The 288,358-nt window shown below is 44.9% G+C and overlaps 2 protein-coding genes across 2 annotated transcripts; both read right to left on the reverse strand.

Annotated features, from left to right (window-relative positions):
- Nucleotides 1-71,031: 71,031 nt before the first annotated feature.
- Nucleotides 71,032-196,217, reverse strand: LOC146796859 (extracellular calcium-sensing receptor-like). Its single transcript, XM_085631395.1, has 6 exons — nucleotides 195,955-196,217; nucleotides 170,208-170,499; nucleotides 148,150-148,974; nucleotides 137,538-137,765; nucleotides 128,267-128,390; nucleotides 71,032-71,954 (listed from the first exon to the last, which is right to left on the reverse strand). The coding sequence occupies exons 1-6, from the start codon at nucleotides 196,215-196,217 to the stop codon at nucleotides 71,032-71,034; spliced, it is 2,655 nt and encodes an 884-aa protein (XP_085487521.1).
- A 20,005-nt stretch (nucleotides 196,218-216,222) lies between these two features.
- Nucleotides 216,223-277,864, reverse strand: LOC146796860 (extracellular calcium-sensing receptor-like). The gene is made up of 6 exons (XM_085631396.1): nucleotides 277,602-277,864; nucleotides 272,784-273,075; nucleotides 253,799-254,635; nucleotides 253,432-253,659; nucleotides 221,793-221,916; nucleotides 216,223-217,127 (listed from the first exon to the last, which is right to left on the reverse strand). The coding sequence occupies exons 1-6, from the start codon at nucleotides 277,862-277,864 to the stop codon at nucleotides 216,223-216,225; spliced, it is 2,649 nt and encodes an 882-aa protein (XP_085487522.1).
- Between the last annotated feature and the right edge of the window lie 10,494 nt (nucleotides 277,865-288,358).

The raw sequence follows: 288,358 nt of genomic DNA on the forward strand, positions 1-288,358 counted from the left end.
CAAGTCTTGTCTGGGTTTCGTCGTAATAGTAATGACTTCAATACAATCATGTGCCAGTGGGTCTGTTCCACTTAATGGCAAAAGTGTGGCAGGATTCGGGTGCCAATTCCGATCCGGTAAAAAAATTCCCCGTCCGACTCGTATCCGGATTTTTTTCCGTCCGAATCGTCAAAGTAGCGTACAAACTGCCAAGTACGATTCGAACGGAAAAAAGTCCATACGAATCGCATTGGGAAGATTTCCCCACACGTCCTCGGGTCGGGAAAAGTCACCGACACGTCCCCGGGCGAGAAACCCACCGTGCGGAAAAATAAAGTCCGACTGCGCAAGTACGATCCCTCCCGTCCTCCCCATTTCACAACCGTACGCAAAAAACACCGTCCGAACCGAACTCCCATAGCAACCATGGAGACATGTGCCCGCATACGCGCCGAACACCCCACCACCCCCCGCCCGCGTATGTACGCCCCGAACCCCCACCCGTGTATGTACGGACCGAACCCCCACCCCAGCAGAGTATGTACGCCCCGAACCCCCACCCGTGTATGTACGCACCAAACACCCACCCGTGTATGTACGCCCCCGAACCCCCCCCCAGCCGTGTATGTACGCACCGAACCACCAGCCGTGTATGTACGCCCCCGAACCCCCCCCAGCCGTGTATGTACGCACCGAACCACCAGCCGTGTATGTACGCACCAAACCCCCCCCCCAGCCGTGTATGTACGCACCGAACCACCAGCCGTGTATGTACGCCCCCGAACACCCCCCCAGCCGTGTATGTACGCACCGAACCACCAGCCGTGTATGTACGCACCAAACACCCACCCGTGTATGTACGCCCCCGAACCCCCCCCCAGCCGTGTATGTACGCACCGAACCACCACCCGTGTATGTACGCCCCCGAACCCCCCCCAGCCGTGTATGTACGCACCGAACCACCAGCCGTGTATGTACGCACCAAACACCCACCCGTGTATGTACGCACCAAACCCCCACCCGTGTATGTACGCACCAAACCCCCACCCCAGCCGTGTATGTACGCACCTAACCACCAGCCGTGTATGTACGCCCCCGAACCCCCCCCAGCCGTGTATGTACGCACCGAACCACCAGCCGTGTATGTACGCACCAAACACCCACCCGTGTATGTACGCCCCCGAACCCCCCCCCAGCCGTGTATGTACGCACCGAACCACCAGCCGTGTATGTACGCCCCCGAACCCCCCCCAGCCGTGTATGTACGCACCGAACCACCAGCCGTGTATGTACGCACCAAACACCCACCCGTGTATGTACGCCCCCGAACCCCCCCCAGCCGTGTATGTACGCACCGAACCACCAGCCGTGTATGTACGCCCCCGAACCCCCCCCAGCCGTGTATGTACGCACCGAACCACCAGCCGTGTATGTACGCACCAAACACCCACCCGTGTATGTACGCCCCCGAACCCCCCCCAGCCGTGTATGTACGCACCGAACCACCAGCCGTGTATGTACGCCCCCGAACCCCCCCCCAGCCGTGTATGTACGCACCGAACCACCAGCCGTGTATGTACGCACCAAACACCCACCCGTGTATGTACGCCCCCGAACCCCCCCCCAGCCGTGTATGTACGCACCGAACCACCACCCGTGTATGTACGCCCCCGAACCCCCCCCAGCCGTGTATGTACGCACCGAACCACCAGCCGTGTATATACGCACCAAACACCCACCCGTGTATGTACGCACCAAACCCCCACCCGTGTATGTACGCACCAAACACCCACCCGTGTATGTACGCCCCCGAACCCCCCCCCAGCCGTGTATGTACGCACCGAACCACCAGCCGTGTATGTACGCCCCCGAACCCCCCCCAGCCGTGTATGTACGCACCGAACCACCAGCCGTGTATGTACGCACCAAACACCCACCCGTGTATGTACGCCCCCGAACCCCCCCCCCAGCCGTGTATGTACGCACCGAACCACCAGCCGTGTATGTACGCACCAAACACCCACCCGTGTATGTACGCCCCCGAACCCCCCCCAGCCGTGTATGTACGCACCGAACCACCAGCCGTGTATGTACGCCCCCGAACCCCCCCCAGCCGTGTATGTACGCACCGAACCACCAGCCGTGTATGTACGCACCAAACACCCACCCGTGTATGTACGCCCCCGAACCCCCCCCAGCCGTGTATGTACGCACCGAACCACCAGCCGTGTATGTACGCACCAAACACCCACCCGTGTATGTACGCCCCCGAACCCCCCCCAGCCGTGTATGTACGCACCGAACCACCAGCCGTGTATGTACGCCCCCGAACCCCCCCCAGCCGTGTATGTACGCACCGAACCACCAGCCGTGTATGTACGCACCAAACCCCCACCCCAGCCGTGTATGTACGCACCGAACCACCAGCCGTGTATGTACGCACCAAACACCCACCCGTGTATGTACGCCCCCGAACCCCCCCCCAGCCGTGTATGTACGCACCGAACCACCAGCCGTGTATGTACGCCCCCGAACCCCCCCCAGCCGTGTATGTACGCACCGAACCACCAGCCGTGTATGTACGCCCCCGAACCCCCCCCAGCCGTGTATGTACGCACCGAACCACCAGCCGTGTATGTACGCACCAAACACCCACCCGTGTATGTACGCCCCCGAACCCCCCCCCAGCCGTGTATGTACGCACCGAACCACCACCCGTGTATGTACGCCCCCGAACCCCCCCCAGCCGTGTATGTACGCACCGAACCACCACCCGTGTATGTACGCACCAAACACCCACCCCAGCCGTGTATGTACGCACCGAACCACCACCCCACCAGGGAATGTACGGACCGCACCCCCACCAGTGCATGTACGGACCGTACTGACGCCAAAAAAACACGTACTGAACCCGGACAAACCATATTTACACAAGGAGAGTCAAGTAGAGTTTCCCCACACCACCAAACAGGCCCAACAACCCCACAAACATCACATACACTCACCTGCAACTGCCAAACTGCCAAACAGAGGCCCAAAACTCAATCACTCCTCATAACACACCCACACAAATTTCAAACACAGCCACACCCACAAATGGACCAATAAAAATGGACCACACACACAAACCATGAGCCTTTGCAACAGACCCACTGCTGCCAGAGCCCACAGACGACCCACACCACCATACTTGAACCTCACACTTGCATACCTTCACACAACCACCTACACAAACACCCCCTCATCACATTCACACACACACCTCCACTACCACACCCACACACCCACAGCCATCCACACCCACACCCCCACAACCACACCCCACGCCATGTCCACCACCAAGAATCCAAAGTTCACAAAGGAGGAGCTGGAGATCCTTGTCGACGAAATCCTCAGAGTCGAGCCACAGCTCTTTGGGACATTGGTCAGACAGACCAGCATATCCGAAAAAACCGCCATGTGGCAGAGGATCGTCGATTCTGTGAATGCTGTTGGGACAACCAGAAGGACCAGGCACGAGTGCCAATCCAGGTGGTACGATCTGCGGAGGACGGTCAAGAGGAAGATGACTGACAATCACAACCAGGGGAACATCACTGGAGGAGGGCCGCCCCCCAGACCGGTACAATACCATCCCTGGGAGGAGAAGGTGATGTCCACGCTGGCGGTGGAGGGACTACACGGACTGCCAGGACTCCCAGACCCTGGTGAGTACACAAACAACTCACCTCACATGGGGGGGATGCCATACACAATCAATCATGCATGCCACCCCCCCCAAGCCACCACCGGACACAACAACACTCCACAAACACACACATGCCACTGGCGCCTCCATGCCCCATGCATCAATCAGGGCCATGCCAAGTCACAGGCCACACAAAACACCAACACAACACAGGATGTGGTCGATGCTGGGAGTGGGGGCAGCAAAACTAACATTGAGCAGCTCACAAGCACACAACAATGCCCTCAGCCCATATGGCCCAGGGCACAGCCATACAAACTGTGTGTACCCACACAGTACTGTCTTGCCTGCAAATGATGGCTGCCATGCAGGATGCCATGGGTCTGAAGGCACAATTTGCACATAACAGCAGACAATGAAGATGCATCGCTCTGATAGAGTCTCAGCACACACCGCCACAGCAGCAGCCTACACTCAGACACACTGCCCAATGGGTGCCCGGAGAACAGGGACTAACTCACATGAACAAGCCAATGGCCATTCAAAGACCGGCTAACTGTGTGTGCCCAGGAAGCTGGCCTGAGGTGACAGAGAGTGACAAAGAGAGGGAGGGAGAGGGGGAATGAGAGGGAAGGAGACAGAGGGGGGACACAGGGAGACAGACAGAGGGAGGGAGTAGGGTGACAGAGGGAGACCGACAGAGGGAGGGAGGAGGGTGACAGAGGGAGGGAGGAAGGGAGACACAGGGAGACTAAATCACCCTTGGGTGGTGTGGCCATGTCCACTCGTCAGCCGGTGGACTGTGTGCATGCAGACCAGGTCTGGCAGTGCCTCAACCCCCCCTTCCGTAGATGAAGACCGGTCCATGTGTCAATCTGTGCACGAGTCCATCCGTGCTGCAGGCACAGACCTAACCACACACCCAGTATACCCACCCACCGTGTCGGTAAGAACCCTGTCACAAATGCTTCAGTCCCCTACCTGCAACATCAAATTGCCTTGCCAAAACACCATTTGGCCACGTACAGTGCAACACGTAAGGCGCCTCTGCATGGCTCGCTACGCCCGCACACCACACTGCTGACTGTGTACCCAAATAGATGCATCAACTAAGATTGTGTCTCACACATGCGTAAAGCCCTGACAGCTGTGGCCAAGGGACATAGCCATGCACAAGTGCACTGTGAGAGGAATGCAGGACAGATCCAACTACCCAGAGGAAGAGTGCCAAATCAGAAATGCATGCAACATGGATGCCACATGTGACACTGTTAACATTGTCTCTCTCACACACAGGTCAACGTCGACGAACACCCCCCAACACTGGGGGGGAAGTCACACAGGACCAGGCTCCGCGGGATGATGACCCCACCGCCAGCGATGACTCTCACCACTCCGTGGATGACCCAGACCAACCTGGCCCCTCTGGTGTCCAACCACCTGCAGCACCTGCGTCAGGTACAACTGTGCCAACCACCACCCCCATTCCTGCCACATCCCAGGAGACGTCCAGGAGCCCTGCCCGCACACGACCACCCAGCCAGTCTGCCCAGGAGGGACACGGTCCTCCGGGCACCCAGGAGGAGGCAGGCGGCAACGCAGATGCCATCCCTCAGGGGTCCCGGAGACCCGATGCACCCACAACGGCAGGCCAGGTGCACGTGGGCAGGGGTGGCGGGAGTGGAGGACGGCGGAGGCGCGAACCTGACCAGGCAGCTCAGGACCCGGTAGTGTCCCAGGTCAGCAACATCCTGGATACATACCGGCGTGACACCAGGGGCATGGACCAGATTGCGTCCACCCTCAATGACATCAAGGGGACCCTCCAGGAGATGAAGACCCTGCAGTCCCAGCAACATGCCTGTCAACTGCAACACCAAGGAAGGATGGAGGATAGACAGGCTGAGCTCGTGGCGGTGCAAACCCAAATGACCGGTGTACTCCGTCGGATTGCCGACAACATGGGCAACCCTCCCTGTGGCACCAGGCGAAGGCCATTACCAGACACAGGGAGGGATCAGGAGGAGGAGGATTCATCCGACGGAGCGTCACAGACATCGTCACGGACTGCTTCCGAGGGTCCCCGCAGGAAGGTGGGTCGTCCACGAAAAAGACTGTGAGAGTCAGCAGAACATCACCATCTCCCAGGTCACCTGGCCTGGCACCTGGCCCTCTGGCCCAATAGCAGCACATGACATTCTCTGCCACATGGACTTGCTGGACACTGTCTGACCTATGTTGACGAAGACTGTGGCATGGACTCTGACATTTTGCTACGACAAGGATACCAACTCCCCCAGTGAACTTTGGATTCTACACTCCCGCTGTGCACCTCTTGTCATCCCCACAAACCCGTACCCCACCACAAATAAATTAATCACACTTACAAGATGATGCCGTGATTCTACATTATTACAATACATGTGTGTGTCGTACAGTCAAAGCATGCCTGATCTCAGAATTAACTCCAACCATCCAAACCGTGGGGTCGCAGTCTTGCCCAGGACACACATGGGTCCCAATGTCTCATCTGATACAGACATGGAGTACCAAACTCACCTGTGCTGGGCCCAACCAGCTGAGTGGTTTCCGCACAACTGTGGCTACAGACACATTCAGGGGAGCAACAGTCATGCGCAGAGGTCAGGGATCATGTGGAGTGACCTGGCTTGCCGCTCCCAGGTATGTCTAGACATGTGTCCCTACAATGTGCAGCATGCTTGCGTCAGGCGGATGTTGAGAATGGTGGCTAGGCCAAGGTTGGATGCATGGAGATGCCAGAATGCAGTTTAGGATCACTGTGCCACATGGTTGTGTTGGGGTTGTGGGCTGCATCATGAGTGTGGGCGTGGATCTAGAAGGTCATCCTGCAGCTGGCTGTGAAACATTCCCCCCATCCCGTTAGGACGTTGATGTGGCCTGGTTGCCCGACGCAGTAGCAGAGCTGTGCAGATGCACTCCGGATATGGACAAGTACCATGGGAGTCGTGAGGCACATGTCCGTAGACTGCAGGGTAGGATTCGACACGGATGTTGTAGTTGCCCTGGGGGATGGTCTCTCTTGCCTTGAGGTGGATGGAACTGTGCATCTTGTGCATAATACAGTTCCCACTCCCTGACAAACCCCTAGCATCTTGTCACTCTACACATAGACACATATGCACCACCTATGAAAACTATGCCAGACCTGCGGCACGCACAGTGGCAACAGGGCACCATTGACAGGGAAGAGGCACCTTGGAGACAGAGGGACAAATTTATTAGTCATGTGTGTTGGAATGACAATGATACTCTGTCAACACATACACAGGTCATGTGGATGTACATGTGGGAGCAACACTGGCACCCCCCATTGCAACACAGATGCTGGCATCCCATTGACCTGGCACACAAGTGACGGATAACAGCTAAACACCCCCTGCTGCCACGGAGAGGCCGCTATACACCATTGAGGCCCTGATGGGGCAATCACACACCATGTCAACCCGGTGCAACCTGTATGTTTCCGAGGCCAGTGTTACACACAATGATGGCCTCATCACAATCCCCAATCCCCTGCCACATGACAGTCACCAAGTCTGAGCATGGCTCCAGGTGAAGCCTGCCCCATGTCATGTTCCCCATGTAGGATCACCATGTATGCAAATGGAACACACATGAACCGGAGAAGTGCACACAGACTACAAACAATTCACACACCCAAAATGACGTGAGGCATCCCTTACCCTGAGGAGATTTCAACACTTGCCCGTGCATGTGACGCTGAATCAGCACATGTCGCTGTGTTCATGAGGAGTAGCAGGAGCACAACAATGCCACCAGCAGACAGCATGCACATGGACCTGTGGAAGAGAGACACACAAGGATTCAGCACAAAGGAGCACATCCGCAAGCATGTACTTAACACGTATCATGTTGTTAACATGACAGGTGACAATGATGACCCTCAGACAACATCCTTCCATTGCGCCATCACTTGAGTGACACTTCAATACACACCACTGACTCACTTGGCAGACATGCAGATGGACACACACATTGCAACACATGCCACACACGGCCCAATGCGTGCACACTCAGACACTGGATCTCACCACTAAGCAAAGAAGTTGCGTATGAGCCGACTCCGCATGTCCTCCACAGCCTCCTCCTCCTCCACATCACTTGCCCCGTCACCAAGCCCCTTCATCCTCCACGGGTGGATGGTCCTGGTCATCTTGATCCAGTATGAGTGGAACAGCTTCCTCCACTGCCATGTTGTGCAGCATGCAGCAGACGATGATGATTGCACACCTTCACCGGGGCATATGGGAGTGCTCCGCCGGTCTTGTGGAGGCACCGGAATCGGCTCTTCAGAAGTCCAAACGTCCTCTCAATGACTCTCCTGGTCCGCCCATGTGCGTTGTTGTAGCGGTGCTCGGCAGCCGTGCTGGGGTTGCGGACAGGCGTCATCAGCCATGGCATGTTGGGATAGCCAGCGTCCCCTACAAGGAAACATCATGGACAGAAGTGTGTCAGCACAGGCAGTGAGATTGGAAGATGACGCCAAACACTGAACTGCCAGAGTCTACCCACCAACAATACATGCTCGCTCGTTCCGCAGCTGCAGCATCATTTCTGGCACCCTGCTACGCCTCATGATGAAGGCATCGTGTGCTGATCCTGGAAAGCGAACACAGACATGTGAAATCACCATGTTGGACAGACACACCACAAGGGCATTAATGGAGTGATAATGTTTGCGATTCCTATACACCACCTCCTGTGCCTGTGGTGGTACCAACGCAACATGTGTCCCATCTATGGACCCAATGACATGGGGCATCCCTCCCAGGGCATAGAACTCACGCTTGACATCTGTCAACTGCTCACGATTTGGGAATTTAATGTACTCATCCAGGTGAACCAACATGGCCTCTAAGAAATCATGCAGAACACGGCTGAACATCGTCTGGGACATGCCCCCGACATCAGCAATGGTATGTTGGAACGTACCCGTGGCAAGGAAATGTAGGGCTGCCATCACCTTCAACTTGGGTGTCAGTGCACTTGGATACCTGTGGCGCGGGAGGAGTTGTGCTTCCAGCCGGCCAGTCAACTCATCAATCAACCGTTGGCTGAATCTGTAGCGGCGTATACAGTCCCGTTCATGCAGGGCAGCAATGTCTGGCATACGTCGAGGGAGAGGCGGAGCCCTGCAGTGAAATGGAAGGAACACCTAAGAGTGAGCACTGTACAACAACATCGTCAATGCACTGAGCACATGTTACACAGCCAATACACATATGCCACGTTGTGAGTCAGGTCTGTGCCACAGTTCCTGGACACGTACGCCAGTCAGGTTACACTCCTACCAAGGGACAGCCACTAACGGAGGGGGGCAAGATCACGATGACATGGCATGAGACTAGCTGTGGGCCAGTGTAAGTGAACATGCACACGCATCACAGGATTCACAGACATCCACACATGTGCAGAAGTAGTATGCGTATGGTACAGACAGGTAGTTGGATGCGATATGCACTGGTCACATGTCATAGGAATAGGACAGGCCACACACATTGCCTTTGAGGAGTACATGTCGAGACAGAACATACATAGGGAGCATGTGGATATGTACTTGTGTTGATACTCCGTGTAGTTGGATACATACACACCTCATGGCAAATCACATATGTGGGCTGGTGTGCGGAACAGTGTGCCATGCCCATCGACACACAGACACATGTTGGCAGCAGCAACTGCTGACGCATTGAACCACACACCTACAGCAAAATCATGGAAAGACATGCCACACACATGACATGGTTGCAGCATGCAACGCAGCCATACACGTGTCATATGTAATATTCCGTGTACCTGGCATCAGGGGACAGGTGCGGGTGTCCGTGACTGGGACATGCAAGTGACTCATGGCTCCACTAGTGTGTACGACATGCACACATGTCAAAGGAGTGCAGGGGATGTGTGGTACAATGCGCACCATCACACACGACATGTGTACACAGCTCATCGTACATGTGCTTTGCCCACACCTCAGGGGTAAAGTGCCACATCACATCCTGACACACCTGTGTCACACACAGGTGGTATTGCACAGACAATGCATTGGTGTCCACCCTTGGCAATACCTGTCCGCTCCATTCCTGTCTGTGTGCCGCCTGTCACCACTGACAGTTGTTATACGCACCGTACATACGCTCGGAGCGCGTGTATAGGGTCCCTGGGCCAATATTGCCGCTGGCGTATGCGTACGCCACAGTAGTACGGACTGTACACGCGCTTGTGCGGTCCGGATCACAATATGGGCGCTGGCGTATGCGTACGCCACAGTAGTACGGACTGTACACGCGCTTGTGCGGTCCGGATCACAATAAGGGCGCTGGCGTATGCGTACGCCACAGTAGTACGGACTGTACACGCGCTTGTACGGTCCGTACTACTGTGGCGTACGCATACGCCAGCGCCCATATTGTGATCCGGACCGCACAAGCGCGTGTACAGTCCGTACTACTGTGGCGTACGCATACGCCAGCGCCCTTATTGTGATCCGGACCGCACAAGCGCGTGTACAGTCCGTACTACTGTGGCGTACGCATACGCCAGCGCCCTTATTGTGATCCGGACCGCACAAGCGCGTGTACAGTCCGTACTACTGTGGCGTACGCATACGCCAGCGCCAATATTGTGATCCGGACCGTACAAGCGCATGTACGGTCGGTATCACTGCTTGTGGGGTGCCCTAGGGCGTGGAGCGCACCGTACCTGTGTGTAAATGTATGAAAACACATAGGGGACACATGAGGGACAAGTATAAGGGCCTAAATGCCTGATGGTTGCCATGGAGACTGAGTTAAATTTTTGAATTTGAGCACCAGGTGCACAGCAGAAGTCAGTTTGAAAGAATCTACATTGTTGCAATGTGGATGTTGACTTGACATCATTATCAAAACTGAAACCATGCAAAGCCACACACTGGGGTAGGTTTGAAGGGATTGGATGAAACGTAGGATGCTAATGTGACTGACCAATCAATCTGTACTCCTATACATGAACAGGCCAGCCAGGCATATATAAGGCAGCCAGGTCCCATGAGAGAGCACTTGCCTGCACATCCATTCATCCATGACCACTGCTGCTGATAGTGATTCCTCTGGCACCATGTCCAGGACTGTGGAGAGGTCACAGCCATTCACCCAGGAGGAGAACCTTGCCCTGATAGATGTGATCCTCCCACAGTTCCAGAGCCTGTATGGTCGACCAGGGGTTCAGGTGAGTGCAGACTCCACTAGCTTAGACTGTGCCCCTTTTGTGTGACAGTGACTTCTGGCATTGTGTCCATGTGTGACAGACATGCACTGTTGTTTGGAGTGGGTCCCAGGGTGTGGAAGGCCTCATGTCACCCATGCAGAGCATGCTGTGTTTCCTGTGTGCACTCCTCACTTGCATAGTGCCTACTGTGACAATGAATGCAAGGTGCATGCCACATTCTGCCTGCATACTCCTCCTGGGGATGTTGTTTCCACAGTCCTGATGTGATCCTGTGTTCCCCCCAGTGTGACAGGTGTCAGTACCCATGGATGTGTGTTTGTTCAGTGTACCTGTGCTGTGAGTGTCCAAAGGCCGTGTTCGTCCCCTGCACATTGGTGTGTGTGTTAGTCCCCTGTCATGTGGGTGAGTGCATATGGGGAGTGTTGCACACAAGCAGCATGAGGGATGGATATGGCCTGGCCATCGGATGTGAGCAGGGAGCAGTGCTGTGTGCATGCCGTGCTGAGCCAGCCCCACACCTGTGACACCCCCGTCTACTGGCACATGGGCAGAGTGAGGTGTGTACCTGCAGTTGGCAATGCCATGTGATTGTCCTGTACCTGTGTGTGTCTGTGTACTCTGCTGAGGTAGCATCAGTGTGCTGGGGCAGGTGACTGCTGTGAGGTGCTGTACATAATCCTGGTGTAGCCTGTGAGGCACAGTGTGATCCCTGGTCAGTGAGTGTGTGGTACCCCTCATGCCACCCGTGTGCTTCCACTGGCACGTAGTGCATTTGGCCTTCCACAGTGGATAATGTCCCTATGACAAAGGTGCAATTAGTTGCATGCATACCATGGCCTGTTCATAATGAGGATTGTTCTATATGTGTGTCTCTGTGTCTTTGCTCATGTGGATTAATGTATTCTCTCTTTTGCATCCTCACAGGTAGGCGCCATTGCCAAGGGGGAGATCTGGAGGGAAGCCGTCAGTGCCGTGAGGGGTACAGAGGGTCGGAGGCGGAGCCTGTCTCAGGTGAGGAAACGCTGGCAGGACATCCGGTGCTGGACGAGGAGGATTGCACGGCTCCTGCTGGGGGACTCACCTGAGAGCCGTAAGAACCGTGGCCGCCGTCGTCTGACCCACATCCAGAAGCGTGTGCTGGCGGTGGTCTTCCCCGATATGGACAGGCGCCTACAGGAGAGGCAGCAGCAGGAAGGGGGTAGGTACATGTGTGTCAGTTGTGTGTCCCCAGCCAATGTAAGTGTGCAGTTGCATGGATACACTGCCAGGGTTTGATTGTGCAGTGCGTCAACTTCTCCACAAAGTAGCACAGTGCTGTTCTCACTCCCTCCCTTCCCCTCCTTGCAATGTGTTCCCTGGTCTGTCGCCACTCTTGCACAAGGTTATTTAGGCAGGCAGTTCATGCAGGTGCCCTATGCTATCAGCATCATGTGTGGGGGTGATGTGCCACAGGTATGGGGACCTTGCGTGTGCCATGGCCAATTTCAGTCATTGTGGTGTCCATGTCACTTGGCACTGATTGTGAATCACGACATAGGGGTGTGTCTCCAAAATGTACAGCCTTCCAGCATGCATGTCCAATTGTGTGCCCTCTGACATGATGTGCCTGAGTGGGAGGCCTGCTAAGTGCAGGGACGGTTGCTTAATTTGCAGTCATGTCCATCCTGGACCATGGAGGAGTGTGGGCACTACTGTGCCCTGGGGCACCTCTTCCTAGGTATCATGTGCGTCATCCAACAATATGGCCATTCACTGTGTCTTTGCCATGGGTTGCGTAGGGTGGCATTGTACCCTGGGCTCAACTGTTAGGACCTACAGGTTGCTACATGTGTCCACTGTACAGGGGGACCCATTTTGCTTGTGCATACTCAAAGTGGGCATTACCTGTGTGTGTTGTTGAGACAATCTGATGATGTTTGCCTGTCAATGATGTGTGGACATGGCCACCAGGGGCTGTGTGTGTACAGTCATGAATTAGTGGAGGCCATGTGTTTCCATCCCAGAGTAAGAGGTGTACATACTTTCTCCGTCTCAATGAGATTGTCTCAGGTGTGGGTGGTTTGTGCGTACAAGGCCTACATGTCAGAAGCTTCATCCTCCTTGCTGGGTTTAGCCTGTGTGTGATGTTTGACTGGACATACGCTCAAGGTGCAGTGACCCTGTCATGTGTGGCCTGGTTTCATGTATTGCCTTTGCAGCATGCGGCAAGAGTAAATGGATATGATTCATGCTCATCCCTTTTTGACGACGCAGTGTGGTGCAGGTGCTGTGCACATTTGTCCCCAGAGGCTGACTCCTCTCTAAAATTTCAGGTGCAGTGATTTGCTGTTGTGTCATGATCTCCATTGTGTCTCAGTGGCATGGTGGGTAGAAAAACTGTGTGTTCCATGGCCTACATGTGTACATTGTTTTGTAGGTGTTACTCCTGTTGCTTTTCAGGCTATGCAATGTGACCTATGTATATTTGACTCATGTGACATAAGTGTACAGGTGTCTGATTTTCTCCTGTCTCTTCACCTTGCCCACAGCATCGCCGGGGGACACGGAAGGAGACACTAGCACGGACCGGGAGGAGAGATTGAGCACCAGTACCAGCAGTGCTGTCCTGTCTGGCACATGGAGTGGCACGGAGGCCGAAGGGAGTGAGGCGGAGGACCTGTTGACTGCCAACACAGACTATGACGCAGACGGGTCCGAGGCTGAGCTCCCAGAGGTGGCGGAGTCTGCCCCCCCAGCTGATGGCAGCCCTCCACATCCCCCCGCCACCTCAGGTTCCATCACCGGCCTCCCACATGCTCGTGGCCCTTCCCTCCGTGCTCGGTCCCCACATGTCTCCTTCCTGCCAGGCACCGCACCCCCTGCCCCTGTCACCACTGCTGCGGTGAGTGCGGAGTCTGTGGACATCCTGAGGCAGTTGCAGGTTGGTCAGACTGCGATGCTAAATGTCCTCCATGCCCACACCCAGGTGCTGACCCAGATGGAGGCATACATGGAGGGCATGTCGGCTGCGCAGTCTGACCAACGGCAGTTGCTGAGGTCCATAGACTCCACACTGACTGCAGCACTGGATCTCCTGCAGCGCTGCGTAACACCCCCTACCCCTGCCCCATCCACAATTCCCACTCCCGTGCCTGTCCCACGCACATCCAGACGTCAGCGTGCACGCACCCCAACAGACACAGGCACCACACCACCAGGGAAGTCGAAGCGCACACCTCCTGTCACGCACACACAGGGTGAGGAAGGCACACCCACTGGGTCGGGGGGGAAACGTAGAACACGCAGCCACAGTGGGAGTCCGCATTCCACACAACCCACTCCCTCCAAATCCACTCCCCTTAGCTCTCCTGGCCAACAGTCAGTGACAGCATCATCCACTGCGAGTGTGCCCCCCAGCCCCAGGATGACACCACCCCGCAAGCGGTGGAGGCGGGACCCGGCCAGGGGAGTTGAGTCCCCCACCCTGTCCACACCCTCCCCCAGTGGCGCTGCGACCCATCCCTTTGCCCCCCCCCCCTCCTTGGGGCCTGTGGTTGGATTGGGTACGGGGGAGTCGCTGGGGGAACTTGCCGACGTGTGCAGCGCCATTCTGTCCTCCACCTTTGGCGCTGGCACCCCCCCTGTGGCAGATTCATCCCTCCCTGCACCCACAACACCTACCCTTTCCCCTCCTGTCCCTGCGGTGCCTGTTTCCACCCTCCCCCCTGATGCCCCCTCTTCTGTGGATGAAATGGACTTGTGAACTGTGCAGGCAAGCTAGGGGACACACGTCCCGATGTGTACCCCCCCCCGGACATTGCTGCTGGGCTGGCCCATGGCCCTTGTACATAGTGGACATTTTCTCTGATATATTTTCCTGCTGAATAAAGCCTTTTCTTTTTGTTTTGCACACTGATGCTTTCCTGGACTTGCTGTTGGTGCTGGTGCTCCCTGCGTTGGGGTGGTGATAATGTGTTAGGGGTCTGTGAAATGTTGGAGTGTGCTGCTCATGGGGTGTACCCTGCCATCTGCGTGCCATCACAAAGGTCTCTGCAAATGGTATTTGGTCATGTTTGCTCTCACTGTATGGTGACATTGTCCCAAGGTGTGTTCCATCCTCTGTGGCCCAGGCCATTTTTCCTGCAGGGTGTCTCCCAAATGCTGTGCTGTGCTGTGTCTACATTTCCTGGATGTGTGAGGGTTGCCTTTCAATATAGCCATGCTGGCTCAGCGATGGCTCCGCCTGCATCTGGGGTATCACCCTTGTAGGTCACTGAACTTGTTGATGGGGTATATTGTCCGATGTCTGGGCACTGCTGGGAGTGATAGGTACACACCCCTCCTGTGTCTGGGCACTGCTGGGAGTGATAGGCACACACCCCTCCTGTGTCTGGGCACTGCTGGGAGGACCCTGCACCCACCCCTCCTGTGTCTGGGCACTGCTGGGGGTGTTTTGCACACCCCATTCTTATAGCAGGTTCGGTGCGTACATGCACGGGTGGGGGTTGGGTGCGTACATACACGGGTGGGGGTTCGGTCCGTACATACACGGGTGGGGGTTCGGGGCGTACATACTCTGCTGGGGTGGGGGTTCGGTGCGTACATACACGGGTGGTGGTTCGGTGCGTACATACACGGCTGGGGTGGGGGTTTGGTGCGTACATACACGGCTGGTGTGGTGGTTTGGTGCGTACATACACGGGTGGGGGTTTGGTGCGTACATACACGGGTGGTGGTTTGGTGCGTACATACACGGCTGGGGTGGGGGTTCGGTCCGTACATACACGGGTGGTGGTTCGGTGCGTACATACACGGCTGGGGTGGGTGTTAGGTGCGTACATACACGGGTGGGGGTTCGGGGCGTACATACTCTGCTGGGGTGGGGGTTCGGTCCGTACATACACGGGTGGGGGTTCGGGGCGTACATACTCTGCTGGGGTGGGTGTTAGGTGCGTACATACACGGGTGGGGGTTTGGTGCGTACATACACGGCTGGTGGTTCGGTGCGTACATACACGGCTGGGGGGGGTTCGGGGGCGTACATACACGGGTGGTGGTTTGGTGCGTACATACACGGCTGGGGTGGGGGTTCGGTCCGTACATACACGGGTGGGGGTTCGGGGCGTACATACTCTGCTGGGGTGGGGGTTCGGTCCGTACATACACGGGTGGTGGTTCGGTGCGTACATACTCTGCTGGGGTGGGTGTTAGGTGCGTACATACACGGGTGGTGGTTTGGTGCGTACATACACGGCTGGGGTGGGGGTTCGGTCCGTACATACACGGGTGGGGGTTCGGGGCGTACATACTCTGCTGGGGTGGGGGTTCGGTCCGTACATACACGGGTGGTGGTTCGGTGCGTACATACTCTGCTGGGGTGGGTGTTAGGTGCGTACATACACGGGTGGGGGTTTGGTGCGTACATACACGGCTGGTGGTTCGGTGCGTACATACACGGCTGGGGGGGTTCGGGGGCGTACATACACGGGTGGTGGTTTGGTGCGTACATACACGGCTGGGGTGGGGGTTCGGTCCGTACATACACGGGTGGGGGTTCGGGGCGTACATACTCTGCTGGGGTGGGGGTTCGGTCCGTACATACACGGGTGGTGGTTCGGTGCGTACATACACGGCTGGGGTGGGTGTTAGGTGCGTACATACACGGGTGGGGGTTTGGTGCGTACATACATGGCTGGTGGTTCGGCGCGTACATACACGGCTGGGGGGGATTCGGGGGCGTACATACACGGGTGGTGGTTTGGTGCGTACATACACGGCTGGGGTGGGGGTTCGGTCCGTACATACACGGGTGGGGGTTCGGGGCGTACATACTCTGCTGGGGTGGGGGTTCGGTGCGTACATACACGGGTGGTGGTTCGGTGCGTACATACACGGCTGGGGTGGGGGTTTGGTGCGTACATACACGGCTGGTGTGGTGGTTTGGTGCGTACATACACGGGTGGTGGTTCGGTGCGTACATACACGGCTGGGGTGGGGGTTGGGTGCGTACATACACGGGTGGGGGTTCGGTCCGTACATACACGGGTGGGGGTTCGGGGCGTACATACTCTGCTGGGGTGGGGGTTCGGTCCGTACATACACGGGTGGGGGTTCGGGGCGTACATACTCTGCTGGGGTGGGTGTTAGGTGCGTACATACACGGGTGGTGGTTTGGTGCGTACATACACGGCTGGGGTGGGGGTTTGGTGCGTACATACACGGCTGGTGGTTCGGTGCGTACATACACGGCTGGGGGGGGTTCGGGGGCGTACATACACGGGTGGTGGTTTGGTGCGTACATACACGGCTGGGGTGGGGGTTCGGTCCGTACATACACGGGTGGGGGTTCGGGGCGTACATACTCTGCTGGGGTGGGGGTTCGGTGCGTACATACACGGGTGGTGGTTCGGTGCGTACATACACGGCTGGGGTGGGGGTTTGGTGCGTACATACACGGCTGGTGTGGTGGTTTGGTGCGTACATACACGGGTGGGGGTTTGGTGCGTACATACACGGCTGGGGGTTCGGGGCGTACATACCAGGGTGGGGTGGGGGTTCGGGGCGTACATGCACGGGTGGCGCTTGGGTGCGTACATACACGGGTGGGGGTTCGGGGCGTACATACCAGGGTGGGGTGGGGGTTCGGGGCGTACATACACGGGTGGCGCTTGGGTGCGTACATACACGGGTGGCGGTTCGGGGCGTACATACACGGGTGGGGGTTCGGGGCGTACATACACGAGTGGGGGTTCGGGGCGTACATGCACGGGTGGGGGTACGGGCCGTACTTCCACGGGTGGGGGTACGGTCCGTACATACCCCTGCCCACGCTCTGCGTGCCTGGGTACGGGCCGTACCCATGCCTTTGGTGGGTGGGTACGGTGCGTCCCACCATTGTTGCGGGGCCGTGGGGTCCGCACCGTACACAGGCCTTGGGGGCGTGGCTACGGGTCGTACCACGCGTACCCCTACATGACCCCAGCAATGCTGGTACGAGCTGTACCAAGGCCTTTCTGACGTGGGTACGGGCCGTACCGCTATTGTTGGAGTGACGTAGGGGGACGCGTGGTACGTTCCGTACCCACGCTCTTGCGGCCTGGGTAGGGTACGTACCGGTTCGCGTGACCATCCACTTCCGTTGTGGCGGACGCTTGCGTTGCTGGCCTCGCCCCCACCCCCTGGAAGTGACCAGGCCCTGATGGTCAGGTATGTCCAGGCCATGTGTGATTTGGTACCATGTGTTGGTGTTGTGTGTCCTGCCCCTGCCCCCCCCTTTGCCCCTGGTTGTTGTGCTGACCTTCTGCGGCGTCTGCGTCGGTTCCTGTACGCCAGGTGGACTGCTAGGAGGGCAGGGATGGCACGTAGGTTCGGGTCCATGTCTGTTCGTCGCGTCCAGCTGCTCCTTGCATGTGTCGTCCTGATTTCCCGGCAGTTTTTGGCAGCCGGTAAATATTTTCCGTGCGGGATGACGTCGGTTCGAATCGTACTTCCTGGTTCGTGAAACGTAGGCTGGATGCGTACCGACGTCACGTCGGCTCCTTTCAGGATCGGAATTGTGTTTAGTTTCTGTTCGGTCGGTGTTTTGTTCGAATCGTACGGAAATGGTGTTTCCGTATGAATCGTACTTGCATTTTCGGATGGATTTCGCACCGGGTACGAGTCGGACGGAGAAAAGGCTCCGTCCGACGGTTCGTACCCGGTTTTTACCGGATCGGAATTGGCACCTCGATGTACTACAACGTCTGATTTCTATGTGTGGCTGAAACAATGTGAGTTCGTAACCTGTCAGTCGTGCTATAGTCAAGTGTTGTGTTTGTGTCCGGTTCAAGAGAACCTCTACTGCGTGTGGTACTTGTACTGTCAATTGATGTCCTAATACTATGGAATCGCTTTGTCTGATCGCTAGAGCTGTCGCTGCAACTGATTTCAGACACGCAGGAAGAGCTTGAGCTACGGGATCTAATGTGCTAGAAAAGTAAGCACATAGCTTGTGTGATCCTGCTTGTTCCTGAGTGAGTACTGACAAGGCAGTACCTTCACGTTCTGTAACAAAGAGTGTAAAAGGCTTACTGTAACATGGTGTCGCTAAAACAGGTGCTTGGCATAAAGCTTTCTTTAAGTCTTCAAAAGCTTGTGTATGTTCTGGAGTCCAAGGGAGGACAGTCGATGTCGATGCCTCCTGGGTTGTCAACTGAATGAGTGGTTTTGCTAAAAATGCATATTGGGGAATCCACTGCCTGCAGTACGAAGTGAGGCCTATGAAGGCCCGTACCTCCTTTTGTGTCTTGGGTGGTGGCATGTTTACAATTAACTGGATGCGGTCAGGTGTGAGCTGTCTCCCCCATTTGGACAGCAAGTGCCCTAGGTACACAACTTGCTGGGCACAGAATTGCAGCTTCGAAGGGGACACCTTGTGCCCCTTGTCGGCTAGAAAATGTAAAACCGTCAGTGATGCTTTTTCACATTCGGGTTCGCTTCGGGCGGTGATCAGCAGATCATCGACATATTGAAGCAGTGCAGTGTTAACTGGCATGTGGATACTGTCAAGTTGTCTTTTCAGTGCTTGGCTGTAGATGCTAGGACTTTCTGTAAATCCTTGAGGTGCACGTGCGAATTTAAAACTTCGTCCATTTAAACTAAATCCGAACAAATATTGGCTTTCCGGATCGATTGGGACGCTAAAGAAGGCGTTCTTGAGGTCAATTACAGTAAAGAACGTTGCCTCTGAATCAATAGCTGTCAGTAATGAAGAGATATCTGGGACCACGGGATATTGTGGTACAATGCATTTATTCAATTCGCGCAGATCAATAACTAATCGATATACTGGGGGTGCTTTTGGATCCGTTCGTTTAAGAATCGGAATGATCGGAGAATTACATACATTGGAGTCAGTTTCTACAACCACTCCTTGTGTAATGAGCTCGTCAATGATTTGCAGTAAAGCCACTACAGCATCTGGAGGTAACTTGTATTGTCGCATTCGTGGTAATACCACTCCTGCTTTGAGTGTGACTCGATATGGTGTAATGTGCATACAACCTACATCAGTGGGGCCTTTTGCCCATAAATGTGCAGGTAGATTCTGTAACCGGTGATCCATGTCTCTAGACACGTAGTGACCTTTAAAGTCACGCAAAAATAGTCGTACTCCGTCCGGAGAACAACATATTATAGCTCCTAGAGCTTTCAATGTTTTTATACCTAACAAGTTTTCTGGGCATGATTTTGTAAGCAATAGATCTGTAGTCCGTGTCAATGGACCAACTGTAAATGCAAGCGGTTGCGATACTTCGTTAATAGTAGGCTGTCCTGAGAAACCAAGGGAAATATTTTGTGAGCCTGAGAGGGGTGCCCCTGGGACTTCGTCGTGACTTATAGTTGTTCTGCTTGCCCCTGTATCAAGTAGAAACTTTCTGTCTTTCCCTAATACTTGACTCTGTACATAAGGACCCTCTTGATCTACAGGAACCTCAATAAGGGGTAAGCCAACTTCCCTCTCTAGGCTATTTCATGTGTAGCGCTGATAATCTGGATAGTCATTTTGTGCATACTGGTACATCTGTTGTGTCGTGTTTTGTGTTGCAGCAATAGGCTGTGGCTGTGGTTGTGGCTGTGGTACCACTACGGTCTGTTGTGGAACCGCCATAGACTGTACATGTTGAGGTGCTTGTTGTTGGATCTGATCCTGTCTAGGCAGACATGGTCTCTCCTTTGTTTTACCCGTAGAGATATTATGTTTCAGAACCGCACAATCGTTTATATAATGACCTGGCTGTTTACAATAGTTGCATGTCCCCTTAACGGGAACCGCTGAATTACTGGACTGTGTCGCACCCTTTTTATGACCGTCAGCTGGAACTGACTGAGCGACGAGCATTTTCATTTTCGTGTCTTTCATACGTCTTTGTTCGTGGTCTTGTTCTTCTCTAATTCTATTCTGGTGATACTGTAACATTTGTAACATTTGTGAAGGAGTGTTAGCTTGCCAAGTGCTCTCAACTTTCAATACTCTATTCTTAACCTGTGGCAGGGAATTCTCGACTAGTTTTGTTACAAAAAGATGTGGATATGACTCGCTACTTGCTTTCAGGCCGCTATTAATACCAAAACATTTTTCAAATCGGGAATAAAAATCACTAGTGTCTTCCTCGGGTTTCTGTTTACAAGCTGAGATTTCTCCCCAGTCTTCCTTTTTCGTAGTTAATAAACGTGGCAATACTTGTACTAATAATCCTGGCAATGCTTTTGTTCTCTCCCCAAGCCCTACGCCTGCAGTTCGGGCAGTTTCTTTGTTTTCTAATGCAGTCCAATCAATCTTTTGGTCTCCCACTTCCCACTCTTTTTCTTTGAGTTTCTCGTAAATACCGGCAGGCAATAATACTTTCAATATTTTCATAATGTCAGGATAGGTATAATCACCCATGAGTAACATGTCCTTTAGTTCACGGTGAAAACCTGCTGGATCTTTGTCATGGCTGGGCACTAATTTTTTCATTTCCAATAGTTCTATTTTAGTTATGGGCGTGTACACGAACACGCGTCTAAACGTATTGTCATCATTTCTGACTGGGTGCACTTCGCGTAAGGGATTCTGTCTGTCTATGTAATACGTTTTTCTCTCCATGGAAGGAGCTGAATCATGCTCTGGACACAAAAAGGCACAATATCTATGTCGGTATTCTAGAATTACTTTAATTAGATCGGTACCTAGACCTCTCCATTTATTCATGAGTAGTTCTATCAATATATCAGGTAGGGGACCAGGATCGGAGTGTTGGCTTTTATATAATATAAGGAGATGTTGTATCATGTATATACTAGCTAAACGCTGTTCATCTGGGGCGAGATTCAGAAACGTGTGTGCTAGCGCATCATCACCGTATTTTTCAGGACTGTCAGCCCATTGTACTGCTGACCTGGCTAATTCTTGTTCATCCATAGAATCGAGCACATGGTACCCCCTTCGTTCTCGAAGTAATTTATCAGTAGCCTGGAATAAGTGTTCAGGAGTCCTTGGATTCGATATAGCGGTTTGAAAAATTCTGTTACATTCTGGACGTATCGGACGTATTGTTTTATTAAAAGATCTTCCTTTTCCTACATAAGCTATCGTTTGTCTAGCTGGTAATTCTAATTGTCCTGTGTTCATTTCTGACTGTTCCTCCTCCTCTTCCTCTGATTCAGTTTTATCTGCTTCTACTCTTCTTTCATGTATTCGTTCTACTTCTTTTCTGATCCTTCGGCACATGACTTCTATACACTTCTGTTTATCATGTTTCCCGTCTGTTATATTCTGACCCCATCTGGTAAGTACTTGCATTTCCTCCGAATCTACCTCAGGCCTATCTCTGTTTCTGATCAAGCAGTTTATGAAAAAGCGTAACAATAATTTTTGCATGTCTACTTTCTGGTATTCCATGGCCTCGCCAATACTTTCAGGACCTTGCCCTGTTTGGACAAAGCGATATATTTTGTCTAGATGTTCAACCATTCCTGGTAACGTCATTAAATAGTTTGCAGCTCGTTCTCATCGAACGATTTGCAGCTCGTCGTAAACGTACTGAAGATAGCAACATTCTGTCGTGTTTACCTGGCACTGGATCATATCTACAATCTGTAAGAGGCTCATTCAATATATTGTCATTAGCTCTTTGGGGTGTACGTTGGTGTGCTAAATCCCTATAAGTCAATCTAGTTGCTGGCGGTGGCGTGGAAAAACCTCCTGTCGCACCTCCTGAGGTGCCAAGTCCAAAAGGATTTGTGGGGTGTAGGGTAGAGAGTGTGGGTGCAGAAAGGACTGTAGAAACAGATGGAATGTTTAGAACGTGAGGAGGACTTTGTTGCTGTGGAGGTGGGTGCAGCTGATCTTGGGGTTGAGCGTCATTAACAGGTGGTGTGCGTGGCTGCGCACCATTAGCATATTCGGGGGCTGCATCATCTAAATAGGAAGAGAGGAAAATGTCCTTTGCGGTCTTGGGATGTACTTTAATCGGGAGTAATGGAGGTGGCAGATCTTTTGGTACCTCCAAAGTGGCCTTAGGCAAACCCTCGGCCAGAAGAGGATACATACCATTCATAAGAGTGTTTCGTTGTCGGTCTACTTGTTCTGTTTTTACTCGGGTACCTTCGTCAATTAATATGTTTTCTCGGGCCTTTTCTGAATCTTCCCTACTTTTCTCTTCCTTTCTGAGCACTTTCTCTGTGCGTCTATGCGATTCTTTACGCCATAGTTCAATGGCATCTTTCTGTGACTGTCTGGCTTTCTTTTTCCATAATGCTTCTTCTACTCTCATGATGCAATCTGCATCCCATGTTCCAGCAGCGGGCCATCTCTGACTCTCTGCTAAATCCTTGGTGTAGTCCACCCATAGATCAAGATATAATACGGCATCTAGGCCATGTTTATGGTACATAAAGTACCCTGGAGTGTCCCTAGGTGGAATGGGAACAGCTTCCTCGAGTATCCCTTTTCTAGTTTTTATCTGTCTTAATTTTGAAAATAACGGCATCTTGAACCTTGCCACTTAATTCTTACTCGGTTTTGAACACAATAATTACAATAACCACAATAATGAAGATCAAACAATCACTCATACCACGACATTTAAAACATATCAAAACATTTTAGAACGAACAATAATAATTAGAATAAAACTAGTTAACTGCATAATGCTAGATATACTGTATGTACTGCTAAACAGTACAGATACACTGCTAAAACAGTGCAGACCAGGTCTGTGTACCCAAACCCGTCTTGACCGGCACAAACTAATGTGCACGTCTAGATGCGTCCCCAGCAACGGTACTCACCGGGAAGCACGGAACAGAAGGCCTCGGAAGTCTGGACTGGACTAGACCAAACTGGACTGGACTCGGCTCGTGACTTAGATACTTCGGAACTTCGGAATCTGGTGGGCCTCTGTATACCTCGGATCTTGCTCTCTCAGCTAGGCTCTGGTCGGGATTCTCCGCACTCCTCACCGCCTCGTCTGGGTGTTGATCGCAGCCTCAGTCGCCCCCGTTGGCCTGAGGGAGATACAGGAAATCCTGCGGGTACGCGTAATTGTCCGTCCGGCTGTGGCAGGAGACCGGGTCTGCAACGCACCTCCGGCGCGTGGGGTGTGAGAGGTGTCCCTATTCGGGCGCCAATTATGTGGTAAATTTAAATTACCTAGACTTAATTTATGCGGTAAAATACAATACGAATAACTCAGTAAAAATAAGAGGCAGAATCCGTGGTATTCGAGGGTATAATAGGGAATTTATTCCTTACAAAGGAATGATGATGGTTCGAACCAGGCAATCGAGTTCCGTCACCACGAAGCTTCAGGAAGGGATCAGCAATACATTATTGACAGGTTATAATATATATAGTAAATGCATTACAGTAAAGACAGATGCAGGAGGCGTAACAGCTGATAAGAATACACATACGTAATGAAAAAGGCGTTACAATAGGCGTGCATAGAGGCGTATACTAAAAACGTCATTATGATGATGACACAAGTGGGTGGATCCATAAGAGAATCCTGCAAAGTCAGCAAAAATACATGGCAGAGATGCGCGCGCAGCCGCATGACGTGTGATTGACGTGTAACTAGAGGGTGAAGGGAACTTGACATTTAGCCCTACATGAGGAGACAGAAGTCTGGGATGTCAGGACAACCTAGTCCCAAATCATATCTAATATCTTGTGTTTAAGGAACTATATTATCTGGAAGGAAAGGTCTTTTCGGACAGAGCCTATTCTATACTGACTGCTAGTGCGTGTACAAGCGTCTAAGTGTCTACATGAGATGCGAGGGGGCATGGGCCTACCATGGTAACGAAAGTCATGAATTACTTGCACGGAGACAGTAAGGCCGGGCCCTTTGCTCTGCAGCTGGAGGGATGTTTACCTAAGCTACTAGACAGGAATGCATTTCTTGAGGAGCGGAGCAGATAACTTGAAGGCTGAATACAGTTTTGGCAGGCAACAGGCCGGGCTAGGCACCGTTAGCCGCGCAGGAAGTAAGACAAAGTTCATGGATACAGATGCAGGTCCAGGCTGGAGCATTCAGAGGCAGAAGCAGGAAAAGCTCGATGGCAGAATTCAGGGCCTACCTTGCCAGAGCTGGAAAACGTGAAAAGTATACCATATAAAGACGGTGGCAAGGCATACTTAGGAACGGAATATCTGACCCATTCATGGCAGATCTGAAAGAGGACATATTAACGTTGGACACAATTGTATTTGCGTCTTCATAGCTTGAAGTGGAGGGAACATACATGTACTTGTAGCATGTACATGGAGCCGTTGGGGTCAAGATAGGGGACACAATTGACCATAAAAATTCATATTTCCTCAGGTGAACGGCGTAGAAACATGCCAGTTTCGCGGAACAGTATGCTAACATCTACAAATTGCCTTAGTGATGTCAATTGGGCTCTCCTTTTTCACTGTCATCCGAGGGGAAGAAATATATGTTACCACCAAAAAGTATAATATTGGCAGCAGTTCAGTGTTTGAACAGTTTTTTTAATTGTGGGGATTTAATATAGCGCACACTGAGTCCTAATATATTCAAGCGTTTAACATAGCCACTACTTACATTACACACAAAAAACGTTTCTGTTTTTGTCCATAGGCACGCGAATCAGAAGCTCGTCCACAATCACTGAATGGGGAACCAACGCTGTGACTCGAACCTGCTTCACGCAAACTCCAAACTCGGGAAATTGTCCTTTATGCTACAAGCATTCCCTGTAAGCACTACATCATTTTTACGCTTTCTACAGCAAAGCCTTAATTTATTTTACTTATGTGTGCAGGAACAACGATTGGCAAAGCCAATAGTTATGCCTGCTTGTAGATGTAATTTACATTGTGTAACATATTTGGAGGCTCTCACTACAGTACAAAATAATAGTTCGGCGGCACACTATGCTACAATCTAATTTTTAGCGTGACTCTTTCAATCTACATATGCATATATATCAAGGAATTTAGCAATGTATGCACAAATATACACCTATAGATATGTATATATCTGTGCACATATATTTCAAAGCATACATATTTCAAGAAATATGCATAACGACTTATGTACATATATATACATCGACATGTATATCAAAATGAACATATATACATATGTATGTATATCAATCAACCTATATTTCAATATCTACATATATATCTAAATATATATATATATGCAATTATAAATGCATATATTTATATGTAACAGAAAATAGAATTTATATATAAATTACCTACTGGCGGTCGCCAGTAGGTAGTTATAGTTAGGACCACGTTTCCATAGGAAAACCTCAACATTCTATTTTGAATAACTTTGGCGCCGGTCGACGAATCCTCGCGAATTTCTCAAAATAGGTGGGGCGCTACGCTCCGCTCCTACCCTGAAAGTCTCGGGGGGATCCGTCAAGCGGGGGCTGAGATAAAAGGGGGGTCCCAAAACGCGTTTTTCCCATGCATTTTTCCATAGGACCTTTAGAACGAGCTACAGCCCGAACGGCTGAACAGAATTACTCAAAATTTGGCAGAGAGGTAGTCCCTAGGTCAAGGAAGTGCCTTTTGTAGGTTTGGTGTAAATCTGTTCAGTAGATTCTGAGAAAATAGCCTTTAAATCAATATATATATCTGAGCCCGCTTACGGTACGCTTACCGTACGCTTACGGTAAGCGTACGGTGGCGTGCGCGAGCGCGATTCTGATTGGCTCTTAGATCTTAGTAAACATTCGAATCGGCCGAAACCAGGAAGCGGCGGCCGCCATTTTCTGTGTTTCACTCTGAGAAAAAAAAAGAGTGAAAACAAGAAAAGGGGGCAATGAGGAGAGTTACAGACCCCCTTACATTTGTGAGGGGGTCAAAGAAGGACTGTAAAGTACAAAACAAACATTTATTGATTTTTTAAAAAAATCACGGGGTACGCGTACGGTAAGCTTACGGTAAGCGTACGGAAGAAACATGGCGTGCGCGAAGGAGATTCTGATTGGCCCATAGATCTTAGTAAACATTCGAATCGGCCGAAACCAGGAAGCGGCGGCCGCCATTTTGTGTATTTCACTCTGAAAAAAACAGAGAAAACAAGGAAAGGGGGCAATGAGGAGAGTTACAGACCCCCTAACATTTGTAAGGGGGTCAAAGAAGGACAGAAAAGTACAAAGAAAACATTTATTGATTTTAAAAAAAATCACGGGGTACGCGTACGGTAAGCTTACGGTAAGCGTACGGTAGGAAAAAAAAAAAAAAAAAAATGAAAATCAGATTTAAGTGTTTAGATATTAGGGGGCTCTAAAAAGAGCCGTTGTGTTTATGAAATGATTTTTTAGTGGTACCTACAAGTAAGTACCGATGCAGAGTCTAAGGTTCAAGAGGAAGACTCTGTTCCCTTCATCATTGAAGTGCACACCATCTCCTCTATAAATGTCTTGCATGTCATAACGCAAGTTGTTGTGGTAAATGGCACCCATACCATAGTCACGGAGGAAAGCAGAAACAGATTTGTTGACGTGCTTTCTTGCTTTGTCATCGCACCGCGTGCCCACCGTGCGTGCACGGCACTAACTGCGTAAAGTGGGCGTGCGGTGCGCGAAGCGCACCGCGTGCTCACTGTGCGCGCACGGTGCGCGAAGCGCACCGTGCGCGCACGGAACGAACTGCGTTAAGTGGGCGCGCACGCCACGAATGGCGTAAAGTAACTTAGCATTTAAAAAACCGTACAAATTCACTGAAAAAACCATAGGTTTCACACACGTTATAGTTAGGAATTAGCATTTAAAAAACCTTGCAAATTCACTGAAAAAACCATAGGTTTCACACATGTTATAGTTAGCGGAAATTTTACTGATAAAAAACCAATGAAATTCCCCCGTTATAGTTAGTGCAGGCAACTATAACTCACGCGACCGCAATCTTCTGCTGATGACATATGTGTCTTTATGAAAAAAAAATATTTGTAATATATGTATAGCTAAAAATGTATGGAAGAAGACATGGGCAAATAAGTGTCTAAATACAGTATTAGCATCAGCAGAGGATTGCGGTCGCGTGAGTTATAGTTGCCTGCACTAACTATAACGGGGGAATTTCATTGGTTTTTTATCAGTAAAATTTCCGCTAACTATAACATGTGTGAAACCTATGGTTTTTTCAGTGAATATATATGTATGTATATATTTTTCTAACCATACATATATAAATACTTATATGACAAACTATATACATTGGCATATATATGTATAAATTCACATATAAATGGATACATGAATATGCATATATAACTGCATACATATGAATAGATACTAATATATATGCATACGTACTTATGTGCATAAATATGCATCAATATGTATAGAAATTAGCACATATATACACAGGCCTATACACACAATTTACAAACACATTTACTTGCACTTACACTAAAGCGAGACCTATTGCATTTTCAATGCTTGTAATTTATTCCAATGCCATTCCAGCCCTGAATGATGTTTTAAAATAGCACATACCACAGAAACAGTTGTTTCATGCACCCATGAATAGCACTGGCCTGGGCATACTGGATGGCCCGTTGGCAGACTAGGCCACATAGTAAAATAAATAAATAAATATTGCAAATGTAACAAACATGGAGAAAATGTACTGAACTATGCAACATTGTTCCCGTACAAAAGAAGAAAAATTATATGCAAAAATATAACTAGGCCCTTACTGAAAAAATGCAGGTCTCCCCACCACAATAACTTTGAAAAATCAACTAAAAGTACAAACAAATACGGGTGCATGCCCTCTATCAAACAAACAACATCCTTATACAAGAGATTATGAACTTACTTGTGAAATCTCAAATACAATGTCCTTAAATCCAATGGTATGTATGCGCAGACCAGGAGAGTCGTTCAAATCCAAATAAAAAGTAACCAGGAGATGGACAAAGCACAGGGAGGGGCCTGCTGGACAAGAACAAAAAGTTGAAGTCTCTAATGCGCTTTCTTATTTTTGGAAAAAAATGACTTCTCAAACAAAAACACAACTACAATGTTCCATTCAAGAAGAAAATCCCCTAGAAAAGCCTCTCAGCTGCTTCGAGAACAAAAGCTACACAAGCGGTGCATTTGTGACCACGATCTGCTCTAATTTGGCACCTTCAGGGCCAAAAGCTGCGTGAGCCTAAAGTGTTACATGCGCTGCCAGTAGCCCAAGATTATTGCAGCACTTGCGAGAACTAAAGCAATTATTGAGCGTGAAAATGAAAAAAAGTCTACTTTGTGCCTGTGAAGGCAAACTTCGAGAACTCTGCACTCCTCTGCACAGTGCAGAGGGGTGCAATTCCACAAACTTTACGAGTGGAGCAGAGTTTACCACCAGGGCTAGTTTATCACTCCTTTTAAATGATTTTGAATGATTTTTAGCTTTTGTTCGGGAACAGCTGCTAGGTTTTGTCCGAAGGTCCTATCAAGTTTCTTTTTTCTTGGAAATATAATTCCTTCAGTGCTGCTTATCGAATTGGAATGTTTATACTCTGTCTTGTTTTTATATCTATGCAGCTATGTGTACTTTTATGTTTTTTTATAACCAAAATAAAATTTACGATGATGAATATACAATAATTTCTTCAAGTCCTTACTGCACTTTCACACTATTACTGCCAAAGACAGGACAAGTTTCAAGCAAGTCCTGGTCCAAACATCTGGTCAACTCAAAACACAACTCTCTGTACCAACCTCAAAGTTTGGCCTGAGATCCAGAATTATATTTGATGGAGTCATGGGCACATCCAGATCTTATCATCTGAACCTACATCAGACTGGAGTGCATCATCTCTTCAATCCTTACATGTCCTGATCACTGCAAAATATAAAAGATAAGAATTTGTTTTAGATTATTATTATAATGCATTATGCTTGTTTTCACCCATCACAATGTTCTGCTGCCTTTTTGGATCTGTGCTATAGAAATACCAGACATATATACAAAGATATTTAACCCAACAAAGAATATTTTGCTGCAGATTACAAAGTTGTGTCAGTGTTTTTAGCGTCATGTTGAAAAGAATGAGTATTGCAACAATCTTGTGATACTAACAATATCCCTTGTAACAGCATACGCATAATACACAATACACACAGACATGAGTTGCCTATCAAGCCAAAATTCAATTCCCTTAAATATGTCACACTGAGCTTTATATCCTTTGCAGCGATTCACATAGCAGATAGATTAGGTTATGTATATAGAATATTTGAGGCGTCTTTGTGTGTGCAGTGGTTCCCACAAGCCATGACAGTATATGTTACAATGTAAAGAGACTCCTGGAAGCAAAACTTTGTATGACACACCACCATTCACATTACTGGATATTGGAGCACCATATATGTACAAGATTTCCCAGGAGAATGTGTCAGAACTGGTAAAATTCTGTTGGGTTCCTCAGGAGCAGTACCCTCAAGAAGCCCACCTTCCAGCAGCCTTGACTCAAGCTTAACTGCACTGAGTATCAAAGTGGCTAGACAGGGCTGGGGAGGGAATTATGGAGGGTACTGCGGGGAGGGAGACCTGGAACGAGACGTTGTGCTTGATTAACTTTCCTTTCGTGCGTAATAAACTCTTTAACTATATTTAACATGGGTTAAACATTGACAACATACCTGTAAAAGAAAAGCAGGTTATGCATAGAACAGTCGTTGTGTACGTCTTCTCAGGCTTCACTTGCAGTTTCTGTTCCTATAAATCTCAAGGATACAAAGTTATGGCTAAACCACCATGTTTCACAATGAAGCACACATTCATATAAAGAACCACTTGGCTTTAGACAGAATGTTTTCCGTAATGATGTGCTTTAACCACTGTTAAATATCACAATGGTACTTCCAAAAACCTTTTTTGCAATACACAACACATTACATATGCTAATGAGGCAGCTTATTATTCAAATGTCCAAGGGAGCACTTCAGCGCTATGTATCAGAGTTTAAATATGCAAATATCGAGGAAGCGCATCAGTGCGATGCACTAAGTTCAAATATGCAAATGTTCAAAGAGCGCTTCAGCGTGATGTGCCCAAAATGCCAGTCATCAATAAGTAAATGCCCAAAGGGCGCTTCATCGTGATGTGCCAAGTTGGCAAAATCACCAAACATGTAAATGACCAAAGAGCGCTTCAGCGCGATGTACAAAGTGCCAAAGTCACCAAACATGTAAATGACCAAAGAGCGCTTCAGCTCGATGTACAAAGTGCCAAAAGTACCAAACATGTAAATGCTCAAAGAGCGCTTCAGCGTGATATGAAACTTTCTTTCAAAATGCAAAATAATAAAAATAGCAAATAACAAAAACAGCACGCAGTGCCTTTCACAATGCTGTTGGTTAAGAAAGGAACAATCCTACCTGATTGTTGCTGAGAGAGGATCTACAACCTGGGAAAAGAAAACAGAAGTCTCCTTGCTGCAACCAGAATCTTCTTAGAGCAACTGGAGAACAGGTACAGCTGCTGCTCAAGCTCAGGGTTCTCAATAACCAGCAATGAGAACAGGGTATGGACCCTATTTAAAGGGCTCCAAAAGAAGCTTCCAGATTCCAGCTCACACATAACCTACTGGACCTGAGAAGGGACAATAGGTCTTGATAACATCATAGTCTGCAACAAGCATTGGCACAGACAAATGGCAAAGTCACAACAAGCATTGGTAAAAACAATAGAAAACAGTAAACAGGTGCCAGCCAAGGTGCACCAGGAAACTGATGTGGCAGAATCATGCAGTATGTAGGAAACAGAAAAAAGGAGGGAAGAGGGAAGAGGTGCAATGGAAGAGGAAATGTGCACAAAATGGATATAAAGTGGAAAGGACCAAATGGTGAGGCAAAAAGAGGAGGGAGAATGAGGAGAGGGAGAGAATATGAGGAGACAGGGTGAGAGGAGAGGGAAGGTGGGATAAAAATATTTGGATTGGAGTGTGACTAAAGGTGGTAGAAGAGACTAAGAGAACTGGAGGAGTGTGATGGAAAGAGAAGGAACAAAGAGATGGAAGAGGAGTTTAAGAAAAGGTAAGAGATACAAAAGTAACATGATTTGGGAAATACAAAGAGTGATGAGTAAAAGCAGGGAGAGACAAAAGGAGTGGAAGATGTTTAGAGGAGCAAAGATATGAGGGAGAAACAATGATGGGGAAGGCAGGGGATTTGTTGATGCAGCGCGTGCAAGGTAAATAGATTTATTTATTTAATTACTTACCTTACTGTTGTCCGTCGTATGTCAGACTTCACTCCCCCACACTGCCCACCACCTGCAGCACTCCCTCGGCGAGCCGCCACTTCTTTAACTGTCCATGGTGCCAGGAATCACAATTTTGAGACCTAGTGCTCTGGACTGTCTCTGTGCACTTTACCTGTGACTGCTTATTGACAGACAGAGGCACTTCAAAGAAGGCTGCAGATTTCTGTGTGTGCATACTCTGCCTGTCTGTATCAGGGACTTTGTCATGTAGACTTAAGTTCTGATGTGCCATTACATTCCTTATCATGCCAACTGCAGCTTTTAACAGCTTCTTTGAATCCATTATATTTCAGAAAAGGCTGTCATTTTAGAAAATTTTCCCTTTATATGGACATTGCTGCTTTGTCCCATTCGTGATGAAGGGTCACAGCACCAAAATATCACATGCACACACACTGGTAATATAGCTACATCACATTAAAAACTGAAAACATGGCAGCTACAAGTACACTCTTTAAAATCAAGTTTAAATGATATTTATACGCTTATTACAATTTCAAATGAAAATTTTAAAGCAGTTTAAAATATACAATTGTACTGTTAAAAGCATAACCTTACAGTTTACCTCTAGGGCTAATAGCAATGTGATTTTCAGATTCACAGGAAGTTGCTTCTTCCAAAACTTTAGAAAATGGAGCCCCAGGCTTCCAGAGACCTTATGTCCCCTGTCAGTGTTTCCACCTACTCAAATCTGCTGAACAAACCATAGTATACTGCAATGCACAAGATTCTATGTAAAAGACATTCAAATCAAGGTGCTTGCTGTTAACCAGTGTGATTGGCAAATAAGAAGTAATATACGGGAGGTAAATTAAAAATACGCTCATCTAATTTGTGCACACAAGTTATTGTTTAATGTTTACAAAACAGTATATTTTACATCTTAACTTTGTGATTACAAACCAATGTGTTATTCATGTGAACCATACAATGATGCTCGCCTACCAATACTTTACGTATGCAAGCCAATATGGAAAACATACAAACCAATTAGTTAAGTACGAGAACCAGTACATCATGCATGCAATCAGTATGTAATGCTTTGAAACCAATAATTTAACTTTTTAACCAAAATATTACACACAGGAACCAGATCTTTACATGAATGAACTGACGTTGCATGTATATTTAGCAATGGAATTATGTGTGTCAACCAGTATATTGCAAATGCAAATCAGTATGATATTCATGCAAACCAGTGATTTATGTATGGGAACCAGTATAAAATGCATTCTAACTAGCACAAATTCCTTTCAAACCAATAGATTGTGCATTATAACTAAAATATTATATGCACAAATCAGTATTTTACGAGTGTGAAGCAACATACTATGGGGTCAATTCCGATGTCTTTTGGTAGGGCTCCGAATCTGATTCGGGTTTGCTGAATCCAATCCGGAACCCTTGTTTCCGACCGAGTCGCACACACTTCCCAATGACCGAGTATGATACCTGGAAACCGGTAGGGCTGTCCGAATCAGTTCCTAATGGCATTTGGACAGGTTGCGTCTTTCGGAGCTAAATAGTACAGCTCTATGGACTCTGTTTCCGAGTGAGCGAGTACGATGATGATTCAGACCGCCGTTCCAATTCTGTTTCTCGAGAACTAATCATCTGACGGAATCTGTCTTTGGGGCCCATAGCAGGCCCCCCTTCTCCATTGAGTGCAATGTTTTCCCCAACCTCCCCTTTCTTCAATGGGAGCCTGTGTTCGTAACACAGAATCTTATTGAAGTTAATGGGAGTCTGATTGAATCATATCCAGCAGCATTCGGATCCATCCGAATTACTCGGTCGGACTACCCCGATCCGAGTCATTCGGAAAGCATTCTGGAACCAATTTGGTAGGAATGGTTTCCGAACGAGATTGTAATCGGGACTTAAGTTTGAAAACTGAGTAGTTCTCCAAATCTACCTGTACCACATGGATTCAAACCACAATATAATGCTTTCAAAGCAACAGGCTGCATAGTTGGCCGAATATATGACGTGCAAAGACCAGCACATTACAAGAGTTAACCACTATAATAAATATAGGAACCCATATATTAAACACTGATATCCATATGTTGCTCTTGGAAATAGATACAACATGTGCATCAGTCACCGTGCTATGAATAAAACCAGTCTAATATATTATGTATTTCAGGTAATACATTAGATGTGTGAAGAAGCTCAATTAATTGTGAAGGTAAACAAATAGTTTATGTGTAGAAACCAGCTTATAGTGCAGGTAACCGATTGTGTTTTAGATAGACCAGTATTTACTGCGCATTCACCGTTGGACTAAATAGACACATCAGACTATCGGGAACATAAACTGATTTGTAGAGTTTAAAAAACGCACTCCTTACACAATATTCTTATTAGTGCACAGATAGTTTACCTGAGTGTTAACCAGCATACTGTTTTTGCAAACCAGTGTTCCTGGATACCAACCAGTATAGTGCATTCAAACCAATACAATTTATTGTCACCAGTGCAGTGCTCAACAGGGCCAATGCCAGGGCGAGGGTGGTGCTATCGGTGCCACCGCACCGGGCACTGATTTGGGGGTGTCATTTTTGCAAGTATATTACCATGTGAAAAGCACCTGTTGCTGCGCTCCTGGCCACCAGCAATGTTCAGGCATCAATCAAAATGTCAAAATAACTCCTGTGATTAATTGTCTTCCTGGAAAGAGACCGGAGGTTTGTCTAGTGAAAGTTTTGACTCATCCTAAGGTAGCGCTAAGAGTTAATGTGCCTGCTTCTAAAAATGTGTACCATGCAGACTCACAAAGCGCATATAATGTAAATAGGTCAGTGAGTTACTGCTTCTTTAAAAGAGCTATTATTCTTACTTGTAGAGTATAAGTCAAACTCCTAATATAGAACATTGAGTTATTAACTGTTTATCTAAGAGCTGCAGGAAACTGCAAGATATATGTTAGAGCTATATTTTTTTTGCATAGTCTTTCATTATCCTAATCTTTCCAAAAGGGTTCATTTGGGAAGAAAACAATTCTTATTATTAAAGATGAACCCATAACAATGGTTTTACGTTTAAAATTCTGATTATGTGCTTGTCCAGAATAAGGACTCTTAAACTACATTGCCTACCAGTATTGATGATATGTCACTCCTACTCTGACTCCTTACACTGGTATGAGTGGTGCTATAAAACTAAATGAATCAGAGAGGCAGTGGTTATGGAGACTTAAGGGGCACTGTTAAAGGGTGCTAATGAGGGAATCCATGACAGAGATGGGCATTGGGGGGGGGGGGGGTGTTACAAACATTGTCTCACAAAGTTTCACCAGTGTTAAAGCCAGCCCTGGTGCGCACAATGCCACATTCTTCCTATCATATTTGTTTTTCAGTTCAATGTATTTATTATGATTTGGAACTCTGAAAAGTTCCACATAAAAACAAATATCCAAATTATCAACTCAATCAACACTTAGAAAGAAGAGATTCTGTTTTCATAAAACGATAAACAATTCATAAGGTTGTGTTAATTAGAGGGAGGAGCAATGTCAGCACAAAATCTATTTCAGAGTCCTTTCAAATACAAAGCTTGCAGGGCTGGACAAAGCAAGTTAAACCCTTGGATCCTTAGACGACTTTCACTGTGGTTTTGCGATGATTGCTCAAAATTTTTTTTGTAATAATGCGATTAATTAAACATTCTATGATTCAGTACACTGTTCACAATAACTAGCAGCATCAAGGGAAACAAAAAAGTGCAAGTGCTCAAATATCAAAATCTTGGAATGATAGTTATTCAATTGTACATGACTGTATTAGTAGTAGCATTTAAGGAGATAAAAGTGCAGGCACACAACTGTAGCACCAATAGCTAAAGGCCCTTCTAAAATGCGACCATAACATTGATAGTAACAAACATATTAAAACAATAACACTTTAAAAATTACAACCTGCTAATAAAAGCTACCCAGAAGTATTACTTATAAAATTCATTAAGTTTAGCTCTAAGTGGAGCCTCAATGGCCTACTATGGCTAAACGGGCAACAGTTTACTTCTCTAGAATATATTTTGAAATTGTTTTAAAAAAATCTACAAAATTTAAAATAGACTGGTTTGGAGGGGGGGTGCAGAAGACAGTTACGGGCCTCCTCAGTGGTGACAATATTGTCCTTTAGAACAAAAGGTCTCAAATATCTGCTTCGTAAAGGTTGTAATAGGGGACAAACAAATAGGACGTGATATAAGTCCGGTACACAAGTACCACATAGGTGACAAAGTCTTTCCTGCCTTGGAAGACCCTCCCAAGCTCCTGTTACAATTCTTAAGGGAAGTAAATTCAGCCAAAGCAACAGGATTATTCTGCGAACTCCGCGTTGGAGATTCCATATAACGTAAGATTGTGGCTTTTTATAAATAGTACTCCCCACTATAAGGCAATTATTGCGATGCTCTGCGCACAGTGCTGTATCTCTTATCGAGATACGTCACAAATCGGTTTTTTTAAATTCTGGTTTTCAAAACTTGTTTAGAAAGACCACCCGTACAGACAATTTCAAAATCGAACAAATTTACGGCTTTCTGGTAATTGCTAAAAATAACACTTTTTTCCTTCAAGTTGTCAAACATTTTCTCACTCATTGCTACCTGAAAAGGGTTCTCAAAGCTGCCCAATAATGCATTGCTCCATCTTAAGCATGCATCCATAGAAAACACGTAAGTGGAAAGTAACCCAAATTCGAGCCAAATCGCCGCTATAGGAGCTAAGCGATTTAGTACGTATTTGGCGCCAGATATGCCCCTCAACTTTCTCAAAATTCTCCAAGTGTTATTTGTATACTGTTTCACAGGCATAACTCAAAGCTGGAGGTATTTTAATTTTGTAAACTGATAACACATGTGCAAAGTGTCTTTTCATGCAATTCTTATAGAGCCTGCTAATTGCATAGGCCTGAGAGATCGCCTTGCCTCTGCATTGGTCAATATGATCGCTACTGGAGCATGTACTTGTGAAAATTGTCCCTACATATGGATATAACTTCACCACAGAAAGTTTATTGTCCCACAAGAACCAGTACATATTTTTTCCTGACTCGGCATCCCATATAGCTACAAATCATAATATTACTTTTTGAATATTAAGTTTTAAAAAGTAATCTTCTGAATAACTTGCTAACTTTAGAGTCCAATTGGAGTTAAGTTTAATAAAATGGCGTCATCCACATATAGCAGGCAACTCAACTGGGGGTCCCCTTTACAAAGCCCTACCCTACTCGGCAAATCATTAATATAAAGAGAAGAGGGGCCAGTAGGCACCCTTACTTCAGCACCCTTTTGGTCTCTATTTTTCTTTTTAGGCCAGTAGGGCTTGAGTCCAAGTGGGGAAATGCAATGCAATGATTAATCTAAGTAGGTTCATGGGTATCTCCATAGTGGCCAATTTTCTCCACAGTTTTCCCCGGTCAACCCGGTTGAAAGCCATGGAGAAATCTATAAAGGCCGCATATAATGCCATACTCCTGCTAACTGAGTATTTTTCAATTAACGTTTACAGGGTGGTAATATTATCAAGGGTACCACTATGTTTGTGGAACCTGGCTTGCAGGTGATTTTTTTGGTCCCTTTTGTATACAATGGGACCACAATACTACCCTTCCAGGACGATGGAATGGTCCAATGTATATAGAAGTAAGAAAAGAATGGAGACAAGAATTGTGCCCATGCTGCACTGTCCTGTTTAACTATAGCTATTGGTACGTCGTCAGGACCCATCGCACCTGAATACCTTGCCCCTTTAATGTAACACTCTATTTCATTACACAAGGGGGGCCCTATTCGCTCCCCACCGAGGAGTCAATGACCAAGTCTAAATTTCACCCATATAACTGGGAAATGTACCTGGTCCATTCTTCATCAGATATCAGAATGGGGTTTGCCTTAGTTCTGGCATCACAAAATGTGGCTATTAAAGCCCAATATTTACAAATATCACCGGACTGTGCAACCTCTCTTAATTTTATCCAATTTACATCTTCCAGCACTCTGCGCTCCGATACCAATTTTCTTTTTCTTGCCTGTTTTAATCTATTAATTTCCCTTTGTCTGCATAATTGTTCCCTTCTCAGGGTATTAATCTCACAATTTAGTTTTTTTCTTTTTTATCCCCCATGGTTTAGCCACTAAAGAATTAGTGCTGCTGACTTGCTTTTTGCTTCCTCGCAATCTAATTAGGGCCAATATCCTCTTAAACATGGTAATGAGATTTTCCTGACTAGGACCAGGATACTCGTTTTCAACAATTCTCCTAAAACATGGGAGGTTTTACTAGACGAAAAAGTACACCCATTAATTCGGTTGTATGGAAAGCTTTCATCCCTTTGATTCCAGGGTTCCAGCAACTCGAGTTCCATGTTAACATCTACTGATAGAACTCCATGATCACTCTAGTTTGTAGGCAGTACCTTAAATTGCGTACATGCACCAAAGGAATGATAGGAGACCACCATATAGTCGATCAGTGAGTTCCTGTGTGGACCATGAAAGGTGAAAGAGGCAGGAGAATCATCTGGGAATCTGCCAATCAACAGCACAAAATAACACATTCTCAGATTAAGCAAGAAAGACAACCACCTGTCTGATCTAATATGGCTGGGAAATAAGGATTCAGGGATGGACAATATGACTTCCAACTCAAGGTTAGAAAAAGCCATAGAATAACATTTTTAGATTTTAGCGCTAAAATCGCCTACCATTAATATTGAGGTGCACTCTTCGGAGATACTTGTCTAATGCACAAAGGAAAAAATTGATTCAACCAGTGAGTCTGATGCCCTCCCTGGTGGAATGTATACAGTTACCAAAAAAAGTGATGCAGGCTGTCCTCGTATACCTTTACCTAACCTAAGTTTTACACCAATGCAAAACTTGGAAGGATGGAGATTAATAGTGCAACTAAGTAAAATGTCTAGACCACAACTAGCATGACCTTTAGTTGAAGATTTTGCTGCACAACAATATACAAAACAATTCTCAAAATTGAAATCCACGCAGCTCCATGTTTCCTGGAGATAAGATATTTTGGGATCGTGTTCTTTCTAATAAGGATTTAATTTAAGATTGGGATTTCCAACACACTCTAGGTTCCAAGGCAAGGTTTTCCAGTGGGCTACCTCGGCCACAGGGGGAGTTTTGCATTTTCATTTGTGCCGTTCAGTGGGCCAGCTACCCAACTCCACTGGGCCATCTCTTCCTTCCCTATGGGTTTGAAGGATCCTTGAATCTCGGGTCCCATAATGTCGATCTCTCTTTTTGCTGAAGAACTTACCACCAAAATGTTAATATCTTTTGGATTTATGGCACCCCTTGTGTTGTGACACCTACGACGTGGCTCCTGACAGTCAATCCTGTAGGATTCGAGCGGGGCCAAAAAAGGGTCCACATATGGAAACATATCTATCCCTCTTTTCCTAAAATAATCAGCGTTAGCCAACACTAGCATTGCAATTAGCTCTGAACTAAATGGGACTCTGGTATTTAGGGTACTGCTACTAAAATATAGATAGACCAGCTCAATGTCTTTGCTTTTTGCTAATCTTAAATCCTCTTTTTCTGATAACAACTGCAGCAAAGAGCTTCTGTTAAAGATAGGGCAAACCTGTAATGATTTCATTTGTGTTGCACCCAGCACTGGTGTACAAAGTTTCCCCTATGCATTGTTTTTCAGGGGCAGTGCTTACCAAGGGACTACCGCCAAACGGGGAAGCAATGGGAATCCCCTTATCTTCCTGAACCTCAGCTAGGATTCCCAAGCTAGACACCCCTAAATGCGTCTGGCATGCCTGGGATTTTACTTTAATGCCCTTTTCAAGCTTACTTAAACTATAATTAACAGTGTTGAGCTTCTGAACCCCCATTAAAATTGGTGAAAGGACATCTAGTGTATGATCAGAGTTCATAGTTCTTTTCTCCAACAAGGATAAAATTGACAAGAGAATCCTCTCTAAAACATAAAATATCTCGAGATTACACCTTTCCCCAATCTATTACCCGCTACATTTAATACTTGCGGAAAATCGTGTACCCTTTTATCTGGCGATGACTCTGACGCCTCCTGATTAGACAAATCTAATGTATGCACACGGGACACACTAGAGGGGGTGCTACTGTACAGGGTTGGCATATGGGGGCAACTAGCGTGAGTAATCAATGAAAGCCTCTTCTCCAGCTTCCTGGTGACTGGCATTTTCAGATTGGCCTCTAAAACTTTTGTTTTTTTTCCAACAGTATGGCAATGTCTGGCAAGGTGTAATCCTCCAGATCCCCCAGTTCAAGGCTGCAGTCTACAGTTTGTGGCATTTGCTGAGTCATTTTAGGGGAGAGATGACCGAAACAACATTCAGTGTTGCTCAAGGTGCTAGATTTACCAATCAAGGATACCAGCCCTGCCAGTGTTTCTGGTGGAATTTGTTTCAGATTGAGCCTCAACATTTTCCACGGGCATATCCATCTCATCGCATTGTTTTACGCCAATACCGGTAGACCACTACCATCGGTGGCCTGTGTTAATGGAGATATAGAAGCTGCTCCACCAGTGTCCTGATGAGACTGTCAGCTCAGAAAGATCAGGGCAAGCACCCACCGTGACCTCACAAACTATGCCGTAGCCCACTCCCTTGGCCTTATTCTTTGCTGCTATGCCCCATATTGAACTCCTCATGCCCTTCGTGAACATCGACATCACGGAGGGAAAGAATTTCAAGTCTTAGAGGTGACCCTGGGGTTTCCTTCACCTGATGGTCTTGAGCAACTTAAGAGGACTAGTGCGATCAAAGGAGTGATCAGCTGCCCTTAGATGGAACCCTGGCGATCCTATGGGGGTATCCAGAGGGAGCAGTAGAGTGCCCTGAACGCAGGCACCTGGAGGGCATCACCAGCAAGTGATTTTTCTTTGTGGGCTGGCGACACCAAGAATACCGCAACTCAAGAGCTGGCTGACTGGTTGAGAACTGCTGGTTATGCTGATTATGTTGATTATGCTGGCTAGGCCTGATTCAGCCTGCCAGGCTCAAACTCAATGTTGCGCAGTATGGTGGAACTAACTCCGCTGATCTGCTGGTCTACTGTGAACATCACACTCTAGGCCAAGTGAGTCCTGAAAGTCCACAAGATTACAACTAACAAACCTTTGAGCAGAGTCATAAATGGAGTTCATCCACTCCTAAAAAAAGAGCTTAGCAGTCGGCCAACCAAATCAGACACCACACTGCTGATTCTGCCAGGCTCAACCCCGATGTGTTAGTGTAAGTAGGGCAATGGGATATAGGAGAGCACAGGAGAGTGAGGAGGGCAGAGCAAACCTCTCCGCAGTGCAAGCCATACTGGCCTACCAGTGACCGCCTCCGTGCATGCGGGAAGAAGCGTGGCACTTGCCTGTCCCTCCCAATGACACCCATCCTCACCTGCTCTCTGGCTCAGGCTCTCTTCTTTGAATCAAAAAGAAGACTCTCTACTCAACAAGCCAATTCTCCTTTGCCAGTCTCCTCTGCCGTCTTGCAAGGGCTTTTTTCGCTTACACAGTTTCATGAATTTCAAAACAGCCTGATGACATTCTGGTGGCAGTACATATCTAAAAGACTCCCAGTGTGAAGAGAGACAAGTAATATGAAGGCCTTCTTACCTCCGGCTTTGCGATATCTGTTAGGTCCTTACTACCGCAGCATATCCTAGAATATTGCGGTGCTGTGGCTGATGTAGCTGAAATGCAGCTGAAACCGTAATACCGCTGTATCAGAGCCGGTGTGCTGAAGCATGGGGTTCTGCTGGGATTTGGCTGAGGTAAGGAATGTAGCAAGAATGTAGCAGGAAATGGAGTTGAAACTATAATTGAGGAGACCTCTGAAGTTTAAGCCTATTCTCTGGCTGGACTATTACTTCCCCTTTATTTCCTTTTTATTTCTTTTGTGGTTTCTTTGCTGGCTGGAGGTATCTTTGCCTCCCGCTGCTGGGCGTATGGACGAGTGGGAACCGACTGCCCGACAAGATCACAGACTGCACCCGAGCCTAGTCGGGCTGCCTCCGTGGACCACCTATATCTCTCACTCTGTGTCCGCCAACAATCGGCCACCGCACAGGCCTTCGTCCTCATCCCACTGAAGTTAGTGGTCGGCAGCAGCATGACCTGCCAATCCATAAGGTGGGTACAGGTCTCAGGTGGAGTTTTGAAAGGTTTTCAGGCTGCAGGAGAAATGCTGACCGCTGACCGCTTGCCTTGGCATCCTCGCAACTTCACAGGCTCCCCTCTCACATCACATCAGCTGTGAAAAACAAACAACCAATATTCCTACATAACCACCATGCTATGTGAACCACTTTGAAGGATATAAACAAGCGTGTGTCACATATGGGTTATATGAATTTTGGCACCAAATACTATTGCATACCCATCACGCCTTAAGCTCTGATGTGAAACAAACAAACTTTAAACAGTGTAAGCTGTTGACTTCATCCACTAACCGGTGTCAGAGTTGAGAGAACCAGGCTCACAGCCATGTCACTGCTGGGCAATCAAAAATGTTCTTAAAGGCCTCCCTAAAAAATCACTGCCCAAATACATCAAATGCAATGCCAGATGGCCAGAGGGAAGAGTGTGCCATAACATCACAAAGAAAACACACCAAAAGCCTGAAGTACAGATTCAGACTCTAAACTGTGTTTAACCTCTGACAGCGTGTCTAAATTGGTCTTAAGGAAATTGGCTGTAGTACCAATGACCTCATGGGCAGGTATGATAATACATAGCTATAGACTGTCTTGCCTTTGACTATCAGTGCTCCCCTGCTCCTCTTGAACCGCTTGTCTCCTCATATGCTCCCTCACCTGCCACTACAAAATCCTCAAATTCTCCTCAAATGCCCTATCTTAGAGGTGAAAACCAACAGGATAGCTCCTTCTGCCTTCTTGAATGCTTACCAGAATGTAATGACCGGTTACAAGTTTGCCCTATCTACCCTAAAAGGAAAATAAATCATGTTCCCGAGAAGTATAACCCATATTCCTTTTGATGGAAAATTAAATACAAACAAATGCATATGTAGTTAAGTAAAAAGGAAACATTTACCTTTTGAGCAAATCACACATCAATGCCGGAGTAATTCGTCTCCCCTAAAGACGCCTAACTGTGTCTATCGTGTGTGTGATGTGACCCAGGGATTAAAACTCTATTCTACGAAGAACGTGGCCATTTTATGCTAACTTTTTCTCTTTAGACATTGTGACTCCAGGGAAATGGGTTAAAATTAGTAAAACGCACTGATCAGTTGATGGTTCATGGTGCGTTCCACCACCTCTCTATAATAACTGGCTAGTGCAGAAAAATTGCACCCTTCAAGAATTGTAATTATTGTGCGAGCTCATGCCAGCTGATGCTCATTCCAGAATAGAGCTGAAGAGCAATGGCCATCAAATCAATCCTTGATGGGTAACAGAATTTGTAAGTGGCCTTTGTACACCACTAATGAGGAACAGGAAGAAGAGATTAGCCAATTTCTACTATTTTCTATTCAAGAAATACTCACTCTTTGAGGTTTTTTTCATAAAATGAATTAATGTGTAATCTGCAGTCAGTAGCTGCCACCTTGTTCCAACAGGCTCTTGACACTGGCTTCAGAGGCATCACTATGGGTGCAATATCCACTGAAACCTGTCATGTGAGAAGATCAGACTACTGTGCTGTAAGAAAGCAACATGAGGTCATCGATAAAGGCACGCAATTCCTGACAGGAGCTGACTTTACTGGCCTCTATGTGAACTCACAAATGTAAAGAAGGTTGCTAGGTTGCTAGGTTGCGCCTATATGTTTGCCCTACTCATATTTTCCAGTTGGGGTAACATGTAATTGAGGTATGAATAAGAGAAACAAAATCACATATTAGGATTGGGTTTGTCAGGGCACCAAGTAGTAAAACTCAGCCAGATATTTAGATAATCTAACTCTATATAGAGTAACTTGCTCATCATTAATTTCAGATGAACATTTAACATGTTTTTGGCCATTCTTATAGTATGCGGTGGCTCCAGGAACCTAATCACAAAAGTGTCATTATAGCATTATTTCTTAGCGCTGGTGAAGTACAAGTAAACATACACAAAATAATAAATAAGCATTTTTGTATTTTCAATGGTAACAGCTCTACATCTCATTGCAGAGTTAGCAGAACTCAAACCAGCCACGTAGCATCACCTTGCTGTATGTGAAAAAACAGACATGAATAAACACAACTTAAAACCTGTTTCTTCCGCATTGGTCCAGTTTGCCAAAGTAAATATCTGCCAAGTGTCTACATTAGAGGGGAAGACCATTCTTCCCTTTTTCAATTAGGAGTTCAGTAGAAGAAAAGTGCAGGCTTTTTAGGTCTGGTGTTAGACATGGCTTTTTGAATGTATTACAGTATGAATATTATACTTACTTTTACAGCCTGTCAGCCTGCCCTCTTCACCCACTGGTATCTTTTACCTGCTACAGCATCCAGTATAGGTCAATAGGCCTACCACTTCAGCCATTGTCTATATTCATGGGGAGAGAAGGCATTGTGCTCTTTCAAAGGGAACACATCTCAGGACCAAGTCATTTCTTTGTATTGGTGATGGCCCTGAAGCTCCCTCAACAGTAACATTTTACAAAAAGCATGACAAAACGACCCAAGCATTGTCATCTACAAACAGCTAACAGCCAATGTGGTACCTAACGGCTTTGTCAAAGCATGTGTAATTAACATTTGAATCTAGGTAGAAATTGTGCAAATCCTTGGTAGATTTTAGTATGCTGTTTTTAACGGAGAATACTTTTTTTTGTACAAGGGGGGGTGGTGGCTATTATATATAGCGACAAGTGGGTCCTCCAACGGGGTGAGGCCACATCGTGGGGGAATTGTGAAACATTGGATTTTAGTATCAGCATTTTGGCACACTTTACATTGGGAGGCTTCTTGATCTATAGACCCCCGGGTCCGGAAGGTGCCTTTCTTATGGGGATGTTATTGTTACCCGGGCACTCCGCTTCTACCGCTAGATTGTTCTTGGGGATTTGAATATTCACCTTGGCCAGGCAGTTGCAGGGGATACCCTAGAGTATTTAGATACACTGAACCTTGCCCAGCTCACCCAATGAGTCAGCCTCCCAACGCTTTTAGGGGGTCATATCCTTGACCCAATCTGCTCTAACTTTCCCATCTTGGTGGAAGCCCCCCTCCCGGTACCTTGGTCCGATCACTTCCTGACGTACTTTTCCTGGGTAACGACAGACGTCAACTCTCCATCTCGGTCCAAGCGTGAGCTGGCTTTTGCAAGAATTGACCCGCTTCCTTTCAGCCAGGCCTTAGTGGCCTCCAGGCCCAATCCTGCTAATGACCTTGAAGGGGGGCTTGCTTGTTTCAGAAGTTGGATCTCTAATACCATGGATCTCCTATGCCCTGCCTCCTTTCATACGCATTCCAGGGATTCCCCCTCTAAACCAAGGTTTACATCCGCTCTGAGGGAATTAATGCAGGAGTGCAAGAAACTGGAGCGAGGTTGGCGTAAGGATTATTGCCCTGGGGCTAAACTTAAGCTGAGGAATAAACGAAAAAATTACTACACTGCCATAGTACACAGTAAAAGCCTCTACTATGCGACTCAAATTGATTCAGCCAGGAATAACTCCACAGTTTCCTGGCACCCAAAACCCAACTGAGCCCGCTCCCATCCTCAAACACCTGGTGTGAAAATCTCTCTATCTTTTTAATGGAGAAAATTCATACTATACAGGCATCTCTTACTTCCTGCAATAGGGATACAGGTGCCCCCTTGGTTTCAGGGGGTTCCACTGGTTCCTCCCCTCCAATCTTTAGCTGCCTTCATCCCCATTGACCTGCCCAGCTCACTTAGAATTCTTTAAGGGCCTTAAATTAGGCTCCCCATCGGACCCCTGTGCTGCCAGACTTTTGGCCGCCGTTGCGGAAACTGTTAACAGACTTATTAATATGTCCCTTCTTGTCCCAGCAACCTGGAAGCAGGCCAAGATCTTACCTTTATTAAAAAGGCCATCACTTGACCCTGTGTGCCCGGTGAGTTATCGTGCTATCTCCCTTTTGCCTAGTGCAGCAAAAGTGTGTGAAAAAGTGGTTACCAGACAGCTGACTGAGTTTATCGAAAGCTCAGGCCCTTTACATCCAGCTGAGTAGGGGTTCAGGGCCTCCTACAATACTGAATCAGCTCTGGTAGAAGTCTCGGAGGCCATCTGAGATTGTTTGGATGCCAGCGGGAAGGCAGGCCAGATTCTGCTTGACCTCTCGGCGCCATTCGACACAGTCCCCCACTCGTTGCTGCTTACCCGACAAGCTGAGATTGGCATATCTGGAACTGCTTTAGGCTGGCTTAAATCTTATCTGGAGGACAAAACGCAACAGGAGTGTCTACAGGTGTCTCACAGGGATCTTCCCTGAGTCTCCTCCTTTTTAATATCTATGTTACCCCCCCCTGGTTCAACTGGGGGCCAAAATCTTTGCTTAGGCTGATGACACCCAGCTCTTGTTTAAATGGAGGAAAAATGAGGGCTCCACCTCCACCGCAAAAAATTGCCTAACCACAGTTTTTCACTGGCTGGCCTCTGCACAACTTAAATGCAATGAGGAGAAATCTGACTTTCTTCATAGACCTTTTGTAAGTAGGTCTGAGAGCTATTAATTTCCTCAAGAATGAAATAGTCTCTCAACGTCTTCTTTGCTTCTTTGCTTCTTCCCACTGACCCCGTATTGGAGAGTTACGAAATCTAGAGGCACTTTGAAGAGATGACTGTAGTTCTGCAATTTTTTCTAAACGTTTTCTCACCTTTCCTGCAGATACTTCAATCATTTGACCCCGGGCCGCGGCTTTAAAACTACCCCAAACAGAAAACATTTCAGCTGTCCCTTCATTCATATTAAAACAATCTAGAATCCAATCCTTAAAGCAATCAAGCCAGACAGGGTCCTGGAGGAGGAGGCGGTCCATCTGCCACCTGGACCTCCTCCTCCTATCGCCAACTTCTAAATCGATTTGAACGTAAGAGTGATCTGAAAAGGCATTTGCCCCAATTTCTGTAGCAGTGAGTACCAAGGATTGTGATATAAAAAAAAAATCTATACGTGAGGCGGTGTGGAATTGACGAGAATAGCAAGTGTATTCCCGAGCAACCTGATTCATCCTACACCAAGCATCAATTATCTCTGGGGATCTCGTTTTTCTTGTACAAATTCCCAATCAATTTCTCGAGAAAAATAAATTGCGACCCCTCTCATCGCGACCCAAGCCAAAGCAAAAAAGGCTCTGGAGAACATACCCGGGATAAAGTTTTGGTAAATTAGTTTTCAAATGGGTTTCTTCCATGAAAAGAATTTGAGGTTTTAATGTAACGAACCACCTTACTAACCCACCATATTTTTGTCTATTCAATATCCCCTTGACGTTCAGCGATATGATACGACATCTACTTATTGTATTCATCATCCCCGTATTGAAAAAAAAATCTTAACAATCCCTTTACTATTCTGTACTTTTCTATCCTGTTTGGTACTGCTCTTTTTTTTAATCTCTTTCACCCTGCCCCCATCTCAGCATCACGTGGGTTCCCACCCCACGACCTGGCCCTGCCCTAGAAATGTGGCTTCCCCCGCTATCCGCATTTCAACCCCCCTGCTAAACCTAATGGTGCCCTGGTGCTGCAACATAGGTGACCTGCTCCTCCCTCAAATGTAGCTGACCCCCGAACATGCACAAAAAAAAAGCATCCAAAGAAGAACAAAGAAGAACAAAAAGCTGAGTCAAATTCATCTCACAACTGAAATTACTTTCAGTAATTCCTGCGCCTCCTCAATTCGTGTAAACATGTGGAACTTCCACTGTACAAGAACTTTAAGTTTGGATTGCTGCGCGATAGAGGCTTGAGCACCTTGGGCTTTAAAAAGATACAAAAGTTTTACGAACTCCTTATGCCTTCGAGCAGCCGCTACAGACATATCTGCAAAAATTCTACATTTAGTCCCATCATTAATATCGAATTGTCTGGATTGCCTTAGTCAAAATGTTCTCCTTTACACTATAGTCTGTAAAGTTGACTAATATTGTGCGGGGGAACTTCATGTTGGGTGGGAGAGGAGCTGGAACGCGATGTGCCCAAGTCAATGTTAAATCTCCAGAAAACTCTGGGATCACCTTTTGCTTGATGAATGTCTCCACCCATTGATACGTATTGGCATCTTCACGCCCCTCTGGGACCCCTACTATCTGCAGGTTTGAGCGGCGAGAATGATTCTCGAGTTCTTCAATTTTGTTCTCCAAGATTATTTTATCGTGAGCCGCTGAGTTTACTTGCTGGAGCATGGCATTCATTTGATCTTCTAGTTGAGATATCCTCGAATCGGCTTCTTGAATTCTAATGGGAAAACTCGCAACTGCCTCTTCAATTTTCCCCAGTCGAGAATGAAGTGCCGCTATCTCGATTTCTTGAGATTTCTTCATATCTCGAATCTCTTCAAGTATTAAATTCAACATCGTCTTGATATCAAACTGGTATGTGTTAGCCAAATCATTTTGAGTTTCCGAGTCAGGCTGCGACCCAAGTTTATCTTTTTGCGGAAGTGGTTCTGTAGGCTCGGAGCTGCCCTCATCTTGAGTCTTATCTTTAGTCGAAACTAATAAAATTTTCTGGGCCTGAAGAGAAGGCTCAGGCTGATGTTTTATGATATTTTCACTGGAGGAGAAATGCGGGAGCCGGGCTGTTTCAACCAGTGGACCAGTTTGAGCGAGAACAGGGTCCTCTTCTTCAGTCAATGTCTCACCTGCTCTCAACACCTCCGCTGAAGCACCTGAGAGGGGAGGCCTCGCCAGTCCTTGAAGCCTGAGGGCCCTAGGCAGTGCCTTATTTGTTCTCAAATCACACGGGCAGTAATCATGGTGTTATAAAGTGATACACTCATAGAACCCTTTCTGTTGTAGAATTACCCAGGCTTCATTTATGTAATAGTCTGTTGGTTTATATTTGGTAGGTGCTCCGCAAAATTCAAAATGTTTTCCCTCATAACCTACTATCAACCGCCGATGTTCACAATAAACAACAGACAAGTGTTGTCAGAAAAAGAAGACCCATACATTTACTTATTTATTGGTAAAAAAATACCTATTATTAAAACAACACAAATAAATGGAAACGTAACTTTATTCGAACAACAGTAAAATATGAAAGAAGTGGGTGGGACTCCTGCGGAAGAGGCGTACAAAACCTGCAAGAGAAAAAAGAAACATAAGTATGTGTGCCATGTCCAAGAGAACAAGCATTTGCAATGCAATAGGTCTCGCATTAACGCGAGTTTAAGCTATTGGCATTGTAAATGACAATGCCTTTTATTGATGTTTTAAAAATCTAAACAAAAATGAAAGGCATTATTTTTTGCATTATCAATAGCTCAAACTCGCGTAAATGCGAGACCTATTGCATTGCAAATGCTTGTGAATTGCTGGCAGGTCTACGACCAGGAGGGCCCCCGCCCACTTAAAGCCCTGCGCACTGTACGTTTCAAGCAAGCGCCCTCTGCACGAGACTAAAGGCTCCTTGCCCTTTGACCCAAGGCACCCTGCCCAGTGACACTGGCTCCTGCTCACAGTATGAGGTACCTATCCCTAAAACTCACCACCATTGGCTCACCGCATGAGACCAGAGGCAGCCTTAAGCCGGGCTCATGAGCTGGCATCAAAAAAGAGGCTATACCAGGACGCGCCCTGAAGTTCTCGTAAGGCGCCACTTAGGCGCTCTAAAAACATCAAAATAAATACAATGAAATAACAAGCCCGGGAGCTGTGTGCACGTGCGCGTGCTAAAAGAAAATTTCAAAAAAGCACACGAGTGGTGCTCAGGGGTGCTTGAGTGAGTGCGCTGGCGATGAGCGGGTGCGTGATCGCGCATCCTGCTCTTTTTCAAAGCACATACTCGTGCTTGTGGCGCGTGGCTGCACACTCCCACAAGCCGTATGTCGCCGCAAGCACGAGTATGTGCTTTGTAAAAAGAACTGCACGACAACTAAGGTCTCCTAAGCAGTGCATGTGTGCTGCATAGGCGAGACCTAAAAAGAAAGGTAGTCAGAATGAAAGGAAGAAAGTGAGAATGGGACAGAGAGCGAGTGGGTGGAAGGAAGAAGGGGAGTGAGAGTCAAAAGAACAGAGGGAGGAGACAGAGCATCGGCCTACTGCACCCAGCCCTCACTGTTCACCTCCCGTAATCCGTGTGTCTGGAACGCTGGTGTCCGCGAGAAAGAGTGCGGTCCAGCAAGCCTTTTAAATGAAACAGAGCTATGAATGAGGCCAGAGATTATATTATTATCTACGGCAACATCGCTTGTCTGCACCTGTGCACCCAGGCTGCTGCATTGCAGCTCCTTCCCCCGCACTGTGCTCAATTGCCGCTCCTGCGCACCGAGGCTTCACTGCTCACCTGCCACAACCGGTGTGTCCAATGACGTGCCAGTGCGAGCTCCAACTCCGAGGTGCCGCTCTCACGGTGGCACAGCAGGTCTCCGGTCGGGGACGGTGTCTTGATACCATGATGGAATGCATCAGAAAAGCCAGAGCATCAGCACCGGTTGAGCACCTGCTGCGTCCTTTTTCGTGTAACTAACTCAGAGTTTGAAAAGTGAGAAATAATATAATGGGGGAAACGTCCTAAGGTAAATTAAGGTTTATTTCAAGCTTAAGAGAGAACACCAGTTGAGTGCATCCTTCCTTCTTGAAATATGATCTACCAACTGTTAGTGGTAATTGTGGTTCAAAGAGGAGTTGGAGTGCACGAGAATACACATGGGTAAATAATAATATATTATGCCAATGTTCACATACAAAGGAACAGAGCGCATGCTAGAAGGATAATGTGTGCGAGCAATGCAGTTGGGCAAGCCTGTGTGCAAGTACACTTAGTAATCAGCTCACTACAGTGACCCAAAATCCATTGCCACGTGTCTGTAGGGCCGCGCTGCCCGCTGGCTCAGGCCTACAGTACGATCCAGCAGTTCCTGAAAATGAGAGAGAGATGTGACTGAATGAGGTCAGAGATCACATCATTATGCACGGCAACATCGCTTGTTTGCACCTGTGCACCCAGGCTGATGCACCCCATCCCTTCCGCCACACTGCGGTCAATTGCAGCCCCTGGGCATGCAGGACCCACTGCTCACCTGCTGTCATTGGTTTGTGTCCAAACATGACGGCCAGCAGGGTTCACAATTCAGATGTACTTTTGATTCCCAGGATAATGTACACCTCATGGATCCCTTTTTCTTATTGCGCATTGTGATATGCGAGGTGGAAGCGGCCATATCACCTGAAGCAGTGTGGAAGAACTGGGACATGTGGCATAGTCGTTATCTTATTTATACGTACACAAATTGGGCTGGGCTTGCGTACGCCAGGCCAGCGTAGGGATGTGAATAATTATTCCGGGGACCTGGGCATTGTCCAGTTCCTGCCTGGGCAGGAAGTGTACTTATGTGTGTGTCCCTGTTGCAGTTTTGACGTCACACAATCCGCAATTTACATTAATGTAGCCTTTACCAGGAGGGCGGCAACTATCACTAATGAGATGCTGTCCGAAAACATTGAATGGACAACATCACATGTCGTTGTCAAGCTTGTGGATATGCGCAGACATGCATGTCAATGGTGTGCGGTATTATTGAAAGTGTTGCTATCGCGAAGCGCACACATGTGAATGTGCCCAGATGGAGGGAGGATCAGCAGTGAGGCTACGTCATACACAGTGATAACGCTCATTACAGTCAAGCAATTCATGTCAAAGTGAATCTGAAAGTCTCACATACGACACACTACTATACTGGTAAAGCCTGACAACAGAGCATACTGCAACACACATTACTCTTTTCTGTTTGTCACATGTGATCTAGGATGTGCACTATGCCCATGGCTGATGATATCCCTTCGAGCCACCAATACCCAGGCCGAAAGGCAGCACAATAATGCGCGCACACACACATCAGGGGCATCGTGTAACACAAATTTGTTTTTTGATGTATCGTTTCAGATGCATGGCTATCACACGTGGAAGGCTACTATACAGAGCATGATTATTGATCGTTGCATGTTGTGTGTACTATAAGATATGTGTACACAGCAAAAAAGTTTTCAAAAAAGCTATGTAAGCAGAAGAGGTGTCTCTCATCAAACGGTGTAGAGAGAATGACTAAAAAGGGTGGGGTCCTCCAACTGTTACAATGGGAAATGTTATGAACCAATCAAAAGCTTTTTTTAAGTTCACATGGCAAGCACGCACCGAGCACGCAAGGAGGCCGCACCTGACGCGATTTTGAGAAAATATATTTATCATAACAGTTAGAAATATATAAATGTGGAAAATATTTTAGATTATCGCTTGCTCTCATATACACTTTAAACTTATTTAGATATAATTTTGAGACATAAAAAATAAATGAGGGAATGGCGTACCCGGCGTGATACCATACGTCTATGATGTAACAGAGGGCCTGGCACCGTGCACTCATCACATACAAAACGCGCAGCCGGCGCGACCCTATGCGTAGATGACGTAAGGCACGTATTGGTACCGTGCAGCCATCGCATACCAAACTAGGAGCTGGCGCGACCTTATACGCATATGATGTTAGGCGGGACACGGTGCTATGAAGCCGTCGGATGTGAAATGCGCATCCTTAACGAGTTTTGCAATATCGCGGATAGGATTTGCGTGGTGATGGAGCTTGGTACACTACCGGTACGGGAGTCTAGTTTTCTAAAAACAAATATGTATATATACATACTTTTTTTTAAAGATATAAAAAATTACATAATTTTTCAAATAAAAAAAAGGATAATAGAGTTGCAAAATATTACAAAAAAATAGAAAAAATATAGGTTTTATAAATATTAAAATATGAAATTAACATTTAAAAAACTTTTGAAATTCACTGACAAAAAACATAGGTTTTACAGACGTTATAGTTAGGAATTAGCATTTAAAAAACCTTTGAAATTTACTGAAAAAAACATAGGTTTCAGGGACGTTATAGTTAGGAATTAGCATTTAAAAAAACCTTAGAAATTTACTGAAAAAAAACATAAGTTTCAGGGACGTTATAGTTAGTTGGACATTTGACTCATATAAAACCAGAGAAATTTGCCTGTTATAGCTAGTTGAGCTAACTATTACTTGCGCGCCCGCAATGCACCGGTGATGACGTCACATATTACATCACTCATGACATGGTCAGTGACATCACTGATGACATCTCAAATGACATCACTGCTGCTTTTTAAAGCTCTATTCTCTGCTATGCTTTGTCTTCAGAAATTATTTTGGTCTCTATTCTATCCTGATGTTCTTTCCTCCTTTCTGAACATTATTTTTAACCTATTCTGGGATATAGAGGCCTCTAACTGACTTAATTCTCAAAGCGTTGTTGTCTGTTAGTGTTCTCTTTTCAGCCACCTCCTATTATTTACCTTCGCCCCAACACTCATTAGATTTTATTCTTCCCTCTCTGGTGATTCCCAGATGCCTATCTACCTTTCTCCTATTGATTCCGGTCTGCATACCACAACCCCTATGTTCCAATTACAAGTGATGCCTTGCTTTTGCATTAGTATACCTGTACCAGAAAGTACCCATTCCATGGGCATTGGATTTTGCTGGATGTGGAAACACTGAGCCATTTCAAGTTGTTCCTTGAGAAATGGGGGCTATTAGTGGGAATAAATGTTTTTGACTCTCTCCCCTCATTGTCCGGCCTGTTTTTACTAGGTGAAATGAGCATATGAAGGCAAAAGGGGGCTGTTGATTTCCATTGGATCCTGCAATTCCTGAATTAGATGCTCACTCCTGTTATTGGCTGATTCAGGAATTACAGACCACTTTTAATTGAACCTTAAGGACTCTTTGTGAATGTTTTGAGGTAATGGTTCGGTTATTTTTTCCGAAATAAAGGAAGACTCAACTTAGATATTCTACTCGTCTCTTTATGTGACACTCCCTTCATTTACTCCTTTCAATGGGATTATGTGCATACTTGTGCACAGGAAAGAGTTTAGGTTCATATGCAAATTCCTTCTTTAACATCCTTCGATTCTTTGCTTTTCTCACAAAAGGACACTTTGACTTTTTCTTATAATCTGTGCTTTGTGTCCTTGTTACCCTCACCTTTTGGACTTTTTGCCAAAATACTACTAAAAATTGATAGTGCTAAACCTGTTATTTTAAGGTAATCCCTTGCCCTCATTTCTGCTTTTCTACTTCCCTCCAAGCTCTGCTCGCCTCTCTTCCTCTGCTCATAATATGGTTGTCGATTTCAACAGCCCCCCGACAATCAGTGTATCTGCCAATTCAAGCTAATTAACATTACTTGGCTATTGTTCTCTCTATTGGAATTCTACTCCTGCTCATTCTACCACCCTAAAGCTATTTTTAATCCTGCCATTAAGGTAATCTCACTTCATCTGGGCAATTAGGCCATGCTCTTGCACCCCTTTCTTTGCTATCCTTCATTTCTCTGCTTACGTGCGCATTCTTCTCGATCTGTTCTTTGTGCCTAGGCACTTGCTACCTTTACCTTTTGGACTTTCTGCCAAAATACCACTAAACATATATTGCTAAACCTGTTAATTTAAGGTAATCCCTTTTTAGTACTTATTTTAGGCTTAAGAGATAAGTCTAGAAGTGGTGAGCCTCGAATCTTACAAATAATGTTGGCAACTCTCTTTCTCTAAATTGCAAATGAGTCAAACAGGCGAAAGGATCCAATGATTAAAAACAAAAATCACAGGAAACAAGGGAAAAAAATATTTTACTTTTGATGTTGAAGTTTAGTTTAGTAAAATTTCCCGACCATTCCTTGGACCTTCTGCCTCCCACAACCCAATCCATGTCTTCACCTCTTGTCCTGGTCTTCTGTGTCCACAGCTGTTGTGTCTCATCTCCTATATTCAGTTCCCCCAGGATTCCCCATCTCCTTCTTCACTGTTGTTTCAGCATTCTCCAAGTCCTCAAAGTCCCTCCACTATGTATTCCTCTTATGGGTTTAAATACTGAAGGGGAACAAACTTGAGTTTTTTATTTTTTTTTCAAATTCTCCATTCTCTTTCTTTTTCTCTCTGGTGGTCCTTCTTCTCTGTTTACATCTTTATTTTTCTCCATAGAGAGTCAGAGGTCGTTAGAACTGGACATAATAGAGAACGTGCTCCATTGTGCCACAGGGCGTGATTCAGAAACTGCACTTTGTAGAATGTTTCATAGTACTGCAACACATACTACAAATCACAATCTACGTGAGGAGTCTAGGTCTCAGCCCTGCCTAACTTCGTATGTGCGGAAATCTCTGCCCAAGACTGCAGAGTCTCCACACGTGTAAGTATATGTTTTAACAGTAAATGTGGGGGGGACACAGGTCAATCAATCAGCATTTGTTAAGCACAACTACTCACCCACAAGGGTCTCAAGGCTTTGGGGGGGCTGCACGTCCTACTGGACACTGAGGTCAGGTTCAGCTATTTTATTTCACTGCATATCCTTTTCACAGGTGAGTGGCTGCAAAAAGGGGCATACGTACTACAAAAGGGAAGAGATTAGAAAGGAGTAAGAAGTATTTTAGGAAGATTCAAGCAGGTATTGAGGGAGGAATGTCATCCACCCATTAAAGAGTAAGCCAATTGCTATTCACAAACTTCACTTCAAAGTTCTATTGTTCAAAAAACAATGGGGAGACCAGCAGCACAGCTGGCCAAGCACTGATGCTGTATAATCCCCCTATAGAAAATGATTAATGTAAATTAGAGGTAATTTATTATCTAATTTAAACTTAGTATACTCATGACCACTGCAATTATGCAATTGAGCAGCCTCTGTGATTTTCGCATAATAATACATTTGCTGCATTTGCCACATACTCCATTGTCGCTACATAATCTGCAGATTCAGGTTCAAAAGGTACTAAAAATGCAGCGGAACATGTTGCAGCGTGGTAGAAATCCCATTGTAAAACTAAAATGGTGAACTTTCTGGTGCTCATTGCTAAATTTGGGTGTTAAAGCTGGACTAATAGGGGGCAACCAATACCCAGACTGTGTTACCAAGTTTAAAAATGCCAAATAAATGAAGTAATACTATTATAAAATATGCCATATTATGCTGCATAATTTTTCTTTTCTTGCTGCATAACCCATCCACATAATTTGGCTATTTTCTACTGCATAATTCCAGTGGCTCTGCGTATACTTAAAATATTTAATGAATACATTGAAAACAAAATTGATAGTGCTGTAGCATTTTTTGTTCTACATTTTAAATGAATATATAAAATGAATTTACATTTATATGTAACCTAAAAGTTGTATTATTCTTATCACGGTAATTTATTTTCCCTATGATTTACCACAGGGAAACTCGGCAGTCAGGGAGAGATGTAAGGCAGAGATAGAATAGGGAATGTACATCTGAGTCCCAACATGGTGGATGCTCATGCCTGAAGTTTAGGGCCCGCCGAACCCATAGTAAGCCCCTTAGTGTGTTTGTGAAATTTGGAGTGTGCCTTTTAATTTGCATCTGAAGAATATGAGAGACAGAACTTGGCAGATGTCTGATGTAGGGGCGCCTCAGAAGCAATGTACAGCAATTTCAAATTGCATGTCAACACTGCATCATAGCTTTGAATAACAAGTTGTTTTTTGAGCAGTATAGAGTTTTGGAGCACATCATTATAGACATTTGTGAGTGATGGTAAAAAAGGAACTTTAATTTTTGCACATGAATTTAGTGGGATTGTTATACTTGTTATGGTACAATTTCCAGTTTTATTAGTCCAAAAATGAGCAGTAATGCTTTCTGCAGTTGTGTAATATTCAGGAAGGCCAATTATAGAGGAGCTGGGAGCTCACCAGCACTCATACAATTGGTGCACAGTTTTTGGGGGTAATGTAGAATAGGGTCGTTTTGAGGCATTTGATTTGAAAAAAAATCAGGTTCTGCTACCACTCTTGAGAAGTTAGGGTGTTCCAAATTACTTCTAGGTCACTTTGGATTTAAAGGGCACAGATTGACTATTTTAGGTGACTGAGGAGGGCAAGAATATACATTTTTGTCTCATTCTGCTTGCAGTTGCTGTGTACCTTCTAGATCTCTATAGCCAGAAGACCTTTTTTATTCAATAGTGAATTGAAGAGTCGAGGTAAAGGGTACTGCTTTGGTACATTAGGGTTTGGATGTAGATGTCAAATAATTGGAGGGAGATGTGGAATCCCTGTAGGAACCCAGTGTCTGCTGTGAGGCTGTCCATCTCAGTCTGATTTTGTGACCTACATTATTTATACTGACAGGTTATTCAGGGAGAATACGCTTGATGAGTGCATTCTGATCTGCCATCTCTAGAGCATTACTCTAGTTTGTAAGAAGGGTGAACTCAGACCCATGTTTTGGATAAAAGAAAACACTGATGGGAGTATAAGAGGCTGTTGTTTTCCATGTTTTAAGGTTGTTGGGCTGTCGCCACTTTTATAACAGCTTTAGAGATATGTGGGAGTCGGTCTATGAGTTAGTAGTTTTTGGATATTGAGCAGCAAAAATGTATGCTCCATTATCTTTATTAACCTGTGTGTAAATGTGTGGCCATACAAGTATACAGGGGTCACCATTTATATTATCATAGTAACTTTTATTGTGACTAGGCTGCTGAGACTCGAAGTCTTCATTGCTGATTTAAGCTGTTTTTAAATTTGTGCTTTCACGCTTTTCCTTTCTTTCAGAGGTACAGGATACCCTTGAATAGCTAAAGAATCAGCTCATTCTGTTTATAGTAGAAACATAGTTTTAATTGACTTTTTCATGCCTTACATCATGTGTGGAGATCAAGAAGAGCCTCAAGTACTACGCAGAATGAATTGTTGATATCTTCAACGTTGCGCAGTTGTGAGAGTCCTTGTGTGGCAATGGTAAAATAGCTGTTTCCAAAAGACGGCGCACCCTGATTGGTCCCATTTTTGGGGAGTACATGGGAAAGAGATCTGGATGAACTGTCTCATTTTAATTGTGTCAGTAACTGCCGCTAAAGCGGCGATAATGGGCTTGATAATATGCCGCAGAGAATTCCATGTTGACACCAGAACATGGGCTTCTATGGGAATTCTCAAGGGCATATTATCAAGCCCATTATCGCTGCTTTAGCGGCAGTGATCTGCCGCTAAAGCGGCGATAATTTTAACGCCGTTTCTTATAATCTGGGCATAGTCGTAAACCATAAATGTAACCATCTGATAAGAGGACACAGGTGGCTTTTGACTTTGTGGGGACTCAATGTTGTCTTGTGTGTATGTGTACAGATGTCCAGCATGGGAAGCATGTGATCACTGCATGTAAAGTGCATGCTGTGTTATGATAGGCTGAGTGTTCCCAACTACATGTGTCCTCTGTCTTTGTGGTATTGTGGGAACATGCACGCCTTTGGCCAAATGTATTTTTTCAGGCCAATATCATCAGACCTTTTGTGGTGTAGCTGCCTATCTGTGGTATCGATCTGGGTTTTCCCTGCTTGCGTGTTTATCTTTGGACTAAATTTAACACCACCTGTGACCTATAAATTGGTGTGCTTGGGTTTGGATCTCAAAGCCTGTCTGACCACATATATCTGACAGAGGATTGATGGGGAGGTCATTTCAGGTTGATTTGACAGCAATGAACTAATTATTATGCATACATTTCTCATAGCGTACATCCACAATGTATTCACCAATACGGACATTGTTATGTGTAAATGTATTGTGGCGTACATTGACATCACATTCACTGATATTAACAAACCTATATCTATGAAACTAGGATTATTTCCCTGCTCCTAATGCTCCCATGGTATACATGATCAAACTTTTGAATGGCTATGGTACCAGCCAGCAGTACATGCTACTACCTCTTTAAAACAGGTAGCCACTTGTCTCACGAGTTACACTGGAATAACCTCTGGGCAACAAACTGGGGAAAAACTCCCTTATACTACTTCTATGTATTGCTCCAGCGTCTTCTTGTTATCTCTCCTACACGTGATACAGGTGCTGCACGTTGGCTCAGATTTACAAAACATTCCCACAACACAGCATCCACAGTTTGTTTTTTTTAAATTGAATTTCATTCTGCAAAAATTAACATGTGAAACCTTGTGATTCCAGTACATGAATATTCACTTGAACATGTCCATACATATTACAACATCTCATGCAACAACGAAATTAGCATGAAATTCATTGAACTGTGACATCAGATGGTCGTCCGGGGCTAGGCGTCTCCCAAGAGGCATCTCCAGTAAATGAGTATAATACAGAAACCTAGAAGGGAACTTTCATAGGGAATAGAAGCAAACATCCTATAAATTCAGTAAAAAATGTCAGTAAGGTGCAAAGCGCTCTCCCCTAATAAAGTGCACTCCAGCACAAACATCGTAATGAGACAGTGACTTGTGTCAGAGGCAGGCACCAGTGGGTGTTCAATGAGGTACACAGTGAGGGGGGCCCATATGTCTCGTGGTCTGGAAGGCGGTGGCAATAATTCGGCATATGTATTTAGTTGTTCATGCCATAAAATCAGGTCTGCAAGCCATTCCTTACATTTGGGTGCTCTGCCTCTGCCCCACCTACAAGCCACCCTGCATCTGGCCAGTACCATGCTAAAGGCGACAAATGTACGCTGGGCAGCTGGTATCGCCTCCACATACCCCAAAAGTGCAAGCAACGGGGACATCGGTATTCCTAGGAGAGTCATGCGTTCCAAAGCTTCAAATACTTGTTGCCAGTATAAGTGTACTGCCCCGCAATCCCATGACAAATGGAAGAATTCAGCTGCGTCTGCCTTGCATCTATCACAGCGAGCATTGTCGCGCAGTCCATAGCGGTGCAATCGAGCAGGTGTATAATATAAACGGTGCAAAAATGTATAGTGTGTAATGCGTAGTCGACTGTTCGAGTATACAGTTTCGGTCTGTTTGCAGCAATAGTCCCACTGTTGGTCTGTGATGTCGTCCCCCAATTCCGCGCTCCAATTGGCGCGTGCCGGACAAGGAGTGTAATCTAGTTCAGTGTACAGACTGTGGTATAAAGTAGACACGAGGTGCGCAGTCTCAGTTGTGCGCAGCATATGATGCAATGGGGCTAATGTAGGGGGCTCATTAGGTTATGCTGGTGTGTGCGCCTTTATACCCTGTCGCAGACGGGCGTGCAGTAAAATATCCATAGTGGACACTGGGGCTGTATGAAAAAGTTGTGCCATGTCTTTGAATTTGCCATTGATATAAAGGTCACCCCAGCAGGTGAGGTGGAACTTAGATTTGATCTTGGAAAATATTCCCTCCTGGAGCAATGGCATTTTGGGATGGCGTAAGCAGGAGTAGCGGAGAATAGATCATTTGCGCCCTGAGTATATAGGAGAGGCGTTGCCAGGCTTTAACCGTACATTCAACAAATGATGGCACTTCTGGTCTGCTTTCAGGGATGGACAAAATCAGCACCTGGGGCGTATATCTGGGAGGATGAAACCAAAAATGCGCAAACTGGGCCTGAGCGCACAAATAATATAGTTCAAAGTTGGGCACGTCAAACCCTCCCCGGGAATATGGGCGAGTAAGTATATCCCATTGCAGACGTGGTTGTTTACCACCCAAAATCAACCGTATGAGTTCCGAGCTGAGCATATTAAAAAAGCCTTTCCAGGGAAGAGTGGTATATTTAGGAAGAAATATAAGAATTTGGGGAGGATAATCATTTTTAAAAGCGATATACGTCCCGCCATGGTAAGTGGGATGGCTATCCATCTAGTGATGCAGCCTGTAATGTGTTCAAGCGCGTGGCCGTAATTACAGCGCAATAGTTCCTCCCGATCATTGGTGAGTTGCACCCCTAAGTAGTTCACACCCTCGGCGCACCACTCAATAGGGTAATCAATAGAAAACTGGCACCCCGCCACCGAAGTGAGTGGGAAGATCTGGAATTTGGCCCAGTTAATAGTAATTCCCGAGAGTCCACCAAAACGAACAAACTCACACAGAAGCGGATTGAGACTTTGAATCAGGTTTTTTACATATAAAGTGATAGCATCTGCATACAACAAAATTAATATGGGACGTAGGAAACATCTAAGGGCTTTTTCTTGGTGATGTTGTCTCAGTCTCGCCGTGAGGGTTTCAACCGCAAGGGCAAATAACAGTGGGGAGAGAGGGCATCCTTGACGGGTGCCTCTCGTAAGCATGATGGAGGAGGAGGTATGGCCGTTTATTTGCACCCGAGCAGTGGGAGAAGTATAAAGAATGCGTATCCACAAAATAAACCTAACCGGGAATCCCATGCATTGGAGTATGGTGAACAGGTAGTCCCATTCGACCGATCAAAGGCTTTCGTGGTGTCTAAAAAGACAGCCACTAGTGCCAGCCGGGGATCAATATTATGCATGACAGAGAATAGCGTACGCCGTTTATGGGAAGTCCCCCGTCCTGGTATAAAGCCTGCCTGATCGGGTCACACAAGTTTCTCCATTAAGAGGGTTAAGCGATTTGCCAGGAGTTTTACGAACATCTTGGCATCCGTATTAATAAGAGATAGAGGCCTGTACGAATCGCAGTGATCTGCAGGTTTGCCTGGCTTTAAGAGGGAGATAATGAGTGCTTCCCTCATAGTGTCCAGAAGAATTTGAGCCTCCAGGGCCTCTTCGTAAACCTCACACAATATAGGTAGCAACTGTTCTATGTAGGCCGTCCGACCCCGGGGCTTTTCCGGATTTCATTTTCAATATCGCCTCACGGTACTCATCTTTCCCAAACTCTCATTGGGCATCCCCCAGCCAGCCCAGAGCAATGTCAGTAAGAAAGGGGCTAAAGTCCGGAATGGCCGTTCATCGGCTGGAGTACAGGGTTTCATAAAAGTAGGTAAACGTGTGAAGAATGTCACAACTGTCCCTGTGGTGCATGCCCGATGCATCGAGAACCTCTATAACATAGTTAGAGAGCCTAGGTTTTTGCATATCTTGGGTTAGTGCTCTACCTGGCCTTTCCCCTTCCCCGCATCAATGCGCCATGAATTCTGTACCCTGGAAACTAATCTCGTTCAGCAGTATCAGTGTACTGGGTAAGTTTGTCCTGTAGCGCGGCTCTCTGCGCACCAGAAGATTCGAGCCAAATATCCGCCTCTAGTTGTTTGAGCTAACCCTCTAGTCGCCTCAAACTGCGTTGGATGCCTCTGAGCACTCCAAAGCTCTTCGTCATGCAAAATCCGCGAATTGTAACTTTAAAAGCTTCCCAGAGCATGCTCATACTAGCTACTGAACCCATGTTCCGGTCAAAAAAATCAGTAATCTCTTCTCCCAACTCCTTCTGAAAGACCATGTCCAGGAGTGCCTCAGGCACCAGTCTCCAACTAAAGGGGGAGGCTATGGAATTCAGAGGAGAGACCTGCAGGAGGACGGGCGCATGATCTGAGAGTGTTCTGGCCATGTGGGTTGTGGTGGCGATCCATGGCACCACTCCACGTGAAATAATCAGGAGTAGTCAAGGCGAGACCAAACAGCGCGGGCCGTGGTGTGGTACGTTCCCTCCCTGCACCCCGGATGGTCATATCTCCATGCATCAATGAGCCTGTGTGCCGAGAGAAGTTGTGATAGAGTCTCCTGGGTCTTTGTGTAATGGTGAGGTTGAGGATGGGAGCAATCTAGAGCAGGGCATAATGCCGTATTAAGATCCCCACCCCAAAGAACTTGTGTAGAACCCACCCTTAGGATCTGCCCCCAAAGAGTAGTGTAGTAGTCGGGGTCATCAATATTAGGTCCATAACAACATGCCAAAGTAACTGATTGCGTTCCCAGGACTCCCCAGATCAGGCAGTGTCTACAAGATGAGTCACCCAGTGAGCCGCCCAAGACAAAGGGAGTGCCTTTCTTTACCAGAATCAGCGTGACCCTGGAGTATGTCAAATAGGAGGAAAAGACTCTGACCGACGCCCATCTGTTACCAAAACAGGGCAACCTGCTGGGATCTGTGTGAGTCTCCTGGAGCATTGCCATATGTATACAATGTCTGTCGAGATATGCCAAAATTTGTTGACACTTACGTGGATCACCCAAACCCCTGACATTCCATGTGAGCAGATTTATATGTAAGGGGTCAGCGTTCGCAACCATAACAATGCCTTAGATGAGTATAAAGTGATGTCACATAACTAAATGCATATGTACATGGTACCATATGTGTCAGTGCAAACGACTGGCTATGCTTCATGTTGGAACCTCTATAATGCAATAAGAAACCCCCACCCACAACAGCACCCCAATCGTGCCAGGATCGTCACACCCATTCAAGTCCCAATGAAACCATAACATTGCGCACCACAATGAAACTGATCGTATTGACAACGGAAAAAAAATCAACAACTTATAAGGGGGATTGCCCATGTGGGGGGTCGCCAGGGCAACACGGGAAGCTCTCCTCCCACAACCCTGTTCAGTGGCGGTCGCCATGGTCCAGTAAGGAGATAACCGTCCAGGGGGGTGGAGAGGGTGCTTGGCACTTCATAAAAGTATACCATCTACTATTATGGAATATAGTAACAAGCAAAATCAATAAAGAGAGTGCAAACCATGTCCGCATCAGAAACTGTCACTTTCTGAGTTCAGCCAGTATGCTCCGGTACAATGACTCCGGGTCAACACATCTTCGTCAACCATTCTGAGCAAAACTGTCCGTAGATATGCAAAATGAAGCAAAGTAACGCCTCCAATCCCATGAGGGCAACATAGTTCGCAACACAGACTGTGCAGCTGGAAAGGGTCATCAAGTCATTGAAGGTCAATCCCGTAGGGGGCCACAAAGCTCCCAAAATCAACCGTGTACCTGGAAGAAATCGTCACTCCGCAGGAGGAGAAGGCGATCTAGAAACGTGATCATTGGATGCACCTCCAGGAGAGCTTTGGTGAAGCGTTTTTAGGAATTCTTCCATCTGGTGTGGATTCGTGAAGATGGTGCTCTTCCCCCTATGGGACACCCTCAGGTGAGCCGGATAAAGAAGGGCATATTCAACTTGGGCTTTACAAAGCTTTTGCTTGACACCAATGAATTTCCGGTGCACCTCCTGCACCGCAACCGTAAAGTCAGGAAAGATGGTGAATTCGACCCCCTCGCATCGCTAAGTCTTATTTTCTCTCGCCAGCTTTAGGGCCGCATCCCAATCATGATAATTGAGGAGATGAGCCACAATTGGTCTGGGGGTACTCCCGGGAGGGGGACGAGGTCCCAAGGAGCGATGTGTGTGCTTCACGATGAATTGGGCGAAAAATGGATCCTCCTCGCTGGCTCCACGTAACAGCCGCTCAACATACTCCTCCATGCGTCCTGTGTTGGTGCTTTCCAGTATGCCCACGATCCTGATGTTATTCCGGCGGCTGCGGGCCTCAAGATCTTAATTTTTTGCAGCAATCACCTTGAGTAACTTGTCCATGTGTGATACCTGCTTCTGCAGTTGTGAGGTGGCATCTTCATTATCTGACATGCGGAGCTCAGCCTCCTTTAACTGCCCATCGTGCTTGTCTACTTTCAGGACAAGAAAGTCCAAGCGAGTGTTCATAGTGTCCATTTTCCCTAACAAATCCGACAGGCTATGTTGCAGGGCCAGAAGTAGCATCTTGACTTCATTCTCCTGCGCAGGAGGTGGTTTGCGCGACATCTCACCAGGCGCCAAGCTGGAGTCCTCCGAGTTAGAGCGCGTGGTCACCCGTTTTGCCTCGAACACCAATTTAGGCTGTCGACCATCCGGCTTTCCCATAACAACAGCAAAGGGCTGTAGCACCGGCTACGCTACCCTCCCCGGGTATGAGCGAGAATAGCAGCACGCAGAAACCTAGTAAGACAAGGGTGGGGGTCCAAGGATCACAAATGCACTCTGCCACGATGTATCATGTCCCCAAACTCCTCAGTCTCCCAATGATGCTCCTGCCAAACCAAGCAACCTGGTTAGTCAGAGCAAGAGGAGGTCGGCTCACCAGCAAGGAGTGTACCGCCAGTACTTGCGCGGCTTATGTGCAGGGATACCTCTGAAATACCGATGCGCAAGCCACTTGCGGGTCCACCATGCAGCCCCGGAGGAGGAGAAATTCAGGCAGTCAGCAGGTCTGATGTAAGTCCATGCAGCACAATGTATACCACACTCCAAAAAACAACAAGAGTACTCCCGCTCGGGGGATGTACAGGCAGCGGTCAAGCAGAGGGTGTCAGCGCTGCATTCAAGTACTGCCCAAAACACGAAGTATAAAAGCACCTCTTTTTTGTTGCTGTTTTTATCTGTTTGTTTTGTTTTTTGTTTTTAATTGGTAGCATGAAAGAAAGGCGGGAGTAAAGGTGTCAGGGCCCCTCTCCTTGACGTAGGCCGTAGCGGTTATGCAGTGTCAGATCCAGTTCAACAAGTGAGAGTCCCACGATATGACACAAGGCCCAAGGTCTGGATTGCTCTGGCAGGGGCTAAAGGTCTGGGCAGTACGAATCCCGCCCCACCGCGGTAATAACGCCCGTGATAGCCTCCTCCAGTCGCTGCAATACTCCCCAAGGTCAGGCAGGCAAAGAAGCCCAGGCTGCAGAGATCCGCCCCGCTATTCCCCGCCTCGGCGCCTGTCAAGGAGAGCCGCGGCTGGATGTCAAAGCGCGATCTCTCCGCACTCACCGCCTCTCCTCTGCTGCAATGCCGCCTCTGCTTCCGATGCCTGATATCGAGAGCCGCGTCTCGATGGCAAAGCGCGAGCTCCCCACACTCACCGCCTCTCCTCCGTAGCAATGCCGTGGAATGCCAGTGATGTTGGGTGCGCGGTCTGTCACGGTCGCGTCTCCTCTCCACACGCGACTGTCTGAGTGAGGCCCACCAACCACAGGCGTGCGGCCGTCTTGGTCGTGCACCACCTAGCACCCCCCAGCATCCAAAGTTTCTGCATTTAGTGACAAGGGGAGATCAAAAAAGTGTCAACACATGGACTAACCCTCTCTCTCCCTAGCCCATATGGACAATTTGGCTGCCAAGCCACACACACACACACCTTTGCATAGTGCCAAGGTGTATGTGTGAGTCTACCATAGGCTGTGCACTAGAAGGATACCCGTTCAGTACAAAATACTATGCCTAGCCAAACTTTAAAACTTGTCCCACATTGGATGTGTGCTGTACAGTACAGCACACATGCAACGTTGATAACATTAGGAGAAATGAAAGCAATTGTCCCATTTAATGCTTGTTTTAAATGGGTGTTATTTCATGGTGCAAACCCTGTCTACCATTGTTAGTAGATAGGGTTTTGCATGAAAAAAAAACATGGGTTGGTGCACGGGAAAACACATGTACCATCAATGGAACACAGTCTATAAACATTTATTTCCGGGGCATATGTTTCACAATCAGTTAAGCAGGTATAATACTTTATTCTTCTTATGTGTGTAGGTGTCAGTATAGGGTGACTTTTTAAAAGATCCTTAAAGTTTTCTGGAGCTAGATATTTATGATTGTCACAACTTTTTGTTTTCTTAAGTTTTGCACTCATGTTTGGTAGAGTGGCCCGAACGCCAACAATAAGGGACTATAGTCTGAGCAGTCCAATGAGTTCAATACATCTCTCTGGCTCATCTATAATTCTACTGTTAGATGTTATTAGATCCCAGTTTTAACCAGAATTAACAGATTTGGAAGCAGGGTCTGCCTTCCACAGAAAATAGGCTGTGGCAGCAACATTTAAGTGGCACCCAGTAGCGAAAAAAGATCTAAAAACATCCCCACATGTGCAAATTGTGTTGTTTTGAATTTGTAATATTGGGCTCCCTAGGTGGTAAATCTCATCCCCAAACCATAAAATAGCCCACATCCTGGCAGAAAAGACGCCTGCACACTGATCTGTCAGACCAGCTCTTCTGGCACTGCCAGATTGACATATAGGCCAGTTAGACCCTACCTGGAAGCACATCCTCAATTTCTTGGATTTAGATCACTCTTTTGGGTCCCAGTCTCTGTCTCACAAGGTGAATACCACCTAGAATTTCACTTGCAGGTTGAATATGTTATTCAGAAGTTAGCTATTCTTTGTTTGTGGCTCAGGTTGCAGCATGCAGAAGAAGAGACGTTGGGAGCAACACCCAGACATAATTGGACTCTATATCGCTTAACAAGTAAACCTCAAGACATGAGGCAAGGGCCCTTTTATAGCAATTCCAGTGGATCCTGCTTGAGGTCTAGACAAAATCTGTCAGGAAGTCCTTGAGATATCAAGGCGAGAAATATATTCTTGAGGTAATTGGGCCCATCATTTTCATAGCTTCCTCCATCATATCATGTGTAAAATGCCATATGAGGAAGGTTTTTGAGGTTCTTCTTTCAGAAACCCATGCTTTTGCATATTACACAGACCTTAAACAAAACAAGGAATAATCCTTTGTTTTGCTGACTTGTCAATAAATTCACACTGAACTCCAACAAGCACTGCAATAGGAATATGCCCTGAGAAAAAATATAAAACTAGTGAGAAAATACAGGCAGCACCTGATGTCAGCGGAAACTGAGGTATCATTGCCCTATTGTCCATCAATATGGGGGTGATTCAAATATGGGCAGAAGGAAGTAAATTACTATGACGTAGGGAGTGCCTCCCTCTTTTTTAAGTGATCTTCAAGCAGGTGGTCATTTATAAGGGCATTGGTAGCAACTGCCATGACTGTGGTTCCTGCCAATGCATTTTAATCTGTGCTCCAAATGTGAAGGACATCTAACATGGGCTTCAATTGGAATTCCATAGAGCATATTATCAAGCCCATTATCGCCGTTTTATCGGCAGTTTTCTCCTGCTAAAGCAGCGATAATTTTATCGCCTGGCTTGATAATATGCCCCTAAATTCCTAACATGACCCTTACTCCTCAGGACCATCAGAAAGATTTGCCCATGGTGGAGACCGAGTACTCTGTCTGCATTTAAATGGAGCAGGCAGACTATAATGTTTGCTGTATGTATACCCTGTCGTCATTGCAATAGCATATGTGGTATACAACCTTTACAACGCAACTTTTACAACGCACTACACTTACAATGCATTTTTTACAACGCAACATCCACTACAACGCATTCCATTACATCGCAGGACACTACAACGCATTTTTAAAAACTACCTTTACAACGCATTCCATTACATCGCATACTACCTTTACAACGCATACCATTACAACGCATAATATTACATTAAAACCCTACACTATCCAACACTTACCCTACTGTTGCACCCCCTGGAGTTAGAATAGTAATTTTTACCCCTATACTATCCAACACTTACCCTACTGTTGCACCCCCTGGAGTTAGAATAGTAATTTTTACCCCTATACTATCCAACACTTACCCTACTGTTGCACCCCCTGGAGTTAGAATAGTAATTTTTACCCCTATACTATCCAACACTTACCCTACTGTTGCACCCCCTGGAGTAAGAATAGTAATTTTTACCCCTATACTATCCAACACTTACCCTACTGTTGCACCCCCTGGAGTAAGAATAGTAATTTTTACCCCTATATTATCCAACAATTACTCTACTGTTGCACCCCCTGGAGTAAGATTTGTAATTTTTACCCCAATACTATCCAATACTTACCTTAAATGCAATGTAATATTATGCGTTGTAATGGTATGTGTTGTAAAGGTAGTATGCGATGTAATGGAATGCGTTGTAAAGGTAGTTTTTAAAAATGCGTTGTAGTGTCCTGCGATGTAATGGAATGCGTTGTAGTGGATGTTGCGTTGTAAAAAATGCGTTGTAAGTGCATGCGTTGTAAAAGTGTGCGTTGTAACGACATACATCCGCATATGCATACCGCCAACATAGAAATCACCACCTAACTTTCCAAGGGGCATATCATCAAGCAACGGCGTTAAAATTATCGCCGCTTTAGCGGCAGGAAACTGCCTCTAAAGCAGAGATAATGGGCTTGATAATATGCCTTTGAGAATTCCCCTAGAAGCCCATGTTCTGGTGTCAACATGGGCTTCTATTGGAATTCTCTGCGGCATATTTTCAAGCCCATTATCGCCGCTTTAGCAGCCGTTTTCTGCTGCTAAAGCGCCGATAATTTTAACGCCGTGCTTGATAATATGCCCCTATGTGCACTGGGAGTAATGTACTTAAAGGACATTGGAGGCAATGATAATGTGACTCACCCTGAAAGGTTATGTTTTACCCCTTGGGCAAGACACAAATTATTTGGCGTGTTCCTTCAAAGAGCCCAGAGAGTCCGACAGGTAGTTAGAAATATACCAGCCATTGTTCAAGATATGAGCTAAAATACACAGTGGTGCATGCAGTATGTTATGTTTTGCCACATGTGATCCACGGTTAAATGCTTCACTTTATTTTGAAAGAAAATGTAATAAAAGGCACAAATGCATTATCTTCCTGTTTTAAATATGGAGAATAAACATAATAACATCGGAACATCGAAAGTTAGGCTAAAAATACGTAGAACCTTCCAGCAGTTATCATGCTTGACTTTACAGCAAAAAATTCGAAACACCATTATGCCTACAGGAAAATTAAAAAACAAATGTGTAAGTTGCTGAACAACTCTGAAAAGAGGAAAAGGGAAGAAAGCAAATGTGCATGCCACCTTCTGATTTGAGACTCAGAATTTCTGATTTTAATTTCTGGTGCCAAGATCTTCATCCCTGCAGGAAACCAAAGCTGACATTATCATACGGAAAGTCATTTTAGGAAAACTGATCTCTCTTTGGAAGAAATTCATGCTTAACCCAGGACTGACAGTGTATGATGAACCATAAAATGGAATTGCTTTGTCATGCTTCAGCCCAGATTCTGAAAGGTGTCACGCAACACAGTGCAGCACCCTATGAGTCTGCGCTGTGCTGCAAGGCAGGGAGAGAGGGCAGGAGAGAGCTATATTTCCAGAGATTTGGCTCTCTCCTCCCTGCTCCCTAGTGCCGGTGCAGATTTCAACTGCTGTGCGCCAGGCACACACCTTAGCACCATAGTGCTAGAGTGTGTGCCTGAGTCTACCATAGGTTTTGTACATGGGTTCACTTCCCTTGCAAACTAATATGGCTAGACAAGTTTGAAATCCTTTCCTTCTTTGTATGTGTGCTGCACAGTGCAGCAAGCATGCAGAGAAGGAAAAGAAATGAGAAATGAAAGGAAATTCTCCTTCTAACACCTGCTTTCCAGCTGCGTTAATTTTTAGTGCTAAACCCTATCTACCAATGTTAGTAGATAGGGTTAGAAGTTAAAAAGCATGGGTAGTTGCATGGGAACGCCCATATACCACCCACGTAAAGCCCCCTTAACACAAAATAATGCAAAGCAGCATTTTGCGCTGCTTTGTGTTATTTTTCCATAAAAACCAAATTACAAAATACAACACAAATGAGCATTGATTTGTTAATTGCCAAATAAGTTTAGCCTCAGGTTAGCATTATAAAAGTAACGTTGGCCCAACACTAAACCTTTGTGAATCTGGGCCTACATGTATGAGGTGTGCAAAGTGAAAGGCGGGTGTGTTTGTAGTCCATGACCATGATCAGTGAAATGTGGCGTGTGACTGTCTTGTGCTCTTCCTGCTCACATCAAATGATGTGGTAATAGGTTGTGGTTTGCTACATTAAACTTTGATGTTTGAACATTCTACTCAATCTGGTGAAATGAAGGGAAGCTACTACAATTGTATGATACTCAAATTGAAAAGGTTAAGGGCAAGCTTGAGACAATTTAACATGAACCACATGCTAATAATCATGCTATCAGGTCAACAATTCCATTTACAATTTGTTTTTACTTGCTAAAGATGATTTAGAAACTACATTGTCTTTAGTGTTCATATCTGGTCTGAAGAATATGACAAAAATCTTGGGAGCAAAGATACAGTACAGAAGCCCAGCAGCAGAGGACAGGATTGCAAAAATCTCAACTGCAGCCACATATTTTCCTTTTGTGCTGAGATAGGCTGGGATGAAAGAGAACCAGACACATAGGAAGACCAGCATGCTGAAGGTGATGAACTTGGCTTCATTGAATGTGTCGGGCAAATTACGAGCCAGAAATGCAATTCCAAAACTTGTAAATGCCAAGAGTCCCAAGAAAGCCAACATACAGTAGAACATAACAATGGATCCCTCATTGCATTGAGCTACAATCTTCCAGTTGGAGACACTCATGTTCAGTTCTGGGAATGGAGCTTTTATTCCTAGCCATATGGCTACAATAGAAGACAGGGTAAAAGTACAAGAGAGAACGATAGAGTAGGATGTCCTATAGCCAACCCATTTCCTTAAATTGCTGTTGGGCTTGGTGGCTTTAAAGGCAATGACTACCAGCGCTGTCTTTGCCAATACTGAAGAAACACAAAGGGAGAAAGACATACCAAAAATCACCTGACGAAGTATGCATGTAATTACGTTGGGCCTGCCAATGAAAATCAAAGAACAGAGGAAGCACGGCATGAGTGCAAAAAGCAGAACATAGCTAATCTGCAAATTGCTAGCCTTCACAACCGGCGTGTGTCGAAACCTAATGAAAATGCACAATATGCCAACAGCGTTGAAAAAGAGGAAGATAGAGATCAAAGCCAAGATGAATCCAAGAGGTTCTTCATAGGACAAAAATTCAGTTTGTTTTGGTATGCACTTGTCTGTTTCACTGTTCGACCAGTGGTCATCTGGGCACTTCATGCAGTCCAGGGAATCTACAAATAACAGCAGATCATGCAATTTAGAAAGTAAAATGATATTGATATAACAGATGGCAAGGTAAAAAAAAACAAATCAGTGAATGAAGAAGACTATGGAGAATTCACTTTTGAAAGCAGTGAATTTTCCATTGCAACAAGTAATCCTTGCTGCTCTTTAACTACTGTTGGTAACTATCACATCATAATAAGAAATGGAGGGTTCTTCTCTTTCAGAACATATATATATATATATATATATATATATCCAAGAATCCACATAATGAGCATCACAATGAGTGGCCAGTAGTGAATGGGGTGTTGTTTTACATGCATCTGGATCCATGATTACTTTTCTTCAAGCTGCAATGTTTCCCTTCAGTGGCAATGACGTGCGAGCTGCAAACGTCTTGGGAAGAGATCAATATGCATTAGGCAGGAGAGAAATACACAGAAGGACAGTGTGATTTGCTTACTTTAAATCTTTTACAATTTTTTCCTGTACACCCACTATACTCAAGCTGTTGGTTTTTTGAGAAGTTCTCTATGGCTACATTAAATATATTTTGAACTTGGAGCAATGTTGTGCAAAGTATATACTTAACAGAGAGGTCACACCACCTGCATGACCATGACCATCTGGTGTCTATGGTAACCCTAGTTGCCCAACAGTACCACCACTGATGACACTGGCCATTCAAGTGCTCATATTGCGTTTTGCCAAGAAAGAGACTGTTAACAGAGCCCCAAGAGGAGCCATCTCAGGGATGCTCGAGAGATCCTAAAATCTTATTCAGATAAATCATTGGACAGATTTCGTTTTTGATTTCTAATATAGCCAGAAGTGATTAGATACTTAATTAGAAATATAGGCTGATAGAGATTTAGAAAAGGAAATACAGATTCAGCCTTACAGGGAGCCTTCTGTTATTCTCACAACCAGGAGAGCGAGAGACACCTGCCAAGCGGTGTTCTCCCAAATTCACTGTTTACACCCAAGAGCAACTGAACAAAATAGGAGAAAGAAAAGGGAAGTTTACAGATGTGGTCCAGAATGAATGGTACTTCCAGGGTATGCCTTGGTATCCAAAGATATTAAAATAGAAGCCTCACTCACTTTAACATGACAGGTATTTTTAGATTTTCTATTTTCATCTGGATCCCTGCGTATCCAGTAAGAGTTTATCTAAGAACTCCCATCTCATTGGTTGAGTCCGCTTTGGTGGTACCACCCTAACAGAGTGTGGATAGGCGCCAATTATGAAGCATGCCACAAGTGAGTGAGGTGTCTATTTCAATATCTTTGGATACCCGGGCATACCCAGAGACTCTTCTGTTTACACACCATCATCTACATGCAATAAAGAGAAATACAGGCTAGGCTTGATACGCATGACTTGACATCTTCCCATGCAAGATAAGCCATCACCCTATTAGATTTGGCAGAAGGTAGTCAGTGAGAACTCCTTTGATTGAGGTAAGTTTCACTGACTTTGACCTTGATTTGCTGCTTTGATAATAGGATTTAGGTATTAAGGCTTGGTTCTACAGTACTTACCAATGACATACTAGGATCCCTTTACAAACCAATACTGAACATGTTGATACACTTTTCAAACATAAACATTTGAGAAAAAGGGAGAGGGAATGCTTCATCTTCTGGAGGACAAAAACAGAACAGTTGTTTTGAACTCTGTGCCTCGAAGGTTTCAGACAAAGCATACAAAAATATAAAGGGATAATATGGTACTTTGTTTAGACCACTTTATACTGTGGATCTCACCTCTTGAGTTTGGAAGTATAAGGATGGGTAAGGGAACCTAGACAAAGAAGTTTGCAGCCATGCTAACAAAAATCCATGTAGCTTGTCTTGCCTTGAAGAATTGTGAACACTCCTGGACTAATAGTACAGATTCTAGTACAATTGTGAGAATATGGACTGACTGATTCCAAGCCAGTCTTGAGAAAGCTTCTCAAAAACCTTGTCAAATCTGCCTTAATCATCTTTTTCCCCTGCGTCTCCATGTTATTACTGGTGTAAACTGTTGTTTTTCTGTGGACTTCCATTATGGGGACCTGAAGAAATTAATTCAGAAAACACAGTAACCTCTACTAGGACAATTGTCTTGTAGCAATCTGACAAAAGCCACCTCAGGAAATGTGGGCCAGTGTGAGATTAAAGAACCACAGAATGAAGTCATGGAAAGCTCTGTGGGTATATCCTCTTAGAAGACACAAGCTTGTGGTAACCTCTGAAAGGAGAACCAATCAAAGAAACCTGGTTCATAAGCATCTTTAACCCAGCCAGAGGTTTTCCCTCATGGTCTCCCCTGCTCTCAGAGGGATTCTATTCAGCGTGTAAAGTTCTACATCTCAGTCATACATGGCCTTTCGCCTTGAACTGCTGGGATTATCATTTATCACTTTTGGTTTAGGACCATGTGCCTAATAGGTCCTTAAGAAGTCCTAAAAGTGGACTTTGTTGATCCTTTGAGGAATGAAGACTTTTGCTACTGACAGTAACTAATAGCACATTTTTAACTTCAATAACATTTGGATCCCTAGTGCATTTTTCATGACTTCGATGGTATTGATTTTACTAAATGGTTATCATTTTAACAGAGCTTAGTTTAGGCCTTATGTTCATTATTTCTTTAAATTAGTTTTCACCATTTGTTGCTCTTTAGTCACACACATGCTACAGGCATTTCTTCAAATGTTTTTCTTGCTGCTCAGAATAAGTTCAAGAAAGTGATAATTGTATCATTCTGACTGTAGAGATAAGATCATGAAAAAGCATGCTGTTGGTACATTGCGTTGTTAGTTTATATGAACCATTGGCATGCTGCTCTAATTAGCCTGTAGTTACATCTTCTACTGAGTGTTAACCAAAGACAGCAATTTTTCTACAGGACTATATAATGATACTGGGGGACTACAAAGTTTTTCTAATAATACTTTGCATATTTTTTTGAAGGTTGAAAAGTTAAGATTCCAAGAGAAAGTTTAGGCTTTGGGGGTAACAAACTCAGCAAAAATCCATTTTAGTGGTGGATTTCATCAGTAAAACCCTTACAGCAATAATTCATACTACGAGGCAACAGTTTAAGGAATTTTCAAATTTTTTGAAAACTGTGCAGGTAAATTTAAAATTGTATCCAAACCTGTTGACTCCAAATATATTTTCCATCTTGCCTCATTGCATGGATGAATGAATGAATGAATAAAGAATGGATGAATGAATGACTGCGCCATTTATACAGCGCACAGCTACCAGAAAGATATCCCTGTGCTAAAAGTCGCTTAGAAGTGAAAAGTCAACAGAAAGCTACCAGGTAGACTCAAGCAGCCAGGCTTTCAGTTGTTTTGTAGACTTGGCCATTTGGGGAACACAGATACAGTATGGGAGAATGATTTACATTTTGGGAGACAGAAAGGAAAAAGAAGTGCCACCCAGATGGGCATGACTCACTCAGGGAACTTGAAGCAGAAAATAACAGAATGATGGCAGAGATGTGGGGGGGACAACTTAGAGAAAATCTTTCCCTCAAATATTTCAGACCTTCTTTGTGGAATGCTCTGAATTTCAACAGTAAACATTTGAACAGAATATGTTTGTACACCAGAAGCCAATGTGAGTTCCCCAGATGTGGGGAAATTGGTTCCAGTCTGGGAAGATTAGGATGCAACATAGCAGCTATGCTCTGAACAGCCTGAAATGAACAGGGCAGGTATTCAGGAAGATCAAGATATAGGATATTTGCATAGACAAATCAGGAGATGATCACAGCGTGAATAATAATCTTTCTGGTGTACTCTGGTAATATTTTAATGTTAATGTTTACTATTTTATGTGAAACAAGATCCTGTGACTGCCCTCACCTGGAAAGAAAGAAGAAATATTTTTGGCATTTAATGTGGAGAAGTGTGGCTCAATGATTAGTGCGGCAGACCCTGATGCAGAGATCTAGCCCGGGACCAGGGTTTAATTCCCCACCTCGGCGGGTCTTGGGCTAAAAAATTCCATGGACCTGATAATTCTCGCCTCGGTGCCATTCCAATCACTGAGTCCCACTCTGCAACTCTTGGCAATAGCTTGCTTAATCTCCACAACGGCCCCCACAACGCTAAGGATGCCTGGCCTCCACCTTGGGGGTGCCCAGGAGTGGATGCCTCACAGGGAAAGCCAGGATGGGTTCCACAGCGGTATTCGTACAAGCGCCTTGAGACCCTTGCGGGTGAGTAGTGCGCTATACAAGTATCAATTTACATTTACATATACATTTAATTCCAAGAATCCTCATCTCGTCCTCAGAGGTCAGAACTTCCCATAATTCAAGTGGCCACCAAGCAGTGGAACAGATGGATTTCAAGCAATTGAAGAATAATATTTCAGTTTTATCTGAATTAAGCTTTAAACAGCTGTTCTTAAGCAATTGGGCCACTGTCATGATTTAAACACTTTTTGTGGCTCACTATTGACCTCTTGGAAGACAACATTAGCTGGGTGCCCTCCGAATATAACACCTCCTTCAAACTAAATGGTTGAATGATACTTGCCACAGGAGCCATATAGACATTAACACAGGGGGGATTTAAGGTGAAGCCTTGGAGGACACCATGTCTCAAAAACCTTGGAGAAGAGGTAAATGCTGGAAGATGAATCGGTCTGGTGGCATTCGGATAGAAAAGACATGAACCAGATCAAGGCAAAATCTCATGTACCACTGTAAGCCAGTCATTCTAAAAGAATGATAGAGACTCAGCATAAACAACTGCAGAGACATTTAAAATATGATTGAGACTCGGTGTAAACAACTGCAGAGACTTTGAAAAATACCACTGCCACTGCGGTTCCATGGTCTAAACTCATCTTTATAAATGTAGTTACTTAAAGCAGGTTTAACTTCATGCTCTGCCATGCCATGTACAAGGTTGTTGGCCTCAAAGTAATGATTGATCTGTCCATTAACTTTTTTTATCTAGCACTTCTGATAGATACGGAAGCAGTAAAATTGGTCTAAAGCTTGCTAAAACGTATGATCATTAGTGGGTTTCATCTAATAAAGTTACCACCTGCACACACATGCTTCCAAGCCTTTAAAACCACTACTATGATCGATTACATAGATTGTTAATAACTGGGTTTAGATTCTACATTGCTTTGCTAGAATATGAGGTGGATAAGGGTTCATCACGGAGCCTGACCAACAGTCCAAAATTGCCTGTGCCAAAACATCTTGCATGATGCTCTCAATGCAACGTGTGGTGGCATTCTACAGGGCATTCCTTGACACGATCTCATAAGATTTCAGTCCTCTTTCTGCTTTTACAGTCACCATCTTGGGGACGCAACCATATTCTTCATTGTTTGACGGCCATAGATTTAAACGCTTGTGCATCTCCAACAGGCATAGGTGGGCATAGCCTTCAGTATTTGTTTTAGCTGACTTAGCTTTTGTGTGTTTACATTTTCAATCTTTGAATGGTCCATATCTTGTTGTTGATAACTCCCTGTAATGTGAAGTTTAATGCTAGCTTTGCATCAGCTTATGATTGAACTGGAGTGAAAAGGTCTGTTGAGTCTTATTTCCCAAGCCCTTTTAGCCCTGTTTTTGTTAGGTTAAGCCTAGCCAGTGCGCATGCGCAGTCTGCAAGACCTGCTGTAAACGCTCTACAGAGTGAAATCCCACCTGCTGCTTACCATTGGTTCACTCCTGCTTTGTTGTTTTTGCTGAATCCTTATTGTTTGGTGCTCCCGATACATCACTTCTGTTTTTCGTTCAGAAGAACGGGCCCACTACAGTTTTCTTACCCTGTAGGTGTGTATGTGTTCCTTTGGGGACTATTTCTTTTCTTTCCTGCTAGTTGTTTGACAGGCTTTTCTTCCTGATGATCGTCATTTGTAATTCTGTTTCCGTTCTGCCATTGTTTATGTGATTTTATTAACATAAAAAGTCACATTCATTAAAGTAACAACCTGCAAATGTGATAAACTACATTAGGGTAGCCGTACAAAAAGTGAAGCTTGAACAAGCGATGAAGGAGGATGTAAACAAAACACACCCTCAAGACTCTGAGCCTCGGGTTCTGTCTGTTCGTGCGTGCGAGGCGTTGCATTTTTCCAAAATCCATATAAAAAGTGGCAACAATAGGTAAATGAAATAGTTGTGGCACGATGTGGGAATTGAGATAATAGACGTTATGCGCAGACTGAATGTAAATTAGAATGAAGAATGATGTTATACATAGTGTGATACTCAATAAGCAAAAGAAAGTATTATCTTAAGCAGTTTCACACATTTAAGAAAATTCTTAATATGGTTACATTTCAAAAGTTTTAAATGTATAAGGCGTACATATGTTTAGCAAAGGTGAGCATTTGGTTTTAACTGTCGACCCCAATCTGGTGGGTCAGAATCAGACATCCCAAAATGGCAGCTCGGCTTCCATATGTTCTCTGTGTCGGTGTCTGCTCCTGCAGGGGGAAGGAATGGCACCCAAGAGCAGCGGCTCAATACTAGGATTTGTTTGTGCTTTAGAACAGGTGACATTACCTTAATGTACACGCAGCAGCTGCTAGAAAACCTTGCAGAAAAACCAAACTGTAGAGGTTACTTAAGAATCATGTGCACCCTGCTGAGGCAGGGAATGAGCATAGTGCCGCGAGCTGAGCATTGTATTTGCTGCATATCGACTCTTAGGGACATAAGCACGACTCAGGCAGCTTTTGAAACGAGGCACGTGAGTTGAAGTTGTTGCCACAAGCTCACACAGTGTGCTTGAGAATCAAACAGATCTCAAGTATCCAGCTCTGTGTGTGACAAGGGCCAAAGTGGAAAGTAAAAACCTGACCAAGATACCCTACAACACGCATGGGTCTGGTAAACAGGAGGGCAGGCACTTGGCAGGCAGATCATGACAGTACTGAGTACAATGTGCAAGAAAATGAAATGCACTGGTTTTCTCCAAGCAAAGGATAAATATACTAGAAACTTTTACTTTTTAGCAGTTGCATTGTCTAATACTTTGGCAAAGTGAAGATAGCACACTCCCTACCTGGACTACTAATGAGGTAACAATGCAAGCCAGCATTAAGTCTGCAAATTCCCTGGGCTCCTGCACCTCTCACCAGCAAAGATGCAGACAAAAAATCAATGAACTGTCCACCCATTAACATCAGTTTGGAGCCAGCAGAGTGTGCAGCTCCCTCTCTATTGAGTGGCACTTGCAGCGAGTAAACTCATTGAGATGGTGTTTGCTCCACAAGAGTAATTTCATCTAGAAGATATTCACTTACCTGACATACCACAAAGTGTATTTAAGGGGAAACAGAGTTCTTGTGGACGTACTTAGACATCCAAAATAGATCGTGAAATTACAGACACTGTTGTTTGATAGCACAGTTAATTAATGATAATAACCAGTGCCGGTTGGGAGCACATATACAGACATTTTTATGAGTGGCGCCACATACCCTTAAGCAGCAGTCTGTTTGTCTTTAAGTGAGCAGCTCTCAGCAAATCTTGCATTGATGTAACCTGGTGTTACACGGTGGCGTGGTGCTGTGGCAGGCAGGGGTCAGCAAGCAGCATATGGACTGTGTGGTGTTGGGCCTCCATGATGAGTTTAACTGACGCAGACATAGGTTAGTGAAGTACAATAACTGGCCACGAGCACGTGCACCCGGGCCCTTTTATTGGTGGGGCCATGTCACTCATGACACCCGTGATGGATGGGTGTGGGGGTGCAAGTGTGTCCAGCCCTCGAGGGAGTGGCTGGAAGTACAGCTTCCTGCTGAACACTAGAATGTGTCCTGCAGGACACTATAGACTACAAGTATCATGGTCTCTGCCACAGAAGGCTGCCTCTGGACTCCAACAGTATCTTAGGCACAGCTGGACTCATCGGCTTCCTTTCCTGCCCATGTTAGTATGAAACCATGTGAAAGCTGCAGCATCTCTTCTACTTATTGAGATGCATGAACTGTGCTGGGAAGGGCTTTCTCTAAACCTATTTGCTGGATGGGATTATGCAGCGCGCATTTCCGTAAGACGTAAGTCAGGATTCTATTTTGTGCTGTACACCTCAAGTACATATAATGCCAGCTGCTAAAGAAAACCTTCCCTCCAAATATTGGGTCCAACTAATACGTTTTAAAGTTGTTGTATTTACTGACAACAATTGGCATTTTTTATCTGCCTAGCGACTTGCAGATATTTGGCAGCCATCTAGATCCATTTGGCTGCTGGAGTTTTGTAAAATAATGCGCCAGCCTTTACAGTATAAATGGTAGTTTGGATAATATGTTAAAAGTATTTAATAGGAACAACTTTCGTTTTCTGTTTTTTATCTTCCTAGTTTTCTTGTTGCACAGATATATTGCAATTTGCAAACCAGTTGCAAATAATAATGCTTGTTAGAATGTATTTTGTCAACAAATAGCCCAGAAGTAACATAAGTGATAAAAGAAATCCACAAGGCAAGGGAATGGTGCAATACCACAGGTTGCTAATACAGGTCGCTTTACAACTCAACAGGGACGCCTAGTAACAGCATGTGGTACTGCACCCTTTCCATGCTTTATGGATTTTATTTTATTAGGTACTGATGGGATATTTTTTTACAAATAAATCTAACAAACATATCATTTGCAATGCCAATAGCTCAAAATTACACTAATGCAAGAACTATTGCATTGCAAATACTTGTTTTTATAGTCGCCATCTTGGTGGCGCTATACATTCTCCAGCATTACCGGTCTAGCTGTCTGACTGCCAATATAGATTTAACTGCCAAGGCCTGCCAAGTACCATGCATCAAGGGTTAGATAAATTCATTCTAGTATTGGTGTCTGCATCACCACACTAAAATCCACTAGTCACACATTATAGCTTCTCTGGGACCATTGAGAGGCACTCAAAGAGCTCTGGAACAAAAATCAGTCAGTGTTCCTTACTCTGGCTCCACTGTCACTGGATTACAGACCTGCTGCTCACTACAAGTGTTACAATTTGTTAATTACAATTCCGTGATCTCAGGGCCCCGTGGTCATGCAGCGATGAATCGGTTAGTAAAAAAAAACATAAACAACAGTGGGATCCAACCGGACTCAGCCTCAAATGGATCCAGCAACTGTTGTTTTCCAGCACCAGTAACCACACAACGTAGACAGTTTTTGTCCCGCTGGTCTTAGTTTTTTCATATTGCTGTGTGCGACCCTCAAAGTGCTCTGTGGTGTTGAGGTCATGCTGGCTGGAAGTGGGAGCTGTACGTTGGATCCTTTCCCCTCTTTCCAAACTGGTCCCCTGTCCCTCCGAACATAATGTTTGCTGCCTGACTGGATTTATTGTTGTTGACTGGAAGCCAACGACTTAGCTCCTCACCTGCAGCCCTTGGTCATGTATTTCTGGGGATGGGGAGGAGATCACTGTCTAGTCCAACAGTAGCAACCAAGCGCACACATTTAAAGCACTCGTCAGCTTCTCTGGTTTGAGTCAGCTGCCACTGTACTCTACTCAATGACTGCCCCACTTAGAGCAGAAGCACAGATGAGTGATTGCAGCCCTAACATGCCTGCACAAAGAGACACAATAGCAGAGAAGATGCATGTAGTCCGACAATGCCAGCAGCACCAAGCAGCTCTGCAAGATTTTACAATTCAGAGCAGGAGCCAAACGAGCTGAGAGCTGCAGTGTGTGGACAAGCATTAATGTGCAAGTTCATCCCCACAGTGTCCGTGTGCAGCATGGTCCTGATTTCAGCTATACTATATTGTGACCCATGGCAGAGTGACACCTCATCTGTCCCAAGGAGAGCTGCAGTGTGCGAATCAGCACTCAGCTGTAAGACATTTCCTTGCAATGTACATCTGCAGCGTGGGCCTGATTGCAGCAATACTATATCGTGACTCATGGTAGAGTGACACCTCATCTGTCCCAAGGAGAGCGGAGAGCTGCAATGTGTGGACAAGCGTTGAGGTGTAAGTCCATCCCCAGAGTGTCTATGTGCAGCATGGTCCTGACTGCAGCTATACTATATCATGACCCATGGCAGAGTGACACCTCATCTGTCCCAAGGAGAGCAGCAGTGTTTGAATCAGCACTCAGCTGCAAGACCCTTCCTTGTAGTGTGCATTTGCAGAGTGGAGCTTATTGCAGCTATACTATATTGTGACCCATGGCAGAGTGACCCTCATCTGTCCCAATTAGAGATGCAGTGTTTGAATCAGCACTCAGCTGCAAGACCATTCCTTGTAGTGTGCATTTGCAGAGTGGAGCTGTTTGCAGCTATACTATATTGTGACCCATGGCAGAGTGACACCTCAGCTTTCCAAAAGAGAGCTGCAGTGTGCGAATCAGCACTCATGCTAGACGTTTCACCGCGGTGTACATCTGCAGTGTTGACCTGACTGCAGCTATACTACATCGTGACCCATGGCAGAGTGACACCTCATCTGTACCAAGGAGAGCTGAGAGATGCAGTGTGTGGACAAGCGTTGAGGTGCAAGATCACCCCCACATTGTCCGTGTGCAGCATGGTCCTGACTGAAGCTATACTATATTGTGACCTATGGCAGAGTGACACCTCATCTGTCCCAAGGAGAGCTACAGTGTGTGAATCAGCATTCAGCTCTAAGACCATTCATTGCAGTGTACATCTGCAGTGTGGACCTGACTGCAGCAAAATATATATCGTGACCCATGGCAGAGTGATACCTCATCTGCCCCAAGGAGAGCTGCAGTGTGCGAATCAGCACTCAGCTGCAAGACCATTCCTTGCAGTGTACATATGCAGCGTGGACCTGATTGCAGCTATACTGTATCGTGACTCATGGCAGAGTGACACCTCAGCTTTCCCAAGTAGAGCTGCAGTATGCAAATCAGCAGTCAGCTGTAAGACATTTCACCGCTGTGTACATCTGCAGCGTGGACCTGACTGTAGCTATACTATATCATGACCCATGGCAGAGTGACACCTAGGTGCCGATCACGATCCGGCAAAAACCCGGTACGAACCGTCGGACGGAGCATAATCTCCGCCCGACGCGTACCCGGTCGTCAATTTTTACAAACAAGGAATTACGATTCGCACGGGTACACCATTACCGTACGATTCGTAAAAAAGCCCGACCGAACAAAAAACACCTACCAATGCGATCCGGGAAAGCGCCGACCTGACGTCGGGACGCACGCAGCCAGCCATTCACGACCCAGGAATCACGATTCGCACCGACGTCACCCCGCACGGTGAATATTTTGCGGCAGCCAAAAACTGCCGGGAAATCAGGACGACGCGAACAAGGACCACCAGTACGCGACGGACAGACGCCGCCGCGAACAAGGAGGACCAGTACGTGACGGACAGACATGGACCCGAACCTACGAGTCATCCCTGCCCTCATAGCAGTCCACCTCCTCTACAGGTTACGACGCAGACGCCGCAGAAGGTCAGAATAACTAAGGGAGGGGGGAAAGTGGGGTGGGGTGGGGGTGGCACGACCAGGGCAGGCCACAAAACAACCACATGAGTGACACACTACACATGGCCTGGACATACCTGACTCCCATGCCCTGGTCACCACGAGGGGGTGGGGGCGTGTCCTGATAAGCCAGCGACCGCCACAACGGAAGTCCGTCACCACGCGAACCGGCAACACAACCAGACAGGTACGTCCCGTACCCACGCCTGAAGAGCGTGGGTACGAGTCGGACCACGCCCACACACGTCACCCCAACAATGGCGGGACGGATCGCACCCACGTGGCAAAGGCCTGGGTACGGGCCGCACAAACATCACATAGCGTGGGGACGGATATGTACGGACCCTACCCCCACCCCGTATGCAAGGAGCGTACCCCCCACCCCAACAGTGCAAGTACGACCCGTACCCCCACCCGCGTATGCAAGGAGCGTACCCCCCATGCCAACAGTGTAAGAACGACCCGTACCCCCACCCGCGGACGTACGGAGCGTACCCCCCATGCCAACAGTGTAAGTACGACTCGAACCCCCACCCACGAATGCAAGGAGCGTACCCCCCATGCCAACAGTGTAAGAACGACCCGTACCCCCACCCGCGGACGTACGGAGCGTACCCCCATGCCAACAGTGTAAGTACGACTCGAACCCCCACCCACGAATGCAAGGAGCGTACCCCCCAGCCCAACAGTGTAAGTACGACCCGTACCCCCACCCGCGTATGCATGGAGCGTACCCCCCATGCCAACAGTGTAAGTACGACTCGAACCCCCACCCGCGTATGCATGGAGCGTACCCCCCATGCCAACAGTGTAAGAACGACCCGTACCCCCACCCGCGGACGTACGGAGCATACCCCCCATGCCAACAGTGTAAGTACGACTCGAACCCCCACCCACGAATGCAAGGAGCGTACCCCCCAGCCCAACAGTGTAAGTACGACCCGTACCCCCACCCGCGAATGCAAGGAGCGTACCCCCCATGCCAACAGTGTAAGAACGACCCGTACCCCCACCCGTGGACGTACGGAGCGTACCCCCAGCCCAACAGTGTAAGTACGACCCGTACCCCCACCCGCGAATGCAAGGAGCGTACCCCCCTGCCCAACAGTGTAAGTACGACCCGTACCCACACCCGCGGACGTACGGAGCGTACCCCCACCACACCAGTGTCAGTAGACTCGTACCCTCACCTCGAATGCAGTGTGCGTACCCCCACCGTGTATGTGCCAAGCGCACATATCCAGAAATCGGAGGTGTGTGTGCAGAGTCCACCCAGCAGTGCCCTGAGACAGGAGTGGTGGGTGTGGAGTCCTCCCAGCAGTGCCCTAAGACAGGAGGGGTGGGTGCAGAGTCCTCCCAGCAGTGCCCTGAGACAGGAGGGGTGGGTGCCTATCACTCCCAGCAGTGCCCAGAGACAGGAGGGGTGTGTGCAGAGTCCTCCCAGCAGTGCCCTGAGACAGGAGGGGTGGGTGCCCATCACTCCCAGCAGTGCCCAGAGACAGGAGGGGTGTGTGCAGAGTCCTCCCAGCAGTGCCCTGAGACAGGAGGGGTGGGTGTGGAGTCCTCCCAGCAGTGCCCTGAGACAGGAGGGGTGGGTGCCCATCACTCCCAGCAGTGCCCAGAGACAGGAGGGGTGTGTGCAGAGTCCTCCCAGCAGTGCCCTGAGACAGGAGGGGTGGGTGTGGAGTCCTCCCAGCAGTGCCCTGAGACAGGAGGGGTGGGTGCCCATCACTCCCAGCAGTGCCCTGAGACTGGAGGGGTGTAACACATGTGTGTGAGGCCAGAATTATCCACATGCATACTGGCTACAAGGGAACATGTCCCCATGAACTCATGTCAACAGACTCCACACACAAGTACAGTGATCACCAAGGATGCCACGATTGTCGCAGGTGGAGACATGGCCCTGCATGCATGGCCAAAGTAGAAGGGCTCCGTCACACACACAGCTCATGTAGACACAGCTCTGCGCTACACATTGGGAACACCCTGCAGGGAAGAAAGCTGGGTACACAGAGGAAGGAATACACCCTTGGACAAGTGCACCACTTTGTGATGGCACACAGATCACAGGGTCCCACCAATGAGCAGTACACTACTACATATCCCACACACCCAAACCCTTACACACCACCCAAAACCATGTAGCAGCCCCACCAACACCAATACCAGCATAGCAGTAGTGTGATAATGAAAACAAAATTAAGCTTTATTCAGCAGGAGCACAATGTCCGTGGATCGCAGGCAGTTCAATCTTCACAAAGCCCATAGGGCAGTCAATGATTCTCAGCTGGATGGGGGACACAGTGGGATGCGTGTCCCCTACCTTGCCTGCACAGTCAAATGGCATCGTCTTCCACACTGGTGAGGGCATCAGGGGGGGGGGGAGCAACAGGCACCGCAGGGACATCAGGGCAAAGGGGCGGCGTTGTGGGTGCAGGGATGGAGGGGTCCACCACAGGGGGTGGGTCAGTGCCAAAGGCGGAGGCCAGGATGGCACTACACACCTTTGCAAGGTCCTCCAGGGAGTCCCCTGCACCCGAAGGGACCTCAGGCCCCAAGGAGGGGGGGGGGTCAGAGGGATGGGTCGCAGCGCCACCGGGGGAGGGTGGAGACAGGGGGGGAGACTCAACCACCCTGACCGGGGACCTCCGTGACCGCTTGCGTGGTGGTGTAACTGTGGGGCTCAGGGACAGAGCGGCCATGAAGGAGTCCTTGGGGGAGATGTGGCCAGGAGAGCTGAGGGGAGGGGATTTGGAGGGAGTGGACTGGGTGGAATGCGGACTCCCACTATGGCTGCGTGTCACACGTTTGCCCCCCGACCCAGTGGGTGTGCCTACCTCACCCTGTGTGTGCGTGTCAGGAGGAGTGCGGTGGACCTTCCCTGCTGGTGTGGTGCCCGTGTCCGTTGATGTGGGTGCATGCCGACGTCTGGGTGTACGTGTGACAGGCATGGGAGTGGGAAGTGTGGATGGGGCAGGGGTAGGTGGGGGGAGGTCGCGCTGCAGGAGACCCACTGCTGCAGTCAGTGTGGAGTCGATGGACCTCAGCAAGTTGCGTTGGTCAGCCTGCGATGAATGAATGCCCTCCAAGAAAGCCTCGATGTTGGTGAGGGTTTTGCCGTGGGCATGGAGGACATTAAGGATCGCAGCCTGACCAACCTGCAGTTGCCGCTGGATGTCCACAGACTCTGCATTGGCGGCAGCAGTGGAGACAGGGGCAGGGGGCGCGGTGCCTGGCAGGAAGGAGACATGCTGTGACCGGGCACGCTGGGAAGGGACACGAGCAAGTGGGAGGCGGCTGGTGGAAACTGAGGGGGCGGTGCGAGGTGTTGTTCCGCTGTCAGCTGCTGGTGCAGCCTCCGCCCACTCGGCGACATCGTCCCCGGACCTGTCAGCTTCGTAGTCTGATGTGCCAGTCGACAGGTCCTCGGCCACACTCTCCTCCGCCTCTGTCCCACTCGATGTGCCAGACCCGATGTCACGGCTGGCACTGGTGCTCGGTCCCTCCGCCTGGTCTGTGTCCATGTCTCCCTCTGTGTCCCCCGACGATGCTGTGGGCAGGGTGGAGAGACAGAAATTATTCAGACACCTGTACACATCTGTCACATGAGTCCAATCTACATAGGTAACATTGCATGGCCTGAAAAGGAAGATCCCTAACATCTACTGAACAGGGTACCGATGTAGGGCATGAAACACACAGTTGGTTGAGCCACCATGCCACTGAAATACCATGGAGAGCATGAGACAATAGCTAAACACAGGAAAAGGAGTCTGACATAGCACCCAGGTCCTGGGGACAATCCAGCACTGCATCTGCACCACACAGCGTTGGCGAAAATACCGATGACCAGGGACCATATCCATGAACTTGAGACACATGCTGCATAGGTAATGCTGAAAACATGCACAACATGACTCGGTCACTGCACATTGCGTGTGTGTCCAGGCATATCACACACTGCCCAGACCCAGCAAGTGGTAATCAGGATTTAACACATAGGCATTGCCCGCCCCAACAAGACCCTACACGAGGCAAATTGTGGAGACACAGGTGGCACCAACATCTCATGGTCTGGGTGATACACACAGGGGCAGGCAAAAAGCAAGATTGGACGCCAAACAGCCAAGGTGCGCCTGTACAAATAATGAGGTACCAGTGCCCATCCTCAGATGAGTATAACAAGACACACAGGCACTGGCAACTGTGAGTATGAAGAAGGACAATCAGGTCAGGCTGCACAGTGGACACCTGTACAAATTAGCACGTCTATATACATGGTGACAGGGGACAATGGCACAGAGCACAACTTACGCTGTAGACACTGACAGTGGCCACGTTCATGATGACACATACACCACTGAGGAAAAGGTGCCCCAGGGGACAGTAGTGGGCACGCAACTACATGCTACTGAATGGTAATGACAGCAACACACGTCACCATCCCTGCACTATGTGTATCGCACAGTCATGCACATCATGTCACAGGCCACTACATAGGCATGACACATGAGAGACCAACTCCCATGTCTGGAGTCAGCATCAGTGCCAACTGACATGGAACCCACATGCAGTGAACTTGACAGTGCACAGGCAAGGTCCCACAACCTGTTACACACCACCCCCACACATGATGCTACAGACATTGTTCCCGTGGACAAAACGCCAGCCTACATTACCCTGTGAAGGAGTGACTACACACAGACCAGGGAACACATTGCAAGGAGGGGAAGGGTGGCAGGGGCACAGCGCTATACTGGGGCAAACAGGATCTGCACAGCACCTTTAAACCCTGCCAGTGGATTCATGCTACTGTGCCCTTACAAATGCCGGTGACACACAACAAACACACATGTACCTACCCCCTTCCGGCTGCTGCATCGCCTGTAAGCGCCTCTCAAGGTCTGGAAAGACCACCGGCAGCACACGCCTGTGGAGGTGGCTCAGACGGCGGCGGCCGCGGTTCTTGTGGCTCTCAGGTGAGTCCCCCAGCAGGAGCCGTGCAATCCTCCGCGTCCAGCACCGGATATCCTGCCAGCGTTTCCTCACCTGGGCCAGGCGCCGCCTCCGACCATCCACACCCCTCACGGCACTGACGGCGGTCAGCCAGATCTGCTCCTTGGCAGTGGCGCCTACCTGTGAGGAGGAACAAGTGACACCACATCAATACACCAGCCACATGTCACAGAGAGACATATGGGTACAAATTAGCTGGTAACAACAAGGCATGTCATGCAGCCAACGCATTGCACCTTTGTCATAGGGACATCATCCCCTGGTGAGGGGAAAAGCACTACGTGCCACAGTGGGTACACAGGTGGAATGATGGCAATGTCACAATCAATGATCTAGGCTCACACTGTGCATCACACCCACCCCTCCTGGCTCAGGGCACTGCTGTGAGGACTCCACACCCACCCCTCCTGTCTCAGGGCACTGCTGGGAGGACTCTGCACCCACCCCTCCTGTCTCAGGGCACTGCTGGGAGTGATGGGCACCCACCCCACCTGTCTCAGGGCACTGCTGTGAGGACTCCACACCCACCCCTCCTGTCTCAGGGCAATGCTGGGAGGACTCTGCACCCACCCCTCCTGTCTCAGGGCACTGCTGGGAGTGATGGGCACCCACCCCACCTGTCTCAGGGCACTGCTGTGAGGACTCCACACCCACCCCTCCTGTCTCAGGGCAATGCTGGGAGGACTCTGCACACACCCCTCCTGGCTCAGGGCACTGCTGTGAGTGATAGGCCCCCACCCCTCCTGTCTCAGGGCACTGCTGGGAGACATCAGGCACCCCCCCCCTGGGACCCCCCCGACAGTACATGGCATGTGTGTTACACCTGGACGCAATGGCAGAAGTCACAGTCACCACATAGGGACAGTCTGTGGCAGTGGCCTATGCACTCACCTGATAACCTGGTCGCCCATACAGCATGGAGTACTGTGGGAGGATCACATCCAGCAGAGCCATGTTCTCCTCCAGGGTGAATGGCTGTGTCCTCTCCACAGCCCTTGACATGGTTCCAGGGAATCAGTAGCAGCAGCTGGGTCGACGAATGCAAAGATGTGCAGGCAAGTGCTCCCTCATGGGACCTGGCTGCCTTATATGTGCCCTTCTGCCCAGTCTCATGCACAGGAGTACAGAGAGATTGGTCACTCACATTTGCATCCTATGTTTCCACCAATCCCTTCAAACCTAGCAGTCTGTGGGTTCTCTATCGATTTCATTCTCCTGCATGATGTCAGCCCCACAAACACATTGCAACAAAGTAGACAAATCCCAACTGACTTCTGCTGTGCACCTTCCAGAACAATTTCGAATTTTGAACTTGGTCTCCATGACAACCAGCATGCATGTAGGCCTTAATACTTGTCCCCTATGTAATTTGGAGCATCACACACAGGTACGGTGCGTGTGGGGGCCCTAGGGCACCCCAAATGCATGGCAACGGCCCGTACATGCATGCCTACGCTCTCCATCACTTTTGGTCTGCACGCGTATGCGTACCCGTAGTGGTACGGACCGAACACTCGCATCTACGCTCACTATCACTACGGGTACGCATACGCGTGCAGACCCATAGTGATAGTGAGCGTAGATGCGAGTGTACGGTCCGTACCACTACGGGTACGCATACGCGTGCAGACCCATAGTGATAGTGAGCGTAGATGCGAGTGTACGGTCCGTACCACTACGGGTACGCATACGCGTGCAGACCCATAGTGATAGTGAGCGTAGATGCGAGTGTACGGTCCGTACCACTACGGGTACGCATACGCGTGCAGACCCATAGTGATAGTGAGCGTAGATGCGAGTGTACGGTCCGTACCACTACGGGTACGCATACGCGTGCAGACCCATAGTGATAGTGAGCGTAGATGCGAGTGTACGGTCCGTACCACTACGGGTACGCATACGCGTGCAGACCCATAGTGATAGTGAGCGTAGATGCGAGTGTACGGTCCGTACCACTACGGGTACGCATACGCGTGCAGACCCATAGTGATAGTGAGCGTAGATGCGAGTGTACGGTCCGTACCACTACGGGTACGCATACGCGTGCAGACCCATAGTGATAGTGAGCGTAGATGCGAGTGTACGGTCCGTAACACTACGGGTACGCATACGCGTGCAGACCCATAGTGATAGGGCCGTACACTCGCATCTACGCTCTCTATCACTATGGGTCTGCACGCGTATGCGTACTCGTAGTGGTACGGACCGTACACTCGCATCTACGCTCGCCATCACGATGGGTACACATACGGCAGCACTCCCACAGTGATTTGGGAACATGCACAGGCCCTCTCAGCAGCAGTACGGCGGATTTTACACATCACTGTGGTGATAGGCGACACACATGTCGGAATAGGGCGGACATACTTGTCCATGGATGGACATACTTGTCCAGGAATGGACACCAAGGCATCGTCTGTGCATTACCACATGTGTGGGGCACAGGTGTCACAGGCTGTGATGTTGAACATGCCTCCTGAGTGGAGAAGGCACCAGATGTATGATGAGATGTGTACATGTGTACTGTGTGAGGGTGCAATGTGTGCCAGGCATGCCCTTGACTCCTTTGACATGTGTGCATGTGGGACTGCGCACTTGGGGTGAGCGTCACTGGCATGGCACGGACACCAACACACGGAAGTGTCCCATGATGCCCGGTACAGGGGTCATGACACATGACTCATCACTACCCACAGTGCACAATGTGACTATGCCATATATGTGTCCGGGATTTACATCGGGTTGATGTTGTAGCACCCTCAAAAGCTGCAGCCGTTGCAGCAACCAACATGTGGCTGTGTGTAGATTGTCATTGCACACTGTTCCCAACACCATGCCACATGTGTTACCGGATGTGAGGTGCACATGTATGCAAGGGACACGGAGTAGCGTGACAAGGCCATGTCAGCAAACTCACAAGGAATGTGTGGGGAGTCATGACATGTGCACCTTCATGGCAAGGTGTGTGGGCTGGACTAGTGTAATGTCATGTGACCTGTGGCTCAAGTGTTCCGCTGCCAGTCTCTGCAATCAGCATCACACTTCTGCTGATGTGTGGGTGTATGTCACTCCTGTCTTGCGTCGGGCAGTGCACTTGCACTGGGACACAGCTATTTTCATGGCGTGGCATGGGGAGGTTCTCAATCACCGTGTGTAGCTGGGTCTTGGAAGGAGTGTCACCTTGCATCCATACATGTCCTGGGCATGTAGCACATGCCTGACTCCCTATGTGGCATGTGTGTATTGCCAGATTTACATGTGCTCAGTAGACATGAGTTGTTCTCGTAGTGCACTCACTCTTCCTTGTCACTTCCAAATTACTGCAGAGCGCCTCCTGTTGCCCGAAGAATTCCAGACTTGGCCACCATGCAGGAGAATGACACGATCCGGCTCTACCGCTTCACCCAACCGTTGATTCTGGAGCTGACGGCGAGACTGGCACCACACCTGCAACCGCAGCACAGGTATCCTACGGCACTGACACCCCAGCTGAAGGTAATGGCTGCCCTACATTTCCTTGCCACGGGTACCTTCCAATATACCATAGCTCATGTTGGTGGCATGTCCCAGAGCATGTTCAGCGATGTGCTGCATGATTTCTTGGAGGCCATGTTGATTCACCTGGATGACTTCATCAAGTTCCCAACCCCTGAACAGATGACTGAGGTCAAGCGTGGTTTCTATGCCCTGGGAGGGATGCCCCATGTCATTGGGTCCATAGATGGGACACATGTAGGTTTGGTACCACCACACGCACGGGAGGTGGCGTACCGCAATCGGAAGCACTACCACTCCATCAATGCCCTTGTGGTGTGTCTGTCCAACATGGTGATTTCACATGTCTGTGCTCGTTTTCCAGGATCAGCACACGATGCCTACATCATGAGGCGTAGCGGGATGCCTGATATGATGATGCAGCTGCGCAACGAACGGGCATGTGTTGTTGGTGGGTACAGTCTGTCTGTCCTGTATTCTGTTTGGCCGAGCAGCACTACCGCTTCGCCAGTTCTAACGATATCCATGTGCTTTCCATTTAGGGGACGCTGGCTATCCCAACATGCCTTGGCTGCTGACACCTCTCCGCAACCCCATCACGCCGGCCCAGCTCCGCTACAACACCGCCCATGGCCGGACAAGGCGAGTGATAGAGAGGACGTTTGGCATGCTGAAGAGCCGATTCAGGTGCCTCCACAAGACCGAAGGCGCACTCCCATATGCCCCGGCGAAGGTCTGCAAGATCTTCATGGTCTGCTGCATGCTGCACAACATGGCAGTTGAAAGAGCTGTGCCCCTCATCCTGGATCAAGATGACGAGGACCATCCACCCGTGGAGGACGAAGGGCTTGGCAATGGGGCTAGTGATGTGGAGGATGTGGAGCCGCAAGAGGACATCCGGACTCGGCTCATACGCGACTTCTTTGCTTAGTGGTGAGTACCAGGGTCTGAGTGTGCACGCATTGGTCCCCGTGTGGCATGCGTTGTGATGTGTGTCTCCACCTGCATGTATGGCACGTGGGTCAGAGGTGTGTGTGGGTGTGTCACTGGAGTGATGGTGGCAGTGATGGTAGTATTTCCCCAGGCATAATTGTGACCTAGCATGTTGTCATACATACATGTGTCGAGTAAATGCACATGCAAGTGGCTGTGCTTCTTGTGGCTGACTTCTTGTGTGTCTCTCTTCCCCAGGTACCTGCGCATGCCGTTTGCTGGTTGCATTGTTGTGGCACTGCTATTCCTCATGGACATGGCATCGTGGGCTGACTCAGCGTTACAGGCACGGACACGTTTGGAAGTCTCCATGGGGTAAGGGATGCATCTGGGGTGTATTGGGTGTGGCAGTTGTTCACGATGTGTGCACACTGCCCCGGTCGGGGTTTGGGTCCTCTGCAGACATGTGGCATCCCCATGGGACACGACATGCAGCTGGGTACACCTGAATAGATGGGCTGCCTGGTTGTCAGTCATCAGTGATGGGATAGTGGATTGTGATGAAGGCATCAATGTGTGTGACACTGCCCTCGGACACATACGGTTAACATTGTCTTGACATGGCGTGGGACTTCCACATCAGCGGATGTATGGTGTATGGCAGTCTCTCCGTGAGCAGCTGTGGGTATTTAGCTGTTATCCGACACTTGTGTGCCAGTTCCATGGCTATCACGCATTTGTGCTGCAGAAGGGGGGTGCCAGTGTTGGAGCCACATGTTACTCCACATGATGTGTTCATGTGTACTTCAAGTTGCCTCTGCAATCCCAAACACATGACTATTAAAGGTGTCCCTATGCCTCCAAGGTGCCTCTTCTCAGTCAATGCTGGTGTGTTGGCACGGTGCATCCTGCATGTCTGGCATGGTATTCCCTGATTGTGGCTATGTGTCAATGTGTCGAGTGGCAAGATGCAAGCTGTGTGTGTGTGCTGAGACTGTGTAATGGGCATGATGTCCATGACTGTGTGGGTATTGTGACATGTGCCATCCCCATGCATCCAACGTTGTCCATGACCCCATTCTCTGCATCCACCGGACTCAAGCTTGCAGGACATGGTTCTGCCACCTGTCTACACGTACCTGGGTGCCCCCCAGGACACGGGCCAGGATCCCTGACCTCTGCGCATGACTGTTGCTGTACTCAATGTGTCTGTCAGCACGGTTGTTCGGCCACCCCCTCAGCTGGTTCTGACCATCACGGGTGTGTATGGTGCTCCATGTCTGTCTTGCCTAGAAAACTGTGACCCATGTGTCCTGTGCCAGACTCAGGCCCCAGGGTGTGGATGGTTGAAGTGAACAGATGACTCAGGCATGTTTAGACTGTACAAGACACATGTTAGGTAATAATGCTACCAGCAGGCATCTACTCTTAATAGTGTGATTTATTATTGGGGGGGGGGGGCCAAGTGAGGGCCTTTCCGGGATTAGGGAATCCAAAGTTCAGTAGGGGAGTTGGTGTCCTTGCCATTGGAAATCCTTAGAGTCCATGCCACAGTCTTTGTCAACATTGGTCAGCCAGTGACCAGCAGGGCCATGTGGCAGAGAATGTCTCTTGATGCTGTGATGCTGTTGCTCCAGTGGGCCAGGTGCCAGGCCAGGTGTCCTGGGAGATGGTGATGTAGCAGCCACCCTCACGGTCCTTTCCGTGGACGACCCGGCTTCCTGCGGGGAACCTCAGCAGCAGGCCGTGACGACGTCTGGGATGCTCCGTCGGATGTTTCCTCCTCCTCCTCATGATCCCTCCCTGTGGGTGGTGATGTTCTCCGCCTTCTGGCACAGGGAGGGTCGGCCATGGTGTCGGCCATCCGACGGAGTTCAGCGTGAATCCCCTGGGACGCCGTCACTTGCTGAGCCTGTCTGTCCTCCATCCTCCGTTGGTGTAGCTGTAGACAGGCTATTAGCTCCGCATGTTGCTGGGCCTGCTGGACCTTGATCCCCTCGAGGACGGACACAACCTGGGCCATGCCCGTGGTGTCCTGCCGGTATGAGTCCAGGATGTTACGGACATGGGAGAATACCGGATCCCCAGCCAACTGGTCAGGCTCGTGCCTCCGCCGTCCTCCACTCCCACCACCCCTGCCCACTTGCGTCTGGCCTGCACTTGTGGGCACATGGGGTCTCCGGGACCCCTGAGGGGTGGCATTGGCGTTGTCGCCTGCCTCCTCCTGGGTGCCCGGGACACCGTGTCCCTCCTGGCGAGCCTGGCTGCATTGTGGTGTTGGGGCAGGGATCCTGGGTGTCTCCTGGGATGTGGCAGGAGTGGGGGTGGTGGTTGGCACGGTTGTACCTGACGCAGGTGCTGCAGGTGGTTGGACACCAGAGGGGCCAGGTCGGTCGGGGTCGTCCGCAGAGTGGTGAGAGTGGTCGCTGCTGGTGGGATCGGTCTCCTGCAGATCCGGGTCCTGTGAGTGTTCCCCCCCAGTGTTGGGGGGTGCAGCACGACGTTGACCTGTGTGTGAGAGAGACAATGTTAATTTTGATCCATGCAACATCCATGTTTCATCCGTTACAAAGTTGGCACATTTCCTCTTGGAATTAGGATCTGTCTTGCATTCCACTCACAGTGCACTTGTGCATGTGTGTGTCCCTTGGGCACCAATTTGGCCCCTTTAACTATGTGTGGCACAGTCTTACTTGCTGCGTCAAGTGTGACTGCAGTCAGCAGTGGAGTGTGCATGTGTGCCGAGCTATGCATTTGCGCCTTCCTTGTAGCACTGTACATGTGCACATGGAGTGGATCCACACACTCATATGATGCAGGTGGCTGTCCTTGTGCTCGTGTACAGGTTGTAACATGGCCCTGCGTTTTGCCATGATGAAGAGGGGGGGTTCTGGCACTGGCCACCCTTGTCTACATGCACGCAGTCCACCTGCTGACGAGCAGACATTCCCACACACCAAAGGACTGATTTGCTCTCCCTGTGTCTCCCTCCTTCTCTGTCCCCCTCTCCCTCCCTCTCTGTCCCCCTCTCCCTCCCTCTGTGTGTCAGCCTCCTCCCTGTGTCCATCTTCCTGTGTCTCCCTCTCTCTCTGTCCCCCTCTCCCTCCCTCTCTGTCCCCCTCTCCCTCCCTCTCTGTCCCCCTCTCCCTCCCTCTGTGTGTCAGCCTCCTCCCTCTGTCCGTCTCCCTCCCTCTCAGTCCCCCTCTCCCTCCCTCTCTGTCCCCCTCTCCCACCCTCTGTGTCCCCCTCTCCCTCCCTCCGTGTGTCAGCCTCCTCCCTCTGTCCGTCTCCCTCCCTCTCAGTCCCCCTCTCCCTCCCTCTCTGTCCCCCTCTCCCTCCCTCTCTGTCCCCCTCTCCCTCCCTCCGTGTGTCAGCCTCCTCCCTCTGTCCGTCTCCCTCCCTCTCAGTCCCCCTCTCCCTCCCTCCCTGTCCCCCTCTCCCACCCTCTGTGTCCCCCTCTCCCTCCCTCCGTGTGTCAGCCTCCTCCCTCTGTCCGTCTCCCTCCCTCTCAGTCCCCCTCTCCCTCCCTCCCTGTCCCCCTCTCCCACCCTCTGTGTCCCCCTCTCCCTCCCTCCGTGTGTCAGCCTCCTCCCTCTGTCCGTCTCCCTCCCTCTCAGTCCCCCTCTCCCTCCCTCTCTGTCCCCCTCTCCCTCCCTCTGTGTCCCCCTCTCCCTCCCTCCGTGTGTCACCCTCTGTCACCTTGGCCCAGCTTCCTGGGCACACACTGTTAGCTGATCTTTGAGTGGCCCTTGGCCTGTTGATGTGAGTTTGTTTCTGATCTCCAGGCACCCATTTTGTCTGCTGTGTGTCTGTGCGCTGCTGCTGTGGTGGTGTGTGCTGCCACTCTTTCACACTGTTGGCTGTTCATTAGCTGCTGGCATGTGCAAAACAGTGCCTTCACCCCCATGTGTTGATGCAAGGCGTCCGCCATTTGCTGGCAAGTCATTCCTGTGTTGGGACACAGTGTTTGTCTGGCTGTGACCTAGGCCATATGGGCAGAGGGCATTGTTGTCTGCTTTGGAGTCGCACTATGTGATTCTTGGTGCCCAGCCTCCCGCCATCCGGGTTACCGTGTCATGTGTTGTAGTCTTCTGTGGCCTGTGACTTGACATTGTCCAGCTGGGTGCATGGGGCATGGTGGCAGCAGTGGCATGTGCCTGCTCATGGAGTGTGGTTGAGTAATGCGATGGCTTGTGGTGGTTGCGTGCCTGTTATTAATTTTGGTTGTGGTTGCAGTTCCCCCCCATGTGAGGTGCGTTGTTTGTGTACTCACCCGGGTCTCGGAGTCCTTCTACTCCTTCAACTGCCTCCACCGGCAGTATGGCCATCACCCTCTCCTCCCAGGGATGGTACTGTACTGGCCTGGTCGTGTTCCTCCTGCCTCTTGGCTCTGACCCTCCTCCGCAGATCGTACCACCTGTTCTGGCAATCCTGCTTGGTCCTCCTGGTGTCCGCAACAGCATTCACAGCATCGATGATGGTCTGCCACATGGCTGTTTTGGCTGCCTGGCTGGTGCTTCTGACCAATGTTCCAAAGATCTGTGGCTCGACTCTGAGGATTTGATCAACAAGGACCTCCAACTCTCGGTGACTGAACTTTGGATTCTTGGTAGTGGGCATGGTGAGGGGTGTGGGTGGGGATGGTGTGGGTGTGGGGGGGGGTGTGGATTTTGGGGGGGGGGGTGTGGATGGTTGTGTGTGTGTGTGAATGTGATGAGAGGGTGTTTGTGAGGGTGGTCGTTTGAAGGTGTGCAAGTGTAAGGTGTGGTGTAGCTTGTAGTCTGGTTCTGTGGTGTCTGGCAGCAGTGAGTCTGTTGGAAAGGCTCATGGTTTGTGTGTGTGGGCCCTTTTTATTGGTCCATGGGTGGGTGTGGCAGTTTTTGAATTTTGGGTGGGTGTGTTATAAGGAGTGGTGGTGTATTGGGCCTCTGTTTGTTTTTGGCAGTTGCAGGTCAGTGATTGTGTTATTTAAGTGGTTGTTGGCCATGTTTAGTGGCTGTGTGCCTTTCGAATGGTGTATTCTTGTGTTGTTTTATTTTGTCCTGGTTGTGTACGTGCGTTTTGAGCGTGTGTACGGTGTGTACATGGGCCATTTGGTTGTACGATTTTGTCCTTGTGTGTGGCTTTGTAAGACTCGTACATGCGGTTGTGATATTGGGGCATGGGGTGCGCTCCGTACTTAGGAGGTTGTGTTGGGGGTGCGCCAGGAACGTACTGGGGTGGGGGTACGACTGGAACGTACTGGGGTGTAGGTTCACGGTGGTACGACACGTCCAGGGGTGGGGGTACGACTGGAACGTACTGGGGTGTGGGTACACGGGGGGTACGACACGTACAGGGGTGGGGGGTGTACATTGACGGTGGTACGACACGTACTGGGGTGGGGGGGTGTACATTGACGGTGGTACGACACGTCCTGGGGTGGGGGTACGACTCGAACGTACTGGGGTGTAGGTTCACGGTGGTACGACACGTCCAGGGGTGGGGGTACGACTGGAACGTACTGGGGTGTGGGTACACGGGGGGTACGACACGTACAGGGGGGGGTGTACATTGACGGTGGTACGACACGTACTGGGGTGGGGGGGTGTACATTGACGGTGGTACGACACGTCCTGGGGTGGGGGTACGACTGGAACGTACTGGGGTGTGGGTACACGGGGGGTACGACACGTACAGGGGTGGGGGGTGTACATTGACGGTGGTACGACACGTACTGGGGTGGGGGGGTGTACATTGACGGTGGTACGACACGTCCTGGGGTGGGGGTACGACTCGAACGTACTGGGGTGTAGGTTCACGGTGGTACGACACGTCCAGGGGTGGGGGTACGACTGGAACGTACTGGGGTGTAGGTACACGGGGGGTACGACACGTCCAGGGGTGGGGGGGTGTACATTGACGGTGGTACGACACGTCCAGGGGTGGGGGTACGACTGGAACGTACTGGGGTGTAGGTACACGGGGGGGTACGACACGTCCAGGGGTGGGGGGTGTACATTGACGGTGGTACGACACGTACTGGGGTGGGGGGGTGTACATTGACGGTGGTACGACACGTACTGGGGTGGGGGTACGACTGGAACGTACTGGGGTGTAGGTACACGGGGGGTACGACACGTCCAGGGGTGGGGGGTGTACATTGACGGTGGTACGACACGTACTGGGGTGGGGGGGTGTACATTGACGGTGGTACGACACGTCCTGGGGTGGGGGTACGACTCGAACGTACTGGGGTGTAGGTTCACGGTGGTACGACACGTCCAGGGGTGGGGGTACGACTGGAACGTACTGGGGTGTAGGTACACGGGGGGTACGACACGTCCAGGGGTGGGGGGTGTACATTGACGGTGGTACGACACGTCCAGGGGTGGGGGTACGACTGGAACGTACTGGGGTGTAGGTACACGGTGGTACGACACGTCCAGGGGTGGGGGTACGACTGGAACGTACTGGGGTGTAGGTACACGGGGGGTACGACACGTCCAGGGGTGGGGGGTGTACATTGACGGTGGTACGACACGTACTGGGGTGGGGGGGTGTACATTGACGGTGGTACGACACGTCCTGGGGTGGGGGTACGACTGGAACGTACTTGGGTGTAGGTACACGGGGGGTACGACACGTCCAGGGGTGGGGGTACGACTGGAACGTACTTGGGTGTAGGTACACGGGGGGTAGGACACGTACTGGGGTGGGGGGGTGTACATTGACGGTGGTACGACACGTACAGGGGTGGGGGGTGTACATTGACGGTGGTACGACACGTACTGGGGTGGGGGTACGACTGGAACGTACTGGGGTGTACCTAGACGGGTGGGGGTATACATACACGGGGGGTACGTGTCGGACGTACGGGGGCTGGGGGGAGTGTTGGGCGCGTATGCGGGCACATGTCTCCATGGTTGCTATAGGTGTTCGGTGCGGACGGTGTTTTTTCCATACGGTTGTACGCTCGGACGCACGGGATGGATCGTGATTCCTCGGTCGGACTTGGCTTTTCACGTTTGTAAGGTAAATCGTCCGAGGACGTGTCGGACACATTTTCCGACCCGAGGACGTTTGGGGAATGATTCCCAGTGCGGTTCGTATGGACTTTTTACCATGCGAATCGTGATTGCCAGTTCGTACGGCACTTGTACGATTCGTACGGTAAAAAGACCCGATACGAGTCGCACGGGGGAATTTTTTACCGGATTGTGATCGGCACCCTAATATGTCCCAAGGAGGTCTGAGAGCTGCAGTGTGTGGACAAGCGTTGAGGTGCAAGATCATCCTCACAGTGTCCATGTGCAGCATGGTCCTGACTGCAGCTATACTATATCGTGACCCATGGTAGAGTGACACCTCTTCTGTCCCAAGGAGAGCAGCAGTGTGCAAATCAGTATTCAGCTGCAAGACCATTCCTTGCAGTGTGCATCTGCAGAGTGGACCTGATTGCAGCAATACTATATTGTGACCCATGGCAGAGTGACCCTTATCTGTCCCTATTAGAGATGCAGTGTGCGGTGAGCAGTCTATATATCGACTTTTTATTATCGAGGGACATAAATATCGAGTCAAAAATATCGAATGTACAAAATATCAAAATAGATAATATCGATGTGAAAAATATCGTTTTTTTTTTTTACTTAAATGTCGATGTAAGTAATATCGTTAGTAATAATATTGACATGTGAAAATATCGTCATTGTGTGTTTAGTAAATATTTTGAAGTTGTTTGTATAAATAGTTGAAATGTATATAATATGAGAAATATTTATATTGTTTTAGGGGCGGGATGTTGGGTTATAGGGGATAAGGGTGGGGAGTGTTTAAAAAAAGTTAATTTATTTTTTTAATATATTGTAAAATTTAATTAGAAAATTTTATTTAAAATGTGAAATGTATATTTAATTTTAGGAGCGGGATGTTGGTTTATAGGGGATAAGGGTGGGAAGTGTTTTAAAAATGTTTATATATTGTTTAATTTAAAAAAAAAAAAAAATTTGAAATTGTAAATTAAATGTAGAATTTTAAAAATAATTTTAGGAGCGGGATGTTAGTTTATAGGGGATAAGGGTGGGAAGTGTTTTAAAAATGTTTATATATTTGTTAACTTTTTAAAAAAATTTTTTAGAAATTGTAAATTAAATTTAGAATTTAAAAAATATTTTTAGGAGCGGGATGTTGGTTTATAGGGGATAAGGGTGGGAAGTGTATTAAAAATGTTTATATATTGTTTACATTTTTTAAAAATGCATTTAGAAATTGTAAATTAAATTTAGAATTTTAGAAATAATTTTAGGAGCGGGATGTTGGTTTATAGGGGATAAGGGTGGGAAGTGTTTTAAAAATATTTATATATTGTTTAATTTAAAAAAAAAAATAATTTAGAAATTGTAAATTAAATGTAGAATTTTACAAATAATTTTAGGAGCGGGATGTTGGTTTATAGGGGATAAATGTGGGAAGTGTTTTAAAAATATTTATATATACTAGTTAATTTTTTAAACTTTCTATTTTGAAATTGTAAATTAAATTTAGAATTTTACAAAAAAAAATTAGGAGTGGGATGTTGGTTTATAGGGGATAAGGGTGGGAAGTGTTTTAAAAATGCTTATATATTGTTTAAAATTTTTAAAAATTAATTTAGAAATTGTAAATTAAATTTAGAATTTTAGAAAAAAATTTAGGAGCGGGATGTTGGTTTATAGGGGATAAGGGTGGGAAGTGTTTTAAAAATGTTTATATATTTGTTAATTTAAACAAAAAAAAATAATTTGAAATTGTAAAATAAATTAAGAATTTTACTAATAATTTTAGGAGTGGGATGTTGGTTAATAGGGGATAAGGGTGGGAAGTGTTTTAAAAATGTTTATATATTTGTTAATTTTTAATTAAAATAATTTAGAAATTGTAACTTTAATTTAGAATTTTACAAATAATTTTAGGAGCGGAATGTTGGGTTATAGGGGATAAGAGTGGGAAGTTAATTTAAAATGTTTATATATTTTTTAATTTAAAAAACAAAAATATTTAGAAAATTTAAATATATTTTAGAATTTAACAAATCCCATAATTAAATATAGATTTCAGTCAGGATAGTACATTAATTAAGTTCACTGTCCAGCACTTATCTTGATAAAATATAGACTGGAGTGGGAATAGTAAATTAATTAAGCTCATTGTCCAGCACTTACTGTAATTTTATATAGTTTGGAGTGAGAATAGTAAATTAATGTAGTTCAGTGTCCAGCACTTATCTTAATTAAATATAGATTGGAGTGGGAATAGTAAATAAATTAAGTTCACTGTCCAGCACCTACTGTAATGTAATATAGGTTGGAGTGAGAATAGTAAATTAACTAAGTTCAGTGTCCAGCACTTATCTTAATTAAATATAGACTGGAGTGGGAATAGTAAATTAATTCAGTTCAGTGTCCAGCACATACTCTAATTAAATAAAGGTTGGAGTGAGAATAGTAAATTTATTAAGTTCAGTGTCCAGCACTTATCTTAATTTAATATAGACTGGAGTGGGAATAGTAAATTATTTTAGTTCAGTGTCCAGCACCTACCCTAATTTAATATAGGTTGGAGTGAGAATAGTAAATTAATTAAGTTCAGTGTCCAGCAGTTATCTTAATTAAATATAGACTGGAGTGGGAATAGTAAATTAATTAAGTTCATTGTCCAGCACCTACTGTAATTTAATATAGTTTGGAGTGAGAATAGTAAATTAATTAAGTTCAGTGTCCAGCACTTATCTTAATTAAATATAGATTGGAGTGAGAATAGTAAATTAATTCAGTTCAGTGTCCAGCACATACTATAATTAAATATAGGTTGGAGTGAGAATAGGAAATTAATTAAGTTCAGTGTCCAGCACTTATTTTAATTGTATATAGACTGGAGTGGGAATAGTAAATTAATTTAGTTCAGTGTCCAGCACCTACCCTAATTTAATATAGGTTGGAGTGAGAATAGTAAATTAATTAAGTTCAGTGTCCAGCACTTATCTTAAATAAATATAGAGTGGAGTGGGAATAGTAAATTAATTAAGTTCAGTATCCAGCACCTACTCTAATTTAATATAGGTTGGAGTGAGAATAGTAAATTAATTATGTTCAGTGTCCAGCACTTATCTTAATTAAATATAGACTAGAGTGGGAATAATAAATTATTTAAGTTCAGTGTCCAGCATCTACCCTAATTAAATATAGATTGGACTGAGAATAGTAAATTAATTAAGTTCATTGTCCAGCACTTATCTTAAGTAAATATAGACTGGAGTGGGAATAGTAAATTGATTCTGTTCAGTGTCCAGCACATACTCTAATTAAATATAGGTTGGAGTGAGAATAGTAAATTAATTAAGTTCAGTGTCCAGCACTTATCTTAATTAAATATAGACTGGAGTGGGAATAGTTAATTAATTAAGTTCAGTGTCCAGCACCTACTCTAATGTAATATAGGTTGGAGTGAGAATAGTAAATTAATTAAGTTCAGTGTCCAGCAGTTATCTTAATTAAATATAGACTGGAGTGGGAATAGTAAATTAATTAAGTTCAGTGTCCAGCACCTACTCTAATTAAATATAGGTTGGAGTGAGAATATTAAATTTATTAAGTTCAGTGTCCAGCACTTATCTTAATTTAATATAGACTGGAGTGGGAATAGTAAATTATTTTAGTTCAGTGTCCAGCACCTACCCTAATTTAATATAGGTTGGAGTGAGAATAGTAAATTAATTAGGTTCAGTGTCCAACACTTATCTTAATTAAATATACACTGGAGTGGGAATTGTAAATTAATTAAGTTCATTGTCCAGCACCTACTGTAATTTAATATAGTTTGGAGTGAGAATAGTAAATTAATTAAGTTCTGTGTCCAGCACATACTCTAATTAAATATAGGTTGGAGTGAGAATAGTTAATGTATTAAGTTCAGTGTCCAGCATTTATCTTTATTTAATATAGACTGGAGTGGGAATACTAAATTAATTTAGTTCAGTGTCCAGCACATACTCTAATTTAATATAGGTTGGAGTGAGAATAGTAAATTAATTAAGTTCAGTATGTAGTGGGAGTAGTATGTTAATTAAGTTTGGTAAATAGCAAATATTAGAATTAAATATAGAGTTGAATAGGAACAGTTAAATTAATTGGATTTAATTTACACAAAATCTGTAGATTTTAGTTTTGGTTGGATAAAAGATAGAAGTTATATCAGAATGCAAATTCCAATTTTTTTTTTTTTAAATAGTAGAAAGGAAAATAAGATTTATTTTATAGTTGTTGGAATGTATATTCATTAGAGAGAAAATTTTGTTTATTATTACGCATATTCTAATAATTAAATGTAGTTCAGTGTCCAGCACTTATCTTAATTAAATATAGATTGGAGTGGGAATAGTAAATAAATTAAGTTCACTGTCCAGCACCTACTGTAATGTAATATAGGTTGGAGTGAGAATAGTAAATTAACTAAGTTCAGTGTCCAGCACTTATCTTAATTAAATATAGACTGGAGTGGGAATAGTAAATTAATTCAGTTCAGTGTCCAGCACATACTCTAATTAAATAAAGGTTGGAGTGAGAATAGTAAATTTATTAAGTTCAGTGTCCAGCACTTATCTTAATTTAATATAGACTGGAGTGGGAATAGTAAATTATTTTAGTTCAGTGTCCAGCACCTACCCTAATTTAATATAGGTTGGAGTGAGAATAGTAAATTAATTAAGTTCAGTGTCCAGCAGTTATCTTAATTAAATATAGACTGGAGTGGGAATAGTAAATTAATTAAGTTCATTGTCCAGCACCTACTGTAATTTAATATAGTTTGGAGTGAGAATAGTAAATTAATTAAGTTCAGTGTCCAGCACTTATCTTAATTAAATATAGATTGGAGTGAGAATAGTAAATTAATTCAGTTCAGTGTCCAGCACATACTATAATTAAATATAGGTTGGAGTGAGAATAGGAAATTAATTAAGTTCAGTGTCCAGCACTTATTTTAATTGTATATAGACTGGAGTGGGAATAGTAAATTAATTTAGTTCAGTGTCCAGCACCTACCCTAATTTAATATAGGTTGGAGTGAGAATAGTAAATTAATTAAGTTCAGTGTCCAGCACTTATCTTAAATAAATATAGAGTGGAGTGGGAATAGTAAATTAATTAAGTTCAGTATCCAGCACCTACTCTAATTTAATATAGGTTGGAGTGAGAATAGTAAATTAATTATGTTCAGTGTCCAGCACTTATCTTAATTAAATATAGACTAGAGTGGGAATAATAAATTATTTAAGTTCAGTGTCCAGCATCTACCCTAATTAAATATAGATTGGACTGAGAATAGTAAATTAATTAAGTTCATTGTCCAGCACTTATCTTAAGTAAATATAGACTGGAGTGGGAATAGTAAATTGATTCTGTTCAGTGTCCAGCACATACTCTAATTAAATATAGGTTGGAGTGAGAATAGTAAATTAATTAAGTTCAGTGTCCAGCACTTATCTTAATTAAATATAGACTGGAGTGGGAATAGTTAATTAATTAAGTTCAGTGTCCAGCACCTACTCTAATGTAATATAGGTTGGAGTGAGAATAGTAAATTAATTAAGTTCAGTGTCCAGCAGTTATCTTAATTAAATATAGACTGGAGTGGGAATAGTAAATTAATTAAGTTCAGTGTCCAGCACCTACTCTAATTAAATATAGGTTGGAGTGAGAATATTAAATTTATTAAGTTCAGTGTCCAGCACTTATCTTAATTTAATATAGACTGGAGTGGGAATAGTAAATTATTTTAGTTCAGTGTCCAGCACCTACCCTAATTTAATATAGGTTGGAGTGAGAATAGTAAATAAATTAGGTTCAGTGTCCAACACTTATCTTAATTAAATATACACTGGAGTGGGAATTGTAAATTAATTAAGTTCATTGTCCAGCACCTACTGTAATTTAATATAGTTTGGAGTGAGAATAGTAAATTAATTAAGTTCTGTGTCCAGCACATACTCTAATTAAATATAGGTTGGAGTGAGAATAGTTAATGTATTAAGTTCAGTGTCCAGCATTTATCTTTATTTAATATAGACTGGAGTGGGAATACTAAATTAATTTAGTTCAGTGTCCAGCACATACTCTAATTTAATATAGGTTGGAGTGAGAATAGTAAATTAATTAAGTTCAGTATGTAGTGGGAGTAGTATGTTAATTAAGTTTGGTAAATAGCAAATATTAGAATTAAATATAGAGTTGAATAGGAACAGTTAAATTAATTGGATTTAATTTACACAAAATCTGTAGATTTTAGTTTTGGTTGGATAAAAGATAGAAGTTATATCAGAATGCAAATTCCAATTTTTTTTTTTTAAATAGTAGAAAGGAAAATAAGATTTATTTTATAGTTGTTGGAATGTATATTCATTAGAGAGAAAATTTTGTTTATTATTACGCATATTCTAATAATTAAATGTAGTTCAGTGTCCAGCACTTATCTTAATTAAATATAGATTGGAGTGGGAATAGTAAATAAATTAAGTTCACTGTCCAGCACCTACTGTAATGTAATATAGGTTGGAGTGAGAATAGTAAATTAACTAAGTTCAGTGTCCAGCACTTATCTTAATTAAATATAGACTGGAGTGGGAATAGTAAATTAATTCAGTTCAGTGTCCAGCACATACTCTAATTAAATAAAGGTTGGAGTGAGAATAGTAAATTTATTAAGTTCAGTGTCCAGCACTTATCTTAATTTAATATAGACTGGAGTGGGAATAGTAAATTATTTTAGTTCAGTGTCCAGCACCTACCCTAATTTAATATAGGTTGGAGTGAGAATAGTAAATTAATTAAGTTCAGTGTCCAGCAGTTATCTTAATTAAATATAGACTGGAGTGGGAATAGTAAATTAATTAAGTTCATTGTCCAGCACCTACTGTAATTTAATATAGTTTGGAGTGAGAATAGTAAATTAATTAAGTTCAGTGTCCAGCACTTATCTTAATTAAATATAGATTGGAGTGAGAATAGTAAATTAATTCAGTTCAGTGTCCAGCACATACTATAATTAAATATAGGTTGGAGTGAGAATAGGAAATTAATTAAGTTCAGTGTCCAGCACTTATTTTAATTGTATATAGACTGGAGTGGGAATAGTAAATTAATTTAGTTCAGTGTCCAGCACCTACCCTAATTTAATATAGGTTGGAGTGAGAATAGTAAATTAATTAAGTTCAGTGTCCAGCACTTATCTTAAATAAATATAGAGTGGAGTGGGAATAGTAAATTAATTAAGTTCAGTATCCAGCACCTACTCTAATTTAATATAGGTTGGAGTGAGAATAGTAAATTAATTATGTTCAGTGTCCAGCACTTATCTTAATTAAATATAGACTAGAGTGGGAATAATAAATTATTTAAGTTCAGTGTCCAGCATCTACCCTAATTAAATATAGATTGGACTGAGAATAGTAAATTAATTAAGTTCATTGTCCAGCACTTATCTTAATTAAATATAGATTGGAGTGGGAATAGTAAATTAATTAAGTTCTGTGTCCAGCACATACTGTAATAAAATATAGGTTGGAGTGAGAATAGTAAATTAATTCAGTTCAGTGTCCAGCACTTATCTTAATTAAATATAGACTGGAGTGGGAATAGTTAATTAATTAAGTTCAATGTCCAGCACCTACTCTAATGTAATATAGGTTGGAGTGAGAATAGTAAATTAATTAAGTTCAGTGTCCAGCACTTATCTTAAGTAAATATAGACTGGAGTGGGAATAGTAAATTGATTCTGTTCAGTGTCCAGCACATACTCTAATTAAATATAGGTTGGAGTGAGAATAGTAAATTAATTAAGTTCAGTGTCCAGCACTTATCTTAATTAAATATAGACTGGAGTGGGAATAGTTAATTAATTAAGTTCAGTGTCCAGCACCTACTCTAATGTAATATAGGTTGGAGTGAGAATAGTAAATTAATTAAGTTCAGTGTCCAGCAGTTATCTTAATTAAATATAGACTGGAGTGGGAATAGTAAATTAATTAAGTTCAGTGTCCAGCACCTACTCTAATTAAATATAGGTTGGAGTGAGAATATTAAATTTATTAAGTTCAGTGTCCAGCACTTATCTTAATTTAATATAGACTGGAGTGGGAATAGTAAATTATTTTAGTTCAGTGTCCAGCACCTACCCTAATTTAATATAGGTTGGAGTGAGAATAGTAAATTAATTAGGTTCAGTGTCCAACACTTATCTTAATTAAATATACACTGGAGTGGGAATTGTAAATTAATTAAGTTCATTGTCCAGCACCTACTGTAATTTAATATAGTTTGGAGTGAGAATAGTAAATTAATTAAGTTCTGTGTCCAGCACATACTCTAATTAAATATAGGTTGGAGTGAGAATAGTTAATGTATTAAGTTCAGTGTCCAGCATTTATCTTTATTTAATATAGACTGGAGTGGGAATACTAAATTAATTTAGTTCAGTGTCCAGCACATACTCTAATTTAATATAGGTTGGAGTGAGAATAGTAAATTAATTAAGTTCAGTATGTAGTGGGAGTAGTATGTTAATTAAGTTTGGTAAATAGCAAATATTAGAATTAAATATAGAGTTGAATAGGAACAGTTAAATTAATTGGATTTAATTTACACAAAATCTGTAGATTTTAGTTTTGGTTGGATAAAAGATAGAAGTTATATCAGAATGCAAATTCCAATTTTTTTTTTTTAAATAGTAGAAAGGAAAATAAGATTTATTTTATAGTTGTTGGAATGTATATTCATTAGAGAGAAAATTTTGTTTATTATTACGCATATTCTAATAATTAAATCATTGAAATAAACATGTAATAAAATAATTAAGATTTAACATTTGTATTATAGTTATAATTTTTTTATAATGGATGTATATTTGTTTAATGTATATTTTGGAAATGAATATATGAACACACAAAATAATTAAAAATAAAAAAATCAGATTTTTATAGCTGTATAATATTTATAAATTTGTATTGTGTACTCTCAAAATTGTTAGACTTTATTAGAATTTATAAGAAATTGTATGTTTTGAAATATATGACTAATATATTTTAATTATTAATATTTATATTACATATTTAATATTGAAATTGTTTACATTTTAGAATATGTATTTTTTATAATTTTATTTGGTATGTTGTAGATACAATATATTAATTATATCATGTTCATCTATTTATTTTGGTAATATATACTGTTTTATTGATATATTAATAAAATATTTTATTTATTATATTTATTTTTATACGTTAAATAATTTTCACATTGATAAAAAAAATTGGTATTCTTTTTGAGTATTTTAATCTAATGTTTTACTAATTTTTAAAGTAATGTTTAATGTTAAATAAATAGTTAGGGCATTTATTGGTATTTTTTTAGTTGTTATGTTTGTTTGGGTCTTTTATTTTGTAACCGCTCGCTGTTGTTTTGGGTTATTTTGGTCGAATCCAGGTAGCGGTCGGGAGCTGTTTCGCGTTTGAGAAGGTAAGAGTTATTTTCTTTATTATTAAATAGTTTTAAGTGTTTTGTGGAAGTAGTATTGTTGTAATAAGTGTGTATTGATTGATGTTTTAGAAGTTAGGGTGTTAGTAATAGTTTGCATACGGTTTTATAATTTACGTTGTGTTCCGTGTTTGTGGCTTTGTTAGTGTTTTGTTATTTCGGTGTGTTAAAGTTTTATAGTGTTTGAATAACGTTTGTAGTGATGTTTTTAGGTGCGTTTTGTGTGTTTGTGGGTGGGTGGGAATGTTTGTTTCTCTTTTGTAGGTTTTACGGAGAAGATATTTTCGTCGGTTTCAAACACCTTATTTTTTTTAAAGGAAGTGTGTATTAGTTGTGTTTACTAATGTTTATTTTACACTTCCTTTATTGTTCGGGTTTCCAGGAGCGGTTATTTACCTTTTTAATATTTTTCGGGATTTTTATGGTTAATGGATCGTCGTTTTTTTCCGTAGACGTTGTTTTCGATAAACAGTTGTATTTTTACATTTTATTGGGATTTTTATTTGGATACCTATGGATTTTGAACTACCTGGATTTATTTGGAAGGAATGTTATTATCCCATTGGAGCAACTACACAGGTAAGTTCATTTAAATATTTTTATTGTTGGTGGCCAAACCTTATATATTTAATATTGTTGTTGTGTACTTGGTTTGTTTAATTATGTTGTCTAAATATATGTCCATATAATTGATTTATATATTTTAGACCACATAATTAAATATGTGATATAATAAAGTGGTTTATTTATGTTGTGATAGTTGTTTTAGTAGAATTGTGGGTTAATATTTAGGAAAGGGTTTAGAAGAGAGTTTGAGCTATTATATTTAAGTACTCAAGTCCTCTTGTGGATGGGTATAGCTGTACCTGTTGTTGTAGGTAATTATACATTTGAGTAGTTTGTCTAGACTGTTTTGGTTTTAATTGTAGGACAGATTGTTGCATTCTTAATTCTTGGAAACGTTGTTCCTTTTGTATGGCAATTAGTAGCACAGCATCAAGAGACATTCTCTGCCACATGGCCCTGCTGGTCACTGGCTGACCAATGTTGACAAAGACTGTGGCATGGACTCTGAGGATTTCCAATGGCAAGGACACCAACTCCCCTACTGAACTTTGGATTCCCTAATCCCGGAAAGCCCCTCACTTTGCCCCCCCCCCCCAATAATAAATCACACTATGAAGAGTAGATGCCTGCTGGTAGCATTATTACCTAACATGTGTCTTGTAAAGTCTAAACATGCCTGAGTCATCTTTTCTCTTCAACCATCCACACCCTGGGGCCTGAGTCTGGCACAGGACACATGGGTCACAGTTTATTAGGCAAGACAGACATGGAGCACCATACACACCCGTGATGGTCAGAACCAGCTGAGGGGGTGGCCGAACAACCGTGCTGACAGACACATTGAGTACAGCAACAGTCATGCGCAGAGGTCAGGGATCCTGGCCCGTGTCCTGGGGGGCACCCAGGTACGTGTAGACAGGTGGCAGAACCATGTCCTGCAAGCTTGAGTCCGGTGGATGCAGAGAATGGGGGCCTGGACAACGTTGGATGCATGGGGATGGCACATGTCACACTACCCACACAGTCATGGACTTCATGCCCAATACACAGTCTCAGCACACACACACAGCTTGCATCTTGCCACTCGACACATAGACACATAGCGACTATCAGGGAATACCATGCCAGACATGCAGGATGCACCGTGCCAACACACCAGCATTGACTGAGAAGAGGCACCTTGGAGGCATAGGGACACCTTTAATAGTCATGTTTTTGGGATTGCAGAGGCAACTTGAAGTACACATGAACACATCATGTGGAGTAACATGTGGCTCCAACACTGGCACCCCCCTTCTGCAGCACAAATGCGTGATAGCCATGGAACTGGCACACAAGTGTCGGCTAACAGCTAAATACCCACAGCTGCTCATGGAGAGCCTGCCATACACCATACATCCGCTGATGTGGAAGTCCCACGCCATGTCAAGACAATGTTAACCGTATGTGTCCGAGGGCAGTGTCACACACATTGATGCCATCATCACAATCCACTATCCCATCACTGATGACTGACAACCAGGCAGCCCATCTATTCAGGTGTACCCAGCTGCATGTCGTGTCCCATGGGGATGCCACATGTCTGCAGAGGAACCAAACCCCGACCAGGGCAGTGTGCACACATCGTGAACAACTGCCACACCCAATACACCCCAGATGCATCCCTTACCCCATGGAAACTTCCAAACGTGTCCGTGCCTGTAACGCTGAGTCAGCCCACGATGTCATGTCCATGAGGAATAGCAGTGCCACAACAATGCAACCAGCAAACGGCATGCGCAGGTACCTGGGGAAGAGAGACACACAAGAAGTCAGCCACAAAAAGCACAGCCACTTGCATGTGCATGTACTCGACACATGTATGGATGACAACATGCTAGGTCACAATTATGACTGGAGAAATACTACCATCACTGCCACCATCACTCCAGTGACACACCCACACACACCTCTGACCCACGTGCCATACATGCAGGTGGAGACACACATCACAACGCATGCCACACGGGGACCAATGCGTGCACACTCAGACCCTGGTACTCACCACTAAGCAAAGAAGTCGCGTATGAGCCGAGTCCAGATGTCCTCTTGCGGCTCCACATCCTCCACATCACTAGCCCCATTGCCAAGCCCTTCGTCCTCCACGGGTGGATGGTCCTCGTCATGTTGATTCAGGATGAGTGGCACAGCTCTTTCAACTGCCATGTTGTGCAGCATGCAGCAGACCATGAAGATCTTGCAGACCTTCGCCGGGGCATAAGGGAGTGCACCGCCGGTCTTGTGGAGGCACCGGAATCGGCTCTTCAGCATGCCAAACGTCCTCTCTATCACTCGCCTTGTCCGGCCATGGGCAGTGTTATAGCGGAGCTGGGCCGGCGTGATGGGGTTGCGGAGAGGTGTCAGCAGCCAAGGCATGTTGGGATAGCCAGCGTCCCCTACATGGGAAGCACATGGACATCGTTAGAACTGGTGTAGCGGTCGTGCTGGTCGGCTATACAGAATACAGGACAGACAGACTGTACCCACCAACAACACATGCCCGTTCGTTGCGCAGCTGCATCATCATATCAGGCATCCCGCTACGCCTCATGATGTAGGCATCGTGTGCTGATCCTGGGAAACGAGCACAGACATGTGAAATCACCATATTGGACAGACACACCACAAGGGCATTGATGGAGTGGTAGTGCTTCCGATTGCGGTACGCCACCTCCCGTGCGTGTGGTGGTACCAAACCTACATGTGTCCCATCAATGGACCCAATGACATGGGGCATCCCTCCCAGGGCATAGAATCCACGCTTGACCTCAGTCATCTGTTCAGGGGTTGGGAACTTGATGAAGTCATCCAGGTGAATCAACATGGCCTCCAAGAAATCATGCAGCACACCGCTGAACATGCTCTGGGACATGCCACCAACATGAGCTATGGTATTTTGGAAGGTACCCGTGGCAAGAAAATGTAGGGCAGCCATTACCTTCAGCTGGGGTGTCAGTGCCGTAGGATACCTGTGCTGCGGTTGCAGGTGTGGTGCCAGTCTCGCCGTCAGCTCCAGAATCAACGGTTGGGTGAAGCGGTAGAGCCGGATCCTGTCATTCTCCTGCATGGTGGCCAAGTCTGGAATTCTTCGGGCAACAGGAGGCGCTCTGCAGTAATTTGGAAGTGACAAGGAAGAGTGAGTGCACTACGAGAACAACTCATGTCTACTGAGCACATGTAAATCTGGCAATACACACATGCCACATGGGGAGTCAGGCATGTGCTACATGCCCAGGACACGTATGGATGCAAGGTGACACTCCTTCCAAGACCCAGCTACACACGGTGATTGAGAACCTCCCCATGCCACGCCATGGAAAAGCTGTGTCCCAGTGCAAGTGCACTGCCCGACGCAAGACAGGAGTGACATACACCCACACATCAGCAGAAGTGTGATGCCGATTGCAGAGACTGGTAGCGGAACACTTGAGCCACAGGTCACATGACATTACACTAGTCCAGCCCACACACCTTGCCATGAAGGTGCACATGTCATGACTCACCACACATTCCTTGTGAGTTTGCTGACATGGCCTTGTCGCGCTACTCCGTGTCCCATGCATACATGTGCACCTCACATCCGATAACACATGTGGCATGGTGTTGGGAACAGTGTGCAATGACAATCTACACACAGCCACATGTTGGTTGCTGCAACGGCTGCAGCTTTTGAGGGTGCTACAACATCAACCTGATGTAAATCCCGGACACATATATGGCATAGTCACATTGTGCACTGTGGGTAGTGTCATGACCCCTGTACCGGGCATCATGGGACACTTCCGTGTGTTGGTGTCCGTGCCATGCCAGTGACGCTCACCCCAAGTGCGCAGTCCCACATGCACACATGTCAAAGGAGTCAAGGGCATGCCTGGCACACATTGCACCCTCACACAGTACACATGTACACATCTCATCATACATCTGGTGCCTTCTCCACTCAGGAGGCATGTTCCACATCACAGCCTGTGACACCTGTGCCCCACACATGTAGTAATGCACAGACGATGCCTTGATGTCCATTCCTGGACAAGTATGTCCATCCATGGACAAGTATGTCCGCCCTATTCCTACATGTGTGTCGCCTATCATCACAGTGATGTGTAAAAACCGCCGTACTGCTGCTGAGAGGGCCTGTGCATGTTCCAAAATCACTGTGGGAGTGCTTGCATATGTGTACCCATCGTGATGGCGAGCAAACAGGCATTTGTACGGTCCGTAGCACTACGGGTGCGCATACGCGTGCAGACCCATAGTGATAGTGAGCGTAGATGCGTGTGTACGGCCCTATCACTATGGTTCTGCACGCGTATGCGTACCCGTAGTGGTACGGACCGTACACTCGCATCTACGCTCACTATCACTATGGGTCTGCACGCGTATGCGTACCCGTAGTGGTACGGACCGTACACTCGCATGTACGCTCTCTATCACTATGGGTCTGCACGCGTATGCGTTCCCGTAGTGGTACGGACCGTACACTCGCATGTACGCTCTCTATCACTATGGGTCTGCACGCGTATGCGTACCCGTAGTGCTACGGACCGTACACTCGCATGTACGCTCTATATCACTATGGGTCTGCACGCGTATGCGTTCCCGTAGTGGTACGGACCGTACACTCGCATGTACGCTCTCTATCACTATGGGTCTGCACGCGTATGCGTTCCCGTAGTGGTACGGACCGTACACTCGCATGTACGCTCTCTATCACTATGGGTCTGCACGCGTATGCGTACCCGTAGTGCTACGGACCGTACACTCGCATGTACGCTCTCTATCACTATGGGTCTGCACGCGTATGCGTTCCCGTAGTGGTACGGACCGTACACTCGCATGTACGCTCTCTATCACTATGGGTCTGCACGCGTATGCGTACCCGTGGTGGTACGGACCGTACACTCGCATCTACGCTCACTATCACTACGAGTACGCATACGCGTGCAGACCCATAGTGATAGAGAGCGTACATGCGAGTGTACGGCCCGTACCACTACGGGTACGCATACGCGTGCAGACCCATAGTGATAGTGAGCGTAGATGCGAGTGTACGGTCCGTACCACTACGGGTACGCATACACGTGCAGACCCATAGTGATAGAGAGCGTACATGCGTGTGTACGGTCCGTAACACTACGGGTACGCATACGCGTGCAGACCCATAGTGATGGAGAGCGTAGGCATGCATGTACGGGCCGTTGCCATGCATTTGGGGTGCCCTAGGGCCCACAAACGCACCGTACCTGTGTGTGATGCTCCAAATTACATAGGGGACACGTATTAAGGCCTACATGCATGCTGGTTGTCATGGAGACCAAGTTCAAAATTCGAAATTGTTCTGGAAGGTGCACAGCAGAAGTCAGTTGGAATTCTTCTACTTTGTTGCAATGTGTTTGTGGGGCTGACATCATGCAGGAGAATGAAACCGATAGAGAACCCACAGACTGCTAGCTTTGAAGGGATTGGTGGAAACATAGGATGCAAATGTGAGTGACCAATCACTCTGTACTCCTGTGCATGAGACTGGGCAGAAGGGCACATATAAGGCAGCCAGGTCCCATGAGGGAGCACTTGCCTGCACATCTTTGCATTCGTCGACCCAGCTGCTGCTACTGATTCCCTGGAACCATGTCAAGGGCTGTGGAGAGGACACAGCCATTCACCCTGGAGGAGAACATGGCTCTGCTGGATGTGATCCTCCCACAGTACTCCATGCTGTATGGGCGACCAGGGTATCAGGTGAGTGCATAGGCCACTGCCACAGACTGTCCCTATGTTGTGACTGTGACTCCTGCCATTGCGTCCAGGTGTAACACACATGCCATGTACTGTCGGGGGGGTCCCAGGGGGGGGTGCCTGATGTCTCCCAGCAGTGCCCTGAGACAGGAGGGGTGGGGGCCTATCACTCCCAGCAGTGCCCTGAGACAGGAGGGGTGGGGGCCTATCACTCCCAGCAGTGCCCTGAGACAGGAGGGGTGTGTGCAGAGTCCTCCCAGCAGTGCCCTGAGACAGGAGGGGTGGGGGCCTATCACTCCCAGCAGTGCCCTGAGACAGGAGGGGTGGGGGCCTATCACTCCCAGCAGTGCCCTGAGACAGGAGGGGTGGGTGTGATGCACAGTGTGAGCCTTGATCATTGATTGTGACATTGCCATCATTCCACCTGTGTACCCACTGTGGCACATACTGCTTTTTCCCTCACCAGGGGATGATGTCCCTATGACAAAGGTGCAATGCGTTGGCTGCATGACATGCCTTGTTGTAACCAGCTAATTTGTACCCATATGTCTCTCTGTGACATGTGGCTGGTGTATTGATGTGGTGTCACTTGTTCCTCCTCACAGGTAGGCGCCACTGCCAAGGAGCAGATCTGGCTGACCGCCGTCAGTGCCGTGAGGGGTGTGGATGGTCGGAGGCGGAGCCTGCCCCAGGTGAGAAAACGCTGGCAGGATATCCGGTGCTGGACGCGGAGGATTGCACGGCTCCTGCTGGGGGACTCACCTGAGAGCCACAAGAACCGCGGCCGCCGCCGTCTGAGCCACCTCCACAGGCGTGTGCTGCCGGTGGTCTTTCCAGACCTGGAGAGGCGCTTACAGGCGATGCAGCAGCCGGAAGGGGGTAGGTACATGTGTGTTCGTTGTGTGTCACCGGCATTTGTAAGGGCACAGTAGCATGAATTCACTGGCAGGGTTTAAAGGTGCTTTGCAGATCCTGTTTGCCCCAGTATAGCGCTGTGCCCCTGCCACCCTTCCCCTCCTTGCAATGTGTTCCCTGGTCTGTGTGTAGTCACTCCTTCACAAGGTGATGTAGGCTGGCGCTTTGTCCACGAGAACAATAACTGTAGCATCATGTGTGGGGGTGGGGTGTAACAGGTTGTGGGACCTTGCCTGTGCACTGTCAAGTTCACTGCATGTGAGTTCCATGTCAGTTGGCACTGATGCTGACTCCAGACATGGGAGTTGGTCTCTCATGTGTCATGCCTTACAGCGCGCATGTCCTATGTGGTGGGCTGTGACATGATGTGCATGAGTGTGCGATACACATAGTGCAGGGATGGTGACGTGTGTTGCAGTCATTACCATTCAGTAGCATGTAGTTGCGTGCCCACCACTGTCCCCTGGGGCACCTTTTCCTCAGTGGTGTATGTGTCATCATACACGTGGACAATCTCAGTGTCTACAGCGTAGGTTGTGCTCTGTGCCATTGTCCCCTGTCACCATGTATATAGACGTGCTATTTTGTACAGGTGTCCACTGTGCAGCCTGACCTGATTGTCCTTCTACATACTCACAGTTGCCAGTGCCTGTGTGTCTTGTTATACTCATCTGAGGATGGGCACTGGTACCTCATTATTTGTACAGGCGCACCTTGGCTGTTTGGCGTACACTCTTGCTTTTTGCCTGCCCCTGTGTGTATCAGCCAGACTATGAGATGTTGGTGCCACCTGTGTCTCAACAATTTGCCTCGTGTAGGGTCTTGTTGGTGCGGGCAATGCCTATGTGTCAAATCCTGATTTCTACTTGCTTGGTCTGGGCAGTGTGTGATGTGTCTGGACACACACGCAATGTGCAGTGACCGAGTCATGTTGGGCATGTTTTCAGCATTACCTATGCAGCATGTGTCTCAAGTTCATGGATATGCTCCCTGGTCATCGGTATTATTGCCAACGCTGTGTGGTGCAGATGCAGTGCTGGATTGTCCCCAGGGCCTGGGTGCTATGTCAGACTCCGTTTCCTGTGTTTAGCTATTGTGTCATGCTCTCCATGGTATTTCAGTGGCATGGTGGCTCAACCAACTGTGTGTTTCATGCCCTACATCGGTACCTTGTTTAGTAGATGTTAGGGATCTTCCTTTTCAGGCTATGCAGTGTTACCTATGTCGATTGTACTCATGTGACTGATGTGTACAGCTGTCTGATTAATTTCTGTCTCTCCACCCTGCCCACAGCATCGTCGGGGGACACAGAGGGAGACATGGACACAGGCAAGGCGGAGGGACCGAGCACCAGTGCCAGCCGTGACATCGGGGCTGGCACATCGAGTGGGACAGAGGTGGAGGATAGTGCGGCCGAGGACCTGTCGACTGGCACGTCAGAATACGAAGCTGACAGGTCCGAGGAGGATGTCTCCGAGTGGGCGGAGGCTGCACCAGCAGCTGACAGCGGAACAACACCTCGCACCGCCCCCTCAGTTTCCACCAGCCGCCTCCCACTTGCTCGTGTCCCTTCCCAGCGTGCCCGGTCACAGCATGTCTCCTTCCTGCCAGGCACCGCACCCCCTGCCCCTGTCTCCACTGCTGCCGCCAATGCAGAGTCTGTGGACATCCAGCGGCAACTGCAGGTTGGTCAGGCTGCGATCCTTAATGTCCTCCATGCCCACGGCAAAACCCTCACCAACATACGCGGGTGGGGGTACGGGTCGTACTTACACTGTTGGGCTGGGGGGTACGCTCCTTGCATTCGCGGGTGGGGGTACGGGTCGTACTTACACTGTTGCGCTGGGGGGTACGCTCCTTGCATTCGCGGGTGGGGGTACGGGTCGAACTTACACTGTTGGGGTGGGGGTACGCTCCGTACGTCCGCGGGTGGGGGTACGGGTCGTACTAACACTGTTGGCATGGGGGGTACGCTCCTTGCATACGCGGGTGGGGGTACGGGTCGTACTTACACTGTTGGGCTGGGGGGTACGCTCCTTGCATTCGCGGGTGGGGGTACGGGTCGAACTTACACTGTTGGGGTGGGGGTACGCTCCGTACGTCCGCGGGTGGGGGTACGGGTCGTACTAACACTGTTGGCATGGGGGGTACGCTCCTTGCATACGCGGGTGGGGGTACGGGTCGTACTTACACTGTTGGGCTGGGGGGTACGCTCCTTGCATTCGCGGGTGGGGGTACGGGTCGAACTTACACTGTTGGGGTGGGGGTACGCTCCGTACGTCCGCGGGTGGGGGTTCGCGTCGTACTTGCACTGTTGGCATGGGGGGTACGCTCCATGCATACGCGGGTGGGGGTACGAGTCGTACTTGCACTGTTGGGCTGGGGGGTACGCTCCATGCAGACGCGGGTGGGGGTACGGGTCGTACTTGCACTGTTGGGCTGGGGGGTACGCTCCTTGCATACGGGGTGGGGGTAGGGTCCGTACATATCCGTCCCCACGCTATGTGATGTTTGTGCGGCCCGTACCCAGGCCTTTGCCACGTGGGTGCGATCCGTCCCGCCATTGTTGGGGTGACGTGTGTGGGCGTGGTCCGACTCGTACCCACGCTCTTCAGGCGTGGGTACGGGATGTACCTGTCTGGTTGTGTTGCCGGTTCGCGTGGTGACGGACTTCCGTTGTGGCGGGCGCTGGCTTATCAGGACACGCCCCCACCCCCTCGTGGTGACCAGGGCATGGGAGTCAGGTATGTCCAGGCCATGTGTGGTGTGTGACTTATGTGGTTGTTTTGTGGCCTGCCCTGGTCGTGCCACCCCCACCCCACCCCACTTTCCCCCCTCCCTTAGTTATTCTGACCTTCTGCGGCGTCTGCGTCGTAACCTGTAGAGGAGGTGTACTGCTATGAGGGCAGGGATGACTCGTAGGTTCGGGTCCATGTCTGTCCGTCGCGTACTGGTACTCCTTGCTCGTGTCGTCCTGTCGCGTACGGGTCCTCCTTGATCGCGTCGTCCTGTCGCATACGGGTCCTCCTTGGTGGCGTCGTCCTGTGTGTCCGTCACGTACTGGTCCTCCTTGTTCGCGTCGTCGTCTGTCCGTCGCGTACTGGTGGTCCTTGTTCGCGTCGTCCTGATTTCCCGGCAGTTTTTGGCTGCCGCAAAATATTCACCGTGCGGGGTGACGTCGGTGCGAATCGTGATTCCTGGGTCGTGAATGGCTGGCTGCGAGCGTCCCGACGTCAGGTCGGCGCTTTCCCGGATCGCATTGGTAGGTGTTTTTTTGTTCGGTCGGGCTATTTTACGATTCGTACGGTAATGGTGTACCCGTGCGAATCGTAATTCCTTGTTTGTGAAAATTGACGACCGGGTACGCGTCGGGCGGAGATTGTGCTCCGTCCGACGGTTCGTACCCGGTTTTTGCAGGATCGTGATCGGCACCTTAGTGAAGATTTTTGTAAATGTCTCCATATACATTGGTTTAGATGGAAGTAACATCCTTGGATAGCTGTATGGGGGTACAGTTTGAGAATGGAATTTATCATGGCTTGCTCAAAGTCTATGATAATTCTTTGAGGGTAAAAATCATTTGATTCTTGTTTTAGTTTTCCTAGCATTTCATTATATGTTGTGTTTTGTTTGTTAGGTAATAGTGCATAAATTAAAGGTATGGAAGTGTTGTGATATTGACCGTGTATTGTGTAAAGCTGGTAGAATGGTTTTGGGCATATTGTAAAGGTGCCATCCATCATCCATGTTTGGCATTGTTGCAGTTTAGTTATATTGTTTGCAGTAGCAAACATTATGATTCTTTTTTCTGTGCTTTTGTTATCAAAAAAAATAAAAGGTTCATTATTGTGGGTGATACTTAATTCTGGTGGAATGATGATCTCTTGAAAAGTTTTAGGGGATGGTATAGTTGTCGAGGTTGCTTTTTTGGTCCTAGCAATAGTTCTTTTTATAGAAGCAATTGATGGTAATTGGCCTCTTGCTTCTTTGGGCACTCTAGGTAATAGTTCTTTTAGGATTACACTTGTAGCAGTTTGTGAACCAGTGCTTAATTCTTTGATATTTTCAAGGGTTGATCTGACTTCTATTTCAGAGAGATTGGATGGATGGTTATGCTCTCTTGTATATAGTACAGTTGTTTCTCTTGTTGTTGCTCGTCCGTAGCATTTGTTAGAATAATATTTAGTACACTTCCAGTTCACTTTTCGGTCCGTCTGCTTTTCTTGGGTGTATGTGTAACCCATGTAACACAATAGGAATTTTCCTTTCTGCGAAGTTATAAATTGTGCTTCTTCTGTCATCGTGATGTGTTAGAAATCTGGAAAAAATGTATATTAAAATATATGCAATAGTACTTTATATATTTAAATGAAAATAGCAAAAAAGCATTTTTTTTATATATACTTACAAAGTGTTTTTGGTTGTATTTGAATGAAGATGTTGTTTGTAGACAAAATGCTGTTTAGTTGATGTAGTCTCTGAAAGTTAAAGAAAATATATTGTTGTGGTTACGCGCTGGGGGTACGCACCGTACATACACGGGTGGGGGTACGACTCGAGCGTACACGGGGGGTACGCACCGTACATACACGGGGGGTTCGACTCGAGCGTACACGGGGGGGTACGCACCGTACATACACGGGTGGGGGTACGACCCGAGCGTACACGGGGGGGTACGCACCGTACACGGGTGTACACACAGGGGGGGTCGGCGCGTACCTACGGGGGCTGGGGGGGGTCGGCGCGTACCTATGGGGGCTGGGAGGGGGGTCGGCGCGTACCTACGGGGGCTGGGGGGGGGTCGGCGCGTACCTACGGGGGCTGGGGGGGGTCGGCGCGTACCGGGCCACCTACTCTGGTCGATTCGCGCCGTACTTCGCTTTTGCGGCACTTTTTGGGTTCCGTGAAAATATTGCCGTCCGGACTGCTGTCGGTTCGAATCGTAATTCCTGGTTCGTGAAACGCTGCCTGAAAGCGTCCCGACGTCACGTCGCAGCATTCCCGGATCACATTCGTATGTATATTTTCGTCGGTCGGTGTTTTTTACGATTCGTACGGAAATGGTGTTTCCGTGCGAATCGTAATTCCATGTTTGTAAAGTTTTACAACCGGGTACGAGTCGGACGGGGAATTCGCTCCGACCGACGGTTCGTACGCGGTTTTTAATGGATCGTAATCGGCACCAGAAAGTGAAAATCACTCTCACTAAAAGATGTATTTTAACATTGTGAGTTCAGGCATACTAAACATTGGTTTCCTACCTTGTTCCCAGGGCCAGTTATGTTTATAAGTTATAAACAAACTACCCATTCTGTCCTAAGGGAACAGGTACTATCAGGACATGCCACACACACCAGGGCATGTCCTGCCTTTCACATACAATGCACCCTGCCCACCGGGGCACCTTGGGCCTCCCTTGGGGGTGACTCATATGTAGAAATTGGAAGGTTTAAGGACTGGCAAGCGTGTGCACTTGCCAAGTCAACATGGCAGTCCCAGACTGCACAAAGGCTCTGCAATGGCAGGCCAGACTTACATTTTACAGGTTGCTCCTATGGGTGGTACAATCAGTGCTACAGCCCATTAGCAGCATTTAATTTACAGGTCATGGGCACACACAGTGCACTTTACCAGGGTTTGACAAGTAAATCTAATATGCCAATCATGGAATCACTCATCCATAAAAACAATTTACAAAGGGAGCACTTGCACTTTGGCACTGAACAGTAGTGGCAAGGTGTCCAAAGCATCTAGACCAGTAAAACAAAGTCCAACACACAGCAAAAACACAAGAGGCAAAGGCAATAAAAAGCAGGGGAGACCCACGCCAATGGTGCCAGGTCTAACAATAGTGCCTTGCGTTAAAACTGCATGGGTGGTTGCATGGGAACGCCCATGTTCCACCCATGTAATGCCCCCTCAGTGCTAAGTAATGCAAAGCAGTGCTTCGCGCTGCTTTGAGGGTGCTTTCCAGAGCAAAACAAGTTTTGCGCTAGAAAGTAAATAGCAAAAAACATTTTGTGCTGGTTAGCGTCGCTTTTGTGATGCTAACCCAGCTCAAAATGTTTGTAAATCTCCCCCTATAGTTTTAAAACCACATGTCAGTGGGAATTTCTGTGGGCATTTCAATATAAAATCTGCTGATTGCAATTGTCAGTGTGCTGCTTCATTATGCTTTAGGTATGTATCTATTAAAAGTGACAGTTTTTAAACGTGAGCTGAGAAACATTCCTGCCCCCGCACTGATGACAATGCGGTTAATGAACTGAGGCAAGTCAGCTGTCATGTGTATCCTATATGTGGCTAGATTTGTATTATATATGGAGCAAAACTGTAATCTATTGATTCAAATAGAGGAGTTTTCTGTACAGCAGACATGCTGAACTTGTGTATTTGAGGTGATAAAGAAGAAAATGGCATCTCAGTGAATTAAAATACTTGCCCAGGACCATATAATTTGAAATCAGTTTATGGGTCAAAAGCATTATAAATAGGTTGAGTAGATCATTTAAGTCACAAGGCCTGCAGCTCTAGTAAAAATGTTGGGATTTTTCAAGGCCTGTATATCTACAAGGCTACAAAAAGTCACCATGCATGGCTTTCATGGCCTTTTAGATATGGAGTGAGGCAACGTAGGGCAAGTCATTGCATCAGGGAGGTGTGCCATGGGCTTTTCAGAGGGTGTACCCACCCAATGCTCATAGGTTTTGACCCATTCCCAGACATACAACATGGCATAAATCCTGGAATGTGTTAAAACCGTGCGCCCCCTCAGAAGTGGAGTAATAAGGAGAAATACCATTATGTTTCCTTGTTGTTTCCTGTTTCTATGTGCACTGCATTATGCAGTACACATAGAAAGAGGAAACTGTCTCCATTGATTGTTTTTGTGCAGGAAGGTGTCATCATTTGTGGCTTCTGGATGGGGGACCAGGGGAGGTTCCTTAGGTGAGGGTTGATGTGGGTCCATTTGGGGAAGTTGAAGATCAGTCTGTCAATTGAGTTCTCTGTCGTCTGAAGTCCTGCATAAGCATGTTGCCGTAGTCCAGCTGGCTGGTGAATAGGGCTTGAGTGACAGCTTTCCTGGTGTTGATTGGGATCCATCTGAAGATCTGTAGGACCATACAGAGGGTGTGGAAGCAGGCAGAGGAAACTGCCCTGATCTGGAATTTCATGGTTAGTTTGCTGTCCAGGATGATGTCGAGAATGCAGACGTGGTCTATCAGTGTGGGTGTAGGTCTGAATTTGGAGGACCACCATGTGTTGTTCCACAGGGAGATGTTGTACCCAAAAATAAACACTTTCATCTTTTCTGTGTTGAGCTTTAGGCAGTTGGCTTTATCCAGTTGGTGACACTCCTCATTCATGTGTGGAAGTTGTTCCTGCTGGTGGAGTGGTCTTCTGAGAGGGAAAGTATTTACCATTTGCACTAGGCAAGCTGCATTCTTTGTTAGACAGATTTCTTGCTATTTTGACAATATTACTTTTCCTAAAATGGAACAAGCCATGAAATGCATTAAAACAGTTTATCCTGAGGACTTGAGTCTTCATCATAGCATGACATCCAATTCCACTATTTTTAGTGCCCAATCTGCAGATCTTTTAAACTTGTCTTTTCACTCTGTGGAATTCCTGCTGCATGACAATATACTAATGTTCTTCTCTTACTTAAAAAACATTCAACATATCCTATGCCTTATCATGTCTTCCCTGAAGTTTCACAAATCCCTTCTAATACAGACAGATCTAATTTAAATGAATAATGAACTCCCTATTTTGCATATATTTGTGATCATATTCAATGGGATGACTCAAATGCTACTACCAAAGGAGCTAACTTGTTTGGCCTCCTATAACTTTACCAAATCAGTTCTGTCTTTATAAGTGTACACATTAGTCATTTTAATATTACTCTTCTTCCTGTATATTCATCATTTTGAATGTTGATTTGTTATTAACCACCTATCAGTTCCTTAAAACCAAATATTTTATCTGCTTTTTTGGGGATTCTGCCCCTGTGCGTTTGTGATCAACTATTTTCTATGTCCAACTGTTATGTTTCATATAGGTCCAGGGAACATCGTACCCTTTCTTCTACATCATCTCCCCTACATTACACACAAACAAGCCTTTAAGGGACGTAACGCCTTATAAGGACAGAACACCTCATAAGGACAGAATGCCTTATAGGGACAGAACGCCTTACAAGGATTGAATGCCTTTGATGGACTAAACCTTTCACCCAGTTCTAGGCAGAAGGAGGGTTTTTCCCAAACAATACTGCTATTACTTCATCCTTAGCACATACAAATAATGTATAAAGAAACTATTCAGTAGCTATACTTCACCTTCCTCCTCTCTATGCACAAGGCTCATCCCATGCGTAATCCTCATACTAAACAATGGCTAACACAGGCACAAGGGACAAAGAGACTCTATACTCTTTCTGTATAAATACAGTACCTCTTGCTATCAGTAGTTAGAGGGACCGAGACTTCCAGGCCGACACACTGACCAGAGACGCTTAGGCTCCTGCATGCAGTCCCTACAGCTGACAGTGGTCTAACCATCCCTTGCAGGGTGTCCAACTCGAGACCAGGATGAGGTCCCACACTCTCATTATTTAGATAATGGGGTTTGACTAAATTTTAGCGGGATTCTTGGCTCCTAGGCTTATTGGCTTCTTAGCTTTTTGACTCTTTCGCACCTACTCACATGCTAGGTACACTTAGGTACATCTAGACAGGCATCGTAGGAGTATGCAATTTATTTTATAAATGCATTTTAAATTCATGTATATATTCATGGCTATTGCAAAATGGTAGAACTGTACTATTCCTTTTTATTTACTGTACTGCTGATCATATATCTCTGCTACTGTTTAACAGTTGTCACAGCACATATATTTTACACTAGAAGAACAACTGTGCAATAAATTCTTATTGTAAACACACTCAACTGTTTCTTCTGTGTAACTATCTGAGACCAAATGAGCAAGCATGAGTGACTGAACGGAAAGTAGTACATTGCTTCCACGAGTCTGAGGAATCAGGGTTGTTGTGTTCTGAGGTTGCCAAAAACTAATCTCTCTGATAAAAAGGAGATTCCAGCACCACTGTGAACTAGCTAATGCAAACAAGGCTAAAATACTCAGTGAGGGTGCTCAGAATCAGTCTGCCACCAGGCCCACAGTGTATGTTATCCAAAAGCGCAGGTCCTGCAGGGGTACTATAGGAACTACACTGCACAACTCTTCTGCATAATGTTTCTTCCACATATTGTTTCTGTTTCAGTCCCTCCTACACTTCCCTCATCCAATATATGTAGATGAGAAGTAACTCCCTTCCTTGTTTTCAACACTTATCTATGTCTTTATTTTGTCATATATTAATGCTCAACATACTCATATGCCAAACATATTTAGATGTCCATCTCCTTCCTTTACCGTCTCCGTGCTTACTCCTTATGCTCACCCTGCATCTATTTCTGAATTTTACATGTCTTGTTGCATGATTTGTAAATGAGTGAACTGTATTGCAATTATTCTCATAAATTGTACTACTTACATGATCTGCCTGGTTGATCTACAGGTTTTTTTTGTAGACTCTTCTGTGGATATCCTTATAATTCTCTATAGCTAAACTGCTTTGCTCATGGTGGGTTTTTGCATTAGGCCTGGTGTGAAATTTTAATTATGCGTGAGAAATGAGAGTAATTACAGACATTTTGGTGCCAATTCCGATCCTGGAAAAAATTTCCCCGTTCGAATCATATCCGGATTTTTTTCCGTACGAATCGTACAAGTACCGTACAAACTGGCAAGTACGATTCGCATGGGAAAAAGTCCATACGAATCGCATTGGGAAAATTCCCCCACACGTCCTCGGGTCGGAAAACGTGTCCGACACATCCCCAGACGATTTTACGTACAAATGTGAAAAGTGAAGTCCGAGCGTGCAAGTACGATCCGTCCCGTGCGTCCGATGTTACAACCGTATGGAAAAAACACAGTCCGGACCGAACTCCCGTAGCAACCATGAAGACATGTGCCCGCATACGCACCGAACCCCCCCCAGCCCCCGCATGTATGCGCCGAACACCCCCCCAGCCCCCGCATGTACGCGACGAACACCCCCCAGCCCCCGCATGTATGTGGCGAACCCCCAGCCCCCCCGTGTAAGTACGGACCGTACCCCCACCCGTGTATGTACGGACCGTACCCCCAGCCCCCCCATGTAAGTACGGACCATACCCCCACCCGTGTATGTACACCAGTGTACGTACGCACCGTACCCCCACCCGTGTATGTACACCAGTGTACGTACGCACCGTACCCCCACCAGTGTACGTACGCACCGTACCCCCACCCGTGTATGTACACCAGTGTACGTACGCACCGTACCCCCACCCGAGTATGTACTGCGCGAACCCCCAGCGCGGACCGGGCTCCCTATTCTGCTGGCATCGCGGCGTACTTAGCTTTTCCGGCACTTTTTGGGTGCCGTAAAAATATTGCATCCGGACTGCTGTCGGTTCGAATCGTACTTCCTGGTTCGTGAAACGCAGCCTGAATGCGTCCCGACGTCACGTCGGCGCTTTCCCGGATCACATTTGTATGGATATTTTCGTCGGTCGGTGTTTTTTACGGTTCGTACGGAAATGGTGTTTCCGTGCGAATCGTACTTGCATGTTTGTAATGTTTTTTAGAAAACACTCCGACCGACGGTTCGTACCCGGTTTCTCCAGGATCCGAATCGGCACCTCCGTGTGAATCTTTTGTCGCAAAATACTGAGAATTACAGAATTACATCATTTTGTGTATTTAGGTGTAATTTGGTTCAAAACTCCCACTGCACTATTTGATCTTTGGCATAGGTCATCTTGCGTGATTGCTGAGCATGGTTGCTTCTGTGAATTGCTGCTTGCTGCCAAGTCGGTGTTCATTATCCACACAGTTCCACCCCACAAAATTCAACTCCACACATTTTCAATCCACACCGCAATTTCCACATCATGCCACAAAATTCAGCAGCACACCACATAATTAAACTCCACTGCATACTACTCTAGAACACAAAGTAGTATTCCACATATTTACAATCCATAACACCCAATCCCAATCCACACAATTCCAGTACACTCAATACCACATGATTACTATCCAAATAATCTACTGCATATCATGCCACATAATTCCACTGCACAATGCCACTCCACACCACACAATCCCAACTCAACCCACATAATTCCACTACACACCACATACACTCCATAACACATAGGTAAAAGACATTGTCATTTACAATGCCAATAGCTCTAACTTAATTGTCAATGCTTGTTTTAAATGTTGTTAAAAGAGGATGATTTGGGGCTTACCCCCAATATTAATTTCAGATTTTATCTAAATATTTTAATTATCTAAAATGTTCTATAGCATAACATTAGAGTATTACATGTTCTACGGACAGAAGCAGTGAAAGAAAATGTAACTTTTCATGTTATTTGATTCCTTCAAAAGTTGCAAATAATGTTACAAATAGTTGTTATAAATATTTGATTGTTTTGAAAATATTTTCTTGGAAGAAGGCAATGGGTCCTACCTGTTTGGTTGGCAATGCTTCCAGGAGGACAGGGCACACAGAGGAAACAGCAGTTGGGACGTCCTTTAATGGCGGACTTCCTGTATCCGGGAGCACAGCTCTCACTGCAGACTGACACATGGATCTGGGAACATATCAAAGATGACAGTGTCCACGTTCTAATTACCGAGAACATGTACATGCATATTTCAATGTTCAAAGGTAGTCGGACAATAGGGAAAGCCGTTTTGCTGACAGCAACTCGGATTATGTGCTAGCCTGCCAAGAATTCAATGAGAGCACAAATACGATGAAAGACAAGAGGATTACGTAAATGAAATACATTATAGAGTATCTGAAAATGTCTCCCAAATTATTTAACAGTAGAAGAAGTAGGGGGATTCCAAAGTCTGCACAGTGTATAGGAGTGTAGAGTTGAAATTAAATCTAATTTTGACTTTATGAATCATATTATTTGCTTGAGATGTTTGAAAGTGACCTACATAAATCAATCCAGGGTCCTTGAGTAGTGCATATTTTGAAAAAAGTAGCAAGGTGTCCAATAATTGTCAAAATATGGGTTTTGGAAGCTAGAAATAGTTTAATGCACCAACTAAGTAAGTACTCAATAGGAGAACATTAATAGTGTGCCCTATTGCAACCTTTAGGAGACGTCTATGTAGCACCGAGCTTGTAAAGTGGGACACATTGCAATACAGTGTCCCATTAGAAACTGCCTTTAAACTTTACAGGTGACAGTAATCAGATGAATTTTGTCACATTCCAACTTACAATGTATGCTACGTTTTGATCATTACAATATTGGGAACTTTTGGGTTCTAAGTTTTTATCTGACCTTTTTGTTCTTCTAAATCCAGTAGGCAAAATGCACAGGGGCAGATTTACAAGCCCCTTGCGCCACTCTTGCGTCACTTTTAACAGGGGAAAAGTGACGCAAAAGTGGCGCAAGCGGCTTGTAAATCTGCCCCACAGTGTGTATTTTTTTTCTGACCTGCGCTGCGCGTGCCTCGCCCTGTGTACAGCAGTCCACTTCATTAACGTTTCAATAAAGGTTTCTTACCATCCCTATCCTTTTGCTGATGTCATCAAAGAGCACTTTGCTAAACGTGCGATACAGTAATGGTCAGAAGCTTGGAGTCTGGTAAATTTGTAAAAGGTATGGCAGTATTGCAGTGGTGGCTGGTGGGCGTCACCTTTGGCTTGAACTCCAACGAGTAAGCTTGACTTCTCAGTGTGTTCGAGGGGGTGAGCGCCCAATCAGTCCCATTCACTTATACTCAATCACTGAATCTCACTCATTCTCAGTCAAACTTCCTCTCACTCTCACTCATTCTCATTAACTCTCACTCAACCTCTTCTCATTCCCACTCATTCGATCTCATTCTGACTCATCTAGTCTCGCTCAGGCTCACTCACTTCCACATAGTCCCACTCATTCTAACTCAATCTGTCTAATTCACTCAGTGTCACTCATTCTTTAACAGTCAGACCGTGACTCACTCAGGCTAAGCAACTCAGTCTTAATAACAGTCAATCAATCTTACTCACATTCAGTCCATCTCATGGACTCACCTAGTCTCAATCGTTCTTACTCATTTCTACTCAGTCCCACTCATTCATAGCCACTCCTACAAAGTCAGTCTCACTGATTCTCTCTCCTTCCTACTGTTTCTTACTCACTCAGACTGTGACTCAGTCCAACTTACACACAGTAAAACTCACTGTCGGTCGATCTCACATTTACACTCACTGTCATTTTCCCTTACAATAACATTCATTGCCATTCTTCCTCACAGATGCACTCATTGTCTTTCTGACTTCACAGTTGCTCTCTCACTCACTAATATTCCTTCTTGCTCAAACTCACACTTCCTGTCACTCATTTTCACTCGTTGACTCCCTCTCCTGATTCTCTCACACTTCCTGCATGCACATGCCATCACCCACTCTTACACATCTGTATAGCACCCACATTTTGTAATCTTTAAAGTCAGTGGCAGCTTGCAGAGGGACTGCTGCGTGGTCGTACGGGGAGGGTCAGGGTGGGGGTGGGGGGGTAATAAAACGATTTACCTTGCGCTCGCTGCATCGCCAAGTTGGAGCATGGAACTGAATCCTCGGACCTGCACAGTTAAAGGGACCTGGTTTCAGACTCTGCTTTTTCACCCCACCCTTTCCCAACTTTGTGACAAATTTGGAAAGGATGGGGTGACAGGCTGATTGGCTGTAGCCACGGGCACTGCAAGGTTAAGTCTTCAGCGCCCATGTCAACTTTAGCTGGGACGCAGTGACGGCCCGTGTAGGGCGTTTTACCGGCGCGGTGACGTGGCGCAAAGGAGGGGCAGGGTGGGGGTTTGCAAAATGCGGCAAACGGACGATTTCAGGTAAGTTACGAAAAGAATTAATAAAACGAATTTCGTTGCGCGCGCTGCATCACCAAATGCGATGCAGCGCGCGCAACGAAATTCGTTTTATTAATTTTTTTCGTAACTTACCTGAAATCGTCTGTTTGCCGCATTTTGCAACCCTGCACCCTGCCCCTCCTCTGCGCCACGTCACCGCCCCGGTAAAACGCCCTACACGGGCCGTCACTGCTGGGACGCTTAGCACTTCAACAGAGGCGTGCCAGGGCACCAAGGCCATGGGTGGGGTTTCTCCACCATATGATCCCTCTCTGGAAGTCGGTGCAGGCACCTTTATATGCATGATACCAAGAGTGAGAAACAGAATATTATTCATCCTTAGTATAATAAGACATATGGGCCGGTAAACGACCAAAATATAGAATCCAAAATATAGACAGGACAGAATATCGAATTACTAAAATATAGATAGGACAGAATATCGAAATTGGGGTATGAAATATCGATTTCCATAATATCAAATTTAAAAATATATATTTCCATAATATCGATTTTTTTTTAGTGTTATGTATGGTAGTACATGTGTTACAATTATGTATTATTTTTGTGATGTATGTTTCATTTTTTTAAAGTAATGAATGTTATGTAATAAAATGTTTGCGTAATTTAATTCCGTAGCGGGTTGTGGGTTTATAGGGGAATAGGGTGGGAAGTAATTTAATTATAGTAAATTAAATATTCATTTTTATTTATATGTATTGATAATTAATTGATTGATAATTAAGTATTAATTGGTAATTAATTGTTATTAATTGGTAATTCATTTTTATTCATTGGTAATTAATTTCTATTAATTGATTAATTGATAATTATGTTAATTGTATTTTTTATTAATAGGAACGGGTTGTGGGTTTATAGGGGAATTGGGTGGGAAGTAAATTAATTGTAATACAGTAAATATTAAATTTTGAAACAGAAGGGGGATGGGAGCACACTGCTACCTCCCAGCACAGTTCGCCCCTTTGCATCCTGGTACATGCAGTTCAATTTAAATGCTTACTTGAAATTTTGCAGAGTGTCTTACCAAAGTTGGCGCAGGTTAGTGCTGTTAATCTCTAGACACATGTGTTTCTGGATTTCATCCTTCTTCAGTAGAGATAAAACTAAATTCTTCTGGGGTTTGCTGAGAAAGCTGCCACAATCCTCTCAGGTCTCTGTACCTCTCCCTGGCACACAGGTGCCTACCCATGAGCTCGTCAGCCCAGTGGCTCAAGGGAGCCTTTTTGAAACAGAAGGGGGATGGGAGCACACTGCTACCTCCCAGCACAGTTCGCTCCTTTGCATCCTAGTACATGCAGTTCAATTTAAATGCTTACTTGACATTTTGCAGAGTGTCTCACCAAAGTTGGTGCAGGTTAGTGCTGTTAATCTCTAGACACATGTGTTTCTGGATTTCATCCTTCTTCAGTAGAGATAAAACTAAATTCTTCTGGGGTTTGCTGAGAAAGCTGCCACAATCCTCTCAGGTCTCTGTACCTCTCCCTGGCACACAGGTGCCTCCCATGAGCTCGTCAGCCCAGTGGCTCAAGGGAGCCTTTTTGAAACAGAAGGGGGATGGGAGCACACTGCTACCTCCCAGCACAGTTCGCCCCTTTGCATCCTGGTACATGCAGTTCAATTTAAATGCTTACTTGACATTTTGCAGAGTGTCTCACCAAATTTGGTGCAGGTTAGTGCTGTTAATCTCTAGACACATGTGTTTCTAGATTTCATCCTTCTTCAGTAGAGATAAAACTAAATTCTTCTGGAGTTTGCTGAGAAAGCTGCCACAATCCTCTCAGGTCTCTGTACCTCTCCCTGGCGCACAGGTGCCTCCCATGAGCTCGTCAGCCCAGTGGCTCAAGGGAGCCTTTTTGAAACAGAAGGGGGATGGGAGCACACTGCTACCTCCCAGCACAGTTCGCCCCTTTGCATCCTGGTACATGCAGTTCAATTTAAATGCTTACTTGACATTTTGCAGAGTGTCTCACCAAAGTTGGTGCAGGTTAGTGCTGTTCATCTCTAGACACATGTGTTTCTGGATTTCATACTTCTTCAGTAGAGATAAAACTAAATTCTTCTGGGGTTTGCTGAGAAAGCTGCCACAATCCTCTCAGGTCTCTGTACCTCTCCATGGCGCACAGGTGCCTCCCATGAGCTCGTCAGCCCAGTGGCTCAAGGGAGCCTTTTTGAAACAGAAGGGGGATGGGAGCACACTGCTACCTCCCAGCACAGTTCACCCCTTTGCATCCTGGTACATGCAGTTCAATTTAAATGCTTACTTGACATTTTGCAGAGTGTCTCACCAAAGTTGGTGCAGGTTAGTGCTGTTAATCTCTAGACACATGTGTTTCTGGATTTCATCCTTCTTCAGTAGAGATAAAACTAAATTCTTCTGGGGTTTGCTGAGAAAGTTGCCACAATCCTCTCAGGTCTCTGTGCCTTCTCCTGGGGCACAGGTGCCTCCCATGAGCTCGTCAGCCCAGTGGCTCAAGGGAGCCTTTTTGAAACAGAAGGGGGATGGGAGCACACTGCTACCTCCCAGCACAGTTCGCCCCTTTGCATCCTGGTACATGCAGTTCAATTTAAATGCTTACTTGAAATTTTGCAGAGTGTCTCACCAAAGTTGGTGCAGGTTAGTGCTGTTAATCTCTAGACACATGTGTTTCTGGATTTCATCCTTCTTCAGTGGAGATAAAACTAAATTCTTCTGGGGTTTGCTGAGAAAGCTGCCACAATCCTCTCAGGTCTCTGTACCTCTCCCTGGCGCACAGGTGCCTCCCATGAGCTCGTCAGCCCAGTGGCTCAAGGGAGCCTTTTTTAAACAGAAGGGGGATGGGAGCACACTGCTACCTCCCAGCACAGTTCGCCCCTTTGCATCATGGTACATGCAGATCAATTTAAATGCTTACTTGAAATTTTGCAGAGTGTCTCACCAAAGTTGGTGCAGGTTAGTGCTGTTAATTTCTAGACACATGTGTTTCTGGATTTCATCCTTCTTCAGTAGAGATAAAACTAAATTCTTCTGGGGTTTGCTGAGAAAGCTGCCACAATCCTCTCAGGTCTCTGTACCTCTCCCTGGTGCACAGGTGCCTCCCATGAGCTCGTCAGCCCAGTGGCTCAAGGGAGCCTTTTTGAAACAGAAGGGGGATGGGAGCACACTGCTACCTCCGAGCACAGTTCGCCCCTTTGCATCCTGGTACATGCAGTTCAATTTAAATGCTTACTTGAAATTTTGCAGAGTGTCTCACCAAAGTTGGTGCAGGTTAGTGCTGTTAATCTCTAGACACATGTGTTTCTGTATTTCATCCTTCTTCAGTAGAGATCAAACTAAATTCTTCTGGGGTTTGCTTAGAAAGCTGCCACAATCCTCTCAGGTCTCTGTACCTCTCCCTGGCGCACAGGTGCCTCCCATGAGCTCGTCAGCCCAGTGGCTCAAGGGAGCCTTTTTGAAACAGAAGGGGGATGGGAGCACACTGCTACCTCCCAGCACAGTTCGCCCCTTTGCATCCTGGTACATGCAGTTCAATTTAAATGCTTACTTGAAATTTTGCAGAGTGTCTCACCAAAGTTGGTGCAGGTTAGTGCTGTTAATCTCTAGACACATGTGTTTCTGGATTTCATCCTTCTTCAGTAGAGATAAAACTAAATTCTTCTGGGGTTTGCTGAGAAAGCTGCCACAATCCTCTCAGGTCTCTGTACCTCTCCCTGGCGCACAGGTGCCTCCCATGAGCTCGTCAGCCCAGTGGCTCAAGGGAGCCTTTTTGAAACAGAAGGGGGATGGGAGCACACTGCTACCTCCAAGCACAGTTCGCCCCTTTGCATCTTGGCACATGCAGTTCAATTTAAATGCTTATTTGTAATTTTGCAGAGTGTCTCACCAAAGTTGGTGCAGGTTAGTGCTGTTAATTTCTAGACACATGTGTTTCTGGATTTCATCCTTCTTCAGTAGAGATAAAACTAAATTCTTCTGGGGTTTGCTGAGAAAGCTGCCACAATCCTCTCAGGTCTCTGTACCTCTCCCTGGTGCACAGGTGCCTCCCATGAGCTCGTCAGCCCAGTGGCTCAAGGGAGCCTTTTTGAAACAGAAGGGGGATGGGAGCACACTGCTACCTCCGAGCACAGTTCGCCCCTTTGCATCCTGGTACATGCAGTTCAATTTAAATGCTTACTTGAAATTTTGCAGAGTGTCTCACCAAAGTTGGTGCAGGTTAGTGCTGTTAATCTCTAGACACATGTGTTTCTGTATTTCATCCTTCTTCAGTAGAGATCAAACTAAATTCTTCTGGGGTTTGCTTAGAAAGCTGCCACAATCCTCTCAGGTCTCTGTACCTCTCCCTGGCGCACAGGTGCCTCCCATGAGCTCGTCAGCCCAGTGGCTCAAGGGAGCCTTTTTGAAACAGAAGGGGGATGGGAGCACACTGCTACCTCCCAGCACAGTTCGCCCCTTTGCATCCTGGTACATGCAGTTCAATTTAAATGCTTACTTGAAATTTTGCAGAGTGTCTCACCAAAGTTGGTGCAGGTTAGTGCTGTTAATCTCTAGACACATGTGTTTCTGGATTTCATCCTTCTTCAGTAGAGATAAAACTAAATTCTTCTGGGGTTTGCTGAGAAAGCTGCCACAATCCTCTCAGGTCTCTGTACCTCTCCCTGGCGCACAGGTGCCTCCCATGAGCTCGTCAGCCCAGTGGCTCAAGGGAGCCTTTTTGAAACAGAAGGGGGATGGGAGCACACTGCTACCTCCAAGCACAGTTCGCCCCTTTGCATCTTGGCACATGCAGTTCAATTTAAATGCTTATTTGTAATTTTGCAGAGTGTCTCACCAAAGTTGGTGCAGGTTAGTGCTGTTAATCTCTAGACACATGTGCTTCTGGATTTCATCCTTCTTCAGTAGGGATAAAACTATATTCTTCTGGGGTTTGCTGAGAAAGCTGCCACAATCCTCTCAGGTCTCTGTACCTCTCCCTGGCGCACAGGTGCCTCCCATGAGCTCGTCAGCCCAGTGGCTCAAGGGAGCCTTTTTGAAACAGAAGGGGGATGGGAGCACATTATTTATATGTATTGATAATTAATTGATAATTAATTATTAATTGGTAATACATTTTTATTTATTTTTCCAATGGTAATTATTTTTTATTAATGGGTAACTTTTTTAATTATTTTTTTTATTGGTATTGATAATTAATGTAATCTTATTTTAATATTAATTATTTTTTTCCCTACTGATGCACTCTCAGGAGTGGGAATAGTAATTTTTACCCCTACGCTATCCAACATTTTCCCTACTGTTGCACTCACTGGAGTGGGAATAGTAATTTTTACCCCTACGCTATCCAATGCTTTCCCTACTGTTGCACTCTCTGGAGTGGGAATGGTAATTTTTACCCTCCCGCTATCCAACGCTTTCCCTACTGTTGCACTCACTGGAGTGGGAATAGTAATTTTTACCCCTACGCTAAATAACGCTTTCCCTACTGTTCCACTCTCTGGAGTGGGAATAGTAATTTTTACTCTCCCGCTATCCAATGCTTTCCCTACTGTTGCACTCTTTGGAGTGGGAATAGTAATTTTTACCCCTACGCTATCCAACGTTTTCCCTACTGTTGCACTCACTGGAGTGGGAATAGTAATTTTTACCCCTACGCTATCCAACGCTTTCCCTACTGTTGCACTCACTGGAGTGGGAAAAGTAATTTTTACCCTCCCGCTATCCAAAGCTTTCCCTACTGTTGCACTCACTGGAGTGGGAATAGTCATGTGTACGCTCTCACTATCCAACACAATCTCTACTTTTTTTTACATTACATTTATTATTTTTACATTTTAAGCTTTTTTAAATTATTTTAAGTATGTTTTATTTAATTGTTTTTAATTTTTAATTACTTTTATATTATTTTTAATACATTTTAAAAATTCGATATTTTAGCTAACTATATTTTAACATTCTATATTTTGGAATCGCTATTTTAGTACTTACCTGTTTGTAGATAGGGATTCTATATTCTGTACTTCTATATTTTGGAGTCGATATTTTGGGCATTCTATATTATTTCCCTCGATATTTAGTCACTGAACCATATGGGCCGAATGGGGAGGAGCAGTCCCTGAGCTCATTAAGAGGAGCTGACACTGGTGTACTTAAATGCCATAATTGACACTTGAGGAGCTCGGATATGTATTCATAGTGGATCTATAGATCACATTTCCTTAGAACATCTGCAACCAAGGTGTAATGTGGTAGTGGTTAAGGGAACTCTCCTCATGGGGTCCATTTTAACTACTCAACAGATGGCATTATAAGGAGTATGAAAAAACCAAAGGCTGCTTTCACCTGCACTGCAGGTTGTCCAAGGCCCCACACTCTTTGGGGTGCTCACGTAACCTTTAATGCGTTGTCATGTCCCCTATGCAGCACACCCCACCAATGAAACATTGCACATAAATATGTCTGTGCAAGTCAATACAAACACTTGAGCACGTTCCAAGGTCATATGGTGGGAATGAAGTTTGACCATCAGTTTAAGGTTAGAAGTGAAGCAGGGAAGGAAGTGAGCAGCATCCCATGACTGACTAAACAAAGTGGCACACTACGACTCATGAATAATATGCCAGTGGACACACATTTCTTCATGAGACTATTCACATTGTTTGCAGAACAATAAAATACATGTGACTATATTATACCAGCATTGTGCAGTCTAAGATATAATGAGATTCCTATTGATCAGTGCAGTAGAAATCCTATTGGTCAATGCAACTACTATACCATAGGTGTACCAACTTTTTAAGTGGCACATATAGTACATATTATACTATGAGGATACATTTTAAAAGTGCTCTTGTTCTTTATGATAATATGTTCTCACCTGACTTTGTTTTCCGCCCCACAGGATGGAGGTCTTGTTACTGAGAAATGTAAGGGCTGGATTAGAATTGGGATCATATGTTCCCACTTTAACAAAGCTGCTGTTGTCCTTGGAGGTCACGTGCCAATACAGCAATTCCAGGAATGGTGGGGCGTCTCCGGATGCATCAAAAAAGAACTCACGACCATCAGCGGTTTTCCTATGAACATTTTTCACGTAGTGCAGCATCTGCACAAAAAACACAGCACTCCTTGTTGTAAATGGCATATGAAGACGATGATCAGACATTGATTTACCTTGAGTGTAAGCAATGTTTGAGAGCAGTGCTGTCAAATCCACAGACACTCCAGTGCGGAATGTATGACGTTACAATGCATACATTTACAACACATGCCTTTACAATGCAGTTTTTACATCGCAACATCCTTTAAAATGCATTCTGTTACATCGTATGCCATTGCATCGCATTTTCAGAAACTACCTTTACAACGCATTCCATTACATCGCATTATACCTTTACAACGCATACCATTACAATGCATACCATTACATCACATTTAAGGTAAGTGTTGGATAGTATAGGAGTAAAAAATACTATTCTAACTCCAGTGAGTGCAGCAGTAGGGTAAGTGTTGAATAGCGTAGGGGTAAAAATTACTATTCTAACTCCAGTGAGTGCAACAGTAGGGTAAGTGTTGGATAGTGTAAGGGTACTATGCGTTGCAATGGTATGCATTGTAATGACTTGCGATGTAATGCCTGTGTTGTAGTGACATGCGTTGTAATGACATGCATTGTAATGACATGCGATGTAAAGGATGTTGCGATGTAATGACAGCGTTGTAAAGGTTGTTTCCCTCCAGTGCGTGGGTCCTTAATGTGGTTTCAAATGGAATATGTCTGGCTTTGTTTTATAGACATGTTTCTAACTTCCTCGTGCAGGTTCCTAGGTATTTAGGAAGTTTACACACATAATGAGGCAGGCCCTTCTTTGCCCCCCAAACCTTAAACATGGTTTCTGGTGCCTGGTGTCGCATGTGGCAGAGCTTTCGTAGAGCAATAAGGCATGTTACATACAAGTCAGGGCTGGTTACATATCAACATGCCTGCTTTCAATATGAAGGGATGTGCATAAAAGGCACAGGAGATAGAAAAGTAAACTAAACAATTGAATGGCAATGCTTCTTGTGTGTGCATGCATACAACCCGCCAGAAGAAGGAATCCCACCTGTGGACGACGGACGACAGAAGCCGTGCAACCCAGGAGTGCAGCATCAGAAGGCCAAAGGCGGATTCCTGCACCCTCAAGGACTAGCAGAGTGCGGGTTCGGAGGGGCGGAGAACCGACCAACCCCCCCGCCCCCCACTTCAACAACGTAGAGCAGAGGAGCAGGGCACGGCGTCATGGAGAACCAGTGGGGCCAGCGGTGACCGGTCTCCCAGTGGCGTGTGAGGTGTGTTGGAGCAGCCCTGCATTGGCGGACCGAACCTGTGTAGGACGGCAATCAGGAGCGTGGTCTCGAGCTCCACAACCAGTGAGGAGGCCAACCGATTTTGCCCAGGAGCAGCACCAGCAACGTTCACCAGAGACAAAACTTAAGGGGCAGAAACACTGGCGCGCTGTGCAGCGAGCTATGGTCACACTCCGCGGTCCACAAGAGGAAGCAAGGACAGGTCCCAGAGAGATGGTTGGCGGTCGAGTCATATCTTTCGCGATGCAAAGTTCATAGTATGGGGTCCTTTATACGCACGGGTTGACCTCACCCAAAAATCGCTGACTTGAATAATATCCAAGAACAGATTGTAGCTCAAAGCGCGAAACTAAGCACATTAGTTATTGTTGCACTAAATTGATAGTGCCTTGACGGTAAAAATATATCCCACGTGAGCACCACATGCAACAGCCCCATCGATCTACTTCACATTAAATCAGCAATTATATGGGTTAGTGAGTTAGTGTGCTTTGGGGGCACATGAACTGAAGGTGTGGTGTTTGTGAATACAGTCCAACTGCCTAGGTAAAAAGATGAGTATACTCTGGTTAGAACAAAGACTAATTATGTACTTTTGCAGGAAGGGCACACATTTCGACCCTCGTTTTAGAGTAGCCTGGTATGTTGCGCCCATATGGCTAATGCCGGATCACTTGCTAGCAAACTGCATTACGATTAGTCCTAGGGTCGTCAAAGTGAGGCAGAGGGCGTGCTCACACCAATAAGCTGCCTAGTTACTTCTCTAGAGTGTAGGTTCCTTAATGCCATTACTGGTTATCAGGGGAGGCATCTGACATTTTGTCAGGGGGAAATTGTTATCTTATTTAGAGGCAGTAGGCAAGGTTAATGAGCCTGCAGCAAAGGTGGTACCAGACAGAGCACAAAATTGAGGGCAAGAATAGGTCAGTGGGCTGGCGCGTTATCAAGAAGAGGCATTAAGGCATGGGTAAAGTGGGCTTTGGCCCAGGGCCCCAGCCCTTCAGAGGGTCCCGGATAGAACCAACTCTGTTTTCCAGAGAAGTTTGCCCGAGCGACCTTGAATAATGTTTAAACAGACATTTCAAATACCATGGACCTTAATTCAGTTAGGATGTGGGGGATGCATGAGTCTTGTAGATAATTTTGCTGAGAAATATTGCGTTTGTTTAATGCAATCGTCCATACATAGTTACTTGTAGACCAAAACAGGAACTCTTGTAGTCATACGTCATAGGGATTATGTGTAGGCTTATTAGTATTATTAGTGAGCGGCCACAATTTTGAAAACGCATGTCACTATCCCTAAATATTGAATGTAAACACATTTAGAACTTGGACCAGTGTCCCAGGCAGTGTCAGTGAGCTGGCCAGACAGGACATGACAGGGCTTGAAACGCAATCATTAATTGAAAGTGGTTCTGGACAGGGCCAAAAGGTATGGCTGACCCAGGTACCAAGTACTTGTAGTCAGCTGTCTGGTATAACATTGCCCGTACATCGTTTTGAACACAGAGAATCAATGCTAGTGGTGTAAGGTTGGGATGGTGGTATAGGATACCTGTCTCCGACCGGTGTAACTGTATTAAGAGTCGGATTGGGGCATAGCTTAATGAGTTAAAAGGCATAACTTTTGGGTATGTCAAATCAGGCTCCAGTGCCCTTAGAGTTAGTAGGCAGGGAGACCACAAATAATTTAAATAAGGGAAATGCTGCCACAATCACTGCATCATATGGTAATAATGGTGAAGCCATGCTGCCAGTTGTTGGCATCCCACTTGGTGCTGGAAAGTAATAGTTCGATCAGTAGTTAGCATGCGCAGGTTCAAATCCCACCAATGTTTTCCGATACTGGGACAAGTCCTAGAATCGCCCACAACGGTCAGAAAGGCACTAGTGCAGTCCAATGTTTTTTGCAGTCCTACGGAAAATAACATGGGCACTAAATGAGGTCGGCACCACGGAACCGGAGGCTAAGTGGTTTAGGGATGCGGTCGCGGTGGCTTCCATCGGGGCATGCAGGGTCAGTGGGATAGTGGCCCCCACAGCAGGTAACCCAGGAGCGGCCTGCATACGTCAGGCAGGTGTGAAATTGGGGGCAAGTTGTTTGAAGATCCTCCTGTGTCAGCCAAAGATGCAGATGGGTTTCTCTTGAGGAACAAAGGGAAGGGAGAGCAGGGGAAGCTCCCTCCGATCTTAAAACCGTAGGTAGCGGGGTGGAAGAAACCCACGAAAGACATACAAAAGAGAGAAAAGTTACTAGAGGTAGATGAAAGGCTCACACAGGGTCCTTGGGATGCCTAACGGCAGGGGTACTGAGGGAGCTGAATGACAGGACACAGCCACAGGCTGAGTAGATGAGATGCTCATGCAGGGTCCTAGAGATGCCACACTGCAGGGCCCCTGAGGAGTAGGCGAGGGGCCAACAAAGGGTCCAGGGCAAGCAGAACGGCATTTGCAGCCCGGGCAGGTCCTGACGGACACCACCAAATTCGGTAGCAAGTTGAAGCCTGGAACTGCAGACACAGAGGCCAGGCCAAAGGGCAGCAATGAATGTACAAAGACAATGGAAGTATACAATAACAGTTAGGTCTGGGAGGTAAATTCCATTCCGGTCACGGAATTTGGGTAATTACGCATTCCGTGAAGAACGCAAAATTGCCCGAAATTCTGCGCTCCATGGCTTTGCGCAATTTTTTGCTTTTTCGCGTTCTCAAAATGCGTGTTCGCGAGATATTTCCCTCCGAGCACGCAAACAGCGATTGTGAACAGGAAAAAAACATTCTGAACAAGCAATTCCGTGTGTTCGCGGAATTTCTGTGTGTTCACGGAGATTTCTTACCGTTTCGCAGAGCTTTGCGTAGCGCGACTACGCAAATTCCGCCCACCCCTATAAACAGTGATGTTATGAATGACCAATGAAATTGTGAAATGTACAACCATGTTATGTCTTAATAAACTGTGACCTTTTAAGGTACCAAATCAGGTTGGCAGTGGTGTGATGTAAAGGTAAAAAGGGAGGCAGTTAAGTGGACAATGGGGGGAGGAGGACTCGCCCCTGGGAGGGGTTTGGTTAGGGGAATTGCCTGGAGGCTGGAGCCAGTGGAGAAGGCAGAAGAGGGACCGGAGCAAGGAGGACGGCCGACGTTCAGCAAGCAAGGTAAGTGACTTTATTTTTTTTATTATTTGGCACTCACCTTGCCTGCATGCACGCACCCCCTCCCCCAGCACTCAGTTACCTGCTCCACCGATCCATGTACTTGCCAGCCGCCGATGGAAGAAGAAGAAAAAAGCATTTGATTTCCGTGGCTTCTGCATGCTTCGGCATAGGAGCTTTGTTTTGCACATTTGTATAGCAAAGCAACTGCCGAACATGAGTGACACCTCCTCGCCTCAGATATCATACCTGTGTAGGAAACTAAACTTGGCTGGAAAAACTAAAACAGTTCTTTCTAAAGCAGGCAGCTCAATAGTTCTAGCGTACCTGGGTAATCATAAATCTAACAATACCGAGGGTGCCTCCGGAATAACTCACAATCACCAACACAGACGTATGTGCATCTGGAGTTTGATTTCACTCCCCTCTCTCTAGTTGTTCAATTTTTACTTAAAGGTATTATTGAAGCTTGCCTACCCATTCACAATGATCTACCTAGACCGAGGGTGCAAATCAATGATATGGCCTGATGAAGACCCAGACTAGGTCATCCTTAGAGGTTTGAAACATTGACATTGATCTTTAGTTTAAACAGTTAAGAGTATTACCCAGTGCATCCAATGAAGAAAATTATTTGTGATATGCTAAAAAAAATTGATAACAGCCACTATTTCAGTACACTTTGATGTGGTGCCTGTGCTGTTTCTCACTTTTTCAATGATAACGTGCACTGTACCATGTATTATGCTATTTTTCATCTTGTAAATATTTCTTGCTGCTATGAAGTGAATCTGATTTATATGAACAGCAAGACTTAATAGTTCAAATGAATCTTTTTCGTTTGCAGTAGTTCTTAATTCTGAAAACTTAACAATTCATTGGGTCGTGCATTAATATTGTTCATGTTAACACTGGCAATTGTTTCTGAGTGAACTGGGGTGAACCACTATTATTGTTAAATTTAGAAAATTAACATAGATATGAAAGTTAGATGGCTGATAACATTCAGACAATTTAGATAGTGAACAGACTAATAGGTTAGGGATGTGTAATTAAATATCAGAGAATAGCCAATGTTTGCCTTGATTTGAAATTATCTAATGAATGGTGCATCATAATTATAAGCGATCTGATGCACATTAATTGTAGATAAATACTGATGAATAAATAAACATAGTAAAATACCAATCATTGTGTGCACATATTGATTTCGGGTAACATATGAAAGTTTTATCTATTATCATCTGCAAATGATAGATTCTCTGACAGAGTTGTCTGATTCCTAACACTCCCTGTACAACATGGTATATATAAGTTGTTGGAAAGAAAGTGACAGACACCTGTCAATTTGACCCTCTCTGAAAAGGGTGCATTTCCTCTTTGGGCTAACACGATCCACCAAGTGTGACCCCAAAACTATTGAGATGAACATGACACTGGGCTCTTGAAATCCCCCACTCTATTTACATTTGGCCTACGAGGGCCACTTCACCCACCAGCCCTCATTTTATTTTTGTCTCCCTGTTTCAAGCTGATGATTGAGACGCCCTTTTCCTGAAGACAGGGCTTCATTGCAAAAGTGACCCTGCAGATTATTTGGCATGGTTGATGTCCTTCCTACTCTGTGTGTATCAATGTCTGCATGTATGTATATAGCATTTCTATGGCACGAACCTTCTCAAAAGGCAACAGAGGGCCGTGCATGGCCAATGACAAGCACAAATTCAACAAGTGATACGAGAGGAAGTTGCTCTTTGAGAAGTTAATGTATTGTGATGCAGTTCTCTTTAAAGAGGTGAGTTTTCAACTCTTTTCTAAGTATGAGCATTGTTGGGTGGTATTGATGGTCACAGGGATGTTGTTCCAAATCCTGGGTGCATAGATAGATAAGGCCTGCTGTCTTTTTTCTTTCTCTTCTTAGTCTGCACTATGATGGCATCCTGGGCGCAGGTGTGCCAGGAACCACTCGAGATAGTGAGCTTATCTGCAAGATAAGTAGGGGTGCTGGTCATCATAGCTCTGTAAATGATGCAACTGGTTTTGAAGATGGAGTAGGCTAGCAAGGGGATTCAATGGAGTTCCATCAGGATGAGGGTAAAAGTATCATATTTGTTGAGGCAGCATATAGGATGCCCTTATGGAGTGTCAGTGTGGAATCTGAGAGGTCAAAGAGTAGGGCATTACAACCACCCAGATGTGAGAATACAAGGGCTTGATAAGATGTAAAGTCATTTTTTGAAACAAACAATTTGGTTTTCTTTAGAAGAAAGAGCTGGCCATTGTTGTTGTCTTGGCAATGTGCCCCTGGAGAGTGAGGTTGGCACCAAGGTTGAATCCAAATAGTTTGGCTTTCAGTGAAATTTGGAGTTCTTAGCAATCAAGGTTCAGATCATTGAGACAGGTTTGCACTGCATCTTGTTATTACTGGTAAATAATGTGGATTCTGTCTTGGTTGGCTTGAGCTTCAGGTAGACGGTGGACCTCAAGTTCAGGATGATGTACAAGCAGTGATTGAGGCATAGGGGAACATACTGACTAAACTCTCATGCAGCACAGGGCAGGAAGCAAAACGTCTCAGTGTCTTAGGAGTAAGTGTGTGCATAGGTGGCAAAAGAAGGATCTAATGATTTCCAACATGCTATGGAATCCTACAGAAGGCTCAGCACTGTGTCATAATTTTCTCTGAGCACCATCTATATATCAATGTGGATCGAAATGCTAAAATACATAAGTGAGTTCTCACCTCAGTCTAGGGGGAATTCCGGTGTGAACCTAAGCATGTTGTTTGTGAGTGGCAAAATTATTGATTTGCTCCAGGAATTCTTAATCCCTGATAGGTGAATTAATCTAATATATTCTCTCCGTATTTTATCCAGGCTGTGTTTGTGTTCTACATATAAGGAGATTAAAATATGGCAATTAGGGTATCTTATAGCATAACCACAATAATGCTGGTGGAGCTTGTCGGACAAGGGGTCCAAAACCAATGTAAACAAAAGAGGAGAGAGGGGATACCCCTGTCTGCTGCCCCTTATGATAGCTATGGGCAAGGATCGGTGGTCATTTATAGTTCTGTTAGTTGTGGGCTACATGTAAAGAAGTTTAATCCAGTTTACAAACACTGGAGGGAGTCCAAAATTAGCCAATAAATGGAACAAATATCGTCACTTCATGAAAACACAAGCCCTGGAGCCATCCTGGAAGATCGCTGCTGCATCTAGGTTGGGATCCAGGTCTTGCATGAGTGCAAACAATGTGCGTAGGTTATGTGCTGTTTTGCAGCCTGGGACAATACATCTCTGATCTGGCAGCACAAGCTCCGGCATCAGCAAAACCAAATGGATAGCAATCAGTTTGACCAATATCTTGGTGTCAAAATTGATTAATGAAAATGACCAGTAGGAACCCCAGTGGTACACTGGCTTCGTAGGCTTTAAAAGGGTGACAGCAATCGCTGCTCTCCATAATGGAGGTAAAACACCCATCTTCCATGTCTCCCTGAACAGAGCCAGCAAGTGAGGCACTAACCTGTCTCTAAAGCATTTATGGAATACTGAAGGCAGCCCACATGAGCCCAGGGCCATACAAGTGGGGAGCCCGCCTGTAACACCTCGCAGTTCCTCTAGTGTAAAAGGTTCCACCGAGAACAGGTGTTGTACATCTGTAACCTACCCCAGTGTTGCATCCGTAAGTACTCCTCTATGTGTGACATGAGCTCAGATGTTAATGATTTGTAGAGTGTACTATAACAGGTATGGAAGGCCTGGAGATTTTAGGTTGCATCCCAGTGGGGGTCCCATTTCCATCCTCTAAACGAATAATAGTCACAGCTGCCCACAGGTGTCTCATAGGGATTGCCAGCTACTTGTTGGGTCTCTCTCAATCACTGTACATGTGTGCCCTGACATAATGTCTCCGCTGTTTGCGTCCGTTTCTATGAGCTCACTACATTCAGTAATCTTGTCCCGTAGGCACATTTGTACCGAGATGTCTGCAGCAGAGCTCAGTGACTGTGTGGACTCTGTCAGTTCCAGAGGTCCCACAGGAGCTAGTCACCATCCCATTGCCTCCAGCAGCCCAGCCTTGTTGTTGAGTCCCGCTACCCCCCAGTATCCCAAATGGGCATCAGTGGCACTGAGGAGAAAGAAAGGGCAGGGAATCTCTGGTCTGGTATCAGGGGTGAGTGAGCTTCGTGTTACAGCATTTGCAGGCACTCACCCTTGCCTGATGGGCTCCAAAACCTTACTGTGTTTCCTGGTGGCATCACCTGTCATGCTCACTCCTTAAATTATGGTCCCTTCCATACAAACCATCGTATCCGCATCTCTCTCCCACAAGTGTGGGCTTGGCTCACAGCTTAATCCTACGACGGGGGCAGCCACAGTCTTACTCTGTCCAACGGATCCCCACAACAGCTGATCATCCAGCCCCAGCAAAGCTGGGAGGGCTTGTTGCATTCTCCATTTTGCTGGCTGTAGGAGTGGGTAAAGGGACTGATCTCAGTCACTGATCTCTGCCGCTGCATAGTCCCAGGGAGCGGCACGGCTACAGACAATTCAACTTGACAATCTTGGGTTGCATAAATGTGGATCGAGGCAGATACTGTCCCCCGACAGAAAGTGCCTCAAAGAAGTGAGGCCATATTATGCACCGGCACCTTGGCACCCGTCACTCAGTTCTGATTGAAGGGATGGGATACTCATAATGTTCTTGCTTCCTGATGTTCCTGATACTGCTTACAAATGCTGTAAGTAAGTAAGTAAAAGGATTATCAAGCGAGTGATCACCGAGGTATCTTGGCACCAGCGGAAACCCTCTGAGGTGAAAAAAGCCCAGCAGAATTTTAGGTAGAAGAGGAGGAAAAAAGCCATGTTTTTAATGATTTCCTAAAAATGGAGTGGCTATCTTGGAATCTTAAAAATATGGGGGCAGGGAATTCCAAAGTTTGCCCTCTACATCAGAAAACCTTCTACCACCCCAAGTGAACTTTTTTGTTTTTGGAATGGTAACCTGTCTACTTACTTATTACATCCTTATGATAAAATAATGTTTAAGACAAGCAAGTCATAATGGAGTTATTCCTTGATAACATATCAATAATATTATTACATTAACAGAGCCTTCTCCATCCCAACCCTTAAATCGTGTGTACTTATGAGTCATTTGTTGGACATTTGGTTACCAGTACCTGATGTTAGTAGGTTAGATGGCTGTTTATGGTCAAACATTTATTACAGATGAAAAGCTCACAGGGGGGGGGGTGCTGGTGTATGTTTTGGTTGAGTAAGGCTGCAGGATCCTTGTCTCAGATGTCTGGCTTACTTCACTACTAGGCAAGTATTGGGTTAGGGAAAATTGATTAGGCCTGGGCAAAAATTTCGTTCCGTTCGCGGAAATTGCGATAATTTGACATTTTTGCGTTCCGCGGAGAGCGCGAAAATGTCAAAAATTCCGGTTTCCGCAGCTTGGCGATAATTTGTTTCTTGCTCGCGCTGTAAAATAATACATTCTCGCGCGCGCGCGATCGCCTTACCTGAATCCCTGCGTTTGCCGACAAGTTTTCTTGATCCGGTCGCGTTCTCCATGAGATGTTGTATTGTTTTTAGCCATTTGCGCTGTCTCGCGACAGTTCGCGCCCGCAGTGACGTCATGCGTCGCGCGATCACGTCTTTCTTCTCGCGATCATGCACCGCGAGAACAACTCAAAACAAGATGGCCGCGCCCACAAGCAACCACATGGGTAAGTTGGCGACCCGCAACCATGCAGAAAATCTCGCGAACATGCCGGAAAAAAACTTCCGCATCTTCGCGATATTTCTGCTTGTTTGCGATAATTTTAAACATTCTCGCGATAATTTGCGAAGGTTAATTCCGCAAATTCCGCCCACCCCTAAAATTGATTTCAGTAATGTGATTAGTGGATTGTGAGCTAATAGCAAGGCTTAGCTGGTGAAAGGCAAAATCACATCCACATGAGTGTGCTCACCTGCCATTGTTGAAAATCCTCAAGATCAGCACACAACTTGTTGGTAAAGGGACCTTCTTGTGGCTTGCAATGAATCAGATCATGCAGTGCCTGGGCAAAGGCATAAATGGCGAGGTTTGCACAATAGGGGAACCTGAATTCATTCACATTAAAAACTGAGGCATCAAGGGACTGAATCTTTTCCATCCCAGTGCAGAGTCCTTTATCATCTGTCATGTTCCCTGCATTTGGCCCATTAACAATATTTGTCCAGTTGCATTTGAAAAGTTGCTCCCAGGCTCTCTTTAAAAAGATGTCCTCCAAGTCCTTCAATGGATGCTTGTGATACAGAAACTCTTTAAACCCAGGGATGTCCCCACTATTCGGAGAAAACAATAGTGCTCCGTTCAATGTTTCCCATAAGTCTCTATTAGAAAACACTGCATAAGAAACCCCAATCCATATTTTTCCAGAGATTCTCTGGTGTGATATCCTCTTCAGGACTGGAGTTATTTGCATTACCTGGGTGAAACAGACAATCACTTTGGCAGTGGACTCTTTCACAATGCCAACAACATGGACTACAGATGTGTTGCTGCTTTGTGTGGGGAGAATCTCAAAGAATTCAATGCAAATACCATTATTGGTGGCCTCTTCTTTAAGCGATTGACTTCCCTGGAGACCAAGGTCATTATTGGAGGCCAAAATTCCAATCCATGTCCATCCAAAATAGAGCAATAATTGCACCAGAGCATTTGGCTGGAATGAAAGGCTTGTCACTGTCCGTAGGAAAGTTGGAAACTGGCCTTTGTCACTGAGAATGGGAAGTGCAGCAGCATAGCTGATCTGTTCAAGGGGAAACAGATATATTCTAATTAAAAATAAAGAAATACAAGTAAAATGTTCCTGCTGAGTCATTGCTCACATACTTTTCTAGCATATTTCATTCATGTTTGATAAAGCTTTTAATGATAAAACTTTTTGTACTTACAAATATTGCAATAGCTTTAAAGACATGAGGATCCCAACTTTAGAAGGGTCTATCTACTGAATAAGAGGTGAATAAGCCATAAAGGGAGGAAGGAGCAAATGTAAAAAATCAAGGAAGAATGTGAGAGACTGTAAGGTAGAACAGAGGATTGTAGGAGAAGGAAGAAAGCATGTATGGGAAGAAGGAAATCAAACCAATTTGCTGACCCTATAGTGGCAAAAATAGTGAAACACATTAGATTGTCTTTCACCCCTTCTTTGACTTATGCAATTACCTCTTCTATTATGACATAGAAATATTTGCTAAATGTCTTAAATTGGACAGGTTACCCCTTTTCTCTATCTTGAACCCTGAAACTCGACACAACTTAGTCCCCTCTCATACTTACCTTTCATGCAAATAGTTCTTGAAAATTGTATTGCACATGAAAAGCTACATTGAAGAAAACAACCTCCCCTTTTCCTGAAGAGGACTTAACTTATTTTGAAATGACCCTACAGGAGCTCGAGAATAAACAACTTTACAACGTATAAAATTAAATCCCTGGGTAAGCAAATTTCTGCTCATATCCACTCATCAGGTTGGTTCAAGCCTGGCTTCATGCAACAAATCTTCAAACCTGCAAGACAGCTGCATTGTGGAAGTTGCAAAATCACTTGGTTTAATTCTGGACAAAATCCTTAACCTTCACACGTACATTAATACTTTAGGAAAAGGGAGTCTGACCTTGGTGGGGAATCGAATCTCTCATTCCAACTGAAGACTTCAAAACTACAGTGAAATTACTAATGCTTTCAATGCAAGACTATAGCCACTGATGAGAGGCAGATATAACAATAATCCATTCACCTCTTCTAGCAACATCACATTGCAGCTTTTCTGATCTCTGTAAACAGTAGCCACATAAAGTCTAACTACACATGCTCTGTGAGTCTTTACGTTTAGTGCAACTTTAAGTTAACTGATGGTCAATTTCTCTCTTGTGTCTATTACTTATACTGTGTACTTTACATTATTCCACCTTCCTTAATCTCTGCATGTTATTCATTGTTTATTTCAATTTCTTTATTAAAGTTTGACTTACCCTCCGCCACCCCTTACAAAGTCAACAAAACTACAACAAAACCGCATCTACACATTCAAAAAGCAATCAGATATTACAATTATAAGGAATTCTTTAAAATAAATACAAACGCAATAACATTGAGAGTTTGTATAATGTACATTATTCCCCTTTCCAAGCAGTGTATATAAAAAATGCCTATACTGCAATTTCTAAAATGAAAACTCCCTTAATCACAGGAAGTACTGATTATCAAAAACAATCTGCTGCGTTATTGGGCTGATTTATACTATATAAAACTACAAATATTTAAATAATAAATAGGGTAGGCAATAAGAGAGGAACAAATGAAGCACACAAAGATGCAAGGCATGAATTAAGGGAGGAAGAAAGGAAGATGTTAGGGAATGGAGGATCAAAGAAAGGAAGAACCGAGAGAAGAAAGAAGGAAGGAGGAATGAAGGATAGAAAGAATGAGGAAGCATTAATGCTATGCTAGATTGAAGAGAGGAGTCCAGGAATGGAGGATAAATGTATAATCTCTAGAGGGTATATGTCTTGTGCACCGCAGATCCGCTGCTGTGCGGCGAGTCCGTGCTCGTGGCTGGACATAGAAGCTCATATCCACACAAAAGGTTGCCCCACTCAGCACGACCTCCCGCAGAGTTACCTCATGAATGAACAAGGACTGCAGTCAGACCAGCATCAGAACTTTAATAAAAAATAGAGAGGCTTAATGGGTTTCAAACGTAAGTCCTGTCAGCATGTCTAAAACTGATTCATTGATGTCTGGATACCTCCTGTCCAATCAAAAAGATGTTGGTGGCTGATTATGTGCAGCTCTATGGCCCCACACCAAAAATGGAATACCAGTGTTTTCTGCCACCCAAAAGGGACAAATTGGGGACAAGCAACCTATTCTGCCCACTATACACAAGGGCTAAATAAAAGAAAAAACAAAGGGGTGAGGCAGCCCTATGTTGTACAGGGCTATGTTCCTGCACCAAAAAAGGTCAGGACAGTCTTTTTGCACCCTGAGCAGGACTAATAGGAGACAAATACCCCACTCTGCACCCAAGGAAACTAACGCTCACTATACACCAAAGCTAAATAAAAAAAGTAAAGAGGGTTTCGACTATACAGCAATTCATATGGTAACATATAAAGAATGAAAAAAGTGTATGAATGTTGTTGGAAGGAAGCCTATGTTATTCTGAAATTAAAAATCATAGCACTGTGCATGTCAGTTGGCTCTGGATATCATGTTTTTGGAGAACCTACACATGCTATATATCCTTGTGATCAGAAGGGTCTGTCAGATGTAATGCTATATTGCTATTGTAGATTACCCATTGTGACAAGAAGTTAAAAGCTGAAAAACCTGTCACCACGACTATTTTTTCCTACTCATTTACATTATTATGTGTCATGCAATCATAAAAACTGATTTTGGCTGTTTTGGAAGTTTTTATGATTGCATGGCAAACTGCACAATAAAGAAGAAGAAGAAGTTTTTGAAAAAGAAAAACTCTAAGGATTTGGACTTATTTAAATCAAATTATACTAGCTGAGTGGTGCATTTGGTGCTGTTTTCTATAATGTAGCACAGGGCTTTACAACGTGGCGCATCTCACTAGATGCGTCACTTTGTAAATATGTTGCATAGTGGTGCAATGTTCACGCCGCCTCTGCGTCACAAAAGTGACGCAACGGTGGAGTAAAAGTGTTGCAAGGGGCTTGTAAATCTGCCCCAAAATGTATAGCTTTCATTAATCCCCCATGGTCTGTTTCTACCACAAATTGCAAGTAGGTTGAAACTACAAAAAGTAGGAAAAATGGACTAGCTCTTTGAAAAGATGGTAATCCTACCACAGCAAAATATTAATTGGTGGCATTGTTTTTTTAAAACAATTACACTTTTCCTTGCACTGTATGCTTTTGTCAGGGTTCAAAGCACTAACCTTATGGGTGCAATCTGATGCAGGTGTGATGAGGTTTAGTTCCCAACTTCACCCCTAGATTATTGCGACCCAATACCTAGAGATAACTTGGGAGTCAGTCTACCCCCTTGGGGGAAAGGTAAAATGGGATTTGAGAGAAAAAAACTAAGATTTCATCTTTGATGTCTCTTGCTGGTCTGGTCTTGTTGTATGAGGCCATTGTCTGCATCAGTAGAGGCACCTGGTCATGAAGCGATGAAGTATCTGTTGAGCTGTATGGAATTAAGCAATAGTTTCAGTATACACATCTGACAGTTTCTACCTTCAGTCTGACACCTCTGAATTAAAGCAACAACTGGGCTTACCGCTCTGTTCACTTTGTCAGGCTAACCAGTATGATGAATGTTGGTGACTGAGTGGGAAAATCTGAGAGAAAGAAGGATTTTCTGGTGACCATGAATTTGATAATCCCAGATTAACCAGAACCCACCTTGCCCTTCTGAATACTTTGGGTGGGTAATGCAACTTTAGAGAGTTGAGGTCCTGTATTAAGGAATTCTTGTCATTCCTTCTAAACCTCAAAAACGTGTATATTGCTGGGGTGTGAATCTTTGACCTTTGAAGGCTATCTACAAACTATGCATTCACTGTAAGCACTGTTACTACACAATCTGCAGTAAACAAATTAAAATGCCTAGTCATACTTATGTCTTTTCTCTTGTAGGACTCTGTAGAGCCTCTCAACTGGCTGTGTAATTTCACTCAACCTGGAATCCCTATGTGATGCAACAGAAGGGAGAGCTTTCCCAAGGATGATAAGTGTTCTTTGCTGTGCTGCATGCTCTTTAATCCCAGGAATAGCATTTTATTTTTATTCTTTGTTTTCAGGTGTTCCAGGTTTGTGAATAGAAGACAACTTAGCTCAGAGAGTTCGGTGACTGCAGGAGCTTAGGTGACAGGAGATGCGAGCATCCACTGTTGAAGCTGGAAGAGCTCAGAAGGATCCAACCATGTTGCCAGATAAGTACTAAATAATAGGCAATGAGTAAGGTGGTGCATGGCCTTTTCTAGGTGGCTGTGCCTAACATGGCTCCCAGTCTAGCAAGATTTGGCTTTCCTGAATTAGAGGAGCATGCAATGGAGCAGAAGCCTTTCCCGTTACTGGAACTGCAACCCTGGCACCCTCTTGTTGCTGATGATTAAAGCGCATTGGGTGTCTGTACTCCTTTCATAGTCATGTGTGCTTTTGGTGCACCAGTCTGCAGTTGAGGGTTGCACGGCTTTAGGTTCCTGTACCCCTTGGTCCCTCACTATGGTCTTGTGTGCCTCTAAAGACCCTAAGCTGCCCTCAATGGTCTCATGAGTCTCTGGTGTTCCCAGCAGCTGTGCCAGTTTTTTCCACAATAAAACAAAATGTATCTCTATTTTGGTGATTTTCACAGTTCACTCCAGGGGACTCTCAAATCCTGGGCACCTTTAGAATCTCCAGGATGTTGAAAATAAAGGACAGAAATTTGGTGTGGAGAAAAGTTGTGAAGGTTTAAATGGGAGCTACTCCTAAGATCTAAAAAAAAGGGCTTCGCACCAGAGTGGGAAAGCTCTAGAAGCCAAGAGGTTAAACAAACATATGTACTCTCCTTCAGCACTACTAATCCCTGAACCCTAAAAACCCCTTACTACCCACAACACCACCTGTACCTGACTCTAAAACCTCTTTACTACTACTATGTATCTTTCTGAGCTCTAAAAACTCCTACTCCTTCGTACCACTCATCTCTGAGCCATTTAATGTCCCTATTACCCATATGCACCTGCCGTTCATGCAACCTACAAACTCCTCCTTACCCCTATGCATTACCTCTCCCTGAGCTGTAGAAATTCCCTACTGCCCCTCAACAGTATCCACCCCTAAACCCTAAACATCACTTACTACGCATTTGCACTGCCGATGCCTAATTCTTTCAAATCCATTTCTACCTCCATACAGTACCTATCCCAGAGCCCTTTGCACCTCCTGTCCCTGAACCCAAAAGGCTCCTTAGTACTCCTAAGCTCAAACCATCCCTGCACCCTGAAAAACTAAACTATGCCTTAAGAGTACTCATCCCAAACCCCTAAAAATCCCTCACCAACCTTTCGCACTACACATCAATGAACCTTACAAGCCCATTTCTACCCCTATATCCTACTGTTAGACCTGGTATCTTTTGGCATGGTTTCCTTGTCATTTTACCTCTGACCCCCTGTTTTTGACTGTGTGTTGCATTTTGTTTTTGTTGGTGTTAAGACTCTGGGTACCACTGCTGACCAGAGCTAAAGTGCAAGTGCTTCCTGTCTAAACTGTCATGGAATTTGGTTTATTCCTGATTGTCACATTTGATTTACTAGTACGTCCCTAGTACAGTGCATTGCGTGTTCCTAGGGCCTGTAAAACACATGCTACTAGTGAATCTGCAGCACTAATTGTTCCACCCACATGAGTAGCCTCGCAAATATGTTTCTGACCTGCCACTTTAGTATCTGTGTGTGCAGTTGTACACTGCCCTTTCGACAAGTGCACCTAATTGACAGGCCCAAATCTTACCTTTAATTACATATAAGGCATCCCTAAGGAAGGCCCATGGTGCCCCATGGGCAGGGTGCAGTGTATGTAAATGGTAGGACATGGACTGCTGTGTTTTATATGTCCTTGTAGTGAAATACTTTTAATTTTGTTTTCCACTACAGCAAGGCCTATCTCTCCAATTGCTTAGCATTGGAGCTGCCTTGTAACATCTTACACGTGTTTCTGCCAATTGGGAGCTTATAGAAAACTGGAGTTTGGTGACTCTGGACTCACAATTTAAACATACATATTTTAGTAAAGTTGTTTTTTAAATTGCACTTCTGAAAATTGTTTGTGTATTCACTCTCGACAGGCACACAAAGGAAACTGAAGTGTGCCCTGCATATCCTGATGGCCCATTACCAGGTTGATGAGCCTTCCTGAGGTAGAGTGGTGGGAGGAGTTGTCACTGACACCTGAAAAGGGCTCTGTCTGTTCTCACACAAAGCCGTCTGGAGCCAGTGCAAGGAAGGGCACTACAAAGACTTTCCTTTGAAATTTGGCTACCTCAAAGGCTGAAATGGGTATGCATCCTGGACCTCTGACACCATATTCCTCAGAACACTTCTGGATTGTGGACATTCTGCCAGGAAAAAGAGCTCTGTTGTTTCAGTAGGGACTGACACTTTGCTGTTTTCTTTGCTGTTCTGCTGTTCTGGCTGCCGTTTACTGCTTCTGTCCCTACAGCGAAAGACCTGTAATTTGTTTTCTACATCCTGCTTTTTGCGGTTCTCCAAGGGCTTGAGTTGAGCTTGCCTCCTGTTAAGAAGTCTCCGTGCCATCAAAGACTTCACCAAGTCCTGCCTTGCCAAGTGGTGCAAATTCTAGTTCCTGTGCCCTGTGAGTTCTGGTGCAACAAGAACAAAAATTAACACATTGACTCCAAGTATCGTTCGTAATTGGTGCAGCACTGCTAAAATTCAATGCATTGCCTCTGCCTGTGCTGGAGCAGAGTTTTCTGTTTGAAAATTCGTTGGTTTTTGAAGCTCTGGCATGTCTATTTGTCATATTAATTTATTAATCACTAATAATTAATTATTTGTCTTGTGCAAGTGTGTTTATATTAATCAATCCGTTTGTCCTAATAAGAGAGAGTTACATGTGGGTGCGCATAAATGTGCTGTTTAACAATAACGTGCGTGTTTTCATGTTTAAACGTTGCTATGTGCTGTTTATTTTTGAGCACAAAACGCTTTCCGAATTAATGCTTTTCTATGTTGCAAGTGCTAGATAGATGCATACACATAAGGGTATTAGTGGGATTAACACTGTTTAATCACTATGCTGTGGTAACGTTGTTTTTGTTTCTTTTAATTAAGATGGTCTATTGTGGCCTATGGTGGCCTAGTCAAAAGATGGCCGATTTTGTAAGCCTGGCCTCGATTTGAAAGTAGAAAACCGTGATGGGAGAGAGCCCTGCTGAATATGGTCCTGAAGTCAGCTGACCACAGTCCTTGCTTGCCTTGCTAAATTTCCGTGAGGACAGCAGCAGCCTGGGTAATCTTCAAGTGAAATGGAACGTCCTTGGCAGCCTTGGGAAAACAAAGGAGCCTTAGAGAAAGACTCTGAACTGTGGTTTCGTTGCCGAGGAGAAGTAGAACTAACAAGATACATTTATGTCTCTTGGTTCCTGTTCCGTAGTCTTTATTTTGTGATTTTTCCTGAGCGGAGATTTTCGAATGTAGCAATGTTACATCCTTTCCTTCTCGCTCTGCTCAGCGGTCCAGCGAACATTACAACTTTTCTATGTATCTTTCTTTTGTTCGATTCAGTATAAGAATTGTTAGCCTAGAGAGGGTTTTTGGCACTTGCCATTTGCCTTTGCCGCGTACCGAATCTGCGTTGCTGAGGATTGATGCTGAAGGGACTTCGTCTTGAGAGACTTTACCGAGAGACTTGTCCTGACCCGTTCTGACATTTAGCTAGAATAGGTAACTATGAGAAAAATGATTTATTCTGATTGACTTTCCATTTGACTAATTTTAGATAAAGCAATATAATTTGAACATGGTGTTGGATATTATTTCTTGTCAATTATTGTGTATTATATTTTGATTATTGCCGTATAGGTTGTTTAGATTATGTTTAAGGGCAGTCTCAATAACCAGATCTTATCGACCCCGATATAGATGCAGGGTGTTTAGGAGTTTTCTTTCCACAGGTTTATTGCTGGAAGAGTATTTGAGCGTATGTTAGTGAAATGGGCCCTAGCGTATGATGAATATATGTGCGTGTAACTGTGAGATTACTCTATCTGTGGTAGTGGGAGTATTATACACACCCTGATCTCTATCAATTTCCTGGTAGCAGAGGATGGTTATTGATGATTGTCTTGATCTGATAAGATTGCTTGTACATTAGCTTATTGATTATTGATTATTGGTTGATGTTGGTATATGTACTAATACTATATGTTGGAGTCGTAATGTTGAGTTATATGTAGTGCTTCTGGAACTTGGGAGCTGGTAGCAGTTCCGTAGTAGGGCAGAGGGAAGTATATGCTGCTCTCGGGAAAGACGGAATTGTAAGGAATAACGTGTGACAATTGAAGTTGCGCGTCACATTGTCTGGGTTCGGAATCAGTGACATCGTCGTATGTTACTATTAGATATTTCTGGTATATAAGGAGTGTGTATGATAGTGAAGGTTATCTGTGAAACTCTGGTCTTAAGTCCCAGGGATCTGTAAGGATTTCCGTTAAAGCTTATCGCGGGAGAAGTAATAGGTATTCTCTGAGCTTGTTTGAGAAAATGGACAGAGGGAAGCTGTTTAGTTGATGTATGTTATAATTCTGTAGTGGAACAGATTGTTTGCTGTTCTCGGGAAGCAGGATTCTGTATGTATGAACTATATTTTCTTGTATGAATGTGCGTAAATGTATATACATATTTAATTGACTGTAAGACTCTTTGGACAAGTCCTAGAGGAAACAGTTAATGAATGTATGTTAGAAGGGCAGAGTAGAGGGATGTGCTACTGTGTCAACGAAAGGTTTCTTGTGAAATAGATTCTTTTTACTATTCTGTGGTTAGCGAAGCAGACAATGGAGATGTTTTTATGTTGTAACTAATAGATTTTGTAGAATTTTGACACGAAGTCTACTGAAAAGATTTTGTAAAGGAGGGGTAGACGAGTGACAGAAGACAGGAGACAAGCGACTGCAGCGACTGTTGACGTCAGAAAGACCGCGCTCTGATTGGATAGTGGATCAGAATAGTGTTCGCGCTAGGATTGGTGCGTTGGTGTGAGCCGCGTAGGGATTGGAAGAGCTATTTAGTGACGTAGACGCTCCAGGATTGGTGCGTTAGTGTGAGTCGCGTTGCTATTGGTTGAAAATTCGTATTGTATATTTATAATACGGAAAGAGTAGAGAGTTTTTGGTAAACGCTAAGATGTATTACCAAGAAGAGAAAAAGAAGAAAACATTTTTTGGTAAAATTAAAAAGTGGTTTAACAAGGATAAAGATGTTAAAACGAGAGAGGGTGAGTTGTTACCTCCAACGAAAACACCTGCATCCTTCATGGCTGCGAAATATGGGTTTCATACCTGTATATGGTTGGAGAATTGGGTTAGGTATACTAAAGAAGATGGTGTTCTAGCATTTCCAGAACATGGTTCCTTTAATCTGGCCGTGTTGAGAAATTTACGGGAAAAGATGTTATGTCTAGACCCGAAACCAAGACCTACACAGTTCGAGGCTTTAGTGGAATGGGAAGAGGAAGTACATGAGCGAGAAAAACAGAGATCTGGAGGGTACTACAGATATATGTTTGGGAGGAGACATGATCGTGAGACTCATCATGATCGAATGAAAAGGTGGCGAGATGTTAGTATGTCAGAGGGATTATATCCGATGAGAACAGTTGAAGGAGGAGCAGAAAGGGTTCCTGAGTCAGAAATTAGAAAATATGGAGTTAATGAGTATGAGGATGAGGTCTTGAATGACATGATTTACAAAAGACCACCTCCATATAGACCAGAACCGGATAAAAGTACACCAGTTGTTTCTCCGATAAGAGATACAATTTGTGTCAGTGAGACAGAAAATGAGACACCTGAGTTAAGAAGTGATCACTACCTTGATGAAAATGCCAGACAATTAGCCAGAACTACAACAGAGTTGACTGAGAAGATTAGGGAGTTAACGAAGAATCTGGAAGCTGTTACGGTGCCTGTAACAATAGGTCCGGTTATGCCTGTGTTTGACAAACAGAGGACAGGTGAAAATGGACTGGTGATTCCATATGTTGGAAATAATTTGACAAATTCAGTTGGTCCTTCAGGAGATTCAGGCAAAAGAGCAGAAAGAAGTGACCTGAGACAATCAAGACATGACACATGTAGTGAAAAACTGGATGCTAGTGAAGCTATTTGTTCAGGGATGCCAATTTTAGAACCGCAGAAGAGAGTGGTTCCAGTGAGAAAAACTGCTGAAATAACAGTTGAAGATTTGAATGATTGGATGAAAGTTCTACAGAAAAAGGATAAAGATTCACAAGTAATTGACGTGGCTAGGTTGCGTGTAGAACTAGAAGAGCTTGTTACAGGAACAGTTCCAACAGAAATTCTGAAGAGTCATCATGATGGTGAGCTAATGTTTATGTGCAAGAACATTACCTGGAGAGCAAGAAATACACATGACAGGCTAAGAGCAATAGCGAATGAGCAAGGAGTTGACATTGATAAAGTGAAAGCTTTACAAAAAACCTACAGGATGGATTTTACAGAGAAGGATATTGAAAATGTGAATGCTACTGGTAGAACAGGACAGATTAAGGAAATGGTAGCATTATTGCGAAGATGGGGTGATGTAGAAAAGTGGAAGGATAGGTGGTATAAGAAAAGAGATGAAGCTGAAGATAGAAAAACTTATTCAGCATTTCCAGTGAGAGAAAAAGAGAAACCAGTGGATAATTATCCTATGAGAGAAATACCTGGAGGAGGATATGTACATGTTCCATGGACCAGACAGGATATTTTATCATTCACGAATGATTTCCCTCAATTGAGAGAAAAGCCCGTCGAGTGGTATAGGCAGGTAGATAGGTTTGTGAAATTGTCAAAAGTGCTGTGGGTTGACCTGAATAGTCTGTTTGATATAATTGTTCCAGCAGACTTGTGGACTGAGTTTAAAATAGTTGTGAGTTGGCCTACTGAGGAATATCCAAGAGACCCAAGAACAGGGGCACCAGATCCAGAGGTAATGAGAAAGTATGATCAGGTGATGGTATACCTGAAGAGTAAAGTTCCTGCAAAAGAGACAGACTGGGTAAAGATAGATCGAACACAACAGGAAGCGAAAGAATCAGTTCATGCTTTTTACGAGAGGCTGATACTAGCATTTAAACAATTCAGTGGAGATGAACACCAGGGTGACAAAGATTTGAGTCATTTTGTATACAGATTTGTATATGGCCTTAGACCTGAAATTGGTGAGAGAATTCGTGAGCATACAGTGGATTGGCAGAGTAAGAAAGTAGATGAGATTCTGAGACATGCAAAATACTTCAGTGATGAAATTGAAGCGAAACAAAGAAAGCTGAAAGAGAAAGCAATGTGGGCACAAGTGAAAGTTGCGGAAAGACAGGAAGCACAGTTAGTGGAACAGGCGAATAATCCAGGAAACAATGCAGGGAATAGACCTAGATATGCAGGGAAAGGAAAAGGAAGTCTTGAGGAAGCGAAAAAAAAGTTTCCTTGTCACAACTGTGGCCAATTGGGGCATTGGAGATCGGAGTGTCCTAATCCACCATTAGTGAGTAATGAGAATAAATCCTTAAATCAACAGGTGCAGAATGAAGGAAATAATCAACAGCAGCAACAACAGAAAGTTGTGAGACAGCAGAGTCAAGAGCCAAAACCGCCCTTGCCGCAGAATAAAGGGTTACAAAAGTATAATCAGGATTCAGGATTCTACAATGATGAACAGGTAAGCAAACCAAGACGTTCAAACAAGGTACAACAGTACTTGTTAAAGAGTGAAGGGAGTGAATCTGAGGGTGATCATTGACGGTGCCGAGGAGAGGAAGAAGAGTGCATACTTGGTGCAACTCTAGAAATAGACCAGGCAGGACCATTTGTGGATGGGAAAATAAATGAGGAGAGTGTTACTTTTTTGGTAGACACAGGTGCAACAAGATCAACTGTCAGGTCAACAGATGTTAGAAATCTTCCTCTCTCGGATGAAGCAATCCAAGTAGTTGGTGTAGCCAATACGCAAATCAGAACACGTCTTACTGAACCAGTAAGGGTACAGATAGGGAAATTTTCAGACATGCACAGATTCATTGTCTGTGACACGAGTCCAGTGAACCTGTTAGGTAGGGACTTGTTGTGCAAGATGAACTGCACAATTTTTTGTACACCGGATGGAATAGCCTTTGAGACACCAGATGAGGATGTTTTGTACCGAGTGACTCTAGAGAATAGAGAAAGTGAGTTAATTGGTGCATTTGCTGTGTTTAATCCGGAGGATTTGCCTCGAGAGCTGAGAGACACAGTGAAAAGGACAGTTTGGGATTTTACTGGGGAGGATGTGGGATTGATGAATAATGTAGATCCAGTGAAGATTGCAGTAAAAGAGGGAATTACATATCCTAACATTCCTCAATACAAAATGACACCAGAAATAATTGAAGGAATAACTCCTATAATTGAGAAAATGATTCAGCAGGGAGTCCTGAGAGAACTACTGAGTAGTCCGTGTAATTCACCGATAATGGGACTAAAAAAGCCTAATGGGAAATTTAGGATCGTACAGGATTTGAGAAAAGTTAATCAAATTGTGGTGGCATGTTGTCCTATCGTGCCAAATCCATCAGTGATCCTGTATCAAATTCCACATGATGCCGAGTGGTATACAGTAATTGATTTGTGTCATGCATTCTTTTCAATTCCATTACATCATGATAGCCAGCCGATTTTTGCATTTAGGTTTGGCCAGCGTATCTTAGCATGGTGTCGTATCCCACAGGGGTATACGGAGAGTCCTTCGATATTCAATCAGTTATTGAAGAAATCGTTGGAGAGTTTGGTCATGCCTGAGAGTTCAGTACTAGTGCAGTATATTGATGACCTACTTGTGGCATCAAAGACACGTGAAGATTGTGAAGTAGATACCATAGCTTTACTGAATCATCTGGCCGATGGAGGGTTAAAGGTATCTCCAGCCAAATTGCAATTTTGCAAGAAAGAGGTGCATTATCTTGGACACAATATTGAAAAGGGTCTGAGAAAAGTGACGGATGACAGGATCAGAATAATCAGAGAAATGAAAGCCCCAAAAACTCAGAGGGAAGTGAGAATGTTCCTGGGTATGGTGGGTTATTGTCGTCAGTGGATAATTAATTTTTCCTTGATAGTAAAGCCACTGATTAAACTGACAAAAAGTGAGATGACAGACCCATTGGATCTAGATGCAGAACAAATGGCAGCATTTGAAGAGCTCAAAAGTAAAATGTGTGAGGCTCCAGCTTTGGGTATGCCTGACTATGAAAAGGAGTTTGAGTTGTACTGCAGTGAGAGAAATGGATGTGCACTTTCAGTGTTAATTCAGAAGCATGGATTACTGAGAAGGCCTATTGCGTACTTCTCATCGACACTTGACCCTGTAGCCGTGGGTTTACCAGGTTGTCTGAAATCTGTGGCTGCAACATGCAGGAGTCTGGAACAAAGTGAGGGAATCATAATGGGATATCCTGTAAGGGTATTCGTACCTCACAATGTGGCAATTCTTTTGACAAGAAGCAGAACCCAGTACATGTCACATAGTCGGTTGACTAAATATGAAAAAGTGATTCTGGGAGCATCAAATGTGACTCTTAAAAGATGTGTGAATGTGAATCCAGCGACACTCTTGCCGGATATTGAAAACGTGGGTGTAAAGATGGAAGATGATCATGATTGTTTGGATGTGCTTGAGTACTGTACAAAACCGAGACCAGACATAAGGGATCTTCCCTTGCATGAGAGTGATCATGTGTTGTTTGTGGATGGATCATGCCTGAGAAATGATGATGGTGTGTTATGTGCAGCATATGCGGTGTGTAAAGTTTCAGAGGTCATGGAAGCATCACCATTGAAAGGAGTGAAATCTGCGCAAGTTGCTGAATTGATAGCATTGACAAAAGCTTGTGAAATTGGGAAAGATTTGAGGACAACTGTGATGACTGATAGTCAGTACGGATTTGGAGTTGTGCATGACTTTGGCCAGCTTTGGCTACAAAGAGGTTTCTTGACATCGAGTGGAACTCCGATAAAGAATGCTGAAATGATTGGTAAATTGCTTGAGGCGATACAGCTGCCTAAGGAGTTAGCAGTTGTAAAATGTGCTGCCCATGGACAGGGAGAAGATTTTATCACGGTTGGAAACCGTTACGCAAATGATGTTGCGCAATACTGTGCCAAAACAAATCAGTCCATTAATCGGGACCGAGAGGGGGAAATGTCTTTTCTCTCTGTGATGTTTACTAATGTCTTAGAAACCTGGGATGAAGTGAAACAGTTACAAGATGAAGCAGGAGAGGAAGAGAAAAAAGATTGGATTAAGGCAGGATGTGCTCCAAGAGAAACAGACCATGTTTGGGTCTACAGAGATGGCAGACCAGTAATGCCTAATTCCATTTTGTCGTCAATGGCAAGAATCTATCATGGCCAGGGACATTTGGGGAGGGATGCGATGGTTAGGTCATTTAAACAAACCTGGTACAATGCAAAGTTCAGGACAATTGTAGAAAGCATCTGTCAAAGGTGTTTGGTTTGTCAGCAATTTAACACTGGGAAAAAGACAGTGGTGAGTCTGGGGACAATAGGCAGAGAAGGAGGTCCTTTTACAAGAATGCAGATTGATTTCATTGAAATGCCCCAAGTAAACAGACTGAGGTATGTTCTAGTGGTAGTCTGTTTGTTTTCAAGGTGGGTGGAAGCTTACCCGACTAGAAGAAATGATGGAATAACAGTGGCAAAGTTACTGTTAAGGGAGTTGATTCCTAGGTATGGGTTTCCAGTAACAGTTGAGTCTGATAGAGGTGGACACTTTCAAAATGAACTCATGGGTTTGATTTGTGAAGCATTGAAAATACAGCAGAAGCTACATTGTGCATACCGACCAGAGGCTTCTGGTGTGGTTGAGCAGATTAATGGCACAATCAAGAACAGGATTGGAAAAATGTGCTTAGCTACTGGCATGAAATGGCCAGATGTTTTACCTCTAGTGCTGATGACTATTAGATCTACTCCAGATAGAACTACTGGCTTGAGTCCGCACGAAATAATCATGGGACGTGCAATGCGCCATGCATTTGTGCCTGTCAATAAGTTGGTGACAATAACTGATGACATGATTTTGGATTACTGTAAAGGCCTGGCTGACGCAGTTCATTCTGTGTTTCACCAGGTTGGAGAAGAAGCTACCACACTTGAGAAGAAGCAAGCCCATGATCTGAGTCCAGGAGACTGGGTGAGGATTAAGGTACACAGAAGAAGAAATTGCTTGGTTCCAAGGTGGGGAAGGCCGAGACAAGTTATTCTGACTACGACGACTGCAGTAAAGTGTGCTGGAGTGAGACACTGGGTACATGCAAGTCATACTCTGAGAGTTCCAAACCCAAAAGAAGGGACTGGTAAAGAGTATTTTGAAGAGTCAGATTCCAGTGATGATGAAGATACAGAATCAGTGGGGAAAGAAGTAGGAAAAGCTTCGAATGAACCACTGCGAGTATCAGAGAGAAGATCAGATTCTGTAAGAGAGCCTGAAGTTTCAAAAAGCAGTGAAGGGAAAAGAAAAGAAAAGAGAAATTTCACAGAGACTACTCCTGAATCAGAAGAGGAAGAGATTGAAGAACCACTTGAGATTATACTTGAAGAAGTAGGGTCAGAAGAAGATAGAGAGGGACAGATTGCGGAAGACCCCCGAGGAGGTGTAGGGAACATTCTTGATGAGCTAGGTGAAGGGACAAGTAGACAGCAAGAAGATTGCGTGTCGGAGACTCGAGGAGGGACAGAAGTAGGGAAATCTCAAACAGTGGTGAAAGAATCTGTGGAAGAGAAGAAAACTGCTAGAAAACGAAAACAGAAGGCACTTGAAGCAGAATTGGATGATGAGAATGAACAAACAGAGGGTCGAGTTCTAAGAAAGAGAACTTGGATTGGAGAAAGAAGTAATAAAGAAATAAAGCCGAAAAAGGTGATAAAAGGAGATCGTTGGCCTAACAACAGAGTTAAGAGGCTGAGATACAGAATAATAAGAGCAAATACATCAAAAGCTGAACAAGTGAATGAAGTATCGAGTCAAAGTTCAAAAGCTGAAGGAGAAGAATCAAATGAATCAAAAGAACCAGTAGAAATAAAAAGAGTAAGAAGACCCAACCAAAAGTACAGATCACCGGAATGGTCTTATGTGGCACTGTCTGAAGAAGGAAAAGAAGAAACAGTGACTCGAGATAATCCGGGAGAGATCTTGAGAGGAGTGGTTGAGGAAGATACTGGTGAAATTCTGAAAGTACTCTTGACTGACATTGGAGAAGAGTCGAGTACTGAGGATTTTGATGTTGGAGATCTAATACAATTTGATGTTGAAGAAATTGAAGTGAAGAATGACAAGTATCCAAACTGAATAAAGGAAGGATTCACTTGGATTAAGTGAACGAAAGGATCATTTGGAAAGACTGAAGAAAAAATTTGGAAAGAATTGTTGAAGAATTTAAGAGTTCCAATTTCAGTAGTGGAGTAGTAGAGGCTAAATTAGAGTAGTAAAATGGCTAACATAGAGGATAATCGAAATAGATGTGCCTTCTTTAAAAGGTGGTGTAGAATGTGCTGCTGCTGTACTGGATTATTAATGCTTCTATGGGGTGTTTTAGTTTTATTAGTTACTTTTAAAGTTGAGTTTGAGATGCATACAGAGAATGTGACAAATGTAGAGAAGAATTTGCAAAAAGTAGTTCCGATTAGAGTTAGTAATACTTACATACACAAAGATAGGTCAATTAATAACTTTTCTAGTAATGTTTTTTCAAAATTATTATATGACTATGTGAAAACAATGGAAGTGAGGGATTGCTACGTTTGTATGCAATTACCTGCATCCGTTTCAGAGGGTGTTACTTATCATCATTTACCAGCTACATATGGTATTTCTTGTAGTATTTTAAGTAGTGTTTTTTATTTGTTAGGGAAAGTAGATTATAAGATGTCTAACAGAGATAGTATTTTTGGGCATTTGCCAATGAACGAAGAGCTGAATCCAGCTAAAGAAGCTAACACTTTTGGTGAAATTTTTATTGAAGAAAAAGGATTAACATTACATTACATTTTTAAGAATAATTTAACTTGCAGTCTGAAAGGAGAGGAGAAAGCTTTCCTGGATATGGTAGAGGAAAGGAGATTGAACATGCAGGAGAAAGCAGGAAAATATAAAGTGAGTGAGACAATTTGGGACATTGAGATGGGAAAAGAGTTGAAGAATGGGGCTAGTCCAACTTTAGCTTTAGATGCACCACAGAAGGGTAAACTTTGCATTACAAGAAGGAAATCCCAATATGATACATATTTTGTTGGGACTAGTGAGTGCCATGATACATACTTCATTGCAACAGGTTGGGGTTTCAGAGGTGGAGAAGATACAATTTTTCCAGGAGTATACTATGTTTGTGGGAACAAGGCTTATTACAAGTTGCCTGACCATTGGTATGGCACGTGTTATGTGGGCCTGGTTTTTCCAAAGATTTTTCATATAGATAAAATAACAGATGTAGAACATATTAATTTACTAATGCGTTTTAAGAGAGAAACTTGGTCTGAAATAGTGGGTGATATTTTTGGAGTTTTGATTCCAGCAGTGGGAATTTCTTTGAATGCTTATGGAATTCGGAAACTGTCCACAGTGGTTGATCGCTTATCGACAAATACCGCTGGAGGGTTTCTTTTGGTGAATACGGAATTAAGTGCCGTACGTGCCATGTCTATGCAAAATCGACTTGCCCTTGATATTCTATTGGCCAAGGAGGGTGGAGTCTGTGGAATGCTGAAAGTTCAACATTGTTGCACTTACATTCCAGACGAAAGCAAAGACCTGAAGGTCTATATCAAAAATATTACTGATTTGCATGAAGAATTAGTACCACTTGAAGCTGAGAATTTATGGACTAAAATAGCTAATAAAATGATAGCTGTTAAGGATTTTATTGCAAAAATAGGTAGTACTATTATAGGTAGAATATTGTTTCCTTTAACTTGTATAATTGTTGCTTTATTGATAATAAGATTAGTGTGTGTGTGTGTTGTAAAAACAGGGGAGGGAGGAAGAAATTGAATAAAGAGAAGAAAAACAAGAGGTTGAAAAGAGAACCTCAAGAAATTGAATTGGAAGAATTGAGGGAGAGTGTTTACTTAGAGACAAAAAGGGATGATGAAAGAGTGACTGGTGTGTAATGTTGTGTAAGGGGAAAAAGACATTTCCGATTTCTCCTAAAATGGGACTAAATTTTCACTAATTTTTTTTTTTGAGTTTATTTTGTGATAAAATCACCAAAGGGGGGATTGCTGGAGCAGAGTTTTCTGTTTGAAAATTCGTTGGTTTTTGAAGCTCTGGCATGTCTATTTATCATATTAATTTATTAATCACTAATAATTAATTATTTGTCTTGTGCAAGTGTGTTTATATTAATCAATCCGTTTGTCCTAATAAGAGAGAGTTACATGTGGGTGCGCATAAATGTGCTGTTTAACAATAACGTGCGTGTTTTCATGTTTAAACGTTGCTATGTGCTGTTTATTTTTGAGCACAAAACGCTTTCCGAATTAATGCTTTTCTATGTTGCAAGTGCTAGATAGATGCATACACATAAGGGTATTAGTGGGATTAACACTGTTTAATCACTATGCTGTGGTAACGTTGTTTTTGTTTCTTTTAACCCCTTCGATGCTGCGCAGATTCCGCCGCTGTGCTGGCGGAATCTTGCGCGGGCGGGGTCATGACGGAATGGTTCCGTCATGAGCACAGCTCAACCGTGGGTCATGACGGAACCATTCCGTCATGAGCACCGAAGGGGTTAATTAAGATGGTCTATTGTGGCCTATGGTGGCCTAGTCAAAAGATGGCCGATTTTGTAAGCCTGGCCTCGATTTGAAAGTAGAAAACTGTGATGGGAGAGAGCCCAGCTGAATATGGTCCTGAAGTCAGCTGACCACAGTCCTTGCTTGCCTTGCTAAATTTCCGTGAGGACAGCAGCAGCCTGGGTAATCTTCAAGTGAAATGGAACGTCCTTGGCAGCCTTGGGAAAACAAAGGAGCCTTAGAGAAAGACTCTGAACTGTGGTTTCGTTGCCGAGGAGAAGTAGAACTAACAAGATACATTTATGTCTCTTGGTTCCTGTTCCGTAGTCTTTATTTTGTGATTTTTCCTGAGCGGAGATTTTCGAATGTAGCAATGTTACATCCTTTCCTTCTCGCTCTGCTCAGCGGTCCAGCGGACATTACAACTTTTCTATGTATCTTTCTTTTGTTCGATTCAGTATAAGAATTGTTAGCCTAGAGAGGGTTTTTGGCACTTGCCATTTGCCTTTGCCGCGTACCGAATCTGCGTTGCTGAGGATTGATGCTGAAGGGACTTCGTCTTGAGAGACTTTACCGAGAGACTTGTCCTGACCCGTTCTGACATTTAGCTAGAATAGGTAACTATGAGAAAAATGATTTATTCTGATTGACTTTCCATTTGACTAATTTTAGATAAAGCAATATAATTTGAACATGGTGTTGGATATTATTTCTTGTCAATTATTGTGTATTATATTTTGATTATTGCCGTATAGGTTGTTTAGATTATGTTTAAGGGCAGTCTCAATAACCAGATCTTATCGACCCCGATATAGATGCAGGGTGTTTAGGAGTTTTCTTTCCACAGGTTTATTGCTGGAAGAGTATTTGAGCGTATGTTAGTGAAATGGGCCCTAGCGTATGATGAATATATGTGCGTGTAACTGTGAGATTACTCTATCTGTGGTAGTGGGAGTATTATACACACCCTGATCTCTATCACCTGCACTGGAGTGTGTTTCCCACTTGGCACAACAACCGCGGTTTACAACACAGGCCTCAACTTTTTGTCACAGCTCCTCTGAAGAACTGCCGCTGCATGAGTCTCGTGAACCATATCACCCAAAGTCCATGATGCACCACTATGACGCAGCACCTGCTTCAACATTGTGAAATTGGCACAGTGCGGCTTGACTTTCGAAGCATCACTGGGCATTGGCCCCAAGCACCGATTTCTTCATTGACACCTCACCACAGTACGTAATCTAGGCCACATGCCCGAAAACTATGCATCTACTCTCCAGAACCAGTGAGGAACCAAAGCATCGCCTGCTTTTTCGGTGCCTCACCCCTCCTGCGCCTTGCATTGTCTTAAATTTTTGATGCATCTAAGGTACTTTGTCATGATCAAGAGCAAACATGGATTTTTGAGAGCTGAACTTTATTTAATCTTTGAAAATTCATATCTTAAATTGTGTATGTTGGATTTTTGTCATTTTGGTCTTGTTTCATTCAGAAAAATACTCAATATATTTCTAATCTGGGACGGAGGCTATTTGTAGTGTGTGTTACTGTGTGTGTGTGTGCGAGTACCTTTCAAATTGCCTCTGGGATACGCCTAACTGTCCTGTACCTAACTACCAAGGGAGTGAGCAGGGGTTATCAAAGGTGTGCACCTTATTTCCCAGACTAGACTGAGGGTCCCTACTTGGACAGGGTGCATACCACTGCCAACTAGAGACCCCATTTCTAACACCTACCTATATCTGTTGGAAGTAAACCACTAGGTTTGTACAGCTCACTGTAAGGCCTACCCTGGTTGGTCACTTGGCAGCTGGCACTGCTTTTCTATCCCTGAGCCCTAAAATACTTACTACAACTTAATGCTACCTTTCAATGAAACATGAACCCCCTTGCTACCATTAATCTAGTGATCCCTAGAACCCTAAAAGCCCCTTACTGTACCTTAAGAGCACTGTTACCTAAACCTTAAAGCCCCTTGCCAACCGTTAATGATACCCACTTCTAAAACCCAAAGACTCCTTACCCCCCTCAACATGACTCATTCTTTAACCCTAAACTCTTTAGTACCCCTTTGATTACCCCTCTAATGTTCCAATTCCTGTACTTAAAAACCCCTTAACACTACCTATTCTTAGACCCTAAAACTCCTTACTACTGTGTACACTATCAATCCTTGAACCCTAAAAAACACTTACTACCCCTAAACACCACCAATCTCTGAACCCTAAAAAACACTTTGCAATTTCAACCTTTAAACCCTTCAATGCATTTAAAGATTTTAGAGAATTTAGAGATCGTTGAAGAGTTTGTGCTTTGTAGTGATGCTCTAATGGTCACCAACCAGCTTTATGACATCCACAACTTATAATTCCTCTACAGCAGCATTTTTCATTTAGTATGTGATAGACTTGCTCATACTGTACCTGAGTGACCCTCATGGGACCAAGCAGTGTGGCCATAGATAAAGCTACTGTTGAAGAGGCATCACCAATGATGCAAGCCAGCTTAGGTTTTGATTGACAGCTGTAGTTGGGGACAGTGTCCTTCCCCCCTGAGAGCTGAAGAAGGGTTCCATGTATAGCCGGCATTACAGTAAAACAGGAGTCATAAATCCGAAATCCCAAAGTGGTGTTGGGTAGAAGATGAGGATTCTGATTGATTTCATTGATGGTGAAGACCATTGCAAGGGCACTTTGATAGTATTCAGTATAAATCCTAGAAGTGCAACAGAAACACATAACAAGGGTTGTGAATTTAAGAATCTGCATGATAGATGATGACATACTCTCAAGACACTTAGGGGTTATTATTTACTTCAGCGTGAGTTCAGTCAGCCAAACAGTGTGGTGGATTGATCACTTCCTCCCACCTAACGCAGGACGACCTGCTGAACTGGAGGGGATATTTTTGCCAATAGGTCTCCTGTTGATGTGATGTGATTACTTTATACAAAAAAGCATGCCAACTAGGCTTGCAGACGGACACATTAATTTTGTTAGGCACCGAGTGATTAAGTGATCTGGCAGGCAGATCTAGGAGTGGCCAGGCGGAGACAACACCCTGCTTGGGAAGTAGCTGGCTGGGGAGCGTTTGGTCGCCTCACAGACGGATTCCCTCAGGACTGCAGATGCCGAAGCAATATTTGCGTTCCCTCTAAAAGACTCTGTGCCCCGCCATCCTCACCACAGGATTTTCAGCGCCATTCTTGTAGCACGATGGTTTCCGAGCCAGAAGGCACCAGGTGAGGCTGCTACAGACCCGGTGCTCGGACTTGTGGAGTGAGTGAGCTCACGAGAAAGCAGAGATCACGAGAGAGCAGAGATCACGAGGGGCTGCTTCAAACCCGGAGCTCAGAGACGTGGACTGAGTGAGTTCTTTTCGATGTGATGAGTAATGGCATTTGTTGCTTTGCTCCGTCCAGCCCTGCACTGAAACACGGCGCACAGCACTAGTGAAACAATACGGAGGCAGGCACGCGTGTAAACGTACAACAGCACCTCACAGGCTGGCCACAGAGGTGCATTTGAGGGACATCACATCACCGCAGGAGTAACCATTTTGCTTCGACTTGTGTTTTTTTGCTAATTGTGCCGGGCATGATTTTTTAGAGCACAGGTTTACCTTAACTCTCGTTACCAGGGCTTTTGTGGTGAAAAGTGGAGCAGGCGCAGCACCTTTGTTATTTTCACCTTACTGTTGCCTTGGCATTTCTACCCTCTGAAAGACAGGCGCTCTGAGAGGGCAGCAGCGCGCCAGGAACAGCCTTCTTTCCAACCTGCAGTAGCGACGGATCAGGGCCAGGATTTGTACAACTGAACTGGGGGCTGTTGCGCGTCAGGAGAGTGTGCACAGTGGCGCTTGTACCTGTTTGTACCTGTTTGAGCTGTGCTGCTGGACTTGGGGCTCGGTCGCTGTCTGTCTTCCCTGCCGCCGTTCAGAGCTCACCGGCCGCAGTTGGGGGAGACTACAGCTCCCAGGGTGCTTAGAGGCACCACGTCACTTCCCTGCTGCATCGCGCCCGGAGGCGCTGAAAAAGGAGAGGCTCCCTCGGTGGAGCAGGACGCGCGTGGGTGTCGCCAGGAGATGCCCGGGGCAAGAGCGGGGCCATCTTGGGCTGTCTGGGGCCGGAAGAGGCCGGGCCGGGCCACCCCTCTTAGATCGACGGTGAGTTAAGGTTCTGCAGCTGTGGGCAGGGAGGCGATTATGGTGAAAAGGAAAGTTACAGGAGCCAAGCAAAATGGGGGACAGGGGCAACACTGGACTCATATTTTGTCCGTGCTGCAAGTGTGTTAACTGCAGAGATAGAGCGAACTGAACGGCGCCTGTCTATGGAGGTAGTGAATGTAACATCGGCTTTAATCCACAACTTCAGTGCGATCCCCGACGCTCAAACGCAAATACCATCACCTTTATTATCGCCGGGGATACCTAGAGACTTGGTGGACAGGTCCGTAACAATGGCCTCCTCCAGTGTTGCCTCCGAAGAGCAGACGGAGTATAGGTCCTTGATAGTTCTCCCAGATGAAAAGTCTATTGCTGTTCCCCCCCCAATTGCACCTACCTTAGGCAGGCGCACAAGGAGGGGGGGACTGATACCAGCCACGAAAAAGCAACAACTGGGAAAGGTCTCTAAAGTTGGGACGGCTCTTTCATCGTGCCCGAGGTCCTATCTAAAATACTCTGGGCAAGCATCAAAGAGAAAATTGACTCTATTATGGCCCCTTGGATTAGCAGATTGGACTCTATTGCTGACACGGTTACAGCGCTTGAACAAAAGATTAACCGCATTTTCCCATCTGCTCAACCCTTTATAGATCCTTTGGTTACTTCTAGCGCAACTGAACAGCCGGTGTTGCCAGGGACTACATCGACTATGGAGCCTTTCCTTACCAGCAATGCTACATTGTTACCATCTATAGTGGGCTGTTCCAGCGACGTCCCAAAAACTAATTGTCCTGTTCAAGAACATAATCCCCCAAATGCACTTGCCCCTAATTTAGTCTACACGAATATTGCTCCAAAATCTGATACTGGGATCTTCCGCGATCCAATCCCAGGAAAAAGGTTCACACTAGTAAAGGAAGCCTCGCCACTGGTTCTTGTCCTTGCTAATGTCCCTCTCTTGAGACCAGACCTAACAGAGTCATCAACCACCCTGATGGACAAAGCCTTACATTGGTTAACCAATAATATGAACATCAACGAACGGGGTGGTTTTCAACTAGCTAAAGAGATCATCATGGCTAGACGTGTTCCATGGGTGGGCGTTGGCGTGAAGAAATTCAAAGGGGATTGTATTATTGTCAACTTTTCTAGTGTGAATGTCCTCCCTAATGTACTTGCTAACTTGTTGCCCCCCCCCAGAAGAGGGCCCCTGGTATAATTCCTCTAACGATGTTTTTTTTTCAATCTAGTTCCCTGAGGACAAACGTAAGCTTCAAGCTTCCTTGTTTACAGAATGGTCCGCCACACAGGAGGGCCTTAACTAGTTATGCAAGTGAACTCAGTTTAGACAACAGATTCACAGCTCTCACTGATCTGGAGGAGTGCGATTGAGGGAGGTGTGGCAGGGTTCTAGTATTGGACCCCCCTGTAAGCACTCTTCTGATCAAGGACTCGATAATAAACCCACCTAGAAGTAGTTCTCTATCCACCCTTTTATTGGATAACAGGAACTTAGTCCCACCAACACACTCAGGTCGTGAGATTATTAGCCTCCCCACGCTCAAAAGTGTGAATCCTTTATCCACTAATATCAGTAGAGAAGGTAAATTGTCTCTATTATCTTGGAACATTGCAGGTATTGGGCAAAAGGTTGTGTCTGAGGATTGGGGTAATTTTATAGACAAATATGATATCTGTCTGTTTCAAGAGACCTGGGCAGTGGATCCAGTTCTTCGGGTGGGGTACCTTAACTTTTATATCCCCGCTATTAAAAAAAGCCAAGGGCGACCCGCCGGTGGCCTGGAGGTATGGCTCCGTCAAAACCTATGCTGTGGTATTGTCCCCATACAATCCTCGAATAGCGACATTCTTGCTATTAAACTCATCTGGCCTCACGGGCTAACATTGGCCTTGTTTAATGTCTACGCTAGAGGCTGTAGGGGTGGCCTAAGGTCAGAGGTAGTAGCCGCCTTGGATATTCAGTTGGATGCCCTCCCTGACTCTATTTCATCAATTGTGGGGGGAGATTTTAACACCACGTTTGAACCACTATGGGTCGAGGAGCAGGAGATAGCAGCGGAGCAGGATTTGACATGGGGCATTCAAAAGCTTGAGATCCCAGTTGTCAAAAGATGGAGTGACACTGCCATCCAATTGAAAGTATTGTGTCTAGAAAGAGGTCTTAGAGCTGCTAATGGGCGTACTAGATCGGACCCATCAGGAGCTAACACCTTTGATAACGGACGCAATTGTAGCCGGATCGACTACCTATTGGTAGACGTAAGGCTTTGGCGGTGCCTAGAGGATATGGAGATTGTATGGCGTATGGAAAGTGATCACAACCCTCTCTGTTCGGATTTCTTAATATTATCCACGGTGAGGGCTGTGAACTCGATAGAGGGTCTCATATCATGTAACTTGGTACTATCTAATAACAAGCGCCAAGTAAAATGGAACAAGATTTGTGAACACCCTATAAAGTTGGCCGTTCTTAAAATAGAGGTTGCGAAACATAGGGTCTAGAGCCACTAGCCCAGATTTCCCATTAATCATGTATGAATCTCACCTATCCCTATTTGCTAAGCTAAAAACATATTTCTTACAAGATGTTAGGTCCAGTAAGCAGACCCATAAATCTAAAAAGGCTGGTTGGTTTAATGCCAATTGTATAATGGCTCGTAAAAAACTGTGTGAAGCACTTAAATCTAAAGATCACTCTTGGGTTAGGGAGGCTAAGGATTCCTATAGGCGGGAGCAAAGGGTGGCAAAAAGAGAATGGGACAATGACAAGTGGCAGGATTTAAGAAGAGCTTGTGCAGCCAAAGATTCCAAACAATTCTGGAACATTGTTAACTGGGATCGGGGAGGGAGCCCAGATACGCCCCAAAACAATGTAGCACAGACACAATGGCTTGCTTTTTTTAAACCCCAATATGCGAGTGGCCCTTTGGGAGAAGTTCCACCCTTGATTCCTTTTAAATTTTACCAAGGCACGGTGTTTTCCCCCAAGGATATAGATACAGCACTCGATCGTGTGTCGGGAGGGAAGGCCCCTGGAATGGATGGCATTCCAGCCGATGTCTTCTTCAGCGACAGACCAACCTGGTGCCGGTATATTGCCTTTTTGGCCAACGCAGTGGCCAATGGGTCCCCAGTGCCACCATCTTGGAAGGGAGCGGAGATCATCCCCGTATTCAAGAAGGGAGATAAATCTCACCCAAGTAATTATAGGCCCATTAGCCTTATAGATTCCATACAGAAGGTAGTGGGCCGTATGGTGCTAAACAAAGTTCACATGTGGGCGGAACAAGCAAAAATCTTATCTCCATTTCAAGCTGGGTTCCGTTCCTGCACTAGCACCATAGACCAGGTTTTCTGGTTTATTTCAATTTACTGGAGAACCGTGGTCTTGGGAGAAGGTTCATTATATGCCGTCTTCGTTGACCTTAAGTCGGCGTTTGATTTAGTTCCACGTGGAAAATTATGGGGAGTGCTAGGGGACATGGGGATTGAGCAGGAATTGCTAACCTTACTCGTCCGCTTATATGAGGACAACTTTGCCAGGATTAGATGGGGGTTACAGGGCGAGGTTACTGACACCTTCCCAGTCCAGCGTGGCGTTCAACAGGGATGTGTGTTGGGCCCCACCCTGTTCTCGCTGTACATCAACGGAGTGGTAGAGCACCTCTCCTGAACGCCATCTGATGCCCCGATACTGGCGGGAACTCGTGTCCCAGTCCTCATGTTTGCGGACGATACATTGATTATCTCCAGGATCCCGAGCGGGCTACAAAAGGCTGTGAACACATTTAGCGATTTCTGTACTCAGAGAAGACTTGAGATTAATTCCGAGGTTCCGTGAGAATCGTAATGACCTTTTTGGTGTGTTCGAATATGGACGAGTTTGGTATCTACGAACCGCAAATGACGAGTTTAGTGGGTGTACGCGTTTTCGCTACGCTACTATGTACGGATCGTCTCATTCCTAGGTATGTCCATCCGAACCCTCGGGTTCCATTTTAGATGCGGCATCCATTTTGTTTCTTGCCCTCAAGTAGCCAGCGAACGGACCTTGTCCGCTCTGTGACCCTGGGATTCCCAAGCTTTCACGAAGGACACGTGTTTCTTTGAGGGTGTCTTTTATGATAGGGGAAATGACACGGCAAAGGCAGATGACCCCGCTCAAGGCTCATCTTGCCGTGCCAGTCTATTGTTTCAGTCATGCATGCATTAGGCACGAGGTCTTTGATCCTGTAATCAAGTTTCTGTTATTACTCTCTACTCTCTTTTTCAATCTGTTGTGCATCCTTGTTCTTCCTTTGCATCTGTTTCTGTCCCTTCTCCTAATGTGTTTACAGTCAGAATGGAATGTGCTTAATGTGGGGATAATGTGCTTTTACAGTTGGGAACCGGCAATGTTGCTGTAATTATGTTCCGGGCTTCTGAAACATGAATGCGACCCTTTTGAAGTTTACTGTGGGAACGGAGTTGTAACCTTTTGTTCGTCATGTTGTGCTATGACGAAAATGTGTATAAAAGGAGCGATCCACTTTTGCAAATCGAAGCAGTCTCCCAGAACCTACACGTTGTGTACTTCTTGCGACTTCTGTATCCCTGCAGAAAATAAACGCTGATCTTTGACGCCGCCGGAAGTGTCCCGTGTCTCTGTGTTTTGTACGCCGGAACAGGTAACCCACGAAGGTTTCAGGTGTTGTCCCCTGGCACCGCTGGGCCTTAGAATAGCCCAGTCCTTCAATACCTCAAAAACTAAGTTTCTGTCACTTAATCAGCATAAGTCCTTTAAGGGAAGGATACTATTAAATAACGTGCCTTTGGAACAGGTGGATGTTTTCACGTATCTAGGCATTTCCCTCCAAAAGGATATGGGCTGGAAAAATCATCTGAACCTTACAGTTCTAAAACTTCATCAGCATATAGGTGCCCTGCTGATGAAACACAAAACGTCGCTTACTAAACCTGTAACCCCGGCCCTTGATATTTATAACATCAAAGTGGTGAGCTCAGCTCTATATGGAGCTGAGCTATGGGGATTTAGCGACTTAAGACGCTTTGCCCTGGCAGAAAATAAGTTTCATCACTGCCTGGTTGGGGTTCCTCAAAGCACACCGTTGACCCCACTTCGTTTAGATCTAGGCAGGAAGAAAATTGAGGATATGGCAAAGCTACATCCACTCTTATACTGGAGGCGACTATGGTCCACCCCGGAGCTCTCACATTTTGTACAGGATCTAAAAGATGTGATTGCTCTGGATCGCTTTCACAAAATAGGCTGGCTCAAAGAGATTAGAACCATACTCGCCAAACTTGACTTGTTGCGTCTCTGGGATTCCCCAGAGACCTCGGCCTTCCCAACCAAGTTGGAATTAAAGCAAAAATATTGGGAAATGGTATTCTCGTCATCATTTAATGCGATCACTGCCACTAGCTTGTCAGGCCGGTTTTTGGATTTCAAAGCCAGGCCTGTCTGTGAGTTGTTTTGGGACCTAATAGAGAAGCCACTTGATCGGAAATTATATTTCCAATTCAGGACAGGCTCCCTCCCCACCAAATTTTCACATGTAAATGGGATTTATCCACGAGTAGCAAGTGCCACCATTGCAGGGTTGAGGACGAAACCATACCCCACATATTTTTTGTATATCCGCTACACGTGGCTCCACGCCGTAAATGGCTGAGACCAGTTTGCTCTTCCCTGGGCACACGGAGCTGTATGCCTGCTTTAAGAATTCTAGGCTCCGATTGTGGTCCTAACATAGCTATTGCTGTCGCCAAGTTTTTGGGATGGTCATGGGCCATTCGCACTTGCACTTTACAATCCTCTGCTGTTGGTCAAATCTAAATATTGATATTTTACTTATGCTGTCACGTGAATTTTATAACTTTTATCAAGGTTTTATTATTGTTTTGGAGCTTTATTGGAATTTAATACCATTTTTAACATAGTCTTAGTGTAAAGGTCTTATTGATATTGTCTTGTGATGTATGTTGTATATGTTTTTCGTGCTTTTATGACAATTGTCGAAATAAAGCTTCCAAATTGTAATTGCAACAGAAACACATAACAAGGGTTGTGAATTTAAGAATCTGCAGGATAGATGATGACATACTCTCAAGACACTTAGAGGTTATTATTTACTTCAGCGTGAGTTCAGTCAGCCAAACAGTGTGGTGGATGGATCGTTTCCTCCCACCTAACGCAGGACGACCTGCTGAACTGGAGGGGATATTTTTGCCAATAGGTCTCCTGTTGATGTGATGTGATTACTTTATACAAAAAAGCATGCCAACTAGGCTTGCATGACATATTTGATGTAAAACTGCTTGCTTTTTTCTGCATAAGAAACTCTCAAAGTGGGGAGTTTGTTCTGCAAAACAAACAATATCTCCCTGTGTATCACAGAGAATTGTTTAATTTCCTAGGTGTGCCGTCCCTTGTATGGTGCACTCACATAGGAGAAATTAACATCATAAGTCCCACCCTAAATAGATCAGGCGTCCAATTTTCAGACCATAGCAGCCCTCTGACCCTTGGGTCACTGGGTAAAGGTTTCCAAAGGGAGAGCCTGCTGCGGCTGTGCCTTCGGAAACTTGTTCCCCCCTCAACCTCCAAATTTGATGAGGGAATTGCAAGTTGGCTTGGATAGGTGAAACTTTGTTTCAGGGTAATATCCCTGTTACACCAAACTTTAAATGACCCTGTAGTGAACATGTATTTGTCTTTAATTAGGTAATTTACCATGATTGAAAATACACCCAAAGTTTCTGAAACTGGCTACAAAAAATGGTAATACATATAAAATATCGCAACATGCATAGTTGTACGTGGTTTGTGAGAAATATTTCTAGGACCAATTCATTTTCTCACACATCTTGGTCCATTAGGACAATAGTAAGTAACTGAATGGGCTAAACGTCTTCCAGAAAACAAGACAAAAACAAGTGGTTGTGAATTAGTGTTCTCCTTCTCCCTTACTTTTGAGGTACAGTGTAAGTAGTGCTTTATTATGAAAATTCAAAAAATCCATTACAATACAAATTTATTGCAATACAAACAATTTAAAATCTAAATAGATTTTCTTTGAGGTACAATCTGGATATCCTAGCAATATATATCAATACGTTAGCATGCTGCAGTCTATAAATAAAATACTTGAAAAGCTTAAAAATGAATGAATTCTTCCGGGTTTGAGCCAATATAGTATAGCTGGGGTAAAAGATATGATTCTGAAAGAACATCTGTGTGTTTAGAACTTGATACTTTAATCATGTCATTTATTCGAAGAGATTCCCATAGTTCTTTCTAGATTACATATTATTATTATTATTATTATTATGAAACATTTATAGAGCACATGGCTACCCTCTGGCATCCCAGCACTAAACAATTGAGTAGAAAAAACGATAAGTTTAAGGAGATATTTCTTGGAATAGCCACGTTTTTAAAAGCTTCCGGAAAGATTGGATGTGCATTTCAGCACGGAGGTGTAATGGAAGCATGTTCCACAGTTTCGCCACATTATGGGCGAAGGATCTTCCTTTGCTTCTTGTTCGACTGATTTTGGTAACAACTGCGAGGTTAAGGTTAAGCGATCGCAGATTTCTCTTAGGGCGATACAATGTGATAGCAGGTTTGTTGATTGCCGGGCCTGTTCCCCACATATTCTTTTGGCAATGCACAGGGCCTTAAATTTCATTATTTCGATGATTGGCAGCCAATGAAGGATTTTTCAGGCTGGTTTGGCTGACTGGGTTTTTGGGATTCCAAGTAGCATCCTTGCTGCGCAATTTTGAGTGACTTGAAGCTTCCTTAATGTTGCCATGGGTGCTCCCAAATAGAGGGAGGTACCGTGGTCCAGGCGAGACAAAACCAATGCCTGGATAAGAATTCTCCTTTTGGCCATTGGGAGCAATGGGAGGATTTTCCGGAGACATCTGAGAGTGCCAAAGCAAGCCCCTGTTACCTTCATTGCTTGATGGTCAAACTTGAGCCAGTTGTCTAACCAAACACCCAGACTCTTTATCTTGGTGTTAGGAGTAGGGGGTGGGCCTAGGCACTTAGGCCAGGTTTGGATGGATTGACATTTTGGTTTTGGCATTGCCAAAAAAACTTCAGTAGATGGTAGGTTATGTTCTTTTTTAAGTAAATCGCCATGTCACTTCACAAGAAAACCGAAGTCCATGGCTTCCGCTCCAAGTCTTGATAAATCATGTCCCTCGTTGGGCCTTCAGGTGAGGGAGCACAATCACAAAAGTACCACATTTGGTGAAACTGGTGTGCAAATATCATAGATGGAAGACTTAATTTGAAATAGCTTGAGGAGTTTCATCACAAAGCTTAAATAATGATTGTATTTTTTAGATGAAAATGTTTTCCATTTTATCTAAATTTTTAGTGCTGATCACAAGTGAACCATAAGACAAATTGTGAGAATTTAGCGTTTAAAAGCCTCAATAGTTGGGCCTACCGCCCGACTGCCATATAGCTGTGCAAACCATTTCACAGCTTTAGTTACCATGTGGGGTATGGATTTTAGATTTTCCAGATGTTGGGCTATAGTCATCCCTGTATCCAACATGAAACCCAGACAATCGTAGGCATCTGTCGTTTCAACAGGTAGTTCACCCAGTTTCCAGATTAATTCCACTTCTGTTTTCCAAAAGAAAGTTTCAAATTTTTGCAATATTGTCGGACAAGCCTTTTAGCTGATAAAATGTATCCAATGCTGCTGCTGCTAGATGACGCTGAAAGCCTATTGAAGTTAAGGAGCATAAGACAAGGTTATCGGCATATGCTAAGTGACTTATCAGACAATTCCCCAGTTTTAGGGAAAGAAAAGTGGATTTGTGAATGTAGCAGCCTTTATCTAAAACCCACAACCTACCCGAGACTTACTCAGGTAGGAGAATTCGCTGGCGGGAACTCTTGCGATCCCAGACCAAGCTCGCCTCTCTATACCAAAAAATCATTCCCCTACTCACTGTAGCACACTCTCACTCAGAAATGACTGGCATTTCAACCTCTCAGATCATAGTTTCCAACAACCACAAAGACATGCTTTCTACTCTGACACCCTTTGTTGCTACTAATAGAAAGGTCAGGCCAAATAGAAATCCACACAGTTCTTGGTACAATGACCATTTTAGAACAGCTAAATCAGACCTCCTGGTTGCTATAAAGGGAAAAAAGAGACCCCAAATCAAGGTAAACAGGGCAAGTTATAAACTACCTACGACCAGTAGTCCATGTGAGAGACGTGCAAACTCCATCTCAGAAGGTACCCGTAATGAGACAGTTCCAGAACATGTGTAGAATATCTGCTTGGGGGGGGGGGTGACAGTGGAAGCAGTCAGGTGGTGGTGTGTGGTAAATTTTGTGAAGTCTAGCCAGTGTTAGATAAGCTCTATGAATGATTTTGTGCTGAATGTATAGATTGTGTGCATTGTGCAATGCCTGGCATGTTTATATGAGCACTCTGCTCTATTCCTTGGAGGACAGGGGCCACTTATATCGGAGTGTGGCTAGAGGGTCTGTAGTCCTGTATGGTATAGCTTTTGAAATCCAAGATATAAGCCTACACCCATTTCCCATGGTGAATGAGAATCTGAGTTAGCGGGTGTGTAGTGGGTTCAGAGACTGTGATGCCTTAGAGCCGCTCTGACTCCTGTGTGTCAAAACTACCCTGCCAGGAGGCCGGTGTTTTCTGAAGTAGATCAAAGGGGATCAGATTACTGTCTTGAAATAGATTACCATGCATGTCCATCCAGAGGATTCCCAGGTCTCCATTACTTCCTGGCACACAGCTTTTCTTAGATGCCTATGAAACTCAGGGGGCTCTCCTGAACGTATGGTTGCACACCCCGTTTGGCCCTCAGAGCCTGCTGATAACTGTGATAGGCTATGCAAAGTAGGTTGCTGGGGACCGCAGGCAAAAGCAGCCTCTGAAGAACCAACTCCTGTTTTCTGTTCAAAGTTTTGCATCCCATTCCCATGTACACCTCTGTCAGATAAAGTCCTGCAAGCCAGTGGGCTAGCCATTGAAGATGCCCTGCCAGAAAGTAGTGCTTAAAGATCGGAGCTCCAACTCCTCTGCTGTCCATAGGCAGTTGCATCTTGGGCAGGGTGACTCCACCTCTCCCCTTGCTCCAGATCAGTTCTCCTAGCATACTGTCAAAAAACAGAAAATGCAACATGGAAATAATTCTTCAAACTGCACGCTCCTCCCCCCATACAAAATTTGAGAACTCCACAATCAAATTTTTTCCGGACTTTACTATCAAGGTCCAGAAAATGAGGAGATCGTTTTTCGAGGCAAAATGGGCGCTTCGTGAAAATAACGGATCACTGACAAAATATCGAGAAGAAGAATATCGAATTGCCAAAATATCAAATGAAAAATCAAGAATGCCAAAATATCGAAGCCCTATCTCCAAACAGGTAAGTACAAAAATATAGAATCCTAAATATCGCTGTAAAAAATATAGTTAGTCACAATATCGAATTTTTTTAAATGTCTTAAAATTAATGTAAAATTAATGAAATAAAACATAGAATTAACTGAAACATACTTAAAAATACTTAAATTAGTTTAATATTAATAAATAATTAATGTAAGTAAAAAAATAATAATAATACATATATATTAACTTAATATTTATTACAAAAATGCTATATTTTTTGCGTAGGATAGCGGGCGGGTAAAATTTACTATTACCACTCCAGTAAGTGCAATAGTAGGGAAAGCGTTGGATAGCGGGAGGGTAAAAATTGGTATTCCCACTCCAGACAGTGTAATAATAGGGAAAGCATTGGATAGCGTAGGGATAAAAATTAATATTCACACTCCAGAGAGTGCAACAGTAGGGAAAGCGTTGGATAGCGGGAGGGTAAAATTTACTATTCCCACTACAGTGAGTTCAACAGTAAGGAAAGCATTGGATAGCGTAGGGGTAAAAATTACTATTCGCACTCCAAAGAGTGCAACAGTAGGGAAAGCATTGGATAGGGTAGGGCTAAAAATTACTATTCCCACTCCACAGAGTGCAACAGTAGGGAAAGCGTTGGATAGCGTAGGGGTAAAAATTACTATTCCCACTTCAGAGAGTGCAACAGTAGGGAAAGCGTTGGATAGCGGGAGGCCAAAATTTACTATTCCCACTCCAGTGAGTGGAACAGTAGGGAAAACGTCAGATGGCGTAGAGGTAAAAATTACTATTCCCACTCCAAAGAGTGCAACAGTAGAGAAAGCGTTGGATAGCGTAGGGGTAAAAATTACTATTCCCAGTCCAGAGAGTGCACCAGTAGGGAAAGCGTTGGATAGCGTGGGGTAAAAATTACTATTCCCACTCCAAAGAGTGCAACAGTAGGGAAAGCGTTGGATAGCGTAGGGGTAAAAATTACTATTTCCACTACAGTGAGTGCAACTGTAGGGTAAGCGTTGGATAGTGTAAGAGTAAAAATTACTATTCCCACTACAGAGAGTGCAACAGTAGGGAAAGCGTTGGATAGCGGGAGGGTAAACATTACTATTCCCACTCCAAAGAGTGCAACAGTAGGGAAAGCGTTGGATAGCGTAGGGGTAAAAATTACTATTCCCACTACAGAGAGTGCAACAGTAGGGAAAGCGTTTGATAGCGGGAGAGTAAAATTTACTCTTCCCACTCGAGTGAGTGCAAATCTAGGGTAAGCGTTGGATAGCGTAAGGGTAAAAATTACTATTCCCACTCCAGTGAGTGCAACAGTAGGGAAAACGTCAGATGGCATAGGGGTAAAACTTACTATTCCCACTCCAAAGAGTGCAACAGTAGAGAAAGCGTTGGATAGCGTAGGGGTAAAAATTACTATTCCCACTCTAGTGAGTGCAACTGTAGGGTGAGCATTGGACAGCGTAGGGGTAAAAATTACTATTCCCACTCCAGAGAGTGCAACAGTAGGGAAAGCGTTTGATAGCGGGAGGGTAAAAATTACTATTCCCACTCCAAAGAGTGCAATAGTAGGGAAAGCGTTGGATACCGTAGGGGTAAACATTACTATTCCCACTCCAGTGAGTGCAATAGTAGGGAAAATAATAATTTAATATTTTATTAAAAATAAATACATTATTAATACCAAATACAAATATTAAAATTAATTACCAATCACACAATATTTAAAAATTAATTTATAATAAATACCAATGTTGTATTTATTAATAACCTATTAATAATTAATTGACAACCAATTAATTTTCAATACCAAAAATTAATAAATAAAATTCATAGCAATTAATAATTAATTAAGAATAAATTAGTTAGCAATATACAAAAATTATTTCAATAATTAATTATTTACAATTAAAATAATTCCCACCATATTTCCTTATAAACCCACAACCCGCTACAAATAATCAATTAAGACAATTAACATAATCATCAATTAAACCATTTATACTAATTAATTACCAATTCATACAAATTATTTACCAATTAATAATTAATTAACAAACAATTAATTTTCAATACCAATTAATAATTACCTAATAAAAATTAAATTACTTCCCACCCTATTCCCCTATAAACCCACAACCCGCTACAGAATTAAATTACACAAAAATTAAATAACATAAAATTCATAACTTTAAAAATATTCAAACATACATTCAAACATTTATACATACTTTTAACACATATACTAACACTTAAACACTATAAAAAAAAGCGATATTTTTAACAACTATATTATGACTCTCGATATTAATTACTTCTATATTATTTAAATCGATATTTTATTTCTTACCTGATTTTCGATATTCTTCACCACTATATTTTTGCAATTCGATATTCTGTCCATTCTATATTAAAAACTCGATATTCTGTCCTCTCGATATTTTGAATTCGATATTATGTCTGTTTACCGAAAATAACATCTAGTATGCAATGCTTTTTCCTGCAAAACTGCAAGTAATGGTGGATAGGAAAGTTTGGTTCTTTTTGTTTCCAGAGGATACTTGGGACTAGTTCGAAAGATGGCAAACCCATGGTCCCCACAAGAATGACTCACAACAACGAGCGCAAGGGCTGGACAGTCATTGTGACGCCCTTGAACTCAGAGCAGGCCCTCCATAAGATATGTGCTGACTTAAGTCACATGACTGTGAAGAGGGTTCTTGGACGGCTGCTGCTCTCCGAAGTTGTAGCTGGGTTCTGTAAGAGACCACCTGGGACTCAGCCGAGAAGCTGTTCTTTACCAAGTAATTTGGTTTTGGGGGAGGGGGGTATACTTTTGATTGCTGGACTTTTGGGTCCATTGTTGTTACAGTGCTATTGTTTATCTTAGTCAGCCACGGGAAATAGGCCGATTATTGCTGGGGTTGCTGCGGGCATAGCTACATGGGCGTTCAAGACTTGAGCTGGGGTACTATAAGATCTTGGGCTTGGGTTGGTGGGGCCACATTCCCATCTACAAGGTTTGATGGGGTTGGGCACACATGCGCTCTGCACGGTTGGGGTTGTGCAGTTTGGAGTCCACGCTGCAAGGAGGCAGGGCGGAGGGAGTGTTTGAGTGGTTCGCCAAGGGTTTGTTGTTATGTTGTTCAATGTTTAATATGGTGTGCAACAATGCTAACTGACAGTGCAAGAGAGGTACCTAACCTAACAGTAGACCGACCAACATTAGGCCTTGCGATTGACCTGACCACAGTGTTGATCTTTAAACACTTAGGGGCATATTTACAAGCTGGCGATAAAAAATTATCGCCGTTTTTGCGGCCGTTTTCGGCCGAAAAGCGGCGATAATTTTATTGCTTAATTAGCAAGGCCACGCTAACGCGTGAAACCTTGCTTTAGCGTCAGGATTCCTAACGCCCAGCTTTGCATCGCTAATGAGATGCAAAGTGGGCGTTCCTGACCTAACATGACAGGAGAAATGTCGCTAAGCGACATTTCTACGATCATCAAGCCCCACGCTATGAAGCATTGCATCAGAAAAAGTAGCGATAACCCCTGTTATCGCTACTTTTCTTACGCCTGCTTCAGGACTGACTTAGCCATGATATCCTATGGAAGGTGGATATCATGGCTAAGTTTGTGAGTCCCTATCAGCAAGCTAACGACACACTATGTGAGATTATCGCTGGGTTTCCAGCGATAATCTCACGTTAGGCAGTTAGCGTGAGGATTTTTATCGCTGAGGAGATAAGCGTTGCTAATAGCACGCTATCTCAGCGATACAAATCCACATTACCTGGCGATAATTATCCTCACGCTAAAAGCGCTGAGCGATAATTATCGCCGGTTGTTGCTGATATGCCCCTTAATGAGGGACGCTACGACCACGCCCATGTGTTTACTCCAGGGCCGAAGCCTTCTAGTATATTTCATGAATGGCCAGGAACCAGGAACAGCTTTCACGCTTAAACTGCTTTTGTGGAATGTCAATGGACTAGGGGATAGAATAAAGAGGGGAATTGTCCTGCAGTACTGAAAGAGGCAGGGCCCTGACGTGGTGCTACCGCAGGAAACACAAATACAAGGCTCTTCATACTGCGCTCTGAATAGATGGGGGTATAAGCTGGTGGCGCATGCGAGATACACTAAAGTTTCTAGAGGGGTGGGGATTCTTCTACGTAATTCCTTCCCCTGTCAGGTCTAATCCGTGACACACGACCAGATGGGCAGATTCGTGATGCTGACCGGCATATGGGAGGGCAGAGTACCTAATATTACTTCACTATACATCCCACCTCGACTCCACCTCGCTACCCTGACTGACTTGAGAACACATCTTCTCCACTTGCCTGAGGGGGGTAGCTACTTGGGGGGGACTGTAATGCGGGCCTTAATTGGGACGTTGATAGAAGGCCATCAAAACCAGAAGAGCCAACTGGGAGAGCGCTGGGAGACTTTTTTACAGCAATGGGTTTGTTGGATGTTTGGAGAGCATACAATCCCTCAAATACACCTTTCATTAGGGTGTGCATGGGAGTTTGTCTTGTATAGATTACATATTTGGTAGAGTGGATCAGCTCTCCCTTTTTAGAGAGGATGGAGACCTTCCTAGGGGCATCTCAGATCATTCTCCTGTAGTAGTTACATATGGAGATACCCCCTGACAATAGACGTGAAATGGTGCTTAACCCCTGGTACTTGCGACTCCCTATGATTCGGAAAGGGCTAATTGAAACAACAGAAAACTATTTTAATGAAAATGTGGGCTCAATGCATTCAGCCTCCATGTTGTGTGAGGCATATAAAACAGTGGTCAGGGGGCAGGGTGTATCCATGGTGGATAGATATAAGAAAGAAAAGCAAAAACAGCTGCTTACCCTAGAAGAAGAAATAGCCCAATTGGAGGAAGAACAAGTAAATTCCGTATCCCCTGAACTCAAACATAAATTGCTCCGAAAACAGAAGGAATATGGAGCTATCGCCGAAGAGGCGGCTAAGACTCACTACCGGGCCACGCAGTGCTGGGTTTACGAGATAGGGCAAAAAACGAGCAACTCTTAGCATGGCTGGACCAGCGTGAGCTGGCATCTAGGTGGGTATTTAAGATTGTGGCGGAGGGTGGGGACTGACTTTCAGACAGAAACAGTATTGCGGGGGCCTTTACAGAACACTTTAAAGTAATATATGAGCCTGCATGTATGTCTTCAGGGGAAGAGGCAAGAGAGCTGTTATCTACCCTTAGACTCCCTGTGTTAGAGGACGCAGAGGTGGAGGAACTTGAGCTCGACTTGACCAAAGATGAGGTTACCAAGGCAATTGGTGCCTTATAATCAGGAAAGGCAATGGGACCATGTGGTCTTCCAATTGAGCTATTTAAAATAAATGCGTCTACCATAGCCCCAAATTTAATAGATATGGGAGGGGTGAAACTGTCGGAAGGGGCTCATGAATAACCCTCCCTGTCTATTTCCCCTAAGTTGGCGCACAATGACTGCCATGCACCAATGCGGGCAGCCTTGCGCCATGGTGCAAGGGTGACCGTGTTGCAGAGTTGATTGCTGTTGTGGCTCTATCTCTTCTCGAGACGTCTGCAGGTATGGCGGGACTAGTGGAGGGTGGAAGTGAACCAGTTGGCCTTCTTGGAGTGCTGTTTGCCTGGTCTTATCTTGTGGGTTGCCAGTGTGTCGGTTCAGTTGGAGATTCTTAAATGGAGGTTGCGTGCTGCGGTGTTGGCGTCTGTAAGCATTGGTGGAGTGGTGGTGCTGAGAGAGTTTAGAGGAAGTTCTTTGGTGGCTTTGCTCCAGCTGCGACAGGGAGGCAATGATGGCGATGGTGTACAGTGTGCGCGGGGAAGGCAAGATGTAAACAATGATGGTCGGTACAGTAAAGTCCTGTGACTGTACTTGAATTTCCCGCTGGTGGAGAAGTTGAGCTTGAGCGTGTGTCAGGCTATGTAGGTTGGTGCAGTGACTAGCTGCTTGAGTCCGATATTGGCGAGGTTCCCAAGGAGGGTGGTTGTCCAGGTGGAACTTGAGTTCTCTGAGACAAATGTAGTCAGGGGATAGGAGAGACTGGGATGCAATGAGGTCTACCATGGCATCAGTGAATTGAGGTTCATGGCTCGGGGGCCTGTATATGAGGGTGCTGGGGTTGGTCTGGATCTGGAAGTGGTATTCCATGGTCACCGTCGGGTCATTAGAGTGCATGGCAGTAGGAGTGTGCTTTTTCAGACAATAGCAATGCCTCCTTCTGGGCGCTCGGGGTGGTCGGTGCAGATGAATTTGTAGCCGTCATGGATGGTGATGGCGATGTGCAGTCCGGAGCAGAGTTTAGTCCAGGTTTCCATGAAGAAGGCAGTATCTGTAGAGGTGGCGTCGAGGAGATCCCAACTTCTGTTACGTGTTTGTGGAGGGACCGTACGTTCAGGAGGATGCAGTTGAGCCAGTCAGCTGCACTGTTGGTTGGCTAGGCGGCATGAGGCTCTGGTGGGCTGATGTGGCAGTAGTTGCGTTTGCGGTTTCGACAGGCGCAGGCTGCAATAGAATTCTACAGTGTTGCTAGATAGCAGGCGGAGTGGCATCCAGGGTTGACGGTGAGGAGGATGCTGGCGTCATAGTGATGGAGTGTCCGAGAGGAAAGGTCCTTGATGCTGGGCGCGGTTTAGTGGCAGATGGACACAGATGGGCTTTCCTTTGGTGCACCAGTTGTACGCACCCTGCGCATGGCCGCACAGCAGCCACCATTATGTTGTGCTGCAGGGGGGGACTGGACAGCTGGAAGGTGGGACACCCAGGAAAGGACACTGAAGGGGGCGGGGACACAGGGGGAGCGGGGGTTGTAAATATAGTTTTTAAACATTCTTACTTCGTGGCTGGGTCCCGCTTCTTCTGTGCTCCTGCTCTCCTGAGTCTGCTTCCAGGAACAGGAATCAGGCAGACAGGCTCCCTCCCCTAATCCAATCACAACACTGTAATGCGGTTTTGTGATTGTTCTTGAGAGCCATGACAAGGTGTTCACCAGGGGTTGGTGGGGTGGGCATGTTCTCCATGCAGGCTGGAATGCAGCCTGCATTGGAAAAAGGGATGCGCGCATGACTGCTCTGGGCGGCATGAGAGGGTCGATGAAACATTCATTGCACACTTGAGTGGGCAAACCACTCCGCCCCTGTCCTGCTCTGTAAGTGGAGCAGCCCCATACAAAGGAAACATAGCATGAGTACATCAGAACGTTATCATCATGTTGTGTTTCCTCTTGCACTTCTTGAAAGCAGCGGGGCAATGCTCTTCTGCCATAGCGGATGAACCGCCACAGGGGGAGGGTCACCCACAGGTGCTAGGCCTGGGCCCAACTCGACCCCGGGACTCCTCCGCTACTCATACCACCTTCTCCTCACCTAGACATTGACACCGTGGCACAATCCGCTGCACTCTCTCCAAATCTGTGACTCAGCCAGGCGGGATTTCACAAGCCTGGGTACAGCGGTTACTGCTAAGTCCGCTGGGGAACTTCCTGATACAGGTGATGCAACAGGGCCCCCTTGCATGAAGTTGCAGCCACACACACACACACACACACACACACTCGCACCACACAAGTTCGACACAGCTCAGGGGCCTCAACCTCAACAGCCCCCCGCAAGTGCTACATTCTCTAGCCTGTGATGTAGAGAGATGCGGCCCACCATTGGTAATCTCCTCCGTGCACCCCGGTGTAATCGTGGCACGTTGTATGCCATGCAGACCTCCCTACGTTGGTGCGCAGGATTGCCTCTACCATTCGCAGCTCCAAGGAGCACCAGTCCGTCTTCTCAAACAGGTCAGCAACGTGTCTCCATGTGAGCTGGCAGACTTTATCACCAGGTAAGGACGATAGCCGATGCCTCAATGTCTACCGCAATTGCCCAGCAACTCCACAGCACCTCCACATCCCACCCTGGGCCTCTAGGCCCCAGGGACTGTCCGCGCTTTCCAGGTTTTGGATGCCTTGGTGTTGCAAGGAGTGCGCAATGATAAGTGATGAATCACTATTTTTGCCCAGTGATGCGCCGCTTTTCATGATTGTAGGCCTGAATTTCCTCTTCCCCTGGGACTCTGGCTAGTCATCCCGGCTGTTGGGGGGTTTGTTGATCTGTCCTGCACTTGACGCTGACTGCTCCATTCAGCATTCCATTGGTTTTGTTTCTTATTTTTCATTGGAGGTGGACTTGTAGGCTAATTGTGCCTCTAGAGGCAAAAAAGAGTCACGTTGGGCTGACTAACATGAGTTTTTTGGCCGCTAATGGGCCTCTCGTCAGTTGTCGGTCGCTAACGTCAGAATCTGTATCGCCCTTAAGCTAGTGTTAGCAGCAGTTTTCACCGTGGCTACCTGAAACTATCGAAGAAATATAAAGAGGTGGGATGCACACCATAACTTTCGTTCCTTCCAAAGTTAAACAAACTGTAATTCAATCTGCATGCAACTTGGCTCAGTGTCATGCCCAAATGACACGATTTAGACAACAACCCCAATACACGGGAGACCTTTCTCCCCAAACCAGTGCACAGCAATGTTTTGCCATTAGGCGTATTCTGCTCCTTACTCGCTCCTTTTTCTTATGACACTTTTGCCCATTTACGTTTCACATTTCTTTTACTCCGTCTATGATTAAAGTCCACACGTGGGAGTGCGCGCCTTTTGCCCAAGTTTCTTATGTTCTTATTTCATACCTATTGATACACCGAGGTGGTTTGAAGATTTGCGGCGTTTTGTTGCAGTGACCCCTGACAAAGGGCAATTTCAGCCCGAAATGCATTGGGTTTCAATTTGAATAAACACTGCTCTTTCAAGTTCAATTGGCCGCACACTGCTCGTCACACCAGCAAGTTGCCCCAAGGAACTATGGTCAATGTAGTGGCGACGGCGAGTACGCCTATGCCACGGTGTGTGTAAAAAGAGTATGTGTCGCATTAGCCATCCCTGGACACGTGTTTCGAGGTAGTTGCCTCTCGTCAGCAGGGAGATCTTTATGAATAACGCTTCAGTCGTGTTCTTCATTGAGGTCCGGATGGGCACTTTTGGGACATAAGAAACTTGGGCAAAAGGCGAGCACTCCCACATGTGGACTTTAATACTAGACGGAGTAAAAGAAATGTGAAACGTAAATGGACAAAAGTGTCATAAGAAAAAGGAGTGAGTAAGGAGCAGAATACGCCTAATGGCAAAACATTGCTGTGCACTGGTTTGGGGAGAAAGGTCTCCCCGTGTATTGGGGTTGTTACCTGAAACTATCGCCATGTAGCAACGTATTGTAAATACATCGCTAACAGGGTTTTTGGTGATAGGCTACATTAAGAAAAGTGTCGCTAACTAGCGTTTGCTTAAGTTAGCGGCAGTTCTTGTACATATACCCCCAAGAGTCCAGAGCACTTTTAATTTTTAATTTCTCTAAAACTACCGAATGAGTTTACACCAAATAAAAGCAATGGCAACTCCTTGGGTAACGTTTTACTTACATGCTAGATTTAATGTAATTTTTTCTCTATTGAGGAGCACAGAATCCTATAGGAATCAAAATGGGAAATGTGATTTTTGAGACTCCCTCTTTTTTCAGACCCCAATTAATGGATCTGCCTGAACATTGCCATAGCAGCCCAAAAATGATGCATTTTTCTTTGGGAAGTTCAGGGGAGCTGCTTCAAAATTATGAAGAGAAGAAAAAATATAATTATAATGGAAACTCTGAGATAATGGTAAATACAGAGGTGCTATCACCATGCTTTGCTTAGTTGCTGGTGCTGCGTAAGGTGATCGAGTCTCTGTAAACAGTCACTCCTCGCGATATGATTATAGAAGAGCAGCACTCGAAAAATAACAAGAATGACTTTTTTTATTTTACATTTAAAGTGTGTCTCTTCACACCTTCCTCCAACTGTGCCTATTGGTATTTTCTAGGACTGGGTAGAGTTTGTGTAATTTGACTCCACGGAATTCCGTGAAGTTACTGAAAAACTTCAGATTCAGCAGCGTTCCGCAACCTGGAGGAGTAACTTGAACAGAAATGCAGACCTTGAATTGAAGGCAGTCCTTGCTCACAAAATATTTCATGTAGTCAATAAGAGCTATTCTACACTACCTGTTCCCAGTAGATAATGCAACTGAGCTAAAAAAGAGGAATACATTATTCTCAAACGCGATTATTTACATAAATATTACCAGGTAAGTATCTAAATGTGGAGTACTGGCAATTACCACAGCAACAATTGACTCCATATTTATCTGCTCGTGTCTTAAGCCGAGGCTACCCATTTCACTGGTCACTCAAAATGAGAACAGATTGAGATAATTGCAGTCTTGTACAATTGTTGCTGCTGTTATGTTTGGTTTTCTCTTATTCATATTTCCTGCCTAATTTGAGGTGCTAATCAAAGCATGGATCCTTTGCTCGGCTCTTTTCGGGGCATATTATCAAGACAGGCGATAAAATTATCGCCACTTTAGCGGCAGAAAACTGCTGCTAAAACGGCGACAATGGGCTTGATAAAATGCTCTATGGCATTCCAATTGAAGCCCATGTTAAACGTCCTTCACATCTAACATGGGCTTCAATTGGAATTCCAAAGAGCATATTATCAAGCCCATTGTCGCCGTTTTAGCAGTAGTTTTATCGCTTGATAATATGTCCCGTATTCCTTTTATTTTGATCCACTTACTAATAATTTAGTTTAAGATTTGTATTCGATGAGGTTGCTCTTTCTTTATAAGTAACGGCCAAAAGCTTGAAGTATCACTGAACGTGTTTCCAAATTAGAGCTGTGGTCTTGGATTGTAAGTACTATGCCTGCGCTCCAGGCAATCCTTTTCATAGGATTCAATGTTGTGTCACACAGTCACGCACGATTCTGCACTAGAGATACCCCAGATAAGAGTGCAGCATGCACCAGCTGCTTGTGTGAAAAAGGGCAATAGTGCGCTCTCAAGTGCAACCCTGCGTTAATGCATTAAGGACCAGATGTACTAAAGTTTTTTGCGGGCGCAAATGAGTTTTAGACATGTTTGCGAGCACAAAAAACGCAGGCCTATGTACTAATCCTTTTTTGTGAGTCGCAAATCAAAATAGGACTAGCGACTCGCTATTAGGAAGGGGCCTTCCACAGGCGTCCCTTCCTAAAAGCGACTCTTGAAGCTATTTATGACTGTTTTGCGACCGCAATTGTGGTCACAAAACAGTCCCAGTTTACCATCCTTCACAGAAGGGTGGTAAATAACTCTCAAACGGGAAGGGGTCTTCAAGGGACCCCTTCCCCTTTGTGAGTGGCACTAAAAATATTTTTTAAGGGCAGGCAGTGGTCCTAGGGGCCACTGCCTGCCCTTAAAAATTAAACTGAAAAGTTTCATTTTAATTTTTTTAATGCAACCTGTTATCCTGCTGTATATAAAAGCAGTACCAGACTTGGTGCTCTGCTGACCCCAGCAGGCCACCATCCCTGTGAGTGCCAGCCATTACCAATGGGGTCGCAAATTGTGACAGCCTCATTAATATGCATTACACTGTTGTGCATTCCAAATTGCATTGCATTTGCGACTCGTAAATTGGCGAGTCGTACATCTGGCCCTAAATTGCCAATCCCATTAAGACAGTTATCTTACCTTCACATGGTGGTTATCCACAGTAGCGCCAGACTCTTCTGTAGCCTCCTCTGACATCCTGCTGCACGCTGAGAAGAGGCCTCCACTGTGCGCTTCAGTTCAGATTCACTCTGGAAGTGCAGCCAAACGGCTAACGGCAAGGACGGCAAGAACTGCGCATGTAAAACTGCGCTAAGGAAGACTTGTCCCAAGAGGATCAATGATAGTGTCCAGCAAAATGAATGACAGTGCCAGTAAACAGCGCTCCACGTGCCGGAGTTTTTGCAAAATGTCACTCTCCAAGGGGAGTGCGGATTAGTTAAAACTCTGCAAACTCTGCTGGAGGAGCAGAGTCAACTGCCCACCCCTAATATTTTTAACAAACACCAACAATATCTTGGAAAGCCTTTAACTGTCAAACATTAGTGTGATGGTGATGATAACATTAGATATTGCCTTTTGCTGGATATTTTACATAAAGACATTCAGAATCAGAGAAACTTATTTGCCAGGTGCAGAGTAGTACATGTACGCATCTCAATGTGAACATAACATGAATAACTGCACTCCTGACCGATATGCAGACACAATGCATCATGTATTTTGAGTGAATGCAAGACACTAGAGACCCGATTACGACTTTTGGGGGAGTGGTAAAAAGCTCGCCGCCACCTGCCCACCAGATTATGACTTTTCAGTAGTCTGGCAGGCTGGCGGCATGCTAGTCCCATGGCGGCGCCTCTTTTACTGGCCACAATGCCTTAAAAAAAAGCACCACAATGGCACCGCAGTACAAGATTCCTGCACGGCATGGACTCAAATGTCTATGCCCTGCAGGAACTTATGTACATGCACACAAGGAGGCACATGTTATGCCCCCCTGTCTGCATCCACATGCTGTTCAGGCAAAGGGGAACCCTTTAGGCAGGTTCTTCCTCCCTGTGAACCTTAGAGGAGAGGATACTCATAATAAGCTTGGTGGGAACACGGTGGTCCCCCAAGCATATTTCAGCCTATGACCGCCACTTCAACACCACAGAGAGGTGGTTACCTGGAGGAGCTGGCGGTCCCAGGGCGGTCCGACTGCCCAACTCCTATTGGGGTGGTTGGACCACTAGTACAGGGTTGACTGAATCCACCACGGTTGCACCACCACAAGTCTAGCAGTCCTCGGACCGCCAGACTCGTAATAGGGCTGTAAAGACATATTTACAGGAAACTGGCAGAGCATGGTGTTACGCCAAAATTGGTAACGCCGGGCTCCGACAGTTTCAAAATGCAGAGATGGACCATATACACAAGAATGCAGCTGTTGCTAAAAAAGCTGTCTAGCACTAGTGCAGGCACCCCAGCGCTATTTTGCTAGGATGCCTGTGCTGCAGGGGCAATTGTTTAGGTGCAGGAAGGTACACCTTCCTGCACATAAACAATCTTTACAGGGAATTTGGCCTATGTGTGCTACAGAATGCAGCACATGTAGAAAGAGCAAAATATGAGGATAAATTGACCATTTCTCCTCGTATCACCTGCTTAAGACCAGGTATTCCCTGGCGGTATTTTTTGCGCTGCCCCATACCTTGAAAATATGGGGCAGCATACAAAATCAATGGGTTTTGCGGCGGAACACCCACTGCAACACCCACGGCAACACCCATTGCACACCCCTTTCATGCTAAGTGCTGTGTGAATAGGGGCATTACGTACAATGTTGCCTTGTAAATAAGACAAAGGAGTTAACCAGAACGCCAGAAAATGTGATGTTCTGGTGCCGTCAAGTCCTTGTTAATATGTCCCTAAGATTTTGTGTGTGTGTGTGTGTGTGTGTGTGTGTGCCTGTGTACGTGTGTTTTGCTACATCTAGGCATCCACATACCTAAATAGGCTAACATAAAAATAGTATATATTATCTCATTTGTATTGGGCATCTTATCAATAATGATTAAAAATGGGGTGAATTACCTTTTACATTGTTTTGCAACAGGTGGGTCCGTAAACAAGTAATTTAAAGATGGGACAATTGCCTCCTCATGAACAGCACTGACGATGCCAAATATCACATCCCCTTCCCTGGAATACTCCTCTATGTTGTCTGTGACAGAAAGTTCACAGCCAGATTTCTGGCCATCAGCTGCATGTGTAGATGTGGTTGTCCACGTGTGCTTATGTATAATGACAAGAGCCAGGAAGAGTGACATCATCTCATTCCTTTGCTTAACAGACATCCTTGGCCATGTCCTAAATTTGACTACAATACTGAAAAAGAAAAAGAGCAGTTTGATGACAAATTAGCATTTAGATAATTATACTCCACAATATGTTCTTTTAAAAGCAGGCATGGATGGTTATTTTTCACAATTTTTATGCTAGGACTGATTACGAGTTGAGAGCACATTGCACTCACCCGTGTTTGCACGAACAAATAACATCCTCAGAATCTTCACAAGGATTTTTGAGGTCATTGGCAAGACCTATTTTGGGGCCCCCTGTTCAAAACAGATTTTATTACCCACTTTGTGCTAATTGAAGCAAATAAAATGCCCCAAAAAGTTAAAGTATGTTAAACTTTTAGGAACTGACTCACTCAAAAAGCAGCTAATGTATTCCTTGAGTGAGGCCTCAACATCCTCAGGATTAAACTGTAGCGATGAAAAGGTTGAGATATTGAAATGGAGGTGATGTAAAGGAAGAGGTATTCTTCTCAAAGCACCCTTTAAAGCCGGGGTGCAGGGCAATAGCCCACCTTTTCCTCCCTTAAAACATCTTCTGATTGTATAACTAGACAGTGAGCTGTGCATTCGGGTTTCTAAACCTCCCTTATTTGGGAACAGTTTAATGATACATCAAGAGCAAGGTTTAACTGGTTTGCAGAACTGGTGATTAATATATCAGATTATCACAACAAATCACATACCAGTGTGGGACTTTGTCATCCACTGTTCCTGAGCCCTCAGCATCCCGACCACATATCTTTGTCCCACAAAATCATGTGATAGAGCGACCCTGACCTGGCTAAAATTAAACACAAACCACAGACAAAGGAAACAATGGCAACCTAGATGGATTTCACAGCAAATATGTATCACTTTTTGTCTTGTTCTACCTTTCAGCCAGCAATGAGGTAGTCCAACATTATGCATTTAACATAAATAACCATGCATTCGCTAAAACATACCAATTCCTAACAGAATGCAAAGCAAACTTTGATTGGCGGGAGGAGGGTCCACTATATGTCAGTGGCACTGGAACCAGACCACATTTTTAGAGTAACTGTAACTAATGTAAAATGGTTCTATTAAGACTTCTTGAAAGTAAAGTTATTTTATGGAGCTATCCTGAAAAGAACAGATTACTGGAAAAATAAAGTTGAATCATTTGAAACCCACACTCAAGAGAAGAACTGTGGGGCATATTATCAAGCACGGCGTTAACATTATCGCCGCTTTAGCGGCAGAAAACTGCCGCTAAAGCGTCGATAATGGGCTTGATAATATGCCGCAGAGAATTCCAATAGAAGCTCATGTTGGCACCAGAACATGGGCTTCTATGGGAATTCTCAATGGCAAATTATCAAGCCCATTATCGCCGCTTTAGCGGCAGTCTTCTGCCGCTAAAGTGGCGATAATGTTAACGCCGTTTCTTGATAATATGCCCCATCATGACATACATGTTAGGAGACTTCTCAAAACACAATTGATCTGACAGTCATTTAAGAGCTCACCCATTGTACTCGATTAGCTTAGGGCCTGATTTAGATCTTGGCAGACTGGTGACTCCATCCCAAAAGTGATGGATATCCTGTTCGCCGAACTATAAATCATATTATATCCTATGGGATTTATACTTCAGTGGACGGATTATCCATCACCATTGTGACGGAGTAACGCGTCCGCCGAGATCAAAATCAGGCCCTTAAACACTATTATTCCATGGGAAAAATACTCCCAGAAAGTTATCACCTGGGGTAGAGCCGGACAAGAGGAGGAATCCACCCTCTTAGATTATATTCATTTGTAAAACAGACTCTGAAAAAAGAGATAGAGTTCCCCGAAATCATCTATTGGTGGTGCCAAACTAATTTGAAAAATTGTGTTGAATTTTAAGATGATGTTACCAAGTTAAATATGTTGTTTCCTTGCGGGGGTTTAGTATTTTTTTTTCATTTAAATTAAAAAGAGTGGTCCAGAAATCTAATGTGACCATTTTCTATAAATTTACTACAGATATTGTCTTCATCCAGTGGCAGCAGGAACCTGCTAATTGATTACATAGTATTCTACTGAGGCTGCACCATTGACTTCTAAAGGACAACCAGAGTGCTAGCATTCTTTTTTGATGGTGGAAGTGAGGCACATCCAAGCGCCATTGTGTTAGAATAGGAACTGTTGAAATTAAAGCTGCTATTCAGTAGCCGAAAAACTTAGCAAACACAAGGGCGGTGAATTAGTTCTGTATTATTATTATTATTATTTATTTTTCTTAATTAACATTTTCCAAACAAAGAGACACATAAGTGGTCAGTTACCAAAGTTGCACATCTATAGCAACATTTTGGCACACACTGGGGCACTGTTGACTCACATTCATGCGTAAAATATATTCAGGAAACATTTGTCTGCTCTATCAGTTAGTACCTCCATGACTGTAAAAGAGATAAATTAAGTTGGGCAGACAAAGAACATTTTATTAGCCTTGTATTTTAATACACAGGGAAATGGGTATCTTCCTGCACAAAAACAATAAATGGAGGCATTTTTTCTTGTTCTATGTGTGCTGCAGAATGCAGCACACATGGGAAGAGGAAAAAACGAGGAGAAATTAAAAATGTCTCCTTGTTACGTCTGCTTTGGGAAGGGCGTAAGGTTTTGGTGCTGCCCAGGTTTATGCGATTTTGTAAATCTGGGAAAGCGTCAAAATCCATTGGTGTTGCGTGGGAGCACCCACTGCAACATACATAGAATGCCTCTTTGACGTAAAGTAAGGCATCACAGTGATTTGTGCTGCCTTGCTTTACTCTATACCCAGGAGGCCATGCAAAGCAAAGCAGGGTGGCTTTGCGTCGCCTCATAGATATAACTGAGAGGCCTGCGCCACCGGAGCATCATAAAAAGTGATGCTCCGGGCTCTTGTAAATGAGGCCCTCAATTCTTGCTGAAGGTGACTGCAGGTTTGCACTCATCTATAGCTTGTGTGTCCTAATCACTGCAAACCAGACAAGCTAATTATTAACCCCTTCCATGCTGCGCAGATTCCGCCGCTGTGCTGACGGAATCTTGCGCGGGCGTGGTCATGACGGAACGGTTCCGTCATGAGCACAGCTCAACCGTGGCTCATGACGGAACAGTTCCGTCATGAGCACCGAAGGGGTTAAGAAAAGTCACATGTTATCTTTCCTGTTAAAATGTACTCAAACTAATTAACTGTTTTTTCACGGATCATAAAACAGTGACCTTTTATGAAACCTTGAGAATGAAGTAGTTGGACTTCCTCTGATCCTTATTAGGTCGAGCATTCGAGACCTATTGTAATTTCCTATGTTGCGTTAAAGCCATCCCCCAGCTTTTGCTTTGTTTGTGTCAGTCTCCTCCAAAAGTCCTGCCTCTTTGTCCCTCCCTTCACCCTTCCGTTCCTTGTGTTAATTGGAAGTGAATGTGTTTTCAAGGACACAACTTCCAACTGTACGAGCTCGGAAACCAAGTTCCATTCTCAAATGTTGCTCAGTAGGGTGTGATTTTGGACAAAGCATTTAATTCGCAGTAAAAATACAGGTGTCCTGGACTGCAGATAAAGTATTTCTGTTGATTATTAGGTGCTGCTGTTGAGCAACACAAACCCCTAGCTCATATTTAGCACTGCACTTTCCCCATGTTTAAAACACCACTACATATATAAAGCACAGTAACCTACATTCAATATGGGTTTCACTATTAAAACACAGAGCACAACTTGTGTAAATACAAAGGGAGTGTTATTGTAAAGGACACACCTTCTGGCTCCAGTCGTACTCCCAATGCTTAATTTGAACCCTTGCAACTGCTGGGGCTTTTATTAGGCAGCAGTTTCAGACAACATACTTCTGTTTTTTAGCCTGCCTCTCAGGCAGCACATAAACCGTGTAAATATGAAGGGAATGTGCTTTAAAGGACAGAACTTCTGGTTCCGGTCGCACTCCCAATGCTTAGTTTGTAACCTTACAATTGCCAGGGCTTTTATTAGGCAGCAGCTTAAGACAACATACTTCTTTTCTTAGCCTGATTAACACGCAGAGCACAACCCGTGCAAATATGAAGTGAATGTACTTTCAAGGACAAAACTTCTGGTACCAGTCGCACTCCCAGTGCTTAATTTGTAACCTTACAATTGCCAGGGCTTTTATTAGGCAGCAGCTTAAGACAAAATACTTCTTTTTTTAGCCTGATTAACACGTTGCGCACAACCCGTGCAAATATGAAATGAATGTACTTTCAAGGACAAAACTTCTAACTATACGAGCTCGGACGCCAGATTCCATTCTCAAATGTTGCTCAATAGTTTGTGATTTTGGACAAAACATTTAATTTCCCTACACGCATTTCACAATACAGGTGTCCTGGACTGCAGCTTAAGTATTTCTGTTAATTTTTAGGTACTGCTGTCGAGCTCTGGAAACCACCAGCTCATATTTATCGCTGCATTTTCCCTATGTTTAAAATGCCACTACATATATAAAGCACGGTTTTAGTGTCATATTTTGCGCAATACGGTGTGATTTTGGACAAAGCACTTAATCTCCCTAGATTTTTTCAAGTGGAACATAATAATGTTGTGTAGAAGGCTGAATTAGGTGGTGTGTGTTTTTATTGGCGCATCGAGTGAAAAACACACGTTGCATCTTTAATGGACTACACAACTTACTTTTTAAATAAATGTCCTGCTTTAACTTTATGGTAGGTTCATGGTTCTTATATTACTAAGTTAAATCCATTGTTGTGGCTTAATGTAATATATTTTTTGTCAGCTTGTGACAAACACTAAAACTTATGTAAATATTTTTAGAGCAAAAAAAGCTGGAGCTGTGTTTAGGCATTAGCTTTAGCCCCGTTCTTTTTTTCCCCTAAGTTTATCATTCTGTTGTTTTCTGTAGGTTACTGATCTGCATCCCACAAATGCTGTATACGAAAAGATTACGATCTTTACAACAAGGCTTCTTTTCACTTCATTAGCTCCTCCTGATTTCCTTTCACATCTGTAGGACACATGCTAAGTTTTCACACAACAGCAGACTTTTAGGCTCCTTTTTTTCCAGAACAAATGTCAATACACTAGGATTTATTCACACCGCTATCCACAAGGCAGCGTAAAAACATTTTTGAGCTGCATCTATGTAACTTTAAACTTATACTCCAGCTTTACGGTACATTTATAGCTTTTATTTAAATTAGGCAGATACATTGCTTTGGCTCAACTCAAAATATTTTAATGTCCTTCGGTAAAATAGTCAAGCATTTGCAATACAATAGGTCTCGCATTTACGTAATTCTGAGCTATTGGCGTTGCAAATAACAATGCCTCCTGTCCCCTCTTCTTGTCCACTTGACTTCTCACTTCTCAGATACTCCCTCACCTGTTTAAGCACCTCTAAAAAGTCACCAAATTCCCCCGAAGTCCCTTTATTAGAAGTGCTGAACACAGACAGGATAGTCGCCTTCTGACTTCTTTTTATAAATGTGGCCTCCCTTAAGCCCAACACAAAAGAAAAATATTTTCTCGAGAAACAAATTGCAAAATATTATACACACAATTGCATATCAACTTGAGTAAAATGAGAAAAACAAACCTTTCAAACTTCATTTCACAGGTTTTTCCCTAGGCTTCAACTTCCCTAAAGAGATACTGGAGTCCGAGTGTGTGTAAGGCTACCCAGAGCACATAACGTCATTCTACTGCACAACATGGCTGTTTTATGCCAAAGTTTTCTCTCCAGACATTGTGCATTCAGGGAAATGGTTTCTTAATAATAAAGTGTGCTGCTAATTTGCTGGTTCAAGATCCACTCAGTGCTACTCTACATAATATTTATAATAAAATTAATTGCATGTTTCAAGAATAGTAATTATTGTTCATACTAGCTGACACTTATCCCAGATCACTACTGAGGAGCAACAAGCAAGAAAATCACTACTCCTTCATGGTCAATATAATTTGGAAATGTTTTCTGGCAACCCCTTTTGAGATCAGGGTCATCCTAATGATTTTGGGGGTCCAAAAGTATTTTGAAGGCCCCTGTTCGGAACAGCTTTGAATATCCAGTTTTATCTCTTTCGTCCCCTCTTTGGCTAGGTCGCTGACAGTGCACAAGCACACCATTCAAATTCTAAATATGTTTACATTTAATATTCAGGATTAGTGACTTGTGTCTTCAATACTGTAACCCAGCAGCAGCTCACTAATATTACTGCAAATACACTCTGTGACACACTCTCTCATTTCTCTGATGTGAGGTCTGTTTTTTAGAAATCTAAAATAATTTCTGTAATAGACTCTCACACATCACTCACATTAAAACAAATTAAAGGAAAACGGTATTTAAAACAATATGTTTAATAATTATTCAAGGTCATCAGAGCAAGACTTTCTGCAGAACAGAGCTGGCTCTATCGCAGCCCCCTGAAAGGCTGGGGACTTAGGACAGGGCCCACTTTCCTCATGCCTTAAACGTCTTTGCTGAGAGGCCTGAGGAAGATAGAAGTATATTTTTCCTACTTTAGTATTCTAGGAGTGTTCGCATTTTTAAGTGCTTTTCTTCATAAAAAGTATTGTTGTGAGTTATATTTTGCAGAAACAGTAGTGTGAGCAGAGGAGACCAAAATTGTGCTCTTCTGATGACTGAAATTACTTAAATTTTTGTTAGAATTTCTTTGTATATGCAGGATACAATCAACCTCCTCGCTGTGATCGTTCCTCCACCCCCTTGATGTTTTCGCGGACCTTCAGCATTTTTAGATTTTGCCCATCCTGGGAAAGGAATCCTTCGTTATCTTCCTGAGGAATTTGCATGTATAAGGACAAGACATCCAGGGTGACTAAACTGTGTCGGTCAGGGTTGAAATCAAAGCCCTCGAATTTGTTAATAAAGTTGGTTGAATGCCTTAGATATGATGTTACATTTGGCAAGAATTCTTTCAAGAATACATCTATATATTTTGAGATGGGCTCAAGAACTGAGTCGCACCCAGGGCCGCCCCATAGTCTCTGGGTGCGACTCAGTTCTTGAACCCACCTCAAAATATGTAGATCCGTATACATGCAATTTCCTCAGGAAGATGCATTGGAAGTTCTAGAATCATACTTGGACAGTAGAGAACGGCCCCACCGTGTCCCCACTAAATTCATTGTGGACCTTGCCTCATTAGCACTGAAAAGAAACTACTTTACATTTGAATCTGATTTTTTCATTCAAGTGAAAGGTACCACCATGGGATGCCTCTTCGCTCTGGAGATGGCGGTCCTCTACATGGCACGGTACGAAGAGCGATACATCTACAACAACAACCCTTTCGACCATTGTGTGGCACAATGGTATCGATACATAGATGTTGTCTGGTGCATCTGGACTGGTACAGAAGACGAACTTAAGAGATTCCATGATTGGTTGAATGAACGCAATCTGGACATACAATTCAGCCTAGCTCACAGCACTACCAGTCTTGCATTCTTAGACGTGGAGGTACGGCCCACTGAATATGGATTGATCACAACATTATATACAAAGCCTACAGATAAGAATCCGTCTCTCAACTTCAAAAGTTATCACCCAAAAAGCCGCAAAGACAACTTGCCATATGGACAATACTTGCGTGTTCTAAGGAATTGTACACACAAAGAAGACTATGAAATACACTCTAAGATTTTGACCACGAAATCAAAAGAGAAGGCTTACCCATCTAAACTACTAAAGCACTCATGCAAAAGTACGTGGTTCACCCCACGTATGGCGCTCACACAAATTCCTTTAAGAAAATTGTATGCCAAAATTGGTACCTGATAACGGACACTGATAAGGATCTCCAGGTCCCATTATTTGCATTAAAAAAGAATGTTAGCATCGGGCAGCAGATAATCAGGGCATCGGATGATCCCCCGAAAAAAACTGAATCCCAGTGGTCCTTCGTAAACCTACCACCAGTAGTGGACCACCATAGATGTGGAAATTGTCAAGCCTGCGGCTCCACCATGGAAGGCACAGAATTCACCAACGCTAATGACAAGTGGGAACATAATGATTTTTCTAACTGCAAGACCCGGAACGTGGTCTATGCCATTATTTGCCCGTGCGCCTTGATCTACAAAGGCAAAAACACAGAAGAGATTAGACACCGAATAACCCAACACCGATCCAGGATTAAGAACAAGGTGGCCAATTACCCCTGGTCGCACATATTGAAGCACTCAGACATACAGAAAAGGACTTCAGATGGACAGTCCTAAGCGTTATCAAACAGAACCCGAGAGGTGGAGACCTGGAAAGGACATTACTTCACCAAGAGGCATACCTCATTATGCGTATTAATATGGCCCTCAGTGGACTGAATGACATTTCTGAAGTCAATAGACTGTGAAGTGATATGTTTTTAAACAATTGAAATACACTGCCTAGTCCTATGATTATTCAAGCACACAATTTGTTAAACTTCACACATACAACTACATTAACCAGAATGCCTAGCTCAGACCACGTGACTCGATTGGTTGGTAGAAATCCATTAGTCAGGTCTCAAAAACGCTGGATCTTGTTTGTGCATTACCAAGATGCCACACGTATGAAATTGGAGAGGGACTATATTGGAAAACTGTGAAAACAACTCAGGCAAGTTTAATTCAAGCAGCCCACGCTATAGATCTAAGGGCTGCATTGTGTTACGTTATTTAAACATTGGTTCCGATTTCTTACAATCACAGAAGCTGAGCACAAAGTATGAAAATGCCTCCGGCTCTCCACCGCTACTAAGCGCGAGCCCTTGAAATACGTTCAAATGAGTTACTTCCTCTTTTTTTGCTTCTCTGATTAATGGTGACGGCTAACGACTGCAAAGCCCGAACACAAGTTTTAAAACCTATTCCCCACTTTAATGTATTGGCAGGCAAATACACAGCGTTTGATGTGACCATACCCGCTCCCACGCAGGAATTTGGATCAACGCGTACAATATAGACAATAGGAATTCATTGAAATATCGGTCTTGACGAAATATACAAGGCAAGTGTTAATTTGAAACTCCAGAACAAGGCATGCTTCTTTAAGGCACAGTTTGTATTAACACACAGTGTGGACTAATTGTTGCACACAAGGCTTTTTTGTTTGTGCACTTAAAACATAGTCATTCTTATTCTTTTCAGTTAAGCACATCTTGTTATTGAATGTAAAACAGCTTACCTCTCTTTTTAGAAAGGTAAGAATAGATCCATGAGTGGAACTTGAAGTAGTAAGAGAAAAATATAAGTCTGAACTCATACTTACATGTTTATAATATTCCATTACGTTGTAGAGATCGACCAAGTCCTGGTCCTGAAGAGAACCCTTAAATGAAAACAGGGTTCAGAAACGCGTCGACCATACACAGCTAGCCGCAACCACGACAATCTCACTGAATGATAGAGTGTGTAAACAAGGCATTCAGCCTGTTGCAATCTTATTGTCGACTAGCTAGCTCTAGCAGGTTGCAGTAGTGTAAATTGGAAATAAGTTTGCACCGCTACTGTCTCTTTTCTTATTTAAGGACTGGTCATTCATGTTGTCAATTAACTTTTGTTATGTATTTGTTAAATGTTAACTCTATTGTACTTATGATTTGATGGAATGTTGTGTTCTTGTGACATGATTTAATGTCTTTTATGTAGGCAATATAAACTAATGTTGAAAGTAAAAGGTGAAATAAATACACCAAACCCTCTTTATGTGGTAAAAGGGTTTATCTAAAGATACTCAGCAAAATAACACGTTCACACAATTCTTCATTATTAACTTGTAGGAAGTGGGCATTTCTCTGCTCTTAGCTCTGTTTGCTTTGCAGCCTGCCTCCAATACACGTCTGGGGTGGGTGAGAGCTACATTTTGTGCGTTCCCTCTAGACAGCCACAAACACAGGAAGGCTAGGTGTGTCTGAGTACCCATCTACATACATCTGCATTCCGATGGCACATCCTGGACAGTAAGGGAGGGAAAGACTGACACTTATACTTCAGTAGGTAGTGACCTGACGCCACACAAAATGCTGATTACCCCGTACTGATAGTCCAGAGCCCGGGCTGGGAAGAATGCACCTTGTGCACTTCAAAGACCCTTCTTTGAAGTCACCCCCACTTCAATGGCACATCTGGATATAAGTACTGGATCTCTGACCCTACCAAAGTAGTACACTTCTGGACCTGTGACCACTCTGCCAGGAAGAAGAGGAACCACGGTGCCACTCTACTGGATCTGATGTTTGACGAATTCTTTCCTTGCTGTGTTCCCATGCTGCTGACATTCTCTATCTGCCTGCCTGAGAAGGACTCGATCTGGCTCAATTGAACCCAGCGTGACTCGAAGGGTTTGCCTCCTGTTCCCTAAGTCTCAGTAAGACAACATCCTCAGAACTCTCCTTTTCCAACCACTGGACTCATCTGTTGGTGAGTCTGTCCTGCTAAGAGCTGCCAACCCAGTCCTAGACCCTTTAATGTGAACCTAGGGGTCTGCTGCAGTGTTATAGATGTATCACCTGCTGTAGCTGTAATCGGATCTGCTCATTGCACCTGGAGCCACCGCATCACATTTGGACTTGCCACAATCTGGGACCAACGCTTCAGTCACAACCCTCATTGCATCGCCGTGGCTGCATTGGGGGATCACTGAAGCATCGCTAAGCTGCACCCCAACTGTGTCGACTCGAACCTAGGGTCAAGGTACTTTTGTTTAGCAGGCTTAAGTGGGTCCCAGCATCCGGCCTGCGCTCCCTCATGGTCGGCCTGAACTCTTGGCTTTGTGCTAGTCTGAAGCGACCAGTTAACCCTTCACGTGCTATTTGCTTCTAAGCGCTACTTTAACATTTATTCTTCAAAATTCATATCTCAACTCCTATATATTGGAGATTGGTCATTTTTTAGGCGTTTTTACTGTTTTACTGTTTAAGTGCTGCACAAATGCTTTACACATTGCCTCTTAAAGTTAAGCCTGCCTGGTCTGTGCCAAGCTACCCGAGGATGAGTACAGGGTAATTTAAGTTTCGTAGTGACTTACCCTGACTAGGAATGTGGCTCCTGCTTGGATAGGATGTATACTCTAGAATCCCCCTTTCTAACATTGGTGGCAGCAGTGGAAAAGGTCTTGTGTTTGTGCAACATACAATAACTTGGTGTACACTACCCATCCACATGTAAAGACCATCTCATTTTTTTCAAATTTTCTCTTTTTTTATTTTTATCCTCTAACATCATGTCTCAAGCTGGTTCTGCAACTGAAGCTACAGAATTTGAGCTGGCCGAAATGGATATTCATATAGTGATTCAGCTTAAAGCATTTTGCAAAGAGATGAGAGTAACTCCCAAGGGAGCCACAAAAATGTGGAGTTTCAAAAAGTGCTGAGGGCCTGGGCAGTAGCCCACTCAAAGGAGAATGACGGAGCAGGAGAGTCAGGAAATGGGTCCTTAGAGGAATCACCTAAAGCAGCTGAGGGAGATATCCATGAATTTGAGCTCCCTATGAGAGGAGGAAGTAGTGTTGGTTGAGAAGAAAATACTTCCGGCTAACAATTTGTGTCTGAAATAGTTGGAAATCAAGGCCAGGCAGTCGGATGCATTCAGTGGCGGTGGCATTATACATGTAGTACCTGATAGAGAAAAGATGGTTTTATACCAAAGGATTTGATGCCCAATTTTGTGGTGGGAGAGTACATCGATAAGTGTTTTTTTGTTTATGAGGTAGCACTAAAGGTTCACAGGCTTTCTTAGGAGCACTGGGGAGATCTATGGAAGTCCATGCCTACACTTGGGAGGGACACACTTCTTACATTAGAGGTTGGGGACCAGACCAGGTACAAAATCATGAAGGCTATCTTACTTGCTAAATTTGAACTGAGCCCTGAGAAGTATCACCAAAGATTTACGGACAATCAGAAGCTCTCCAATCAATCCTGGGTCGATATAGTTGATTTCTCTAGTAAGGCACTGAATGGCTGGGTGAGAGGCAGCCTTTACAATGTCATCATAAGAGAGCACATGCTCAGTATTTGATTTACTTAGTTGCACCAGCACATTGTTAACAGAAAGCTGACTTACCCCAGGAAGCTTGCTGAGGATGCAGACCACTGGGCTAGCACCAGAGTACCAACAAGGTATCTGGGAGGGCACCCCCAGAGGTGGCCAGGGTTCCTTACAAAAGAAAGAGTAGTGAGAACAACTTAAAAACAAGGAGTTCTCAAAATTCCCCCATAATAATTCCAAAGGCAGTAGTAGTAACCAGTCTCAATCTGGTCCAAAGAAGAAAGGTTTCTTTGACCATAAAACAGGGAGCTTTTTACCACAATGCGCAGAGTGTTATAAATAGGGCCACTCTAAGGGTGACTACAAATGTCCCATGGCACCACCCCCCACCTTTGGGCAGACACCTGTGTTGATGAGTGTAGCACTCGGGGAGGAGGCAGTTCCAGTACATTTTGGGGAAGAGGCAGAGGTAGCCCTAGTGTCCCTGGGGGATAGGGAAATTGTGCCAAAAGCCCACATGCCTGCAAACACTTCCAAGTATAGCCAGTGGGTCACCATTAATAGACAACAGGTGAAGACACTGCATGACACAGGTGACAGCATGGGAAATGCCAAATATCAGCTGATGTCAGCAGAATAGGCCCAACCGAACACATTCCACCAAGTCATAGTTACTGATAATCATGAGAGCCATATCCTGGTGGCTTTGGTTCCCTTTGAGTTGGGGGTCCCAGGTTCTCTGAAATTTGCTGTGAGCCCTTCATGCGTCTAGATTGTCTGTTAGGCAATGACCTGGAATACACTACCTGGAAGGACGTAGACTTCAGGTCTCACTTGGAGATGATGGGTTTGCCTAAGTAGATGTGTTTGACCAAATGAGTAATGGATGCCCGGAAAGGGAGTCAAGGGAGTCTGAAGCCAGAAAGAATGGCCCAGACAGCTGGCATGGAGAGGGGAAGGGGCATAGGACTCGGGTACCTGAAGTTCCTGTGGTGGACGTTCATGTGGCCCCTGAGAAGGACGCCCCCAAACCAAGCATGGAAGACATTGCCACCCTAGATAACCTACATTAGATTGCCAGCTGGCAGGTTGAGGGTAGGCCCACCAGGGAGAAATTCTGCCAAGTGCAGAAGGAGTGTCCCATTCTTGAGGGCTTGAGGGCTAGGCTTCAGCTCATGCAGCAGGTAAAGCCTCTGGGGATCAGCTGGGAGAACAATATCCTTTATAGTGAGTCTAAGGTTCCTGGTGCTAGGGCAGCCGGTGTGCTGGTGACCTCTAAATGCTATCGGACCTTCCTACTGGGTCTGGCAGACAATATTCCACTGGCAACATTTGGAGGAGAACAATACCTTTTCCAGGTTTGTCTCCCACTTTTATTGGCCCCGAATGAAGACAGTCTCAGATGCATTCTTCAGGTCAAGGCCCACCTGCCAGACCAGTGGCACTTCAGGAAAAAAGCACTAATCCCTCTTACCAGTGCTGGAACCCCCTTTGAAAAGGTGGGCATCAATGTCATTGGAACTTTGGACCTCAAGGCAGCCTTAGACAACAGGTTTGTCCTCCTCTTGGTGGACCATACCACACGCTACCCAGAGGCAATCCCTCTGAGGTGAGGTCAGTGACTGCTCCTCTGATGGGGATCTTTACCTATGTCCGGGATCCCAAGGAGGTAGTGTCAGACAGAGGCACTCATTTCATGTCAGCGTATATGAAGTCCATGTTCAGCTATGGCAGTCTTCTTAGGCAGACTCTATGGAGGTAGTGCTGCTCTACAAGCATGTGTGTTACCTGGCAAAGTAGTGGATGAGAGCCACTGGAAGCCATTTCCCGATTTGAGTTAGTCAAGGGAATAATAACTGTAGCTGATGCCTATTGCTTAACCTGGAAATCCTTCTGCATAGGTTCCACATGGATTTGTCCACTTTCCTTTTCCTGAGCTGATGCACTGTGACTGATATTTTCAGAGGCTCCTTTTTAAACCTGGCATCTTTGGTGTGGTTCTTCGGTAACCTTTTGCCTTCAATCTTCCTGTTCTGCTGCCTTAGTTTTTGCTGGCTTTAGAACTCTGCAAAATTTACCAATGCAAACCGGTGCTAAAGTGCTTGGGCTCTCCTTAAGATATGAAAGGAATGGCTTACACCTAATTGACCTATTTAATATACTTGTAAGTCCTTGGTTAAGTGGTACTACATGTGCTCAGAGTCTGTAAAAGAAATGCTACTATTGAACTGCAGCACTGATTGTGCCACCAAATATAGTATTTCTTTAAACATGTCCCTGGCCTTCCATTATAGCCTGTGGGTGCAGTTTTAAAACTGCCATTTCCAGCTGGTAGAAAATCTTTAGCTAGGGCCAAAACTTCTTTTTTAATACATATAAGTCACCCCTAGGGTAGTCCCTGAACAGCCCGCAGGGTTGGGTGCAGTGTATTTAAAAAGTAGGAAATGCACTTTTACGTTTTACATGACCTGGCTGTGAAAAACTCCTACATTAGTTTTTCACTATTGCAAGGTCTGCCATAGGATAAAATTGGAGTTACCTTATTACAATTAATAAGCTGTAACTTCTAATTGGGAGGAGCTGTACAGGTCGAGTATATAAAGAATTGAAATTCATTGGATTTTTAGATCACAATACTGAAAATTCTACTTTTAGAACATTGACATGTTCTTGTCCTAACCATTTGATGCCTTCAATCTGCTCCTGGGTCACATGACTAGGTGGACCTGGCAGTTGGTCTTCGTGTATTGCTCCCAGACAGCGAGACAAAGGGAAGATAAGTTTTGGTAGGATGGGCCACTCTGAATTAACGAGGGGAGGAACTCTCACATCAGAAAGGCTCTGTCTAAGCACTCTCACAAAGGGTTTGCCACTGATCTTTTGTAACCCCAGACAAGTTGGGGCCAGGACGGGGAGGAAGGGAATGCCTCACATCCCAGGGGGGTGGAAACCTCTAGAAAACTCCATCCATTTCAAAGTGGACACTATGCATAAATATTGGACCCTTATGCCCAACTCTGCAGTACACATCTGGACCTGTGAACTCTGCCAGGAGTAAGGACTGCAGTGATGCTGAAAGGACTGTCATTCTCCTGGACTGCTGCTCCAAAGGACTGCTGCCCTGCTGTACTGCCCTGCTGCCCTCTTCCCTGTATGACAGGAACTGGACCGGCATCTCTAAACCCCACAGTGACACCAAGGTCTAGTTGACTGGTTTGCTGATAAAAAGCCTCAGGGAGAGGAGTGGCTTCCAGCATCCTTGAATCCAGCACCTGGATTTTGCCATCTATGAGTCCTGACCTCCCAAGTAGTGCCACCCCAGTCCTAGCCCCTCGGAAGTGGGTCTGAAGGTGCTCTGCCAGCCCATCTGTGAACCTAGCAGAACCTACCCATTTCCTCTGCTGTGTGATGGAACCCCAAGCAGAACTGATGCATCGCCTCTGCTGCTTGGACTTTCCCGATGCATTGCTCTCAAACCCCCACAGACTCATCGGAACTGCCGCTGCATCCTCAACACAGGCCCTCACATTGTAAGCCTCTCATTGACGGCATCCTCAAAGACGATGCAGAACCCGCATCATAAGCCCTACAGTTTCTTCAGAACCAGTCAGTGCACAACTCATCCTTGACACAGGACTTCACATCACAAGCCCCCTCCTGGATGGCCTCCTCGGTGATGCATAGGACCTCGCCATCATAGCCTCTCGGAACCAATGCTGCATGGCATGAGGCTTCGCAGTGCTCCGCAACCAGGATTTAAGGTAGTCTTGTTCAGCGGGTCTAACTGGGTCCTTGTAGCTGGCCCCCGCTCCATCATGGTTGGCCTGATCTTGTGACTTTGTCCCAGTTCGGTACACCGGAAAACTACAGGTGGCGCTTTGTGCCTTTAAGCACTATGTTTTACTGAAATCTTTAAACTTGCATATCTCCGGTCCTACTAATTGGATTTTTGTAATTTAGGTCTTCATTTATTTATTAAAATGCACTCTACTTTTCTAAATTGGAGTGGAAGTGTTTCTTTTTTATGTGTTTTCACTTCATTGCTGTTTGAAGTGCTGCATTAATACTTTACACATTACCTCTAAGTTAAGCCTGAATGTCTGTGCCAAGCTACCAGAGGCATAAGCACATGTCAATTTGGGGTTTGCTTGTGTCTTCACCCTGAGAAGGATTGAGTTGCTGCTTTAGTAGGCTTTGTCACCCTTCAACCAGTAACCCAATTTATTACTCTCCTGAACATCAGTTTCCACTCTAGTGGCATTAGCCACTTCAGAAACGCAGGGCTGTATCATATTTGCAGCAATATTGTGCAGCCCTGCATTTCCCCCTGCACTGGAGCTAAATTTAGCAGATGAGTGCCAACGCAGGCACCCTTGCACCATAGTGCAAGGGTGTCTGCGTTGAGGGGAAGGGGAAGATTGTTTATGTGCAGAAAGGTCTCCCTTCCTGCACATAAGCAATCTTTAAATGACATTTTATAACTTTTATGTGTGCTGCTTAATGCAGCACACATAGAAGTTGCAAAACTTCATTTTGTTTTATTTTTTATGTGCAGGAAGGCATACCTTCCTGCACATAAACAATCAATGGCGTTTTGCTGTTTCTATGTGTACTGCACAACGCAGCACACATAGAAACAGTAAAAACGAGGAGGAATAAAGCATTTCGCTTTCGTTCACCTGTTTAAGACCAGGTTTTCCCTGGTCTTAATTTTGCCGCTGCCTCCTATTTACGCCACCCTTGTAAATAGGAGGCAGCATCAAAATCAATGTGTGTTGTGGTGAAACGTCCACTGTAACACCCATTGCCCTCCCCTTTCACGCAAAGTACATCGTGAAAGAGTGCCTTATTTACAAGGCAGCGTTAAGTCACTTTAAGAGTCTTAACACTGCCTTGTAAATAAGGTGAAGCCCCTGTCGCCACCACAATGTCACTTTTAGCAACGTCACTTTTAGTGATGTTGTGGTGGCAATAGGGACTTTTAAATAAACCCCTAAATCTTCTTGCTCCCTCTGCATCTTTGAAACACATATGCTAGGGATCCATTCTTCTTTCCATTCACAAAACCTCAAATTGTGTTGCAGAATGCCTTGGTTCCCTATTTGAGGAATTATTGGAGGTTTACTTTGCCGAACTCTTTGCAAAAATAAGCTTTCTTATTAAAACTGCCTCTGCTTTGTTTGGTGAAGCGGAGTCTTTGATGATAAATGTAACTAAACTTAAGGGCCTGAGTTAGAGTTTGTCAGACAGGGTACTTTGTTGCAATGGTGATGTAGTACTCTTTCCGCCAAACTCTTGGTACACTCCCCTCATTTAGAGTCGAGCAGACAGCCATGTTTATGCCGCCAGCCTAAAAGGTACTCTTTCAATGTAAATCTTTCTCTCAAAGCCAGAGGGGGTACGGTCCCTAGTATAAGCCATCTGACCATGCTCCTGTTTACAGTGAGTGACTTTTATTTTTTTACTATCTGTTACTACCAGTAATATCCTAGTGGTGAGAGGCAGTAAGAATGAAAAAATGACTTTTGCACCTTGGAAGAAAGCTCCCAATATTTTTGGGCCATTATCATTTTTTTAAAACAAACCCCCGGTTTGGAGGTTTGTTTTTAGTTTTTGGAAATTAAAAAAACTTTCAAAGTTGATGTAAGCTTACATCAGCAATGACGGATGCACACCGTAGTTTTAAATTGCTTTGGTGACGTTTCATACAAACCCATAGAGTTCACGGCAGGGCCAGTGGTGAATTCTAAACTTGATGGGCAGAGTAAATTACTCCTCCACCCTTACTGCCTTTACTTCATCCGTCAAGCTCTAAATTGGGCCTTTAGATTCTCCCAGATAGAGTGCTCATTTTTCTGGGCCCAGGGGTCCTAAGTGTCTACCTGAAACATACCATTTCAAGACAAGGCTTCTCTTCATACTATTGATGTTATTTGGTAAAATCACATTTACCCTGGATCACTCCCAAGTTTTCTGGATCTCAGATTACCTTTTTGTCATGTTGAGCTCAACAGTAATGGCTAAAAATCATTCCAACTTTATCCCACATTATTAGATTGGTGATGGACAAGGTCTTTCTTCCTGGTGTTTCCGTATGACAGCTTCCTGTGCTAAACCACTTGGACTGTCCATGAGTGGTATTTTTACGACATCCATATTTGCCAACCCTCTCACAAGCCCTCACGTGGTTGAGGTGAAAAATCAGGCTATTGAGAAAGTGGTGAATATATTTTCACAATGAGGACTGTACTATTCTTCATGAATATATTTAAGAGCTTGCTCATCAAGTTTAAGTAGTTCCGATTTACTGTCTTTAGTGTCACGAGTGGTTCATGGTCAACTGTACGCAGAGTAATGAGGAAGGTAGATGACATGGTGGTAGCCTCTTCTCATCAGGTAAATTCCTTACTTTATGTCCAGTTCTTCACAATCTCATCCCTAAGGCCTCTGAAGTACTCATTGGGCTCTTCCTGTCATGTATCCTAAACTTGGTGCTACTAAGAAGGGAAAAGGAGCCTTTCCTAACATCCTTTAGATTCCTAAAAAAGGGCATAGAATAGTGTTGTTTAAAAGATTTATTGTATTCCACCTCTTTGAGGCTCTTTCAGTTCCAGTTCTAGTTAGATGAAGTTGCAAACATTTCTTCTGCTGGGAGGGGCTCAATGGGAAAGAGCCCATACCATGGAGAATCTCAGTGAACGCGTTGCATGGTCATTTGAGCATATGAGGTGATGACACTTGAAAAGACACCTGAGACTGAATAAATTCTATTGTAAGAAGCAGCATACGACCGCTAATTTAGAAAGTAATTTACCTCTTCTGCAACCACACGTATTTAGAGCAATCAAAAAAAGAAAGCTGGCGGGAGAAATATAATTGCATATTTTTTTTAGGGAAATCATATCAGCTATATATAGCAGAACAAAAAAAGCAAATATCACAGTAGTTTTCATGGTACTCCATACAACAAAACATTTAGAGCCCAGTAGACAGCATACTTTGCATGCCAAAGTTTGATGTTTGCATTCAGCAGTTTAAGTCTCAAATATACTTTTGTGGACTGCATATACAACCAACACCTAAAAATGTACAAAATACAGAATGGGGTGATGAAAAAAGGACAGTGATTTCAGCAGAAAGAGCATGGTGAGAGATTGTGCAAAATTTCAAGAAATATAAAGTGCATTCTATGAAAAGAGGACGGTGATGAGACTGTGCATTTCCTGTCATTCTAAGGTATGTAGTGCCTAGTAAAGTTGTCTTCTCCTTACAGTTGTTTATGGCAGCAACTTACTTCATGCCTGCCCAATACCCAAAACACAAATTTCTTCCAGCATTACAAACTAACTTTATTCCTCCAAAGTTTGCCCATTAACTACTCATGTTCAAAGAATGAGGAGCTTATTGAGCTATATAAATGTATTCATTATGGCATATCAGACGTGGTTAATCATACGTGGAGGTCTGCAATCCCTATTGCAGTCTAAATATGACGTCCACATACTATCCTCCCATATGAAAGAGTAAGACACTGAAGATTTGAGCAGTTTGTGGGAAGAGTGATGGTATGAACATGTATTATAATGGACAAAACAGCCTCTGTTGTGCAGTAAAGGATAATATTGCAGTTCATCTTCGAGTTCTGTCACCATATAAAGAAACTTACCTTTTGGTCTCGTTCCTTTATATGGTCTCGGAACTCCAAGATGACTTGCAGGATCCTTAAACTATATGGTAGGGGTACTGCATCCCTTATATAACATTAGGTAAAGTCTAACAGTATTGAAGAACTACACTGAAGCATATTTTTGCATTACAATAATTGCAATTGATACATTATAGTGCAAAAAAAGTATGTCATTTTTTTGAAAGGCCCTTGTCAGTGGTCCTATATCTGTACATATTGCAAATATAAGCGACTAACGGTTGAGTTCAGGATGTATCAATTTAATTTTAAGTATATTAACTTTAACAGGCCCCCATCCTCAATCAACAAATCTTCTTCTCCAGTTTTCACTTTGCTGCTTTTGTTATTAAAGATTCTTTTGTGTTCATTTCTGGCCTCAGAAAGATGATGTAGATCTTTGGAGCAAAGATACAGAACAGGAGACCGGCACCAGAAGACAAGATTGCAAAAACCTCAACAGCTACAAGGTATTTTCCTTTTGTACTGAGATAAGCAGGGATAAAAGAGAGCCAAACACTGACAAACACCAGCATGCTAAAGGTGATGAACCTGGCTTCGTTGAAGCTGTCTGGCAAATTCCTAGCCAGAAAAGCAATACCGAAACCAATGCCAGCCAAGAACCCCAGAAAGACCAACATACAATAGAACATCAAGATGGAACCCTCATTGCACGTAGCTTCCATTTTCCAATTGCCAGTGCCATTATTAAGTTCTGGGAATGGCGGTGAAGTCCCAAGCCAGATAAAGCCAAGACTACACTCAATGAAGGAACAGGACAGCACAATGGAGTAAGAAGTCCTGGAGCCCATCCATCTTCTGAACTTGCTGTTGGGTTTTGTAGCCCTAAAAGCAATTACTACCATGGTGGTTTTAGCCATCACGCAGGAAACAGCAATTGAGAAAGATATTGTGAAAATCACCTGTCGGAACAAGCAGGTCACTCTCCTGGGCCGACCAATGAAAACCAAGGAACAGAGGAAGCACAGCATTAGGGCAACAAGAAGAATGTAACTGAGATGAAGGTTGTTCGCTCGCACAACTGGGGTGTGACGATTCCTGATGAAAATGCACAAAACTGCAGTAGCATTGATGAAGAAAGAAATGGAAACTAAAGCAAGGATGAAACCTAGGGGTTCTTCGTATGACAAGAAATCAATAACCTTTGGTATGCATTTGTCTTTTTCACTCAACGTCCACTGGTCTTCAGGGCACTTCAAACATTCTAAGGAGTCTGTGGACAATAGCAGGTATTGCAATTAAAATAAAACAAATGTACATTTTTATGTACCACTGTTAACATAACATATATGCACCACTTGTAACATAACACGTATGTTAATCTCAGAGGAGACATTTTTACCGTAGTCAAGAAACATTTGTATACAACTCTTTTTTTGGTATGAAGGAATACATATATATCTGCATGAGTGACCATTGTAACACACAACACAGCTGTGAGAGGCCTTGCCATTCAACTTCTGCACATGCATTTTATAGGTCAGGAAATCTGAACTTTGCCAATTTTGTTATTTTCTCCTACACCCATGCTGTTGCTCACAAACCTTTTAATGCCTGGATGTGTCAGCAATACTCACTGCCAGATTTTGACATTTCTGGTCAGAGTTAGAGAATTATGGAAGGATCGCCGTTGGTCCTACCGCTTCAAAGCTACTCAATGTCAGACATTCACCCCTCTCTGGGACACAGAGTCTCTCAGAAATTTACCTTTGACCTGTGGTGCACACACAATAGGTTGCAGTGCTTGATTACCAGGGGGTTCTCACTGATCCCACATGTGAGACAGTTAATGTGTTACTTGAAACCCAGTGGAGATATACAATTCCTTGATTGACCCCATCCAAGAAAGAGGGATGCCTAGCAAATCCAGAGACCTGTTGCATTACATGTTGTGAGGAACCCTTGGCAATGTTTACTCTTGCCCTCTGGAGGTGACATGCTTGTAGAAGTGTTAAGAGCAAGGATTAAACAAAACACTTATCCTAAGATAGCCTGTAATTTCTCTCTATGCTGAATCAATTGTTGTACCTAGCCCTATTGTGTTGGTCCAAATCTCTAGTTCCGCCCAATGCTCATGCAGAGACACCTATTAGAACAGGTCTTGGCCAGCAGAAATATTAAATGTGCTGATGTCCACCACCTCTACGTTAACGTCTGTGCTACCTCCTGAACGAGCATGCAAAACAACACTTGGCTATAGCACAGTAATGCTGTGGGTAAGGCAGGGAACAGCATGCATGTTTATTTTATTCAATTCTCATCAAATATGGTGGAGTTCAGAGTTAAAAGAGCCTTTTAATTGACATAGACCGGAGGATGAATAAACATGTTATTAAACACAGGGTCAGCTTTCATTTGTACCACCATCAAGGTCTTGAGACAAAGTGTAGACTGCTCTGCTCAGCTAAAATATTTTAATGAATGAAACACATTTCTTTTACACAGTGCATTTGGCTCAAAAAATGTGTTGCCTCCCACAGGTTTGTGAGATGGAAAACAATGGATCTGACTGAGAGTAATATAAAAAAAGAAAATTAAATAAGTGTAATATAGAATTTTTGGATGGCCTCTATCCTGTAGTATACCACCCTCAACAGTGCTCAGAAGTAGAATGCTTTTTGGAATACTTATTCACAAGAGTTTGCGTAGTAGAGTGAAGCCACTGTCACCATGTTACATCACAAAACTATTGATCTCTTGTGTATCATCAAAAGCTCTCTGGTACTGACCTTACAGCAAAGGAGTTACCTTTGTAACATAGCATTTGTACAGTAAAATTAAAAATGGTTGTGAAGATGAAGGACGTCTAAGTGGGTGAAAAGGATTATCTCAACAGAGACTGCTTGTTGGATAAGGACCTTATGGAGTTGGGATAGGCTCAGGTGACGCTGACTCTATTCCAGGGGGTGAACAGGGAGCATCCGCAGCCTCAGTGATACATTGCACAAGACTTCCATACAGGACAGAGGAACATTCAGAGAGATGTATCACAACTAAGTGTTTTATGTAGAGTTTGGCTGAATACAATATCCACCAAAATGGGGTGGATGCCATGTCCACCGTATTCCGACTATTATGGACATCAATACAATCTTAATACAGCAGTCAGGACTTTCGCCACATTTCATTCCACACTCACCCAGCTCCACATAACTCCCTAAGTCTTTAATGCAGCAATTAGATCTGCTTGCCTTTGGCTAGAGGGGGAGATGCCTGTAGTTGCTCAGGCAATAAGCATAGAGCATTTATCAAAGCTGCAAATGCTGCAAACTGCAGGATATCCGGACAAGGCTAGGAGAGTTCAAGTCTCAAAGGTCCATGCATGTTGCATCTGGCACAGCTGTAGGGTGTTGAGGCACATAGCTTCTGGTGGCTTAGGAAGATGAACCCTGCTATGCTGTTCCACCTTTAATATTGAATATCAAGCCAGTGATCAATTGTCTATCCACTAAGTACATAGGCACTTACTTTTGTAGCTATAACATGAAGTGGCTTGGGGTTAAGAAGACAAAAGAATGGCACTTGCAGTACGTCTACTGGTGCAGCATGTGTGTTGCAATTCATAGGTCATCCTGGGACTATCCCACGTGTCAGGTAAGTTTAAAGTCAAGTGGACAACACAAGGTTCACTCTGTTAAGTTTTCATTGGTTGGGATTCTTTTTTTGTGAAAACAGGAATGGATGTTATTTGTCCCCTCTAGTCTGCTACTCCCTTAGACAAAAAATACAACCTGTTTTTTCATGAACTATGGCACATTATATGTTGAGGCGGATTTGTTGAAGAATACTTTAACATATATTGTGGGTGGATCTCCTCTCGGAACTGTTTCTCGAGTTGTAATTACCAGTAAGGTGGTTTTTAATTCCAAAAATGTGGTATATAAATTGGCATTGGGCTAAATTCACATTCTACCAATAACATTTTCAAAAGTTTACAAATATTGTAAAACGTTTTATGATTCCAATACTTTTCAGTTTTGCCAGTTCCAAGGCTTGTGGACTTGTGACTGCAAGGTCTCTGAACTGCGCTGGTGTTCGTCTTCATTAGGTGTGCCCCATAGAGACTTAGGCTAAGCGCCCAATTAAATCTAAACATAATTTAATTTAAACACAAAGTTTGATCTTCCCACATTTGCTCACTTATGTAGTTGTGGGTGCACTGGAGTCAGAACAGCAGTGAATAATATATATCCAGCAGATGGGATACCTTCACATGATTCTGACTCTTGTGTGCACTGGGACATCTGATAATTCTTAATATTGAAATCACAGATAGAATCTTAACGTTCTACGTGTTATGTAGTTTGTCCTTTCATGCGTTCTAAAACAACAATGACTACTTTGAACTCAACGCATATCTTTTGTTTTTCTGGTTTGGGCTTCTGTGAACTGTAATACATAACTTGAACTGTATGTTGTTACCTTGCTGACTTCAGTGAAAATCTTTTTTGAATTATTTATACTTTAAACACAAAGTAGTCCTACTATCTTTTCCCAAAAAGATATTGAGAATCTTCCTGCTGGAGATCATCTCCTTCGCCACTCCTAGTTTTCAATATGAAGACCTCTGTTCCTAGAGGAAATCTTCACAAACTGATGCATACAATTTAGTGGCAAATGTGGGTGGGTTAAATGAACTTGGGTGGAAATTGGGGAATACTTACTTCTAAAGGGTGAGAATAAGGAAAGGTAAAGAGTGGGGTTTAGGGAGAGATGTGCTATTGGAAAACATACACCCACATAAGAGTAAGACAATTGAAATCCACAAAATGCTCATCTACATCTAGTAAATTAGAAGGACTGACAAAAAAGGCTTTAATCGACTGCGGCCCAGAGTTAGAGTAAGTTAAAAACCACACCTTGCCAGCTACTGATACTGCGAAAAACGCCAATAAGAATCATTTGTGGCAGAATTAACACTAATACATATGGAAACATGTACAATATATTAAATGAAATAAATAAATTTTTAAAATATAGTTTGAAAATAATTTTTAATAATATAGAATTACATTTTTAAATTAAACCTTAATTTCAAATGTACTTCATTTTAATAAATTAACATCTATTGTAAATCATAACTCCCTATTTAAAAAACAAAAACGAGTGAGAGAGTAAAATGAAAATATACTTTCATTTAAATTGAAATAAAAAATCTACATTTATTTAATTTAAAAACATAATTAAATAATAGGTTGGGTTTTAGTGCAGGTGTGTTGCCCCAAGATAATGTTGTAGTTGAAGGTAAACTGCAGCAAAGGAAGCTTGATTTAATATTCAAACCATCGGTGGTTGGATGTGAACACCCATGCACCACAAATGGAATACCCCGTCAGCGCTAATTAATGCAAAGGAGTGCTAGGCACTGATTTGAATTACTTTCAAGTGAATTTACAGCACAAAACAAGTTTTCAGCTAGAAAGTAAATTGGAAAAAAAAGATTTTGTGTCCTTTTGTGTATATAAATTAGTAAATATACCCCAGAAATGCATAACAATAAACATCTGTTATCAAACTCTACAATTACATGTTTTGGTACATTAATGTTGTTCGTTTGTTGTGTAGATGTACACACTTGCCCTACCATCATTTTTTACCTGTTGCCAACATTTGTGTGCGTATGCAAATATTCCTAATTCTCTTTTATTGTTCACTGTTTATTCCCCCTTTATCTTTTCTCTTGACCCACCCCAAATGATAAGCCTGAAATTATTGTGTGAAACTGCAATATTAAACATCTCCTTCAAAATCTGACGCTGTTGTACTTTTCCATCTTTGAATGTCTCATTCAGGAAATAGTTAAGCGAAAATTTGACATCTTCAGCCATTTTTAGTGATAATTCTATGATATGGTATTTTGCATTCTTTCAGAACCCACCTGTTTGGTTTGAGATGCTCCCATCAGGACATGGCACACAGAGAAAACAACATTTGGGACGTCCTTTAATGGCGGACTTCCTGTATCCTGGAGCACAGCTTTCACTGCAGACTGATGGCGGGGCCTGGAATGGTAACAGAGATAGGAGAATTCTAGAGACAGTACGCTAAAGGTGTCATGCTGGTTCTTATGAACATCTTGGACCATTGACACAGCTCGACTTACCATTCTTGGTTAAACTTTAACCCTTTAAAACTGCGAACCTACTTGGTTATTTAGATAACTGTTTTGAGTTCCAAAACAATAATCTTTACAAGACCCCCATTTTTTATACTAGACCCAGAATAGAAGAAAGAGATAGAGTATTCTGCCAGCAATGTTTGTCCTCTGGTAATGTTTGCCAAATACACAGCAAAGAGTGCTCTAATATTTCATAGGAGTATAGCAAAATGGGGCATCCAGATGAATAGGACTAATTAATTAGGGTAAGCAAAACTGAAAATATGGTCTTGGAAAACCAGTATGTTTGTGCAGAACTACACATTAGCTCCGGGCAGACCACTGAGGCCTCACAAGGCCTCAAATCAGGTCCAGACAGTTCGGGTGAGATGTGGTTACAAAATGAGTGCATGCAGAAAGGAAAATCACACAGGGCCTGATTTCAAGTTTAAATGTTGTTAGACCTGACAGCCTTAGGCTGGTCTTCCCCCAAACTTTTTGCCCACTTACCTACAATTTCTACTGAAATAAAATGTTGTTGGCCTTAAGACTCTGTGAACTTTACCACTGCTAACCAGTGGCAGCATACTCACTTTTCTAAACATTGTGTGATTGGCATACACCTAATTGCCATATATAATTTACTTATAAGTCCTTTGTATAGTGGTATACCATATACTCAGGACCTGTACATTAAATGCTACCAGAGGGCCCGCAGCAATTATTGTGCTACCCACTTCAGTAGCACTTTAAAACATGTCCTAGGCCTGCCATTGCAGCCTGAATACAGTTGTATCCTCTTGCCAACCCTTACACTCCCTTTTATTACATATGAGCTACCCCTAAGGTAGGTCCTAGGTAGCCCATAGTGCAGGATGCTGTGTACTTAAAAGGTTGGACATGAATATATACGTTTTACATGTCCGGGTACTGAAAAACTCCTAAATTTGTTTTTCACTACCATGAGGGCTACCCATCCTGTAGGATAACATTGTGGATTTCTAGCTACATTTAATACGCTGTAATTCCTAATTAGGAGCAGGTAGCTATATCATGTTTGGTATTTGTGAAATTATAGTGATAAACCCTCTTCAATGGTAAAGTCTGATTTTCCATTACGATTTTGAAAATAACACTTTTCTTTTAGAAAGTTGCCATTTTCCTGCAGCCTGTATTTGGTCACATGACTGGGTGTAGCTGACAGTTAGACTTTCTAATTTCCTCCCAGACAGTCACACAATACAGGGATTAGGTGTGCCCCAATGCACCATCTACCGGGAGGATGGGGTAGGAGTTGATCACGTCCCCACATACAACTGAATAGTCTGTGCTCTGACTTCAAAAAAAGGATTAACAACCCTGCATTGGCACTGCAACCAGCTTGGAGACAGGGAAGGAGAGTCAGGAAATCCAAGGCACTTCAAAGAACCTTTCCAGAAGCTTCTCTCACCTTCCAGAAGAAGGGCACCAGGGTATAAAATAGTACATTAACGCCTACGCTTCAGTTCACTACAGTACCTGAGAAAGAACTCTCAGAGGACTGCCTGCTACTGTAACCTGCTGTGAACTTTGGCAGATGGTTGCTGTATTTAGAAGGACTACTTTGCAGTGTGGAGCCTCCCTTGAACCCTCAGAGAGCAGCCCTGCTGTTAAGCCCTACATCACCACCTGTATCCAGTACTATCGGAGTGACTCCAAGGGCTAGTTTGTTGGCCTCCTGTTCCAATCCACAGGGACAAAGCAGGCTCCCACAATCTTGAACCGATACCTGGACCCAGCATGAGTGAGTCCTGAATCCCCAAGAGATGTCCCACCAGTCCTGGACCCTTTGTTGTAGCGCTTAAGGTGCCCAGAAGGCCAAATCCCCAAACTAAGGGCTTAGACAAAATTTGGCCAAAAACTGCTTTGAAGACCACTAGGAGGCAGGGACCAACCTGCCTGCCTATCTGCTTGAGGTGCAACGCCAGTCAGATTGAATTGGCGGCTTCTTCCACAACATTATTCGCTGCAGCAGCAAATCTGTTCAGCAGTTCTTCATTAGGGGTGCCTCATGGAGCTGTCTGTGGCTATCGCCCTCTTTCTCATCCACTGGAGTTTCGATTTTGTTGACTAAGTCCACACATAGAAATCTTAAACGAGGATTCGACCCTGGCCATCCGAAGATGATGCTCCCGCCTCTGACACCTCCTGCAGTTTCGTCCAGCTGAACTTTACCTTCTCACTTTTTCTCAGAATTTCTTATAAGTCCGAAGGTAAGCGCTGATCAGGCCCAATCCACTTTTTGTATCCGAACTGTGCTCAATCGCTGTCTGAAATATTTTTCCACTTTGACCCGGTCTCGCACAACCAGATCTTCTAGGTGCTAGATTTTACTGAAAGCTTCAGAAATGTATAACTCTGGTTCTGCTGATTGGATTGTTTTCATTTTGGAGTCAAATAATGCATTGAAATGTACTCTATTTTTCTAAATTAGTTTGGGAGTTTTCTTGTGTTGTGTTTTCACTTTATTACTGTGTGAGTGCTGCATATAAATACATGCTTTACACTTTACCTCTAAGTTAAGCCTGACTGCTTTTTGTGCCAAGCTACCCAGGGTTAAGCACAGGTTAAGTTAATTTAGTGACTTTTTGAGGTTCATCCTGCAAGGGATTGTGGCTGTTGCCTGACCAGAGCTCATATTCCAGTCACCCAACAATCCAATTTCTCACCGGTGCTACATATCGCACCTGATAAATACCAATACCACAGGGTATTTTTTTATTGGGTTAATACATACCACCTATTGCAAGTTTGTGGGGAATAACATACGTACCAAAATCCACATAATACTGTAAATACCATATGAATTGCCCCTGTTAGATTTTGGCAGGTTTGCTTGACTTGTTGAAAGTTAACATCAATTGAGTTATTTAGCACATCCAATAATTATCAGATGTGTCAATTACCTTCAAATGCATAATTCTGACCCATGCATATACAGGGGGTTAGGCACTGGTCATGATTAAGTGACCCACTTTTAATCACGGCCATACAAGTGGCTGGTGTTGACCGGTAAGGCCAAGCAAAATCTCTGATAAAGGTTAGGCATATCATAGCTGAATGTACAATAAGATTACACTGGTCCACAAATAAGGCCCAGGTAGACCAATGACCCCCAAGGACTGCAAGGCTAGGGGGCATGAAGTACTATAGGTGTGCAGAGTATGAATTAATCCTGATGCAAACAGATGGGAGGCATTGTTATACAGCACTTTATTTTATGGATCAATAATTAGAAACATGTAAAGGCGACACAGCACTATGACAATACGTTGCCATTCCGTACTGGGAAAAGTCGCTTCTCACCTAAGAGTCACCTCCTCCTGCATGGACCCCTTTAGCAGATATATCACTCTTCAGACATTTATAGGTTTGTATCTAGGATGAGGACTCCAGCATCTAAATCACATTTAATGCATTGCATCTTGGCTGGCATTTTGTGGCCCTTTATAGTTCAAATATTGTAAATAGTTGATTATATGAGTAAAAAACTGTATGCAACGATGTCAGTTTGTTTGACTGGATCTCTTTTCTTTTCTGATGGATTAAAAAGGAGAGTATTGCAGTGTCATCTTGTGCTCATGCACACACTCTAGAGTATGGTACTGTGTGGTTAGTGAATCTATGTCTGGGTGTATGACTGTGTGTGTGGATTCTGAATATAAGGTTTTACGGAGTTCCTGTCTGGGCTACTGGAACCTGAAATACAGTTTATGAGGGCCTTGCCTATAATAGGGCATTGCGAACAAATTCTACCAACTACTTCCTTTTAGGTTCTTTCTAAGTTTTGATCCCTTTTCCTGCAGGGTCCATCGTCTTGAGGCTGGAGGTGGGGGAGAGTGATGCAGGAAGTGAAAGCAGGGACGGATGGAGAGATTCATAGGCAATGAAAGGCTTGGAAAATGGGATATCCGAGTAACAAAAAGAGGGAAACAGAGGAGCATGTAGAGAGCAGAACAGGTCAAGAGAAACGTAGGGTAATGGGAGTAGAGCATGACCTCAGCACAGGAAGGCAGTAGAGCTTGAAGATAGAGAAACACTAATTTAACAATATCAACAATACAGAGAAAGAAAGCAGGAAAACATATTAGTGGAGATATAATGAGGGCACTGAAATTCTTTTGGCCTAGATTTACTAAGTGGTCACAAAACATATTAGCCGTGAGGGAGAGTGCAGACAAACATCATATTTACTAAGGTATGGCACTGTCCTGCTCTCTCTCTAGGACTAAGGCACAATTATGCTGCTGGGTGCCATGAAAACACCTCTGCACTGTAATGCCAACATTTCAATTTTTTATGCCTGCCTCAAAGAGTTATTTTTTGGTGCAAAACCTTGTTTATTATTGTTAGTAGATAGGATGCTGCATCATGGGTTGTTGCATGGGAATACCCATGTACCACCCATGGAACGTCCCCTTGACACAAAGTAATGCAAAGCAGATCAAGGCGCAGCTTTGAATCATCTTCAAGCCACTCCCCAGGGCAAAACACATTTTGTGCTGAAAGGTATGACCATTTTGGGCCAGTTTGTTTCACATTTGTGATGCAAATCCGCTGCAAAATCTTAGTAAATCCACCCCTTTGTTTTTCCACCCTTCTGACTGGATGATAGGATACTTATGTATGCAGATGTAATTCTTGTGATTCTACTAGGCTTAGGTTGCAGCACCTTTGGTGTTGTCAAATTGCAATAAGTAGGTCATTTGAAGCATAGAATAATTTTTTTTTTTTTTTTTAAATACAGAGCACACACACGTGGCCTGTAAATGGGAGTTCCATTCAGAGGTGGAGCAGTGTAAATTGAGCTCCCCCCGTATGCATCATAATTATACATTTATGTATTTATATACGACATCCATATACAATGTCTGACTTGGTTTTATTAATGGTGTGTGATATATTTAAATCAACTAATGTAATGTAATCATTGTAGCAATCAGGAATCATGCATAAATATATTTGGATTGATTAATTTATGTATGTATTCATGTCTGCGTATCCATGTTTAATACTTGTTTTCATTATATATGTATATGTATGTGTAATCGTGCAACAAGGGGCATGTCCAAGATGGCGATCAGATGAGATGTAGCAAACCAAGCTCGATAAGCCCAGTCCACCACTCACCATCCTACAGGACTCCTGGACACTGGTCAAGCCATTCCACAGTTGCTGCACCTTTAGAGACGGTGAGAACCCTGTGAACTGTCAGGGAGGTCAGCGCTGACTACACTACACAACTCAAATGCCCCAGAGCCTTGCCTGCTGCTGGAGCTGCAAGGAGCCTCAATTGCCAACCCAACAGCCCCAGACAAGGGTTGCCAGACTTAGGGTGACCTCACCCCTTCTGCCTTCATCCCTCTCCAGCACCCATATAACTGCCAGTGTCCACCCCTGCTGGGTCTTTCACCTTAATTGCTGCACGGATATCCTCTGCAGACTTGGCAAAACACAATGTACTGTGTCTCTTGCAATATACGAGCTTGTGGAATTTGGTAGAAGCTGTGCCCCATGCTCCATCCTCTCTGCAGGTACACCAGACCCACTGGTCGGCCCCATGGTTTATCCCAAACAAGGCAACCATGCAGTAAGTATATCTGATGCCCGGGGTGCAGCTGGGGGTAGCCCCACTCGCCAAACATTTCAGTGGAGCGCATGCTCTAGGGCCATTCATGAAAGTTCGATGAGATCTTACAAGGGGTCTTAGACATTAAATCCTCCCTGGATACGAAAATAGATAACTTTGGGATTGATATGGGCCTAATGTGTGAATATCATAAAAAGCTGAAGGATCAGATGGAGGCCCCTGAGCAGCCGCGATCCGTGAAAGTAACAACGGCGGGCCGGGTAATGGGGATTTCGAGGGACAATGCTGAGAGAAACTTAAATAATTATTTTTCCCTCAGCATCATCCCTCAAAATCCCCCCTTACCCGGGGCCACCACCCCACTGCTGTTACCTGCATGGACCGCGGCTGCCTCCGAGTCCACACTGCTGCGCTTAGACCAACGGTCGTCGAAGCAGGCTCTTGAATTGAGATGCTACATGAAGAAGTGCACTACCTTAAGAAGTGGGTTGAGAACCCCGAGGGCCATTCCTGCCGCAACAACATGAGAATCGTGGGACTGCTGGAGCAGACAGAGGGCCCCAGTACGGAACTTTACCTTGAGAAGTGGCTCTCGCAGATAGTGCTGGGGTAAACTTTTCAACATTCTTCTCAGTGGAACAGGATCACAGGGTCCCACGTGCTCTGCCCCCCTGTGGCACCTTTGAGGCCAGTGATCCCTCTCCTCTTTAACTAAAGGGACAAGGACCAGGACAAGGACTTGGGGCCAATCCCTCTTCAGAGTCTTTTTTCATGGTACCAAACTGCCCGACCTTTGAGATCTTCATCGGCGTTCCTGGTGAGGACTCCCAGGATTACTAGAGTGAGGATGGGTGGCCGTGCTTTTAGCTATACGGTCGCCACATTATGGAACTCCCTACCTCTGGCACTGAGGAGTAGTCAAGAACTGCTCTCCTTTAAAAGGGATCTTAAGACCTACCTGTTCCCAAGAGCAATATAAAAATCTCTATCTGATGGTTTCATTGGATCTCAGCGCCAGGATACCCTTTGGGTGACAGTTGCGCTTAACAAGAAATAAATACATACATACATACATATACTGCAAGTGGCACATTTATTCTGTGAACATTTTTCTGGATTACACCGTGGAGACACAGGGCATCGTATGTGGAGGTGAAGAGGCAACTCTACGACCTGAGCATAAAATACTTCCTGCAATGCCCAGCCACCCTAAAGATCATGCACAAGGGTTGCATAAACTTTTGTGCATCTCTGGCGAAGGCCTGGACCGGGCTGGAGAGTTGGGGTGCTTCTATGCCACTCAAGGGCAATGGAGGAGGCTGCCAGTTGGAGAAGCGTCATATGCCCTGAGGTAAAGAGTGGAAGACGGAAACTATGAAGTTACAGGCGACCAGGGAGAGGGCCCAGATAATAGCAGTTGTAGAACAACACAGTGCATCCGCATTCCCTACTCTTCTTTTGGACGAGGCAGAATGAGTGGACCATGCTCCAGCAGATGCAGCCTGGTCCTGACAGACACTCTGGTGCGGGGGGACTAGCTATCATCCACATGTCAGAAAAAGACTTGCCCTGAACTGCTCATATTGGTCTCCTGTTAGATTGCCCACAATGTCTCCAGATGACTGCCCTCATTGTGATTTGGGCCACACCTACTGGGAGCAATGTAAGTATTAATATTAAAGAAATGGGTCGATGGTCAGGCACCTCCCAAAGCTATCGGTGGACTGGCCAATAGGGCTCTTCTATTGGATGACACACAGTTGCTGCACCACACTAAGACCTCTATCACACCATTGGTAATCCCCTTCTAAAGGACTGTTTTACATGGCCAGCTATGCCAAACTGTATCACATTCATCAATACCTAAAATGGAATGGTACAGATGTCCCTCCTTTAGGAGACCCTCCTTCTGTGCTGGAAAGAGTTTGCAAAACATGGGCCAGAATAGTGCTAGGTAAAAAATGCTCCAGATATTCCGGGGTGCCCTGATATGGGTTGCTCCGGGGATGCCTCTCTCAGTGCTCCACACAAAAACTGACCCTAAAGGACAGTATGCGGTGTTGGAGGGAATACTAGATCGGTTTCCGATCTCCCTCATATCCTTTTACACTCCAAACTCTAACCAGGCTTCCTTTCTGAAATGCTGCACTACTAACTGACACGCTGGCTCCATGTTCCTGGTGAGGAGATTACAACTGCAAAGTTAGACCACTCTCATTTATCAGTACTTGCCGCACAGTCTTTTGCCCAGACAATACACCTGCAACAATGGTGACCCATATCCGGGTGAGAGAGGCCTGGCGGAGCCTACACCAGGGTCAATCTAGTCTATTGGAGCCCCAATTCATTCTCAAAGGTAGCGAAGGCCGAATACCTTGGATGGACAACTTCTGACCACAATGTTTTGGGGAAGAGGCTGGGTATGTATGACCATATGGCGTCTACCTGTAGAGGACCTGTATGATACAGCATTCCAAATAAACCTTCATGAAGACATAGACTTCTATTATGTGGAAAATGGGAGCTCCACTTTGTTACTTGGATTGAAAGGGATACATTTAAAGTGGTTTCCTTAGGCATGGCAAAAAAAACAGTTGATGGCTCCAAACTGGTTCTGTGACGGCAGCTGCACCAACTAGAGGCAAAAATCAAGACATGCAAATACTACTGCCCACAGACCGGACATCCACTATACCATTATCACAGGTTAGACTCTCATACGTTGCACTTTGGAAGATCAGGGTGCCCTGGACTACAGGGAATATATGGTCAGGAAAACTCGTGGCCTGGCTAGTACAGTCTGAATCATGCCTATTACAACCATTTGGTATGTAGCTGATCACTTTGTTAACACACTGGAAGTGACCAACCTCGTGTTCCATGCCTATTACAGTGTGCTATACACAGCCTCCACAACGGAGGACGCGTTGGCAGCTTGGACGTTTTTTGAGGTGGCGCAGCCCCCACAGATGTCAGCGCCTCACCGTGCTGACTTGGAAGCCCGTTGTCGGAATATGAAATCACAGTTGATCAAAAAAATGGCACGCAGTAAAACTCTAGGGCCGAATGGCTGGCCGGTTGAGTTTTATGCCACCTTTGCCTTGCATCCTACCCCACACCTTCTCCTGGTCTACGAATTGGCATATGAGACAGAGATACTGTCTCAGTCTCTGAGAGAGGCGCTACTGGTGGTCTTGCCCAAGCTGGACAGAGATCCTCTGCTGTTGGGATCCTATTGTCCCCTATCCCTCAACAAAGACTATAAGGACCGGGGGAAAGTGCTAACTACTCGGCTGATATAGGTTGCCCAACAATGATCGACCCTGACCAGAACGGGTTCATATCTGGTAGTAACACCTTCCTAACCTACATCATCTCTTCATGCTAATTACGTGAGTGAGGACCTCTGGGGCAACTTCCTTGGTCTCTTCCAGGATATCGAAAAATTGTTCGTCACTCTGGAGGTTCTTAGGAAATTGGGAGTGGTTCAACGGTTTTTGTCTTGGGTCTCGCTGCTGTACAACTGACTGCTGGCCAGGGTAAAGACAGGTGCCACTATATCAGCTCCATTTCACATTGAGTAGGGTAATTAGAAGGGCTCCCCCTAATACTAGCCATGGAGCCCCTGGCATGCGCACTCCGTGCCAGAGCCCCATACTATGGAATCCAAGTTGGCAACAGGTGGCACATAGTCTTGCTCTATGTGAATGATGCACTAGTATACCTTTGAGACAATGCAGACAACATCCCACGTCTCATTGATTTTGTGTGCCTCTTTGGGGAGGCTTCCAGGCTTAGGGTAATCTGGGACAAATCTCAGCTTTTACCCCCTCCAGGCTCAAGGTAAACTGGGACAAATCTCAGCTTTTACCCTCACAGTGACTACAGTTGATCAACAGAGACATCTCCCCAAACCCCCCCTTTCCTGGAGTTGTGACACTATTAAATACTTAGGGGTGCAAGATTATCACTCAGATAAAGATCTGATAGACAGCAAAATAGAGAAAGCACTAACAGTGATACAGAGTTCTATGCCCTTTTGGACTGGCCTCCCACTTTCTCCTATGGGCCGTATACAATTTACTAAATATTGATCCTCCGAAGGCTATTCTACTTCTTCTCTACCATCCCTGCCCTGCTGACTCCACTCACTTTTGATCACATTGATATGGTATAAAGGGAGACGCTGAGTGGTGATCTCCAAACTTTATGCCCCTTTGACCGAGTGTGCCCTAAGGGCCCTGTATTTCAAATATTATTACACTGGGGCCCAACTACATTGGCCAGCACATTGGCTGGCTGGCTCCAGTGTGTCAGGGTTGGGGCACTGGTTTGGGACATCATCCACTCAAGAGATATTACAGTGGTCGCTGGTCTCTGTAGCATTGGTACCCAGAGGAGAATGTAACATCCTCATGCAAATGACTAGACCCTGCTGGACCACCTACACCACCAAACATCACTTGTTCACAACCTGTGCATCAGACCTATCCCTTTGGAGGGTGCCTGGTTGCACTGCTCTCTGTCAGTGACAAGAGGTAACCTGATGAACAGAGGTGGGCCTCCCCACGTGTGGGATCTATTCAATGACAAGGCATAGTACATTTGAAGGTCTGATAGAAGCCTATGACATTTCCCCAGACTCCTTTCTGATCTATGCAGCACTCACAAGACAACCACACCTGGTCTGGCATAGAAGACGTGACAAGCTGGAGAGCTCACATTTCTTGCAAACACTGCTATCTCATGGGGGTGGCAGGTGGGCAATCACTTGCCTATAGGGCACCTTACATATGAACAAAGTCATGCCACTTCAATCACTGAGGACTTACTTGGAGACAACACTAGACATGCCACTGGTGGACAGACAATCTAAACTATAAATAGAAATGGCAAGAAATCTCTACTAATGCAAGACTTAAGTATACACAGTTTAACTACCTTCATTATACTTATCTCACTCCTGCTAGGATAGCACAAATGTACCTGGGGACCAGGGAGGCTTGCTCAAGCTGTACGTCTGTTGAGGCAGATTTCATACATATAGGTGCCGATCACGATCCGGTAAAAAAATTGCCCGTCCGACTCGTATCCGGTCTTTTTACCGTACGAATCGTACAAGTGCCGTACAAACTGGCAATCATGATTCGCATGGTAAAAAGCCCATACGAGTCGCATTGGGAATAATTCCCCACACGTCCTCGGGTCGAAAAATGTGTCCGACACCTCCCCGGATGATTTACCGTACAAACGTGAAAAGTGAAGTCCGACCGCGGAATTACGATCCATCCCGTGCGTCCGATCTCACAACCGTATGGAAAAAACACCGTCCGCACCGAACTCCCATTGCAACCATGGAGACATGTGCCCGCATACGCGCCCAACACTCCCCCCAGCCCCCGTACGTTCGAGTCTTACCCCCACCCGTGTATGTACACCCCCGTGTATGTACACCCCCCCCTGTATGTACACCCCTGTACGTGTCGTACACCCCGTGTATGTACACCCGTGTACGTGCCGTACCCCCCGTGTATGTACACCCGTGTACGTGTCGTACCCCCATGTATGTACACCCCTGTACGTGTCGAACCCCCCGTGTATGTACACCCCTGTACATGTCGTACCCCCACCCGTGTATGTACACCCGTGTACGTGTCGTACCCCCACCCGTGTACGTGTCATACCCCCGTGTATCTACACCCGTGTACGTGCCATACCCCCCGTGTATGTACACCCGTGTACGTGTCGTACCCCCGTGTATGTACACCCCTGTACGTGTCGAACCCCCCGTGTATGTACACCCGTGTACGTGTCGCACCCCCCGTGTATGTACACCCCTGTACGTGTCGAACCCCCACCCGTGTATGTACACCCGTGTACCTTAGAGTCGTACCCCCACCCGCGTATGCATAGAGCGTACCCCCACCACAACATCCTAAGTACGGAGCGCACCCCAGGCCCCAACATCACAACCGCATGTACGAGTCGTACCAAGCCACACACAAGGACAGCACTGTACCACAAAATGGGCCATGTACACACCGTACACACGCTAAAAACGCACGTACACAACCAGGACAAACCAAAACGACACAAGAATACACCATTCGAATGGCACAAAGCCACAAAACATGTCCAACAACCACCAAAACAACACATTCACTGACCTGCAACTGCCAAAAACAAACAGAGGCCCAAAACACCACCACTCCTTATAACACACCCACCCAAAGTTCAAACCCAGCCACACCCACCAATGGACCAATAAAAAGGGCCCACACACACAAACCATGAGCCTTTGCAACAGACTCACTGCTGCCAGACCCCACAGACAACCTACAGCACCATACTAGAAGCTTCACCACACCTTACACTTTCACACCTTCACACACACACCTTCACAAACACCCCCTCATCACATTCACACACACACACCTGCACAACCACACCCACACACCCACAACCATCCACACACACCCCCCCACCCTCCACACCCACACCCCTCACCATGCCCACCAACAAGAATCCAAAGTGCACTAGCAGAGAGTTGGAGGTCCTTGTCGATGAAATCCTCAGAGTCGAGCCACACCTCTTTGGAACATTGGTCAGACAGACCAGCATTTCAGCAAAAACAGCCATGTGGCAGACCATCGTCGATGCTGTGAATGCTGTTGCAGACACCAGAAGGAACAAGCAGGAATGCCAAGCCAGGTGGTACGATCTGCGGAGGAGGGTCCGAGCCAAGATGACGGATGAACACAACCAGGCCAACGTCACTGGAGGAGGGCCGTCCCGCAGACCCGTACACTACCATCCCTGGGAGGAGAGGGTGATGGCCATACTGCCGGTGGAGGCAGTGGAGGGATTAGGAGGACTCCGAGACCCGGGTGAGTACACAAATAACGCACCTCACATGGGGGGAACGTCATCCACAACCAAACTCACAAACAGGCACGCAACCACCCCAAGCTATCGCATGACTCAACCACACTCCATGAACACGCACATGCCACTGGCGCCACCATGCCCCATGCACCCAGCTGGACAATGTCAAGTCACAGGCCACAGAAGACACCAACACATGACACGGTGATGGCGGGAGGGTGGGCCCAAAAAATCACATAGTGCAACTCAGAAGCAGACAACAATGCCCCCTGCCCATATGGCCTAGGTCACAGCCAGACAAACAGTGGGTCCCCACACAGGAAAGACTTGCCAGCAAATGGCGGACGCCTTGCATTAACACATGGGGGTGACGGCATGTTCTTGAACATGACAGCTGCTAATGAACAGCCAACACTGTGAAAGAGTGGCAGCACACACCACCACAGCAGCAGTGCAGACACAACACCCAATGGGTGCCTGGAGATCAGAAACAAACTCACATCAACAATCCAAGGCCCATTCAAAGATCTGCAAAAAGTGTGTGCACAGTAAGCTGGGCTGAGGTGACAGAGGGTGACACACAGAGGGAGGGAGAGGGGGACAGAGAGGGAGGAAGACACAGGGAGACAGACAGAGGGAGGAGGCTGACACACAGAGGGAGGGAGAGGGGGACAGAGAGGGAGGGAGACACAGGGAGACGGACAGAGGGAGGAGGCTGACACACAGAGGGAGGGAGAGGGGGACAGTGAGGGAGGGAGACACAGGGAGACAGACACAGGGAGGAGGCTGACACACAGAGGGAGGGAGAGGGGGACAGAGAGGGAGGGAGACACAGGGAGACGGACAGAGGGAGGAGGCTGACACACAGATGGAGGGAGAGGGGGACAGGGAGGGAGGGAGACACAGGGAGACGGACAGAGGGAGGAGGCTGACACACAGAGGGAGGGAGAGGGGGACAGAGAGGGAGGGACACACAGGGAGAGCAAATCAGCCTTGTGGTGTGTGGGAATGTGTGCCAGTCAGCAGGTGGACTGCGTGCATGTAGACAAGGGTGGCCAGTGCCAGCACCCCCCTCTCCTCCATGGCAAAACACAGGGCCATGTCACAACCTGTGCACAAGCACAACGACAGCTACCTGCATCATATAAGTGTGTGGAACAACTGCATGTGGCCACGTACAGTGCCACACGGAAGGCGCCAATGCACGGCTTGCCACACCTGCCCACTCCACTGCTGACTGCAGTCACACTTGACGCAGCAAGTAAGACTGTGCCACACATAGGTAAAGTCACCAAAGCTGTGCCCAAGGGGCATACCCATGCACAAGTGCACTGTGAGTGGAATGCAAGACATATCCAAATTCCCAGAGGAAATGTGCCAACTTTGAAACTAATGAAACATGGATGTTGCATGGAAAAAAATTAACATTGTCTCTCTCACACACAGGTCAACGTCGTGGATCACCCCCCAACACTGGGGGGGAAGACTCACAGGACCCGGGTCGGCGGGATGAAGGAGCCACCGGCAGCGACGACTCTCACCACTCTGTGGACGAACCCGACCCCGACCAACCTGGCCCCTCTGGTGTCCAACGACCTGCAGCACCTGCGTCAGGTACAACGGGGCCAACCACCACCCCCACTCCTGCCACATCCCAGGAGACACCCAGGATCCCTGCCCCACCACCACAAAGCAGCCAGGCTGGCCAGGAGGGACACGGTGTCCCGGGCACCCAGGAGGAGGCAGGCGACAACGCCAATGCCACCCCTCAGGGGTCCCGGAGACCCGATGTGCCCACAAGGGCAGGCCAGGTGCAAGTGGGCAGGGGTGGTGGGAGTGGAGGACGGCGGAGGCGCCAGCCTGACCAGTTGGCTGGGGAACCGGTATTTTCCCATGTCCAAAACATCCTGGACACATACCGGCAGGACACCACGGGCATGGCCCAGGTTGTGTCCATCCTCGAGGGGATCAAGACCCAGCAGGCCCAGCAACATGCGGAGCAACATGCCTGTCTACTGCAACACCAACGGAGGATGGAGGACAGACAGGCTGAGCTCGTGACGGTGTTCACGGGAATTCACAGTACACTCCGTCGGATGGCCGACAACATGGGCAACCCTCCCTGTGCCAGAAGGCGTAGAACATCACCACCCACAGGGAGGGATCAGGAGGAGGAGGAGGAAACATCCGATGGAGCATCCCAAACATCGTCACGGCCTGCTTCTGAGGGTCCCCGCAGGAGGGCAGGTTGTCCATGGAAAAGACCGTGAGGGTCGGCGCTACAGCACCATCTCCCAGGACACCTGGCCTGGCACCTGGCCCACTGGAGCAACAGCAGCACAGCATCAAAAGACATTCTCTGCCACATGGACTTGCTGGTCACTGTCTGACCAATGTTGACAAAGACTGTGGCATGGACTCTTCTAATGCCAAGGGCACCAACTCCCCTAGTGAACTTTGGATTCCACACACCCGGAAAGCCCCTCATGTCAAACCCCCCCCCCCTAAAATAAAAAGTCACACCATGAAGAGAAGATGCCTGCTGGTTGCATTATTACCTTACATGTGTCTTGTAAAGTCTAAACATGCCTGAGTTCTCTTTTGACTTCAACCATCCACACCCTGTGGCCTGAGTCTGGCACAGGACATACGGGTCACAGTGTATTAGGTAAGACAGACATGGAGCACCATACACACCCGTGATGGGCCCAACCAGCTGAGGGGGTGGCCGCACAACCGTGCCGACAGACATATTGAGTACAGCAACAGTCATGCGCAGAGGTCAGGGATCATGTCGAGTGTCCTGGGGGGCACCCAGGTATGTGTAGACAGGTGGCAGAACCATGTCCTGCAAGCTTGAGTCAGGTGGATGCAGAGAATGGTGGCCTGGCCAACGTTGGATGCATGGGGATGGCACATGTCACAATACCCACACAGTCATGGACATCATGCACAATACACAGTCTAATCCCACACAAACAGCTTGCATCTTGCTACTCGACACATAGACACATAGCCACTATCACGGAAAACCATGCCAGACATGCCGGATGCACCGTGGCAACACACCAGCATTGACTGAGAAGAGGCACCTTGGAGGCATAGGGACACCTTTATTAGTCATGTATTCGGGATTGCAGAGGCAACTCGAAGAACACATGAACAGTTCATGTGGAGTAACATGTGGGTCCAACACTGGCACCCCCCTTCTGCAGCACAAATGCGTGATAGCCATGGAACTGGCACACAAGTGTCGGCTAACAGCTAAACACCCCCTGCTGCTCATGGAGAGCCTGCCATACACCATTGATCCGCTGATGTGGAAGTCCCACAGCATGTCAAGCCAATGCAAACCGTATGTGTCCGAGGGCAGTGTTACACACATTGATGCCATCATCACATTCCACAATCCCATCACTGATGACTGTCAACAAGTCTGACCATCTATTCAGGTGTACCCAGCTGCATGTAATGTGTACCATGGTGATGCAACATGTCTGCAGAGGAACCAAACATCGACAGGGGCAGTGTGCATACATCGTGAACAACTGCCACACCCAATACACCCCTGATGCATCCCTTACCCTAAGGAGACTTTCAAACGTGTCCGTGCCTGTAACGCTGAGTAAGCACACGATGACGTGTCCATGAGGAATAGCAGTGCCACAACAATGCAAGCAGCAGACGGCATGCGCAAGTACCTGGGGAAGAGAGACACACAAGAAGTCAGCCACAAAAAGCACAGCCACTTGCATGTGCATGTACTCAACACATGTATGGATGACAACATGCTAGGTCACAATTATGACTGGGGAAATACACCAATCACTGGCACCATCACTCCAGTGACACATCCACACACACCTTTGACTCACGTGCCATACATGCAGGTGGAGACACACATCGCAACACATGCCACACGGGGACCAATGCGTGCACACTCAGACACTGGTACTCACCACTAAGCAAAGAAGTCGCGTATGAGCCGAGTCCGGATGTCCTCTTGCGGCTCCACATCCTCCACATCACTAGCCTTATTGCCAAGCCCTTCATCCTCCACGGGTGGATGATCCTGGTCATCTTGATCCAGGATGAGTGGCACAGCTTTCTCAACTGCCATGTTGTGCAGCATGCAGCAGACCATGAAGATTTTGCAGACCTTCGCCGGGGCATATGGGAGGGCGCCGCCGGTCTTGTGAAGGCATCTGAATCGGCTCTTCAGGAGGCCAAATGTCCTCTCTATCACTCGCCTTGTCCGGCCATGGGCGGTGTTGTAGCGGAGCTGGGCCGGCGTGATGGGGTTGCGGAGAGGTGTGATCAGCCATGGCATGTTGGGATAGCCAGCGTCCCCTACATGGAAAGCACATGGACATAAGTAGGACAGGAGAAGCGGTCGTGCTGGAAGTCTACGCAAAATACAGGACAGACAGAGTGTACCCACCAACAACACATGCTCGTTCGTTGCGCAGCTGCGTCATCATTTCAGGAATCCTGCTACGCCTCATGATGTAGGCATCGTGTGCTGATCCTGGAAAATGAGCACAGACATGTGAAATCACCATGTTGGACAGACACACCACAAGGGCATTGATGGAGTGGTAGTGCTTGCGATTCCGGTACGCTACCTCCTGTGCGTGTGGTGGTACCAAAGCCACATGTGTCCCATCTATGGACCCAATGACATGGGGCATCCCTCCCAGGGCATAGAATCCACGCTTGACCCCAGTCAACATTTCTGGGGTAGGAAAATGGATGAAGTCATCCAGGTGAACCAACATGGCCTCTAAGAAATCATGCAGCACACGGCAGAACATGCTCTGGGACATGCCACCAACATGAGCTATGGTATTTTGAAAGGTACCCGTGGCTAGAAAATGTAGGGCTGCCATTACCTTCAGCTTGGGTGTCAGTGCCGTAGGATACCTGTGCAGCGGTTGCAGGTGTGGTGCCAGCCTCGCCGTCAACTCCTCAATCAACTGTTGGGGGAAGCGGTAGCACCGGATACAGTCATTCTCCCGTATGGCAGCCAAGTCCGGAATTGGTTGGGCAAGAGGCGGTGCTCTGCAGTAATTTGGAAGTGACAAGGAAGAGTGAGTGCACCACAACAGCAATTTATTTGTACTGAGCACATGTTAATCTGTCAATACACATATGCTACATACGGAGTCAGGTATGTGCTACATGCCCTGGACACGTATGGCTGCCAGGTGACACTCCTACCAAGACCCAGCTACACACAGAGATTGTGAACCTCCACATGCCATGGCATTGGATTAGCTGTGTCCCAGTGCAAATGAACAGCCAGACGCAAGACAGGAGTGACATACATCCACACATCAGCAGAAGTAGGATGTCGATTGCAGAGACTGGTAGCGGAACACTAGAGCCACAGGTCACATGACATTACACTAGGACAGCCCACACACCTTGCCATGAAGGTGTACATGTCATGACTCACCACACATTCATAGAGAGGATGCAGACATGTCCTTGTTACGCTACTCCGTGTCCCATGCATACATACGCACCTCACATCCGATACCACATGTGGCATGGTGTGCGGAACAGTGTGCCATGTCAATCTACACACAGACACATGTTGGTTGCTGCAACGGCTGCAGCTTTTGAGGGAGCTCCAACATCAACCTAATGGGAACCCCCCACACATACATGACATAGTCACATCGTGCACCGTGTGTAGTGACATGTCAGGTGTGGTAACCCCTGTACCGGGCCTCAGGGGACACTTCCGTGTGTTGGTGTCCATGCCATGCCAGTGACGCTCATCCCAAGTGTGCAGTACGACATGCACACATGTCAAAGGAGTCCAGGGCATGCCTGGCACACATTGCACCATCACACATTACATATGTACACATCTCATCATACATCTGGTGCCTTCTCGACTCAGGAGTAATGTGCCACTCCACAGCCTTTCACACCTGTGCCCCACACATGTAGTACTGCCGAGACAATGCCTTGATGTCAATCCATGGACAAGTATGTCAGCCCTATTCCTTCCTGTGTGCTGCCTGTCACCACTGTGATGTGTGAAAACCACCGTACTTCTGCTAAGAGGGCCTGTGTACGTTCCCGTATCACTATGGGAGTGCTGCCGTATGTGTACCCATAGTGATGGTGAGCGTACAGGCATGTGTACGGTCCGTACCACTACGAGTACGCATACGCAAGAACACCCATAGTGGTACGGCCCGTACACGCGTGCGTACGTTCACTATCACTATGGGTGTCCTCGCGTATGCGTACTCGTAGTGGTACGGGCAGTATACACGCCTGTACGCTCCCTATCACTATGGCTGTCCTCGCGTATGCGTACTCGTAGTGGTACGGCCCGTACACACGCCTGTACGCTCCCTATCACTATGGGTGTCCTCGCGTATGCGTACTCGTAGTGGTACGGGCCGTACACACGCCTGTACGCTCCCTATCACTATGGGTGTCCTCGCGTATGCGTACTCGTAGTGGTACGGCCCGTACACACGCCTGTACGCTCCCTATCACTATGGGTGTCCTCGCGTATGCGTACTCGTAGTGGTACGGCCCGTACACACGCCTGTACGCTCCCTATCACTATGGGTGTCCTCGCGTATGCGTACTCGTAGTGGTACGGCCCGTACACACGCCTGTACGCTCCCTATCACTATGGGTGTCCTCGCGTATGCGTACTCGTAGTGGTACGGCCCGTACACACGCCTGTACGCTCACTATCACTATGGGTGTCCTCGCGTATGCGTACTCGTAGTGGTACGGGCCGTACACACACCTGTACGCTCACTATCACTACGAGTACGCATACGCGAGGACACCCATAGTGATAGGGAGCGTACAGGCGTGTGTACGGCCCGTACTACTATGAGTACGCATACGCGAGGACACCCATAGTGATAGTGAGCGTACGCACGCATGTACGGGCTGTTGCTATGCATTTGGGGTGCCCTAGGGCCCCGGAACGCACCGTACCTGTGTGTGAAGCTCCAAATTACATAGGGGACACATGAGGGACAAGTATTAAGGCCTACATGCATGCTGGTTGTCATGGAGACCAAGTTTAAAGTTTGAATTTGTTCTGGAAGGTGCACAGCAGAAGTCAGTTGGAATGAATCTACTTTGTTGCAATGTGTTTGTGGGGTTGACATCATGCTGAAGAAAAAAACAGAATAAGAACCCACTGACTGTGCTAGGTTTGAAGGGATTGGAGGAAACATAGGATGCAAATGTGAGTGACCAATCACTCTGTACTCCTGTGCATGAAATAGGCCAGCAAGGCAGATATAAGGCAGCCAGGTCCCATGAGGGAGCAGTTGCCTGCACATCTTTGTATTCCACGACCCATCTGCTGCTACTGATTCCCTGCAACCATGTCAGGGCTGTGGAGAGGTCACAGCCATTCACCCTGGAGGAGAACCTGGCTTTGCTGGATGTGATCCTCCCACAGTACCCCATGCTGTATGGGCGAGCAGGTTATCAAGTGAGTGCAGAGTCCACTAGCACAGACTGTGTCCCTTTTTTGTGACTGTGACTGCTGCCATTGTGTCCAGGTGTAACACACATGCTATGTACTGTAGGGGGGGTTCCATGTCAGTTGGCACTAATGCTGAGTCCAGACATGGGAGTTAGTCTCTCAAGTGTGAGGCCTTACAGCACGCATGTCCTATGTGGTGGCCTGTGACATGATGTGCATGAGTGTGCGGTACGCATAGTGCAGGGATAGTAGCGTGTGTTGCAGTCATTCCCTTTCAGGAGCATGGAGTTGTGTGGCCACTACTGTCCCCAGGGGCATATTTTCCTAGGTATCATGTGTGTAATCCGAAAATGTCGACAATCTCCGTGTCTACAGCATAGGTTGTGCTCAGTGCCATTGTCCCCTGGCCCAATGTATATTGACGTGAAATGTAGTACAAGTGTCCACTGTCCAGCCTGACCTGATTTTCCTGGTTCATACTCACGGTGGCCATTGCCTGTGTGTCTTGTTACAATCATCTGATGATGCCCATTTGTACATGATTATTTGGACAGGCGCACCTTGGGTATTTTGTGTGCAATATTGAATTTTTGCATCTAATGTGTATTTCACCCAGACTAAGAGATGTAAGTGCTTCCTGTGTCTCCAAAGAATTGTCTCATGTAGGGGGTGGGTGGTGCGGCCATGGCCTACATGTCAAAAATAGAAATCTCCTTGCTAGGACTGGCCAGTGTGTGATGTTTGTCTGGACATACACTCAAGGTGCAGTGAGCCAGTCAGGGTGGGCATGTTTTCAGTATTACCTATGCTGCATGTGCCTCTAATTCCTGGCTATGGTCGCTGCTCATCCCTATTTCCTGCCACGCTGTGTGGTGCAGATGCAGTGCTGGATTGTCCCCAGGGCCTTGCTCCTCAGTCAAAATTCCATTTCATCTCATTTGCTATTGTGTCATGTTCTCCATAGTTTTTCAGTGGCATGGTGGGTCAAACAACTGTGTCTTGCATGCCTTACATATGTACCTTGTTTTGTAGATGTAACTCTTCTTTTGTTTCAGGCTATGCACTGTAACCTATGTAGATTGGACTCATGTGACATATGTATACAGGTGTATGATTAATTTCTGTCTCTTCACCCTGCCCACAGCATTGTCGGGGGACACGGAGGGAGACATGGGCACAGACGGAGCAGAGGGACCGAGCACCAGTGCCAGCGGTGACATCGTGGCTGGCACATCGATTGGGACTGAGGCGGAGGAGAGTGAAGCCGGGGACCTGTCGACTGGCACAACAGAGTATGAAGCTGACGGGTCCGAGAATGATCTCTCCGAGTGAGCGGTTGCTGCACCACCATCTGACAGCAGCACTACATCTCGCCCCGCCCCCTCCATTGCCATCAGCCGCCTCCCACTTGCTCGTGTCCCTTCCCAGCGTGCCCAGTCACCGCATGTCTCCTTCATGCCAGGCACCGCACCCCCTGCCCCTGTCTCCACTGCTGCCGCCAATGCCGAGTCTGTGGATATCCAGCGGCAGTTGCAGATTGGTCAGGCTGCGATCCTTAATGTCCTCCATGGCCACAGCCAGGTCCTCAACAACATGGAGGCATACTTGGAGGGCATTCACTCATCGCAGGCTGACCAACGCAGCTTGCTGAGGTTGATAGACTCGACACTGACTGCAGCAGTGGGTCTCCTGCAGTGCTACGTCCCACCCCCTACCCCTGCCCCATCCACACTTCCCACTCCCATGCCTGTCCCACGTACACCCAGACGTCAGCATGCACCCACCACAACACACACAGGCACCACACCAGCAGGGAAGGTCCACCGCACACCTCCTGACACGCACACACAGGGTGAAGTAGGCACACCCACTGGGTCGGGGGGCAAACGTGTGACACGCAGCCAGAGTGGGAGTCCGCATTCCACCAAATCCACTCCCTCCAAATCCCCTCCCCTCAGCTCTCCTGGCCACATCTCCCCCAAAGACTCCTTCATGGCCGCTCTGTCCCTGAGCCCCACAGTGACACCACCACGCAAGCGGTCAAGGAAGTCCACGGTCAGGGTGGTTAATTCCCCCCCCCGTCCACAACCTCCCCCAGTGGCGCTGCGACCCATCCCTCTGACCCCTCCCCCTCCTTGGGGCCTGTGGTTCCTTCGGGTGCAGGGGATTCCCTGGAGGACCTTGCTAAGGTGTGCAGCGAGCTCCTAGAGTCCACCTTTGGCCCTGCCCCACCGCCTGTGGTGGAGTCCTCCATCCCTGCACCCACAACGCCTACCCTTCGCCATCCTGTCCCTGCGGTGCCTGTTCCTTCCCCCCCACATGATGCCCTCACCCCTGTGGAAGACGACGGAATCTAACTGTGCAGGCAAGCTAGGGGACACGCATCCCACTGTGTCCCCCCTCCAGCTGTGACTTCTGGACTGCCCTATGGGCTTTGTAAATATTGAACTTCCTACAAACAAGATTTTTTGGATCATGCTGAATAAAGCAATTTATTTTGTTCCCTTGGAACACTACTGCTTTGCTGGTGTTGCTGTTGGTGGGGCTACTACATGGTTGTGGGTGGTGTTCATGTGTTGGGTGTGTGGGAAATGTAGTAGTGTGCTGGTCAGAGGGGGGACCCTGGTATCTGTGTGCCATCACACGGTGTTAGCTATGTTTCTCTGTTCATGTATGCAGTTGCTGCATGGTGAAATTGTCCCAAAGTGTATTCCTTCCTCTGTGTACCCTGCCATCTTCCCTGCAGGGTGTTCCCAATATTTAGCGCTGAGCTGTGTGTACATTTGCTGGGTGTGTGACGGACTCCTTCAACTTTACACATGCATGCTGAGCGATGTCTCCACCTGCATCATTCGTGGCATCCTTGGTAGTCATTGTACTTGTGTATGTGGACTATTGACATGACTTCATGTGGACATGTTTTCTTTTCGGCGCTATGCATGCGTATACTCCCAGCCTCGCACACATGTGGTACATGTACTGCAGGGTCTTTGTGCACCTGACTGACATTTGTGGGCATGGTATCTGTGGCTACTCCACCCTTTGCGTTCCATGGGCACTGCTGGGAGGACTCTGCACACACCCCTCCTGTCTCTGGGCACAGCTGGGAGGACTCTGCACACACCCCTCCTGTCTCTGGGCACTGCTGGGAGGACTCTGCACCCACCACTCTTGTGACTGGACACTGCTGGGAGGACTCTGCACCCACCACTCTTGTGACTGGGCACTGCTGGGAGGACTCTGCACACGCCCCTCCTGTGTCTGGGCACTGCTGGGAGGACTCTACACCCACCCCTCCTGTGTCTGGGCACTGCTGGGAGTGATAGGCACCCACCCCTCCTGTCTCTGGGCACTGCTGGGAGGACTCTGAACACACCCCTCCTGTCTCTGGGCACTGCTGGGGGGACTCTGCACACACCCCTCTTATGTCTGGGCACTGCTGGGAGTGATAGGCACCCACCCCTCCTGTGTCTGGGCACTGCTGGGAGGACTCTGCACACACCCCTCCTATGTCTGGGCACTGCTGGGAGGACTCTGCACACACCCCTCCTGTGTCTGGGCACTGCTGGGAGTGATAGGCACCCACCCCTCCTGTCTCTGGGCACTGCTGGGAGGACTCTGCACACACCCCTCCTGTCTCTGGGCACTGCTGGGAGTACTCTGCACACACCCCTCCTGTCTCTGGGCACTGCTTGGAGGACTCTGCACACACCCCTCCTGTCTCTGGGCACTGCTGGGAGTGATAGGCACCCACCCCTCCTGTTTCTGGGCACTGCTGGGAGGACTCTGTACACACCCCTCCTGTGTCTGGGCACTGCTGGGAGGACTCTGCACCCACCCCTCCTGTGTCTGGGCACTGCTGGGAGGACTCTGCACACACCCCTCCTGTCTCTGGGCACTGCTGGGAGTGTTAGGCACCCACCCCTCCTGTCTCTGGGCACTGCTGGGAGGACTCTGCACACACCCCTCCTGTCTCTGGGCACTGCTGGGAGGACTCTGCACCCACCACTCTTGTGACTGGGCACTGCTGGGAGGACTCTGCACCCACCACTCTTGTGACTGGGCACTGCTGGGAGGACTCTGCACACACCCCTCCTGTGTCTGGGCACTGCTGGGAGGACTCTACACCCACCCCTCCTGTGTCTGGGCACTGCTGGGAGTGATAGGCACCCACCCCTCCTGTCTCTGGGCACTGCTGGGAGGACTCTGCACACACCCCTCCTGTCTCTGGGCACTGCTGGGAGGACTCTGCACCCACCACTCTTGTGACTGGGCACTGCTGGGAGGACTCTGCACCCACCACTCTTGTGACTGGGCACTGCTGGGAGGACTCTGCACACATCCCTCCTGTGTCTGGGCACTGCTGGGAGGACTCTACACCCACCCCTCCTGTGTCTGGGCACTGCTGGGAGTGATAGGCACCCACCCCTCCTGTCTCTGGGCACTGCTGGGAGGACTCTGCACACACCCCTCCTGTCTCTGGGCACTGCTGGGAGGACTCTGCACCCACCACTCTTGTGACTGGGCACTGCTGGGAGGACTCTGCACCCACCACTCTTGTGACTGGGCACTGCTGGGAGGACTCTGCACACACCCCTCCTGTGTCTGGGCACTGCTGGGAGGACTCTACACCCACCCTTCCTGTGTCTGGGCACTGCTGGGAGTGATAGGCACCCACCCTTCCTGTCTCTAGGCACTGCTGGGAGGACTCTGCACACACCCCTCCTGTGTCTGGGCACTGCTGGGAGTGATAGGCACCTACCCCTCCTGTCTCTGGGCACTGCTGGGAGGACTCTGCACACACCCCTCCTGTCTCTGGGCACTGCTGGGAGGACTCTGCACACACCCCTCCTGTCTCTGGGCACTGCTGGGAGGACTCTACACACACCCCTCCTGTCTCTGGGCACTGCTGGGAGTGATAGGCACCCACCCATCCTGTCTCTGGGCACTGCTGGGAGGACTCTGCACACACCCCTCCTGTGTCTGGGCACTGCTGGGAGGACTCTGCACCCACCCCTCCTGTGTCTGGGCACTGCTGGGAGGACTCTGCACACACCCCTCCTGTCTCTGGGCACTGCTGGGAGTGTTAGGCACCCACCCCTCCTGTCTCTGGGCACTGCTGGGAGGACTCTGCACACACTCCTCCTGTTTCACAATATGTACGCTTAGAACATACACGTGTGTGGGTTCGCTCCATGCATACGAGGTGGGGGTACGTGTCGTACTTACACTGTTGGGGTGGGGGTACGCTCCATGCATACGCAGGTGGGGGTACGTGTCGTACTTACACTGTTGGGGTGGGGGGTACGCTCCATGCATACGCGGGTGGGGATACGTCTCGTACTTACACTGTTGGCATGGGGGGTACACTCCTTGCTTACGCGGGTGGGGGTACGTGTCGTACTTACACTGTTGGGGTGGGGGTACGCTCCATGCATACGCGGGTGGGGGTACGTGTTGTACTTACACTGTTGGGGTGGGGGGTACGCTCCATACGTACGCGGGTGGGGGTACGTGTCGTACTTACACTGTTGAGGTGGGGGGTACGCTCCATGCATACGCGGGTGAGGGTACGGGTCATACTTACACTGTTGGGGTGGGGGGTACGCTCCATACGTACGCGGGTGGGTTTACGGTCCGTACGTACACTGTTGGCATGGGGGGTACGCTCCATGCATACGCGGGTGAGGGTACGGGTCGTACTTACACTGTTGGGGTGGGGGGTTCGCTCCATACGTACGCGGGTGGGGTACGGGTCGTACTTACACTGTTGGGGTGGGGGGTATGCTCCATGCATACGGGGTGGGTGTACAGTCCGTACGTACACTGTTGGGGTGGGGGTATGCTCCATGCATACGCGGGTGGGGGTACGGTCCGTACATATCCGTACCCACGCTGTGGAATGCTTGTGCGGGCCGTACCCAGGCCTTTGCCACGTGGGTATGAGCCGTCCCGCCATTGTTGGAGTGACGTAGGTGTGGGCGTGGTATGACTCGTACCCACGCTCTTAAGGCGTGGGTACGGGACGTACCTGTATGGTTGTGTTGCCGGGTCGCGTCGTCAAGAACTTCCGTTGTGGCGGTCGCTGGCTTAGCTGGACACGCCCCCACCCCCTCGTAGTGACCAGGGCCTGAGGGTCAGGTATGTCCAGGGCATGTGTGCTGTGTGACTTGGGTGGGGGTTTTGTGGCCTGCCCCTGCCCCCCCCCTTTGCCCCTGGGTGTTGCTCTGACCTTCTGCGGTGTCTGCGTCGGTACCTGTAGAGGAGGTTGACTGCTATGAGGGCCGGGATGACACGTAGGTTCGGGTCCATGTCTGTCCGTCGCGTACAGGTACTCCTTGTTCGCGTCGTCCTGTCTGTCCATCGCGTACCGGTACTCCTTGTTCGCGTCGTCCTGATTTCCCGGCAGTTTTTGGCAGGCGGAAAATATTCACCGTGCGGGATGACGTCGGTGCGAATCGTAATTCCTGGTTCGTGAATGGCAGGCTGCGTGCGTCCCGACGTCACGTCGGCGCTTTCCCGGATCGCATTTGTACGTTTATTTTTGTCGGTCGGGGTTTTGTACGATTCGTACGGAAATGGTGTTTCCGTGCGAATCGTAATTCCATGTATGTATATTTTGACGACCGGGTACGCGTCGGACGGAGAATATGCTCCGTCCGACGGTTCGTACCCGGTTTTTACAGGATCGTGATCGGCACCATATTGTGTGAGTGTCCCTCCATCAGCTCATTTTGGGATGAGGTACTCACCCATACCTCAGAGATACTGCATTCCAGCTTATCAAAAGATGCACTACATTGTATACTTGAGATTATCACACAGGCTGCTAAATGTAAAGCCCACAATGCGTTTATTTACCTGGCCCATGTTCTGGCCAAGAGGTTCATAGCCATGGGTTAGAAATCTTCTTTTCCTCCTGCTACACAGCTGTGGCTCATTGATATGCGCTCTGGAATACTGGCTGTGCGGGACGGTCTGTGCAGGTTGGCCATGGGACATGGTGGAATGACCAGGCCCACAGACTGGGATCCACAATTGGCTGCAGTGAAAGCCAAATCATACGAGAGACCACCATGAATGATAGGCCATTAGTGTTGCTCTTCAGCTGAGGAAGGATTTGCAGGATTCAATGGGAGCTGCTAGTCTTTGAAGAAGGCTCCTCTCACCGAGGGGTGCCGTAGCCCATCCTCTTGCATACTGCCCTTTGCTGTCCTGATATGCCCTATCCTCTGTCTTTTAACTGCTGTATCACCCTGTCTGGCCCACTGTCCCCACCCCTTCCCCTCTGCTTCCTGATGCGGGTCTCACCCACCTTTCCAAGCATCCCCACCTCTATAGCGCAGGATCTCCCTCCCCCCCATGGAATTGTGGCCTATAAATGCACACTGTTAACGGGTTGAGCTACGTGCTCCTTCTTTCTTTGGTATGTGAGTTTATGGTTATCGAATTCCTGAAGTCAGCAACCGCACATCTTTTAACACAGTAGTTTTTACTGGAGATTACTCATTATGTCTGTATTTTTCTGCTAAACCACATTTAGCCCCATTACTGGGACTCTCAGATGCTGTAACTAAATGCTTTACTTATGCCGACTGCATATATGTTCTTCAAATGCCATTAAAAGATGTATTCATAAAAAACTGTATACTCATGTAACCAAAGTTTATTTTCTTTTAAATGAATTTAGACTAATTACAGGCCTCAATTGATGTGTTTAACCTTGCAAGTAGACTGTTACCTTCCTTTTCCGGGTAAGCTATCATGCTTCTTGTTAGCTAGAGAAAAATGTACTGTTGGCTGACAACTGATAGCAAGCCTTGTAGGGAGAAAGCTGTTTATCGCATACCAGGATGGAGGGATGTTTAGGATTGAATCCTTCGGTCCCAGTTTCAATAAGATAGAAGATTTAAGGGAGTGTGCTGATATTCTCAACAGTCAACAATTTGGATGTTTCTTGGTGACATTAGGAGAGATAAAGATGTTTTTGTAGCTACTGTTATTTTAATTGTTTTTTTCAAAATAAGTTAAGCAGACTTCTTCCAACTCTGAGAGAGAACTGAGCATGCGCTTGTTGGGCTATCCCTGATGTGTAAAGCTTTATGCGGAACACTCTTCCTATTCTATCAAACTTCTACTGAAGTTCAATTCAATACTGACACCTTCTATGCTTCCTTGATAAGAATTCCATTTAGGAAATCTGTTCTCTATCTGTGTTTAAAATAGAAAGGAGAAGTTCCTTTGTGGAAGACCTGTTTGCAATCATTTGCTGTATTCTTGTTGTGCCTAATGCTATCTTGTATGTCATATTATTATGCTGCAACAAATTGAGATATTTTAGTCTGCAAACTATATTATTGTATTTTGTGAATTTAGCCCAATGTTGTCAATATACTGGATTGATAAATATTCTAAAATAAATCCATTTAATCGTAACATTTGTTTTCTGGTCCTTGTTGTGGATCCATATTGGCTTCACAAGAGTGAAATGTATTTCTAATGTTTGCTTCTTATAGCACTTTGTGTCAATTAACAAAGGTCCATACAACCATTTGGGAAATATCTCAGAGGATGTTACAAAAAGATTAGGATGTAAGTACCAACTTGCCATCAGAGGATAAATTGTCATATATATTTGTAATTTACCATTTTAAATTCATTGGTTCGGAAAATACATGAGCATTTGCCACCTGACCATATGACTCACATAAATAAAGGGGTACTAAAATGTATTAAGACTTGTGGCCGAAGGCACCTTGACACCAGCGTAATTTGGGGATAAACCAAATGTGATTTTGCACCATTTTGTAGCACAAAATGCGTCCTTGCTTTCTGTCAGGAATCTCAGAAGCCTCCATTGCATCCACTGGTGAGGCAATTAAGCCGAAGTGTGTTGAGTGGGCAAAGTATTTTTTCTCAAAAACAAGCTTTCTAAGCATGAGTTTGTTTATGAATGACACCAGGACTGCCATGTCTTGCTTAGGGGCATCTTATAGTTATATCTAATGAGGTTTGCTCTGCCATAAACAGGGTTAGATCATCATCACTGTGACCTGACGGGCCTGTGATTGGCTAGTTATCACGTCAAAGGTTTCCCACAACGGAGCCAACTGAACTCATCTATCAGACACTGTGTGGTTCTCAATCTCTAAATGTGAAGAGGGAAACATGAGTTTGGTGGTTAGTTTTTTTCCACAAAGTTTCTGCTTTTCCCAAACTTTAATCAACCCTCTTATTCTTTTTGTCTTTTCTGTGAATTTAAGTCTCTTGAATGGTAATTGTTCTCTCTTTCTCTTTTGTAGTCCACATCTTTCTTTCTCTGTCCTTTGCTTTCATCTTTTTGCCGGTGCCTTCTAAATATAAGTTGATGTATCAGATACTCACTTCTGCTCATGCAATCACTGTCTTTTTCTGGCTCTTGCTCCTGTCCTTGTTCCTTTCTCTTGCAACAACTTTGTTTTCAATTGCTACTCAAACAATGATTATCTGTCTGACATAGGAAGCATGAAAGTGAGAGGGTTGATCTGTTCCAACCAGTCCTTCCCAATACAAGCAGCAAATTTCTTTGTGGTCACCCAATCCTGTATAGCTTCTCATTAAATCTTGTCTTGAACTGTCACAAGTTCTGTCATGGGAGCCTCCTGGGCTGCACATTTGCCTCTTGTTGACACCTTTGTAGCCTTCCTTACCTTCAACGTGGGGCGGTCTTCCAAGAGGCCATCTCCTTTAAGTAGCACACCATCTGTCTCAGACCTCAGCTATCCAATCAGCCTGAGGTTACAAGACATTGTAAAATTTTCAAGCTTCTCAAACCTATTTTCCTGCAAAGTAATGGCACAGGCTTGAAGGTTGGGCATTTTTTTTGTCTTCCATAGTCAATTATCCATTCATGCTAAACCTCTTTTCCAGGGATTTGACCATAGACAGGACAACTTTATCTCTTGGCTCAATGGCATATCGTCTGGTCTCCTCTGATGTATTTTTTGTTTCTGCATTATCCACCTTCCTATTTAATCTGTTCTCTGATGACCAAGGCACTCTTTGCCCTGGTACAAACCCGCCACAGTGGTTCTGTAACATCACAGTCAACTGCCTCAATCGAAAAAGAAGCTGACACTGTTGGAAGATGTCTTCTAGTGGGGGGAGCTCTTAGACTTCCTTGCAAGTGCCTCAGTGAGTACTGGCTGGCAGTTCTTTTGATATTTCTCCTGTAGCCACCAATAATGCATGAGTAGGGTGAAAATATGGCCAGATCTGAATGCTTTCATCCACCCTTTATTTGTTCAAAGGGTCTCATATAGCCATCTACCCAGGTGCTCAGGTTCACTCCCCCCTAAACAATGAGTTAGTAAAGTAACATGAGGCCCTGCAGAAGGTGAGTGAAAGATAGGTCTTTTGCACCTAATTCCACCTCGGTTCTCTGAGCCCAGGACCTTGTAAACTTTGCACTTGATAGAGCTGCAAGCCTATGCCTCTGTTTGATGTCACAGTGCATAGACATGGCCTGCCGTCCAGCCTCTCACATTTGGAATCGTATCTCTGTGATGATGGTGCAGACCTCCTTTTTGAATTCCCTGATCAGAGGTGGACATGCTTTGTAGGGAAAATCTCCTGGAATGAGATCAGCACTACCAGATGGATCAGGAGAAGTTGCATCATATCTGTATCACTGAAATTTTTTAGGTCAAGAATAGCGTAGTATGTTGAATAGTACGTGGGAGGCATAGATGGTGACTTTGCCGATAGCATTACAGGTGTGTAGTGGTCAAGAACTTATCTGTTGCATAATGTAATTTTGCTAGGACAACAGTGTCCATATAGGTTTGACTGTAAATATATGGTGAGGATGAAACGTATTTAGCAAGTTATAGTGGGTGGAAATGGTGCAGGGGCATGGAAGTTGAGAATGAGGTTTCAGGTTGAACAGCAGAAGGATGAACACAAGAAGACACACATTTCACCATTGATTGACTTGAACTCAACTCTTTCTAAAAATGAAAAGACTGTTCATGCTGTAATGATCACTAATCCAACTCTACAGTACAATAAGCAAACAGAATCACCCCCAGAAGATAAAAGGGTGGTAGTTTCCCTCCACTTACCCACAGTCATTTATATTCACCTGGTTTGCATGGAGGACTGAGAAGAGGCATTCAAATTCGAATGTATGATCTGCAGGCTTATCACAGATCTCTGTATTTAATAAATTAGGCGCTTTAGCCTTCTTAATAAGATGAAATATAAGTGTTCTACAAAAGAAATCCAGGACAGCACAAAAGATCAAGCAAAAAGTCATTTGTTTTTCATCACAAAACAGCAACGTTTTGCTGTTGCAGATGAGATGCTTTCATGTACGGCTTCTTCCCTACAGGTGGATCACTAATGCTGATTTTGCTGTGATAAAAACCAAAATGCTTTCTCACCTGAGTGTGTTTGCCACCCCATAAGATGGCGCTGTTGTTAACGACAAGCTTTAAGCCAGAAGGAGCTCTGCCATTGTAAGTTCCTACTTTCAGAAAGCTGCTGGTGTCCCTGGATGTCATGTGCCAATATAACAAATCAAACAATGGTGGTGAGTCTCCAAAAGAATCAAAAAATAATTCCTTGCCAGCCGGAATCCCCATGCGAACATTCTTCACATAGTGCAATATCTGCACACAAAGCAGAAAATTATATATGCATTGAGATACAGAAGAATTTTAAAAAGCATATCCTAGTCTACTTTGATTCTATAAAGACACTTTTACTGATGTGATTTGCTATAGGGTTTTACTATATGGACATTCTTACCTGCCATGGCTGAAAACTGTTAGGATCTGCACATGTCCTGTTGGTGAAGGGACCTTCTTGATCTTTGCAATGAAGCAGATCATGCAGTCCTTGGGCCATAGCGTAGATGCCCTTGTATGCATTATAGGGAAGCATAAGCTCATTCACCTCAAACACTGAAGCATCGAGAGATTCTAGTTTTTCTGTCCCATTGCAGAGTCGATTTCCATCTATCATGTTTCCAACTTTTGTTTCATTAAATGTGTCCATCCATTTGCAACTGAAAACCTGCTCCCAGAATTGCTTCATAAAGATATTTTCAGAGTCCTTGATTGGGTGGATGCTGTAGAGGAAATCTTTAAACCCAGGGATTTCTCCTCTGTGCACTGTCAGCCCCACTGTGCCATTCAATGTTTCCCACAGTCCCCTCGCGGAAAACACTGGTGATGGAAACCAGCTTGTAAGACCGATAAAAAGTTTTCCAAAAATTCCTCTCAGAGATATCACATTTAAGACTGGAATGATATCCAATGGAAACACATAACAGACAATCACATTAACAGAGGATGTATAGATAATGTCAGTGACATGGATTAAGGAGGCCATGCTAGATTGTGTGGGCAGAGTTTCAAAGAATTCAATGCAAATCTCATTCTTTGCTGCCTCTTCTGCAAGCAGCCGGCTACCCTGTAGACCAAGGTCATTATTGGAGGCCAGTATTCCGATCCAGGTCCAGCCATAGTGGAGCAGCAACTTCAACAAAGCATCCACCTGGAAGGAGGTGCTTGCCACTGTTCGTAAGAAAGATGGGAACTGGACTTTGTCGCTTAGTATAGGGAGTCCAGCACCATAGCTGATCTGTAAAAGGAAACACTTTTGCCATATCATATATAGCACTTTAACATATAATCTGCTTTACTTCTGTACAGCACCCATTATGACAAGCTACTAATCACAGAACAATAAAATAAAAATTATGACAACATTTGCAAATTTAGAAGTAAATTGCAGGAGCGGAAGGAACAAAAGAAATAAGGGAGGAATTAAGTAAGGAATGAACAAAGGAATGAAGGAAAGAAGGAAAGAAAATATGGCACCAACTCATCCCTTGCCTGGCACCTGCACCCCAGCATCTGACATAAACTCACTTCTTTACGACATCAACTAATTTATGGGTGTCCACTTGAACGCCCATGCTCCATTTATTATAAGCAAGTGTAAGCAAGTGTAAGCCAAAACGCTCAGACCTTGCATACAACAAATGCTCCATCCACAAAAAGGGAAAAATATAAGAAAACCAGAGCTTTCAAAGGCTTCAATTGACAAACGTCCTTGCACTTAATAGAGACAGACAACTTAGTTAGAGCCAAGTACCTACCAACCCTATCAATCAAGATGTCAACAGAAACAGAGAAATGCTTTTCAAAACTGTAAGCATTGATTTTCCAGTTCCACACTTCACAGACAAGTGCAATGTCATAAAGCTTGGCTTCTTCATTGAAACATATGACAGCACATTTAGTACACTAGAGCTCCTTTTATGCCCACCAATTGGCAATGTATCCTACAATGGTCACAGTTATTAAGGTCTGTCTCTTTCTGACCTTGCCAACAATCTCAACTCCTTTAAAGCAACCTCCTATGTTCTCAACCATTTCTTTCATCAAAGTTCTCAAGGGTGACAGTCTCTTGCCACTTCTCAGTAATGTCAATGGCACTCTGACTTAGGTATAATCTCAGAAGCATTCAAGATAGACTACATCATCGCTCTTCTCAAGAAAACCACAGTAAACTGATAATATCACCAACAACCAGTCCATTTCTTACAATCCTACATTGGCAAGATTGTTAAAAAATGACCCTATGCAAAACTTTAAGCTCACACAATGCCTATCATCTCCTGAATTACTACCAATCCAGCTTCAGATCATGCTACATCATAGAAAGAAGCTACCTTACAAAATGTGCACAGGTCCCATGGCCTGGCCTCCTTGACATGATTTCCCCTGACTGTTTGCCTTCTGCCCTCCTTCTTTGCTGGCTTTTGGATGCTGTGCGCATTACAACTGCTAATCAGTGCTAAAGTGCATGTGCTCTGGCCACTAACCATGGTAAATTGGCTTATACACAATTGACATATTTAATTTACATATAAGTCCATAGTAAAGTACACTACATGTGTCCAGGGCATAAAAATGAATTGCTACAATTAGCCCGCAGCAATGATTGTGCCACTCATTTCAGAATCCCTTTACACATGTCTCAGGCCTGCAACTGCAGGGCCTGTGTGTGCAAATTTACTCTCCAATAGGTTAACATTGGTATTACCTTACTACATCTTTTAAGTGTAGCTCTCCATTGGGAAAGTATAGATTTTTCAGGTTTGGTGTCTCTGGACTCACAATATCAAATCACAATTTATGATGAAGTCGAATTTCCAATTGCAATTCTGAAAATACCACTTTTAGAAAGTTGGCCTTTTCTTACATTAGCCATTTGGTGCCTTTTGACTTTTTCTGAATACACATCTAGGGTGGGTGACAGATGTGCTTTGTGCATTCCCTCAAGACAGCCACACATAATGGGAGCTTAGGTGTGTCTTTATAGGCCTTAATAGGCCATTACTGCCTTGATGGCGGTGGAGCTAAGCTCTGCCTCACATACACCTCAAGAGCTGAGGGACACAAAAGACTTTCAACCAACCTGCGCCAGCACGTGGACTCTGCCATCTCTGAGTCTGCCCTTCTAAGTGGTACCACCCCAGTCCTGGACCCTTGGAAGCGGGCCTATGGTGCTCTGCCTCTTTTTTCCTCATCGGAACCACCGTGAAGCCTCACAAAGTAATTCTGCACAGACCACATACCAGGATTTAAGGTACTGTGTTCAGCGGGCCAAAGTGGGTTCATGTATACCGGCCCCCACTCCATCACGGTTGGCCTTAACTCCTGACTATGGGCCATATGTATGAAAGTTTGGTTTTGCGATTCTCAAATAGCAACTTTTTGCGAATCGCTATTTGAGAATCGCAAAACGATATGTATGCAGGATTTGCAAATAATTTTGCGAATTCAACGTATTCCTTAATTGCTAATTGCAAACTGCGATTCGCAATTAAGGTATACCTTCCCCTGGAGGCCCATAGGAATGAATGGGAAGACATTCTCAATTTGCGATTCTCAGTAAGAGAATCGCCAATTGAGAATGCAATTTCAAGGGTGCCAGGGTGTCAAAAGGACACCCTGTTGCATCCCTGATATGTGCATGAGTGAGGGCATGTATGTGCATCCCATGGCACTTTGAAAAGTGCAAAAAAGTGCATTTTTCTGAGAAAACGCAAATTACCACAAACTTGAAGTAGGTGGTAATTTGCAATTCCTTAAGCCCAAATTGCACTTTTTCTGTGCCTCTTATATTGCATTAAAATGCAATCGCAAAATAAGGAATCGCAAATTTTGCCATTCCTTATTTTGCGAGGCAGTTTTACCTTAATACATCCCACTTAGCTAAATTGCGATCGCAAACTCGGAAATTCTGCAAATTTCGGCATTTGTGATCACAATTTTGAATGATACATATGGCCCTATGTCTCTGTCCGGCATGACCAGATAACCACAGTTGGTACTTTTCACTTGTATGCACTATTTTTCATAAATTTATAAAATTGCATATGTCAAGATCTACTTATTGGATTTTTGTAATTTTGGTCATGTTTTATTTATAAAATTATTCTGTATTTTTTAAAACTGGTGTGGAGTCTTATTGTGATGTTTTCAGAGTCTACTGTTTGATGTGTTGTGCACATACTTTACACATTGCCTCTTAAGTAAAGCATGCCTGCTCTGTGCCAAGCTACCTGAGTGTGAGCACAGGTTAATTTAAAGTTTGTTTCTGGCCTACCCTCATTAGGACTGTGGTTCCTGCCTGGGGATGGTGCATACCCCTGCCAACCTGAAATCCAATTGCTAACATTCCAGATGACCACAGATACAAATGTCCTATGTCTCCTGGTACTGCTGGATCTGGTGTCTGACTTAAACATTATTGACTATCCCACCCTAATCTATACCCTCTTCTCTGGTGATGTCTTCCATTGGTTCATCTCTTCCATCTTCATCTGACACCAGTTTATTCATTGGGGCTCCTCAGGATCCCAGAAGCTCCACATCACCTTCAGAGTTCCCCACAGATCCATTTGTACTCTTGTAATATTCACACTCTAATCTGAAGCTCGACTCACTGATAACATCATCAAAATATATCAATACGGTAAAGATACACATTTCTAAACGGGAGTCCCAATTTCTCTTGTCGTCACTACCTGCACCTAATCCAGACTCGAATGTCCTACATATTCCCAAAACCTAACCCCACCAAAACTAAGTTCCTACTATTTGCCAACAAAAACTAGTCTAAGTCATGCTCGATGGCATAAACCTGGATGAATGTAAAACCCAGGTTTTGACCAATGTCAAGCTAGACAGATTCATCCCTAACACTGGCTTCACTCTCAAAGAACAAATAACCAAGAAAACTAAGGTGAACTGATACAAGCTCTCTCTCCTAAAGAAAGTGAAAGCATTCCTCCCAGAAAGTGAATTCAGATCAGCTGTTCAATCCCACATACTCTCACCTTTAGAAGATGACAAGGTATTCGTCCACAGCTTTCAACTCCACAAAGGAGACTTTTAAGGGAATCCTACCTACCACAGAGTACCATCAGCCACAAAAGGAAGCAGTGCATGAAAGAAAATGCTAGGCAGCAGACCTTCTTCAACTACACATCGTGGATCTACAATAACATTCCAGTATCTAACAGGACCACTCGTGCCTCTCTTCACACTGCTTTACAGAATACTACACCAGCACTCAGGGCCTGATGCACAGAGAGTCTCTGCTGTCGTGGCACCATCTCGGCACTGGTGGTGGAATCTCCGCAATGAGATTTCTCCTTGCAAAGATTTTGCCACAACTGCGGAGACTTCCGCAGAACTGCTGAGGATGTTCGTGAATCGGGCCTCCTGTAAATAGTCTACTTTTCCTCTCAGAATCCAGCATTAGCCCTACATTGACGATTGATTGTATATCTAGCTTTAAATCTTTACTGCTCTACTCTTTTGGATATGTTCATTCTGCAAAGCTATGAGATACATATATAGATACATTTATACATGCATACATAATGTGAGAAAGTGGATTGTTAATAATATTGGCACTATTCCTACTGGGTCCAGCTGTATTCTATCAATTTAAACCTGAGCTCAACCCTTTGTAGCTGCAGTACAGGGCAAACATGCTTAGCTTAGGAGAAATGTATAAAGCACATATCCATACCAAAACAGATAATATGTAGGAAAACAACACAAATAGAAATCCCACTCCAGTCTGTGCAACAGTAGGGAAAATGTTGCACTCAGGAGTGGTAAAACTACTATTCCCAGTCCAGTCGGAAAAACAGTACGGAAAGCATTGGACTCAGGAGGGGTAAAATTGACTATTTCTACTCCAGTCTGTGCAACAGTACGGAAAGCAGTGGACTTGGACGAGTAGAAATTACAATTTCCCCTCCAGTCAGTGCAACAGAAAGGAAAGCGTTGGACTATGGAGGGGTAACATTTACTATTCCCACTCTGGTCTGTGCAACAGTAGAGAAGGTGTTGGGTTGCGGAGGGGTAAAAATTACTATACCCACTCCATTCTGTACAAAAGTAGGGAAAGCATTAGACTCAGAAAAAATAAAAATTACTGTTTCCACTCCAGTTTGTGCAACAGTAGGGAAAGCGTTGAACTCAGGAGGGGTAACATTTGCTATTCCCACTCCAGTCTGTGCAGCAGTAGGGAAAAGGTTGGATTTACTATTTCCACTCCTGTTGGTGCAACAGTAGGGAAAGCGCTCTTTTGGGGAGGGGTAACATTTGCCTTTCCCACTCCAATCTATTCCCACACCAGTTGGTTAAACAGTAGGGAAAGACTTGAACTCATGAGTGGAAAAAATTAATATTTTCACTTTAGTCGGTGTAACAGTAGGGAAAGCATTGGATTGTGGAGGGTTAAATTTACTATTCACACTCAAATCTGTGAGAGTAGTTGACGTCAAACAAATAACATACTTTCACAAATCTATTAAATAACAAAAAATAGAAACATTTACATTTAGAAAATGCTATTTCTAACTTTCAAAAAAATGAAACAAAAAACGTATTTTTTACAATGTTTTTTTAATTAGGAAAATGTAACACAAATAATAATATTAATTTAATCAAAAGACCACACTGGGTGGTCGCATCGTAATTCAGGGTGTGGGACCACCAACAGCTTGTTGGGTAGTCCCGTTTCCGAAGGGAAAGCGGTGGGACCTAAGTCCGACCGTCAAACTATTCAGGGTCTGTATCCTCACAATCATAACAACCAAGAAAAAAAATGTAATTGATATGAAAAAGCATTACACAATTAACACATAGGGGCCAATTACAATGCTGGTCAGACCGGCATGGTAGAGGAAGTGGGAACACACCTGCAGAATTGGGGCACAAGGAGTCAGAGGTGCTGCTTCCCAGATTACGATCCGACCACCATATTGGCAGTCGGATCACGTATTTTTTACATTGCGGCTTGCATTGGTGCATGGATGCTTAGGGAGGCACCACATGTGCACCCCAGGCTCCATAGTGGAGGGGTAGAAACCCCCAAAGTCACTTTCTCCCTGCCTTTTCACAGCGGGCAGACCACCATGAAATTTCAGGCGGAAAGTGAAAGTGTATTCCCAACGCCAGAGTTGAGGCTAGCTCCACTGCCATTTGTGGATTACATTTTTGACCACTACCCAGACGGGCTCCGAGAACCCATCAGAAGCAGAGCAGTATTCCCCCATGGGCGACCCTCTGACTGCCGGTATCGTACTACAGCGGTTGGACAGAAACCTCTAATGTCAGGCGGAAGGCCTCCAATGAGCTGTCGTATGGCTTTACATCCGACATCATAATGAGGCCCATAATGTAATAATTAACACAGTTTTTAATAATTTATAAAATATTTTGAAATGTATAATTACTTAAATAACTTCCCATCCTCCAAACTAAACAACACACACACCTAAATGATATCTTAAAGTTTATAACAATTACACATTCTAAACAATTTATTATCAATTAAATAATTAAATAATAATACATCAATTATATTTAATTAACTTTACACCATTTATCCCTACAAACTCAACAACCCACACCTAATATATAACTTAAAAAATATGTTAATTACACAATTTACATAATTATTGATCAATTAAACAATTATTAATGATATTAATTGGTATAACTAATTACCTTCCCACCATCTACAAACCTCAGAACCCACACAAAATATAGTTTAAAAAATTACATTAATTACACAATTTACATAATTAATTATCAATTAAGTAATTAATAATAATCAACAAGTAATTATGAATTAATTATAATTAATTTACTTCCCACTCTGTACCCCACAAACCCCTACTGCACTACACAAAAAATTACAATAAAAACATAAATATAATTTAAAAAAACAAAAAATGTAAAAACTGTTAAAAAACATAAAAAATATTTTTGTAAATATTATTAACAACATAGATATTTTTGTAAACAATATTGACAACATAGGTATTTTTGATGTTGATATTGCTTACCAAAAAAAATTGATATTCTTGTCAACGATATTCCTGCATCGCAATATTTGTGCATCACAATATTAAAAACTCAATATTTATGCATCTTGATTTCTTTTGGCTTGATATTTGTCCAAACACCCTCTAAATCATGAGCATGCTTGCCTTAATCTACATTTTTGTATCCCTGCAATTGTCCACATCTCATCTCAAAGATGTCCTTCTTTGAAAGTCATACACTGCAACATAGAATACCAAATCACATCTAGCTCAACCACTAATCCAACCAATCATCTGCATAAACTCTCAGACCCCAAATGATCACAATTTACTCCTTGTAATTTAATCCATCAAAAATACACTGAAGTAAATGCATAGGTTGGTATCCTTCAGAGCGCAAGGCTAATGATCAAAATGGAGCAGCGCAATATTGGCTCCATTGGTTTGTGTTCAAATAGACCATATATGTTTACCTTTGCCTTATGTACCAGCGTGATATTAACATCTTAGCAGGATGTAGTGCACTCAAACAGTTACATAAAGTGCATCTACAGTGTAATCCAAATATTTATATGAGAATATATTAATGCTTTCCTAGCAGTAGCAATGAGTTGCAGTTCTCACATGTCTACATCTCTGTGGTTTGATGAAAATTGTCAATTCTTATATATCTGCATTTTCATTTAAATCATTCCCTCCATATATGTTATAAGTAGAAACGTATACATTTGAATAGTGCTTTACATCTATATTGTAAGTGTACTATATCTGTAATAATGCATTTAAATGTGTACTGAAATACTTGCCGCACTAAAGTTGACTAAAAGCCTTAAGCTTATGGATTTTACAATGTTTAATTTTTACTGTGACTGCAATGTTTTTCTCTCGTCTACAGGTGCAGTTAAATGATCAAAGAAAGGCACATTTTGTGAAAGAGATAGCAAGTATTGAGAGGAGTATCTCTTGGCAAAGATAAGGAGACTTAACAAAGCAAAGAAGGACTATTGTCCAAGCGGAGTATGACACCAGGAATAATTCAAGAATGTTTTGATGCGTAGACCAAAGGAAAATAAATCTCTAGTGTAGTTGCCAAAACAGTCATTAGAAGATGAGATTTAATAAGTCAAGTGACCTGAAATTCTCAAGGGTTCTTTTGTTGGGTATTATTTGGCATTTCACTTTGACTTTGTTCAGATTCCCATATAGACTCAAAGAAGTACAGACCTCTTTGTGGTTGTATGGCTTAATGCTATAACATATACTTTAATTGAGAACTTCTACAAACGTTCTACTATGCTGAAACCTTTCTCTCCTTTCCTTATTTAATAGGGTTTCCCTGATTTCCAGCTAGAGTAGAGTGTAGCAGGTCAATTTAGATAACCTCATGTATGGGCAGGAGGATCTAAACTTGTAATCAATGCATAAGACTATGGGGGATTTGCATCGAGCATTTTTGCCTTTGCAAACAGGCAGATTTGCAAAATGGGTTTGCGATTCGCTATTTGGAAGGGTGTTTTTAGGGTGCACCTTCCTAATACCGAATCACATCGGTATGTAGGAATGTTTTGTGACCGAAATGCGGTCGCAGAACATTTACATTTTACCACCTACTTTAAGAAGGTGGTAAACCATTCCCAAATGGGTTTTTTGAATGTTTGTTACAGCATTTTCGTAAGAGCAGGCAGTAGTCCCAAGGACCAATGCATACTCTTAATAAAATTAAAAGAAAATTTCTCATTTTACTTTTTGTAAAGCATCTTGTTTTCCTTTAAGGAAAACGGGCTGCTTTACAAAAAAAAAGATTGCTTTATTTAAAAGCAATCACGGACATGGTAGTCTGCTGACCACAGCAGGCCACCATCCCCTTGATCTTTGTGATTCCTGGGGGGTCCCAAATTGTGATCTACCTCATTAAAATTAATGAGGGAGATCGATTTGCGAACTCCTAGGAATCGTTATCTGAAACTCTTTGAGTTTCATACATTTTAAATTGTGATTACCTACTTGTGATTCTCAGGAATATGCAAATAGGTATTCGCAATTTACAATTTTAATGCATGTAGCCCTCTATTTCTGAATGTGTGTCTTGCAGCCACGGAATTCCTCATTTGATTTCTGTTACTGAGGATTGGTTTTATTCATTGCCTTGGACACCCTTTGGTAATTCTGTATTTTTATACTATGTTTCCGCGATTGATTTAGATTAGCTTGGCCATCAATGTGTAATAAATCCATACTTAATCCCATCAATTTACCAAATGGGTTAGACTGACCACAATCTGATGTCTCCTCAATAACCAACCATAACCACACCACTGAGCTTAGGTTTGGGACCAGCGTCCTTATGAGCATAATGGGCATTAACGTCTCATAGTGGGAAGTAGTCAGTTTTACACAAATGTAATTACAATATCCTACAATACAATACAATAATTGTGATCAGGGTGTTGTGAGCCGCTAGAACGGGGTGGGGTTCTTAAAGAGCCTATTGTGTCTACACCTTAGCAGACAAAAGCTCATAAAACTATAAAGGAATAGAGAAGAGCAAGTGGGCGCAAGAAAAAACAAAAGATGTGTAAATAGGAAATGGAAGGAAGTAATAAACATTGAATAGAAGGAAAGAAGGATAGATGCATGAGTGGATGGATAAAAGATTGGATAGATGGATGACTGAATGAAGGCATGAGTGAACAGGAGCTAGGATGGCAGAGTAAAAAGATGAATTGATGGATGGTGGAATGAGTAGGTGGATTGACAGGTGAAAGAACGTCATAGTGGCTGGATGGATATTTGAGGGGATCGTTAAGTGGGTTTACAGGATAAAGTATGTGAAAAACATCAATGGAGGACAAAATGTAAGGGTGAAATAGTGGGTATCAATGGGTGGATGGAAGATTGAAAAGATGAATGGATAGATGGAAGAGAGAGGTGTGGGCTCACTTGCATCACCTGCTTGGGACCATCAGAGCTTTTATGTCGAAGTGGGGTGTATTTTGTCAGGCTGTAAATCATGCAGTAATATATACAGTGGTTGTAAAGTATGTTATGGAAAAAGTAGAGAGAGACCCCTTATCCAATCCAAGGGAAATAGGGTACTTATAATAAGTCAAAGAAAAGAATTCCCTTGGGTAGCCTAAAACTATACACACCAAATGATCAACAATGATAAAGAAGAAAAAAAGGAAAATTATAAATTATAACTGTGTTTTGCCCAAACAATGAACTGAACAACACATCACCAATATAAATGAATACAGAAATATTTATTAACACCATTCACTTGTTACACATACAGAAAAAAACCAAACATAAATAAAATCGATTACTAGAGTTTATTTAAGAAGCACAAATATAAACGAAAAAAATACATAAATATATTGAAATACTCAATAGAAGATACAAAACATTAAAAAAAAAATTAAGTTAAAAGCAGTTCTTGAGAGAAAAAAGAGTTAGACATTGAATTTAGTCTTTATAGAGAACACATTCGTCTAAAGGAAATTATTATTGATCGGAGCTTGAAACTTATTCCTCATTTAGTATCTAACGAACCAAATCAAATTGTGTACATAGTTGCGTCGACGCATTCCGATGGTATCAATAGATTTGGACCATCTTTATCAATACAATAAGCTGCACCTGGCTGACGTCTTCCCGACTCCTCCCCCAACACCTTTATTGCGACTAACGGCCCCCGCTTCGCGGGAGCCGCTCGAGGGAGTGGAATTCGCTGCCTGTCGCCTGGATTCATCTTTTGGAGCTAATTGCACGCTGCTACATTTCCTGCGCTGTGCCTGTGACTGGGGACAGGGCGCTGTTTGAAACTCGGACTGGAGTGGGAGTTTAGCGCACTCGGGACTGCGAGGACCAGGGTGCTGTGGGTGACGCTGACCAGCTGCACCTGGTCCTCTTCCCGACTCCTCCCCTATCTCCGCCCCCCTCCTCTCTCAATAACATTGCTCCTCCCACACGCGCTAGAGGGACGCGCGCGGGGCTAAGACCGGGCAAAGAGCGGGCCGTTTGAGGCCGTTCGAGTACGGGAGAGGCAGGGACAGGGCCAACCTTCGTAGCTGTTCAGGGTCCGAAGGAGAAGATCGAGGACTAGAGCATCCACCATGTCTGCCAGAGAAACCCGGAGCAAAACTGCGCAGGGCGCAGCAAGGCCCACAGGTACATTGGACTTATATTTTGCCAAGGCTGGTTCATTGCTGATTGATGATATAACAACTTTAGAGAGGCGTATTTCTCTTGAAATTGACTGGGTCAGAAGATCGTCATTGGGTCCTCTTCCACACGCCACCTCCCCAGTTCAACTCCTAGATTCTGTAACTCCTGACGCTAGGTGCGAACTCGGATCTCTCCCATCTTTGGAGTCAAATACCTTACCTCTATCTATTGTTGACTGTGACACCTCCGTCCCTGCAGATCTTAGCTTATTGCCCCTTCCACCTCCCAGGCTTTCCATGGATAAAGCCATTCGTAAAGTAGATACTGCCACTGAGGCACCTATAATCGATAGTACCAACACAACTACACATCTATCACAGGGAGATCGGGAGGGAGCTATTCCCAAAAGAAAAAGAAGGGTCCAAACCGTAGGGGGGCGCAGGCCAAAGATCCAAAAGTTCAATTTAAGGGGAGAAGCAAATCAACAGGGCGCGAATTGCACGGGACAGGATATACCCCCAACCCAGGCTAATAGACCACCTAGCCAAAACATTATATCACGGGTGGAGGGTTTTACTTTTTCCCTTCTGGATATAAAATCTCTGATGAATGAAATGTTGACCCCCCTAATAGACCGCCTTGCAATTTTGGAATCACGCCTAACACAATTTCAAAAGGGAATTGACCAGCTAGTGGATGCTTACAAAACATCTAGTGTAAATATGAATTTCATGGCGGCACCCCAATTCCAACCCAGGGAAGGCTGTGATACACAAAAGTCTGCGCATCCACATGCTCCTAGTCCATCGACTTCCCAAACCTCTAGGCCCTTGACTCAATCTTGCAAACCCTTGCCTTGCCCTGGTGATACGCCAACATTATCCCAAACACGGACACAGGGCCAAGTGAGCCGACACAGGCCAGTTAATCTTCCGCCTGAGTAAGCTCCGTACACAGTAATTCTAGCGGGTGTTCCCAAACTAAATTCACCAAGCAGTGAGCTAGTGATGGCCTTGAAAAACAAGGTCATTCACTGGCTCTCTAAAAACAGACCCCTCCCTTTGGGTATTAATAGTGAGGTCCTCATGGTGAGGAGACTTCCGTGGCTCGGGAACACCAAAAAAACCATTAAGGGTGACTGTGTACTCATTAATTTCAGGGACCCCTACACAGTGTTGTTTATATGTAGTTGCCCGCATACCACGACGGGATCTTCCATCCAATCCCTCCCCCTCTCATTTTTCTATCCCCCCACAACTATTCAGCAAGATGAGGAAGGATGGGTTTCTGTATCCAGGAGGAACAGGGGTAGGGGACATGGGGTAGGTAGAGAAAATCTGACATTAGGCCTCCCCCGATCAGATTACGTTTTAACCCACAATCGATTTAGTAGTTTAGATATGGTGGATTGACCATTCGCGTCGGAGGGCGTTGGCGCTACGAACAAAAATAAAAACAAAGTAGTCCGCAGCCAATCACTATCACTGTAGGAGAAGGAGCACTCTCTGCACACCAAAGTTCATGCAGAGGGAGAATCAGGGACTACTCATTCAATATCCATTGCACCTTCTGAACGGATTAATCTTGGAAGTAGTCATGGCCCAAGCCAACTTTGTAGGATGACACCAGTAGAGGTTGTACATCCAAGTCCTTCCCTCGTGGCAAATAATTCCTCCCCCCTTAGGATTCTGTCCTGGAACGTGGCAGGTTTAGTAAATAAACTGGACAATCCGTCCTGGAGCTCCTTCATTGAGCAGAAAGACATCTGCCTGTTCCAAGAGACGTGGGCAAGAGAAGACATCACCCACACGGGATTCGCAACATTTGTAACACACGCATCCTGGGTGTTAGAGGGCTCCCTTCTGGTGGCCTTGCGATTTGGGTCGCCACTGACCTGGGTTGCAGGGCCAATGTACTTCCGAGTAACACGGCAGATATTCTTGCTGTATTGTTGGATTGGCCAAATGCCCAAAGTCTTCTGTTGATCAATATCTATTCTAGGCCAACTAACATTACTCAGGAGTCACCGACCATCGCGGAGCTTGCTCTGTTTCTGAATGATATACCAGAGGGTGCCCCCTACCTCATAGAAGGAGATTTAAATTGCCACTATGAGCCCCTCTTAGGTACCATGGAAGGCCTGGCTATGGAGGAGGATCTCCTCTGGCATATACCGCCTTCGCAGGCACCGACTCCTAAAACTTGGTCCCCTTTGGCCCTACAGATTACCTCCCTAACGCTGAAATACGGCCTGCGGGCATGCAACGGAAGGCTTAACTCCGATATTCCGGCAAGATGCACCTTTAATAGGCTGGGTAGGGAGTCTAGGTTGGACTATATTTTGGTCCCTTTGCCCTCTTGGTTGCATGTTAAAGATTTCTGGGTCACCAACAGGGACGATAGCGATCACAACGCCCTTGAATTAAATTATAGTCATCCCGGCTCCACGCTTAGGGGGGAACAAAGGGAGGCAACCGAGGAGAGCTTGGTTCTTGGAAATAACAGGCGTAGAGTAAAGTGGGAATCATTATCTTCCCATTCGGCCAAACTGCCCAATCTTTATGCAAAGGTAGTGCCCGTACTTGAAAAGGTGGAGGCCCTTGTAATGAAAGATATTATCGTGGATACCCATTCCCAACTAGGTCAACTACATGCCGCCCTTGCCCAAATCCTATCCGAATTTCTAACCAAAAATATTACCAGCGTCAATGGAATAAGATCCGGTCCTCTCTGGTATAATAGTGCCTGTCGTAAGGCAAAAACTGACCTTCTTAGATTAATTAAAGAAGGGAAGGGCAGTGAGGATATCAGGGCAAGCCGATCGGCATATAAGTCTCTGACCTCCAACGCCAAAAGCGAGTGGGAACACGATAATTGGATTAAACTTACCAACTTCCTGGCCTGTGCGGACTCGCGCAAATTCTGGCGCTGCGTCAACACAGGCTCAGAGGAACTGGTATCTGCCATAGAACCCAATATTTCAGCTAAGGCATGGCAGGACCATTTCCAATCCCTCTATAAATTACCTGAAAGTCCTAGGGCAAAGTCTAGCCAATCCCACCACCCCCTCATGACTGGCGAGCCGTTTACACTTAAGGAGGTACGTGCTGCCATCCTTGGACTCGCATCGGGAAAGGCCCCAGGGCTAGATGGTTTGCCCGGAGACCTGTTCAAGCAGGAACCAGATATCTGGTCCCCCTACTTTATGACTCTCTTTAATGCCATTCTGGGGGGCATGGCCATGCCAGGTACTTGGCTGGGCGCAGAGATTGTGCCAATTTTCAAAAAGGGCTCGCCTCTGCTCCCAGCCAACTATAGACCTATTAGTCTTATAGACGTACCACAGAAGATCTTTGGCAGACTTATTCTAAATCGCCTTCAGGAATGGATTGATGACTCGGAGATCATGAGCCCTTATCAAGCAGGTTTCCGAAGAGGCGTTTCCACCACTGATCAAATCTTCCGTTTAAATCTCTTATATTGGAAGACGGTGCTGATCGAGGGCGGCAGCCTTTACACTGTTTTTGTGGATCTTCAATCCGCCTTCGACCTAGTGCCCAGGGACAAATTATGGGCAGTGCTAATGGACTTGGGGGTCCCGACTGACATTCTTTCAATCTTGAGAAGACTGCACCAAGGTAATTTTGCCACGGTTAGATGCGGCAGAGGAGGCACCCTATCGGACGCTTTCCCCGTTGACAGGGGGGTAAGACAAGGATGTGTCCTTGCTCCGACCCTTTTTTGTCTTTTTGTCAATGGGGTTATAAATCATCTTAGCGCCCTGAGCAACATCGATGCCCCATAGTTGGACTGCAGCAGGGTTCCTGCAATTATGTTTGCAGATGATACCCTGCTGCTTTCCAAATCCCCTATGGGTCTGCAACGGGTCCTGGATGGGTTCGCGAGTTTTTGTGTGGATCGCGGTTTGGAGATCAATGCTGCTAAAACCAAATATATGATCTTCAACCCGCCCTCCACCACACGCGCGAGCCCTACCATAGGGTCCTCTAGACTTGAGAGAGTCTACACCTTTGAATACCTGGGGATAGTTATAAACCAGTCTATGACCTGGGACGCACACAAAACAAGGGCAAACATCAAATTGACACAGTCTGTGGGCGGCATTGCCAGGATGACCAAAGGACTGACCTATAGGCCCTTAGGGCCTCGCATACAAATCTATAAAGTACAGGCTAGAGGTGCAGTTACTTATGGAGCTGAAATTTGGGGGCGCACGCCAACGCAAAAGCTCCAGGTAACGGAGAATACTTTTCTCAGGCAGCTGGTAGCCCTGCCTGTAAGTACACCTCTCCTGCCACTCAGACTAGATTTGTGTCTAAGACCGATTGCAGAGGAGCTGGGCCTTAAACCCCTAACCTTCTGGTGCAAAATCTGGTCTTCGCCGGAACTCTCTAAATATAGAGCAGAGTTGAAAGAGATTTTGCGTCTTTGCAAGAATATACAAATTCCTTGGTTAAGTTATATAAAGCACACCTGCGAGCTACTAGATAGATCAGATCTCTGGCATAACCCTGGAACAGCATGCTCCAGGGTTTCTCGCAAATTAATTTCGAAGGCTTATTATGATCATTGCCTACGTGATGCTATATTAAATGTGCGGGAGGGTTCCCACATTGCCCGTTTTTTGGCTTTTAAAGACTCATACTATCTAGAGCCGACCTTTAATGATATGGGCCCGCCACTCACAAGGAAGCTTTTTATGCAATGGTGCTATAATACTCTCCCTCTTAGGGCGTACACGGCGCATTGGGCACACTCAGATCACACAGTCCTTTGTCCACTCTGTAAGATCCAACAAGAGACAGATTTGCATGTTATATTTTTTTGCCCAGCGTACCAAAGACCAAGGACGTACTGGATTCGCCCTCTGCTAAGAAACCTGGGCTTTAGACAGTATTCCCCTGCTTTTAGAATATTGAAGACAGATCCTTCGGCTCCAATAGTTTTTGCTGTTGCTAAATTTTTAACGTCTATGTGGTTCATTCGTTTGTGTTTTTTTAAAGCCAAGTCACCAAATGAACCAACTTGATGATTTATCTTACCGACCAATTTAATTTTTATTGAAATATGAATATGTTTATATGGTCATGATTTTACTGTATTTTTCTGTATTCTTTTATGGTCCGAGTGACCGAAATAAAGATAAATAAATGAAAATAATATTATTCTCTCAGTGAAATTATTCCTGTATCTTATATCATGTCCGCTTATATATAGAAGGACATCGCCATATGAGAAGTAGCTCTATTTAAGCCATAAACTTCCACCCAAAAAGAGATCGTAAGGCTGGTTACTCGTAGGAGCTCTCTGAGGACGATACATTTATAGATGCACTAGGCCTACCCTTTGGAAAGGATAAACGCTATCCTCAAATTATATATAGACTCCGGAGGGTATATGCCGAATGAAGTAAAGAGAAGGAGGGACATTATAAATAACCTGAAATGACATTGCCCTGACAGTCTTAAAGTAACCGGAATTGCAAGTCTTTCAATACAACGATACGATCTATTTTAATATATGTATGTATTTTTTTAGTGTATATTTGTGCTTCTTAAAGAAATCTTTCTGTAGTAATCGATTTTATTTATGTTTGGTTTTTTTCTGTATGTGTAACAAGTGAATGGTGTTAATAAATATTTCTGTATTAATTTATATTGGCGATGTGTTGTTCAGTTCATTGTTTGGGCAAAACACAGTTGTAATTTATAATTTTCCTTCTTTTCCTCTTTATAATTGTTGATCATTTGGTGTGTATAGTTTTAGGCTACCCAAGGGAATTCTTTTCTTTGACTTACTGTAAAGTATGTTATGCAGATTTGCATAAACATTCACACTGATTTATGGATTTATGATGCTTCAATGAAAACCCAAAAGAAACAGAGGATTGAACATTGCTGCCTCTTTAAATGCTATCTTTGGGTGTGAAAAAGAAGAGTATGCCTTTGAATAGCACTGACTTACTGTAAAGCGTAAATTAGGGCCTAATGGTGGTAGAGAAGTGATGATTTGATATACAGTGACAGCCCTATGCCATCCTTCAAAGGAAGAAAAACATCTCCCCACACACAAAGTCCTTTGTCCACTGTCTGGGAGCAATCCATATTGACTACAGTGGAGCCATCAGCAGTCATGTGGCACTGACAGAAAGGCCTACAGGCTTCATTAGAAAACAAACACATTTCTAAAAGTGTATTTTCCTTAATAGTATTTTATGTATATTAAACCTGACTTTGATTTTGGATTACTATTAAAACCACAATAGTCAACATGCGAAAAGGCCAGACCTGTTGACATTGACAAGACTTGTTTTCTGCATCAGCAAAAGGCCAACACACCACAACCCTAAAGAAACTGTAGACAGCTGCATTACGGGGCCACCACATGGGGGCATTTGATTGAAATTAATAACTACAAATAGGGCTACTTGTTAAAGGAAGAGGCACACTAAACTTGGAAAATATAGTTTGCCTGAGTGTTCCAGAAATAATTTCTGTCCATCATACACATCTGTGTCTTGTAGTGTAAACATTTACTTTGATGCTTTTAGGATCAGGATTTGATTTTCCAGGACAGTAGAGAACCACATTTTGTAAATGTGTTGATATGGAACAGTTAACTAAATAAATATGACAGGAACAGCCGTGAAAGAACAAGCTAATAAAAAATACAGGATATGAAAAGCTCAATAAATGTTGGCCCTCAAAGTGTGTGCCGTGGAGTACAATGCTTTTATAGAACATGTTATAAATGCTGTGATGGGTGTGGATCACAGTTGGAGTAACAGCTTTACGTTCAAGGCCTGTTCTTGGTCACCTAAATGCTAGAAAATGCATGGTGCTCCCTATGCTAGCACAAATAACAATGACAATCATATCTTGCAATTGGAAACTAAAGTGGTAAATGCATAAGGCTGTGATAAACTGAATGATACAATAAAATAGGAATCCAGGATAGGTAATAGCAGACTATCAGGGCAACATATTGCAATGCCAATGTCAAAAGGGGCAAAGTCAATGTCAATGGTGGGGTAGTGGGACATAGATTTGGAGGACCCAGGGCTTTTGGAAAAGCCTTAATTATTAGAAAGGAAGTGTCAAGACAGTTGAATACCATGTTCCATGGAGAGTGATGTAAAATGAACAGTAGTTAGAACATGAAAGGCCCATAGCATACCTGGGGGAACCTGCTGATCCCAAGTATTCTAGCCATAGGAAGAGCTCCTGAGGACAAACCATCTCCAATAAAACCAGCCAGCTTGGGCTTCAAATGACAGCTGTAGTTAGGAGTGGTATCCTTCCCTCCTGACAGTTGCTGCAGGGTGCCCCGGATAGCTGCCCCCTCTGAGTAACAAGAGTCATAAATCCCAAACCCCAATGTGGTGTTAGGTAGGAGATCAGGGCTTCCATTTATTTCACTGAAGGCATAGACCATGGCAAGGACACTTTGGTGGAATTCTGTATGAATCCTGTACATAAAGAAAAACATGCATCAACACAATTGCGGATTCAGTTTGAAACTCTGGTGAGTGTGCAGTAGGAGGCAGGGGGCTGAGGCAGTCTACAATTTAATGGTTTAATTCAAAAGAACACCTGTATGCTACAGACTATTATAATTAGCCAAAAGCTCATATAAAGAATATAAAAGGAAAATATGTACAAAAGTAACATGGGCTTCTAAAGGGATCTACCAAACAAAGTCTAACAACAGGCTTTAAAAAGTGGAATTAAATGATTAATAATCAGAAATACACACATGCTTCTCATTATGATGGTTGGCCCCATTGCCAGGTAAGAAGGCACCATGGAAAGCAAAGAAAATATGACTGCCTAACTTGGCTGAAACCCACAAATTAGTTAAGAATCTGTAGACTGCCAGGGGTCAGTAGATTACTCCTGCATTGATACACATGATATTGAATGAGCTTAGTTTTCATCCTGCAAGATCTAAGCTCAGGCTTCTCCTCTGTTGCTTCAAGTGCTTGAAACACATTTCAAGCTGATATTCATCGTGTTTCTATGTGCATTGGCATTGTTATGGTTTATCTTTTAAAATTGCTCTTCTTTTCAATTAAAATGTACCTTTATATTGGTGTAGTTGTAACTTGATTTTGTGTTTGTATTGCATTTTCATGGTGGTGTTTTGTTTCTTGATTTTTTAATGTGCACCCCTATCCATTCTGTACCCACTTTAAGCATGACTAAATTTGTTTAAATAAATAAATATTGAAACAGTTAATCCTGGAAGAAAAAAGTCTAAACACTGAGGACAGACCTCAGGCGATGGATCAAGAGAAGAGCAATGAAAGTGCATAATAACAGAATTAGCCTTTTTCCAAAAATGTCAATGTGGTTTTCAGTGCACAAAGCAACTCAGGTCCCACAGAGGAAACACTTGGACATGGAGGTGTTTAAAGCCCTTGAATGTAAAGTCTTTGGAAAGTCAGGGTATTGTGTGAAGCTCCTGTACTGTTGACATTTCAAGTCAAAATGAAGGGTGTGGCAACTGGTGCAGCTAAGTAGTCTGCATGGTGGTAAAGCTGGCTTGATGATTGTCAATAAAGCACATTCGTAGTCTGGCTACTATAATGCTCGTCCGTATATGAAGAGAGAATGGTTATTGTGATATCCACTACCTATTTCCTTGCACATATTGTACTCAAGCAAACACTACTTCAATCGCAAAATAAGTCTCATGTTTGTAAATCCAATATCAATTTGGCGGTACACGGACCGTGAAACCTACAGACCGACACGCTTATCATGGTGGTGCCATCCCTCGATTTATTTTAAAGCTAGAGAAGCAGGCACATAAATCTTTGCAGACTTTTTCCTAGTCAGCTCAACAATGGGGCAATCAAAATTGTAAAGTCCCTCATAGATGGAACTCTTTGCTCACGCTTTGCAAAAAATATATTTTATGAGAGACCTCAAATCTACTTTAGATATATTACCATACCTATAGCCTTGAAAAAGTCCAGGTGGACGAAACATGCGTCAGCTGCGGCATTGTTGGATAACATTGTTTGGAAAACTGCTTTTGGAGTAAAAAAACCATTGAGAAACATCGTGATCTGAGTGGACCGGAATTGATATTGGACTTACAAACATGAGACTTATCATATGATTGAAGTAGTGTGTGCTTGAGTGCAATCTGTGTTTTTGATATTGAGAACACACTTTGTTCTCAAAGTGTGGCCAAAATTGCACCAAAGATGGCTGTGCACGAAGCACGACAGCACCACGAAGTGCACATACAGTGAAAATATATGTTTTGACTATTGCCAATGACCATAGATAGATGCGCAGACATTGGGCATGCAGGTGTAACATGGCTGTTACATTTCTGCCATTGTTCGAATGCGCTGGTGGAAGTAGTCACCCTATATGTCAAATACCAGATCAATTAAGCATATTTACCTAATACACTTTATTTATTGTCCTATTTAATCAACGTCATAGCTAGTTTGCGGTTTCTTACGGGTTTAGCTCTTGCGTATGTGCTGTTTCTTCTTGTACATGTCCTAATTGCCAAATTTGTTAAGCTAACAATTATTTCTTTGCCTTGTACCTATCTCATAAATGTGTCATGGACCACAATGTGAAACTGTGCCTATTATTCTTTTCCACAGGAAGTGAGGACGAGTGTCCATTTATAAGGTAAACAACTCTCTCCTTCACTTCCAGGTTCTTATTAATGGTTGCAAGCCATAGGTCCTTAGGAAAGGCTTGAAAGGTCAAAGGGAGTGAGGCACATGTCAGCTGGAATATTCTGGGATAAAATCAAGGAAGAATGACACCCTCAAGAAGAAGTTATAAGTCATTCTGGAGAGACAAACCATTTCTTTATTTGACAATAGTTCCACTCAAGAGCATTAGAAACAGGTACAACAGTTTGCAGGTCCTGAGGAGGTAATAAATAAATTGCTGTTAAAGTGACTTAAGGAAGTGCCCTGGGAAAACATAAGTTCCACCAGTTATTCCCCCAAAACCCAGCAAACTAAAATATATCCTGGTATTTTCACAATAATAAATCACACCAGAAGAGTTAACTTTATCAGTAGGGATCTCAAGAGAAAGTGGAGTCACTCCTGAGTAGACTATACAATATAAGTGGGCCATAGCAGGTCACAAACAGCCCCTAAGGGCCTAATACGATTCTGGTGGTCTAAGGACCGCCAGACTCGTGGTGGCGAGGTGGTGGCGGATCCAGCCACCACTGCACTGGAAGGTCCAACTGTCTGATTATGACTCCGGCAGTCAGACCGCCCTGGGAACTCCGGCAGAAAACCGCCATTCCTAGCATAGGAGGCTGTCAGAGGCGCAATATGTTGGCCGGACCGCCACGATCATGCCAGGCATATTACAAGTTTCCTTTCAGCCAGGCATGGCATGTGCCCCCCTGTGTGCATACAAATACTTTCCTGCAGCGCATGGAATTTCGAGTCCATGCGGTGCAGGAACCTTGTAGTGCGATCCTATTGTAGTGCCTTTTTAATGGCACTGCAGCCATTAAAAATGCACCACCATGGGACCGCCAGTCTGTCTGCCTGCCAAACTACAAAAAAGTAGTAATCTGGGGGGCGGTGGCGCGAGCTTTGTCGGAATGCTGGCGCGGCTGTGCCGCTCCACCAAAATTTCATAATCAGGGCCTAAGGGCGTTTTTAAAGCCACTACTCTTGAGCCGTAAACTGAAACTGTGCAAGACAGACAATAAGCATAAATGAGAGGCCTACATTACTAATCAAGACTAAATCCAATTAATCATAGCTGAATGATTGTGTGGGTTCGTAACCTCTGTCTTAGGTGATTTGTTTCAGCTTACTTTAAATATTTGTATAGATTTTGAAATGTTACAGACTACAGGAACTGCATACATAATCAGGGGTTTACTCCAAGTACATTCTGACTCTAGATCGTAAAACTCGATGTTTCCGACCTTATAAGAGAATTCATTTTTCAAACAAATACATATTTTATCACTTCTAAATAACTTTCTGATCTCTAATGATCTCTAATGTTGACTAAACATCTTGGAAATAATTAATGTCAAACTTCTGTTCATGGGAACTCATCCATGTCTCAAGCATATACCACTTGTTGACCTTTGAGTTTTTTTTTTTATTTTGGCATTTCATATGCTGTAAGGTTATGGCCAAATGTGAATTATGCTGATTGTTTCACAGAATATCACCTTGCCCATGATTCTGGGCCTCCGTTTGTGATTGGCGGTTGAGAGATGACTGCCAAAAACTAGGCAGATGCTCCTTCAGCCAATCCCAAGGATCCTGCACCTCATACAAAGGCATAAAGAGACCAGTGAGCTTCAGAAGGTGGGGGCCTCCTTGGCTGGCTTCACCTTTCAAACCTTGAGCTGGGTGGCAATGGACTGCCAGCCTTAGGGAATCTGAATTTCTGCTACTCTTAAAGAGTGGTCTTTCAGCACTATTTTTGCTATGCCAACAGCCAGGACTCCTTTGGCAGACAGGATCAGGAAAACAGACCAAAACTTTCAGAACTTCAGGTTCGTTGTGTTTTTTCACTTTTGCAAACAACCCACCTCTTTCTAGCAGGAACTCTTTCGCCTTAAACATCTAGTCCAGATTGGATCACTAGATATGATGGGTCCAGTGGTGTAATGTAAAATGATGGGACCTCCCTGCAGCATGTGATGCGGGGCCACTGAGTCTCACATATCTCACAGGTAATGATTGGCCTTGTGCTGAACAGGAGCCCCCTAAGGTGGTTCAGGGCCCCCATAGGGTTTGTCTCCCCACACCAAAGGGGCTTCAGGGGTCTACGTTACTCCCCTTGGCAGGCCATTGGAAATAGGAGAAATAGAGCCAGCACCATTCATCCACTGCTGATGCCTTCTATATATGTCTAAAAACAATGACACTAGGAAGGAGAGTGTTATCAAGACACTTTTAACAGTTCCAATAACTCAGTCACCCCAATCATTACAGTTTGCCCACAGTTAGAAATGTGCTATTACTTTAGACAGTGGCTGGGAGCAGGAGGCACTCTGAACAAGAAGTTGGCAGAAGGGATGATGTTCTGTAGGTGAACTGCTGCCAGAATGCCAAAGATTACATCCCCTCCCTTGGAATAAGATTCCATGTTCGGCGTGAAGAGCCCACAGCGAGTTGTTCGGTCCATGGCGGCCGCAGCATATGACGGTTCCCACAAGCGTGCAATGATAATTACGTGTGTCAGGACCATTTCAAGATATGGAACTCGTTGACAATCTGCAATCATTTTCGACAGTCTGGAGGCAACACAGAGACTAAAACAAATGACATGAGTTAGCATGTGAGAGTGAATTATTCTCTCACCTGTAAGCATTTGCTTGTGCTTTGCATCTCCTACTGAGCATTGCCCTCACTGATATCTTAAGAGGCACAAAAAAAGCTTTGCTATAAACATACCTGTTGTGAAGACCAATATGAGCATGTTGGACTAGCAGACAGAAGATGAGTCATGGAAGAACTACAACAAAGTTTTCAGATAGGAAATAGATACCTTTAAAAAAGCTTTAGTCCCCGTGAGTATAAAGTTGAGCAGAAGTTCAAAAGAAAGGCTGTCATATTCATTGTTCTTTCATATTTGATATGTATGTGTATAGCATTTCTACAGCATGAATCTAGCCGAAAGGCAGAGAACCACTCAACAAGGATAAAGACAAGTATAAAGTAATTAAGTGTTACGAGAGGTAGCTGGGTTGTGGACACTTAATGCAATGTGATGTAGTAATCTTTGAAGAGATTTTGGGGAAAAAAATATCTATTTCCTTATGAACTCACATTTGATGGTGGTGAGGAGCAAATCTTCCCTTTTTACTTGGTAGCAATATTTTTTGTACTGTAATTGTAAGGCAAGATATATAGAGGAATTTGACATTGGAGCCTTATATACTTTGGAAACTGACCCAAAGTTTATTTTAGCTAGACCATTAGCTGAACCACATGCATGCAGTAAAGTCCAAAGAGATACTTAAATATAAAGACAACATGCAGCACATGCCAAATTACTTAGCACAAAGAAATGGGAAGAACCAACGGTGCCAAAAAAGGATATTCAGGAAATAATGACCCGTGCTCACCTAAAGGACAAGCAAAGAAAATGAAAGATTAAGCTTCACATGAAAATACTAACTTTGTACAGCATCCAAATGACTGATTCTCTACCTCTGCATGGCTATATGAAACAGAACCTAACATTAACATGTCAAATGACAAACAGGAAAGCACTCATGTCAGGCAAGGTTCCAAGACACAGTCATCAGAAAAGAATGATAATAAATCCACAGAAAGAGGCCTTGTTCATAGCTATGACCTTCCTTGAACATCATCAGCACAAAATTGCAATTCCGCTAAGGTTACATAAGAACCAACTGTACCACTTCATTAAGCAAAGTAGAAAGAGAGCAAACTAAAGATGCTGGGAAGAAATATGGGCGACCTCAAAAGGCACTTCTGAAATCTACCAAACCATTAATATAAAAAAGAAAAACAAACTTTAAATATTGGTCATTATAATCACTCACAAAACATTGCTACAAGAAACACAGGTTTTGGGAAAAGTGGTGAACAGCTGCAGATTGGGAAAACTTATAGACCCAAAAATTAAGGATAGGGATTATAAACATGTGGATGCGGATCTTAGTATCTGGATCTCTGGCATGCATGATAGGTAAAGGGCAATGGGGGATTTGGGGCGTTTCCAAGGTAATTGTAAGAAATAAATTTTGGGTGGAGGGGGTAAAGGGTTCCATGATGGAATATCGTTAACATAAATATCGTCAGAAATAAATATCGTCACTAAAATATCGCTTACATTAATATCGTCATCCTATACTTAAACAAGGATTCACACAAATATCGATTTTTTTTTATCGACAACCCTAATATCGTTCACACTAATATCGACAACATAAATATCGACTACTACATGATCGGCTTTATTTTAAATAACATGACCTTAGACATATATATCGACTACACTAACATCGACGACCTATCTGCTTATAGAAATATACAAAAAATATCGTCTTTTTATTACCAACTCGATATGCACTATACTTTTATTTTACACACTTTTTTTAACTATTTTACTTTACAAAACTATTCACACATATAATTATTTAACGGTTTTCTAATTCAAAATAACGTTCTCGACCAATGATTTTGAAATTTCACTAATTGAACCAATCAAAAGCTACCATTAATTAACTCACTAATATAAAAACAATTATACACTTAACGTAATTTACCATTTTTGGGCCAAACTTGGAGAAAAACGGTTACCTTGCTGAGAGAAGAAAATACAAACCTACGACTACAACTACAAAACGTCATACTACACTTGAAGTAAGTAAAATCCCATTACTTTTTTCATTCGAACTTAGCATAAAGTAGATAAACTCCCTAAATTAAAAAGTGTTCTTCTTTAGAGTGAAAAAAGAACATGTTGAACTTATCAACAACGACCAGAAACTTACATGTAAAAACATTTATTAACTACCTTATCCATGTCTACTTAGATAGCTGACAAAAATTATTTAAACTTGCTAAGTAAATGTACAATTTACTTCATATATTAACAACTACTATCATCCAAATACTATAAGTAACACAATGATTAGAAAAAAAAAATGAATGCTGCGCTAGGTTGCTGTCCAGTAGCACAGGCGCAAAGGAGGATAGTTCAGTTAATCCATGAATGTATAGGCAGCATACGTGGCAACTGCTTCCAACAAAAAATCGTTTGCAGGGCCACTAAAAGTCTCAGCCATCCAATTAATTAAAGAAAAGGAACATAAGTGTTCTTCAACCATCGGAGCCTCTAGCACAATCAGAGGGCAACCGGAATGTTCCTCTAAATAGCTCATAGCCAAGAAGTCGTAGGCAGCCGTTGATATGTCCCAATTACCCAGGATACCATGCGCCGCACCACAAGCCATAATCCGGACACCAAAACAGGCCAACTCGTGAGACACTAAGGGCCTCATCAGTCGATCGAAATCCGGCACCGGAGACACCGTGTTGGTCAAGCACAAATCCAGAGGCTATTCAAAGGGACAATCCAGGCAGTGAAATACAGGTTGCAGGCAGGTGAAGTAGGAATACCTGAAGGATAATCCATATGCCAGGCTTAAAGTCGCCAATGGCAGAGAACCATAAAAGTCAAGCATCCTATCACGAAGCAGATGCAGACGGGACAGGTGCTCGTGCGGCACAGAAACAGCAGCCATTCCGTAGTATGAAAAGTAAAAGCAGCACACCTGCCACCAGCGCCAGAAGCAGCGGAACACCTCCAAAGATGCTCGTGAAAATCGAATGAAAAAATGCCGGAATCACACCAAAAATAGTTTGGAAAGAGGTCACGAGGCCTGAGCCTACAAGTTTAAAAAAATGAGCCAGGCCGGTCGTGGACGAGGCATTGAAAATAGTTAGGATCAAAGCTCCGAAATGTAGGGGGAGGTCAGTATTCAAAACCGCCTGTACCTCAGTGCGCGTATTAGCAACGTGAAGGACAAATGTTTCACGAGAGGAAGTCAATGACACCTCTTTTTGGGACAATACAGCTCTTATTCTGCTCAACTTGTTGAACTCTGCTTTCAAGGTTGGAATCGAAGGCCAGATGGAAACATCCAGCCGCCCGTGCGGGGGTGAAAAGAGAACATTATTGCAGCAGACAACCCTCTCCGATACAGTTACTATATATGGGATTCCCACTAACATCCCGCAGCAAGCTTCATTATTCAAAATTAAATAACTACTGTTTGCAAGCAGCGTCAAAGAAGGCGTAATCACAGGCACTGGGACACCTCGTAGGACACAGGCCAAAATCGGGGCTTGTACATTGCATGCACCGTGTAATTGAATGTGCCTACATACCAAGGAATGATCTGGTGTCGTGGTACATTCCCCACCCTTCAGATAAACCTCAGTTCCGTCCCTAGTACATCTATACGTAAAGGGGAGGGACCAAACCTCATGTATGAAAGCGGTGCCCAGCTGTTCATATCTACCCAGAGCATAATGTTTCATACAAGACGTAAACTTAAGAAGTGCGAACGGTAGAGTTATCAACCCGTATATAAGCCACGTGACTGAATTGATTTCCGCCACAGAGAAAGGTAACGGTTCTAATTTTTCAATATGTAATAATGAATATGTAGCATCTTTCATGGACATAAATAGCTGCTTATCAGTAATGTTAAAAGGAATGAATAACGATGTAGTGCTCAAATAGTCCCAAGGGACCCTCCCTGCCTTTAACGTCTGCAATGTCCATGCAAACTGCATAACAGAACGCAACTGGTTTTGACCATTATATAACACAGACATATCATCATGCACAATATCAACAACTGACGAAACAATATTATCTAATGTATAAATTCTAGAAGAGAGAGTGCTAATGCTGTTATCTATAACGACTAAAACCTTTTCCATGTTTGCTTGGTCAATAGCTCTCAATCTTGAAGCCGCCTCAATTTGCGAAAATTTCCACACTTCGTTGTAAATAGCATACGCCCACCTTTTGGTTCTGCCACCCACAGGACCTTTAACAAAATAATTCAAATCTATTTTGTCATGTAACTTCTATAAATGAACTTTGACAGATGCTAAGGTGGAATGTCGCAGCCAGGATTGACATAACTTTCCCACAGAATATGTAGTTACAGTATGTGACGACTCAAACCGAGGGTCTACGCGTTCCAGAGGACTAAATACCCTTTTGATCAAAAATAAATTGTAAACTCAGGGAAAGTTCTGGATAGTAAACCATAATAAATTACTATTCTAACTCCAATCCAACATAAGTCAGGGAAAGTGCTGGATAGTAAACCATAATAAATTACTATTCTAACTCCAAACATAACATAACTCAGGGAAAGTGCTGGATAGTAAACCATAATAAATTACTAATCTAACTCCAATCCAACATAAGTCAGGGAAAGTTCTGGATAGTAAACCATAATAAATTACTATTCTAACTCCAATCCAACATAAGTCAGGGAAAGTGCTGGATAGTAAACCATAATAAATTACTATTCTAACTCCAAACATAACATAAGTCAGGGAAAGTGCTGGATAGTAAACCATAATAAATTACTATTCTAACTCCAATCCAACATAAGTCAGGGAAAGTGCTGGATAGTAAACCATAATAAATTACTATTCTAACTCCAATCCAACATAAGTCAGGGAAAGTGCTGGATAGTAAACCATAATAAATTACTATTCTAACTCCAAACATAACATAACTCAGGGAAAGTGCTGGATAGTAAACCATAACAAATTACTATTCTAACTCCAATCCAACATAAGTCAGGGAAAGTGCTGGATAGTAAACCATAATAAATTACTATTCTAACTCCAAACATAACATAAGTCAGGGAAAGTGCTGGATAGTAAACCATAACATAAGTCAGGGAGAGTGCTGGATAGTAAACCATAATAAATGACTATTCTAACTCCAATCCAACATAAGTCATGGAAACTGCTGGATAGTAAACCTTAATAAATTACTATTCTAACTCCAAACATAACATAACTCAGGGAAAGTGCTGGATAGTAAACCATAACAAATTACTATTCTAACTCCAATCCAACATAAGTCAGGGAAAGTGCTGGATAGTAAACCATAATAAATTACTATTCTAACTCCAAACATAACATAACTCAGGGAAAGTGCTGGATAGTAAACCATAATAAATTACTATTCTAACTCCAATCCAACATAAGTCAGGGAAAGTGCTGGATAGTAAACCATAATAAATTACTATTCTAACTCCAATCCAACATAAGTCAGGGAAAGTGCTGGATAGTAAACCATAATAAATTACTATTCTAACTCCAAACATAACATAACTCAGGGAAAGTGCTGGATAGTAAACTATAATAAATTACTATTCCAACTCCAATCCAACATAAGTCAGGAAATGTGCAGGTTAGTAAACAAAATAAATTTTTCTATCTAAATTATTTTTTAGACCCTATTCCCCTATAATACCAAAATAACGCTTCTTCAATATTAATTTAATATTTTTTATTAATATTAAAAAATAAATTTTGTGTAAAACTTTTAATTTCGATGTTAAATTTTGATTTCATGATACATTTCTAATTTATTAATATTTTATACAATTTTTAAAGACTACATTTTTAAATTACTACCCACCCTAATCCCCTATAATACCAAAAACTCGCTCCTAAAATTTTTATTTGAAATTTTTAAATTTAATTACAAATTTAAATTCCTAAACAATTAGAAATTTAAAATTAAATTTTAAATTTCTTAATTATTTTCTAATTTGTTTATATTTTATAATAATTTACTATTCTAACTCCAATCCAACATAAGTCAGGAAATGTGCAGGTTAGTAAACAATATAAATTTTTCTATCTAAATTATTTTTTAGACCCTATTCCCCTATAATACCCAAATAACGCTTCTTCAATATTAATGTAATATTTTTTATTAATATTAAAAAATAAATTTCGTGTAAAATTTTAAATTTCGAGGTTAAAATTTGATTTCATTATAAATTTCTAATTTATTAATATTTTATACAATTTTTAAACACTACATTTTTAAATTACTACCCACCCTAATCCCCTATAATACCAAAAACCCGCTCCTAAAATTTTTATTTGAAATTATAAAATGTAATTACAAATTTAATTTCGTGAAGAATTCGAAATTTCAAATTAAAATTTGGATTTCTTAAATATTTTCTAATTTGTTTATATTTTATAAATTTTTTAAAAACCAAATTTTAAATTACTACCCACCCTTATCCCCTATAATACCAATAACCCGCTACTAAAATTTTAACAATTCTTTTGTAGAAAATATTTTTTAACACATATTATTACTAGTAGGAGTTTTGTAAGTTTTTTAAAAACATAATACATATTTTTTTATAAATTTTATAACAACTTATATTTTTCTGTCGATATTATATGAAACGACATTTTTTTCAACGATATTCTGTTCATCGATATTTTTTTATGACGATATTTTTGTCATTCTCACGAAACGATATTTTTTAAAAAGATATTTTCTATTACGATATTTTTCACAGTCGATATTCTTACCACGATATTAATGCTAGTCGATATTTTCCCGTCGATATTCTATCTTTATACCGGGGTAAAGACCCTTTTCAAGCAACAGCCAAAATCCTTGTCAGGGTAAACCACAAAAGTCACTGAGGTATCCTCTGCTTAACTCCGCTTGGCACAAAAGCAGTCAATCTTAACTTAGCTGCAAAGTGTAAAGTATGTATGCAGCACACAAACAGTAATACACTAATAACACAACACAAGAAAAATCCCACACCAAGTTAGAAACATAAAATAGTAAAATATAACAAATAATTTGTCAAAGATTGTGTTAAATAGAAATATTTAAAGGCGTTGTCCATGCTATGATATTTAAGAAAAATATTACCTAAGAACAGATTAGGACTTTTATTTACAGAACGGTAAAGAAGAGTAAAATGTAGGCTTTAGCATTCTGATCAACAAGCCACCATAATTTTGGACAGAAATGACTACTACATCAGCATATGAACATCATTCAATGTTCCTGTCACAAGAAGCATGATAATTTTCCTCCACAGTGGCACCTGTCTGGGTGTTTGGAGATACTGTGAGAGAGAGAAAAAGTCTCAAGGAAATGTAACTATGCCTGGGCAGCATGCTGAAATAGCCATCACAAATACCACAAAAGGAGTATTTATAGAATGAACTTTCACCTCAAGCAGAGTCTCTTGGAATTTTTGACCGTAGATGTTTATTGAAATTCAACTTAATGGTACTCATTTTATAAAGCTGAACATTTTGGAAGGCTGAGTAGACCTCCTGAAAGTGAGCAAACACAGATCCTAGAAATTGTGTATTGGTTCAATCCGTTACTAGAGGCAGCACACAGCATTTTCACTACCCACATTCGGACTTTCAAAGCAGAGGACTTGATGAAAATAGTTGCAGACTGGAATGCTTAAATTAGTCAGCCAGTGCAGTAATATTTAGGACTGCTTCACAACCACTCGCAGAATTAATTACTTAACACAAACTCAGCCTCAGATTTTAGAATGTAAAGATGGGAGAACAGGTCTTCTGTCCTCTTTTGATGATTATCCCATTAATACTCACAATGCCATTAGATGCTTTACACTTCTTAGCTCTGTCTACGCAGGCAGCTCCAAGAAGGGAGAAAACACAATTCTTATTCTAATCCTAATTTTTTTAACATGTTTATTGGACTGGTTCAAGAGAAAATTGAAACTTAAAGGGACTGTATCAAGATGGTAACCTACATTTTTTAGTAAGTTTATACTTTGGAGTAGGCTTACTGCTTTCGGTATTCACAAACTCTAGGCCTGATTCACAAAGGCAAACTTGAAGTTTTCAGTATTCACAAACTATGGGCAGAGTTTTACAACTCTGTACTCCTATTCTTATGTGTGTAGAGTTCTCTTCACTTCGAGACTCTGCACACAAAAGTACAAGGAGTGCGTAGAACTAAAAATCTGCACAGCATTTTTAAACACTGAAAAGCAGTAAAGTTACTCAAAAGTATAAGTTTACATTTGTGAATCAGGCCCTCCAAGTGTAAATTTACTACAAAGGTGTAAGTAACATGTTCAAATCCCCGGAGCAATGCAAGTGGCTTAATCTTGTGTGGGTGGGTGATGCCCATCTATAATCCCCTCCCTGGCCCTCTCTAAACCCCTCTTACTCCTCCATAATCCAGTCCCCTTTAGAAATGTCTGTCCATTTTCCCACCCACTTCCTTCAGTCCTACTACATATACTACTAAAATGTATATTTATGTGAGTGGAGAATCTGCAGTTTGGGCTGAGAACTCTGCACACATAAGTATAGTGAATGCAAAGGCGTAAAACTGCAGTTCGTGACCCTAAGAATTTAGTTCTATAGATATGATGCACTCATAAGGAGTCATGCTGAAGTGTGCTTTATGCTTAGGGTCCTCACTCCAAATACAAAAGGAAATGATCATGCCGAGGTATCAGCTTGAATGGGGATGCCCATGCCAGGGGACTCCCATTGATCTTGGTTTGATCTGCTTCTGTCGTGGATACTAGGCCTAGCCACACAAGTGGGGCAGAGTTTTTATTGGCACGTATTGGCACAAGTGGGCTAGTGCTGGGTGATTGGGTTTAGGGCCTTTTGTGTCGTGGTCTCTTGGCCCACCCACACAAGTGGGGTACCGTTCTTATTGGGAGACATTTGTGGGAACAAAGGGTGATAGGTAATTTGTGGCTTCCTGAATATTTCAGAACTTTTTGTCATAGAATATGTGAGAAAAATGTGTGTTTCTTGCCAAAATTTGTCGTTTGCAAATGCTTTTGGGTAAATTTACCTGGTGAGAGTCAGGCACTTCTGGGCTCCCCTGCATGTCTGGTTTCCAAAATGTTCAGGTGAGCCTGGTTTGCATAGGTGCTGGCTGAGCTAGAGTCCAAAATTCACGGCCACCCACATTGCAAAAAAAGGGTCAGTTTTTAATGGTAAAATGTGCGTTTTGAGCAATTTCCTGTTATTGCCACTAGGTGTACCCACACATGTGAGGTGCCACTTGAGACCTGCTGGAATGCTGGATGGATGGAAGTTTGTGGCTCTCTGCAGATTCCAAAACTATCCATCACAGAAATGTGAGAAAAATGTCTTTTTTAATCAAAGTTGAAAGTTTTCAAGGATTCTGTATAAAATTATCTGGTAAGTGCAACACACATAACTACATCTTTAATTGCCCCAGATGTCAGAAAATGTGATGCATCTATATTGCATTTTGGGCCATTTCTTGTCACGAGCAATAGGACTACCCACACAAGTGAGGTACCATTTTTATTGGCAGTATCGGGGGGATGCTAGATGGTAGGAAGTGTGTGGCTCCCTACAGATGCAAAAAAAGGGTCAGTTTTCAATGGTAAAATGTGATGTATCCATGTTGCGTTTTGAGCCATTTCCTGTTGTTGGCACCATCTGTATCCATATAAGTGAAGAACCATTTTTATCTGGAGACCAAGTGGAATGCTGGATGGATGGAAGTTTGTGGCTCCCTTCAGATTCCAGAACTTTCCATCACAAAAATGTGAGGAGAATTTGCTGTTTTAGTCAAAGTTTGAGGTTTGCAAAACATGGTGAGAGCAATGTAAGTCACCTCACCCTGGTTTCCCCAAGGTGTAGAGTTTTAAAAAATGTGCAGGTTTGCTAGGTTTCCCTAGGTGCTGTCTGAGCAATGGTCCAAAATCCACAGCTACCAACTTTTCAAAAAAAGATCTGTTTTGAGTGGAAAAATGCGATGCATCAAAGTTGCGTTTTGGGCTGTTTCCTGTTGCTGGCAGTAGGCCCACCCACACAATTGAGGTACCATTTTTTAGGCAGACTTGATATGCTGGGTGGAAGGAAGTTTGTGGCTCCCCGCTGATTCCAGAACTTTCCAATAAAGAAATGAGAGGAAAATGTGTTTTTTTTGTCAAAGCTTGAAGTTTTCATGGGATTCTGTGTAAAGAAACTTGGTGAGAGTCACATAAATCACCCCACTCTGGATTTCCCACTTGCCTATTTTTAAAAAATGTGTAAGTCTGCTAGGTTTTCCTATGTGCTGACTCAGCTAGGGCCCAAAATCCACAGCTACCCACTTTGCAAAAAAAGGGCCAGTTTTTAGTGGGAAAATGTGATGTATCCATGTTGCATTTTGATCCGATTC

The sequence above is a fragment of the Triturus cristatus genome, chromosome 10, assembly GCF_964204655.1.
Source record: "Triturus cristatus chromosome 10, aTriCri1.1, whole genome shotgun sequence".
NCBI lineage: Eukaryota > Metazoa > Chordata > Amphibia > Caudata > Salamandridae > Triturus > Triturus cristatus.

Coding starts and splice junctions, on each gene's coding strand:
- LOC146796859 (XM_085631395.1), bottom strand. CDS start 196,217: ATGTCTGTTAAGCAAAGGAATGAGATGATGTCACTCTTCCTGGCTCTT. Junction 170,500..195,954: donor GTTGCAAAACAATGTAAAAG/GTAATTCACCCC, acceptor TTGCACTTCTAG/GATTTATACTGAATACTATC. Junction 128,391..137,537: donor GGGGCGGAAAACAAAGTCAG/GTGAGAACATAT, acceptor ATATGTTCCCAG/ATCCATGTGTCAGTCTGCAG.
- LOC146796860 (XM_085631396.1), bottom strand. CDS start 277,864: ATGATTGCAGATTGTCAACGAGTTCCATATCTTGAAATGGTCCTGACA. Junction 273,076..277,601: donor GCTCCCAGCCACTGTCTAAA/GTAATAGCACAT, acceptor CTTTATGTACAG/GATTCATACAGAATTCCACC. Junction 254,636..272,783: donor GGATCAGCAGGTTCCCCCAG/GTATGCTATGGG, acceptor TTCCTTTTACAG/ATCAGCTATGGTGCTGGACT.